The sequence below is a fragment of the Prinia subflava genome, chromosome 2 (genome assembly GCF_021018805.1).
Source record: "Prinia subflava isolate CZ2003 ecotype Zambia chromosome 2, Cam_Psub_1.2, whole genome shotgun sequence".
Taxonomy (NCBI): domain Eukaryota; kingdom Metazoa; phylum Chordata; class Aves; order Passeriformes; family Cisticolidae; genus Prinia; species Prinia subflava.
In genome coordinates this window covers 44,911,667-45,200,024 of record NC_086248.1, presented here as the reverse complement: position 1 = coordinate 45,200,024, position 288,358 = coordinate 44,911,667, and the positions used below count along the sequence as shown (strand labels likewise).

Here is a 288,358-nt window from a genome sequence, read left to right as displayed (position 1 = left end):
CCATGAGAGCATTACGTAAATCATTTCTTCTTGGTTACTGTTTACTGCTTCACACCCTACAAATATTTCTGACTTATTTCTTTCCCGTATCTACAGTGTGTTAGTGCATTGCCTGAATATCCTAAAGATGTCGGCCTGCATACTCAAAAGGCAAATGCATGTGGAAGAACTGTAGGAAAAACACGAAACAGGGCTGAGACCTTTTTGGTTTTTAATTTGATTTCAGTTTCTGGTTCTCCCTACATTATAGAGTAGGGTGATAAACTTTCTGCCTTGCTGCTTTTCTTCCCCGTTCATCATCAAATTAAGAACACAGCTTAAATCACGGTTTTGTTGGAGAGGGGTTTTCTTATGTAATCAGAAATTCCTATACAACATGAAACATTAATTATTGCAGAAGAAACTGAAAATTCTTGCTGCAGAGGCCCCGGTAAAAGTAAAACTAAAAATCAAATGAATGCTTAATTTCTCCCTGTAACAAACCCAACTGAGTTATCAGAAATCTGAGGTGCCTACCTGTCTACATCCCTGTGATGTGATGAAGTTTGTGTCAAGATTTCTTTCCCTTTGTGAAAGGGCAGCCTCTAAAATGAAATCGTTACCCCCGTCCTCCCCCATTTTTCTGTTTCCTCCTTCTCCTTACCTGTTATTCCCTCAGTGAAAGATGAGGACTGTGAAGCCTTGTTTCCCCTTCTGTTGTTGCAGAACTCCTTGGATGCGTCGGAAGTAAGCGCCGGGAGCATTTGGTGATCTTTGTGGGAGGAAGGCACGAGCCACCCAGGCCCCGTTCCCTCCATCTTGAGCCTTCTGTGGTGATTTGCAACAGCACAGGGAAGTATGAAGCACTCAGAGACAGAAGCCAGTGTTTAAACCTGATTTCACTTCAGCATTAATGACCACGCAAGTTTCAGATAACAGAGGACCAGGGGTAGAATAGCAGGAGAACTTAAGGTGCCTGTTTTAAAAGTTCTCTTTTGCATATCTGAAGATTAGGGAGCTGTTTAGAAAAGATGATTATACAAGTGTTTTTATTTACTGTCCTGACAGAAGATGATGATCCGCATTATCTTACATGCATCTTGGATGCATCTGTATTACCATACAGATTTCAAGGAAGCTGTATTGATTTAAGTTAGTAAAGAAACCCAGTGAAGTTTTAAATAATTGGAATAATATTCTCTCTCTCTTTCAGTCAGATTTGCCCTTCATGTTACTTGTGTTTCATAATCCTCCTAGCTCTCCATTTCGTCATTACAAGACCAGCATCTCTACTGTAAAAAAAAAAAAAAAAAAAAAAAAGAGAGAGAGAAAGAGAGCACACCCCCCCCAAGAAAAAAAAAGTATATTTACAGTCTTCCATTTACATCAATGTTTAAATAAATTTAGGGCACAAGCTGATCCTGGTTTCTTAATAGGCCTATTTAGTGTCATTTATTTACACAGGTATTTTTTTGGAACCAGAAGCTCTCAGGAAGAGAATGTGTTTGATGCACCAATGCCCTTTAGGGTTTTGATAAAAGACATGATATCATGAGTATCATCACCACTTCTGTTATTCTTCTTACATAGTAGCGACAAGATTGAATCACCATTTTTAGCTATTCTTCAGGAGAACTCGTAATCTATCAATGTGTCAGCTCAACAGCAGTTTTCTCTTCACACTAATGTGAACCAGAAGGTCCAGCTATCACTGATTTTGACAATTTTATTTTTTCTGAGATTGCATGTATTGCAGAAGTTTGAAGCAGATGACTTATAGGACCTATTATATTTTCCTAGAGATGTACAAAACATAGAATACGTCACCTAAAACGTCTCAAACTAATTTGTACCGGATAACATTCCTATGTTTGGTGTTTCATAAGCCTTACGCTAGAAGCACTATTAAATATTTGTCTGATAAATAACAAGAATGAGATCAAATGTGGGTCCTGTAGTTTTTTGAATGCCTCACATTGCCCTCTCTGTTGTTACATAATGCATCATAAAGGAATACGTGCCTTCATTCTCTTTAAATCACTCCAGCATGGATAGTACTAAGCCTTCCTTCAAGTCCTCGTTATGCAAGTCCTTGCTACTGCTAATAGCTGTCAGCTCAGCATGGTTACTTAAAAAACAAGGTAACTGCAGACTTTTTGTGAAGCTTCTTGCATTTCTGGAATTTTCAGTGAGGTGATTTCAGGTGTGTTGCTCTCTTTCTCAGCTATAAACTATTACTATATCAACTATTATTAAATTATTACGAACAAACACGTTTTCCCTCATTAGAATAAAGTCCCATTCATTCCAATACATCAGAAGGTAACCGGTTTTTGTGTTGAGTTGCCTCTACCAGCACATTATGAGTATCTGAATGCACTTCGGTGTCAAAACAGTGAAATAGACCAGAATACAGTAATATTTTGAACGTCTGTTGGAAAATGCAGGCATATAACTAAGTACTGAAAAAATACATAGCACAGTAAAAAATCTATGACCAATCTAGCAAAGCTATTAGGTAACAAAAAATCCATATGGGCATTAAGTACTATTATTTAAAGTAAAATCTGTGTTATACAGTACAAGCAGCATTCAAGTGAAATTGATAAGATGTCTATATAGAACAGCAAGAATCATTTTTTAAAGCTATGATACGAGGTTCTGTATTTCCTTACTTGGAAAGTGTAATTTTACTTGTCATTTTGTAAAGATATAAAATAACAACAAGCACTGTAGAGAGGTAGGAGCACTGCCTGAGTTGAGGGATTTTTTTTTCCCTCTATAAAACAAAGAGATCATTGGCGGCAAAAAAAATCACGAAAAACCTGTCTGGGTTTTCCAATATCATGTAGATCTTTTCAAGTACCTGTCCTTTAAGATGATCTTGGTTTTAAAGAGACTGAAATAAGAATATCTCAAAATTCATCATACTGACTATATATAAAAAAGATTTGCCCTTTCTTTGTACTTGTAGGATATGCAAGTAGTTGCTCAGCGATGTGCCACCAGGAAAGGAGGGTTTGTTTCATATTCCATTAGTAGATCTATTAATTGAACAGTCCTTTGTTGCATTTCTACAGTTTTTTACCTTTTCATTGCTTTTGTAAATTTGCGGTACTAGCTTGTTTGTTTATTTCCATTTTCCTACTTCTAATTATTTTGAAAGGTTCAATTATAATCTGTTCAGATCTTGGTATAACACATGGAAAAATTTTTTTTCACTCCTTTTGCAAGCAGTAGGTTGGTGGGAGGAGGTCTGCACTGTAAACTAGTGTACCTACAAAATTGTACTCTAGTGGGAGATTAAATAAGAAAGAGCAGGGTGCCTGAGACAAATCATTTGTCACAGATGTTCATGCAGTTCTGGTGGTTTTTTTTAAGCTGGATTCATCAAATGTGCTAAGGAGTAATTTCTGTCTGATATGAAGTTCCCATCAAAGGAGTCCAAGTGGTTTAAGTTTAAACTGTGGTTTGAAAATACAGGGAAATGTTACTGGACCGGCGACAGTTTGATTCGGTAGCCAAAGTGGACACAAGGAAGTAAATTGAAGAATGCTATTTTTGGCCTAAAATACGTCAGGAAAATGCATCACTAATATATTACTGTAGAGCAGTGACTTTACCTAGAAGATTTTTTATCAGGCACGAAGATTTTACTGCAGGCGTCTGAATTATGTAAATTATAAAGGGTACCGATGCCATTGGAAAGCAAGCGTGAAATGGTGATGTGTGAACCTCAGATATTTGAGCAACATTTACTGACCATTTTTATTGCATTTTGCAAGTTTATAATATAGGTTTAGTATTAGTTTGATTTAGTGAAAACGGAGGAGGTGAGCACTAGTGTAATATCGATTTCGGGCTTTTTAGATAGGCCAATTATCATATTTAGCAAAGTACAATACAAATGAGAAGGCCCAGGACTAAGATTACTTTAAAAGTGAAATTTAAAAAAAAATCAGTATTAGACTTATTCTTGGTTTGTATTAGTTGCTCTCTCTTTTAAAATAATTTTCTCTTTTGTTAAGTTCTGTCTCTCTTCCTTCAGAAATGCTGTGTCCCAGTCCGGAAAGGGAGAAATATAATTGCTACAATTAGCTTCTGTTTACTGGAGCAAAATGATATTTTTCCCAAACTGAAATACATTCATTAATTTGCTAGACTTTCAGCAATTTTTACGTATGGTGTTTCTGAGAAAGAGATGGTAATGTCCATTTTAATGCAGCTTACCACAGTACAGCAGCCGTAATCGAACATTTTCTCTTTGGTAGTCAGATATACAAAATTGTCAGGCTGTTTGCTTTAAAGTACCTGAAAACTGAATTTGAGAAAAGTATTTTTGATACGATAAGTTTTGCTTTCCAGTCTGTACTTTCTTTTGAGTTTTCTAGGTAAATGCTGCGCAGATTGATTATCAGAAAAATTGAGGCTTACATAATCAGGACATACATTTTTCTACTGCCTCCCTTCCCCCACTTAGCTTTCATTTTGCTATGGAAAATGAAAAATTTTGAAAAGAAAATTACTATGGCATACTGATTATACACACTTTTTCATGGAACTGCTTGGCTAAGCTATTGTATGTATTTAGTAAAAGAAAGCAGCAAGCAAAATATTAAAACCTTGAGACGGCTAAACTTTAAAATTATAGTCGTCATTAAACACAGCTTTATCCAATATGCTGTTCCTAGCTGTGTAGCAATGAGTCTTTTTTCTTTGCACAGGGAATTAGAGTACTTCTATGTAGTCTTTATTCAGAATAAGAAAAATAAGAACGTTGTACCCCATTTTTTTATTCATCGTAAAGCTGATGTTCCTTCGTAAGGGAGTTGGTTTAATACTTAACTTTCAGAGGATGATTTTCAGTGATTATTATTAATAAAATATAAGCAAATGAATTAGAACTCTGTCCTGGTAGATAATTACAAATTGAATTAACTAAAAAGAATAATATTGAAATTTTATCTAAATATGTTAACATGAGCTCTTACCCATAGGTGGCAGTCATCTTTCACTGTAGCAGGGATGCCAAACTTTTGGTTCGTGGTATTCATGCTTATGCTGAAATAATTTTGATGAGGTATACGTATGTACAAAAAAATATACGTGTCTGCATTTTGAGAAATGGGGAAGGAGATGAAATTAACCATAAAACTAGTTAGTCATTAGGAGGAATCTGAATTGCTATGTATAAGCAATAAGATAAGGAATTATTGCATTCTGGAGAAAAGGTAGAGGTATTTATAAAACCACAGAAACTGATTTTTTATTGATCCATTGCTGACGCTCCTCAAAACAAAGTAGTGATAATTCAGAAACCAATTAGCCCTACAAATTGAGCAGAAAGGCAAGTATCTTGCCAGCCTTAGTGAACACAACCCCGCATCATGCCCAGTCCTCCAAACCACATTTCTGTTTCATCACCCTTTATTTGTAAATTACAGAAGCACTACAGTGGTGATGTTGCCCTGGAAATCCCAGCACTAAGTTCCCTTAAATATTGAGCAAATACAGAAGAAGTGCTCTGAGTGAGGGTGTCCTTTCAGTTGTGGAGAGCAAGCAGAACCTGCGGGCTGCTGTGCTGTCCTCTGTCTCTTTGCAGGGCTGCGATCGACACCCGTGGCAGCGCTGCGCAAGGGGAGGACGCTGCCTGCTCAAACAGAGATCTGCTCAGTTTTGCCATCAGCTTTTTTAGGGATTTATGTGGTTTATGGGGATTTCCTTTTGCAATACTACTAAGGAGGCACTTGAGACCCCACCAAAACTGGAGGGTATAGAAGGAGCTAATAAGGCCAGGTCATCTCAGGCTAAAACAAACAGAACTTGTGAAACTACAAATGTGTCATATTAAGACGATAACATTCTTCTGAGAAAAGAGGACCAAAACCTGAAATTCATGGGTAGGTGAGGTCATATTCTTTTTTCTATTACAGCTGCACTGAAACTCCTTTCAGTTAAGATTAATCTAATATTGTGTCAAGGTAGGCCACTGTACACATTCAGCAGAGGTTAGGAACTAGCATTTTGCAAAATAGAAAATTGTAAAAATAGACAATTATGTGTTGCTGTTACAGTGTTTCACTGTGATGCAAGATTAAGGGCTCAGAATTGAACAGAATGGTGCAGTATTATTAAAACAGAAGGACTAATTCTCCTTATGCAAGAGTCACAGCAACACACATCATTGTATAAGCCAAAGCAGGCAGTATGATTTCATAGTCACACAGGGTATTTCCACAGACAGACAACCACAATGTGACTAATTAGATATTTGCATATGCATGGCCCCATTTGCTCCCCAACTGTAATAATTAGGAATATTGCACTCCACATTAATTTACACTCTTGTGTAACACTATTGTATATAAGATAGCGGGTGGTGATAAACTGGCCGGTGACAAATGGGTAAATTTGATATGTGTTTGGAAAATCAGCACTTTCATAGCCAGCTTTGTCCTTGACAAAGGGGGCAGGGTAGAGAAGACCTCCTCTGCTGTGGGGCCTGATCCTTTCTGTCGCAGGCAGCCGTGTTGCACTCTTCAATTTAATATGCAGAGAAACCGGACTCCATCTTGAAGCTACCCCCACCATGAGCTTACCTCTTTTTTTCTGTTCCTCTGCATGGTTAAAGATTTCAGATCATGTGTATCATGACCAGCTGAACCTCTCACATTCTGCAAGGTCTTTGACTTCAGTTTAAAGAGCATTTCTCTCACCCGGTATAAAGTCCGCTCCCGTCTGTCCTCCCTTTGGGTTGTTCAGCTTCCTGCCGAAACCTGCTCAGCCTGAGTTCAGCCAGGCCAGCTGTGCCGTACCTGTTGTAGAGAAGGGTGCTTTTCCCTGACCGTTCTTCTAACTCTCCTTTGCACCTCCACTTCCAGTAAATCTCTTTTAATCTGCAGGGGTAGAAGTAAGCACAGTGATCCAGATGAGATGTTGCCAGTGCCTCTTATGGTGGCATTAATACCTTCCTATGCCTCCTAGATACAAAGCAACTAATATTTTGATTTTTAATGTATTTATCTTTGTATTAGAGCTACCCGCTCTCAACATCTCAAAAGCATTAAGGATCGACTGAAACACAAAACTTACCCTTTTTTATGGATACTGGCTGAAAAACTTCATTCCTAGCTCGTGACCTTGACCTTTGCACTATCATACTGCTATTGCATGACAAGGGTGCCAAAAGGCTTTTTTATGAAAGGGTGTCATCACTTTTGTACAAGCCACAGGCTTCCCCTGAATTTCCTGGCATGTCCAGATTTGTTTAGGATTCTCTGCACTGTGCACGACTATGGACGTGAGCTGGCACACGGACACGATCCAGCGCAGGGCACTGCAGGTGAGCTAGCCTGGCTCATGAAACAGAGGTGCCTCTAGGATTAGGTTACCTCCAGCACATCACATTTCCTTAGTTCAGATAAGCTTTCCAGAATTTGTACAGCACTTCTGGCTTGCTGTCCTGTACTGGCTTCATTTGGCAGGTCTGGGATCAAGAGACCAAATTCTGAAATATTTTTACAGAACAACAGAGGAGATGGACTTAGCATCTCATTATATTGTTCCTATTGATCTTGTAGGTTAATCTCCGTTTTACAGGTGATGCCTGTGAAATTGAAGGAGGAAGAGATGTACAGGACTTGTGTGGCACTCTTGAATAACATCTAAAAATAAGAATTCTCTTTTTTTAAATAGAAGAATCTAGATTATTCTGGTTGTTGTGCTTGTGGAAGCTAAAATTATGACTGTCTCTAATTAAACAAGCAAAAATCTGTTTTCTTAATTTTTTCCAAGCCTTCCCTTGGAACTGGCTACATGGCATTTGGATTGTGGCTTTTTTTAATAGCAATTTTATTTGATATATTTTACTTCTGTGCCTGCAGGACAACTAAGAAACTTGACCAGTGAAAATACCATACTGAAAAACTTTTCCCAAGTTTAATATAGGCAGAGTTCCAGCGTACTGAGTCAAGCTCATCATGTAAAAGACACTCATGCCCATTGTTATACAATATTCCAGCCTCACTTTGTGCAGGCAGTATCCCAGCTTTGTATCCTCAGTTGATCATTCCTAATTTAAGGTAGTCAGTGAAAATAACTCATAAGATCTGTCTGAGGCCATTCTTTAAGGAAGTCTGCTATAAGCTTTCTGCTAGCTTGAGATTTTCCCTTCCAAACTACTTTGCAAGCTTTTATTCTTATTAAGAGTTAATTTAGCAACTGCTGTCTTCCTCAGTTTATTTTTTTTTTCAAGCAGCATACTAAAAAATGTTTTCCTGAAATCCAGTCAGATTAGGTCAACTCACTTCCTTGATGTAGAAAGAAAGGTTTGGTGCATTTTTGTAAATGTCTGGCGAGTGTGCCATAATCTATTATTAGGAAAGCTTTGTCTATTTACCCAGTTTTATCCCACGCATCCTTGCATCCAAGTTCTTGATGGGCAGTCCCAATTCTTCCTCCTGTTAAATTCTCATTACTTCTAAAATCTTAGTTGAGGTGATTGCTCTTGTGCTTGGATTCAAGGACCAAGTTTTCCACCCAAAAATTAAGAAACCCAGAACAAAACTTAATATTTTTTTGCCATTTCTCTTCCATGTAAAGGATTCATGGAGAAGCTCACTCATAGAGATAGTAGTAAAACATGGATTTCCTTGGAGTTCTTGGCACATAGCTGAGAAGACTATAGATATAAGAGCCTCTAAATACTGCAATTTACTCCTCCAGGACTTTCACACTTCGCTTCAGCCCAGGGCTGAGCTTGGAGGTTTTATAAAGTCTTAAAAAGAATGTGAACATAGCTAAACAACTTGTTCAGCGTTGCTACAAGTTAGAAAGCATCCTTTAAAAACCTGAACCCAAATGGAGAAATCAGAAAAGAACATCTACCTGGCCAGTTATACATACATATATATATATATATATATATATATATATATATATATATAACCACTATTAACTGTACCAAAAAGTATTTTGAAGAAAACCAGCATGACACAGGGGAAGAAGCAGACACCTTTTGCAAAGGGAGGCGATGCCTCACAAGTCCCTCTGTGGGGAGGGGAGATCTGGTTGGCACATTTAAACAAAATTAAAGAAAGACATTGGACCAGAGGCTTTTACCAGAGGCTCTCAGAAACCTTAAGCTGCATGGGCAAAGAGCAGCTTCTCACGTGAACGAACATCACACAAAAGAGAGGAAGCAAAGTTCAGGAACAAATGGTCACTTTTTGTGGTGATGAGAGTCCAGTAGCAGAGCCCTTCCACCAGCATGTTCAGAAATATTCTGTGAAGGGGCAAGAATAGAAGTTGCAGAGATTACTGTGAGCATGAGGAGAGGGTGAGGGACACGGCCATGAAGCGGAGTTACTGAGGAAGTAAACAGCAGATGAGCCTTGCTGTGGATAAATGTCCTGTGATACACACAGGGGTCTTGGCTGGCTCCTACCCCTCCAGAGCAGCATCGTGGGGCTCTAATAAATGCTGCCACAAAAACATCAATGCACAGCTTGGCAGTGGTTCAAAAAGCATGCAAAGTGTTAGGAATTGCAAAGAAAGGGACAGGAAACAAAATCTAAAAAATCTCATTATTATGGTGCTGCATGAAACTCTTCTACAATTTTTTAAGTGTTGCACGTTTCTTTGGTCTGTCTGCCTTTAACATTAAGACATGGCAACGAGTGTGTTTAAAAAACATTGCAAAATCAAAGTTAGAACGCCAATATCAGACAAACAAACAAAACCCACTGCACTAAAGGAAAACAACAGTTTGCTTCTCAGGCTCCTCCCCCACCTTCAGAAAAGCCAAAAGGAATGAAATTCAGCATAAGAGGAAATAGCTATGGCACTGCTGGAAACATGCTAAGGGTTGATGAAGGTGAGTATGTAGAACAGTCTGATCATAGTTTGACCCTTGTTGGCACCTCTCTTTCCCTCTTTTATCCTCATAGATCAAATCTAGTAATAATAGTAAAGCAGTTGTTCAATGTCATGCTAAAAATCATTGATAAGCAAGAGAGAGCATTGGGTCCATTAACCTGTAGATGGACAGGAAGGGCATAGTTTTTTGGAGGGCTTTTGTTCTCAAACTTCAACAGCCTTCCCTGTCACTGGTGCTCAGGGACACAAGGAAAACTGTAGGTGAGGAGAAGCAGGGTTGGATGCACTTGGTAGCTCCTCCACAAAGTGTGGAGGGTGATTGCAGGAACTGGTGTTAAGCCAAGGGTTCTGCCATATGCATGATGGATAGTAACATTTTTCACTGCTGTAAGGCAGCGGCAAATATTTTTAAGTGTGGTGATCAATTTTGTTCTCTAGCATCTAATTGAACATCAGTAAATATGTTATTAAGATGCTTGACAGTGCTCTTTTGCAATCAAGGCCAAGATGTAGCCAGATACTCATCTTAATCTCTTGAGACACATTTCTAATGAATTTTTACAGTACCTAGAGGAAAGGTCCCTGGTCTGAAGTGGGACAACTAGTGGATGCTAAAAGCAAGTCATAATTAATAATACATTGTGTTTGTGATGCCAGACTGTCGTCTAAAGACAGTGGTAAGACCTTGTAGAGGCTACTGCTGGAATCCTATTAATAAAATTGCTTACTTTAAATCACTCCCAGGGTGTAAGATATGATGTTCCTTTGTTGACAGTACTTTCTCCTGACTATTTATATTTATGGTTAACAAGGAACCACCCAATACTGAGAGACGCAGTATTTTGAAATAACTCCATTGTATTGCAAGGTCTTTGTTGTCATTCTGCCCTGTGAAGATACGGATGAACTTCCTTTCTTCTTATCAGAAGTATGGAAGAGGGTTGAGGCTCTTAACCCACTGCAAAATGCAATTAGGGAGGTAAGCTATACTTGCTTAAGATAGGTATATACTGTCTCCTTGATTACTCAGTCCACTATGAGTAATCAGTCCTCACTTCTACCATGGCAACTTTTTGATCTTTTTTCTTCTGTGCTGAAAGAGCTTTTTAACTCAAATGTTTTTGAATAAAATTTTCAAATTTTACTCTAAAGGTCTGCAAAATTCTACCATATATAAAAGCAAATCACTGCAGTGATTGCTACAGAAATGGATTCTAGTTCTGATTTAAATTCACATTTCTAGTCAACATAATTTAATTGCAAAAGGATTTTGTTATCCTTTTACTTCTAGATTTTCTTACTATTTTTGAACCATTGAGAGAGGAAGGATGGAATCCTAGACTCATTGAAATGCTGGAAAATGTGCAGGGAGCTACAATGAAATGAGAGCTCAAGGTGTCCAGAGCTCAAACAAAAGTAATTTGGCTAGGGTAGTTAGTTTTGAGCAGTCTTCTCAACATTTTAGTTCCAAAACCTACAGAACCAATCTAAAAAAAAAAAAAATCCATTTATCACCTTGTGCAGTAGCCACAAATGATTCAAGTAATAGTAATAATAAAGACTGAATCATGAATTTTAGTGGTCTGCCTTTATTTTTTTCAATTATATACTTCTTACCATTGTTAGTTGACTCCTACATGTGTGAAAGCATATGTATGTTTTAGTTAGGAGTGCGCTGTGATATTGCTTCTGGACAAACAAATAGGTGCAACAGTTTTGCAGCCAATTATCTAGTATTTCACAATCTCCAAACTGCTCCTGGATAGCAGACCTGAATTAGAAGACATAAAATTGCTGTCATTCAGGTATTTATCAGAAAGTCTGAAGAGACATATGTTGGAGTAATTTGTAGCAAACCATTATTACCAGATATGAAATAAATTTTCCATTAATTAATTAATTAGTACAGTATTTGGACATTCATCCTTGATCTATAGATTATTTTACTCTTTTTTAGGGGACAGCACAATGTGAAAACTTTATTATTGTAATAAAGTGTCAAAAATAAAAGGCAATAACATGGCAAAAGCGCCTCAGAGCTGTAATCAAGGTGGTAATAGGACAAGCCTGTCTGAGCTGCAAACAGCCAGAAGAGCACATCTTCTGTGCCATAAATGCAGGCAGAGTTCAAATGCATAAAAGCAGTTATTGAACTAAAGCACATGGACCTCCTAAAAGAATGGGATTCCTGTGGTGATCAGGTATCATAGAATTGTAGAGTGGGTCAGGTTGAAGAGGACCTGAAAGAGTATCTAGTTCTAGCTTCCCTAGCTTCCGAGCTATGCCACCATCCTTCCCAGAGGGCTCTCTCAGAAGCTGTCCACTGTATCTGAGCAAGCAGCTGCAGAGCCGGGCTCTTGTCCCTCAGCCCTGTCCTGCCAGCCTGGAGCAGATTGAGTGTCTGGCCCTTTTGCCCAGGTGAAGGTGGGTGAGCACAGTACAACTTAACTTCAAATGGAGCAGTGCAAGCTTCGAGGAAAACACTTGTGATGTATCTGTTCTGTCAACCTCATGAAGCTCCCACTTCCAGCTCCAAAATCTAGAGGCCTGATTTGAACCTTTTTAACCCTGGGGAATGGCCATAGACATAAAAGCATGGAGTGGCAGAGTATAGTGATCTTCAGGATGTGTGGCATCATTATATTCAGACTCTGTGTAAGCCTGATACAATACCTCCTACCACATCTTATTTGAACTTGAACTGTACCTTATTTAGGGCAGAGAAACATTTTCAAAATTGCCTGGACATCATAGAGTTTTTTAGAGGTATAATTTTCAGCTTTTCCATTGATCTTTTTTTTTTCAAGTCACTAGTTCACTTTCCCCTCATCTATTTGACTTTATCGTAGGGATAGCTGTATTTGCCTGCTAGCATGGAATGCTAGAGGGTCCCACAATTTTTGTAGTTTCAAATTTTGGTTTATCTTGCTAAAAAATATGAGTATGTGGATGAATACAGATGTATCTTGTTCATCATATTTGCCTTGTGGTCAGGGATACAAGGAAGCTTTCACTGGATGCCGAACATACTGTATTAATTTTGTAGATTTGGGTTTGCATGTGGTACAAGTATTTGTTTTGATGGATTCTCAAAACTTCTGGAGAAAAGGAAAGGAATGTTGCCATGTAAATGTCTTTCCAGAAAACAAGCAAACAAACTGAAGAGCCAAGATCTCCATTGTGGCGCCGCTCAGCTGACCTCAGCCACTTTACTCGAGGAGGGAGTGTAGCTTGTATCTGCTGTGGTTGAATCACTGCAGATGAAAAGCAAAGGCAAGGTTTCCTCCTGTCAGGTTTTTGTCAGAAAGGGAGATCTGCTCCCTGTACACACATTAGCAGTGCCTGAGGGATGGGGCAAGTTTTATTTCCTGGTGACATGCATGAAACACCCTTTAAGTGTGAGAAAATCGGGGAAGTTTTGAAGAAAGAAGACTGAGAGTAAAGCAGGGAGTATTAACTACAAATGAAGGGGATAGTCCTTAAGAGGATAATTTTCTGCTTTTAAATCTGGTGCCTGTATTAAAATTTCTCCCAGCAGCATGAGCATGACTGATACTTATTCAGCTGATAGCGCAAAGCAACAGTGACCCTGGCACCAATGCCGAGGCAATATTTACAAAAGGATGAACTATTTTCGAACAATGTCTTCAATGTACTAAGCACAAACAAGCTTTTCTTCAGCATCAGGCATGCATGTTGACTCGTTCCAACGATTTTGTTCATGTACAAATGTATTCATTGTGGACAATGCAAGGAAAATGTCATTCTCTATTTATATCCCAGTTTCCCTTTGTCCTCTTTACAGTATCTTGGGGCAGTGATGCAGAGCAGAATCTTGTTCTAAACTCCTGCTATTTTCCTCCCCATCTTCCTCCGAAGCGCTCACAGCAGCAGAGCCGCAGCGAGTTAAAAGGCTCCCTACAGCAGATTTTTTTTTTTCTTTTGAGACACAAAGATCGGTCTCTCTCCCTCCGCTTCCCAGCAGAGAAGATCTAAGTCCTGCCTCTTGCTCCATCACTCGGAGCACATAATGGTCTTGGCAGCAGAGGATGTGGTGGTAGCAGCATTTTGAGCCATGTAAGTGGATGCACCTGGCACAGCAGTGTGAATAAGTGATGTTAAGGCAATTCTCCTCCAGCAATATATGAAACCATCCACTTCATGAACAGCCTCTCTGTGATAAAGGCTGCCTTTCTGTTGACTTGGATAAGTTCCCCAGTATGGTCAAAACAGAATAATGGAGGACTTTGAAAGAAAGGCCCTTGTACAGAAAATAATTAATCTTGCAGCAGAGGGACAGGAAGAAAGATTTAGTGACACTTGAAAACAAAAAACAAATCCCCAAGTCCTAGAACTAAACTAAAAAGCACAAGTACAGGCTCACACTGTGTTTTCATTGTAGAACAAATCATCTGTCCTGAAAGCATCATTCTTGGGTAGGTTGGCCACCATTTCAGATAGGAATTAGGAACATTATTTTAAAGGACATTTCAGGGAAATTCTATTTTGCCTTTCAAGCATCATCTGATTTACTTCAGGGTGGAAATGTCCCCTTCTCTCAACTGCAGATTCCACTCTGACAAGCTTCACTTTGTTGGTAAAATAATATGCATTGTCTTAGTACTAATCATATCTTTACAAAAAATCAAGCGATAAAACTCTTTACTTCTGCAACAAAAATAATTGAAATTGAAAGCTCAACATTAGAGTTTGCCTTTCATAGATTTCTGCATTTTTCCAAATATGTATATACAATGAAAATTGTCACGCATGCCTCAGATGCAACATGAAAGGAACATAACACATTCCACATGTTCTGAGAAATGGAAAAACTCACAGTTATGAAGGAAGAATATGTGGCTGTTTTTCATTGTGAGACTCCTGAGGCCTGGGCACTCACTTGAATGGATCTCCCAGTTAAGAACATCCCTTATACATCGGATTCACATACAATTCACTGTCAAGCATCAAAACATTCACTGATGATTATAGATTTTGTAAAAAAGAGCTAGTCTTTTCTTCTCCAGATAAAATATCTAAATCAGGTTGAAGCAATTTTGTTCTCTGAAGGAAGAGTTTTAGACCTTATGAATATTACCAAATGAAAAAATTTTAACCACATAATGCATTTTAGATAACGAGTATATATAACACAAAATAAATGGACTCTCCTTGTAATTCGTACTTCTAATAATGCATGATTTCATATGCTTTAGCACATAAAAGATTAGATAGCTTGAAAATTAGAACAGTCAAACTTTTAGCACAGTGTGAGATGAAGATAAGGAGTATTCAGTCACTGAAAACATCTTTCCTTCATCACCATCTAACTCATCCTTAAGGAATTTTTTAAATTACAATTGAGCAATTCTTAACTACTGTACAAAAATAACTTCTATTAGCTGGAAAACATTTTAAGATCTTTCAACTTTAGGGTATAGAGATAAACTGCCATGTGAAGGCTTGCCTTATCACTCCCATGAATTGAAGTTTGACAAAGGTTGGTAATTCTGACATTTGGAGAGATGATTAAACCCCCTAAATGATTGAAAGCTAAGCATAACCTTCAAGATTAAATGAAGATTAAATGATCATCTGTTATGGATGTATGCAATATATATGATTTCAACAGTTAGCTGGCAGCAATCATTCATTCTCATTTTTCACCAAATTTTTAGAAAGCAGCATCTGCCAGAGTTAATACTGGCATCTGCAACTAAGGATAGTATTGAAATACAAATAATTTGGTTGTAATCTAGTTTATTGTTTTATTTTTTCAAAAAAATTCTATCACTGCTGTATTATCATATTGAAATCTCTCAGACAAATAATTGATCAATCCCTGTTCAAATGATAAACACCTTTGGAAGTGTTTTAATATGATGTGAGTCTTAAGTGAGCTGCAGGAAAAATATGCTCTCTTCAGGAAAGTTCTTAAAACTGTTTTCTTTCACACATACTGTATGTAGGTAATATGTGTCAATACAGAAGACCTTTTCTGCCAAAACAATTTTATCTAAGGGCAAGCCTTGGGAAATGCTACTTATCAGATTCTTTTAATCAGATGATGTTTAATGAATGATTTCAGCATAACAATATTTTATGCTTTTGTTGGTACTGCAGCAACTGGTATTACTGCTTTTTGTAATTTCACATTTCTTAGCAACAAAAAGTTTAACTTCTGTTGTTGGAAGCTATGCTAGGATTATTTTCACAGTCTGCTCAATTTGCCTCCTCTTACATCTGACAATCCGCCATAAGCAATTGAGAAATATTTTCTGCACAAGCAACATTAAGCCTCATAACAATTATTGCTATCTTGGCTGATCCACTCAAAACCGTTTCTCCACTTAATCCAAAAACCTAAAGCTCTTTCTTTTCAAGCAGCATATCCTGCCTCATGGAAGGCACGTTACCACTGTAGTCATGGTCGGAATCTGGGTACAGATGCAATGGGAGTTATTAAACTTATATAGGCTCTATGTTAGATAATCAATGCTCTGATTATTCTCCTTTAGTGCTGGGTCCCACCCCTGGACACTGTGCTTGACCTACAGACAGTACTGAGCCTGCAATAAAAGCATGTGATCACCATTTTCAGAGAAAATAATAACTTGCATGTGAGATTACTGCAACAGCAGTTCTTCTGGTGTCACCATACCTAGTCTGGACACATATTGAAAATGCATCTTTTTGCATTCAGTGATAGTTCAGTTTAGCAAAGAAATTTAGGATTCATTGGGTTAAAGATACAATATGAACATAAGGCCTGAAATGAGACGAGAGTTGGGAAATAAGAGAGACTTCAGCAGAGACATATGAGGTTCAGCATCTGAGAAATCCCTTTGAGAGGGTGAGTACTTAGCACTTCTCATAATAGTTGTGAGATCTTTGTTTTGCACTGAACAGATTCAGTAATTTTCAGGCTGTGGTGTCAATTTAGTATCTGAGCCAGTGCCTTGAACCTGAAGCCATCCCTGTTGTTTCTATTTGGAGCAAGGTGCATCTCCAGGTAACACAAATACCCAGCATTTGGGAGACTCATTTCACATCTGCCTTTGCACTGCCTGTGGGCTGCAGGGCCCCTTCCAGTCCTGTGAGGGCAGAGGAGCCCTCCTGACCCAGGTGGCAGCAGGCAGCCAGCATGGCAAACCCAGCCCTGCATTCAGCCACCGTATGCCCATGCAGTCCCTGCCCAGTGCAGTTAAATAAATGGATGTCCTCTATTTCCTGGCCTTCGCTGAATTGGAGACACATCCTGCAGCTGGCTGTGATTTGTATTTCCTTCAGCACCTGTAGTCTGTGGTATGCACTCGGTCACTGTGATGTGTGTGTTATAACAACTGAATATTGTGGGAAACTCGAGCTCTTGGGCATGTGATGTTTTTGATGCTGTGGAACAAATGCAAACTCCTGTAATACAACCTAAGTGGTTGTTTTTACTGAGGCCATGAAGTGCAAACATTATTTATTTCATAATCCAACTTGTATTTTATTCTTCAAAGTCAGATAACCACAATAATTTTGCCAGAAAGAAACCTTTCTGAGCTGGCCAGCTCTAAAGCTGAATGCTACATAGCTGAATTCTCCATTCATAAACCAAAGGTTTTCTTCTGCAACTGTAAGCACCAGAAGTGTTGTTTGGGATCTGTGGGAGAGGCTACATGAGCCCAAGCAGGATCCATAGCTCAGTAGCCAAGGAGCTGGGAAGCTCCTGACCAGGCTGGCTCTGCGTGGGAGTTGCATGCACACCTCAGTCTCACTGCTCAACAAGCACGACATCGTCTTGGGCTTTTGTCACCCTGACATGCATTCACAGTCCTGGACCAAACGCTTCTTGGACACGGGGGATTGAGAGATGGGGCCAGACAGACCTCAGTCCTTCAACCTTCCTTCATTTGGAAGCGTCTTCACGGGGCTCAAAAGAAACATGGCACCCTACTTCTAGTCTGGCAGAAGTTACAGCATCACTGACTTTCTGCTCAAGTCCTCACGTGAGCACTCCCACTCTCTCTAGGCAAAAATGTTTTAAGTGATGGATGAGTTTAAAGTTTTATATGTGGAGTGGAATTTAGTTTTCGTTTCAGTTTTAAGTGAAATTTCAAAGACTGTATAACATTTAAGCAGTAATAAACAATTGGCTAGAAGGGAGAATAAAATGCTGGTGCAAACTTTGGAAGCTGGTAGTTTTCAGAAATTTGGCAACCATCTCCAATATTACCATCCAGTATGGGTCAAATAGCTTCATGCTGATCTTCCTTTCTTCCCTGTAGCAAGATGATTTGTTCATTAAATTGCTATTTATTTCAATGGGAAATAAAGGCTCTAGTCTGTAACAGTGACAGGTCACTGAAAGGTGGCTTTCATGTACTCAAGCACTTCACACATTCTTGGTCAGGCACTCTTGATGTGTGTCCTTGTGCAAAAGCTCCTGTAGGATGTTTTACTTCACTCCTTAGACAGAGGCATTCAATTTGACAGCAAAATTGCTTCCATCCTCTTTATATCAGTAACTACACAAAGGTAAGTTAGAGCACATGGTTTTAATTTAGCCTTTAGTGGTTTTATTTGGCAGGGGAAAAAAAAACTGTTGAGCACTAACCTTGAATTAGAAGCTGACCTCCGAATTAGTCAGCCTTTTTCTTGTAAATGCATTTTGTAGAGTATAAACATGAGCCATCTATTTACATAACGTTAGTGACAGCCAAATGATTTCTTAGGAGCATTAATGCTGGAAATCCCAAACACTCCTTCCTTGCTGGAGAATGGTTTATAACTCCTGAGAATAATCTCTCCATCAAGTAATGGCAAGCAGAAAAGGCTGATCTTTTTCCAACCAAATTTAGGATTTCTCTAGTATTTTGCTAAGAAACCCCAGATAGTAATTATAAGCTGCTGTTAAGTGAAATGCAGGTCACCTCCCAGGGTGCATGAGGAAAGCTCTGACAGTGCTGGTGGTGGTGCAGCCTGCTCCTGTACTGCAGTGCCTTTATAGGAGACGCCGTGAAAAAGCAGAGAACAGCCTGAATCCAGCTTGGCACTGGGGAGCCCTGGTGCAGAGTACCAGTGATGGCCCTGAGGGATGTCCAAGGACAGGAGCACCATGGTATGCCGGAATTTCTCCACCTGTCCTGTTCCTGGTTTGCTGGGAGCCAAGGCAAAGAATTTCAGGCCACCTGAAGCTGAGATCCTACTTCAACCCAAGGGAGCCTCCAGCAGATCTGCAGCCCCCCTCTGCTTCTCCAGCTGGAACAGCATGAGAAGGCAGCCTAGCAAACTGATGGGTCCTGCACATGTGCTGCTGCTCCGACGTGTGCAACCACTCCATCCTAACTGAGCTCACAGCCATATCTTTGAGCTTTTTGGGTTTTTCCTCTCATCCAGGTAAAATGAAAGCCATGAAATGCCACTAGGCTTTGAAGTTCCTGTGTTTCTTTGAGTGTGAGCTTTACTGGTTTTAAGAATAAAATTTTACAAAATCAATATAGTAACAATGATGAAAAACAATCTGAAAAAGATCAGAGTAATTTGTGTGAAATATTCTTCAGGCCATGGGGACATAGAACAGGTTTTCAGAAGTAGAAAAGCAACTTGGTTCATTTTCATTTTAGTTTATTTTTGCCCACCTTAAAGAGAGAGTGTTTTGTAGATGTCGTAGTTTTCCTCTTTATTGTTGAATAAACAGCAGAATGTTCTTTCTTTTTTTTAAATAGTATTTTCTGCAGGTATTTTTATTACTATTATAGTTATTATTATTATCATTATTATTATTACTATTGCAATAAGACTATTTACTATAGCATAGCACTTCTAGCTTGCTTCACATTTGTCAGCATGCCCTGCCATAATATGCCATAATAAGTGTCTAAATTAAGATGGTATTTTTCATGCTTTCAGCAACAGCAGCAAGGTACTCTGCTCTTTGCTGTGTGTTGTTATTATTAGCGCTCTCATGATCGAATTCCAGCCTCAGGCACTGGTTGTGTGATGGGGCCGAGCTCTGATGGCAGGTTTCAGCCCGTGTTTTGTCTGGCTATGTTTGCCCTACCTAATTCATGATAGGGAACACAAAGACTGGGCTGAACAGAAGGGAAGTGCCCAGCCATTTTACGCATCCTCAAATTACTGCTTACGACTTGTCTCTAAACGAGAGTAAAGTGGGTTCTGTTTAACATAAAGGGTGGGAAGGGTTTCACTCCAGGCAGAGGTTTATCAGTCCCAGCACCTCTCTAGCAAGTGGGAATAAGAAAGGAAGCATCTGAAGGCTTCTCAGATAACCCTGCCCTGCACTGTTTTGCTCACTGACATCCTCCATGGGGGTGCCACTGGGTCAGTGTGCTCAGCATTTGGGAGCTAGGTTGCAAGAGGCACAGACCGTGCTTTTTTGTCAGTGTTGATAAACACTCAGTTCAGAGTGACCTTGGTGCCCTCCTGTGCAACATAGAGCCTTTTCCAAAGGTTTGGCACAAATACTATCACTCGTGGCCAGTGAAAAAAGCCAAACACCTTCCTCTCCCACTGAGAGCAGGAACATTTTTTTTCAGGTCCTTTCTCAGGCCTCCTTCCTCTGCTGGCATGCAGTGTGCAGCAGAAAGAGTGTCTTGTGAATAGGCCAGCTCTCTCCAGGATTGAGGGGTAATGTATTCATTAGGCTCATTCAATAGAGTCATAGATGCACAGATTGGTTTGGGTTGGGACCTCAAAGATCATTTAGTTCCAACCCCTCTGCTGTGGGCGGGGGCACCTTCCACAAGACCAAATTGCTCCCAGCCCCCTTCAACCTACCCTTGTATGTTTTGAGGAATGGGGCATCCACAGCTTCTCTGGGCAACCTTTTCCAGCGTCTCACTACACCCACAATAAAGAATTTCTTCCTAATATCTAACCTAAATTTATTGTCTTCAGTTTAAAGCCATTCCCCCTTATCCTGTCACTACATTCTCTAGTAAATGGTCTCTCTCCATCTTTCCTGTAGGCTCCTTTCAGGTGATGGAAGGTCATAAATAGGTCATCCCAAAGCCTTCTCTTTTCCAGGCTGAAAAATCCCCATTCTTCTAGCCTTTTCTCATAGGAGAGGTGCTCCATCCCTCTAATTATCTTCATGGTCCTCCTCTGGACACTCTCCAATAGGTTGATATCCTTCCAGTTGATACTCATTTTGCTCATTTTACTTGCTGTGTTCAGACATGGAAGCAGTGTCCCTTCAAAAGTGGAAAAAGCAAATTTTCAGTCTCATTTTAAGATGGCTTTAGGGAATGTAGCACTGTGTGGCTGAGGTATGTGTCCTGCTGAGGCAGGGGGATTGTTCTCATCTTCAATAAAGCCTGTAGAAGTTCCCTGTCTGCCTTCTGAACTGCCTTGTCCTGAGCTTGGATACAGCTGGGAAATGAAGTATTGCTGCCTATTTCTCTTTAGCAGGTCAGTCTTGAGCTATACAGGGAGTCTCGCTGGCTGTGTGCTCCTCTTCTGCTGAAAGAGATCCTTGTCCGAACAAAAAGAATTGAATGAAAATTGTGGTGTGATTAAAACACATTTCTCGTGGGAAAAGCCTTTGCCTGGCCAATCAAGGACATTTCTGTTCCAGAATATGTTAGAGATCACAGCAAAAACAAAACAAAACCAAAAACAACAACAAAACAAACAAACAAACAAAACCCCACAAACTTTTCTAGGTAGTTACTGATACAAATAAACAGCAGCAAAAATTCTTGCCCTTTGCCTGGCTTGCTTTGTGTCCAAAATTGAAGTGTTCTGCTTGCTCTGCTTTCCAGTAAAATATCTTGCTCTAGCTATTTTCCTATGTAGGAGGGGAAAAAGAAGTGTTGGCAAGAATCTCTCAATCTGTCTCATCAGCACCATCATTAACTGAGCATTTTTGGTAGTGGATCAGTTCTTGTAAGCTAAGGAAGTGAGGTATCTTTGTTGTGGCCCACATGACAAGCAGGAGCATGGCACAGTGGGGCTCAGGAGACCTGGAATATCTGCTGCCATGTTTCTCTCTGTGGCTTTGGAGGGCAGTAGTTCCTCCCAAGGATCCCAGAGCCAGGCCACAGCTGCCACCAGGCTGTCTTTCACTTGTCTTTTGCTCCTTCAGGTTACAAAGCTTTGAGTTTTCTTCCAGCTCTGTGGTGGGTGACATGGATGGCAACTTATTTATGCTCCTGTTGTCTCTAGAAGCCTCCAATTGGGTTCCTCCTGGCACGGTTTAACACGCCTACTGCCTGCCAAATATTTTTTTAATCCTAAAAGCCTTTCTGTTGCTAGGTTGAAATTTTTTCTGCCTTTCAGATATAAAGTGACTAATGGGATACATTTCATAATACATCAGCAAGCATAATACTTGTTATTATCATATTTTAGTGCCCTTTAAAAATTACGAACCTGTACTGGGAGGATAGGGTACTATGTAAATGGTACATCATAAAGACAGTAGGGCTAATTCTTTGTTCTTTGATAATCACATTTTATAATTAGAGATTAGGGAGATGAAGTTAAAAAGTATTGGTGTGGGGTTTTTTAACCAATGTTTTTCAGGAGATGAACAAATGTCTAACAGTAAATATTAGGTGTTGGGACTTAAGGGGAATTTAGGTGCTGTAAACCTCATCCTGGTCTGGTACAAATCTCTCTCAGGTTTCCAGGTTCACAGGCTGGGAACACAACTACTCCTATCTTGTCTGGATAGCTGCTGTTTTTTCTCCTCCTCTGGTTCTGTATTTGTAGACAAGACAGAACCTCAACCCATAGGAGAGCAAATGAATGGAGAAGTCATGTGGACCAAAAGGAGTGGCGGACACTGACACTGGATGACATCTTGGGATAGTGTTGAATGTACATTCAAAATAAAAGTGATGAGGCCATTTAATCAAAGGTTATTGCAATCTTCGTCCTTTCATCTTCTGATAACTTCTCTTTGTGCCTGAGACACAGAAACAGTCACTCTAGGTCACAGGTGGGATAATTCTAGCCCCTGAAAACCCACAGGAGCCATGCTAATGGAAATAGGCTTGGAAGATTGATCTATGGCTTAACAAAATAAACTATTTCCACTTATGCAGGTTCATGGATTCTAGGATAAATAAGACCTGTGTCCTTCTTGACTCCTCTGGGGACTGTATATATGGAATGGTGTTTTCCCTGAGTATGGGCAAAAGGGAGAGCCCAGTTCTGTACTGGGGAGATCACCTCAACCTGCTGTGCCACACTTCTCCTCCTTTTGTATTCTTAAATGTTCCGTCGACTGATAATATCAAGTGAGAAACTCACATTACAGAGATTTCGCCGTGCAAGTATGTTTAACATACCAGGCAATTTCAGTTAGCTACAGTGCAGTGGTTTTGGGCAATAAAGACTTAAGGTTTCTGTTGGTGTATTGAAGCTGTTACAGAATAAAGCTTGGTTATAATATGATCCAAGATGTCTTGCTGGTTCTGTTATGCCTTCTTTCACAGTAAGTGAATTAGCAAAACGGCTTGTGAAGATTCCTCTTGAGCATTTGTTCAGTCTTCTTAAAGTGATACCAAGAGGTCTTGCTGTAATTTCTAATTATTTTCTAGACCTCCAGTTGAAGGCAACAGATTTATTTATTGTAACTGATAATAATGAAAAGATAAATGAATTCTAAGTCTAGTTTTGCTTCTTTGAGAAAAGTGTTCAAATCTGGAAGAAGTCTAGATTCACATAAGTCTAGAAAAAGTATACTATAAGAAATTATGAAGTAAAAATATTTTATTTTCGTAACATAGAAAAATTTGGGTTGGAAGGGACCTCTGGAGCCCTCCTGTGGTACAACCCCCTGCTTGTAACTGGACCAGCTTTTACACTAGTTCAGGCTCCACGGTGCCTTGTGCAATTGAGTTTGAATATAACTGAGTTGGGGTTTTTTATGCTTTCTCTTACTCAAATAATTTGCACAATAAAAAATCAGTATTAATGTCTAAAACAAGGGTTGCCTGACAGTGTAAGAACTTTGCTTTCAATGGCAAAATTTTGTTTGCCTTTGAAATTCCTTGACACATCTCAATAGCAAAGAGAAATTTAAGAATCACTGTTTATAATCCTGAAGAAATAAAAGCATAGAAAAGGTCAAATCTCATCATTATTTTTAAGGCAAAATTGAAGTGATAATATTCTTAGCTGTGGAAAATATATTTCTAAGTATGACTTTAGTTACATTGAAAAACTTCTATGCTAAGTCATTGGGGAAAAATACCTCAAACAAAAATCCTTAAAATATATTAAATGTACTGTGTACTTTCACAGGTTTTTAATTTTCCGTCTCACATGTGCATGGCAAAACTGAGTGCCATTCAGTGGACTCATTATGATAACTCAAATCTGCATTAAGAAGAGGACTACACAGAAGAAAGGTTTCTTTTCTCTGTGTTTTTAACAATTTTGCCAAACTTTTATAAAAAAAAGTGTTGTTGAAATTTTGAGGGTTTTTATAAGATACCAACCATGTCAGATCTCTCTTCAGTGCTATTTAAAACAAAAGTATCTGAATTAGATTTTCCAGCCCATTTGTTTGTTTTTATTCAAGTCCTGCAACTGTTAATATAAACCTTTTTTCTCTTGTAACTAAAATATTTTCATTTTAGCTGAATGTCCTACTTCATCTCCAACACCATATGAATGAAAGGATATTTATCAGCCAGCTTGCACATTCTGGTCGAGGACATAGAAGCCTTAGCCAATGCTCTGGTCTTACAACTATCACTCATGTTATCCCTTATACTTTCCTTCCTACCCTGGTCTGTTATTTCTCCCATCTTTCGTGACACAGAAAATGTAAATAAATACTGCAAGGGAGATTTTTCTGCATTTTTTTCTGTACCATGTTGTCTTGCCCACACACATTTGGAAGGATGAATAAGTAAGAAGTGTTTCAACTGTCCAGGCTTCCCATCACATGCACACTTACAGTATTGCCAAAAAGACATCTGACTTGTGTTTAACTTCTGAAAACCAAAATGTTGCATCTTAAACCATCCTTCACAATATTTCTGTACAGTTTACTTTTTACAAACACATCCTATCCAAAAAACACAGAAGAATAAGTACGTCCTGAACTGAAGACCCATCTGAAACATTTTCAAGGCTAGAAAGAGAAGCAAGGCATGGGATCAGGGCCATCTCCTGTGAGAGGCTCAATGTTGGACAAAATCCACAACTGCTACAAGTTGTCCCAGCTCCACTGGCTGCTTAAGCACTGCAGTTTCCACAGAGTGAGAGTGCCAGTAACCAGCACTCTGGTTTTGGGGCTGCTAACCAAAATGCAGGCCCTGGACTGGATCATTTCAACAAATTCAGATGCACAGATCACTGTACAGCTGGAAAGGTCTACGTGCCCACCTCCTGTTGTTTCTGCCACCTGTTTTGGCAGAAACAACAAAATAGGTTTTGTGTGTGTGCCTGTATGTATTGCATAATTCACGATCCAAACTGAATCCAAAATATTTGGATGGCGGCCCACCCCACATTTGCTTGGTGGAGCTGGAGAGGCATGCCAAGAGCAGCACCAACAGCTGGCGGCCCAGGATGCTCCGACCCCTGGGCTGGATTCACAATCCAGAGATTGTGCAAGTAAAAAGGGTCCTGTTTTTTAAAATCAGCTCTGTGGGCAGCTGAGGTTTGCGCCGGTGAAAGCAAAGCAAGACATCGCTTTCAGCCCAGAAACAGACCACCTCTTCTACCAAAGCTCTGCAGGTCATTAATTTCTTGCAGCATTTTATTTTGGTGGTGACCAGGAAGCATTTCACAAGTCACTGCTGTTGTACAGGTGGAAGCTCGCCTCAACCACACCTGAGAGCAGCAAGGTAAGGACTTGTAGTGTTTTATGCACAACTGTAAATGTTCTTTTGCCTTTCAGTGCTGCTGGCAGCCCAAGACATCATTTGAGCTGGTATAACATACACTTGCGTCATTAACAATTACCAGTCATTGTTCCATTTGGATTTCTCTTGCTAATTAGATTCACTCCGACAATCTGTATGGCCCATAAACATAACCCCAAAAGGAGTATCTTCCCACAGCGAACAGAATGGAATATGAATAATCAGTTTAATAATTGTACTTGACTTAGCTTCTCAACACCAACATGTTAATCAAGAGCCTGCCAGGGCTCCCTGGTGGGAGAGTCCCGCTCTGCTCCCCACAGTTCTCACGAGAGGAGCTGGAGCTTGCCTGACTGCTTCACCGAGGCTGCAAATGCCGTGTGGGTCTTACACAAGCACCGAGAGCCGCCACTTTTAGTTCTTGCAGTTTTGCATGAGCACCCAGCTCTTCTCTGTCTCACTTACTCTTCTCTCACATTCTTGCCTTTCCTTCTCACCTCTCTCTTTTGAAAGACAGCAGTGATGGAGACAACGTTAGCTCCTAGAGGAGCTGAAGAAATTCTGGAATGTAACCTTACAGTCCCTGTGTGAAAGGCCCTGCAGCCCTGAGCACTTCTTGCTCCCCTTGCTGACCTGAGTATCCAGGCAACAAACCTGGACTGGAAACCAATTTTTGGCCACTTGCTGGGCCGTGTATGACAGCTCACTACAATAGCCCCTCTCCCAGTGCATCTCCAGCAAAGGCAGCAATGTAGCTTCCAGGTTGCTCCATATCTGACTGGCCTGAAGCATAGCCAGAGGGTCAGGTTCTGCTCATACCTGTTTGGTTGGGCTTCACCTGGAGCCCTCCTGCAAATTCCCTTCTCCACAACCCATGTATGAAAACTGGTAATTGCTAGGCAGAGCAAGACATAGTTGGTTGCTTTGGCTATGAATCATGCAGACAAGCAGTTGTTTTTATTCATTTTTTCATTGCTTTTCCAAGCTTTAAGGAAAAACATTAAAACAAATGCAATTGCACACCACTGCAACTGCTCCTCACAGAATGCCACTGTTGGAGTCAGACCCCTGATGCTACAGCTCAGCTGCCAGGGACTGGGGGGGGGAAGAGCTGGCAGCTTCCAGGACAGGGAGTGGTTCCAGATTCTTTTGGTACCAAAGCTCTGGGAGGCACCACTGAGCTTTTCTCCATCCCCCACCCTATCCCCACTTATGCTTCTTGTTCCAGGGGCTGCTTTTGACCCTAATCCAAAGAAAATAGATATGGCTATGCTAGTAGCTGGCAACAGTTGGGGGCTGGCCTTAGGCTGGAGCAGGGAGCACTTGGATACTTGTGACAACAGGAGGGTGTCTGTTTCATCACACTCCATACCCATCACCACATGCTTGTGCTCCAGTAGCTTCCCATGGCCTCCTGGGAAAGAGGGCCACTGGTCTCCTGGTCTCCCTTGCAGGTCTCCTCTGCTGCTCTGCTGTTACATCTTTCCCAAAAAGATGGATAGGAAGGGAGGAGAGTTGATCTGGGCACTAATACATCCTCTTCTTTGTTGGAAATAGGTGCAACATCAGAATTGAGGTGGCAGCACGCAATCCTCCTGTGAGCATCTAATGCTGATTTTTCTGTGTCCTCAGTTCTTTTCCCAAGTGATTCGCTCTCTGTTAATAGCAAAAGCCACCTCTGACATCAGTTTTCACCTGCATGACTCTTTGTCTTTTACTTGAATGTCACCCTCCTTTTATTACAGCCATTCCCCAGGTGCCCTGCTCATCCTGCCTGGCCTGCAAACCACCCCCATGCCAGCAGTGCCTAATGGCTTTGTGCAGCACATTTCATCAGCACAGTGCTCACGTGGGCCAGGAGCGTGCCGTGAACGCAAACGGCGAAACAAAATTGGTCCCAAAACTCCTGTTTGAAGAACTCTCACAGATAACACCCCCTGACCTGAGATCTCCAGCCTCAGCACTCATTGTCTCCTCCTCTTACCAACAACACAGTTTCTCTAATAATGTATTTTGTCTCCAGCAACATCAGTGGTTTCTCACTTGACATCATAGCAAATACATTAAAGTAGTCTAGATAAAGGAAATCTGGCAGATATCACCTGTCTGGAAAAATAATTGTTTTATCAAAGAGAGCCATCGGGTTAGTCTGGCAGGATGTGCCTTTAGTTGCATTTCATCCCATTTTTGATGTGTCTTTGCATTTTTAATTAACCTTCAAGGCATGTTCCAGAGCCCCACATACCGGTGAGGTCAGAGTTACAAGGACGCCGATGGTTGGCTGGATTATTTTTTAACCCTGCACAACTGAACACATTGTAATGGATATCCTGCAGTCACGGGGTCCCTCTTGGACTTGGCAGATGTGTAAAAACAGTTGCTAGTAGACGTGCCACCTCTCATGCTAGTCTTTCCAGAACTCCTGGACAGGCGTGACCTGCCTCCCCGAGAGGAACGCCGCCTGCTCTTTGAGCACAGTAACAATGCTATTTCCATATCCCTGTTCCCATTAACCAGCCTTCTTTTACCCCTAGGATTTGTCTCCCTTAAACCAGAGCAGAGGTAAAATACTCCTTTGATTGCAGGCCATGCCTAAATTATCTTTAATCTCATTTACTGCACAAAAGTCTGACTTTGCTTCTCTTCCTGTCTTACATTGAAGAAGTTTTTCCCATTTTTTTTCTAGAATGCTTTCCAAGTTTCAGTTCAGGTTTGTTTCTGATGCTTACACTAGCATTTTTTGGCCTCTAAATGATAAAGTCCTCTTTCTGCAAGGCTGTCCAGGATTCGCCAGAGAACTGAGCATCCCAGTCTTGTGGAACGAGCAGGCAGGGTGCAGGATGCCTGCCTCACCTCCACACCTCTGTCTGTGCCTCCCCTGCACAGAAGCCTCCCCTTTTTCACTCGAGTTAGCTTTGCTGAGGAACGTTGCCCCACTTGTCAGCTTGCCCGCTGGCAAACCGAGCCTCAGACACACACGTTTTTGTGTTTATTCTCCCCATTTGCTTCAAACAGGGAGAGCTGCTTAGTTCAAAGCTCTGCTCTGTGACTAGATCTCTAGTAACTTAATTGCACATCAAAACAACTTTGTCTTGTATGACTTCACTGATGAAGATGTTTGTTGGTTGTCAAATCCAAGGATATCTGGGCCTTACCATTGTTAGCTTGAAGCATCATTGAGTGATGGAGTCTCCTCAGATTGCCAAAACACTAAACAAAGATAGGAATAATTTTCAAAAGAGTTTTTATGTCAGCCAAAATCATGAACAGCAGCTGAAGGAGTGAAGAGAAAGTGTACTTGTGACCCTGCAGCTTTGCTCCTGCTGAGTTTCAGAGGCTATAGGACCATGAGAAGTGCAAAAGCTACTCAACAAAACATTGCCAGAAACTTCTTTGCTAGTAAATTTGTGCTTGTCATCCTGAGGTGTTCAAAGTAACATCAGAAAATGTCCCTCACTACCTGAAAAACAGCAGCAGGCCAAGTTCAAAGGGTATTGGAGAAGGTTTTGCTTGACTGTTCTCTCCAGTGCAGATGTGTGTGTGATTGCACCCTCTGCACAAAGGACTGTCTGTCCTTGCCTGCATGAGGTTGGGATAAGTGTCAACAGTGATTCTTTCAAGATCTGCTCCTAATTTCATCTATCCTCATCATATACTGCTGTCATCCTAATTCTGCTGGATGTGTTAGCCTAGCAGTTAAAGAAAAGATCTTCTCCTCACAAGAGCAGACATATCACAAGTGCTATCATGAAGAATTTCATAGAATCATAGAATGGTGTGGGCTAGAAGGGACCTTAGAGATCATTTGGTTCCAACCTCCTTCCATTGCCAGGGACACTTTCCACTAGACCTGATTGCTCATAGCCTCATCCAGACTGTCCTTGAACATTTCCAGGGATAGGGTTTCCACAACTTCTCTGGGCAACCTGTTCCAGTGTCTCACCATCCTCATAGAGAAGAATTTCTTCCTGATATCTAATCTAATCCTGTCCTCTTTCAGTTCAAAGACATTCTCCCTTGTCCTTTCACTTCATACCCTTGAAAAAGTCCCTCTCCAGATCTCTTGTAGCCCTTTTTAGGCACTGGAAGCTCCTGTAAGGTCTCCCCAGGGCCTTCTGTGCCCCAGCTCTCTCAGCCTGTCTCCATGGGAGAGGTGCTCCAGTCCTTTGGTCATCAAACCGTACAAGAACTGAAGAAGTGAAGTCAGTCCATGCAGCCTACAGCACACCCTATAGGGTTCTGTAGGACACCAGTCACATAAAACATCTGAGATGTTCCCATCTGAATCCAAGTCTTAGCAGAGACATCCTGACATGGCCAGCTCCACATCTCTCTTCCACACTCAGCAGGCGGATGCGAAGCAGCAATTACATTGTGAAATGTCATGGGTCTACTGGGAAGCAAAAACACATCAATATTGTCTCCTGGTTGCATTGAGCCATGATGATTTTGCTTGACTACATGCCTGGATGAAACAACAGACAACACAAACAGACATGGGGCCAGAGCTTACATGTGCACTGCTTTTATCTTCCTGCCTTTCCAGGGCACCCATCGCAGCAGTGTCTAGGTGATAAGTCTGTCTCTTTGCAAAACAGGAAGACCGTGGGCTGGCTGGCTTCTCTGATGAGCTCTAAATTACAGGGGTTTTACCTGGCTGCCAGCCTCACCGTGCACAAGGTAAGGCAGGCACTAATGCAGGGTGCCGCGGTGGCCGGCGATAGGATAATTACTGTTATTGCATTAGGAGAGGATAGCTGAGACTTAAGAGCCGGAGGGTAAAAGAGCCCCAGAAATTGGAGCACCAAAGGCATTGCTGGCTTCATGCACACAAAGGCGACCGACCTATAAATAATCTGACCTCTTTGTTCCAGTAAAATGGCACAAGAATTAAGACCCCGGTTCAGGAAGAAACTTAAAATGCATGACTAAGCTCGGCATAGCTGAGCAGACCTATTGACATGCCGGGGGCCCGAAGGCATTTCTGCTCCGGGAGCCTTTGTGCTCACCTGTGAGAGCGGCTGGCAGAGGTGTCCCGCTGGCAGAGCCGCTCTCCAGAGGCTGTGGGGGGCCAGCTTAATTACAGCAGGTAAAGGAGCAAAAGCACCCTGCCAAATTTCGAGTGGGACTTCTCAATAGTCTCTACTCTTCCTCTGCTTCCTAAGTTACAGCTAAACAAAGAGACCTCTGTTAACCTCAGTCACCTGATAGTAGCTGGCAATTTGAAAATTAAAAGCTGATATGTAGAGCAAAAATATGAAGTGTTAGAACATGAGCCTAACAAATGTAGTCCAGAAATTTTCCAGTAAAACAAACCCAAAACAAATCAGAACCAAGGAAAAAAAAAAAAAAAAAGAGAGAGAGAGAGAGATTAGCCAGCAGCAGGGCAGGTCATCTCTAGGTTAGCTTCACCCTGCATGTGTATCATCTCTCAGCTTTTGGGAGAAAACCCACCCAAAGGTGTGCTTGTTCAAACTAAAAGGCTTGTCATTAGACCCAGAAAGCACATGGAATCCTTGATAAAGTAAAACTAGAACTACTTTTGGAAAGGAAGCTCTGATGGTTGCCTAAGGTGGGGAGTAACATCATTTACAAATATTTTTCTCCTAGCTCTTGATCACAGAGACTCAGAAATTTGTTAGTAAATATAAATATATTATAAACCCTTCTCTGCTCCTTTTTTAAATCTTTGCAGTAGAGAGAGAGTAAATAACTATTTTCCTCATGCTGGAGGTGGGGAGTAAGCATGGACAAGCTGCAACACTGACTCAGCATCACCCACCACCAGCCCCTGGCCTGCCCCCGCCAAGCCTGGGACAAACAACAAATCCATGTGTCCCAAAGAAGACACATGCAGGGTGGGTGCAAGAGACATTCTGTTCCTTGTGAGGTGAGTAACAGGGTTTGGTAAAGAAACATGGGTCAAGTGGGGTGTCAGACTTGATTGTGTGCTACTGGTTCAGTAACTTAGCCACTGGCTGGCAAAACAACAATCCAGCAGCCTTTTTCTCAGGTGAGGGGGAAGCAACAGGACACTCAAAGTGATCTGCCAGAAAATTTGCAGTGGACATTTGGAGAAATACAGGAAGTCGAGCTGCTCTCTTTGTGAACACCTGGACAACAGGGAGCTCTCAGGTGCACACCTGTCCCTTTTGCCTGCACTGCTTTTTCTTGCATCCAGGGACAGTAAATGTGAGAAGAGCCACATTCTTCTCTTAGGACTGCTTATCCCAATCCACGGGACCTCTCCACCAGCCTTCCCCATGCCCCACACGTATACACAGCCCCTAAAGCAAGCACTTTAGGACTGGAAGTGTAATCCAGGTTTGCACTATAATAGCTCAGTCATTGCTCCACAGTCATTAGTTACTGTGGAGCACTTAGGAACTAACAGGACCAGCAGAGAGACGTGGTGTTTTCTGGTGCCTTTTTCCAAGCTCCCAGGACAATTTTGGCTGTTGTCCTTGGTGGCTCACAGCCCCGTCCCAGTGTTACCTGTCAGAAACTTAGAGGCCCAAAGCTCTGCAGCCCTGGGCTGTGTGTGCCCTGTGCTTGGACCATCTCCTGCTGGGAGCCGGGCGTTAAAAGCTGCACTGTCCGCCGGTTTCTCACGCTCCTCCCATGTGTGTGGCCCCAGTGTCCCAAAGAGCTGCCAGGCTGCCCACGAAGCCAAGAGGCAAAGTTCATCCTTTTGTTCTGAGGCAGCGCCTGGCACAACTATTCCTGGTCCCTGACTCAGAGCACAACCATCTTTGAAATAAATAAAATGAAGAAGGAGAACATCTCTGGGCCTATATTTGACACTTGTATTCCCACACCACTTGGCTTTATATAAACAGATGAATTGGTATGGTGGTTATTTTGACTCATCTGCTTAGCAATCATTTTATTTTAATCAATATTTATTTAACTCACCAGCTAGACAAAAGCTCCCTAATTTCTTCATCTGATTTAATTGATGTTCCCTGACAGAATGAAGCTAGACTGGATAAGACAGTACAAGCTGTGCCAGTCTTCTTTGGTTTGCATCTCTTTTAACAAGTCCTGTGACTGTTGCAGAGCCGAGCACATCTTACATCTCGCAGAGGAATTGGGGCCATACGTGGTTGTATACCCTGGGACAAGGAGCAAGAAACACGCCAAAACAATAAGTGTTGACACAATAATTAGCATATTGATTCTCCATGTAAATTACCTCTTCATACATTGTGAAACAGTTTGCATTGTAAGAGGACTTCAGAGGAGCCTGGAGTTTCTTACAGGCACCACAATAACTAAATTAACTTTTTCAGTTGTAACATTAAAAAACAATTCTGGGTGAAAGATCATAGGAAGAAACATACACGTTGTGCAGATAAAAATGTATGGAATGCATCTATCTGTATCAGGAATAATGTGTCCAGCAGGAGCAGGGAGGTCATTCTTCCCCTGTACTCAGCACTGGTGAGGCCACGACTCAAGTGCTGTGTCCAGCTGTGTCCCCTCAGTTCAGGAAGGACATTGAGTGCTGTGTCCAGCTCTGGCCCCTCAGTTTAGGAAGGACATTGAGTGCTGTGTCCAGCTCTGGCCCCTCAGTTTAGGAAGGACATTGAGGCACTTGAGCACATCCAGAGAGGGCAACGAGGCTGGAGAGGGGCCTGGAACACAAACCCTGTGAGGAATGGGTGAGAGAGCTGGGGTTGTTTAGCCTGGAGAAAAGGAGACTCAGAGGTGATCTTATCACTCTCTACAACTCCCTGAAAGGTGGCTGGAGTCAGGTGGGGTTGGTCTTTTTCTCCAGACAACAACTGACAGAATGAGAGGACACAGTCTTAAGCTGTGCCAAGGGAAATAGCTCAGACATTAGGAAAAAGTTTTTTACAGGAAGGGTGATAAAGTATTGGAATGGGCTGCCCAGGGAGGAGGTGGTCACCATTTCTGGATGTGTTTAAGGAAAGACTGGATGTGGCATTTGGGGCCATGGTTTAGTTGAGGTTAGGGCTGGGTTGGATTCAATTATCTTGGAGGTCTCTTCCAACCTAGTGATTCTGTGATTTTGTGGCACCCCCACCACGAAACACACACCATAAATTATACTCCTGAAGGAGCTTTCAGGCTATGGATATTTCAGCCCTTCCTAGAAGAACATTTTGGTTTTTATTTGAAGGAAATGATCTGTGCCTTGTGTCACCTCAACCTCATGGCAAGGGTGAGGAGTGGCTGCAAATTGAAGGATTAAAGTTCAGTCTTAGCCCAGTACTCCACTTGCCTGGAAAGAAAGGTTCACTTTAACAAATGCTAAAACACACTGGCTTTCAGAGGAACTAATATTTCAAGCTCAGTCACAAGTGCTGGGGGAAAAATGAACTCTCATATTTATATCAGTGGAGTCATACAGTAACTATGATCCTGAAGTCAACACGTGGAAAAGCTTAAGTGAAGCAACCTGTAACTTGCTGCCCAGATTAGTTCATGCCCAGCTCTATCTGCCAGCATTTAAAGTCTTTGTAAAATGCTAAAGTGTAAAGGGTAGCAGCGTCTCTCAAGGCCAAAGTCAACTGATATTAGGAATGGGTACAGTAATTGTACAACCATTAACAGCATTAATGACTCTGTGAGCCAAGACAGAAAGCTGCCAGAAGGACTCAGAACTGCCTCTGCAAGGAGGAATTGCCTTGCCTCCACGAGCATACTGCATTGTTGTAATAATCATGTAAATATCTCTACTGCAGGCTGAAAGGGCAGAGCTGTCTGCAGTGACAGACAGATCTCATCCAGAGACAAATGTGACACCATGAAGCACCCACCAGGACACGTAGGTTTGAATGTAGGTTGAGATACATCAGAGCAGGGTGGTGAGCCCTACAAAGGGAGCTGCTTCACCACTGTAAAGTTTCAGGAGCAGGTCACCATCCTCTAATGGGGGGTCCTGAGTTTCACTGAGAAGACCAGAGCTCATAGATGGTGCCCTTCCCTTTCCATCTGGCAATGCCCTTTTTGTGCTCCTCACCGGGGTTGCCACATGCTCACACTACCACAGCCTCTTGATGGAAAAACACCAGCTGCCAGCACATTCAAGTGCTTCAGGTAAGGCTTTGAGGTAGGGGCTTGGAAAAGGTCTTGGAAAGACCCAGACTGCACTCCTAAGGGCTCCAGGCAACAGAAGACAAAGGAAGAAATCTCACCTTCTCCAAAGGCACTCAGGCCTGTTCAAGATTTGTTCAAGCTTGGTTTTCTACACAAGCAAATGGTCAGGAACTCCCTGTACAGCAGCTTTTGAAAACATTGCCTGGTTTTGGTCAAGCATGGCAGGACTGACGATCTCTGTAATCACCCAGTTCCAGGGAGTTTTCATGCAGATGTTACCCTTTCCTGGTTTGCACAGGAAGACATGACCAGAGGAGTTAGAGGTGCTGGCAGAGGACATAGAAGTGCATATGGATTCACTGGGTGTCTTTTCCCCACAGCAGAGGAGCAGCTGTGAGGAGCTGGAATCATGGGCATGGAAACATGCCTGCTCCAAGGCCAAATCCTGTCTTCCAAGACTGCACATTCAGGAATGAGGGGAGGTCCCAACCCTGGGGGATTGAGTGGCACCATATGAAATAGCTTTCATTCTGGTCCAAGTGCAATCCGGCTCCTCCACTCTGTGCCCCAACAAGTCCTGGCTGTCAGCAAAAGCTGCCATCCTTGAAAACTGGCTGTAATTACAGGCTTTCTGTGCTCAGAGGGAAAGAGGAGGGACTGGATTAAAACAAACACCTTGGGTCTTTGAAAGACAGAAAACATGTCTGAGTCGGTTCAATAGCCTTTCACAGACTCAATAAAAGATTATTCAAATCATCCACAATGAAAGCAAGTTTGGCATCCTTGTCTCTGGGCTAGAGGTAATATAGAATCCTCATATTCAGTTTTTTACAATTGATGCTATTATTTGGGAAGGCCTCAAGTACTGTCCTGTGGGGGATGATAAAAAATCCACCCCAAACCCAAAAGGGTGCATGGACAGAGATGTGGTAAAAATTTGTACTTTTCCTGCCTGTGAACAATAATCCATGCAGTTAGTGCTTTATCAGAACTAATTTAACTCACTTTTTCATTTAAACTGCAGGAAAGCATGCTCAAGTAGGTTTCTCTAACATAAAGGACATCTTTGAACCCAACTTTGACTCCTGTTCACCCCACCCCCACCCAATTCTATTAAATGGCTTGAAACATGACACAAAAATACATGTCTTATCATATCAGTTGGCTCCTCTCACTGTAGCAGCCCTTATCAACATTCAGCAGCCCTATTAATGCAGTCCCCTTCAATCAGCATGAAAAGGTAGCGCTCCACAGATCCCTGATCCATCCCTTCCCAGTACCATAGGCTATTTCTGGATGCCAAATAAAGAGCAGGAACTCTTTTAATGCCAGCAGTTTGCTCCTTTACATGTGGCCTGTATGCCCATGGTCCACAGCCCTCACAGCTTGCTCCATGGCAGAACCCTGAGCTGGAGTCTCACATGAAGCTGTCCTTCCCCAGATGCAGCTGCTGGAGCCCTGTCCCTGTCCCACTGCGTTCCCTCCAGTGGCAAGGCTGGGGGAGCCTTGTGCTTATGCCCTTTGTCCAGCATGTATTTTTAGGGGAAGGTTTGCCTGTGTAAGTATTACATATATTGTACTGCTAAGTGCAAACTGCTCTGAAAACATATCGTAGGTTTGCCTTAACTATGTTCTCAAGAGATCTGATGGAATAAAGTGCTAGAAAACCATTCCTCATGAACTGCCAGGATTTTTGTAGAAAAGAACTGTGGAGACCCAAACCTACAGAGTCTACTGCAAGAAGCAGAGTTTCTGGAGTCGAACTGTTCAGGAACTGGAAGTGGATACCCTCAATGTGCACTAAACTAAAACTTACAAACCAGAGAAACCCAGACTTTGCCAGCCATAACCCTGTTCCTTTTAGTAGCAGCATGTTTACCATATTGTAGTCCTCATTGGATATATTAGCAAGCCCTTTACTAACAATTTCCCTTGGGTTATTTTCATTTCATGGGTGGTTGTATTTAATTTAGGATTCCCAAGAAATTACAAAATAATGTAAACAAGTGTTTTGAAAATTGTTTGCATCTCTCCTTTTCCCCCCATGGAACTGGGGTGTCCTTGGGATATTATACTGGACCTTGGCCAACAGACTGAGAAACAGGATTGGCAAAAACAGAGGAAGGATGTTGCAACACACCAGTTGAATCTTTTCCCTTGGGGTTTTGAGTTTGGTCTGGCCAGAGAGGTTGGCAGGAGGTGAAGGGGACAACCTCTCCACTTTTGCTCTATGTTAAGGCAGGCTTGCAAGGAGGAAGCCTGTTTACTGCAAATGCCTCTTGGGCAGAGTTTACACCAGGCTTGAGAGGTTATTTGGGGTCCACAGTACACCCCAGGGCTGTGTTTTTCCCCCAAGGCTTCATGCCCCTCTTTCAGAGCATGCAGGTCAGGTAAGGAGACACAATCTCTACAGACAATTTGTGTTGCAAGACAGAAACTGCAATGCATGGTTGCTAGCTATGAAAAACTATCCAGAGAGAAGGTTTCTCTCTTACGAAATGCACCTCCTGATCATCCTGCAGAAATCATCCCTGCCCTTGCTGCCATCCCTCAGCTTTTCAGTTCTACCTTTGACTTCCTTACAAGCTTTTAAGAATGTCTCCACACAAGGCTGCCGAGCAGTGCCAGCTTTGCTGCCTTTCCTAAAATGTGCACTTTCAAATAGAGGAAAAGAGCCCCCAGCACCTATCTCAGTTTCACAGTGCTGGTGCAAATGGTTTAAGCTTTACTCGAGCTGATCAGGTAGAATTCTAGCTAATCTAAGGACAATTTCTACAGCCAGAGTGTTAGTTCATTATTCTTTAGTTCATTGTTTGGGGTGTTATTTACATATAAAATGGTGAAATGAACGGTGGAATGATCTTCCCTTCAAGTATGTAGTCATGTGCACAAAAGCAGAGAAGTTTGTACTTCCCTGACAATTTTGTTTCTCTATTTCCAACATCATTCTCCAATGTCTGGAGAATCATTACACACAAGGAAGAATCTTTCCTCAGTTAAATAAAAGTATATGTGCTTTTTGTAGGAAAGGAGGAAAAAGCAGGTATTTTTATATTGCCTTTAAGAACTGTTACCATGATAAGAATGGACTAAATTTGGACCAGTCACCTAGACCCCAAACACATGTACTGCCAAACTAATTCCCTTTTTCTAGACTTCTAGCTTGCATTAGGTTGAACATGAAAACAATTTATTAATACTCTTAACATTAAGTTACTCAACTCTTTGCACTTGGTACAAGTGCAATTCAAAAGGTGCAAATTGCAAAATTTTATGGAGGGACACTTACTTAGCTGTTCATCTAGGTAATCATAGGTCCTTAGTGCCCTCTATGTGAAACTCTTCTGTTTCTTATCATCTGCATACATCATCATTATCACCAGGGTGATATTGTGGAATTAGTGGTGACAAAGAAAAATGTAAGAGAAAACTCCTTTCAGAACTTCTGGCTTCGATGTTGACAAGGCACTATGTCTGCCACACAAGCATTCAGTCCACAAAACTTCACATTTATGTGAGGTGAACACCTTCTTCTTGGGGAAAAGGAACAAGCCCCTCTTGCCAGCCAACTTATTAGGGTTTTGTCATTGTTTGCATGGAGTGATTTAGGCATGACTGGGGAGCAGGCTCTTCGGGAGCCACACGCACACGGATTACACAACACACGAAAAGCCTGATAGTGTCATTACCACACCTCTGTTTTTTTAAATACACTTCCTCCTGCTCTTAGGTTGGGTCCAGTTATTCATGGGGAACACCTGGCTCTGCACAAGGAAGCACTAAATCCTTCAAAGCACACAGACAGCAAGGAAGGTCAAGTATTACTCAGGGATTTCTCACCAGATCTTCTGATCAGATCTCTTATTTTCTCAGTAAAATTCAGCGCATCATTTTTGCATGTTCAGCTCTGGAGGAAAGGCCTTGATTAAACTGGTGAAGCTAAACCACCTCCCTGAATGTCGCTAAAAGAAAGGAGGCATAAAACTCAGCATTTAAACGTACCATTAGGCAACTAACCCCAGTTAATCCCAACAGTCCCTGAAAGTCCCTTATGTCACAGGATGGGCAAGGACCAGCCATCTCCAGCAGCCATGGATCAGGCATCTCCTCACCCGGGGGCACAGGGTCTGCAGGTCTTCCCACACCGTGCCAGGAGTCCTCAACACCCCACCAGTGGAACCAGGAGAGGAGTCAGGCAGAGGGAAGTTCAGGGTAGCCCTTGGCACCTTGTTTGTTTGCTCGTTCTCTTGAGAGACCCTGAGCTGCCTGCCCCTCAAAACACCAACACCAGCACAAGGGGGCAAGAGACTTATTTATCACTATTTGGAAGGAACTGCTCTAGGTTTACTCAAAAGTAAGGGCAGTTGTAGATGAAAGAGCAACAAGGACAAGGACAGACCCTTGGCAGGTTTTTCTCCAGGTCTGTGCCCTGGGCAGGGCAGGCAGATAAGATCTGCAGCACCATAAATCACCTCACAGCAAAGGGAGAAGAGAAACGGATTGTGAAATGAACTGTAAAATAAACTTCTAACGTAAACATCGACTGGCAGGGGGTTGTTTTTTCTGTCTGGGAGCCCAAGCCTGGTACAGCTTACTGGCTGACTGTGCTGGGACCTTGTTTGGTGAGGTTACTGCTGGCCCTATTGCAGGGCAAGAAGGCAGCCATCACTCTTGTTTGCCAGCAGGAGAGGAGGCTGGTGCTGCCATGAGCATCTATCTTCTTGTCCTCTGGCATCATTTTCTTGCTCAGGCACCAAAGCTTTGCCCACAGCTGCTGTTGTGGACTGTCTGGATCCTCCTGCCCTATGACACCCTCCCAGACACCTGCCTGGCAAAGTGATGGGGACACCCAAAAAGGCTTCAGGCTGCATCTTTCACCAGGGCCTCAGTTTTCTGATAAGCAGATGCTCACCCAAAGCTCCCTCTCCCTGATATGTCCCTGCCCACTGCAGTCCTGCTGCTCTCAGTCAGTGAGGGCTTTGCTGCTTGTACCTTTTCCTGGTCTGGCCTGTTGTCCCTGCCAGGAGGGCCAACACGTGCCCTCAGCAGGGAAAGCAGGCCATCTCTGAAACAAACCTGAGCCACTGCAGGAATGTCTGTGTTTTCACCTGTGTTTGTGCTTCTGGTCCAGAAGGAGTCAGACTCAATGATCCTGAGGGGTCCTGTCCAACTCAGCATATTCTGGGATCCTGTGACTGTGCTACATCAACACCTCCCTGGGGCTGGGGGCACACCCTGGCTCATGCGTCAGCACAATGGGACAACATTACCCAATACCTGTTACAGTCAAACCAGCAGAAAACAGTTTGCTACTGTACATAGAGACCTGTGCCTCAGGTAGGAAAGGACAGAAGCCTCAACACTTTTTTTTTTTCCCCTTGGTTTTATTTTAAAGCTGCTTCAAGTCCTTCAGGCAAGTCATAGGAGCATAAGGTTAGAAGCAACCTCTGGAGATAATCCTCAGGGCCTTGGAAAATCCAGGCAAACATTTTGCTCCCAAAATCATCCTTAATGAAGAAAAGTCCACACCTTTAAGGAAATGTGTTAATTATCCTCATAGCTAAGAGAACATAACCTAAATTTCCTGCAGATGAAACATAGCTATGTCCTCTCCTTAGTGGATATGAAGGGTGGGGGGGTCTTAAGTAATTTTCTACATGAAGTAATGCAAAGGTATTTTGTGTCCCCTCTCAACTTGTTCTAACAAATAACATCAGCCTTCTCTCACTGGTCCCCATTCTCACTGCCTCTGCTCATCCTTGCTCCTTCCTCTTCAGCATGGCTTAAACATCCAAGGGGTCCCCACTGCCACAGTTCCACAGCAGGAGCTCAGACAGTTTCCTCCTCATTACTGCCAAACAACACCTTTTCTCCAGGGTTGTTGCTCGTGCCCCGCTTGGCATTTGGCAGCTGGTCTCTTTCCTCAGCACAGCACCTTTGTCTGCTGAATCTCACCTGGCTGATTTTCCCTCCCAGTTCCTCATTCTGTACCAGGGCCTTGGTGGGTGCTGGGCATGTATCCTCCAGCTGCTGGGCTGGCTGACACACCAGCACTCAAGGGCTGCTGCCAACTCTGGGGTTTCCAGGGCCCCACAGCCAAGGCTGGGTGGGGCAGGTGGCAGGAGGACCAGGGGGACAAGTGTGGCACAAGATTAGGCTCACAGAAGGAGGATAGAAGGGACAGCTGGGAGGGGAGATAGCAGCAAGTCCTACTTTTAGAAGTGCACACAAGCAAGCCGATAATTATTGACGTGTCTTGGTGAAAAAAGCAGTTGCTATCTCTAAATTCCTCTTCTCTGGAACCTGCAGTTTTTCTGCCAGGCGGAAGGTAGAGAGGCTGAAAACTGACAATTGGCCAAAAGGTTTGTGGGACACGGTGGAGAAATCTCCAGGATGTAGGGACTGGTCATTTTTTCCCAGCATGAGAGTCTGCATCCCATATTGGCCTAGCCAAAATATGGGATTACAATGCTTAAACAAGAAGTACTTCAGCAGTTTGTCATAATTCAGGTTTCAGATAAGAGGGGTCAGAACAATGTAATTCCACTCCATCTCTTTCTTCAAACATTTCTTTTGTCAGACTCTTGTTATTATCTTATGTTCCAGGTGCCAGATTCAACCCACCTCTAACATTTATAGTCCAGCTCCATCCTGATACTCTTAGCACATGGGTCATGTCTAAGACAAGGCTAGACCGAAAAGAAATGTGTGTGAATTCTGAGAGTGTGTGTGTGTGTGTGTACAGATGTTAGACAAGGCACCTTTAGATGGTCTTTCCTCAACCATGAGCTCATCCAATCTGCCCATATGGTAAATTTGACCTTTAAGTGAGTCTTGAAATGCTGAACATGCGCCTACAGAGCACTGTCAGTTATAGTGGAAAAAAAACAGATAAGCCTTTTGTTAGCTTACGGATGAGGTGATCAGCATAAAAAGTTCAAATTCTGATGACCCTCAGTTGGAAAAGTTTGCAGATTCTTCACTCACTGAAATAGAGAGAATCAAAGGTTTTCAATTTTATTTTGCAGCCTGGGGAAGTATTGCAGGTGTCATGTGCCTGCACTGCCAGAGAGAAGACATGACTGTCAGCTCTGTAGCTGGTTGTTCTGGGCTGCACCTAAACTATACAAAGTTACCTCACAGCATTAATTTCTCACAGAAAAACTTGGCAGAGCATGAACAAAGAGGGACATTTTCTAAAAGAACAAGGCACTAATTTCTTTCCCATTTTTAAATTTTTTTATTATTTTTATTATGTAGGAGTTTGCTCTGAAGTGGTGGGCCCGTGTCCCTTTGAGCTGCCATACCTGGTAAGAGGTTCACAAACCATTTGTACTCTCAGCTCTACGTCTCCTTACCTTAGCAGACTTGTGAATTCAGCCACCAGACCACACTGGCTGCAAACTTACTATTCCAAGTGAAGCGATGTTCAGGGTTTAGCCTACATTAGGAAAGGGTGGCTGGTGCAGCTAGAGCAGCAAACTGTGTCTTCAGACTCAGGTGTAACTCCAAGCAGCAAAATAAGGAGTGTGTCTTCCTAGTGTAGCTGGAATGGTGTGACTTGTGCTGGCAAGGAGCTCTTACCAGGTTAAGTGTGTTACCTGAGCTTCTTGCTTAAATAAAAGCCTCATAAAAAGAATCATGTCCACAACTTAAATAATTGACCCAACAAACATTTTAATAACTGGCCTTAGAAAAACAGAGAATGTAAAAAAGTCATAGAATGAAGAAAAGGAAAAAAAGGAAGAAAAAAAAATTATTTCCAAAGAAAGATTCATGAGGATTAAATGATAGGAAGATCATTGCTGACAGCAATGGAAATCACTGGTGACTTTAGATATGGATTGAAGAATGACTGAAGGGAACGAAAAAGAGGTTCAGATGCCCCCATGGGATTGTATCATTTAAAGAGTAGCATTTTAGGAAACTCTTTCTACTTCCACTTTGTTTTTCACTCCTCTGTGCTCACATCTCTTGACATTTTCTCTGCACACAAGGAGAAGCCCCCTTGGGTGCATGGTCCACAAGATCCGTAAGGTGGGAGCTTATGGATCCTTACACCTCCCTTTGTGTGGGAAAACCAAACCTTGGGAGCCTCCTGCTAACAGCAACATCATGTTGTCATCCTGAAGGCCCTTTCTTAATAAGGGAGCAAAACTTTGGCAAGGGAAGGTGAAGATACTGTGGAAAAGCAAAGACGTTCAGGTGGGAGTTGAGAGGCTGGAAATGCAGCTGCAGGGTCTCAGCCACGTCCCCCAGGACCAGCAATTCAGGGCACTTTCTGCAGACAACTACTCCCCTTGACGTCCTCTGGTTTAAAACCGAGAGAAACGGGCTCACCCTGAAGTGCTTGTTGTGGGTGAGGAGAAGGGAAGAGAGGCTTTGCATTTGTGTTGCTCCAGGGAATCTTCCCACGTGACTGCTCCCGCCTGTGTCACTTGGTTAGCGCTGACCCTTTGGTGACAACCACCGTGCCCAAACCGCTCCACCGCACAGCCCCTGAACATCCATGCCTGACCTTCCCCTCTGCTACCTTCTCCAGAGGCAGCAGCTTCAGAGAAGACACCCAAAGGTAGCTGCCTCCCTCAGGAAGAGACTTAGATCCAGCTCTGAAAGCCACTGTAATTTTATAACCGCTCAGGCAGAGTAGAATTTTAACTTGAATTGCGGCTTTTCCAGGGAGTCTGCTAGGCTGAGTGACAGTGCATGGCAAAAACTTCTGTATAAATGAGACAGCCTCGCCATAAATTTTGACCAACAGATGCACACTGAGGTTGATAACACAATTTGATACTGCAAACATGACTCTCCAGAGAAGTGTGGATGACAATGGGTTTCATTTAATGAGTAAAAGGAGGTTGTTGTCATTTTTTATTGTATGTCTTTTATGAATTGTTTTACTGCTTTCAAAGCAGTGACTTTTCTCCAGGACATTCATCCATTAATTAGTTAATGGTGTCCAAGCCTGGTTAGCCTTAAATAAGAGGAGCCTAATAGAGATTTAAGAAAAAGCGCTGGTGAAATACAAATTTTCTACTGAAACAACGAATGCAAGACAAACACCAGGCTAATCTTTCACAGCAGAAGCTTGGAAAGGCTGGACCTCTCCCTCCTGGAGGGGAAGGTGTCAGGAGCAGCTTCGTCTGCTGCTCTCCAGGGAGCACCTCTGGGGCGACTCTGCCAATGCAGAGTTTTCCTCCATCTTTTGTTTTGGAGGTCAGAGGTAGAGTACACCTGTATTTCTTAACTAGCACTTTCTGACCAATGCCATCTTTTTCCAATGTGGTGAGGAACAGCAGAAGGAACCACTGTCCATGCAGCAGGTGAATCTTCAGAGAGGTTACCAGACTCCAGAGGAAGGTGCTGACATCTGCTCTGTTTGCTCCCACTGATGTCCTTCCCATCCTCCCCCACTGGACCCTGCTGCACCAGCCATGGGATATTTCAGGGTTTACAGTGGCCCTCAGAGCATGAAGAAGAGCCAAGGTCTGACATTCCTGGGTGCCAGGGTCCACAGGTGCCAGCAGCAGCCTCAATGCCCATCCCAGTGAGCACTGCTTGAAGGATAACCCCCAGGGAAAGGCAGCACTTGGAAGTTGCTCCGTGCTTTAAATTTCAGCAAAGTTTTAAGGTATTGCCTCAAAAAGAGTGAAAACTGAGGGAGAAGACTCCTGATCAGCATTATATTTGTCTTGGAAGTTGCGAATAGCTTTATGAGATGTCATGTATTTTTACAGTTTCCCCCCATTTCTCCACGTCACTCATAAGATACAGGCATCTTTAAACCTGCACAGCATAATGTAACATTAAAAGAATGTTACAACAGTTACCCTCATTTAGGTCAGTTGTTCCTACTGAATTGGGACATTTAATCTCATTTTCTAGATTAAATCAGGTCCTTGGTCTGTCATCAAACTATCAAAAAATAAAAGCAGAAGACGCTTTGTTCTAGTAAGTAAATGTTTTGACATATGCAAAACTGCTCATATCATGAGCATGCAAAGAAAATCCAGGTGCAAAATAAAAATTCCAAGCTGGAGATTCTGAATTTTGTCAGACAATTCCAAAGTTTCTCAAAGATTTAAACCATAGGCTTTAAAAAAAAAAAAAAAAAAAAAAAAAAAAAGCTCTTACTCTGGTTTTTTTGTTGCTCTAATGGTATTTTCTATGCTTTGTACTTATGTGATAAATATATTTTCATTTTTGAACATTCCACAGACAGAGCCAGTGGGAGTAAAACCTCTGTGGGCTGCATTGGGCAAACAGAGACACCATGAGATACTGCAGAAGCTGCTGGCAATGGGATGAACCTGTGTACCAGCAAGAACAGTATCTACTCCATCTAGCTTGGGCTCCACTTCATCCAGGAAGACTTCCTTTTGAAGGGGGAGATTCCAGTCATGATGACTCCAACCAGAAAAGAGGTAGCCTTCCAGATTTACTTATCTCAGCCCTCTTGAAAACACCCCTCACTTTCTTGGAAGCAGTAACCAAACAAGAGCTGTAAAATACTGTTTTCCCTGGTCTGGCTGAACTCATGACTCAGCATATGTGGTGGGGAGCTCCTAAAATAGCTCTCTGTTGCCTCACCAGCCTCAGCAGCAACTTGAAAAGTCTTCTGCCTTCTGAGACAACTTGGAGAAGTTTTAAAATGTTTGGACTTATTTTGAAAGTACTGTGAAAGATAAGAATGATTTATTCCAAGGCTGGGGGAACTGAAGGTCACAGCTAAGGCACTGCCCAACAGACGCAAGTAGGTTCAGCACAAAACTCGCTCAGGATTTGATCAGCTCATCTTCATTGCTGCTGCTGCCCCTGCCTAAATTCAGGTTAAAGCTGAGTCCCTTTGACCTGGCGCCTCACTGGGGCCAAACAATCACAACAGTTTGTTCCAAATCAGTGAGGCAATGCCAAGGCAGAGGGCACAGGTCCTTCCCTGGCAGAGCCTTGCTGGAGAAGCCTTCTGAAAAAGCCAAGCAGAACAGCTCTGTTTGTGAGGGGAAGCTGTAGTTGCTGCAGGACAAGTGCGCTGTCTCTGGGAAGTTTAATGCACACTTTCTCCAAGTTGAAGGCTATTCTCTGTCTGGATCTTGTCATGTTTCAGGCTATCTCTAGTTAGAACAAAACCTGAACAGCTCTTGCTGAGTTTAACAAGGGATATCCCCAAGCTGCTCTTTATTGCTGCAGTACTTCAGTGTAGCGTTCCTGTTGGCTCTGCACAGACAACGCTGTTTGTCCCCATGGAGTAACGAGAATCCCTTCCCTCCTGTCAGGAAGGGCTCCTCTTTCTTGAAAACATAGTTTCTTCCTGAAAGATAACTCCAAAATACCTTATACATCTCTGTCTTCCCATCAGGGTGGGAGAAGAATTTTTTTGTCGACATGTCTCTCATTTCCGAGCACGCTCTCCAGTGCCTCAGCCAACCCTGAGTATAACTTTCTGCTGAGTCAGGCTGCTGGTTTTATTATCCCAAATCCCAAACGGGTGGTTTCAAGTGCTCCAGGCATTTTTCAGAGACAGTGTGAAAAACAGCCAAGCCCATGGTGCGGGGTGTAACCCCTCTCTCGACAGGTCTGCAGTCGGACTGGTTGTCTCCCAGGTCAGGTGAGCTGGTCTGCAGCTGCGGAGTGCAGCTGCCACCCCTGGGGACAACCCCTCTGTCCCCAGATTCAAGTGAACTTTGTGATTTTTTTGGCAGCAGTAAATGATCCTCCTGGGGGTTATTTGACCACCAAAACTACACCGGCTTGGCTGCAGGATTCAAGGGCTCAGGCCGATGTCAATATGCATTGACAGATATTAGTGGATGCAGGCTGGGGACCCCTCCCCAGCCCAAGCTGCCCACCAGCCATTTTCACTTGCTGCTTGAAAGTCACCCCTTCTCCAGGTCCTGTGTTTCCATGTCTGCCTGTGGCACAATAAAACAGAGCAAAGGCAAATGTGCAACGTAGAGATCCATTATGCTTTATTTACATGCGTCACCATCTCTTTTACAAACTAGATTACAATTTAAAATGGAATACACAAGGCAATATCTACTAACACCAAGTGGAGTAAGCACTGCGTCTCTACTTCATTTGGAAAGGGGCAGGTTTTGCTCCAAAACAAACTTCCTTCCAACCTCTGAGCAGTAAGGTAATATATTCCTCCAGGGCAGCATCTTTTCTTTTTTTTTTTTTTTTTTTTTTTAAATATAAAATCCTCAGTAAGACTGCAACATGAGAGTGTCTGCTTTCAAATGAAAGTACAAGATAGCCCAAATGAAAAGTATAAACTGTTCAGCTCTTCGGTATGTAAAGACGGCCATGCGCGATAAGGCTGTGGATTTAATATTCTTCCAATTTACATGGCTTGAAACAGAAACAGATAAAACAGTTTTACAGATACTGTATACATATTTTTTCCAATCATGCAACTTTTTAAAAAAAAGTTAAACATGTGAAGCCAAATGTACAATCCATTTTTTCCAACCCATAGTTACGAAGTGTATCTGGTCCCCCCTCGCATCTGTTGGCAATTTGAAAGGTATATTGTGTACTTGAAACATTTACAGAACACCAATTACCAAGCAATGATATAATTTTGGAGAAATACATGACCTAAAAGGTAACTTTTTAAAGCAGTGGCACAAAAATTTCTGCAGTTAAGCAGTGTTTGTCTATCCAATTATTCTTAAGGGAATTTTTTTCACAAAATCATTTAATCAAGCCCCAACCTGTCACTAGAAACTGCATAAACACCTTTTTAGATCTTTTGTTTAGATCAAGTGTTCAAAAGATAACCATGTAATTGTGACCTTGACCTTCATCTGCTTTATATGATTTCACAAGGAAAACTTCTAGGCATAAACATGTTCAAAAACTCAAAGGCCAAATTTTCAAAAAGTAGGTTCCCCAAACTAGCTATTCAAGGCTTTTTTTTGACGCCTAAATAAATGGCCCTTTGAATTCAGGAGATTTATTTAGCACCTCTGGAGTGAAGGGCCTTTGCTGGGCACCTCAGCAGGTGTAGAGGGTGATGGCCTTACCCTGGGCCTGGGGGGGACCTGTCACCTCCCCTTCCTTCAAGAAGCCATGAGGGCAGAGCAGCTCGCCTCTGCGACCACGCGGGAGCTGCTGATGTTTAGTGCCTGACACCAGGCACTTCCGCTTGAAAATTTTGGCCCCAAAACTGAGCAACAGAAACCAAACCAAAATAAAGAGGCTGGCCAAGTCCATCCCTCTTCAGTGAGTGCTGGGATGTTCTCCAAAGCAGGGGCCCGAGCTGTCCCAGCCATGCCAATGGAAATGCTCCCCTTGACATTACTGGGAGGCAGGTTAAGCCTTTCAGCTACTAATGCTTTTATTATTTCTTTTAAAAAAACTTCTCTGCCATTGATGAGCTGTCTCTAAACCAAGAGGTTTTTCTCCATTTTCTGAACAGAGCAGGCCATAGTTTTGTCTCTCATTTCTGCCAGTGGAAAGCAGTTCCTCTGAGCCCAAGCAAGCTAAGTTTCTGCAACAGAGCAGAATTTGCAGCCATTTCATTTAAGCTTTCCCTTGCCTTTGACAAGAACTGAATGTGTACCAAGAAAAAAAATAAATTATGGGATTTGGTCACTTTGGCCATACCATCGAGTCAGGCTTTACTGATCTGTTGGTGATGGTGGATCTTTGGGCAGCACCAGGGGTCTCACTGGAAGCTCATCTGTGTAGGGATCAAAAGCTGCACCTCAGCATGAGGAGCCACTGAGTGAGCTCTGCTGGCAGCCAAAACGTGTGTCTGGGGCACAAGTCCAGCCACAGGGCAGCAGCTGCAGAGAAGCCTCAGTGAAAGAAACACCAGAGGGAAGTCCTGCAGCATACATTCACACTCTTAGGAAGCTAAGAGCTAATGGCACATGCTCAGAGGAGGCCAGTGATGAACTCTTGATAATTTCAGGAAAAGGTGCCTGCAACTGGACTCGGGTAAGCAGGGTGCCCAGCTGTGCCACACAAGCACCCTGGGAAGGTGGCTGCTGATGGGCAACGTGCACCAGCCAGCTCCAATGAATGCAATAAACTAGGCCACATGCTAACAAATAGAACCCCTCAGTGTAAAAAGAAACGAGAAGTTTTTTTAAAAGGCAAATGACAAACCCTTGGCTGCTTGGAAGAGTTGATATGCTACAGGGCTATGCTAACCACAACTGCACGGAGCCTACACAGTCAGGACTGGGGGAGAAGCCAAGAGGTGCATCTTTATGAGAGAACAGCATGGGGGCTACGGTACAAAACCAAAACTTCCATCACACTAGGAGCCGTTGTTTCACCAAAATCAACTCAGGGACCTGGAAAGTAAGGAGTGAGGAAGGGCCCACAAATGCGTGTGTGTTGGTGCATGACTGTGCATGTGTGGTGGCAGTGGCAAGAGGGAGTCACTCCACATTGCATGGGACACGGGTCGGTGGGAACTCATGCACTGAGACTTTGGGTTAAAATGCTAGTTTTGTTTTCCTAACATCCATGCATAATGATCCATTTCTGTACATAATAAAATATATTTATATATTTATATGCATAATGCTTTTATGCAAAGGAAAAAAAACTTCATATATCGCTTTGGAGAATTATGTATACACTGTCCTATTCAGAACCTCTTCATACCAAGTTCCTATGTACCACTGGTGTTTTCCCCTCTTTTTTTGTATCCCTCCCCCCCCCAAGATACTAATAAAAAGTAATCAAACTTTCCAGATTATAGAGAGGATCTATACAGCACCATACCTTTTATTCATTATTATTAATTATTATTCATTTTACAAAAGAAAATCTTAGAAGCAAAATATATAAAACTGCCTTGTCTTTCAGTGTCATTTATCCTGCTACAATCTATGCTCATATGAAAAGCCATTTGTATGATACTGCCACCTTGCCATTCCCACTCCTGCTTCTTCTGCCACAATGGATTATACAGAATGAGAAGGAAAAAATAATCAAGGATATGTCCAAAACAACAACAACAAAAATAAACAGGAACACTAATGCCATAACACACCTGCAGTGATCTGTGCCTTAGCTCCCGGCATTGTCTCTGCAAGTCACCTGCTGATGCCCAGACGCTAGGTTTCCTTTAATTTCTGTGTTTTCAAACACATCTCTACAGGTGACTACGTCCACCTTGTGTGGCAGCTCAGCCCACAGCTCCTCACTGCGGCAGCGAGAGCAGCTTTGCTAACATAAGGCAGGAGGGGAGCCTGCTCCAGAGGGCAGGAAAGGGGCTCCTGCCTCGGTGCATGCGAGGGCAATGGCACCCACTGTCAGTCCGTCTTCATGAGCCAGGAGGCAAACCCACCAGCTTCCCTTGCTTTGCAACCAACTCTTTATGGAAAACAGGGGTGTACCATTAAACTTAAGGAAAGAGTAAGAAAGAAACAAACCAACCAACCCAACAAACAAACAGGCCAGGCAATCCCCTCTCTGGAATCCAGCTATTTGATAGGACCAACAAATGCTGTATCTTCAGAAAACCCCAACACCTGAGCAGTGTTGGGTTACAGTCATTTCTATGCATGTGCACAGTGCCTCAGATTCCCCAGGGAGAGAAAGCAAAATGGTTAAAAATCTATGGAAATCAAACTGGAGGCTGTAGCGGGGAGGGTGGGCAAATAAGAAAAACCTCCAAAAAGAAAAGCCAACTTAAAACATCCCATAAACCATTAATATATTGAAACACCACATACTCATTGACAAGTAACTAGTGTAAAGGCTACACTGTGTGTTCTCAACAGGATGGTGCTGAACATTGTCTCCACAGCAGGTGCTTGGCCATCCCAGAAAAGGAAGATTTTGCATACTTCAGAATGAGTTCAATTCCAAACAAAAAGAGAAAAAAAGAAAAAATAGAGGGGAAAAAAAAAAGCAGGTTCTTCACTCCAGTAAGGGGCCTATTAACAGTCTGCTTCATTAGGAAAATAATGCAGGGTTCACAAAGGTCGTAAGCTGTAAACAGTATCACTGTCCACTTGCTGACAGCAGATTTGGCAAAGGGTTCTCTCTCTACATCTTGTGTCAGTTTGAGGGCCTGGAGAGGAGAAAAAGAAGAAAAGACAGTGAGATTACTGCATGTAGGAAAAAAAAAACCAACACAACAAAAAAGGCAACTAAGCAAACTTCCAAACAAAACAACAGCTTATACTGAGGAGCAATTCAGATACGTTTACACCCAGGAACTTCAAACATATAGCAAGGAATAAGATGACCCTGCCTGAAAATACTTTTCCCTTGACAAGGTTTATGTGTTTCTTTGCTGGCTTAGCTACTCTCAAACAGGACAGAAAAAATCCTCTCTCCTATGAAAAATGATGGTCAAGTCTGATTTACAAAAAGCCAGTGTATTGTCTATTTGTTAAGCATATTTCCAGGTAGAAGCAGTGAAGGATCTTCCAGCTTTTCTTAATTTTTCATGATCACCTTTTCTCAGAATCACCAAAAAGCTGAATAAATCTTCTGTAAGTGTTTGACATCCACCACCACCCTTGAAGGACAGATGAAGTGGATGCCCAAGACAAACAATAAGAAGCCACGAATTTCAGAGTGGACTTTGGAGTTTTCCATTTTCGTGCTCACACAACACACCAGCAACAGACAGGGTCCACCTGGCTTTAAAAACTGGGTAAGGGTCCATCTGATTCTGTAGCCAAGAAACTTCTCTGCAGAGAGAGAAGCGTGGGGAAGACACCTTGGATACAGCATGGAGATGCCTATGAAGAAACACGGTAAGTAGGTAAAATACTGAAAAGAGATGAACATTTCAACCAAGGGGACCAAGGGGACAGAGTTTTAAAGGTACTCAGTGGCTTAAAGATATAGGCAGACACCACACAGGGTTTTGGGAAGTATGTACATTTAAACATTCCCATGAAATCCTCTCTACATTTTCAGAAAGTCCACTTGGTAGACATCCATGTTGCTGGGCATGTAGCTTCTGGCTCTGAAGTGGCTTCTGAAAACAGGGTTTAGTCCCCTCACACCACTTACTACCTTTTGAGGATTTTCCCCAAGACGAAAGATTGATGATTTTTATACATTGCAAGAACAAGAGGACACTGGCTGAAACCAAAAAGCCATTGAGTTGATTGCAGGAATGTCTTTACTTTCAAAAGACCCTCAGGCACTCTCATGAAAAATGGTGGATTTAGTGGAACTGCTGGTTTAACCAGGACGGGCATGTCCTGCAAGGAGGATCACTCAAAACCATCTCCTGTCTAAGGTGCCAGGCACTGATCCTATGATAACAATTTATTAAAATGACCTATTCTGATAATGCTAAATGATTGATGGAAATTTAATCATTTTGTCTCATGGTTATTAGAGCAACAGTGTGACAGCTGCTCCCTGTGCCATTAGGGGAGAACTTCATTCAGCACAGCTTAGGGAGCAGACAGATTGTGCATTTCACCCAAACAAAATTTGGCTTTAGCCTTAATTATGTGGAGGGGTTTGGGGTAGACTGTTTTGTGAATAAAGGGATTTCTGACTGGATCAACATATTGATTTCTTCATTTTCAAAGGGCAAATTAATGCTGCCCGTTCGTTAATGTGACTGCCTGGCAAGGACTCCATTTGGTGCGCCCTGATGGCCGTAACAAGGTCAGCAGAAGACACCCAGACAGGCCTGGTGGCCCCCAGTAAAACCTGGCTAGTGGCTCGTAAGCAGCTCAAACAAGTGCAAGCCCATTTCTCTACTTAATGGCTGAGTAGCAAGCTGGAAATGAGTGACTTCCCAAAGCACAGCATCCTCTGAAGGCAAGGCTCAGGTCCCAAATGCCACAGCCCAGCAAGTCACCTCCCTCTCAGCCAGTTATGCTGAGCATGGGCTTCGGTACGTGTGAGAAGCCTTGCTGACTTTGAATAAAGCTGTTGATTAAAAAGAAAACAGTACAGAAACTCCCAATAAAGCACCAGAGTATTGCTTAATGTTTAAATGAAAAATCTATGTGAAATACTATACTGTGAAACCGAGTGATGAGAAAAAAACTGGAGGATGGGTTATGTTGAGCATCTTTTGTGGAAGCGGCACTGCCCAATATTTTTTCTTGTGGGACCTGTACTTCAGACAGTGCCAACATTTTGGAGACAGATGCACAACTGAGGTGTGCATCACATAGCAGAGTCAAACTATGTTCCACTTTCACAGCTCTGCTTACATGGACCTAGCAAATGGATTAAAAATGAAAAGAGCTAGATCAAAGTCTTAACCTGCCTACCTTCAAATTACTCTGTTAAAGTGTGTAACAGACCCACAGTCTTGCTTTCTGTCTCACCACAAAAAGCCTATTTACCCTGAGTTAGCAGCCTGCTACCCCACAGTGATGAAAACTGTATCAAGGCAGGGAAACAAGTGCTCCACTTACATCTCCATTTATCACAGAACCACAGAATGGTTTGGGTTGGCAAGGACCTTAAAGATGGTCTACTCCAATCCCCCTGAAGTGAGCAAGAACATCTTCAACTAGATCAGGTTGCTCAGAGCCCCATTCAACCTGGCCTTGAGCAGTTTCAGGGATGGGTCATCCACCACCTCACTGAGCAACCTGTTGTGGTGTTTTACCACCCTCATTGTAAAAAACATTTTCCTTATACTTTATCTAAATCTACCCTCTTCTGGTTTAAAACCATCACCCTTGTCCTTTTGCAACAGGCCCTGCTAAAAGCTTTGCAAACAGTCATGCAGGAGATGAGATGCCCCTTTCTTCTGTCCTATTCTCTGCCCTCCCATCCTCTACTTTGCTACTGACCAGTCACTAATGTTACTCTCATTTTACTCTGTGGCCAAGATGACTGGTTCTAATTTCCCCCCAGCAAAAACATTTCTTCACCTCTGTCTCACATCATTCCACCACTTAACTGGACTCCCAAGCCCCATGCCAGCTTGTGCACCCTCACAGCAGCTCTGAAGAATCATTTGCCACCTATCGCTTTCTCCCTTTGATTCCCAATGGTGCCAATCACAAAGCACTGGGAATTTCTTCAGAACAGGAAGGTGATGCAGCGATGTGAGCCAACATAGCAACCAGCACATCAAGTTTTCTGTTGGAAGAAAAGCTGTGTGCTCCTTTACACAATTTTGGTATGAGAATCTGCACTGCCAACACATAGCTCCTCTGTATAGCAGCCTAGCATGGATCTCTTGATTTGGCTGGAAGGCTTGTTGAGTGGATCTCATCTTGGAAAGTATCACCCTTTAGAGGTCTGCAAAACAAGAGTTCTCCCTGGGGTACCCCTTTTGCAACAACTCTCCAGGGACAGGAAATCCCAGTAACTACTTTTAACTGTCTAGATACAAACATTTTCAAGAAACTTGTGTCCTTTAGTGACAGATGTGCACTTGTTCTGGTGCCTCTGCCCGTCGATCTGTCATTGCCTCTAGCAACAGAGCTTCTTCTCCTAAGTGGAGCTAGGCTCAAAAAGCAAGACCTGATTATGTGTGGTTACAAGTTAATACTCTGCCTGAGGTTTCACAGCTAAAGACTGAAAAATACACAGAATTGGTTTAAAAACAAGTAAGGAAGATAACTACTGTGGCCAGCCTTTCTATAATGACAAAATTACAGCATGAGATTTGTATTTCAAGCACAACAAAAATCGAAAATCACAGTGCCACAGCAGCTATGCCACAGTGACACCCTACAGGCTTTGCACACGCTGCACCAGGGTGGCCCTGTGCTGAGGGACAACACTGAGGTCAGGGGACAAAGCCCAAAGACAAAAAAAAAAGAGTTGGCAACATAATGGGTGGGTTTATTTCCTGAACTTGCAGACATGTTGCTACTTTGCTTTTTCTCTTTAAATTCTGCTCACAAAAATAGATCTTTCCCAGCTCAGAACTGGGGGCAGAGAGTAAGGGTTGAAGGATGGAAAGAGGAAGAACACCAGCACAGGACCAGGACTTATGGGAGCTAAAATGTTGCAGTGCTTGTAGGTGCATAAGCACATAAAGCACAAAAGGGTCTCTTTTCCTTCTTTTGCTGCTCTTCTTCCAAGGAACACTGCAAACCATAGGAGATAACCAAGCATTTTGGAAGTAAATGTAACTTAAGACAGCAGATCATTCTTTTATCCTGTACCAGCTCCTTGGGAACGAAGGCCAGAACTGTAGTGAGCTGCCACAACTATTTATAAGCAGGTTACTCTGATATTCCACTGGTCTACAGAATCATATAAAAGGCTAGGCTAGAAGGGATCAGCATCATCTGGTCCAACTTTCTGCTCAAGGCAGGGCCTTAGGTTAGATTATCCAGGATCCTGTCATGTACGGAGTCTTTCCAGCATAGAAAAATCCACTGCTCCTCTGGATAGTTCATTTTACCCACAAAGGTGGGTAAAGTCCCTTCTCCCATTGTACAGTTGAAAAGGAAACTCTGAGCCCAAGCACTGTTGATACGTGATTGCTGTTGAGAACCATAACACCTGGCTGGGTTTAATTCTCCACCCTGGCCAACACAGGAGAGCTTAGACACAAGACAACTTCTCTCCATCAGGTCACCAGGTTTCTTATTTGACAACCTTTTGGTCAATTTTATCCCCCGTATTTTGTTCAGGAGCCCAGGGAGCGGGATGGAAATCCAGCCAGTTATGGGTGACACTGCCAATGACTGAGAGACATCAGCCTGGGTGTTCAACACAGCCCTTTTTAGGCAGGATGCTGCTGGATTAGAAGAAGAAGGCCAAAAATATTTACAAAATACGTTTTTTTTTAGGGGTAAAGCTCATCATCTGGAATAACTGTGCTTTCTTTAGGTACTCAGGAGCACTGGGAAGGAGATGTCTACTGTGGATCACAGAAAGATGTGTAACTATTGCACCTGTGCAAGACCAGAGAAGGATTTTGCTTGCATTTTTGAATCTGAAGAAAATGAGTCACATTTTAGAGTGAAAGGTACCTGCATGGATAGAGACATCCTGAATTATGGGTTTATAGTGCTATGGAAACATGCTATGTAGCTGTTATTCTCAATGTGCTCATAGACAGCTTCTTTTAATTTGCTAGGTACCAAACCTATTTTAAAAACATCTTCCCTCCTATGGAATATTCTTGTTTTCCTCTGTAGTAAGTTGAAAATGAGAGGTCAATACCATGTTGATAAAAGACAGGACATCTTCTATCAAAAGTTACAAGTAGCAGAGAAGGCAAGAGAGGAAAGATCCTACCTCAGACCCAGATTTTATCTGTTTGTATGTAGATAAAAGCCAGGAGATGTAGGCAGTGCAAGGGAAAAACAGTGGGCGAGACATTCAGCTCAGCTGTAAGAGTGCATAAGCACAAGCCATTCTCCACAGCATCAGCTGGGAAAGGTGGCCTTTTTCCTGGAGTAATGGCAGACAGCCGTGGCAGCACAGCAGCTTCCGCTGGCCGAGCTGTCCCCGCCCGACTCCTGCTCCGCAGATGTCCCCTCTGCCAGGCTCCAGTGACTGCCACCCTGTGCAGCAATCCGAGTGGAAAAGCTGATTAAACAGCTCTGGCAGACTGGACCAGAGCGGGGCACTCCCACCACCCTGCCGCAGGTATCTGGCAAACGGGGTCAGTGTCCCCACACGCTGCTTGGGGACAGTGCCGATGGGAACATCCTGCGGGACATCCTTCTCCTCTGGCACCAGGAGCTCAGGGTGGCTCCTTCCTTCATCCCCCTTCCCCAGGCCAGGAGAGAAGGGCTGGCTATGGGCACACGGTGCTACTCAAACACACACTCCCACTGCCCACACTGTGTCATCAACACAAGACTTAAATCTCTCCAGCTGTCAGCTCATCACCTGGGCCGAGAGCCCAATAGCTATGAAAAAAAGATCCTGACCTTTCCTCAGCTGCATGACGCTATGTTTCTAAAAAGGAGCTCTTATTACGCACTTCTTCAAGAAAATATGCTTTCATGGGGGCTATTTAAAAGTCTGGCTCAAAGGAAGGAATGAACAAAGAAAAGCCACCTGTAACCAGCCCAGTTATCAGGCAAACCACATATCAAGGGACCAACACTGATCTGCAGCTCTAAACAATCATTATGGCTCATTCACATGAGACAGATGATCTGCAAAGACTCATTCTGTAACAAAACCTGTGCACTGCTGATCCAAGGAGGAAAGCACTGGGGAGACCAGTTGATGTGGGCTGTTCTAAAAATATCAGTTTGTGCTGTCATCTGGTGAGAGTATGTCATCCTGTAATCTTAGCATCTGCAGGGACAGCAAGTTTCTGCCTAATTATTGCTGCTGAATCACATGACAAAGCATGAGGTTCTAAAAAATACATCTATATAAAACACCAACAGAAGAACACCCAAACCACAGGATAAGACCACTGTCCTGGCTTCAGCTGCTTTACACTCACAACACAAGCTTGTGGAAGCCACCCTGATTTTTACAGATCTTTTACCCACATTAATAAAACCCCAAACAATAAACTCAGATTAAAAACATACCAGAACAAAAAAGCCCTACTTCCAGAAGGAGTGAGTAATTAATTGTGTTTGTTTGTCAGCTCCTGTTGTCTTCACACAGCAAAAGTCACAGCATCCCTGCAAGCCCAGGACTGGCCTCTGTATGCAAGGGCCTTTGATGAGCTTCAGTGGGATCTCATGGGGGGCAGTCCCAATGAGGTTTGCCCAGATTTCCCCTCTCCTGTTCCCTGGCAGTCATGAGCATAGAGTTTGTTCCTGTGCCACTGATGTATTCCCCAGCCACTGAGGAGCCTGCTCAGGGCAGGCCCTCCTTGGAATTGAAGGGATCCCTGTTCTCCACAAAATACATTTTCTACATAGATATTTTCGTTCAAAGACTAAAACTGGTATGTGTGGAGTTCAGCTAGTCACAAAACCACCTTTCAAAACTTTGGCTGGCAGAAACAACATTTAAATGTTAGAAGTGTCACCACCTTAACCACTAGCCTACTAGAAATGGAGCAGAAGAATGTGCTGCTCTTGAATTTCCTTTAGATTTTTTAAAGGCAGAAAGCCCTACCTCAGCTCTGTGTGAGAAACCTGGCAGCCCTATCTCTAACACTTCATTTTTGAAAATAAGAGAGAAGGAAGTGCAGCTATGGTACCAAGGCAGTCATATGTCATTAGTAAGAGGTCCAGTAATGCAGCTTTCATGGACAGAAGTTTTCTGGCAGAAAACAAAAATCATCTTCTTCGTGGCAAAATTGTGTACAGAATTCTGATACAAAACTCCAACCAAATGGAGATCTTTGACTACCTATTTTCACTTTTAAGATGGTGTTCTAAACATGAAGTCACCCTCAGACCAATTTGTCTTAGGTATGAATTGTACACAGAAACAGGCTGAAGACCAATTAACAAACTGGCAAATAGTACAAGCTGATATGGACTAATGAAAGACTAACAGGCATTTTCTTAGATTTCCTAAGATTTATTTTCACCAGAGATGTTAATCATCGAGTGTGAACATTACATGACATTGCTATTTGCAGCTTGTGTATTCTGCAACAAGAATTGCAGAATACCTAGATGATACTAGTGGAAAATGAGTGACTTTAACTGATCTGTCAAGTATTTTACATGTAATTGTTCAATTAAATCAACATGAGTCCAGCACAACTCTGTTACAGAGCCCAGAGGCACCCTGATAAATGACATATTGAAATCTCTTTCAGAAGATGCAGCTTAGATGAGTTTTCCAGACTATGATGCCAACTCAAGAAGTTCCTGCCCTACTGAGCCTTTCTCCTTGCCATGTCCAAGCTTGCCAGCATTGCTGTCTGCATGATGCCATTGTAAACTGGATCACTGTAACAATCCAGGTAAAAGCCACTTCTTGGATGGGTTTTGGTGCTGGAGAAAATGTTAGCTCATGCAGCAGCTGTTTACCAGCTCCTGACCTTCCAGGCAGCAGCAAATGTCCTGAACAGTCTTCCCTGATGCTCTGTTTTGGGATTACTCTTTGGCAAAAGCCAGTCCCTTTGGACATGCCAGGTGAGACAGACCCTGGAGCAAAGTACAGAGTTGTGGGAATCTAAGATTAAGAGAAGGACCCATTAATTTCAAAATAAAAGGTATTCTGAGACAGATAAAGGAGTAGTGATGCCTTTTATTGCTAAACCCGCTGAAATATCATGGTGATGATTGTCTGAGTGGGTGGAGAGCACTATCCAGTGCTTTTGGAAAGCAGGTAGAGATAGAGAAACAGAGGCCCCAGGCAGTGTAAGAGAAAAAACTTGCAGCTGAGTGAATAAAGAAAAAAAAAAAAAGAAAATAAAAAATTTTCTCCATTCCTTCTTGTAAGAGAAAAAAACCCAAACCCAAATTCATTTCTATGTCTCAATGAGGGCCCTCTGAAAGGCTGGGCATGGGCAGCCTCATGGGCACGGGTTGCTGGGGAGGGATTGGGCAGTGTTCTTTGCAGGGACCATGCACAGGCTTGTGTACAGCAAAAGTGCACAGCCACTAAACCTGCAACAGTGGCATCTCCTGCAGGGTTTTTTAAATTTCCCTATGAAGAAATGGTAATTGATTTTCTTCCAAAGTAAACCTCCCTCTATACCTAAATATGTATAAATTAAATACCTGTGTATTTGTCTTTTTTCTTTTCTTCCTGAAAACTGACTCCAATGTTTATTTTTAATAGCAAACATAGCACTCACTATTCCTAGGTATGCCAATAATCCATTGTAACTGCTTTTGCCTGCCTGCAAAACACACCTGGCTACCCTTGTGAAACAGATTTAACACAAGCAATTGCCAGGCTGTTCTGACAAAAGCATTCCCCAGTCTTTGGGCTTGTAAAGATTCATTACTGGGGTCACGAATATTGCTGAGAGAAGATTTTAATTCAGTGATCCCTATTGCTATAATGGAGAAGTAACCAAGAAAAGCAATTCAGAGCGATTGCATCTGATGTCATGCGAGAAGCCCCTATCAAATCGTGAGATGCTCACGGGGAGGCAAACTCTCAAACCATGCTGCTTAACAGATGAGGAAGGGTGCATGATGAACCAGCTCAGCAGAAATCATCTGCGTTTGCACCTGATACCGGAGGCATCCCGCAGCAGCCGGTCCACTTGTCAGGGAGAGGGAGAGAGGCTTCCACAGATGACTGGACAGTAATCCGCCGAGGAGAGCTGTCTCGTTAATAAATCTGTCCTCTGCAATGAGACTCTGCTCACACAGATGTGTCAGCTCCTTTATTCGGAGGGAGCAGCCTGAAAAGGATCATGGCAGCTATGCTTTCCATGGATGCCAGAGGCTGGGGTGAAGAGGCAGCCAGGAGCATCCGTGAGGAGGTGGGGTGCTGCCTCTCCTCCACGCTGCCCACACAAGTCCCCCTGTGGCGGCTGCTACCTACACGCAGCACGTGAAGCTGTGGAAGCAGGAGGCTGCCCTATTTGCCTGTGTCAAGCAAACCTGTCAATAACATGTATTTTTCAGGCCCCATTTGACAGATTGTACCGTTGGATGTTGCACAGCAATCAAGTTCCTACTGCCTTTTATGTTCTACATCGTGCAAAGAAGGTTTTTAAATCCAAGCGGCTCATGCACCTGAAGGAAGAGGGAGCTGGTCAGCAAGCATGACCTTCTACAAATTCTTGCTTCCTCATCCTTGAATTCTGTTTTTTTCCTCCTTTCTCTTCCTAAATTGTCCAGTACTGGAACTGAAGAAATCCCAAAGCTCATCCATGGCCCTGGCCTTGCTCAGGGTCTGTGGCATGCAGTGTCCTCTAAGGCCCTTCTCCACAGCCCATCTCCAGGCTGTGCACTGCAATGCTCTTGCTAAGAGTAAGAAGATGTGCAAGAACCAGAGGAAATCCTTGCACTGACAGTGGAAGGACTCTACACACCAACCACTCCATTGGATCATGGCAGCTTTGCAGACTGACTGAAAGGAGGATGCCTGGGGAGCCTCATTCTCCCTCACAGAGGACAGATCACAGCACGTCTCCTGACGTGCTCCACACACACAGGAAACAGGAAAGCATTCTCGAGGTTCACCACTGCTGCTCACCTACCACAAAGCTTCCCCTTGAACATCTAACTGCGAAACAATGAATGAAAATGCAATTAAAGATGAAAGGGGCAAATTATGCACCGTAAAGTCGAAGGCCACTGACTCCTTCTTTCTGTCCTTCACTTGGAAAATAAGAAAGCTGGAAGTAAGCTGCAAACTGAATGAATGCCTCATTTAACCTCACCACTGAGATGCTCTACATACTATTCTGAAGTTAATAGAACACTTCCACTAATTTATAGCTAACCTTTTATCCTACTACATTTTGAAATTTACTCCCTTATACCAATAACTAAACAAAGGAGAAAGGGTACTTTGTGTGGCACCTGCGTATGTGTGAGCAGGCAGAGGTATGGGCAGGATCCTGCAGAATCACAAAAGGATGACAGAAACAATGATTACAAGTCCCCAGCTGTGGAAAATAAGCAATGGGGAAAAAACATATCGATCTTGAAAAAATCTGAAGAAGCTGACATTTAAAAAACACCTATGTCAGTGCCCAAATCTAAAGATATTCTCTCGGAGGAGTCCAAAAGGAAAAGGTATCTACTCCATTCAGGGGCAGGGGGATTGCATATTGCATATTTAAAACATTCAGTTATTGCATATTTAAAACATTAAGTAGGCCAGGACGTTCCTGAGACCAGGATCTCACCAATATGTAATTCCTCCATTTGATACCTTGTTTTAGGCCAAGAAATACAATTTTATGAAAAAGCAAACCCAAACAACTTTGCTAGTGTTGCTGTGCCGCAGCAGCAGCACAACTCTGATTCTGTCCAGATCTGTCCCACACACCTGATCCCCAGTGAGCGCTCTCATCTTGCAAAGACACTCCTCCTCCTTCCCAGCAGCAACACTGCTCCACTGACTGCAGAGCCCCTCGCCCCATCCCTGTGTAACACAGCCTGGCTACATGTGGCATCAACTGCAAGAAAGAACCCATCTGCTGTGACTTCAAAGACGAGTTAGAGCTCTGCGATTCCTAAAAACCACAAATATTTCACCTTGGTTTGCCTGATTTGTCATTAACATTTCTCATGCCTAAATTAAGAAGGGCGCTAAGCACCAGATGCGTGCTGACAGTGTTGCAGTTGAGCAGCTTTTATAGCTTAGCCTCGTTTTCCTCCACACCTCCACGTTTCTTGGTTGTTCCTGTTGCATACCAACAGAGCGAGCCATCACAAGCCAAATTACTATTATTAGTGTGCACTAACTATTAAGGGTTTGGTGCAAACTCCAATAAAACTAAGGAACCAATTATTTTACCACATCTATGGGGCACTGACCTGTTTGCCCGTTTTCCCTGTTCTCAAAGATCCTTCAGCCTGGTACCCAACTCTGTGATGAAGCCTGTTTAGCACCAGTGAAGTTCCCCACATTCAGACTGACAACGTTCTGAGCTGAGATGAGGGAATCAAAGTTAAAATCCAGCCCATCAGCATCCATGAGTTCACTGCGGATAATGGACTCCATGTCACACTCCAGGCTCCCATTGAAAATATCCAGGTCCAAGTCACTCGGGAATTTCTCATGTCCCATGACTGGGAGGTTCAAGCTAGAGGAGTACAAAGAGGAGCCTGACAGCGGGTCAGAAAGTGTTTGCATAGACTGATTGACAGGTGACTGCTGATGTTTGGTGGATCCCAAGCTGTTGGAGTCACTCAAGCCTATGTTACTGATGGAATTGGACAAGGCACGGCTGCCACTAAGAGAGGAGTTGTGGGACTGGTGCTGGTGATGGGACAGGTTCTGATTGACCAGGCCGCCCTGGCTGGACTGAGCGGCGAACGACATCATGGGATCGTTGCGGAGCATTATATTCCTGCGGGAATTCTGGGCGGACACAGCTGTGCTGGCTTGGGACATGAGTGGGTCAGACTGTGTCATCATGACATCGCTGTGACTAAGCGCATCAGAGGTGAGGAGATCCTGCAGTGTCTGGTTGTTGTAATGAGAAATGGAAGAGAAGGTGGCCTGCTTGTTCTCCTGAATTGTCTGCATGGGTGACTGGCGGAGGGAATTCAGGGATGACGGCCCAAACACAGAGTTGTTGAAACTACTTGACGGGGAGCCCAGCCCCGAACCTTTGGAACCATAAGGAAAACTGGAGCTTCTCTGCATTATCCCTCCTGTGGGTGACTGCTGGGAGGGAGGGAGTGTTATATTGTCCAAGAGATCATCCATGAGGTTATCAGTCAGTCCATCATTCAAGTTCATTGTTCCAGCCATATCAGTCAACCTAGGCAACTCCACAGTACATGGTTTGTTTACCGATGGGGACAGGCTCGATGGGCTGCTGTACAACATGGGAGAAAGCGGAGCATCGTCGTCTTGAACATCATCAAGCTCGGTGCTTGCCAAAATTGGTGACAAGCGGCCACTGATCGTACTGGCGTTCGAATTTGTACGGGAGCGAAAATCTGTCCAAGCATCCAGCTCATCGCTGCTGCGGGAGGTGGGACTCCCTGGCCACTTGGAGAGCTGGGAAGGGCTGTCCTCACTCGTCTCCTGGGCTGTCTGCAGCGCTGCCTTTTTCTTCGCCGCCCGCCCTCTGCTCTTGGTGTACTTGTTGCTGTTGTCCATGGACACGGCGCGTCTCCGGGGCGCCTTGCCGCCTTTTCCACCATCTGGATTGATCATCCACCAAGAGCTTTTCCCGGTGCCTTCGTTTTGCACCCTGACAAATCGGCTGTGGAGTGACAAGTTGTGCCGGATCGAATTCTGCAGGAAAGGAGCAAAACAAAACGTCAAGACCGGCACTTCACTTCTTTTACAACCCAAATCTCAATCACTAAACCAACATCCCATGACAATAGCAACATGAATAAAATCATTGAACCGTCATGGATATTTCCGTGAATTTCTCTGGTGCTGGATATGGCAAGGCTGGAGTGTGACTGTGGCATGGCAGCGTCCTGCTGTAAAGCAAGCCCCAGGCTTGCACCAGCTGTGCATTCCTTGTGCCTATCTCTACATCCCTAAAAGCTTCATCCTAAGAAAAGGATTCTGACATTCCTGATAGGAAGGATCTGAATGTTTCTCCCTTACTTCTGACTCAGGACAAACTATTACTATCAGTAATCTTGCCATCAGTTCCTTGAGAAAAAAAACTGCAAAGGCACAGCAAAAATCTGGCTGGAGGGGTAGTCACACTCATTGCAGCCTCTGCAAATGTCTTTTTAATTCTTCATGGGCACGTGTGCTGTATATTTGTTATAATAATTCCTGAGAAAACTGCAAGTGCTGTTGCTCCTCTCCCACAGGCACTCTGTGCATGACTAAGCTGTACTTTCTCTCTTGATTAGAGGCACCAGAATTATGCCCATACGGCAGTAGCTGGCCAGCTGTCCCCTCGCTATAGTATCCTCACAGTCTTCAAAACATGATGTGACACAGTATGCAACGATACCCCTGTCCCCGTAAGCTGCTGGATACAGAGCTGTATAAAGCTGCTGTACACAGCTGGATACTCTGTGCAGTACAGGAGGCTGTGAAATACGGGGCTCTCAGGGGAGCCTGCACACAGCCCACTCTTGCATCCTACCTGCTTGCACTCATCAGCAGCATCGAACTGCCCAAACACTACGTTGGCTCAAACCAATGATAATCACCTCGGAGCCAGGAAGAGCCTGAGAAAAGCACCCCACAGTACCCCCAGAGAAATGGTACCAGATTCAAACCAAAATACCTGAGAGGAAAATCACACTCCACTCACGCCACTCATCTTGTGCTTACAATATGGATCAAAGAAAGGAAAAGCAAATAGTATTTGTTAGTGTGGATGCTTCCAGGTTTGGTAAACCAACATTTTTTTCCCAAGTGGAAGTCAAAAGATTTTTGGAGCTATACCATATTCCTTTGAAAAACCCCTTGTGCTATTCCTCTAAGCTTAAAGAGTGCAGAGTTCTTTTTTTTAAAATTTTGGCAATTACCAGGTGTACCTATGTACCTATGAAAAGGATAAAATTACATTTGTCCTATCAACATCTTTTAAAAACACATAGTCAGCAAGACCATCAACAACACAATTAAACCATTCAGAACAAGTGCCCTTCATTTATAAAACATTGAAGAAAGTCCAGATTTAAATGGGCAAAGAATGAATCAGTCAACAAATCATTCACCAACACCTCAATATTTGCATCCTTAGGAAAAATGGATGCTTGACATAAATAAACTGGAGATACATATAAAGGAGTACAGCCCAGCTTTTTTGAAAACAACTGTTTTCAGTATAAAATGCCTTTCTTTCCCCCCTATTGAGCATTGTGGTTTTTGTCAGATTGTGAAATGGAAAACATGCCTTAAGTCCTTGCACGCAGACAGCAGACGTGGTTGTGATTATCACTTAATGAAAAGAGAAATCATATGGACCACGTTTCAAAACAGCAACTGTTATGTTTTAAACAATTTATACAAAGCAGCTGATCAGACTTTGCTGACATGCTCAAGAGAAGTTTGGGTCAGTGCCTCAGCTATAAACATGTCCATTTCTGAGGGACTATCAGGCCATCAAAATATAGTGGATTGAGCTGCACCATAATAGTTCTTCAGTCTAAGGAGGGAAAAAGCTTTTTATTCTTTAACTGATGACATTTTAACCATATTTTGAGTCTGGCAACAGCTTAACTTCTAACAACTAGGCACCACTCCTTACTTCCTCAGGTTTTTCCCTGTAAAACTGGCTGGAAAACAGATTTTTTTAAAAATAATCTTTCTTGATATTCCAGCTTATACTGCATCTCTGCAGGTAGCTCTTACCCTCACTTCCTGTAACTTCCATGGACAACCACTTGTGCGAATATCTGCAGGGGGATTTCTCCATGCAAAGTCTGTGCCAGGCTTCAAAAGCCATATGAGCCATGGTGTACCCCACCCAAAACTGCTGGGTGTAAGAATACATGGCATCATGACTCTTGCTAATGAAAAATCTAAGACAGGGGAAACACCTGAGCTGGCATATGCAGCATGCCATGCACAGCTTCAGATATAAAAACACTTAGCCAAAGTGCCAGCAGCTAACAGTTTTTAGCCTACAGTATTCTCATAAAAGGGCTTATTTCTGCTGCTGGTATCTGTAGTATGAAAGTATTTGGCCTGAAACCACAAAAAATTCTAAGCTGTAAAATTGTGAGACTGAGGCACCTTTCAGGATGAGGACTCCTGCATCTGTGGATATGTATGTGCACATGTGTAGTTTTCTTCTTTATTATTTTCTTCTTTATGTGTAATTATATCTTTTTGCTCAGTGTCCACTTTACACAAATAATTAAAGAATGCAATAATCCTTCTGCATTGAAAATTGGTGGTTATAAAAAATCCAAGCAGTTTGTTTTCCTTTATGTTAAGCACTATGCCACTTACAATCCTGCTTCTGTTTTTCTTTGGTTTTCTTCTGCAGGAAGATTTTCTTAAACATAATTATGGGCTAATTTATTTTTGTGTACCCCATCTCCACCCTCTGTACAAACACTGCCTTAAAACCCACTTCTTTCATGTAACCTCCCCCACTAACCTCTTCAGCAACAGTATCTTGAGTTTTTTGGTTTCTCCTTCTGTTGGATGCCCTGCCAAAGCAAATTAGGGCTGGATCCTATTATCCTTTCTCATGCAAGTTTTGCTAGGGAAGCCACCAAGATTGACAACTCACATCAGTGAAGGCTGTTGCACTGTGCTACCAGGTGGCAGTCTGGATGGAAATATCTGTATTTTTTACATGTTTTCTGAGCTGTCAAAAAATATTCCCATCTGCTTAAAAGATAGGAAAGTATATGGGGACAATTGTTGTTCACAACCACGTGCATTACTAATATATGACCATGCAATAAACCACAAAGGAGGTGAGGAAGCAAAGGAAACAAAATTTATCATTTGAACCCACTGCTGATGAAATTAATGGGGATTTGTCTTTGACTTATGTGGGAGATGAATTAGGTCAGAATGATGGAAACTTAACACACTTTTCCATGCCAAAATGCAATGAGAAACTTTAAAAGATCCATAAAGGAACTTCCATCATGTGTCCTGAAGACCATATGTAGATGGGATAGATGCTAGCCAGGCTGCAGACAGCTCAGATACCACCGATGGGTACAACGTATGGGACTGTACTCGAGCAGAGCAAAAAAGAAATATGATGAGCTCCTCCCTTTATTAGTGTTACTATTTATACTGGACTTGAAGAATGCAGTGCGCTCTACTGAAAGCCAGAAGACTGAGGTCCCTGCAGATAACATCTAGAGCATCATGTACTGCCCTGAGGCCAGACCAGCTGTGTTGAAGTCTCCTTTGAAAGTAGTCCTGCAAGAAGAAGGACCATCCCTGGAGACAAGGAAGACTCAGTGCAGAGGAACACACAAGACCGGGCAGAACTGGTGTGAGCAGAGGGTGGTGCAGAGCCACAGAGAAGCAGTGCTGCTGTCCTCCCTTGGCTTAGGCTGATGGCACCAGGAGAAGGGATGAGCTGGGTGCCCAGAACAGCCACGGCAGCAACACCAGGGCTTATACCACTTTCCCCAAACTCAGGCTCTCAACTTCAATAAATGTTGATCCACTGCACTGTGGTTTATTCAGTTAATACTCCTCCAGCTACATTTTGCTTGCAAGAAAATCCCCCGAGATCAGCTACCATGTCCTAATTACACAAGTCTCTCTCAATATTTTGATAAGACTGCAAACGGGCAAGCTGACAGAGAGGACACTCAAACATTTCCAAAGTGCCATATCCCTAATTTGATACAAACAACTGAATGAGTCTCCCAAGGAGGCTAGGATGTGTTATTTCAACACTCAGACCTGGTCAGACAACAGCCGCAAATATTTGAGCTTTCAAAATGGAGAAAACTCCCCCTCCCTCTGCCCATTTCAGTCTCTTCCAAGCCATGTTTACCTTGTGGAGCCTGTCCACTAACTCAGACACCAGCTGCAAGTGCTTCCACTGCAGTACAGAGTCTTTTTTGTCTGGAAGCAACATGTGGTATCAATTTATCATCCTCGACAACGCAACACGGAATCCACTCGCTTTAAAAATAAAATGAGAGTTGTGTAACTTAACTCTTAAAAGTCCCTGCGCCTTAAAAAAAAAAAAAAAAGGAGAGAAAAAAAAAAAGAAAAAAGCCTAAAGATTAGCAAGATGAGGTGCAGCTGGCGGCTGATGAGTCCAAGTTACACACTGGCCTGTTTTCCTTTCAGTGCTCTGTAGTGAATAATGAAATTGCTGTTTCAGATATGGGCTCCTAAACTGTAAAGTTAGGGCTAAAACTCAAAAGCAGTAGTTTAATAAGTGGTATATTAGGACATGGTAGGAGAAAAACAAACACTATCTGCAGACCCATAAATGCTGCTAATGCTCACTTGGGAGAATTACACTTTATTTTATCCTGTATTAACATATATAATGTTTTTACTTCACCATATGAAGTTGTCTGATGGCCATACAGTAGAGAAAGACATCAGATCTAATACCACTGAAAAGAAGCTATGAAAGTAACTCCAGCTTATCAGCCTCCAGCTGAACAGAAGGACTCCAGCTTCTCCATGGCTCTGCTTGCTCACTTGAATTTCAGTTTTCAGCTTATGTCATCTTGCTCAAAATGTTGTCACACAAATCTCATTTAGGATTTACCCCTAGAGACACCTTCCACCAAAAAATTATTTTCATTAAGAAAACTGTACTTTTTTTGCATTCAGTGGTTGATGAAACTGGAGTCTGTTAATAATTCAACACATTTTGCCCACCTTTCCAGACCAGTGTCATGAAGTAACTCAAAACTTGCTTCAACTACCAGTTTTCACAGAACCATAGAATCACAGAATGTGTTGAGTTGGAAGGGACACATCAGAATCATCAAGTCCAACACTCAGCCCTGCACAGGACACCCCAAGAGTCATACCATGGGCCTGAGAGCATTGTCCAAACACTCACACAGACAAGCGATGCTGTGACCACTTACTTGGGGAGCCCAACCACCCTCTGGGTGAAAAACCCTTTCCTGATATCCAACTTAACCCTCCCCGGCACAGTTTCATGCCATTCTCTTGGGTCCTGTCACTGGGCACCAAAGAGAAGAGATCAGTACCCTCTCCTCATCTCACGAGGAAGTTGCAGACTGCAATGAGTTCTCTTCTCAGTCTCTTTTTTCTTCAGGCCAAACAGACCAAGTGACCTCAGTGCTCCTTATATGACTTCTTCTCAAGGCCCTTCCCCATCCTTGTGGCCCGCCTTTGGACACTCTCTAGTAGCTCAATTTTTTTTTATACTGTGGTGCCCAGAACTGTACACAGGACCAAAGGGGATGCTGCAGCGCAGAGTGCATTTTACAGTCTGATTTCAAAAATCATATTTTACATTTTACACGTTTTACATTTTGTTTGCTTTAAAGTCCCCAAGGAGATTCAGTTGCAACTAAACAAGAAAACAGATGCAGTGGCTAAAGTTGCCAATTGTGTGCATGTACATACAAATTCCTGGTGAAAGGAACTTGCAAACTTAGGGAAGTTGACCTTTAGGAAGCACCAGTCTCTTGGTTCCATACAGCCCCTCGTTGCCTAGCTCCATAAGACTGAAGTGCTACTATGTCAAAGAACTTTGAAATCCCAAAGAGGTCTCAGAATTCCTTCCTCTTTCCCATGAGTTTTTGCAAAACAGAAAAATGTATATAATTTAATAAAGAAGTGAGGGTGCTCTGCAGATACAGGAAAAGCAAGAACTAAAATATAAAGAGAGTTCTCCCACAACATCTATCCAGTCATGTTGTCCTGATATTTTTTCCATATTAAACCAAATATTATGTGTTCCAGATATTTTACCTAAATTATGGAAGCTCCAGGGACAAAAAAAAAAAAAAATCATTAAGAAAATAACACAGAGAGAAAGAAATTTTTTCTAACACCCAAAGTGGTTTTGATGCCTGATGTTTGGTACCATCTGCATGCTCCCTAGGCAGCTCCCCAAAATCCCACCAGCTGTTCAGCAGAAGCAGGCAGCCAGAGCACACCAGAGTCCTGCAAGGTACACCCCTTCACACCCAGCTGGCAAAGGCACCATCCTCATACTTCTGGATATGTGGGGTGACACAGGCTCAGCCCTACCCAAGCACACCCTCCTTCAGGAAAAGGGGAAAAAAATATCATACAGATTTAAGAAAGTCAGCTCAGCATCTGAAAATTGGCTCTGTGGTTTCCCCTTCTCATCCTCTCTTCAAAGGAGTTTTCTGACCTTGGTGGTAGAGAAGAACACTACAAGAAGCCTCTGCTGTGATTAGCTCTGCCTGCACCTCTGCCATCGTCCCCTACCCCAGAAGAGCAGAGCCTGGAGAGATTTAAGCTTCTTGGGAGAACACTAAGTCCAGAAAAGGTTTATCCCCTGAAAGGTGCTGGCTGGGATAGGAGAGCAGTACCCGGCTCTGCCTCTGTCCCGCACACAGGGCACCGCGCCGTGCCAAACCAGCACAGGAGAAAGTGATGAGCACAGGGAAAACAAACCCTCCCGACACGCACACCGCGCTCCCCCGGCCGCGCCGGCCACGAGCGCAGGCAGCAGGCCACCTGCCCAGCACGGGGGCTTATGACCTCCTCTTTTAAAAGGAAAGCCTCTCAAAGCATGGTCCTATGGGAATTGAGTCATGACTTTAAAGTTTTTCCTATTAAAAAAAAAAAGTAAGAAAAGGAAAAAAAGTTAATTCTAGTTAAAACAACCACTGCCTCGCTCTTTGCAGTGATATTGCAAATTGCTACGCTGACGTAAATAAAACTTAGCTGAAAATATACACTGCCTGGAAATTGCCTCAGAGCACCACGCTTCCAGTTAGCAGAAAAATCTCCAGTTATTTTACAGTCAGACATGCTCTGACCACATGAGGACTCTAATAAATAACATTTGTTTTGTTGTGAAAAGAGCATGCTGGTTGTCATTTACACTGGGTGTTGGGAGACTGGAAGCAGAGCGCAAGGAAAATGCTGATACTTTAATGCAGCAATGGAACAGGAAGGTCAGGCTCTCCTGCAATCCCTCCCAGTGTCAGGAGCCAGGTACCTCAGCACCCTTTGCTACAGGAAGTCCCCTGAAAAATAAATTGTTATCCTCTGCATGCTATGGCAATGCTTTTCCACATTAGAATAGGATTTGGGAATTAGGAGGCAGGCACTGTCACTGAGAGGTTGCTAGGGCACCTTGCCAAGAGGCACCTTTTTCAGTCCCTTCCACCCGCTTCATGTTGTGGCTGTTCGAAACTGAAAAACCCAGTTGGTTTAAATGAAAGGATTTAACTTAATCAAGAGTAAGAATTTACTGTGAGGCATTGCTCTTGTAAGGTTAAATCCCAAGGGAACTCATCACAGGCTTGACTGGGACATGAAGAGTCAGCAAGAAAATGGGAGATGTTGCCCCTTGTTGAACTTAAACCCAAGGAGCTGCATACAAAAAGGCTGCAATGGACACACAGAGCTGGGTCTTTGCAGTGCCAAACCGCTGTAATTTCTGTTCAGGAGCAGTATCACCAATAGATAACAGCTTTCTTTTCTTCTATTGTTTCTGAAAGACGAACTTCAGTATTTCAAGTGTTTCCACTTGTAGAAGCTTTGGAAATAACACCACGCTTTATTTGTGGAGCTCCTTCAGCACAGCATTGCTGAAGCTCCTCCATGCCACGAAGCCCCCAGAGAAGTGCAGGCATACACAGCTAATCAACCTGAATGCTGTACCTAACAGTAACTCTCACAAAAACAGCTACTCCTGTCAGCACAGCCCCAGTCCACCAGCTACTGGAAGAGTCCTCCCAAACCTCAGTGGTCACCCAGCTAGACCTCAATGAAAACAATGCAATTTTACTGCAAGGCAGACTTTCGCCATGAAGGCTTTGGGTTTGTATTGCTAGAAAGAAGCTCTAGGGGGAAAAAAAAGTGCCTCTGTTTTTCATTTCTTAGATGCAAAGATCCCAGCACAACTCTCACGCAGCATTGTGGAAAGCCAGAGTGCTCAATTCTATTTTTACACATTCTCAGCATATGGCTGTTACTATACATTGACTATTTAGAAACATGTATGGGCGTTCTTTCATGCCTTTATAAATAAATGTGAGTGATGCTACTGCTTATAATAATTCACTAAAAATAGTAGCTTCCCATGGAAGATCACAAAAACCTCTCACTGCTGAATCACCTATTATAAATCTTAATTTTTTAAAACCTTTTGCGGTCATGGGTTCATTTTTTTAACACTTTCTAAGCCTATGAAATGCAACTCAACCATCAACAACTCCCACCACACAGTGGCAGGGGAGGAATAAAATCTATGTGCATGGAGACAGCATTCCAGGGCTCCTGGAACCCAAGCTCAAGGCTGCCCTGCACACAGCTCTGCAAAGTGGTAGCTCTGAAATGATAGATTGTTCAACACCCGGCCTGGATTAATTGGAAGTGTTGAGCTGCACACACTAAATTGTGAATCTGGTGACAGTTACAGCAAACATGTGACTGATGAGAGGAATAGATCTGATACACTGTCGCCTGACTGAGTTTGACCCAGCCTGAGCAAGCCCTTCAAAAGCCAGCACAGGCACCTGAGACCTCACAAGAAAGCCCACAAGCAACCTCCAAACTAGCCCCCAGCATTTCTGCTGTCAACTAATCTGAAACAGGACCCCTCTCCTGTACTATTTCAAGCACATAATTACTTTATTATTGAACCAGAAGATACTATCTGATCTAAAAAAACCCAAACACAACAGGGTTTTAAAATGTGATGTGCTTCAGTTATGATGTGCTTCAGTTGGCAGCTGAGGTGGCAAAGGGAATGGTCCTGCTCCACAGACCTGAGCTCTGGGAGAAGCTGGGGATGCACCTAAATGTGGCTCTCAGTGGGTCTGACCCCCTGACTTTTACAGGCAAAAAGCCCTTAGGAGCCTCACGAAGGGCAGCTGGTGTGGGAACACACAACTGTGACTCCAGATAACCACTATGTTCCTGCAGCACTGGGGTGGACAGGGTGTGAGTTAGGAGACAAGGGATAAGTGAACAGAACAACTTGAAAAACAGGTATCTCCTCCTTCACGACTCCGGACTGGATAGCTACCAATAAATACCTGAGCAGTCTTCAAAACGTAATGGCAGCTGTAAAATATTAATGCCTTTTGAAAGTAGAAAGTGATCGGTTTTCCTTTTGATGTATTCTGATATGCATTCTGCTTTCGTCCTGAGAATAACACATGGGTCCTCCCTAGCTTCTTAGTTACATAGATTCCTGTATTTTCCCTCTGCATTGGGGAACATATTTTAAACACTGCCTTTAGGAGTATATTTGAAGAACCATACCGACTTGCTTTCTGTATACACAAACACAGCTCAGGCTGTGCCAGCTGACATGAGTGGACAAAAATATCCATCTCCACACTGTTTTTACAAGAACAGTAGCAAGGTGGGTTTACTCCAGAAGTCTTCCCCCAGCCCATTCTTAGATCTGACTTCCACTGTTACATTGCATAAGGGCACTCAGTCCCAAAAGCAGGTGTGCCCAGAAACTCACCACCACGGCACGTGGCTTTAGTTTCCATGCTGTGATGCCCTGGATGTAATCTCCAAGTTGACAGCATTGGACTCTTTTTTCCCTCCCTATGGAAAAAGTTTTTCTGCAGATTTAAAATCTAGGCAGCTCCACGTCAGACCTGGAGCTAGTGACACCAGCCACCCTTGGGAGTCCTGGGGAGAAATGGGCACCTCCACCAAACAGGCTCACTGGCCTGTCTTCTAGTTCTCATCTGAGAGTGCCTGTCTCCACTGGTGGGGGCAGATCTCATCCTCTGGCAGGGAGAATTTGGGATGATGTCTCCCAGGGCATGGCAGCTTCAGAGAGCTCCTCCGCACCCAAACCAAACTCTACATCTCCACATTCATCCCAGCCTCACCTAACCCCACTTACGAACTGTTTCAGTTTTCATTGAACCTCACCTCACCTCACTCAGATGACTTGCATGTTACTGGTTCGACTGGATTTTTAAAATTTATTTTCTGTTTACTGCAGGGGTAAAATATACCCAAGGAGCTGACAAAAGGGAATATGACACCTATTACAATGCCAATGAATCAGCCCTTTGCTACAGCAAGCAGGACATTCCTGTTTCACACGTAACTGGCAGCAGCACCCAGAAACCTCACAATCCAGGTAAATGCACAAGTATGAAAGTAATTTTTTTAAGCTGTTTATCTAATTTGAGAAAATAAAACCACTGTCATCGATACAATCGTAATCCCAAGTGCTGAATGTTGAGCCTAAAGCTAGACTGTGTCAAAATGCTTCAGCACTTGATGCTTTGTTAAAGCCCCACCCCAACAGCAGAGCCTGAATAGCAGAATGATGAGTGGAGGAGCCTTTTCATGTTCTGGATTTGAACCTGTACACATGAGTAATCCCTCCTGAGGCCAACACTTAGGCCATGATGGGGTCCTTGTATTGCTCCATACATGCCATTTTCAGAGGCAGCTGTGGAGCCACAGGGAGCCCATGGGTTTTCGGACCTTTACTGTGTCAACAGCAAGAGTTGTCACCAGGTGCTACAACAAGAATTATCGACCCTGTAGGATACAGTCCAGTTGAGCTCCATATGTGGGAAGGACTGCATCCATAGAAGACACTTGCACTTGAAAGTTTACAGCCTCATCAGGAGACAAAGAAGCACTAACTCAATAAAGATGCTACAGAAAATAAAATCAAGAGACTTGTTTTGCTTTCATTTGCTAGCACAAACCAGTCTTGCCTTCCCTGCCCTTCCGTGCAGGCCTTGAGGCAGCTTCACAGACACCATCCTGTATGCCGGAAAACTCTAACTTTTGACTTACTGAATCAAAATCTATGCGTTTTGGGGCCATAAGGACTCCAAGATAGCCCTACAATTCCTCCAGATACATTCTCTCCCAGGTAACTTTCTGCTTCTTAGAGAAACTATCCCAGATCCCACATGGATTGGACAGGCTACATTTGGTTTTTAGGGGAAAACTGTTGAGTTTTATTGGTGGAACTACACTACTGGAAGTAAGCTCTTTTTCAACACCTACATACTCAAGATATGGGGCAAATTTTTAAGGACAATGCCCAGAACAATTATGCATTTGTACATCATCTTTTTCTTATGACACTGTTCACAGCATTCATAGCTCAAGAATGCAAAGCCTCCTAAGTATGCCAGGTATCATTTTCATAACCAAAGTACACAAGAAACAAGCACCTTCAAGTTGCAGTTTAAGAGATGAGGGCAAAAAGAGCGAGCAATGGCAAATATTTATGGGGATATTTTCCCTCCTTCAGAAAAGAAAGGACCCAGTACACCAAGAACCCTGAAATGTACATACATTATGAAAGGCCTGCTAACACTTTTGCAATATGAGATGATATGCAAAATATAAAATGGGCTTACTAGCCTTGTGCTTTTTATTTCCTTCTTCTTCTTCCCACCCCCTAACCCCCATGACTGAAGTTTAGAGATGATGAGATATCTAGAAAAAGAAGAAATGAACCAGGCTGCTTTCTAGTTAAGGTTAGAAAAAGGGGAATGAAAAAATAATGAGATGGAAGAGTCCACACTCATCTCCAGTTTGACTTTTTTCAGAGCTAGTGGAAACTAATTCTGTTTACGAGGATCTGCTCATGTGCCTATTGCAAAGTGAGACTCTCATGTGCAAAGGCTTTTTTTTTGCTGTCTAAATGCATGTGAACTACTTTGTGTGCTTGAACACGAATGCCCTCAATGTGTAGGGTAGATGTGCACCAGCCTTTGCCAGACTCTGCCTTGTTGACAAGGATAAACACAAGGAAATGTACAGAAATTTCCAGTTTTGTTCACAATCAAGTTTAAAAGCTTGCAAAAGCTAATGAAAATCTTCTAGTAGTTTTGTAACAGGTTCTTTTTGAGGTGAAGATGCACCATATTAAATATTTTCAACAGAAATAGGTTTTTGGTGCCATCCAATCCCAGCTATGACACCAGCAGCCCTTCCACAGGAGAGCAACAGCTGAGTCACTAATGCTAAAACAGGGATGAGAAAAGGAAAATGAAAAAGAAACTAGGCTACTTCCCCTGAGGAGTTAAATACAGCATTTAATGGCATCTTTTTATAAGGTTAAAATCAAATACTTCAGCTGTGAATTGTTGCCATCATCGTAACTACATCAGGATGACCCTGACCAGCCTTTCTCCATCTAGGTTTTTTCCTCCTGTGACACATAAATAAGATGGAAGAGGCTGGGAGCAGCCCAGCCTTTCACCATATCCTGATCTTCGGGGAGACAGGTTGTGATAACCACACAAGGATTGGGCAGGACAAGCAGGTATGCTGTCAGCACAGGGGGAAGGTGGCAGAAGGGAGCAGCTGGGTACTTGTCTTTTCCTGCATCTGCAGCAGCTGCCATCTTCATCAGCTGCTGCCCCCGTGGCACTCTGCCTGCACGAGCTGGAGCAGGCAGCACTTGGGTTCCTCTTGTTTAACTCACACTGAAGAGCTGTGTCCCTCCCCGCCCCACTGCCCTTAAATGAGTGTGTCAAAAGCAATTAAAGTCAGGATGGCAGGAAAGCTTAAAGCTTGCTGTACAGAGGAGCACCTTTTTTCCATGACCACAGAAGTGCTGGACACTTTGGACTCCATGTTGCAAGTCGCATTTTAGTAAGTAGTGTTTTAGTGAAGTATCTAAGAAATAGATGCATACTGTAGAAAATATCTGTTCAGCAGAAAAGTAAGGACTGAAGCAGATTCTCCAGGAAATCAACTGCAGCTACCTGACAAGGCCTTCTGTATTAGGAGACCCTATATATAGTCATAAGGTATTAGAGCACAACAGGATGAAATTTTTGCTTGTTTATCCAAGGTCATGTTTGTCAACGATAGCCCTGGCTCAGGGCTGCACCAGGGGAGCTGCTTTTGCACCTTCAGGCCCCAACAAATGGTTCCCACTGCACGAGCCAACAATGTAATCACAAATGCAACATGATCACGGGGTGGTTCGGAACACTGCCTCCTGATCTGATAGCCAAACACGGGAGTGCACAAGACACTGGTATGCAGGCATCTGGACCACCTGGGCAGATAACTCCTGGCAGGGTCATATGCAGTTGGACTAACCTTCCTCCTTGAGGGCAATGCCAGCCAGTGCACGTTGGACACTGGTGGTACTGCATTTATATATTCTTTTTAGGGAGACACTTTCTCTGAGTCCTAGAGTTTAGCCAAACCCAGCCACGCTTGCCAAACACACAAAATTTCTATTTAATTAATCCCATGCATGTCCTCAGCAGACTCCCTGCTGAGCTGGCTTAAAGCACCCCATCCACGCCTTATCACAAACTCTGACCATATTTTTATGACTACTTCAAGCATAATCTGAGCATGATGCCAAATAGCAAATAAGTCAGTGTTCGTGCAAAATGTCTGGCTGACCTCTGTAGGACTCTTCACATGAGAAAAAGTTTGCAGGATTAGGACCAAAGCCTGGAAGCAGGGTCATCCCTTCCTTCTGCCCACACCCCTCTCCCTTGGCTCCAACATCCAGTACATGCCGTCCTCTTCATTACTGCAACACAGTCCTTAAGGCCCTAGACCTGAATGAAGAAAATGAGCAAGCTCTGTGATTCAGGGTATTTAAAAGTGGAAAAAAAAAGGGCAACTGTTAGGCAGAACCTGCTAGGAAGAAGAGAAGGAATCGGCAGAGTGCAAGAGACAAGAGTCCACAGTCTTCAAATTTCAAAGGCTTTCGCGACAGATGACCTCAAGATACTTTCACAAGCTAGTCTGAACGAGTCACAGTTTGGTAGTCTGCTGGTTTTTTCCTCCTCTCCTTTTTTCCACCTAGATAACTTTGGGTTTTTTTCACTTGGTGAAAGACAAAATAACTTTAATAACTTTAAATAACTTTACTCCCCTGTGGCACTTACATGTCAATTAGCTCTGGATTGCTGCTGTATACTGGGACAGTGTACATGCTTGGGAAAGTCCCTGGGAATCGTAACGCCATAAAACGCCTCAGTGCTTCAACCCTATCCCTTCATTCTGGTACACCAGCCAGTGAACACAGAGTGCTTTCTTCTGCTGTGCCCCTCTCTATGCCCCACTCCCTCCACAGAATTAGGACATTGCTGGAACTCAGCACAATGCTATTTGCAGCCATGAATGTTTGAAATAAAAAATGAAGTCCAGGATTGTATCTCAGGCTGCCTGAGATTCAGCCCCCTTCAGCTGCCCAAAACCACAAAGATAGTGTTTGCATGTGTTCAGATAACAACTACAGCAAAATGAAGACTAAAACTGTAAGCCATCCCTTTTAAATGCAGACAGGGCAGGGAGTGACTGCCAAGGCGCACTGGCACTAACCCGATGGAGCCTTATGAACATTTGACTTGTTTTACTCCGGGCCTCCACCCTGACCCCCAGGTGCACGGAAGTCATCTGGGGGCACAGCTGGGTTTGTTATCAAAGAACTCCCCATGCGTCAAATGACAATGAGCTCTGCTGTTCGGGTGAGGAGTTTTCAGCTTTGGGAAGTACCTAGAGAAAATCTGGGGGATAGTCCCATGAGCCAAGTTTTCAGGGGAGCTATGAGAAAAAGAAACAAACTGCCTGGGAAATGTCATGGTGTCATGCCATTGTCCTGTTAGATGGATTTTTGGACTTTGCCACACATGCTGCAGCAAGGGTTTCACCCTACAGCCCAAGCAGTGCAATACAGGCACTTAATGGGCTAAATCACATCAGGCCTCCAGACTTGCATGGGTTGATAGAAACAGTCTTCTTCAGGAACAGGGAAAATTCCAAGCACTCTACAGGACACGATCCATGCTTCTCCATGACTGCCCCAACACACAAGGGTAAAATGAAAAGCCTGGAACAGACGTCAGCAGCTCCCAGAGGCCTGACAAGCACTGGAAAGGAGAGCTTTCCAGCACCAAGAAAAGGCTGGGAGTATCACCTTCCCCTGGGTACATAGCAACAGTTGCTAGTTTTGGCAGGCACCGAGATGCAGTGCAAGACGTGAGGGTGACATCATTTGATTATCACCTCGCTTCCCTTGGATTCAATTGGATTCCAATAAGAAATTATTTTTAGAATCACTACAGACAAAAGCCTTGAAAACTAATTTATTACAGATTTGGATAGGGGAGGCTGGGGACTATATTAATAGCAGACAAAGCCTTAACAAGGCCCAAGTATTTGGAACCCAAAACCACAGCAGGAATAGCGTCTACATATTAACAGTGAAGGTAATTATCCTTCTGAAAAACACACTTGAAGGTGGGGTGGATTCTCCATTGCCGTAAGTTTTTGCATTTAAGGCTGGATATTCTTCCATAATGTGGGATGAAGCTGAGACTGAATTTGGGATTTGTTGTTGAAAGATCTGATGGGAGCTTTGACACTTTTACTCAGAAATCCTGCCCTTAAAGCTTGCCTGTTGCCTGTGCTTGGGAAGTTAAGAACCAGTTTGTTGATATAGGCATTTGCAGTTCCAAAGAAAGTTAAGAATTACTAGAGGATATCATGACATATGATGTTAACTCTCCGGAGAAAGCAGTACAGGAAAAAACTAAACAAAACAAAACAAAAAAACCAAAAACAAAAAACAAAAACAAAACCAAAGCAAAACAAAAAACCACAAACAAACAAACAAAAAAACCCCAAAAAAACCCCCCAAAAAAAACCAACAACAACAAAAAAAAAAAACCAAAGAAATAACTCTCCAAAATGTTACGCCTGAGGTCCATTGCTATTGCCCTGGGCACAAGAAATGAATAACATCATGTCTCATCACTCCATGACACTGAGAGCTTGAAAGGAATTGATCTTGCCTCCAATTTCAAGTTAGCCACGGTGTTTGTTTAGGAGAAGAGGCTCACATGACAGGCTGGAGCTTCTGAAGGAGACCTTTCCCTGAAGTGGTAGCAGCTGTCTGGAAATAAATAACTACAGGGATTCCCAGGCAGTTGTGGAATTGTCAGCAGCAGTCTACTGCTTGGTGGTGCACAGCACTTCTTCATTATGTCTATGCAACTACAGCTATTAGTATTTACAGCAAGTGACTTCTTTTTACATCTCTTACTTTGAATATTTGATATCCTATATGAATTTTAATGGATGGTTGTACTGTCTTCTGTTTTTTAGCTTGTCATTTAGTATGCTTGTATAGTGACAGACTAACAAACTACTGAGTGATGTGAAGAACCATGTAGTATGCCACAACAGCTTGTTTTGTAAAATAACAGGGCAGAGCTTTCTCTACTTTTTATAGCAAGGACAGAGTCTCTGCTCTGCTTGCCCGAAACAACAGTGAGAAAAATTCTTCTGAGCAAGGAAGAAGGAAAACCAAAAAGCAGAAGAGAAGCGAAACTGCACTGTCAGGTTTTCATTCTGTTAGAGCCCTTGTAATCAAACCCAGGAAGGCTACCCAGTGAGGGGCCCTGGGCTATCACATCATCCCCACTGCAAAACTTCTGACTGACGTAAGCAATTGACTTGTCTGCTAATTTGATTTCTACAACTCACTGCATCGGGACGTGACTGATAAGAGCTGACTGGCAATTCGCACAGATAGGGATTTTGCAGAGCCTTGCACGCCGTACAGTGCGGCCAACTCCACCCATTTCTTTCTGCACATGCCACTGTCACCCACAAATCTGAGGCAGACACACACGACTCTATCAGCAGGACCATATGTGTCTGCAGAGATAGCAAAAGAGAGACTGCCATAATTTTGCCAAATAAACAACTTCACATACAAGAAATGACATGTGGCAGAAGAGATCCAAGAAAGGACACGGTTTAAGCTCCTAAATTCAGAGGCTGTTTGCTTCAAGTGAGAGAGAAGAGGCAAGCGGCAACCCAGTAGTCACAGATTCTGCAACACCGATTTCTGTTAGGGAGAAGTCAAAGTCAAGAAGGACAAACCACATCCAAAGCAGAGGATACAGACGTCTTCAAAACTGAGGATTTTTTTATCTGTGAAAGGCCTTGGATAAATATTTGGGTAAGAATGGGAAAATGGATAGTGAAATCAGACCAGCAAGTAACAGGAGTAATATGGAAATGTTGGGTGGGGTAAAGTGGGCAATAAATTATGAACCATCTGGCCCACAGAGATTTATGAGAGACTGCCTGCCAGTGCGGCCAAGTAACTCTGTTTTCTGGAGTGGGATAGGAGAAGAAGCACAAGGGCAAAGACTGAGACTCTTGCTCACTAGAAAAGTAGATTTTTGAAAACCCTCAGAGAAGGCAGGAGAGGCTTCAAAGTAGACTGCAAAAGCTCAGGCTTCCTGGAGTGACAAGCCTTAAGCAGAAGGCTGTGCAGGTACCTGTGGCCATAACTGCCTCGAACAAAAGATGCAGCACTGCTGCTGGAGGGCTGGGAGGTGCCTGACCTTACCTGCCCAAGTGTCATTGCACTCTCCTTCTCAAGGGCCAGCAAGGATTTACTGCTTCCCTTGTGGTATGCAGGGATCATAGAATCATAGAATTCTTAAGGCTGGAGAAGGCTTTGTATCATCAAGCCCAGCCACTAACCTAAAGCCAGCGTGTTCAGCACTAAACCATGTCCCTGAGTGCCACATCCACACTTTTTTTTCAACGTTTCCAGGGGTGGTGATTCCACCACTTTCCTAGGCAGCCTGACCAACCTTTCAGTGAACAAAAAGGTTCAATGTACAACAGAGCATCAAGCTGCAACAGACATGCTCCCCAGTGTGGCTGTATCCTTTCTCCCTGTCCAAAAGTGCCCACTCAGGCTCAGTGACCACAGCTCTGAGGAGCAGTACTCAGGGACCTCAAGTCCTGTTGGCTGCTGATGACAGTGATCTCATGAAACAGCTTTCTCAAATCAAAATCTGATTTACTAGTAATGGAAGGTAGGCAGTGTAATGTTTTCTAAAACTGACTCAAAAGAAGGTATTTGTCTCTCCTAGCTTGGTCCCATGCCAATACTTGTTCCAGGAGCTGCTGAGAAACTGAGATTCCTGCAAACTTAAGGACAGGTGTCTGATCTGCTGAGTGGCTCTCGAACAACTGCCTACTTTCTACCTGAAGAGTCTTTTTAACTCTTAGCAGTTCCTTTGATCTGTTCCTCCTTAACACTAGCAAAAACACCTGAAGCTGAGGAGGTAGCATCTTCCCAGTTAATGGCTTCAAGCACGGTATCTTAGTCCCTCCTGAAGCACCTTCCCAAAGTTATGTTACCAGCAGCTGCTGTCTTGCCTGCTTGGTTGTTTTTAAAACTACTTTGATAACAAACCAACAATACATACATTCCTGAAGCACCTCATACACCCTCTCCATCCCCAGCTGGACATACATGCCATGCTGGGGATAGAGGGCAAGGAAGAGTGGAACAAGCCCCACTGCACACCTTTAAGCATCCTGGATGCCCAAGCTGGGAGTTGAGGACAGTGAGGCATCCTGACACTTGAGGCTTCTTTCAGAGGTCCCAAGATCAGAACTGCCCTGCTGCTCATGTGAGGCACAGAGACATCTGAAGCCAGACCATAATGATTTTCTCCTCTTTTCTTTTCCTGAAGATATTGTCTGAGTTTCTCCCTTTTCACTGCTGGGATTACAAGGTCCGTGCAAGCTGTTCTCATCTTTGCATACCCAGAGAAATAAACCAAATCATAATAATAGCATATGAAAAAGTAGAAATTTATCTCAGGACCATGGTGTTTCTATTAAGGTGACTGGAGGCAAACACATCCCAAATGATGGGGAAGACAGGCAGGCAGAAAGGTATGGGAAAAGGAATTAGTGGTAGAAACAACATGGTAATTCATCTCTACCAACAAAAAAGGTGCTACAGACTTTCTTCTTGCCCTTCTCAAATAAATGACTTGTAACAAACATTAAAGGTACAAACCTAACAATAAAACAGACAAACCACTTAATATCTGTAATTTCAGCCTCAGAGAATAAACTACTTAATCCTTAATTTTTAAAATTTCTTTTACTTCTAAAAACAATCACTGGCTCCTCACTCTGGTGCTTCTACAGCAATGTAGCAGGCATCAAATGACAAGATAACAAACTGATAAATCTCAGTCCAAAGGAGAAATCTGTCTACTCTGACTTAGAGATGAAACTTTCCTGTTCAGCTCCCTCTTGAGAAAAGCCAGCATAAACAAATACAGTGCTTTTCCTATCTTCCTCATTTAGGAAAAAAAGCACCTTCACCACCATGTGATACAGCCTTAAGACCACAGCTTTCTAGGAAAAAAGTTCAAGTGAAACAGTTCTTCCTAAAGAGTTTTCCTGACTGCAGAAACAGGATTGCACCAAGCAATGAGCAGCAGGACGAGTGCCTTAAATGACACATCACAAGTGCCTCTCCGTCCTCCATGATGGCAGCATGGACAGCAAAGGAGTGGGGAGGTGGGGAGGAAATACAGGGATGTCACAGTTTTTAGCTGACTGTCACGGTGCTGTGTTTCGAGACCTCAGCGTCTCCACGCACGGCCAGCCCGGGCACCGCGACACGGGACGAGGATCAGTTCGTGCGCCGAGCAATGATACTGATTCCTGTGGGCTCTTGTTATGAGAGATCTTTGGCAGCGGTCTTAAAGTGACGAAGCAGAGGCAGGGTGGGAGGCAGCGAGGTAGCGATGTTTATTGTGCCGCATGCGCGATGTCACCCACCTGCGCCTGCTCTCGCAACTGCCCCGAGGGTGGTTCTGCGTACAGTTTTATACAGATGGTGTCAGGGAGAGGTAAAGGTGAAACAACCAATAGAGGGAGTTATAGGGACCGTTAGACAGGTGTGATGTTCAATTTTTGCCAACCAGGGGACAGGGAGAAATACAAAACTCGCGGGCTTCGTGAGTGACAGAAAACTGACATTTACATAACCTGCCACAGGGGTACACGTGGATGAGGAGGGAACAAAGGAACATACAACAAACTTAATAAACTAAATTTCACACACCGCCACAGCTGACCATAGTTTTCCCACACAGGTCCTGGAAGAGGCAAGGCCACCTGGCCACCAACAACAGCCAGGCGTTGGACGAGGCCAACAAAAACCCTCTATCCCCGTTCCACCAAGGTGGAGGCATGACCACGTAGAAGAGAAAGCAGGAAGCAGTGATCCACTGGAAAACTACCATGAACAAAGCCCCTAACCTACCACAAAAATATGAAAACCGAGGGAAAAAAATTCTATGAAAATACTGTAATAGGTTACCTTTATGTGAATGACTCTTCACGCTCGCCTAGACTGAGTCACTCTGTGAGCTGCCTCGCGGTCCATCTGGCTGCCAGCTCCTGGCTAAACTTGAACATCCTGTGACTGAAATGAATGCATCAAAGGCTAAGGCACCACAAGGTAACAAGGCTTGCTTTGTCCAGCACTTCCAGATGCACCAGCATTCCCCTTATGCTAACTCTCATATATCCTCTGGGTCTGTGTTTGGTATATTTCTGACTTTCAGAGGCTGTAAAGAAAGGATAGACTTGAACTTTGCCTCTCACCCTAATTTCATGGTCCTCCTCAATCCATCTCTGGCCATGTACCAGTGACAGTATAGTTTTGGACGTGAAACTGTTTACAATTTTTCATTGCTCTGGCCATAAAATTTTGCTACCACCTATGTAAACGACTTTCAAATAGTGGAGGATACAGTTGCTGCAGATGAATGCAGGCACAGAAACCACTGTGACACAACCTTACAGAAAGTGAGACTGCACTGCTTGATACTGCACTTCCACAGTCTGACTTTCAACCCACTTACAGTTGTAGTGGAAAGGGGAAGGAAAAAAAAAATTTAAAGAAGTATTCCTTACATTCCCAGCTTTCCTCCCCAAATCAGGAACACACTCCTATCTCTAAGGTGGCAGTATAAAACTTAAATAATCTTTCCTGCCCTCACTAAAACTATTTTTAAACCAGAGTCAGGTACAAAACAAATATCCCAGCTAATGCAATGCGTATTACTCAGTGATGATAAACACTATACACCCACCTAGACTTTTCACTTGATGTGGTTGGAAACTGCTATGTAAGGTGGAAAAAGTAAGGCAGGCTGCTTTATTTTTGGCATTTACTTAAGAGTTTAGGCTTACTGCAGGAGTACATTTACTCTGGCTCTGTGTGCTGCTTCCAGCCAACTGTGTAAAGATATTTAGTGGCTATTTTTTTGTCAGAAAGAAAGAGGTATCACCCCCCATTCTCATTGTGTCTCCTGCTCCACCACACTGCCAGGCTGCAAGAAGGGAGCGCGCTGGGAGGGGACCTTCTCTTTCTCATCTGACAGAGCAGAGCTCAGCAAGGTAAAGCTCTGTCTAGCCAACAAAGCTCTTTACCACGAATATCCTTATTAAACACAGCCTTATCAGAGACCAGTTTCTGCAGTCTGAAGCAGTCAGGAATTAACTCTGTCAATATAAAATTTCAAGCCAGGATTAGAGGCCAGACCCAAGGGGATGTGAGCAAGCGTTCAGGCCACAGCAGAGCCACCTGACCGTGCTCATGCCACGTCAGGGGGCTGCCCAAGGGGCCAGGGCTCAGGCTGTGCACCCACCACGCTGGTCGTACCCCAGCCCCCCAAGGGACTCACTCCCCAGGCTGCTGCAGCAGGAGAAGAGGGATGCTGAAACTTGTCTGTCCAGCAGAACGGAAGGGAAAGGCTCTGCCAGTGCTTCCAAAAGAGGACAGGCTGAGGGAAGACCCTGGTTCAGCAGCATCACCTGTGTGCAGAGGGCATGAAAAGCAAGCCTGAAAGGAGCAGACAGCACTCCACAAGTGTAGCCCAGGACAAGCATGTCAGCATGAGAGGTTCACCAGCACTTCCCAAAAGGGTGCCACCATCCAACAAAGTGCATGGCCAAGATATAAACTCATTCAGTATGCTCCTTTGTCAGCCTCTGGCTCTAATCCCCGCCCACAGGATCAGGCTGTGTCTTCTGCCTTATCCATAAGACAAAGCTGTCTATCCCCGACACTGTGGGCCCAATGCTGCCTGCCTTTGCTCCAGGGCGAGCCTCCTCCGCCGGCCCGGCCCGGCCCGGCCCGGCCCGGCCCGGCACGGCCGCCTGCCCGGCCTGCAGGAGGTGCGAGCTGTGCCCCACAGCTCCATGAGTCAAAGCCTTAATGGTGACCTCGCTTCTGCTGCTAATATTGAAAGCTGGCAACGCTATTGCTGGAGACTCGTGAAACACGTTTGTAATACTGAGCTAACAAGGCAGCAGCGAGGCTACTCTGCCCTGTCATTAGCAATCCCAGTGAAAGAGCCCTCATGCTGCCCTTTCCTGCAGAATACCTGTCCACCTCCCAGGAAGGCAGAAGCACATTTCAGTGCACGCCTGAAGTACAGTAATTTTTAAACTCTTTCCCTGAGCTTATTTTGCAGCAGTTACTAAACAGTTAAGCTCATTTCTGAGTTCAAATATGAACATGGGGAAAACACTTCCATCGCTTTTGGCACAAAGTAAGCGCAAAAGTTGCCTTTCTGCTTGACTAAAAGCCTGAAAAGCAAACAATGCACACAGCATCCATTGTTCAAGAAGGGAGCGCAAACAAGCCTAAAAGCAGATTAATTTTGAAGGTGTTGTGCAGGAGCAAAGCAGGCAGCACCTACTGTTCCCAGCCCAGCACCCCAGGCAGCAGGAGCAGAACCCAGCACCGACCAGGATCCTGACCATTAATCTCCCCATCAGCACTGGGAAAGCTGAAGCTGCACCTCAGAAAACAAGCAGCTATTAAAAGAAATTAAAAGGAAAAAAAGAGGTACAGTCCTAAGAGCTTTAACAAGATGAGGCCTTCACCCCCAAAGAGCACACACTCCTTCTCTTAAGACTTATTCATCCTTTTCTAAACAAAATGAAGAAGCTTTCAGCGAGCCAAAACCTGTGGGGAGATTTTCAGTCACCAGAGGCAGTAGCACATGCCTTGATTCCTACTCAAGTCAGCAGAAATCAGGTGCCTAACCCATCCGCGCCTCTGAAATCCCCTCAGTAACAGCTTAATGCCACAAAAGGGAGAAGCAAATGAGTTTTGTCTATAGGCTGCTTCTCAAACAAAGAATACAAATTGCATGTGACAGGCTGCTGCATAAGTTTGACTGTATGTGTCTACGTGCAAGTGGAAGAGCTAATGGAGAAGTATGCCAGTTTCAGAAGGACATATTGCTGCCAGTCATTTTTAATGAAAAATAAATTAAAATGAAATAAAATAAAATGAAGTAAAATAAATTAAAATGAAATGAAATGAAATGAAATGAAATGAAATGAAATGAAATAAAATAAAATAAAATAAAATAAAATAAAATAAAATAAAATAAAATAAATAAAATAAAATAAAATAAAATAATACATCCCAGAGATCCTGTAGGCCCCATTATACAAGACCATTTGATTCGAGCAATCTGCAATTTGGAAGCAGCATGCACCACTGCCTGCCCATGGCCATGGACCCCATGGGCCACACTGCTCAATCATCAGAACTGGACTTGCCAGGCACAGAGCACCAACAAGGCTTCCAGCCTACTGCCCTAAGAGCTAACCCCAGTCAACCCCAAATCTTCCTCCTTTTCTTTAAAGGCATCTACCTCCATGTCCCAATGCATCTGTTTAGAGCAGCATGGCAACTCCATGGCTACAGCTGTGAAACAGGCCTGCTGCCCAGGCCTGCCCCTGGACTGTACCCCTAGATTTTCTGGAGATGATTAGGTGGTTGCATGAGTGTAAGTTTTCCACCCTTAGCAGCTCCTTTGTCTAGGGAGCTGCCAGCCTACACACAGCTTCACCACCACGATGCAAATGCAGGCTCATGTTGGGTGGCACTGCTCCAAGCAGGGTTCTCAGAGTCCACTTGTCTCTTTTTTATTCTTCTTCACTCCTCCCTGTGCTCTGCATTGTGCCTCAGTGAGCATGAGAGCACCTTGGCAATTCACAGTCATGGCTTCAGACAAAATCAACCAAGCCCTGCAAATGCAAGCATTTTTTTAAAAAGTTTTGGTTCATCTTTCAAAAGCAGAGAAAGAGCATAATTTAAAATTTAGACCCCTATGTAGGATGCCTGGACTAAGGTAGGGAGCCACGTCAGGCACCCATGATTCAAGTTCTCACCTGGACTTGCTGGCTTCCAAAAGGCTCTTCTGCTTGTCACTTCACAGCAGTGCAATTGAACCATCATCCCCCCTACCCTGCCCTTTATCTTCTACAAATCTCCCTGAGTGATAAACAGTGAAGTTTGTAAACACACTGGCATTTTGATGTGGATTTTCAGTTCAAAAATATTCAAAGGGACACGCATTTGGCAATACTGGAGAAATCATATGCAGAAGGTTCCATCCTCACACTGAGCAGCTGGGGAGAAACATCCAGCAAGGTGTTGGGTGTGCTGACATGAAATCAGTTTGTAAGGGCCAACACTTCCCTCAGTTGTTAGCATTTAAAAGAGGCCATGGCTTTCAGAGGGACCCAAGATAGACTCACAGAATTTCAATTACATTCATGCGCTTACTTCCTTCAGGTTCTTCTAAAATCAAGCCCAGTGCTTACACCTATAATCATACTTAGGTTTTGAAATACCTTTCTCCTTTTGTGTATGTGTGCAAGTCTTTATTAGGGAAAATCTTTTATGTGGATGGTTAACTACAATACTTAAGTATTTCTTGAAGTAAACACAACTTAAGCTCATTTAGATTTAAGTAGGTGTTTGCCTGCTTGCTTTTCTGAAGGCAGATGAACTTAATTACATGTCTACCTATTCTTCTCAACAAGGGCCCTTTGGACATCCAGTATTACTTTTTGCAGTTTTTTGTTTTTTTTTTTTTAATCAAGATGTTCACATCACACTACAGAGTTTATAAACTCAGTTATATTTATATCCTTATAATATTCTCGGACTGCGATATGTAAGTACAGATTATACTTACTTACTTGGAATACATTAATTTTCATCTGAAGAAAACCATTTACACATACCCAGTTTCACTACAAATTTAAGCAGTATATGATTAGCACTAATTGTTGGATATGCTGTTTTACTGTGTAATACACTGATCTTCTAAAACCTTGAATTGTAATGTTTAATAATCTGTCCCTAAACAGCGGTCTAAACTTGGCTTCTCTGCATATTTTGTCTTACTGTATTTGACTTGTTAATTATCTGCCCAAAAGCTGCACTCAAAGGAAAGTAAAATGCAAAGATCCATGTTAAGATAGGCATATTTTGATTCCTCTTGTTGGAAATCAGTAATGCTTTCCCATTCTAAGTAAAGCATAGATGAAAGACAGGCACTTAGTATTTTCCAATGAAATGTGTGGAAGCCCTTGACAGTGCCTTATATAAGATTAAAACAAACCAAACCAAACCAAAAACAAAACAAAACAAAAAGGCACAAGAACAGCAGACACTGAATGACCACTCTCATACACATCTGTGTGTCACTTCCCATCTGAGGAACTTGTACCTTGAACTTGTACAAGCATGCCACTCGTCCAGAGTACTGCTGGGGGAGAGCACAGGACAGGTCAAGGCAGGGACAGTAACTAAGGTCAGCTCACTGGCTGCAACACACTGTTAAAATTGCAGCTGCACCAGAGTGGAGGTTTTATGCAGAAAAGGAAATGGCTCTGCCCTTTTGCACATCTGTGACGCAATGCACTATTAAGCAAAATTAACTGATTATGTAGCAAACACGACAAAATGAAGCCCTGAATCCTCTGACAGTGCTATCTCCTTTTTAATGAGGCACAGAACAATCTGTTACCAGGGTTAGTGCTGTAGACAGTGTTTATGGTAATGGGTCCCAGCTCATCTACTTTTTTTATAGTTCAGTAGGTACTGCAGATGCCAGAGGTACCATACATTAACTGCTGAGCCTAAAGGGGCAGAGTGTTTGGCCGTGTCACTGGATATTAACAAACTTGTACAAAGGGCCTCCAACAGTTTGATATGTTTAATGACATCTACTCTAGTCATCCCAATCTGTTCCTCCAGCTTGCCTTACTAACACTCTGCGTGGCTCATCCTCCTCCGTTACCTGGAACTTGCCTTGCCTCAAGTATGTTGTGCTGGCCATGCCTAACTTATCAGGCTTTTGTAAGCCAAGGAGCAGCTGAAGAACATTGCTAGGAAACCCTACAGGCAACTGCAGAATCGCTGAACTGTGTACAAAATAGGTCACTTCTGCATTATCAAATGCATTTAGTGTAATTACAATCACCAGAGAAATTAAAAAAATACAGTAAAGAATGGAGAAGGAGGACAGGCCATCAACAACAAGTGTGAAGTCCTGTTTCTTCACAAGAGAATGCCATCATCAGGTCACCCTCTCTGGTAAAAGAACAGACTTTAAATTGGACACAGTTTTTATCACATAATTAAATGCTGCAAGAGGGCATATTTAGGTTTTTCAGTACTGTGATGAACACTGGAAGCAAGAGAATGGAATAAAGCATTAAAAATCAGTAAAAAAAGTCTCTGTAAAGGAACCAGACAGGAGCTGCCACCTAAGCAAGAGGCCCACTGCCTTTCCACAAAGCCTCCTTATCACTTGCAGCGTCTCAGAAGAGCACATTGCCAAGGGGAAGAATGCACTTTTAGCCCATGAGATAGAGTAAAAAGTAGTTTTCAATTCCCAGTTCTTGTGAGAACTCTGAAAGACTGTCTCCAGAATTTTCTACCCAGTGACCATCAACAACAGCTCTTCTGCCTGGATGTCCAGCTTAAAATCCACATCCTGCTTAAAATTTACACCCTACTACCTCTAATGAACAGCTCTCACTAAAGTGAGGCTGTTGCCCTCAGGAGCCAGGAAGTGCTGGTGTTCCACAACCCTGACATGTGAATGTCCTGCATTAACGGAGCAGGCTGACACAGGACACGAAGATGACAAGTGCTTTAGTGAGGATCCCCTCCTGCACAAAGCAGCCCACAGGCTGCACTTCTTTCCCTTGCAGGCAGAATCACCTGCAATCCATTACAGCCTTGAGTGTTTTCATTATTTGAAATCACAAATGTAATTTAGCGCCTTTAAGAGTAGTAAGGGCTCACCTTGGAAGTTGGGATTCAAACCATTTTGAATGACATAGTATGCCATAACGAGTACAACTCTTGCTGTGTAGTATGCAGACTGACAGGAAAGCATCACAAGGTAGGGGGTCAACCAAATTTTTTCATGCCAATTATCAAATTATTTCATGTCAGTCAAAATCACTCTCATCTTAGTTCTTATGACACACTCCAGACAGGCCATAAGCACCGTATTTGTCAAGTACTGGAAACAAGACACCTGTTTTGTTTGTTGCATGGTTTCTTGTGCAAGGTGAATGCTTTCATTGTCTAAACATGTGGGTTTCATAAATGAAAAAAACCTAAAGTGAAAATAAAACTGTTCTGATTACTTGGCTGTTCTCCATACCTCACTTGAGAAAGACTGAAAGATTACATACAGGATAGCACTGATGCAGAGGGATTGTGACACCACACCAAACCATAACGAGACTAATTCTTCCATCTCCTTCTAATCCCTCTGAGAATGCAGGATATTTACTTCTATTATCACCATCGTTCCACTTCCCAGCCCTGACTGCTGGTTACTGTAGTACAGTATGTACTCTTCAGAGTTGCTGAGTCAAAGAAAAAACAGCCCAAGTAATTAGAAAACAAACAAACAAAAATAGATTTTTTCCTTCTGTCCCTCCCTTCCTCCTCAAATAAAGCAACATCACAGACTGTGAATCACATTGTGGCCATCATATGACCATATCAAAAGCCTTGTATTTGTTATTTCTTTTGCTGTGCACGCAGACAAGATAAAAATGTTTTACTGAGAGCTAGTCATCATAAAGTACTCACTGAGACAATCATCTTTGCATGCAAGGGATCTCAAGATGTAGATCGCTGTTTACAGACTACAGATTTTTTGGAGGAGGGAATATTATTAACTAGGGAGAAGTCATGTCGTGTTTGATTCTAATATTTGTTGGCTTAGGAGCAGCATGGTTGTCTGGGACTTGTTCAATTTTAAAGTGTACCTGCTGATACTGATGGCCAATGTCTTTTTACAAGAAAATCAACAAATACAATATATTTTGCATATATTATGTACTATACTCTTTTTCTCTTTGTGCCTCAGTTTGGACCTAACACATAAAATGAACCCCTTAAAGCTTCACTTGCATTGAAACTTAAAATTAATAATGTGTAAGCATCCCAATCAGTACACGAACAAAAGTCACCATATAAATAACACCAGAAAAACTGGAATCAATTTACAGCAAGTTTTCAAAACACTCATTTAACACATCCCTAAAGCCTCTAAGTGACACAAGAATTCCCACTTCCAGGTAGAGCTATGCTCTGTTGAAAGGCATGGGCAGAATGGAAAACACACTCACTTCAGCCAACCACTGCCACTATATTTCTCTCTAAAGAAAGCAAATGACTGAATTATCAACTGTAAATGACTTCTGGGTCACAGAAGGAGGTGGAAGGGTCGAAACCTTGAACTACAGCTGTTGATGCCTAGAGTCTTTATCTCCCTGCTCCCTATGGCGTCTAGTTGCTGGTTATCTCAAAGGATGAACGACCTGCCTGCAATGAATTATGCCTGCTTATCTTCCAGACAGGCTATACACCAAGTCATTATGTCATCTAAGAGTATAACCCCAAGGGAATTACCAAATGAATGTGAAATCCTGTCCTGCTCTTAGCCCTTGTGCTTCTGGGGCAGGCACCACAGGGAGCAAGAACAGGGCTTGAATGTCCCTCCACCTGTTGGCATGGCCACTTGCTTTCTGATATTAACATTTTCTGCTTCTAAGACTGCAAACTTAGGTGGTGTCAGGATAGTAACAACAGTCATTTTCTTCAGAGGAAGCAAAAACACAGCCCCTCTCTGACCACTAAGATTTCCAAACCTCCAATGTACCAGCTCAGACAAGCAGCTAACATGAGACTAGCAGAGAGCTTACGGCTATCATATTTGTGTTGGGATATAATGGGTTTTGTCCAGATGAAAGGGTGCACTTCTTCTGAAGAGCAGTACTTTTAATTAAAAGAAATTGATTTAGTGACAGGATTTACAATTGGGTATCTGACAAGCCCACTGACCTTCACACACATATACAAATGACTGAGGCTTGATGCATTCAGAGAAATGAATTCTGGCTTGAAACCACAAAACATTGAGAGCACTGGCCCCTGCAGAACCCAAGGAACCGCCTCTAAAGCAGAGCGTATCAAAGGAGACTTAGGGTAAAGATTGATCTGCACAGCCAGCCTTTCCAGATAACACTTCATGAAGTCAGGGGGATAAATAACATCTTTAAATAGAGAGAAAAAAAACATGTCTGACAAAGGCTGATCCATGCTTTATTACAGCCTGGCAAAGCTTTAGTTCACCATTTGCCTGGGATGCTGTACTTACACTCCCTACTCCCATTGCTCCTTGTACTAAGTTGTGCAGTAGTTAAATCTCCTTTCAAGTATTCTCAGTGCCCACACAAAAGAAAGAGGCTCAGCAGCACTCTTAATGAGAAGAGACACACTAGCACCTCCAGACAGCGCTAAACAGTTTGGCATCCAGCCTCTAAAGCTGTTTTCAAGGGGCTGTCGCCTAGGTTTGTTTTTAGTTTCCCATTATCTGCAGCCAGGGTAATGAACACTCTAGGAGGTGTTTCCTTGGAAGTGGCGGTGTGACAGCCTCTGTGTTCCACCCTGGCTGAACAGCAACTGAACCTGAGTTTTACTGGGAAGGAAAATAAGCAGGATCTTCCATGAAAGAATGAGCCCATCAGAATGGAAATCTGTGCCTTTGCAAAAGGGCAATGACAATCTCTAACCTTCTGCCTGGTGATACCTACAAAACACATGAACAAATGACGCTCAGCACCATTTCAGGATCCCATTCTAAATTTAAAATTATAGATTAAAAATAATAATTTTTTTTTTAAAGCTCAGTTTTCTTTATTTACAAGCTTTACTGAATGAAAACCTCTCCCAGCCTGGTCAGCCTGATAGGTTTCTCTGAATGTTACCAGATAAAAAATAAAACCTAATCCTTGCTTGAATGTTCCTGGGACAGGGCCAGGATATTTATATCTTTCCAGGGCAAAACTCAAACTAGGCCTTGTGCTGTGCCAAGAAAAGTCCTGCTAGGACAAGGAAAGAGGAAATTGCTCCCATTTCCATGTGGACATCAGAAAACTTTGTCTGGAAAACAGAAGATGCCACACAGATGGTCAGAGAGCAACCAGACTTCCTTTAGAAAGCTATACAGAACATTCCTCCCAAAACTTTTTTTTTTTGGAGGATAGCTCAGCCTTGTTCTTCTTCTGTGCGTCTTTGGTTTGCCTTTTTTTTTTTTTAATCAGGACCTTCTATATGAATAAAAAGTAATCTAAGTAACCTAAGTTTCTTTTTCAATCAGTATGCCATGCCCAGAGACATACCGGGCACCTCCACAAGTGTGATTTTAATCTTAGCTTCCCATGCATACTGGTTTATATAAGGACTTAGGGGTTTTTTTCTCTTATATAACACCTATTTTTTCACACCGTACCTCCAGCCACTACTATAAACAAGGAATTAAACTGCATGATGGTGAAAAGTTATCACTAATAGACCAGCTCCTAAGGCTGCGAGCAGTCTGCTAAAGGAAAAATAAAATCAACAGATTTTCAGTTTTAGTGGACAAGGAAAGCAAAGGCTCCCTTGTTAGCTTCTATTTATGGTCCCACAGCAGATGACCTGAATCTCCTCCATACTCATCCCCCTCTACAGAGCCTATAGCTTAGATTATTCACTTCTTAATGAAAACACCACCTGCCAGATGGACAAGAGAATAATTACATTACACTTACATTAATAAAATACATACGAGTCCGGTTGGCTGTGCACAGAGCAGTGCTATACATCTGGATCTGTGCACAGTAGAAAGACTTTCAGAAATGGGATTTTCCTTGCTGTATTTTTTGGTAATAAAGATCAGCATCTGATTCACGCAATTGCCTGATGCAAATCTACCTGATGTGGGAAAGGCAGCTCTTGGAGTAATAAGCTGCCTTTCCTTATCATCTAAGCTGGCTGGGTTTTGTAGGCTAGGGTTCAACTATTGCATCCACAATATGCTGGCATTCCCACCTGAAACCCCAGACAGAACGGAGAAGACACCACCAGGAACTACACAGAAGGACAGAGCTCTAATGGGAGTCAAATAGAGGTAGGGACCTTATCTGAACTTGATAAAAAAGCTTTGGATTTAAGTCTAGGGGTGAGCAAAAGTTCAAGCCAATTACGCTCCCGTATCCCTAATACGATCCATGGCATCAACCAACAGCACGTCCTGCCCTGGTGGTGTGTCTCAGGGAGCATTTCCACCTCTTTGGTAAAAGCATCATTGTTCGTATTTCTGGGAGCCAGAGGCAGAGAATTAGAAACCAAAATGCCTGAATGGGCAGTGCAGCACATAATAGTTTCATCATTAAAAAGAAGGCCACAGAGTGAGTCACTTGCTGTATGGCCATGGCTGCATCTGCATTGAACTGAGGAGTGCAGAAAATTGACTTCCCCTCCTGAGAAACATCCTGAACCTTTAATGGTGTTTATCCAGGAGGACAAGAAGACCAGGGAACACTTTCTGCTGGTTGGAACCCATTTCTCTCTTCCCCCAAGAGAAGCTATATCTTTAACAAAAAAAGGCCATGTTTTGTCAAAAACACATTTTAAAGTTTAACATTCATAAATTGTGCTAACATAGAAATTTCAGTAATATCACTTCCTTCTGTCTGTCCCACTACTTCAAAAACTACTCAGAAATACTACTCTGGGGCTAATGAGACTTTTCCAGCCTATTCCTACTTTCTTGGCTCTTGTTCCTCATTTGGAGCAGAGGTGTAAAAGACCCTTTGGGGACTTATCAATGCATATTTGCAGACACTCGAAGAAACTACTGGTTGGTTTGGTTGAATGCATATATTCTGCCATTCAGCTCGGTGATACCAGAAATGCTGGATGGCTGTCGTCCTCACAGGGTGAAACAACAGGAGCACAGTGTTCAGTGTACACTCGGTTCACTGCCTCTGCTGCTGGGAAAAACAGTAAAGTTTCTCCTTAGAAGGACAATCATGTTTTGGGTAAGTAAATAAGATGGAAGAAGTCCAGAGTTCACACTAAGCAATGCTACAAAAGCCTTGCACACAAGCCATGCTGTCTTTCTGGCTGACGACTAAACACATATTTCCTTGAGGGAAGAAAACATCTCAATCAGTTTGCTTGAGACCCAAACTTCAGTCCTAGCCAGACAGCAGTCCTAATTTCACCAGGAGCCAGACTCCAGCCCTGGATGGCTTCCATCAGGATTCCATTAAGCCTGTGCATGTGCAACTCTCATAATTTGCAAGAGCCACGTGTGCATTCAAGAGCAGATTTGGATGCTGTGTTTGTTTCTGGCTTCGTAATGGTTCTCATGCCCCTTAAGTAACAGTCTGTTTTCTGGAAACTCAGTAATTTTTTAAACATGTTCACAAGTTTATCCCTCTTATCTGGCAAACAAGATTGAAATTATCAAATGTCTGTAGCTTTTGTTTTTACTTTTGAAGACAAAAGACTGTGTCTCTGAAGGAAGATGTTGGTTAGACTGCATAGTTTCCTGCTCAGAAATCTTTTTCTTTACCAATAACAATGTCTGCAGAGGTCCTGCCACGTATAGCTCCTAGTTTGTCCCCTAGGTTCCACTGACTCAGTCTAAGGTGTCGTAGAACTGGAATAACCAATTTTATGAAACCAGAAACTACCTCAGAAATGGAACACGCAAAGAAAAGAACAACTTTGCCCAAGAAATAATTCAGGTAGCCTGTGATCCCAAGCAATTGGCATTGCTCTTGGCAAGAGCAGGGTATAGATCTAAATTCCCAAATGCAGCGGTGTTTATTGCACTAGCATGATGATTCACTAAGTACAGGATGTGCCCAATTATTCTGTGTATTTTTCCAATCCTATTTCATAAATTTCGGTTGCACAAGTACAGCAATACATTCTTTCGTTCTTGTCCATTAAAATTAATTTTAAGAAAGGCCATCTGACTCGAACAATAAAATCACCAACTGGCTATATGTGTGAGGCTTTTTTGTTTTGTTGTAACCATGGAATCAAAAACCTCAGCTGTTAAGTGCATGTATTCTGCGATACAATCACTTTCTTTTTTGTCTCAACCTGCTGAGAAAAGTTTTGCTTTTAACTTAGGATGCTGGGTTTGTTCCAAATCCAAAAATTAAAACCAGCAGTTCTGAAGGACATGGATATCTAAGCCAACAACATTTGACTGTCTAACATAAAAATTAGCAGACTGGTTATTAATAAAAACAAACTATTAGATCTTTCCAAGATAAATAAAAACTTAGAATTTTGACTATCTGTCCACAAACAAAGCTTCTAATTTAGTTTGTTTGAACACAACACCACAGATAAAAGAGATAAAACTTCAATTTTTGTATCTCTAAGTTAATTTCACTACCTTACGCAAGCTGGCTGTGAACTGAAGCTTCGCCTGATTTTCCTTCTAAGATGTCTTATTACAAATAAATACAAGTCTTGGAATTATCATCAAGGCTGACAACCATGCCTCATTGCTACACATTCAAGATTATTTTATGAATGAAGTGTGGGGTTTACTGCTAAAGTAGCAAAGGCACCAACATGCGAGACACATGCAGTGCAAGGTCCCCAACTCCCAGCAGCAGGCACATGCAGCGTTTAGGAGAACCCCAGCAGCCAGGATGTGTCTGGCTGTGATGAAGCAGGTTTCACCTGGAGAGCTCACATCACCCTGCCTGAAGCAGGTGGGGCAGCCTGAGGTGCAGTAACTTCCCACGGGCCACATGGCTCCCTTTGGTACCACAGATCAAAATGCCCGCTACAAACCTGAGGCATCTACAGCACTGCACAAGGCCAAGCAGCACCTGAAACATCACCGATGTGATCCGTGAATGAGATCACCCACTCCTTCCAGTGCCACTCAGACATCTGAGCCCAAAGTGCCTGAGACACTCGGATCTGGCAAAGCAGTGCCATCCAAACCAGGCTCACCCCTGCTCCTGGCAGCAGAGGTTTCCCTCCAGCAGCTGCCCAGCACTTCAAGGAAATAAGTGCCACCTTTGCACTTTGTGCATGCACCCCGAAGTCGCAGTCACTGGTCAGGCTTTGCAACCTCACTGGAAAGAGACACGAGACTAAGATAGGCCAAATTAAGACCCTAAGCCCATTAATCACACCCTCATGGCTTCAGATAATGCAATGTGCAATGTGCACCATATGCTTATGTAGGTCTTGCCCTTGGCCATAATCTAGATTATGGAATAAACTAGGAGCAGGGCTGTGGTGAAAAAATGAAACAACACAGGCTGGAGGGACACGCAAGAGTCACGTGAATTCACTCCCTTGATGGAAGGCAGTTATGCAAAGAGTTCATACCTGAACTCAAATGGCTCAATTAACATTCCTGAAATGAAACTCATCGATTCTTCACATAAAATGCATCACGTCAGAAGTGATGGCATGTACCCACTCTCTGACACCCTCAGTGCTTGAAGTGGAGCTCAAATGGATCATTGCTGCTCTGCAAAGTTCCCTGTGAAGAACTGTCAAAAGAACAAAGTTATGTGAAATATCACTTTATCATTCCTATAGTGGAAGCAATCACAGAAATGGCAGTGGAAGAATGCAGCTGAAGTAGCTTCCTCTGACCTGCTGTAAGGCACTGAGAAAGCTCTTCAGCCTCACTGAGAATTGCAGGGATCTCTGCATTAAAGTGATTTCATGCCTCTATTTGCAGACAATGTTGCATGATATTTGAAGAGCTGCATTAATAGAAATCCTTTAAATAAAAAATGCAAGTGAAAATTGGACATACTCAAATTGCATGATCTCCATGCTACGCTAAATACTAATACTGTTTGGTATAACTGTAGACTACTCCACATGGAAAAAAAACATTACTTTTGAGGAAGAAATGATCCATGTGGACATTTACAAAGATTTAAAATCAAGCACATCAGAAAATGAGTATTCCTATTTAGGTTAGTTGCTTAAAGTCACTTAAAGTGACTTTAGTTTTAAGTTAGTTGCTTAAAGTTGCTTAAAGTTGCTTATTTTTTTCTAAAATACTGTATTTCTACACATCTGATATAGCAGGTTTACAGTGGGGAGATGCCAAGTCCCAGAGGGAAGCTGTCCCTGCAATCCATTAACACATTACACAGAATCACAGAATCTATTAGGTTGTAGAAGACTTTTGAGATCATTGAGTCCGGCCTATGACCTAATACAACCTTGTCAACTAGACTATGGCACTAAGTGCCACATCCAGTCTTTCCTTAAAACTTCCAGGGGTGGTGACTCCATCACCTCCTTGGGCAGCCCATTCCAATATCTAATCACCATTCTGTGAAGAAATTCCTCCTGATGTTCAAACTAAACCTCGCCAGGCACAGCTGGAGGCCATTTCCTCTCATCCTACTGCTGGTGCCTGGGAGAAGAGACCAACCCCACCTGACCACTATCTCCTTTCAGGGAGTTGTAGAGAGCAATAGGGTCACCCCTGAGCCTCCTTTTCTCCAGGCTAAACAACCCCAGCTCCCTCAGCCATTCCTCACAGGACTTGTGTTCCAGACCCATCCCCAGCTCCACTGCCCTTCTCTGGACTCACTCCAGCTCCTGAATGTCCTTTTTGTACTGAGGGGCACAGAACCAAATACAGGATTCAAGGTGTGACCTCACCAGTGGCAAGTACAGAGGAAGAATGTTTCATCAATAGCCTCAGTATCCAGATACAAATCACCTGATTTTTCATTCTATCTCCCAGAGTTTTGTTTTTGGGTTTTTTTGGGGTGTTTTTTTTTGTTTGTTTGTTTGTTTGTTTGTTTGCCTGCAGATATCGAAAGCTTGTTTCTAAGTGATAAAACTCTGTTACTTCCTGCAACTCCCCCTGGCAGAAACAGCAGGACACTTTAAACAATGTAGTCTGCATGTAAGACATTTACCTTACAGGTTACTTTAATACACACAACAGAAAATGTCCTTCTATCTTCATCTAAGGCTTGCTATCAACTCAAAACCCAATTAGTTTAATAAAATAAAAGGAGAAAAAAAAAACCCAGAAAAAAAAAAAGAGGTTGGGAGGTTGGCAAGAACAAGGGTAGGACAGGAACTGCCCAGAACCTCTTCTGTATCAGAAGCTCCCTTCAGCCCACCTGAAAGGGCTAATTTATACCTAGGTAGAAAGCCTAGATTGATACTAGGATTGGGAAAGTGTCTTTTTCTGACCTAAAGAGACCAAATTTATATACCTATGGTACCTAAGTGCTATCATGGAACGATGGGGAGTAGAGCAAATTTCCTAAAGAGAACGATTCAACCCAGCAGGTATGAGCTGTGCTGTGAGCTCTCCTTGTCTGCAGAGAGCACCTTGGACACCCACAGCCATTGCAGTAACACCTGGAGGAGCTGATGGAGGAGGCAGCCCCAGGTAACACTGCTTCACCCTGAAAGAAGCCTGGAGTGCAGCAGGCACAGTAGGGAACACTGTGGAGGCAACTATTTTGCCTCAGCTTTTCAGTTTCAGTAATCTTAGATGAGTGACAATAGTAGGTAATAAAAAACAACATAAATATACAACCTCCTGAACTCCTTTGATCCCAACAAACCATGCTGTCAAGCACTTGCAATGCTGTAAACCTTGCCAGGATTGTGGGGGAAGACACCACAAATATACCACCAAGAATACCATGCCTCAGTGAGAACTCATCTGTGCTATCTGCTCTGCTAAAAAGGAAGCCAAGAACAGGGGAAAGGAGAGCTCACCCTCCAGAGCCAGGGCTCTGCCTGGGGACAAACCATCCAGCATTCCCATTCAATGTACCCCCAGCTGCCACTGCACAGTGTTGGTGGGCATCTCAGCAAGCATGGGAAAGCCATATTGTGCTTGGGGTAAGCAGACTCAAAAGTTAAATGCCCTTCTTGGACAGGGACTACAGGCACAAAAGCACAAGCCATGACTTTTATTAGCAATCCCTGTGCTGGAGCAAATGCTTTCTCTAAGTATGTCGATATGCACCATTGGAAGTGGACAATGTTCTACTCCCCACTAATCATTCTTGTTGACAAAACACAAAGGCCTTGTCTTTAGCAACCTTCCTCTTTTAACTCCCCCTCAAGCCAACAGTAGCCAACCATTAAAAATAAAGGTAAAAGCTGCTCCATGAAGGTTCTAAAGACAACAGCAGTGCTGCATGCCTCAAAGGAATCATTTGTCCCTAGCATTTCAGGCATTCAGACAGAGATGGACAGAGAGACACTTGGCTTAATGCTCCTTCCCCTCTCCCCTCCCCTCCTTGGAAATGGTATTCTGTTTGAACACTTGCTCCAAGTACCCATAACCATCCTTGGCTTTAAATGCCTTTTTCCTCCAGGAATCATTTCAATGTAGGCCACTCTATTTATGCTGCTCTTCTGTAATCGGGGAATGAGAGAATATCACTTGCAAGACATGCCTGCCTGGTTCACAACCTATCTCCAGGCGGTGCCAACAATAGGACTGCTCACAGCTAATCCATTTACTTGGCTTACCTGTTATATTCCCATCCCCTTAATAAGCACTACACAGCAGCTTCACCAAACTTGGAAACTGCTAAGTGACCCGCAGTAACCTCCCCTGTGCCACGTACTTGGAAAGCCAGGGCTTTGGATTTACACAGAAGCAAACCAAAATTGTCATGGAGCTTCCAGCAGCCTGCTATTGAGAGAAGACGTCTGTGCCCTTCCCTGCGTGGAGACAGTGCCATAACCATTTGTGGATACAGGCACCTCCCTCTCCATGGCTAACCTTCAAGGAACCAAAGCCCCATACAACACAAATAGCAGGTCCCTTTTCTATGTCTGGAAAAAAAAAAAAACGATCACATTATACTACCTTTTTCTACACCCTCTTGCAGGTAGAAAAGGTTCCCAAACTGCTGCTGACATCTGTAGTAAAAAGGAATTCAGCCTCCTCAAAGTGGCTCTGAGATGCTGGAACTCACTCTTTCCTTTCTTCCCTTCAAGAAGTAGCAGCTTCTGTGCTGCTTTTCCCTGCAAATTGCTGTGCAAGGTAACAGGCAAACAAAAAGCAGCAGAAAACGGAGACTGGAGCTCCAGTGGCTTCAGAAGAGCTGCAGCTCTTGCACCACAAAAGCCCAAATTCTTCATCACATGCAGAACAAAACAGGGAAATGGATCAAGAATACAGAATGGAAGATCCACATTATTTCTACTTAAAACAAAACACTTAACCTGTTTGGGTAGGTAAATAAAGCTATCTTCCCCTACAAAGAGGTCTAGAGATGGAAGTGGGGATTTTAGAACTCTAGCATCAGAAATACATTCAATTACAACACTAAACAAACAAAAATCCACAAACAAAATTCAATTAAAAGAAGAAAAAAATCAAACCCCCACACACCCTGATATTGACTCCAAAATTATTAGTAGAAGAAAGCCTCTAATAGAACTGAACTTAATGGAGACTGTGGAGCAAATGAAGAGACTCAAATACTATGAAGTGTGTTTGCAAGCACATTTCAGGATGCACTGAAGTAGCAATACTTACATAAATTTTATTAAGAGAAGTAAAGGACTATGAGAGTAAAGTTCTAAAAGATACAACTTTTAGGAGAAGCAGGAGGAGTCCAAGGATTCAGGTTATCTAAGAGAACACCTGGTCATTTGTACATTCCCTGTGCAAAGGTCTCTGATATCAGACATCACCTGATGTTAGCACACAAAAATGGAATACTAAAAAACCCAAACAGTGGCTTGACAAATTCAGAGAGGAAGCAAAGTATCAAACTCTTATAACAAAAGAAAAAAAAATGAAGGTAATTAACCACTGTGAAAAAGAATTCCAAAACCTTTATCATCTTAAGTCTTTAAATCAGAAGTGGATGCCTTAAGAGTAACTTCAAGCTCAGCCAGAATTCACATCCTTTATGTAGGAACTATTAAATGAAATTTGATGTCCTGTATGTCACACAGACATCAAATCATGAGCATAATCAGTCCCTCCAGCTTCCAAATCTACTAATTCTATTCTATATGTACTAGGAACTCAATTATATTTTGTAACCATCAAAACTTACACAAATATTATCACATTGCAGCAAAAGACAAGCTAAAGAAGAAACAGTCTATAAATCACAAAGCATTGCAAAATGAGGCTTCTTATGACAAAAGTGTATTAATGAATTAAAAATTAAGGGGAAAAAAAGGTGCTTTATAAAACTCGTCTAGATCTAAGGCAATTCCTTCTCATATTACCTTACTTTTAAAATACAATTTTTAAGTAAAATTTCATGGTTAACAAATAGTATCAATAATCATAACAAAATATTTTCACCTATCTTCTACTGCTTGAGTGGAAAAACAACAACAATAAAGGGAGGAAAGGTCTCTTTTCAAATCCAACACCTGGACCCTAGTTTATAAGAAGTGGTCTCCTTACAGATGCTTCATTGCAGAATGGAGAAAAAAAATCTTAGAGAATAAAATACTTTGAGTTAGAGCAGCAATTTCCATCATTAGCACTGGAAGACATTAGCAGTTAATGTCTTTCTCATAAGGATGCATCCTCCCTTGTGGCTGGCCTGGATGAGAGACTCACAGTGCTGGGTGCTACATGAACACAGAGTACCAAGAGATGGCTGCTCTTTCAAATAGCTTATTTAGAGCAAGCTGCCTTTGTCCCACATCTCAAGGAAATGCAGAAGGTAGATGAGAGAACCATACTTTTTGGAAAGTGCAGCTGTATTTTGCATCACTCCAACATCTCTCCTTTCCCCGTTGTGCCATCACCTCCCATCCCCTCTTGCTAAGGTTGAACAGTACATGCTTGCTTAGACCTCTGAGTAGATTAATCACAGCTCCAGATACATAAAATGAAGTAGATGGGACTCAATCATATTTGTACATTAATGCTATTTTACTTAATCCAATCTCTTTATTTCACTAAAACATTAGGCATAGTTTTCAAATTTGCATTTTATTAGTAATAGAAAGAATTTTATGGTGATTTTTTCCCCTCCCTAACAAAACATAAAAAAGAGGTCTAGTCCATTTTTTTGAGAACAGGCTTTTTCTTAGTAATAAAAAGGATCATATGACAACAGTTTTGCAGTGTATCGTGCAAGCTCTGCTGGAGTCAATCCAATTTCTATACAAGTGCTGCCATTGGGACAACAAAGCCGCCTTATTGAAACGGGCAGGCTTCATCTTAATTCTGGCACTACTGAATGGAGAATACACACTAGCTGGGGAACAATGAACCAAGAAAAGAGTTACAAATCTCTCGTGACAACTGCACGCCAAGGAAGAGAAGATGCATTATGATAGTGTTGCTTGCTCTGCTTCTTCCCAAGACCACTTTCAAACAAAGATGGCTTTTTTGCGCTCAAAGCTGAAGGCTCTTTCCAGATTTTACACATGTACCTTCCAACCCCCATCACACATCCAGTGAGACCCTCCACTACTGCGCCATTCCTTCGACAAAGGTGAGGAAAAAGAGGCTCCTGCCTCCCTACTCCCTTTCCTCTCCTGCCTCCTCTGTCACCCCTCCTATTTAGAGCCTCCCCTGCTATTTTCACGTTTAAAGCCCATACAGCTGGACTGTTGTACTGTTCTGAGGAAATAAGTATTTGCCATTTATTCAATTTACTTAACTTACCTCTCAATGAAATTTAACTCCTGAATTCCTGAGATTTTCTGAAGTTAGGCTTAGTTCAAAAGTGCCTGCCTTGACCTCAACTCCTGAAATGAGTTTGGCTCACACTGGCCCCCAGCTCATCTGGCGACACAAGCAGAAACTCCCAAAAACAAGATGCATTTTGATGAACCATTACATACAGCTGTATAAATAAATGTCAAAGTGTATACGTGATACGATATACTGTGCAATAGTGTGCATTACAACCCTTACAGAACAGTGTGCATAAAATCCCTTACAGGACAGGTTAGAAAATGCTGTCACCTACCTATTGTTTTCTCCCAACATGCATTTTTAAGTGAGAGTGTAAGAAACCAATATAATCCCATACAGGGGACAAAAATAAAATTAAATCTCATGGTAGCAGAAGATCACCTGCACATCACTTAGTCATGTCACATTCTCAGGTGACAGCATGTGACATTACTGGGGAAACACACACCTGGGCAGCAAGGGATGGTGACTCCAAGCCTGGCTCTCATTTGTAGTGAAGTTTTCCACTTTGCTTTAGTTTGCATGGAAAAGACTGAGATTGCATCCACAGGAGCAGACCAAATCCTTTCTTGCAACTCAAGGCAATTTCACCAGGGTTTGCATGAGTTTCAGAAAACCTGGCACCGGGTATTTATCTGCACCACAGGTGACTATGGCTCTTCAGGCTGCTAGCTTTTTGGCAGGGTAAACACAAGGACATACATACACTCATACAAACACGCACACACACAGGGAGATAGGACAAAACCTTGTGAAACCTGCGGAACAGGCCAGCTCAGTCCATGAGCTTCAATGTAATGAGGTTCTTAAAACCTTTCAGGTATTTACTCTGGCAAATACAACCTGATAATACAGGTATTTGTAATATAAATCAAATGCAGGTACGTGCATGTTTTTTTTTAATTAAAGCAATTACAATCTTTTAAATATTTGAATATAAAGCTTTGCTTTGCTTGGTAAGTCTGGCAAGAAGGATCCAGGAAAATACTAGCTTCAAAGACTCCTGGAGAGAAACACCAACTCATCACAAAATGCTAGACATTTACAAAGAGATCTTTCAAGGACAGCAGCTCAGCATTCTCTTCCTATGCCACCAGTAAAAGCCAACAGGAGCTGAGAGACTAACTCTTCTGGTATACCTGAAAATCTCCTCATTACTGTTCAAATTGAAAACTGAAAAGCATGAAGGACTTTAAATTAAAAGGCATTTAAACGAAATGTCACACCTGGTTTCAGAAACTTGATAATTCCAATGCTGATTTGTACAAAATGTCCTATGGAAAGGGGAAATGGAGGGTCAAAATCAGGATGAGTACCCTTCTCATACAAGACAAGAAGGAAAAATATCTGGCACTTTTTTTTCCTTATTAATAAATAGCTTTGTGAGCTATTCTCACTCAGCAAAAAGGAATTAATTTTATCTCCAGTGGATTGCAGCATTTTGGCAGGAAACACAGAACACGAGTTTAATCTTTCTAGACCAAGTTCTCAGGCTTGGTTGATGTGAACAAAAATATGCAATGGGAGTTTTTCTCTCTGCAAATAATTGTCTGAAACAAGTCACAGACCTGATGAGCAGAACTGCTCAGCTCAGCCATTTTGCTGTCCTGCAAGGGAAGCACAGCTTTTGTTCTCTTTGACGAATGGGACTCTCTTGAGACTAGGAGTCTGGGTCCACAGTCTACAACAACCACTGCTCTCTTACCTTTAATATGAATCACTGAGAGATGGGGCAAAAATAAAAGCCCCGGAAGCCAGGACATCTTGAGAACATCAGAAAAAGGTAAAACACTAAGAAGTCCAGTCACTCAAAGTACCTGGAGAAGACCCTGGAGCTAGAAGGAATATGTCAGGGCACGTGCTGCAGGCTGGGGCTGTCCTCTCCAGCTAGACACAAAGGGTACAGAGAGACAACGACAGAGCCAGGCTGTGCCTAGCAAAGGCCGTGCCTGTCCTCCTATCAAAACTGAATTACAAAATACAGTGTGAAAGGTACCATAAGGAGTAACTACTAATCTGGTAATAAAGGCAAAGGTTGTGTTCAAAAAGCTGCTGGACCAGCTACATGGAGATCTCAACTCTCTGTGGAACACTTCCCTTGAAGACCACAGGTAAAGCTGGCCTATAGAAATCAGTCAACAGCTCACCTTTCTGTCCATCAGAGTTGGGACTCACAATGCTTACAAACCTGCTGATATGGGTACAACACACTGCATGGGGCATGCACATCACAAAGACAGCTGAGGTCTCCAGCAGCTGTCAGGGATCCTGAAAGCCTCACAGCACCCTGACTTTGATTCCTAGAAAGTGCATCCATGTCAAGGTGACTTGGGTCAAAGGCTTCAACTCCTCTGGGAAAAAAAACCCCTCCAAGTTGTCATCTCCACTGTGTCAATCTCGCTAGAGAAAAAAATGCAATTATTCAATCCATCACAAACTCTGAGAAACATTGCTGATGAGAAAAGGTACCAGGTTACATGTGAAGAATACAATGTGCTTTTATTAAGAAAAATCTACTAACTTGCTCGCTAAAACTTTTGATCAAAGCTCTGGGAGAGGCAACTGAGTGGAGAACAAAAGAACCTCCTTGATCATTGTTTAAACATTTATATTCACAGGTAATAACTTTGATAAAATATACTAGATCTTAGACTCAGTTCTACTTCCCTACTTGCAATTTCTAAAAAAAAATCCTTAGAAAATAAAGAGCACCTTGCAAATCTATCATAACAAGTCCCTAGAGAAGAAGATTCAGTGTACAAGGTTACAGCTGCCACCCCCATCCTTCACGCAAAGGAAGACAGAAGGTGACTGCTCTGGTGTCTGCCCTTTTGTCTTTATTCAGGTGCCAGTGATTGAGAAATGCAATGCAATTTAAAAAATTCAAAAAGTTTGTGTGTTCTATCTGATTATCAGGTGTTTTAAGATTACACTTGAGTATTTAGATTAACAATGCAATAGGAAAGAAATACAGCTTTGACATAGGGTGCTTTTTTGCAATCCTTTCTGTTAAACTATTGTGGAAAGCACAGATAAATTTCCAGCATTTTCTAGCACAGTAATACTGGAAATCTCCTTCATCTGAGTCAGGAATTCCAAAAAGAAAAAGAAGGAAAAAAAAAAAAGAAAACAGAGACCAACTGTAAATAAGGAGACATTTAGACGTGCCCAGTCTATTCAAGAGAATTTTTAAAGTTCATGAACAAGCTCTTTTAAATCTTCTGCATTTGTCTTTGTTTCCAGCATTATAAATTCAGCCCAACCAAAGGGAAATTAACACAGACTCAGAAGGAAGAGCTGGGGAAATAAGATGAGCTCCTTTATGTTTCCCAAGTGAGGAAAGGTCACTCTCTAAAACAATGTAAAATATGGTATTAATTTCAGTCAGCTTGTCATAACTCACTGAAGGTCTGAGCCACTTTCCAGCAGCCCGCCAAGCCAGATTGAAAACTATAATAATAGAAATCCAACTCCCAAGTGACATTCTTTTTGAGCCCAGAGGCTCCCAACACAGAGTGGCAGGCAGCAGAGGCTTTTGACACCAACTGAGCCAGCTTCTGTGTTGCCTTCACACAAACACTGACCACGTGTAGACGTGTCTGGCTTGGTTGCAAAACCGCCCCATGTCCCAGTGGTGTCCTCTCATCTTGCCCCTTCCTGTCTCAAGAAGAAGATGCTTTTGGGAAGGTGTTTAACATCCTTAAAGCACAGCCAAAACCACTCCCCATGCCCAGTCACATTGACTGTGAAGGAGAAATTATCATGCTAGAGCAAGAGTTTGTAAAATGATGCCTCTAGGTGATAAATGAAAAAAAAAATCTCAGTATGTACTTTTATTGTCTGGGAAAGTTGTTCACACTGTTACTTAAGAACTTTTCACTGTTCTGTGAAAAAAAACCAGAATTGTAGTCCAAAACTGGTGTCACATTATGACATTAAAACAACTTTCATTCCCTCCTTTCTGAGCCAGAAGACACAGAAGAACATCCTGCATTAAGCCAAAAATATATAGAATATTAGCTACATATAAGACTTCTCTGGTATAATTCTGCAGCTGTATTTAAATAAAATAAAAATGACAAGTATAACATTTCAAATTAATTCTCTCTTTTTCTTTCTTAGAATCTAAGTAACTGCTGTTGGGTGGCAAACAGTGGTATGACCACCACACACACTGGGATAATGATATGATTCTGAAATTATTTCTGTTGAGCAGGAATTAGTTCACCTAGCATACTATGCACCAATATAATTACCAATACATCCTCATCCTGGTCTGGAGAAGCAGCTGCAAAGTGTCCTGACAAAAACAACAATCCCATGATAACTGCAACCCTCTAATACTTTGCACAGGAAAACGATGCAGAAAATGCCCAGTCTGTTGTTTGTTTGTTCTGAATAAACCTAACCGCCTACAACAGAATGAAATTTTTAAGATCTTACAAAGGAAACATTCAGATTTTGAGTTTGCCTGTGCTCTGCAATGAACAGAGCATTTGGGTCACATGGCTTTGACTGTCCCTGATACCTTCCACCTGAGGGAGGACATCTGTCAGTCACACCCCGTGAGACCATGTCAACACCCTCTATCTTCAAACGGCCTGGTAGGATCACCCCACACCAGCAACACCTCCAGGAGCATAGAGGCAGCTGCCTCACAACCTTTAGGATTAAAATTTTGCAGGCCCAGTATCCAAGGAAGTCAGAAAAGCTCCCGAAACGTGCAGCCTCTTCTGAGTGAAACCACTTGCACAATGTGGAAGAGAGAGGAGCATCTCTAGATTTTGCTCATCTTGCAAAATACTAAACTAAAAATACTAATATACTAATATTAGTATTAGTATATTAATACTAATACTAATATGCGAGTGCCTCACATATTAGAGATAATTACAAAGGATCTGAGTTGACTTTGTGGAAACCCAGCACTAATTTGAAATGAATTCTCAGGCTGAAAAGAATAAACACAACTCCCTCAGTAAAGTACTGACTGGAGGCAGCAAAGATGGGAAGGCTGGACGACTGTGCTCCAGCACTGTAAAGAACTACTTATTCCTAAAGGAAGAGGCTTACTTTCCCCAGGTGGTTGGGGAAGAAGAGGCAGAAGATTCCTAAAGATAGGTTGCCTCTGATCCTCTTAATACTCTAGATTAAAACAATTTCATTTCTGTTTGCCAGAGGTCTTGGAAACATCTATATCTTGGCTGGCCTTAAGATACTTAAAAAACAATTCAGTCCCATCTCTTGCTATTTATTTCTTTAAATGACAGCATGAGGTATGAAAGACAAGTTCTTGCAGCCAAAAGGTATTTAAACACAGACATGCTATCAGATTGAAATATCACATGCATTTACACTCTTCCCTTTATGGCTCTCTAGTTCCTGACTCAGACATCTCCTCACAGGATAATGGGAGTCCTGAGGAAGATGGGAAGTCCCCACCACTGGATCCCCCAAATGGCTGCAGAAGTCCTGGTGGACACATCACCCACATCCTAAGAAACCACCCTAACTCCAGCACAGCAGCACTGATGTGTTTCACACACTGGGACCAGGCTCTCCTGGCAGCTCAGGGTGGGGTGTCTTTGCTCAAGAGAAGGAAAGAGATAGCAGACACCAATTATCATTTTGCCATCTTAAACATTCTGGAGCTTATTTGGCCAATTTGAACATTAATGCATGTTTGAATCAAGTTCACCATGGTGAGCAGTAAGAGCAGTGGGAAGTATTTTCTTGGCTTTGAAGAAGAAACCTGGCCTCACAAGGAACTGCATGGGCAGAGTGCCAGCCTAAGATGCCTCTCTCCTCAAATCCTAAAGGATGATCACCATCTCCTCCTTACAATACAACCCCCTCTGCAGCCGTAGGGAGTGCTCCCCTAGCCTTGCTGAACCCTATGATTGCCAGAATACCTGTTTGAGAGGGTTAGCTGGAGGCAGCTAGCAAAGCTCCTGCTCCTAACCAGGAGGCAGCCAGCAAAGCAAGGAAGTGCCTATGGAACTGGTAGTGGGGGTGGATATTTCATACACCACCACAACGGATAACTACATACAGGAGTGAGCTGGCCCTCTCCATGCCCCTATTTGTGTTTACACCAGCATGCTGGGGAGTACAGATCCTTATCTTTTGGTTGCCCCTAGCAGAAGTGGGGAGACCCCACTAGAGGAGATGGGAAGTTGGCAGCATCCTGACTAAAGCTGCTCTGCCTGGCCTGGCAGCATCCTTCCCCACAGCCACTGGCAGCAGGGTCACCCCCGAGGTCAGCCCTCTGCTCCAAAGCAGCAGAGTAGTCTCCTGCCTGGCAGCACTGCCTCAGCAGCAGAGCCTGTGAGAGGCACATATTGAAAACAGGGTGGTACCCGTAAATCCTCGGGATCTTTCTGGCTCTGCAGAGCCCTTTCAGAGCCATTAGGCAGGGAAAGGCTGCTGCCCCGAGGGACCTGGAACCACTCATGGGCTGATAACCACACAAGTGCGCACGTACAAATGGATGCAGAGCTAGAAAAGGCAGGAGTGAAAGGGAATCATGCTTAAGATTAAAAACAACAAAAATGAAAGAACTTTCCTTCCTCTCCACTAAATCATTAGAGGGCTTTGAATTCCTTCAGACATAGCATTTTCACATAGATTCTCTTCAGGTAAACAAAGTGCTTTTAATGAATTTTTTTAGCCCTCATAAGACATTCATCAGATGCTCAGCAACTGCAGGATACAGAGGTGACAGTCTTACCTAGAACCTTTTTTGTCTAGGACGCTATTTTACTTGATGCTAAAAAACAATTTGCACCTTGGATCAAGACCACCACTAAAAACCACTTCTTTCTTTTGGGAGGAAAAGATAACAAGCTTCAAATTGTGCTTTTTTCAGAACCAAGTTCAAAAATACAGAATACTAAAACTCACTAGTTAAGAACCAAAAGGGTTCATATTTATCACCAAGATTACCACTGCCACTTTTCCTAACCAAAGCGATCCAAATTCACCCTGTCTGGCACCAGCCCAGCCCCTTTGCCTCCTGACAGGCAGACAAATTCAGCCTTCCTGTGTAGCATCAACTTGTCCTGAAACCCATGGAAAGCACAGAGGCTCTCAAAAGTTCTTAAAAATGTTGTGAACAGCAGTTTTAATTCCCCCTCCCATTACACTTACTGGAAAGAGGGGAAACCACCACCCTGTGCGGCGCAGCCTTGCAGAGCCACAGCAGCCTGAGGCACAGAGATGTCCAAGGTGAGCTGGGAAGGTGCCAGATTAAACAAAGGCAAGCACGGGACGGCACAGGGGCTGAGCCCAGGTTGCTGTGCTGACCTGGCACACATCCATCTGCACACCCTGGCAGCTGAGATCATCTGGGCATTGCAGGGTGCAGGGGCAAACAGCAAAAACCTTCAGGCAAGCAGTATGTGCAGCCTAATACCAGATTTCTTCAGATACATAAATAAAAAATCACATTCACTGAACAAATAAAAACTACACCTGCAGCAAGCTTGGCTTCATGGCAGATCATTCTTCTTCAGCCTTTCAGAAGACCTCAAACACCAGGGGAAATTCTTGGGTTTGGTTTGATTTTGCTGAAACCACCCACAAAGTGTAGCAATGGACCAGTGACGGAGAAGGGCCTTTCATTTCCCCAGGGTCAGACCAAAATCCTACCCGGACTAGCTTCTGATAGCTGTTAAAAAACCTCTGTGAAACAAGTTGGCTGTTTTAATTCAGTTTCAAGGGGACTGTGCGTAGATCCCAAGGTGGTAAAAGCTTTAGCCATGCAGTGGACAGGAACATACCCTTTACATAAAGCTCAGTACAACAAGTACTAAGCAGCAGCAGCCATGCAGGAGAGGAGCCAAGGACAGAGAGGAGGCTGGAAATCCAGTTACCCACTCCATTCCTAGAAATGATTCAGCTAGATTGGACTTACAGCAAATGGGCAGAAGCACAACAAGTAGCTTGTCTTTGCTCCCTACATTTTATGAATAAGTATTTCAGCTCCTGAACCCTTGATCTTTCTTCCCATAAAATGCTATTGCAAAAGCCAACTCATACTTTCCACACACATGGAAAAGTATTTGCTACCCATTCAATTCCTTAACCAAACACATACACTTAATACACCAGCAGCTTTCTTCCTCACTATTTTTGCATTTTTTTCTTAAAAAAAAAGCTTAAGTTTCTTCTTTTGGGTCTTTCTTTTCATTACTGCAATATTCTTTTTTGACTATGACATCGCTAACTTTTGAGGTCAGCAGAAATCTTCAGGACAATGCAGAAAACATTGATACCAAGATTTCTGCTGTTTACAACCTTATTAGAGCATGGTGTTTTCCTGTGAGATTTTCACTCTTTTAGAGCAGCTGACCAGTGAATGAAAAATTAGTAAATGCCTTGACTGCACTGCAATAAAATAAGTTTAGAAAAAAACTCTAAAACCTAAAGCACAGAATATAGGAGGGGCAAAAGGGCGTGTTTTGGAAATTGTACATATGCAGTCATGATGTGTTACTTCCAGCTGTTATGTATAAATATTGCCCTGAAAATGAAGCCCTAGATGACGTGCTGGCACTTGGTTGGATCTGTTGGCTGGTGGGGCACTCTGGGGTGACACCACGTACATGCTGTGCTGTCACAGCATGTGCTGCTCCCTCCCGTCCTGGTGTGTCACCGGCATTGCATCACTCCAGTGAAATAACACAGCTGCCTCGCTGCTTTTTTTCTTTTTTTTTTTAAGTGACAGCAAATTTCAGAGCAATAAATCTCTGAGCCTGTGCCCAGCTCTACTGCTCACACAGGTCAGCTTCTCTGCTTTGTAGGATCCTTCCCCCTCAGCATGGCCTCATTTGAGGAAAATAACATTCTCACCACCTGAAAGAAGTTGTGATTAAGCTTAAATTTTGGCAGCCATGTTATTGCCTGTCGTTGCCCTTCAGGCTCCTGGGATTACTGCTTTCCCTGGCCATTATTGTTGCCCTCCCAGAACCAAGTTAGACAGTCTCCCCAGTAACATCTACAGCCTACCACACCGCTAAAAGGCCCCAGAAGTCACTGACAAGTCTTAGCAGCAAAATACACAAAACTTTCCTGGAGCAAACACAGCAGCAGCAATAGGTGTGGCAAGTACTGTCTTACCAGGCTGCTGGCCTTCACTACTGTTCAGCAGGCAGGAGGCCACGGCCAGGTTCCCCACTGGCTTTCAAAGAGCACCTCAGTGCCATAACCAAGATGCAGAAAAGTTCATTCATCCAGCTTTATCCACTACTAACCTGCAGAAAACCTGCCAAAGTGTCACACAAAGTGTAGTATGGCAGAACTATCTGCAGCCACTGCTTGTCATTTTAGTAGGACACCACAGTCCATCAAAACATCCTACCATATGTTTCAACCATGATTTTAAAAAATCCACTCAGTTACCAGCAAAAAAAAACCAAACCAAACCAAACCCAAAAAAAAAAAAAAAAAAAAAAAAAAAAACCACCAAAAAAAAAAACCAAGCCACCACCATAAAATAATTTTTTTTCTTTATTTTGACAGTGCAGGAAAAATGCACTTTGTGTGAGCTTTCAAAAGGGTTCCCAAACGATGGACACATAGAAAACACTGCTGATCCCTCCAGAGCACCCTCTTTTCATTTTGACAATTAAATGCATGAGTATAGGGTTCAGCATCGTCTGCAGCTGCAAACACTCTAGCTGAAACCTGCAAGCTACATACTTGTTCAACCAGATTCATGTTATTATCTTTTCCCTTTCCTTTCGTTGTGGCAAGAGTAACAATTTAATTAGACAGGGAAAAAAAAAAAAAAGCCCGTATTATTTATAACTGTAGCGCAAGACATTATTTTTAGCTAAAGGACTCTTAAGAAAGAAAGTGTCCAGACCGATTTTCATGTACAACTTCCTGAATTTGTGATTCACAGGCAAATTTCAGGGACAAGTTTAACTTAGGTTTTGATCCTTTTGACCTTGGCACTTTAGCAAGAGCTCTAGTTTTAGCGTCTGCAGCTTCTCTTCTTCTGAGCTCTACAGATACAAAGCTCAACAGGTCCACTGACTGCAAAACCAGGAACACTTCTGAAAAGGCACCCTTTGCAGAAACAAAGCTGTCATCCAACTGTGGCTCTTGGGGAAATTTGGGAGGTGGGGAGAGTTTACCCAGGCACAATACCACAGTGACAGGAGTGGGACATATACCATTACAGGAACTGTGCGTTCACAAACAAGTGCCAGAGTCACAGGCTGTTCTGTGCCACACGGCAGAGATAACACCGACAGGCTTCATGCCCAAATCCACCCTCCCCAGCCACTGGGTTTTTTTTAACCTAAACTATATTTGACTTCACTGTCAAGTATTTCAGCACAGCTGCTATTCTCAGGTTCTCCTAAAATACACACAGTAGGTACTGTACTATTGCACACACAAACATCTACCTTCCTACCACAGCTATTTATGATTAAAATAACTTTTCTCCATTTCTGATTTCATTTCCTTTCTCTGGGTCCCGTTTTACATTGCACAGGAGGTGCTTTCAAGACCAGAACTAGCCTCTAGCATGAAATAAAGAAGTAAAATATTAGCCTGGTTAGAAGTTTAGAATTTAATGTCCAGTTTCCCTTGTGGGTGACCTATAAGCAGGACTTATCTCTGATGCCTCACAGTTAAGGGAAAAGAAAGAAGTGGGTGGCAGTAAAGAGGAGCTGCCTATCATCTGCTAGTCCCTCAGATATCATCAGTGCCCATTCCAGTCTCTCCTGGGTTTGTTACATATCTTACTAGGGCTTGCACAGCACAAGTCCTCTCTAAAGATCTGCCCCAACTGCAGGCATCACTGTCAAAAATTGTGCAAGTGCACAACAGCGGCACTTAGCAATGGTGGCTCTTACTCTGTCTAAAAACAAACTTCTTGGGTAAAGAACAGCACACATGCTTTTCAATTGCACTGAAATAGGATAAAATGGCGACATGCAATTTAGCACATTTTTCCACCTTTCTGGGACACTTCCATGGTTCAGGGGTTCTCTGCTGATGTGATGCAAAAAAAGAGCCAGTGGCTCCTCTGCATCTGGAAGATGGCCTCTGTGCATTGAAACCCACAGCATCACCTTCTAAACTCACCCATACAGACTGCAAAAAGCAAACACACCTTGTTTTCATCCACCCTTGCACCAGGCAAGAACGGAGGTAAAGCATTAGCACCACAGTTAGAGTGCAGAGGAGGCTGTACACAGGAGCAGACTAAGTTTTTACTGAGATCTCAGCAGAAGCTCTGCAAGTGGTTGGGATGTTCCAACAGATGTTCTCAGCACCTGGTTCTTATCCAAGCCCTCCCTTAGAGGTGTGTGTTCCACTCAGGAGGATCTTGCTTTAATTGAATGTATGCTTCCACAATCAAATGTACTGAAGACTAAAGCTTCTTTTCCTCCCAAAGCTTTTGCATGATTCATAACTTCAGCATGACATTAGCTCTGATGCTTCTGGGGGGCTACACAAAACCCCTCCTACTCCCTGAAACGTTAATGCTGGACATAGTTGACCAGCCTCATTCCTTGTCTCTGACCATCCTGCCTACTCAGCCGACTATTAAATAATTAACCCACGCTGAGGCAAAGGCTCCTTTCTGCTTCATGGAATGGGGCCTCGAGTTTTCAGTGTGAAGCTCCTTTGTACTGAACCCAGTATGTCCTAGAAATCTTTCTGTGGGCAGCTGTACTCTGTATAAACAGTAATATAAACAACAGAGATTAAAGGGGCTCATCTCTCGCTGTTAAAGACAAACAAATACAATTGTCACAAATCATTTTGAGGTGATAGGGGATTTGGGGTGAGCAAAGCTGAACCTTGATTCCATGACCCTGTGGCACGCATCCAAGAGCAGTGAGAGGAAGCTCCCAGTGGTCCTGAAGCCCAGAACAGCCCACAAGCCATCCCAGAAGGGCACAGTCACTAGTGCTGCAAGGCTGCACCTTGGCAGCACTGCACCCATTCTGCCTCCTGCTTGGAGACGCCTCCCCTCACTTACCAGTGCTTAAAGTCGGCTGCACCAACTGAACTTTAATCCTGGGTTTTGGCACAACCCAAGCAGCAGGACACCTTCATACAAGCACACGTTCTGAACCTGTTGTTTCCTTACACAGTTTGGTAGTTTCCCTAAACAGCTGCTGCTTCCAAAGATCCTTGGCCCTCCTTCTCCTTGCTTTTAAGTTCCCGTTCATTTAGAATTCAGGCATTTACATTTCTCCGATGGAAAATGGACATTTGTGATCAGATGTTCTGGACACCCCTATACATCAGAAATCAGGGGAGAGGAGTTTAAAATACCACACTACTACTAGTCTGTGCTGCTTCTCCTTCCTGCTTCAAAGCCCATTGCTGCTCTCCCTGGTCAGATCCCCAAGGCAGTGCAGGGTGCTCTTCTTGACACCTGCCCATTTAAAACAACTGTGGATTTGCAGTCAGAGAAACCCCCCCTTCATTGTCCTGCCCTCAAGATCAGACTGACAAGGAAGGCTGGTGGAATGTTTTTTTGTCTTGACTCCTGGCATGGGGTCCTTTGGATATTTCATTTACCAGACATGCTGCACCTGCAGTGCCTTCAGTTTTTCCTGGTCTCTGCATGCAATATATCACTGTTGTGGTCTCAGTCTTGTAACTATCCTACTTCGGTTTGTCATAAGGTGACAGAAGAATGCTTTATCTGACATGTGGTGGGTCAGATTTCTGAGAGACTTTGGGAAAAGATGCTCATTGGCATGGGTGACTAGACCAGGCCCATCCACTTCAGGGCCCTTGTAGGCCAGAAAGGTGCGCATATATATATATATATATGTGTGTGTGTGTGTGTGTGTGTGTGTGTATATGTATATATATATATATATAAAAAAGAAAGAAAATTACCACCATGTCAGAACCCAAAGTTACATGGTTTCCTTTGAATTTTTTTTTACCTACTTTTCATAACTTTGTACTGAAAGAAGATGTTTACAGCATGGAGAGTTTCATCAAACAAAACTGCTCAACAGCCTTATCTCAATCCCACAATATCTTAATTCAACGTTGTTACCTCTTCCATCTCCTTTCCTTGCACACTAAACAGAATATACAAAGGGCACATGGAAAAGCCTCAATGCAGTACAGACAGGGCAGATTTTCTGATTCAACATCAGTCTCTTCAGTTTTTTGTTTTCCACAGACACTATGAAATATGTAGAATTCTTGTATCTACATAAGTTGCCCATTTCTAACTGAAGCAGGATTCAACAGATGATCTGCAGCATGGAAGACAAAAAGTTTCTTAAACTCCTCCACTCTCCATAAATGCAAAGGAAAACTTCAGCTGGCAGCCAGCACACTGCAGTACTGATGCTGTTCCTAAAACATACAAACCAGTCCCCAGCATGTGTTGCTGCAGACACTTATCTTTAAATGTGTACATTTGAATGTTTTTGAATGCACAGAAACCGGGCAATGTAAATAGAAAACAGTTTTAACATGACACAGAGACACAGGGTAATGCTCCCTCACATCACACAGCTAAAGCTTCAGCCGACAGTGCCGGCTACATGACAGAGATGCTCCATCAAGCCAGTGCTATGGCTCTGCAAAACTGTAAATGATTACAGAATAATGCCCTGCAATCAGAGAACAAAATGTGTGCTGCAGATTAATCACTTTCCAAGACGGGAAGGGAAAGATAGGCTTGAGAGATAAATCTGGCTGGGGTGTTTATGCAAGCGTATCATGCTTCTTAGTACTGAATGTCCCAGAACTTAGAGAGGAAGTAAACAATGTGCTGGGGGGGTGTGCGGGGGGTGCGCGAGGGGTGTGCATGTGCCCGAGCTCACAACCCCAAATAAGACAGCTTGTGAAAAATGCTGAACTTTCAGTTCTGAAGCACGGGCGTCAGGAGCCACTTTATTGCCAGCTGTACTGCTCCTGCCTGGGAAAATATAAAACAAGGAGCCCTTCAGATACAGCCGACACTTCTCTCTGGCATTTCAAACTTCCCTATTAAACTCCACAAGGATGCCCACGAACTCCTGAGCCTTCTCCCCCATGTTGCCACAGCAGCTACAGCAGATGGGCAGTGCATTTGAAGGCAGGGACTGCAAGCACTTCTGGTTGGGATTTACTTCGGGAAGCACACTCTGGCAACCTACATTTTCAGTGTCCCTCTAGCATAAAATCACACTGCTTTTGGCTGTTCAGGCAACGCCAGCTTTCATGCATTTCTCTTTTCTCTGTAAACATATTTACATTTGTAACTCCTAACTGGCTTAACACTACACAGGCATTTCAAGGAAAACTCTACCAGCACTTGAATTAAATGCAACACTTTGACAATCAATTACAAACACAGTAAACTGGCAGCAATGGGTGCAAGAGAGGCTGGTGACATGGATTTAGATCAAGGGCTGAACAGGTTCATTGGGAAGGCTTTCTGCAAAAGCTCACCAGGGGCCTACGCCACAGCAGACTGAGTCACCAAAGTGACACATTACAAAAAAGTTAGAAAAATCTTCATGCTGAGAGTTTTAGTTGTCATCAATGGCTTTGGAAGACATAGGGGCACCATGCTGCAATTCTTCACCTGAGGATGACAGTCTTATACCAAATTTATTTCCACACAGGAGCTAATAAAAATTTCCTAAAAGCTGAAGTGAGAGGTAGTGCTGGGGTATGCACTGCAACAGTGCTGCATATAGGAAAAATACTTCACAGAAACCAACTACTGACGCTCCTTCTCCCTGCAAATATCTGGCTCTCTATTAAAACAAATTAACAATACGCTGCTAATAACAAGACATAGCTGATATAGCTGTGAGGTTCCCCTAAAGCAAAATCCTACCAATGCTAGTAATTGATTCAGCAATGTGCACCAGTTCAATGGCACAGGCGTCTCCAATTCTTGGAAACATTATATCCACTCTAATTCTCCCCCCAAGGTCACCACAACCAGAAAACCCCACGCGTAGTGACCCAGAGAGCTGTGTCCAAACAGCTGTTATCAATAGCCTGGGAAACTGAAGCACTGCACCTGAAAGGCATCGGCCACCACAAGTAAATCCCTCAGCCAACCTGCCAGAGTAGCTTGGAGAGCAGTGGCAGAGAACGAACTGCAGATTTCTCTTGCAGGGGAAAAAGCAGGGTGTGCTAGATTTGCCTTTGCACTATTTGTTGCAATGTATGTTTGCATACACTTTATTGCAATGGAAAGAGGACAGGACACCCTGTTACCTGATTGAAGTTTTGAACTTTTATCATGAAGGAACAAGAGATTCATAGATGACACACTCTATGTCCAAGCTGTTTTACAGGTCAATACAAGGTTATTCACACCAATAAATGACTTGGTCTAGCTAGCACCATAATTCAGTATGAGTTTCTCAATCCAATTCTGATAACAAAACACTGTCATCAGCATCCATAGATGTGAGGGCATTTTACCAGAACCATTAAAGACCAGGCATGAAGTTAGCATCAGAGGCAGAAGGGGCAAGAAACCATGAAGCAGTATCAGAAAAGGTCGGCTACATCATTGTATTTTGAAGTCTAAATCCACCAAATCAGAGGGTCCTTACTGGAGAACACAGAATACGCTATGACTATGGACTATACACTTTCATGCCTTCTATTTTATCAGTGATGATCTTGAATGTCTCCTCTCTTTTCACAGATAAGGAAGGAAAAAGGAACAGCCCCTCACCATGGAAATAAGAGCAATTTCTACTTATGCCATTAAATACTTTAGGGACAGCTCAGTAGCCCTATGAATTGTAAAATCTCAGATGATGTTTGGTGTCTAGGTCAGGCCACAGAGAAGTAAGACATCCAAGTCTCTTTGAGACAGGACCCTCCATCTCTTACACAAATGAGCAACCTCTCAGTACCCAGTATCGGCAGAAGGAACAGGATTATCCAAATGACTAAGGATTTGCACACTGACAGGAACAGGACTGCTTACCTAAGGGTGGATCAGTCAAAAATATAAACAGTGCTCTAAATTATAGGTGGTGCTCTGAGCCCCACCTACACCTTGTATTGTCCAACACTTCCTACTACAAAACCCTGTTTGTTCCTCAGCACTAATAACTTTGCAAACCTGAACTAAAACTGGGATTAGAAACAGGGTAAGCGGTCCAGGATAGGCAAGCAAGACACAGGAAATACACAATCCTGGGGCAGGGGAGAAATGTGGAATGAGGAGCTGGACAAAAAAAAAAAAACCAGACAAGCTGGACAAGCAGAACAGTTACGAATACCAGAGGGGGCGGGCAGAGGTGTGGGAGATCACAGGAAAAGGAAGGAGGGATGCATGGAGCAAGACTGGGAATCGCAGAAAAAGAGACTGGGATGAGAGAACAGAGTAAGGAGCTTTGGGAGGGGAGAAGAAGATAGAGTGCTGGGACAGTGCTTGTCAGGGAAGCCTATGGATACCGAGGAGACAAATGACACAGACAAGCACACCAGGAAGGGCGTATTTCTTTAGTCAGAGCCAAGTGCAACAACTGTGGCACAGGGCCCACATAGAGAGCACAGGGGATGAGCTGAAACCCTATGAACCCCTTGAAGGATCCAGCCTAACGAGGAGAGTAGGGGTGGATAGAGCCTGTGAGCTCCTTACTAATAACAGTGTCATAGCCAGCATGAGAAGTAATTTCAAGTGTTAGAGGCAACTCTATTTCCAACATGTTGTACTTCACAAGCAGTTGACTGTTATATTGATACATTTTTTCTGTGTAGATTTTTGGGTAAATAAAGAACGCTCTTATTTAGTCCATCTGCTTAGCCCTTCACTGAACAGTGAGAATTATCCAGAGATACTCCAGTGATCTACAGTTTGTGGTCAAACCATGCAAAATCTCCCTGGCAGTTCCTAGAAAATGGGGAAAACCCATCACTGGCTTGGCTCAAACCCACCCACTGCATCACGGTATTTCTAGTGAGAAAGCTGCTGGCCCTCACAAGTCTGTAACCACCTCGAAGAATTAGTGGTCTGATACCTGAAACAGTTTTCTGCAAAAAATAAAGAAAACACCACCTCTCTGACCATGAAAAGCCTTTTTTTTTTTTAACCAAACAGAACCAACAGGCACCAACAAAAACATCAAACCAGAATGCAGGCACTCAAAACTGGATAAATTTAGTAAGATGTCACAATTCAACTACAATTGAAGGAAATCCATATTTAATTTCTCAAACAACTGCTATCAACAGTTCAAGCAGTGTTTCTCCTTCAGGCTGAGAAGACACCAAATACACACTATTTCCCAATTTACTACTTTTTTCTTCTTTTCTTTCTTTCAATTAGAGAACATTGTCATTCCACATGCTTAGTACACGCCTGAATAAAAATGACACGTGAGAAGCTTTTACCAGGGTTAAGTCCTGACACAGCTGTTGGAAAAACCCAAAATGAACATTTTATCCTGGCCAAATCAGTGTTCTTTTCACTATTTATACTCTTGGATCCAGCAGCTGCAAGTGACGCTACAGGTCATACTGTCCAAAATGGACAAGCAATCTGAAGATCCTCTTAAGTTTTGGAGGCTTGCTGCAAGTTTAAGTAGAATACCAAACTCTGGTCAGAACTGATTTTTCAGCAAAAATTTCCATTAAAAAAAAAAAAAAGGTGCCTTTTTCCTGCTTTCATTTTTCAGCACCATAGGATCAACACTGGCTGTTCAGCTGATAATGCCCTCTTTATTTGAAATTATTTTTCTCCTTTCACCACCCACATTCATCTGGGACTTATTCAGTATTATTCTGCCTGACACTGGTCCAAAACAGCAAACAATTTCTTTAACAGCACAATAAGCAGACAAGACCCTAACAGAGCTGCTTCGTTGTCTAAGAACCCCCTCCCATAGCAAAAAATAAGGCTGATAAACTTGTAAGGAGGCTAGATACAGCTGTGCCTTTAACACTACAATCTCTCTGGTATTTTACATTTGGCATCTGGCATTTTACAAGCAGGGAAATATTTCTGCTGTACTTAGGCCTTCTGTCATCTGAGAGAGGTGGAGATTTATGCCCTTTCTCCTTCTAAATTAGACTACTTCAGTGCCCTATTTTATATTCCTCCTGACAGATCCCTATTTTGTATAAAACAAAAAGTACTACTGTCGCTGCGTTGCATGGCCAAAGCCCTTTCCAGCTGAAAGGGAAAACTCCTGCCACCAAGTCAAGCAGCAAGATGCAACTTTGCAGTTAAAACTGAAAGGATAAAATAACTTTGCCCAGCAACATATTCATTTCCAGCAGGATTTGATAAAATTACAATTCACTCTCCACAAAAAGACTAAAACATTAAACATATTATACTGAGAAAGTCAAAATAGGTCATTCAATCAGCGTTATTCCCTCTTCATTTCACACATAATACAAAGCAGTTAAGTAGTTTCTCTTGCAATTAGCATCATCTTTGTCTCCTTGGTGTCTAAAATACACTGGAGATATGAAGCTGCTCTGTACTGCAGCCCAGGCCTTGCTTCCCACCATCAACTTCTCAATAAATACAGAGGTGAAATCCTGTCTTCAATGATTTCAACAATGATAATTTTCTTTTGTTATTCCAATTCCCTGGTCTATCATCTCAAACAATAGGCCTTTTCCCTCTGATTAAGAAAGAGTACAGGTGCGCTCAGGAAGAACCCCAGCATCCCCAGCTGCTAATGCACATCCCACTCCACGTTCCAACCAAGAGTTGTTACCTGGCAGAGCCCTGAAGAAAGTGGGCTAGGAACAGCCTTCATGAGGAACGGCAGGGTTTTAAGAGATCTTCCCTGAATGTGAGAAGTCTGACATATGCTTTGGATGAATTTTAATTTAGAAGAATGTTGGAAAGATTTTATTTATGTTTCTAATTAGGTAAACAGTATGCTTCTTCCACCTGCTTTGAGCTACCCCACTAGGCCCAGTAGACATCAGATGTCTATGAACATACATCAGGTTGATTTACACCCTACCGCTAGCTCACGGAATCCTTCCTCCTCCCAGTCCCGTATGCCACTGCCTTATGGACTACACACTTCCCTTCTTTTTTGTTTGGAAAATGGCCTCATTATTGATTTTCAAGTATCTTCCTAAGCACACAGCTCCCTTCCCCATAGCTTTATATAGAACAGTTCCTCATAAAAGACTTCTCTCCTACCCCAGGCATCCAAACCTTCTAGCACATTTTAATCAGAAGTATTTTTGCCGTGCATGAATCAGGATGCGAGAGCACCAGGGTAAGAAATAAATCTCCACATGCCATGGGAAGTGAAAATCACACTGTCAACATCATGATGAACATGATACTAGGTCGGAGCTTTTGGCTGCTGCACAAGCTAGGCTGGAAACCTCTGGCCCAATTCATGCAGAGCTCTGACATGACTTCCATTTGCAAATCGAAGGCTTTAGATGTAGCCCACTTATCTGGGACACATAAATGGCTGGGGCTATGAATTCAAAAAATGCTTCAGAGTTTCTACAGCACCTCAGTGGCAGCATCATTTTCAGTGCCAAAGTTCTTGTCCTACAGAGGCATAGAAGAGTCAGCAGCCTCCCATTGTAGGTCTTGATGCATACTTAAAGAAGCACCACTCACTCTGAAACCTGACATCTCACACAAACGGTTTTGAGTTCCCCTATACAGTGGAACTCTTAGGCACAATAGATCGTGTTGCACAAAAACAGGGACAGCAGCTCTACATGTCTCAGCTTACAAGCATCTCAGGACACGACCTGAACTGGCGACACCTTCTTGTACAAATTCCTGGAAAAAAACATTCTCTGAAAATTAGTCAAGGTCCAGAGCAGTTGTGCAGAACAAACAGTGAGTTATAGGCTTTCAGGAAACCACATCACTGCTCTCTGCACAAAACCAATCAGCAAAAAAGGTGATAATGTGGGAGCCTGTGAAACACTCACAATAAGACATTCTTTCTTGAGCACTGTTCTCACTTGTCAGATGCCAAACTTTATGTACTAAAGCATATCTAGAACTTAATACGTGAAACTGATAATCCTCCATGAAGTATTAGCAAATATATTTACGCAAGATGAGGGTTCACACAAAGTCGGAAACTTTTGAACTGGATTAAGTCTCACATTTAAAGGTATGTTTACACTGCAATTTTCATGTAAGAAAGTGGGGTTAACCTTGGTCACAGTGTGTCATTGGAGAGCTGCAATAGGTGCTTGAAGAGACAGTGTGGAGAGAAAAAACCCCAGATACAGCAGAGGATTTAAAAACACTGCTATATGAGTACATATCAAGACAATTCAGTCCACATTCTAGACAAAACAAATACAGCCTTGGAATTCAGCCCACGTCCTAAAATTATTTCTTTAGGATAATGCATTTATTCTTCTGCATCATATTTTGGAAAAAGTATAGAAATCAATGTGATACAACATGAGAAAACACTAAGTTATAAAGGCAAATTGTCTCCAGAGTTGAGCTGCTGACTGTCTAAACTAAGAGAGCAGCTTGTATTAGATATTACTAGGTAATGAATGCATTTTTAAATAAAACTTTGTTTATTTAAGTATGACACTGTTACTAGCGCTCCCTGGTCATACTCACTCCTCACATGGGGCTCACGCTCAGCTGCAATCAGGATTTTTGGCACTGCTGGCTTGAGTCTGTCTAGCACTAATGCAAATGTGTGCTCCTGCTTTAACATGGCCTTTAGCAAGGATGAGAGTCAGACCTGCCTTCTTTACTTCACCAACCCATGAAACTTGTACTGTCATAAACCTACATCCGTGCAAACTCTTTTTCATTCCCACTCCAAACTGGGCAGTCACAGCAGCCACGACGCAGAGTGAAGCCCCAGCAGACACATCCTGATGTTTTTGGGTGTTCTTCTATCTGTCCTCCCACAGCAGACTGCCATCTGTCCTCATCGGTATTCCGACTTATCTGTTGTCTCCCACTCCTCTAGGGTTGGGATAAGCAGATGTTACCTCCCTGTTCAAGTCCTGGCAAGCAGCCCAGACCTGCCCTTTCTGCTCGCGTGACTCAGGAGCCAGCAAACCTACCGCAAACTCTTACCTAGGACTGAGTCCCACCCCCTGATCACAATCCCAGGAGGGCCATGGCCTCTGCTGCTCCCTAGAGTGCCCAAGACCTCTGAAGGCCAGGGATGGGGAGACAGGTTGGCCTGAAGACACTGCAGGGTTGAGGGCTGGGTAGCGAGGAGCCCCCAGGCAGACACACAGCACAACACAGAGTGTGAAGACAGCCTGAGAGGTAGGTGTCAGAGGAGAAAAATGGCTCCTTTGGCAGTACTTCTGCTGCCTGCCCTCATTCCAGAGCTCACAACTAGATTTTGGTGTGGAGACATCAGCTCAGACCCACCCTTCACCTCGGCACGGGCAGTGGGTGAAGGGACGCAGAAGTGGCGTGATCCAGTGACTCACCCCACGGAAATGCACCTGATCACGGGCAGCACTCAGGTGTACGGCAGCCCCAGGCTGCACAGGCACAGCCCTCGTCCCACAGCCTCCTGACCCCCAAAACTGGGGGCACACAGTGCAAAGGCCCTGAGAACATGCTGTCAGTGCCACACGGCATCGTCCTCTCTTCACAGGGTCCTTCCTCCACCAGTTCTTCTGGCAATGGTCCGTGGGCTGCCTCTACCCTTCTGTATCAGCATGCACTGTCCTCACACCTCTCTTTACATGCAGTGAATAGAAACTTCACCATCAGGGGAAAAATAATAAAGAAAAGCAAAATAATACCTTGCCAAATAAACACGTTCATGTGAGAACCCAGCATTCCATAATTAAGCTCTAAAGTATGTAGCATGTTGTGATAGAGCAAGCAATATATTCAATTTGTTAGCACAAGTCTGTTATAAGAGCTAATTTTCACAAAGCATTTCTTTACTAGTACAGATCCACAGAAAGGCACTTCTCTGTCTGTGAAATCTTAAAAAGGAATTTGAAAAAGTATTTAAATAGCCTTTATTTTTAATAGGTACCAGCATACAGATAAAGAAAATTGCCCCAGTAAGCAAAGTCCAGGTAGGACACACAGAGAGTTATTACAAGCACATCAATGCCACTAACTCCCAACCTGCCTCAAATTCCCTGTAAAGCAGCACCGTAAGCGTATCAATCCTTGAGCAAACGTGCAAGGTGGATGGCCCAAAGAAAGGACTCTGGCTTTGCAGGGCAAGAGGAGCTCCTCCTGGACCTCACAGCAAAGCATAGCACCAAGAGAAACCACTCTGGCAAAAAGCAATGCTCTTCTCTAACCCTACTGGAAGGCTACCCTTGCTATTTCACACCAGGGATGAGGCAGAGCACTGATGCAACCACTCACTTGTTCCCAACTCCTCACACTCTGCTGGCATTGCTTTTCATCAGTCCTGTAGCCTAATTGTCTCCCCACTATATCCCCAGCCACAACATGCCCTGCACAGCTATGAGCCAGCCCTCCACCTCCCATGGAAGTGCACCCTGCAACTCTTCAGCTGGTATTACCAGTGGAAAGGATGGACAAGGTGAGGTAGGATATAATGTCCCTGGAGTCTCCTAAGACAGGAATGAGAAACAGGGGTATGGGGAATTGAGGTACGGATTTTTTTTTTTTAACTATTGGTATTTGGAAATTGAACAATCCTCTCTGGTTCTCACTCCCCTCACAGATTTTAGATCAATGACCTGTGACACCTCTTGGCCAACAACACTGCCCAGGAGATAACTTAGGTAATGCAGTTGATGAATACAGCAAGACTCCTGCTGTTATTGGAGACAACGCTCCACTCCAGCGGTGGCCTGCTCTCAATGGCTGTAGGAGCCCTCAGGAGCCCTCATCCACACAGAGCTGAAGATGACCTCCCTACAGGGCACCATGGTGTGCCCCAGCCACTCCTAGATCCCCTCTCCAGCCCTGCATACCTGAACTTTTCCTACTCCTTCACCCCAAAGGGGCTGGGGTCACATCACCACAGGGCTCCAGGTCCCCCTGCAGCTCCTGGCAGGCTGAGAACCACAGCTCTTTCTCTGCCACCTCAAGCAGACGAGCAAGAGCTGTGCCCATCACTAGCAGAAAATGCTTGGAAACATGCAAGTTTGCTTAGGAAGCTAAGCTGTCAAATGCCAAATACACATAGGTAAGGAGTTGGACCCTATCAGTGGTACAACTGTATCCCACACACACAACTGGAACATCAGGAAACTGGTACAGCCAAGAAGACAAGCACGGGATACCCCAACCTGACCTTGTCTGAAGCAAGTTAGAACAAAACATCTCACTCGGAAGGAAAATCCCCTTCTGTAGACAAGCCACTTTTTAATAATAAGTGTTAAATGGACTATTCAAGCAGGTAATTAATGTTAATTAACATATGTCAGGCCATAAATTGGCTAAATGCACCTCATTTTCCAAGCCTGGTGTGTGGCAATGCTCAGGAAATTGTAACAGAACAGTCTTAAGATTGCAGAAGCATAAAAAAACCCGAGCAAACAAAAGGTTAAGCATAATCTTCACTTAACTCATGGTGTGCTGAGCCAGCAGTACAGAAAACTGCATGACTATGCACATTACTTGAAACTTCATTTTGCTCCTGAACCGCTGCGCTACGCACATATCGTCAGTCCCAAGAAAAGCCACACTAAAAAAAAAGAAAAAAATCAACCCACAGCTCCCTGAGTGCTGTGTTATCAGCCAGGCCTTTATTGAGATCATCACTTTGTGAGGACCTGGACGCACCTCCTGCTCCAGGACCTGGCCAAGCTGTGGCCCTTTCCAGAGCCAGTTTGAGAATCGCAGTTTTCCATGGCAAGGGGAGCGAATCAGCAGCGGGAGGATGCTCAGAGCTTGCCCTTCTCCAGATAGAGTACCTCCAAATGCACAGGGCCTCTTGCCTTTAAAACAAACTAATATTGACATTTTGTAATGGTGCCCTTGGGCACATTTTCTGTGACAGACATAGGAGTAAGGCTTTTTAAAAAAAGTGGGAGAGAAACAAGAACATGTAGAGACTTTCGTCTAAGTAGCAACTTGCATTAGGAAACACTTTCAGTTTCTCCTTTGGCAAGCTGCCACTACACCAAGACCCACTTTAATTGCATTGCAAATAAGGAACAATCCTCACAAAAGATTTTCCATACTTCCACGCAAAATAGCTGGCTGCCAAAATCTAGCAAGGCACCTTTAGGAGGCTGCCACCTAGAGCAATGCTTTGGCTGCTTATCCCGTTTTCCCTTATCTCCAAGGCAATCCCTTCGACCTCCCCTTTGAAGCCAGCACACCCACCGTAATTTTCTGGGGTGATTTCATGCTTGTTCACCCCGTCCACCCCAGGCGAGCTGGCTGAAACCCACCTAGCGACTGCAGGAGGGTACGCGGGGGCTGCCCCAGAGCTGCCTACCTTCTAGTCAGGGCCGCTACTTTGTCCACATCAGCACAAAGAGCTTTCACAAAACCACACAGCTAACCCTAATCACTTGCCTTTCTAAATGCACCAGCACGTGCCCAGCCTCCCCTAATCTCCCAGGATTACAGCAAAGTAGTGTAGCACCACCAAAATGACTCGAATACAAAATGGCCTCAAGAGTAAGACACTGCTTGCTTCACCAGGACAACATCAAGCAGAAGCAGAATGTTCCAGGGCAGCAGTGCCAGGACATTTCTCCTCTCCAGCCTCGTAGTCTCAGACAATGTTTGTTCAAGCCAGTGCAATACATCAGATATAGCTGCCACTAAGGTGAATTAATTTTTATTAGCGTTAACTGTGTACTTTCAAACACACAGGTAAGAATGGAAGCCAACCTCTTACTCTCAAGGTTCTTACTTTAAATATGCTCAAATTTTAAATATGTACAAATATTGACACTAATAAACCTATTACAGACAATGTCAATTGCTGCATGACTGTTTTAAGTAACCCTCTGTCTCTGAAGAATGAAGGGACATTGATTCCAGCGTTTATCATGCAGATCTACCTGGCAGTGATACTATCCACATCCTCATTGACTGGAAGTTTCCCATTCACATCAAAAGTTGAGTTTATCAGAGCCTGTGATTCTTTGCAGCTGAAGACTTTCACCAAGGTGATGTGTTTACGTCTGCATTTAACAAGTCCTTCAGCAGAGGTGCTCCTCACTGTCACACTGTGGATCAAACAATATCAGTGATTCTGGGAGAGTTACTTAATTGGTCTCTCTCTCACTGCTCTAATAGCTGTCACCTGCCTGCATGAGCGGGAGAAAAGAGAGATCTTTGATGTACATTACAGATATGAAATAACAATGTGCGCTTATATCTACATATGGTTTCTACTGGAAAGTTTAAAAGTCATTTGTTACTGTGATACTAAAGTGTACTCCTCTTTGATGCAAGACATTTTTTATCTAGTGGTTTCAACCGCTGGAACCACACATCTCTTTACACTGCTCAGCACAAAAGTCACTTACAAATGTTTCTGAGCATTTTGTTAAAGCACAACATAGTAAAGCTTTGATCAGGTAAGATGCTTAAGCAGCAAGTTTAAGCACACAAGTAATCCCAGCGAAGTCCCAAGGATCCATTCACGTGCTTAAATCCATGCTCTCTTCGGTAGGTCAAAACTTAAAATAATCAGGCTAGAGCTTGTAACTCGAATTCTTCTGTACAGATGAATAAGTCAACACAAAAATGTATTTTAAAAATATAATAGAAGGCTGGAAAATATATTCTTGCTAGATAATTGGGAAACAGAACTTTTAAAGAAATAATAAGAAAAAAAGTTTAAAAGTCAGCAGAGGAAAAAAAAGAAACTGATGCAGACTCCAGTTTTATGTTGCCACTCCTGATAAAGACATTGTGTGTCAGTCCGAGGACGGAGAAAAAGAAGAAAGAGAGTGATGTTACTTCCTTCTCACATCTTTGCAAGAAGATGATAAAAATACACATCTTGTGTATCAGCATCTGGCTAACAGATTTAGACATCTGTCTACATCACTGGCAAATTTCTCGAGCCTTTTCAAGTCTCAGTAATTAGAGAAGAGACTCGTGCATTTGCTACACTGAAGGGACTGCAGCCCTTTGGTACATACTGGCCAATAAAACATGGTAAGAAATGTACAAAGTTTACAAAAACCTCCAGTTCAAAGTAAATACCCCAGCAGCTAGGGTTTATCTTTTATGGGAAAGATGAATACAACAGATGTAAAACAGAATAGGCTTCTGATATGAAAAACAAATCAAAGCAAATCAGCTACATTTAAATTTGGGAATTGCTGGTATCTCTGTAAAAAGGACAAGATTCACAGTCTTGCCATACCGCTTAACAAAGAGGAAAATAGTCCCCCTAGTGAACTCCATGTAGAAAAGACTGTTTCACAAGACAGTGCTGCAAGAAATTACAAAATAACATTGTGGGAAGAGGTATGGAATTACTTAAGCTGTAGTGAAACTGGGCACCTCTACTACGTACATGGACAAAAAGCTTTTTCAGTCTCCTATTTCAAGATTATTGAGGGAAGTGAGTGTTTCACCCTAAATACTTGCAAGGTAAAACCTGGTTTTTAAATCAGCACCCTAGTTTTGCAGGACTTCAACTGGGTAGCAGATACCTGAATGAGGAAAGATCCAGTCATCAAGGAGCTCTGTAAAGTACCTGGAACAGTCACCTGGCACAGTGCATTTCACAAGGGTGAAACCAGCTCACCCTGGGATCTCTTCCCCCCTCCAGTGACGACATACCGACCTTCCCTAAGTATTCAAGACAGAAGCAGATATTGGAACATGCACGGAAACTCTCTGCAGTGGTTTGGAAGTGTACAGGATTGTACCAACCGGGACTGCCCGTGGCACACAGGAGTGTGTGGAGCGTGGCACCTCTGCAGCACCGCACTGTACATGACTGCCCTGGTTAGCTTCAGGCACTATTAGGTTAGCCAACATTCCACCAGGGCCAGGGGGAGGGAGAAGCAAAGACGATTGTTGAGGGGGTGTGTTGGGCAAACCTTATCCGAATTACCGGAAACATAAATGCCTTCCTGACCACATCTGAAATATTCACTTCTGCTTTAATGCCATAGGCACGAAAAAAAAAGTGATAGTTGTAACTTTAATTTATAGCTCTTAAAATAATTGTTTGAGGAGAATAATCCTGGCTATGTTTACGGATTATGGTATTCGGCACATCTCACTGGAAACAGTATTAATATTTCATACATAATAATATATCAGGTAGTAAGACCAAGTTCTCCTCTTCTCTTTGTTTAAAATAACAATTTTCCCACTCAGTGGCAGAGCAGAATATTGTTAAATGGGCTTGCTGCCTTCAACGATGAATTTAGCTGTGTAAAAATATTCTAAATTAAGACAAAAGTCTTCTAACACAGAACTATCTTCTGTTCATTTCAAGTGTCGGTAAAACTAGCAATCTGAAGAAGTCTAAGGTGAAAAGCTGACATTAGTTCCTGAAGAGTTGTATTCATTACCTGTGAAGGAAACAGACGATAATAACATATAAGGTGTTTTAACATCAGGAGACTAAGATGGAGTCCTCATGTAAGAGAGTTGTCTCTGCACAAACTAAGCTACTCTCCAGTCAAGAAACTGAAGTAGTCCTCTTCTGAATGTATACACACTTGAAAAAGAAATCCTAGCCTTGCTAAGAAATTACATTTTTCAGTTTTAGATGCCTGGCAAATTATTAGCTCCTGGCCTACCCTTTGCCCCTTTCAGGATGCCCGTACAACTGCACCCACCGTTAGAACTACTGAATGCCTCACCCTAACTTCAGAGACAGCTCGCAATCATTAGAAGCAGAATTTGCTGCTACCAGTGTGCCTGCATCTTGTGAGAAAGGTCATCCTGAAGGCTTGTGAGAAACTTCTGAACTAAATTATAACAAAAGAATCTCAAGGGATCCAAGTTTTTAACATTTTAATTAGCTCCAAGTACCAGTTAATGCTGCTTAGCAAAGGAATCAATATCAAATTAACAGTATAAATTGTCAGAAAAATTGTGACAGTATTAAGGATACTAATCAATGTAAGCACTTCATGTTATGGCCCAGATTCTGCTTCTGCTTGAGTGAAAAGGAGCTGTACCACCAAATTCAGCTAAAACAATGTCAGCCCCATTGTTAGGTAGGTCTTCATTTGAATCAGATATTGAGAATTTACTGAAAATTCAAAGGACCAGATAAAAATACTGAATTTGTCACAGCAGCTGACATCTAAAGCCACTGTTTCTGTGTGAAGCCAAACAACTTACGAAGGTACACGCTGTCATTGGAAGATGTAACCCTTTATCACACTCCGCATCACACTTGTAAAGTCAGATCAAAATGCAACACCTAATACAGACACAAAAGCTGTAAAAAGGATGTTTGGTTTTAAAAGCCTCGTCTTCAACTAGCTACACCAGTGATAAAGTTTGTGTTTGTATTTTCCCCAGCCTGAGACAAGTCTGTCAACTCAATACTTCCTCTACTGTGCTTCATTTGGAAGGTAAAAATGACACAGCCGCACTTAAATTCCTAGCAGCAAGTCCTACTCGGGCACCAAAATACAAGTCAGGGCTGCTAGTACAGAAACTGCCAGAAATGTTTCATCTATGTAGTATTTCTGACCAACTTGTATACTGAAAGTTATCACCTGATCCAAACCTCAATAGATTGAAAGAGAAAATCTCATTTCTCTGTAAAAGCACCTTCAGCCATCCATTCAAAAACTCCGTGTCAGACGCCGCTAGTATCGGCCCTCAGCAGCAACTGAACCTTGCCGGGACTTCCTTCTGCAAACAGTATCGGCATCGAGCAGCACCTGCATTTCTGTACAGCTGCAAGTACGTGACATTTCGGCATCCAGCAGACGCTGACAGATGAACAGGAAAATGAGAAGAAAAAAAGCACTTCTGGAAATCACTTCAAATGTGCTTTACGTGCAGTTCTGCCTCCTTGTAGGCCTTATAAGACTCTTTTTTGAGGGTAAAACCCTGCCTGCCTGCAACGTGCTTTTGCACGCGCTGAGTAAACAAGCCACAAAATCAGATTTTTTCCCCCTTCATTTATTAAAACTCTAGTACTCTTAGCTGCTCGCTGTCGCAGTGCTGGACAGAAAACGCAGGGCTATCAGTAGACGGTGCTCTCATACACTGGCACTGTAGGAATCACAAACCAAGCATTCCCGTGGCTGAACAGCCGATAACTCCATGCTCTGATTACCTTTATGAAGAAAAGTCAAAACTGGAATTTCCCTCTACTGCCTTTGAGGAACACATGGGAAAAAGACTGAGGGTTTTCTTGACAAAAATAATAAAGTCGTTCTGTATTTGAGCTTTGAGACTCTGACTATGCATAAAAGCAATTCTGCTAATTTCCATCATGAATTACCTCTGGTGTTACCATCACTTAAAAAAAAAGGCACAACAAAACCCACACAACTTACAACTATTTTTCTTTCTCTCTCTCCGTCTCTCTTCCCTTGCTTATGTGCCTGTGCATCCAAAACCCAGCTCCGCTCCAGCGTGTACTCTGCCCCCAGAGTCAACAGCCCTCACCGCTTGTACACAGCAACAGGAAAGAGACAAAACTTTCCTTAATCCCTCCCTTAAAAAAAGCAAAACCGACAGGGTGACCACCATGAGCACGACCAGCACCAGCGCCCGGAGGGCTGCTGTCGGGGCCAGCCGCCAGCACGCCGCTCTGCGACCGCATTCTCCACGGGCAGCCCGCCCGTCGGGGCGGCGCGGCGGGAGCGCCGCGGCCCCGGGATCCCGCCTCACCTTCCACCCGGCCGAGCTGTTGCTGTCGCCCTTGTCCTTGAAGTAGGGCACGCAGCGGACCATCCAGTCGTAGATCTGGGAGAGAGTGAGGCGCTTCTCCGGGGAGCTCTCGATGGCGCGGGTGATGAGGTCGGCGTAGGAGAGGTTGCCCCACGCGTTGCGCCGCGACGAGCACTTCCTCGGCGCCGCCGCCGGGCCCCCGCTCAGCCCCCCGCCGCCTGCCGCCGCCGCTGCCCCCGGCGAGAGGCTCGGCCCCTCCGGGCCGCCGCCGGGCAGCGGGGCCAGCAGCCGCGCCGCCTCCTCCGGCACGGCGGTGGTCGCCGCCGCCGCCGCCGCCGCTTCTCCGCCCGCGGGGGCCGCGCTGCCGACGGTCATGGCCGAGCCGCCCCCCTCCTCCTCGTCGTCCTCCTCCTCGGGGATCATGGAGGCGGCGTCGGCGGTCGAGTCGCCGGCGGGCTTGGCTGGGCTGGCCTGCAGCTCGGGCCTCTGCAGGGGCCAGGTGCAGGAGCGGGGGCGGCTCTGCGGCTCGAACTCGGGGTCCAGCTCCACGTCCAGGGGCGAGAGCGGGGCGGGGGGCGACGCCTCTGCCATCTTGGCCTCCCCCGCGGGCGGCTGCGGGGCGCTGCGACGGGGCGGGCGGGCGGCCGCGACCCCGCTCCTCCTCCGCCGCCTCCTCGGTGCCGACGGGAACCTAGCAGGCGGGGGTCCGCCGGGCGGGCATGCCGCGCTCCGCTAAGGGCTGGCCGGCTCTCCGCTGCGCCCCGAGCCCCGCTCCCCGCGGGCGATGCGCACGCCGGAGCTGGGAGGCGGGGGGAGAAGGGGAGGGAGGGAAGGGAAAAAAAAAATCAGATTAGGAGCCGGAGCGGCCGCGCAGGGCGGCAGCACGGGCCGGGCGGTGCCGGAGGTGCCCGCGGCGCTGCCCTCCGCGCCGGCGGAGCGGCGGCCGCTCCCGCGGTGCGTGTGTGCGTTTGTTTATGTTTCACTCCATGCGGATGCAGAAGTAGCTCCCGTACCGCGCTGTATCCAGCCGGGAGAGGACCCCCCCACGCCCCCGGCGCCTCCGCGCTTGCTGCTCGTTGCTTTCGCAGATATCTTGCCTTTTGGGGGGGTGGTCCCTTGCGCCCTCCGTCGGCAGGAGGGCAGGGAGAGGGGTCCTCTGGGTTACGCCGAAGACTTTTTCCTTCTTCAAAACGCCCTAAAGGGAGCCGAAGTCTTAGCATACATCCAACTGCACACTAGCGTAAACCTGTCACTTTGCAGTGCTCCCAAGCCACGCGCAAGCAACCCCCCAAAATCCCACAGCCGACGGAACAGGGGGCAGGAGAAGGCCACTCCGAGAGCTGGTCGGTTAAAAAAAAAATAATAAATCCTCCTTCTTGCAGGGAAAAAGCAACCACAGCGGAACAAATCAAATCGCCAGTCTTCCAACAGGTCCAGTAGCTTTAAGCCCTCCCTAGGGCTGCCAAAGAGAATAGGTTTTGTTCCAGCATCAACACCACATTCATAACCTCCTTGCTCCTGCTGCTGCCATCTTGACAGTTTTCCCCCCTTCACTTAAGTCATTTAAAAAGCGCAGGCAGACGAGGCAGGGAAAGCCACATCGGGAGGGGCGGGAGGCGGTGGGGGGGGTGCTGGATCGACAGCCACCTCCACAACCGGCAGCAATCGAGATCCGAATTCACGGGAGGAAGAAGCAGTGCTGCTGCATGGTTCCTGCTGCTCTTGCGCCTTCAGCTCCAGAGAGCTTTCCCTTTAAAGGCGAAGGATGGGAAAACGGCAGAGCGCCCGCTCCCCCTGCGAGCAGCCGGCGAGAGGCAAGCGATCCGCCCGCGCCCAGCCCGTCCGCCGCCGCAGCCCGCCCGAGCAGCCTGTCACCCTGCTCGCCGCCGACTTCCACATCCCTCCTCCTAACAACCACCGGCAGCAACACAAAGTTATAGACACACGCAGGGAGACTCAACCAAACCGCACGGCTCGGCTCGGCCCGCCCACGGGCGGGCGGAGGGCGGGAGGCGCCGCGCAGGAGCCGCCCCAACAGGGCGGGAGCGCCGGGATGGGGGGAGCCGCCGGAGCTGGGCGGGCTGGAGAAGCCGCCGGCACCTGGCGAGGGCAGCGGTTCTCTGCTCGCTCTTACTGCGGCTCCGGAGCCCTGTCCGGCCGGCCCGGTGGAAAGCACTCAGGCCTCTCCAATAACCCGGTAAATCTCTCCAGGGGTTGTATTAGCCCTGTTTCTTTTCTGTACTTGTTTCCACTTGTCATAAATTATTCGTGCACGAGCTATTCTGATAAACTTTAAAATATAGAGTCTAATTTAGTAATTCTTTGAAAACTTTCACTCTGCCTGTGGATGATGGCAGGAACGTGTTCAGACATGTCCACATGCAAATATAATCCCACTGTACCTCCTCCTTGGAGGCCATGCCCTAGCAGAAAGCTCTTCGAAGTAGCTCACTTGAAGATGTAGTTAATTATGGGTTTGATAAAGGGGTGACCCACAAAACCAAAGAACATAAAAGCTGTTAATATGGATGTAGTTATAAATACTTCATGTGGCAACTTCTGTGTATCTGTTCTCGCCTGGCTTGATACTGACCTAGACTGTGGACTAGATTTAGTCCAACAGTAGCATTGTCTCTGAGACAAGATACAGACAATAGCATGGACTGAGAAGCAGGTGTGCTTCTGAAGATTTGCTGGGAAGAATTAATAGACAAACTATTCCTGATGTACTGCATTATAGACAAGTAGAGAGATTTGAAAACCATTCAGTTTGATTAGAAAAGAGCAAGGCCCTGATCCTGCATGCCTTACACATCCTGCTAAGTAAGGCCCTAAGGATCGAGTTAGGTTTTGAATTCGAGTGGCACTGAAGTTAGGCATAGTTTAGTGTGACTTTATTAACAAGGGACAGCATTTCAGCATGCATACACTTAATCCCTGGTTATCTAAAATATAGCAGGAGACACTGAATTAATCAGAATGTATGCAGTTTTGAGTAATGGAAATAATTTTCATTGCAACTCATTTTGGGTCACAATGTTGAGTGCCTTGCCATGGCTTTTGTTGTAACATGGCCCCTACAGGAATGCAAGGCAGCTCAAAAAGACACCAGCCACTCTGCAATTGTGACACTGGCATTTGTGTGTATGATTTATCAGTATATAAGGAGGAAAATCACAGTGGCATTGAAGAGCCAGCAACCAAGTTCAGACAAAAAGGCGTGGTGAGAAGACGCTTAATCCAACCACATCTCCAAGGAGCCTTTCCTTGTGGCTTTCAGCAGTTAGCCAGTGAAGCCTGGCTGTGAAACTGTGATTGGTGCTGAGCCCTTTCCCAAAACTAGCTACTGCTTGGGGCTGTTTTTGACCACTGCAGAAACCTCCACATGGAGCACATCCTGAGGTTCCAGGGAAGCATAGCACTTTGACCTTGGGCTGGGTTACAAGCAGCAAATCTAGTCCTGAATGATATTATCATCTTCATTTATTTATTTAATTGGCATTGCATTACTCTATAGACACTGCTATTAGGTCTCATTGTACTGGATGAAGGCCCTGCACGTGGTTAGCAATGCTCCGCTCCCTGGCAGAATTGCAGTCTAAGTGAGGCAGGAGAGGGCGGGAGAAAGGAAATAAGTAGTAACCCTATTAAAAAGATAATGGACTGAGGCACTTAACAATTACATGACTGTACTGAGGTCACACAGGAAGCCCATGCCAGAACTGAGAAATAAAACTGGATCACCTGAGTGCCAGCCTTGAGCAAGGTTATTTGTCTTCTTCAGAATTCACTGGTATATCAGTTGCACAACCTTTATCACACGTCACGGTACCAGTTCTTCAGAGCTCCATGCACCATGTGTGTGCCCATGATAATGCAGTTTAGAGGCGTAATTAAAACCACAATATAATTGTTCCTACACATTTTGCTTATGAGAAGTGCATAAGCAATACAGAAAGACACAGGAGCTCTGCTTATTGTCATTCTATGGCTGGGCCCACTGAAATACACATTAAAAACTGATCAAAATTTAATCTAAAGCCTGCACAATTTTCAGTCTCTTCCTCTAAGTACTTTTATGCCCCAAGGGCGGGATTTTACAAAAGGTTCCATTTATGGGAGTTTTATCAGTGACTTCAACAGGAATAAAGTTAGGCCAGCCCTCAGGCCATTTGAAAGCCGGCTCACTTACTTTGCCTACTTAGACTGCGAGTGTTTTAGGGCAGGGCTGCGTCTTCCTCTGCATCTCCTTTTATCTACTATGGCCGCTCAAGCTGATGAGGGAAACGTGTGTGCCTATCACGGTATCTGGATTATATGGATCTGGCAGGGTCACAGGCACATGGCAGCTAGAGAAGTGCAGGTGACATTTCTAGCTTCACCTCTCACACAAATACCTTAACTGCAGAAGCAGGGTTGGAGCTGAAGTCTCATGGGGGCGTGGGGGACCTGGAATTTCTTGTCGGTACAGCATTATGGACATCTCCTGTGAAGTGTATTGCCGCTCAATAAATGAATGTTATATTGCACTTACGTTAAACAATGGCTGCATTGTCTACATGGACCTCACACAAACAAGCATATCATGGGTTGTTTTGTAAGGCACCTGCAGCCTGGTCTCTGAGCAGTTTGTGTCCCCTGCAATAACCCTCTGTACCCCTCCCATTCACCCTGTGAGAGAGTGGCTCCCTTAATGTGTTTTTGTTCTTCCCCACAGTTCCCTATTATGGCCTTTAAACACAGACTGGGCAACAGGCAATAGGTTTTGTGGCTGATTCCCAGCAACCTGGATGCTGATGATTAGAAAGAAATGTGATTTATAAACCAGCCCAATTCATACCCTGAGACTTTAACTTTTTGACCTAGTTTGACTAAAACTGGCTAATGGGTTTCACAGTTGTTATGGAGAGATTGGCTGACTGGCAGACACAGAGCAAGGGTCCAAATTGTGCCATGGGAACTTGATGGGTTTGCCAAAGATAGCCACAGATTTCTAACTATAAAATTTTCCCTGAAGTGATGAACAGCAACTTAAAGATCACTTCAAGTTGGACTCTCTCAGCATTATTTATGAGGCCTGCAATACTGGTATTTCCCTGAAATCCCTCTTCTTAATGTCCCACTGAAGGAGGATCTGAGCTTCCATTTTAAACCAATAGCCAGGTTCTTGATGCACCATGGGTGTGATCCAAATATACTTTGAGGGCCAGGAAGAAAGGTAAGAGGCGGGGGAAAAGCAAAAACCAATTGCATATTTTAAACCCTTTTTAAAAACCTGCTATTTAGGGTGACATTGCTCAAAAGCTTGCTTCAAATTTTTAAATACTTGGGGGTACATGGGGTTCTTGAGTTTATTCCATTAGGGTGCAGTCAAATTGCTGAGATACTGCAAGAAGCTCCACTTTTTATTATTATTATTCATCTTGGATTATATGAAAGAACTTTGACTTGTCAAGATAGACAGCTGTCCCCCTTAGCGTGGGCCGGTCCGAGTGACCAAACGCCGTTCTGCCCCGCCACTGACTCGTTGTGCAATGCGGCCGTGTCCACTTAAGCCCGTCTCGGTTACCCCACGTGGGGTTAATTATACCCACTTATCGTTTAATTGCTCCATCATTATAACTTAACACCTTCCTGCGCCCACACAGCGCGGGGAGGGGGAGCGGCGGCGCTGGCCCCGCCCCGCGCCGGCCCCGCCCCCGCGCCGGCCCCGCCCCGCGCCGGCCCCGCCCCCGCGCCGGCCCCGCCCCGCGCCGGCCCCGCCCCCAGCAAGCTAGGCTGCGCCGTGCGAACCGAATGATGTCATGCTCCGGGGCCGCGCGTGACCGCCGGGGCCCGCCCTCGCCGCCCATTGGCCGGCGCCCGTCGCCCGTCAGGCCAGCGACGCCTCCCATTGGCCGGCGCCTCCGCCCCGCCGCCGCCCCTCGGAAAATAATAAACAATCGAGTAAAATGCGGCGCGGGGCGGGGGCCCGCGCCCCCTCCCCTGGAGCTGCCCGCACTCCGGGCCCTGCCTGCAGCCCTGCCGCCAGAAAAGCCTTTCCTGAAGGGGCCGTGGCACTCGCACCAAAATTGCCTTCAGCCGGAAGCTACTGCTGCACTGAGGACCAAGCAAAGCCGTCTCTGGGCATTCCCCCATGCCCTTATCTCAAAGCTAAGTTGTGCCAGGCTGCAGGTGCCCTCCAGATGTGGGCTTCGAGGCAGTGGAGATCCGTGTGAGGTGGGAGGGGAAAGGACTGGGTGGCTACGTGTCTGGCAGCCAGGTGTGCCAAATGCCTAGAGGGAGGGCACCGACAGGGAGACCTGGAAGCCACACCTCTGAAACTATGTCAGTGTGTTGGTTGTCTCCACGGGACAAAAAACGTCCTCGAGGTGACTGTCCTGTCTGCATGGTGCTGTGCATCATGAGAGATGCATCCTCAATCCTTGCTTCATTGTGGTGGTGCTTACACAGCACAGCCCTAAAATAGCTGCCTCTCACAGCCCTGCTTCCCTGTACCTGCAAACAGAAGGCGCGCTTGTACAGCAGGGGATTTAATGGGGGATCAGGTGACGAGAATGAGGGCTGCAGGAAAGGATTTACCTTTTCTCAGGCTCGCAGCCTTGCCTCTCCTTTTGAGTGCAGGTGCCCAATACGGCCTACTTCACTTCCTCCAAAGAATTAATTGTTTTCTCCCGTACGTGGCCCCTGGAGGAAGAAGTCTAAGCACCTCCCTCATGCTGTCATCCTGTATTTCCAGTGATCAGAGTACTTGTTCAGGAGCTGAAGATGTGGCTCCTGGTCCTTTTCCCAGAACTTTGTGTTTTCTTCTCTGACAGATGTTTGATGTAAAGTACATAGAGCACACTTTCAAAAGGGGACTGAAATCCAAGGCTGCTCCCCTCCCTTCCCCATGGCAATGTTATTATTGCTAGGTCATGGCCTCTCCTCGATTGCTCCCGTGAATCCCGAGGCCGCACCCTCTCCCCCAAGCAGCAGTACGGGTTCGGCAGGCTGGTTGGAAATGGAGTGCATGTTAGGCTAGCCTGACTCTCTGGTAAGAAACTCTTCGGGAAGGTCGGAGCGAGGCATCCGAACCCCTGAGGGCCGAAGAAGGAGCAAATGACGATGTGGGGGGCACTGCAAGGCACACAGGGGGAAGGAGATCTCCTCTGGGGAGTTGAGGAAGGGTTCAAAGGGACTGGTGAAGTGTTAAGCAAGAGCAGTCAGCGGCTTAGCACATGGTGGGGAAGTTGGTAAGCGCTTGCAGCTGGTTCTTCTCTCCTGCCTCGGAGGAACTGGGTAACTGCTGACTCAGGAGCTGCATCGAGTCGGAGGAATGGGGTCTTGTTTCCCGAGTGCCTGTACACGCTCCAAAGCCATGGGATAGCGCCGGGCACCTCCTACCTGCTGTCCCGTCTCGGAAGAGCGATTACAGCAGCGTGCTCTAAGAAGCCAGAGCCGATGGGTATGTGTTGGATGTGCTCTGAGCAGGCTACACAGCTGGGGCCATGGGGCTCGTCTTGCACGGAAACGTGTCCGAGCTACGAATTCCAGCACTGGGCCCAGGGGGAAGACACGCACAGAGCTGCCCAACCTGGGGTGGTTGTGGGTATATGAAAGGCAGAATATCCTGTATCTTGAGATGCTGACAACCTAAAAATAGGACTTCATTGCCTCCAGGATTAGGCATCAGTTGAGCAGGGGATTTTGGGAGGGCGGTTCTGCCCCGGTCCTGTTCTGGTATTAAAGACCTTACATTCCTTGCAGCTTATGTGAATGTCACTCACACATGCTCAGGGCATGCAGTTAGAGCAACTGCCCTGCAAACTCCTCTTGGATCTGAAAAGTTGAATTCTTCCATTTCACACACCCTTGCCTGCCTTGCAAAATCATTTCCTCCAGTTTAGCAACCCAGAGCTTCAACTGAAGTTATTCACTGCCAGTTTACCTATGGAAAGGCAATGACAGCAAGAGTGAGACCTGATTTTATTGGTTTTCAAGTTTATTTTTGGGGGGGTACCATTTAGGTCAGCCCATCTAATTGAATACACGCTGATCTGCTGAAGAGCTTGCTGCTTCTAAATACAGTAGTTACTCTTCATAATAGGCATGTCTAGTTTAAAATATAGGTAGAAGTATTATAAACTTTGTTTAACCAAAACAGACTTTTTTTTTTCCTTGGAAGTAAACAGGGAAAACTGGGGAGGAATTCTAGCTGAGGTCTGACAGATGTTCAAGTATGTGAAGCTTAAAGAGGAACGTGTGCTATTCAGTTTGCTCACGGAGCCTTTGTGACCTGTGTCTTCGTAGTAATGATGACACAAGCTTTTTTGAATAAAAGGAAGGAATTAACTGCTGTGGCTAATTGCACCCTTGCTAGCTTGCTAACCAAGGACACCATTTGACTGTGAAAATTGTTCATGTACCCAAATCTCTCAGCTGGAGAGAATATCCAAAGTGAGAGTGTTCCCATATCTGTGGGTCAGAAGGGCCATTTTAAAAACGTCCTTTAATTGGAAAATTAAACGCTATTGCTTTAAAACAGTGGTGCACTGCTTTAAAAAATTAAGATCATGTGGAATCATTTATTGCTTTTCAATATGTATTCAGTCTCTGGTGCAATTTTATGTAGTCGCTAATGCATAAAGTCTTTTGGAGCAGGAATAAAGCACCACAAAGCATGATTTAAAGCTATAGGGTCACCAGATCTGTTTCACATCACTGGATGTTTCAATCTGCTGAAAAGAAGGGGTTGTCCCCAAACCAGTGAAACAATGATGGGGAAGGGGGGGGGGAAGCTCATAAATCTGAAACACTTTGGAAATATAGTGCACATTATCAACCAAAACTTTCAAAGGACTCAGTGGGGATTTGGCTGCATTAGAGATTAAAATTATGTAAATTTATATTAAGTAACAGGAAAGTTAAAACAAAGTCAGTATTAATAGTACAGTACTTGGTTGCAATTTAAGGCGTCTTAATAAATCATGTTTTCAAACAGTACAGGCCTACATAAGCATGTGACTGTAAGAGAAAATAAGAGCAAGTAATCCGGGAGTGCACAAAAGTGCTTTTGTTTGTAGTTCTGTGGTCACTGGAAGTGCCTATTCTTGTGCTTATTCACAAACACCTCTGGCTCCTTCTTCCAGAAATCCTATCCAAATGTTTTTGTTCTGACTTCGTTAGAGGGCTTTGTGCTTTGGTTCTTTTCATATGACTTGTTCAGGGTTCAGTCTTACAGCATCTTTCCTCTGGCAAGGGACTGAGATGGGTCCGATGCCTTCACTGCTTTCTTTTTCCTTTTACCTTCTTTTTCCCCCCAGAATGACAAGCTGCAACCTTTGCTCTTGGGGCCTGGGCATTTCCCTTTCACTGGTTCAGCAGGGATCAACAAGAAGAGGCCGAGTCTGACAAGTAAACCATGCATGGTTTGAGCCACCTGGCAATGAACTCTGCAGGCACGGGAGGCAACCTTTCTGCTTTTATCATGAACCTGAGGGCAGTATTACTGTCTGGCTAGTTATAATTTAACAGAAACTCCATTTTTCATCTCGCTGTGGTGATATGCTTTCTTTTAAATGTCATCTGTAGAGTCTCCTAGTGAGTGGGGGCTTCAGTTTTGCTTTGTATTTCTTACAGATACTGACAAAAACTAGTCCACCAGGTTACTGAATAAGAGCCATATTCCTTCTTAGAGGTCTAAGCACACTAAAAAGAGTTTGCAGTAACTTCAATACTTAAATCAAAATATATTTCAATATATATTTGTCATTTATAACCAGTAGAATAATTGACTGGTTCTTTTATTAATTTTGAAATCTTACATTTTCAGCAGCTTTATTAAGCAAGTAGATTAATCTCCAGCTTTCCTGTACCACTGGAGCTTGTTCATCATGGCTGTGCCTTCCGTCATTCTTTGGCAATTGATAGTAGTAATTTCAAATAAGTTCAGATCTTTTGTTAAAAAGAAACAGAGTGTGCTTGTGTCTTCTGGATCAGCCCCTTAATGTAACCTCTGTTGTTTGCTCAAATTATAGTATAAAAATAAAAATCTTCAGAAAAATGGAGCCAGTTGAATGAATACATAATCAGTATTAAAAGCAATACCATGAGGACTAATTGCTATCTTCAATTAACTTTCGCCCCGATCCTATATCTTAGCCATTGGAAAATCATAAATAAAATCCTTTTCAAAGTCCTTTGAAGCTTTTTCAAGAATACTGTCAGTTTAGGCAGGTATTCCTACTTTAACTTGTATGTATGTTTGTTAAGACTATTGTTTGTCTGTAGATGGCAACAGCATTACAGTGCTGAAGTAGCCCCCAGCCTGTGGAATAAGGCTGTGATGCTGGCAAGCATTGACTTTGAGAATGGAGAGAAAAAAAAAATCTTGCCTTTTTCTTTTCTGTTTGATTTTTTGTTTTGTTTTGTTTTAATGTCTGCAGCAGTGGCAATGGGGACTGTTCTACTTGCAGGAATGTTGGGACTAATCATGTGAGAAAAGATCCTGGAGTGATGAGGCAGCATATTTCCCATGTCTGAGGTCAGGATTTGTTCTGTGAAGCTGACCTTTAAAACAGCCTGAAAATGAGGAACGTGGCACCAGAGAGCAGAGCAGGAAGCATGAAATTATGTAAGATATGTTTCTTCTGCATATGAAATACTTTTTTTTTTTTTTGTAAAGCTCCAGGTTTGTGATTCAGCATTTTCTGCTGAGAGATACAAGAATGGGGAAAATTCTGTGGCAAAAAAGAAAGTCCCTATTGTTTCTAATCAAAACCTTAAAAAATATTAGTCATCAGGTATTTTTGTTCTCTTCTGATGAGCTGGCGTTGAGGTTATATTTCCCCAAAATCACTCTCCCCCTCAGCCTCCTGATCTGAGAACCCTGGAATTGAAGACAAAGTTTTATTTAGGCACAGCCTGGGCACTTTTTCTATATATAATCTGTGTGAAGTGCCTCCAGCTTTGTTGGCATTGGATTCCTGGGTGACTGCTGTTTTAGCTCTGATAATCAACTGCAGGACAGGCCTGTGATGAGGAAGCTCCAGGGTGCTGGTGTCCAGTGGATTTTTGGTGCAGGACAGGCAGGTCAGGGACCCCCCAGGGCTAAAGCTTCAGCTTGGGTGAGGTTGCCAGCCTGGATTTGATCCCAGCTGCATGGTGATGCAAGCTCTAGACACAAGTTCTCCTCTCTGAGCTTATGCAAAAGTGCCTTTACTGCCTTTTTTTCCTTCTTGCCTTTTCACCCTGTGCCCTTTCCCTTGTTGAGATGCATGAGGTTGCATTGAGAGGTTTGATGCAACCGCTGGATTCCCCAGCCTGTTGCTGCCTCCTTGGTTTTAGAAACACTGCTGACCTGTTTGGAAGGAGAAAATGAGGGAGTCATTTCATCCTTCTCCCTCCTTGGAGACTGGTTCTGTTTTAAGATGCCTTTACCTCTCTTGACAAAGGAGGTGGCAGTGGGAGGGAGCACTCCCAGATAGTGGAGCTCAGCTGGGTCCATGGAGAGACTGGTCCCCGGCACAGTGTTGGCCTCGGGATGTTGGCATATTCCCAGGTATGGGCAGGAACAGTCACTACACCTTGATGGGTGAGAGGGTTTAACAGCCTGTACACAGCCAGCCTGTGCCCATGGGCTTGTTTATCCCTATGGATGTGGTCTGGGTGTGCCTGGGGCGATCTGTGCTCAGAGCAGAACCCTGCACAGGGGCAGCCTTGCTTTCCAGTGTTGAGTCATGTCATGAGGAAAAAGGGAGACAGCCTTGTCATGCTTTTCCTTTACCTGCTGAGATGGCAGCACCAGCAGGGTTGACTCTTTTTTGGTTGCTCCAAATGCCAGACAGAAGGAAGCTGGCTTGCATCTGCCTCAGACTCTGAATAGATTTTTTTAGGAGTCCTGAGGGACAAGCAAATGGATATAAGTACATACTGTATTTGTGAGACCAGCACTGGGACGGCCTGCATGTTATAAATTGATGTTGAAAAATGGGTGGTGGAACATTAGAGCCACACAAAATGATTCAGAGCCTGAAGAAAATGCTTTGCAATGGGAGACATGAAGCACTTTGTCTCTTTAGTTTATCAGAAAAGGCCAAGCAGAGAATTGATTATGATGGTGAAGGAACTTCTTTGGAAGAAAAATATCAGGTACTGGAAGGCTCTTTAATCTAGTAAATTATGGGAATGTGTTTCAGCAAGATGAAGTTAGATGCATTCATATGAAAATCTGGGCACAAATTTATTGGAATGAAGGTGGTTAATCACCATAAGAAGCTGTTGGAGTAGTTGGAACATTTTCCAGATATGTCCAAGCCAAGACAGGCCTGTTTTTGAAGGGTGTGCACTAACCACAGTTAAAAGTGTGAGGGACACTGCAGTCAAGTCTCAGGCAAGGTAAACAGGTGAGGTTTGAAGGACTGTGATGTGTGACAGGCTTGACTAACAGCTCCCAAAGGAGCTGTGAAGATCTAATGGTTCCCATCTGTCCTTAACCTCTGAGAGACTGAGAAAAACAGCACTTAGCAGAAAGTGGAAGGGAGGAATCAGAATGACAGCCTCATCACTGGCACACTCCTGTGACCTCTGTTTCTAGAAGGACTGTGTCTTTCACCTGCTTGGGGCTTTACTAATGTTTGCTCTACTCCCAACACAAGAACAACCTTTCCCCAGTCCATAAGCTCTCTGTACAGATTGGCATCAGCACCTTTCATTTTAGGAGAGCATGAGTAAAAATTTGTGATGCTCAGCAGCTCAGCAGTAGCTAGGATAAGTAGTTTCCTTTTTCATTCTTTTTTTAATTCCACCTTCTTAAGCTTGGAACTTGCCTGTTCTTCACTTGCCTGTTCTTCACACCTTCTAGTTTCCCTAATATCCACTTCCTTGTATGGCCTTTGGCTTGGTGTATTTTCCTGAATTGCTAATCTGTAGTGCAGGATGTTTTGAAGGGTGCTTCCTACCTATAATTTGACAAAATAAACCCTGTCCTTCTTGCACAGATTTCACATGGGGTGGGTATGTCAGTGATGTGCTGTGTAGATAAGAGTGTGTCAGGAACTTTTTGATAAAGAACCTTTCATCCAGAAGTACAAATCTGTAGCTGCTGTAGCTATTGACGGAAACACACTAAGGTATCTTTGCAAAATACCTGCATTCTGTATCTAGAGAAGTGCTCTAATCTGATTTTAAAAACAAGGCTCCTTTTCCAGAAAACCTGTTTCTAGTGGAAATCAGGAATTTCTTACCTCCTGTTGCCTTTTCTGGGGTCCCAGTGCTTTCCTGCTTATTGCCCATCTGCCAGGGGTAATGCAAGTATTTAATTCTCTCAAGCCCTAAGACAAGTTTGCTCACTTTTCCTTGTTCCAAAGAGCAATTATGTACAAAGTCAGAGCTGAAACAAGGCAAGCGATTTCCACACAGCATCCCTATCTTCAGATTGGAGAGGTAAGATGTGAAAGGTGGACTGTTTGGTGGATAAGGCATTGACTGGATGGATTCAGCCAGAGAGTTGTGGTCAAAAACTGTGCCCAGGTAGAGGCTGGAATGCAGCGGTGTCCCTTGAGACTCTGTGTCTTTAGTATCTTTATTAATGACACTAGTACCAAGTGCACCCTCAGCAAGTTTGCAGATGGCATAAGCTGAGTGCTGCAGTTGATACAACAGAAGGAGGGGACGCCATCCAGAGGAACCTGGACAAACTGGAGAAGTAGGCACATGAGAACCTCATGGGGTTCAACAAGTGCAAGGTGCTGCAGCTGGGTTAGGGTAGTCCCAGACAGTAGAAACTGGAAGAACTAATGGAGATCAGCCCTGTGGAGAAGGACTTTCGGGTTCTTGTGGATGAAAAGCTGGATTGGAGCCAACAGTGTATGCTTGCAGCCCAGAAAGCCAAACACTTCCTGGGCTGCATGAAGAGGTGTGGCCAGCAGGTCAAGGGAGATGATTCTTTCCCTTTACTCTGCTCTCTGAGTCCCTCCCTGGAGTGCTGCATCCAGCTCTGGGGTTCCCAGCACAAAAAAGAAGTGAACCTTCTAGAGTGAGTCAAGAGGAGGCCACAGAGATGATCAGAGGGATGGAGCACCTCTCCTACCCAAACAGGCTGAGCGAGCTGAGATTAATCTTCTATTGATGGAGAAGAGAAGGCTACAGGAAGATCTCATTGCAGCCTTCCAGTACTTAAAGTGGCTCATAAAAATGAGGGAGACAGGCTTTTTCATGTAGTGATAAGACAAGAAGGAATGGTCTTAAGCATGAAGATGATAAGTCTAGATTAGATATCAGGCAGAAATTCTTTACTGTGAGGGTAGTGAGACACTGGAACAAATTGCCCAAGAAGCTGTGGATGCCCCCTCCCTGGAAGTGTTCAAAGTCAGACTGGATGGAGCTTGAAGCCACCTGCTCTAATGGAAGGTGTCCCTGCCCCTGGCAGAGCGGTAGAACTAGATAATCTTTAAGGTCCCTTCCAACCCAAACCATTCTATGATTGTATGAAATGAAGGGATGGTATCATCCAGTTGTCAAGCAGTTGTTGTCAGTACACACAAACCATTAACCTGGTTCACAGACTCTCCAGAACAGGGAATTTTGAGGCAGAGCAGGGTTTTGAACTGACATCTCCAAATAGTGAGAGTACTGACCTTTTTTTTAAATGGAGAAAAAAAAAACAAACCAAAAAACTTTGAAGAATAAGAAATGTTGGGGGGAAGGGTCGTGTTTGTTTTAGATTTGGGGTTTTTTTGGAGGACACGCAAGTTTTCCAACCAGTTTTCCTGAAGCCCCCACATGTCTGGAAAGCAGTAGAAGTATCTGCATGAGTGAAGAGCTCAGGAAAGTACAGAGGATGTAAGAAGACTAAGGCTTTGGCTGGAGAGATGGAAGTGGTGAAGTGCTGCAGCCACTGGTAGGCTTTTCTGCTGCCAAGACTGCAGTTGCAAACAGACCAGGCAGGAGTTCATCCACATTTTAGGAAACATTTAGTTTTAGAACTTAAGAACCCATGTTTTAGTCTGAACTCAACCCGTGAGTCTAAAACTTCTTTAAAGTGTGGATTAATGTTACTTTTAACCTACCCTGTAGCTTGGATCCATTTGTTCAGTCATTGTCCAGATGAAGGTTATTCTTTGTCTCAGAGAAGATTTACCTTTGCTCTCTGTCTCACATTAGCTTACTGTTGTCCCCACAGTTCATCTGCTTTTATACGCACATCCTGCTGCTGAACGTGGGTAAAACAAGCAGACAGTCCTTTTGCTCTCTTTCCTTTCAGCTTGTCGATGCAGGATTCGGTCATATGCATGGTAATGTGTAATGGAAGGATGTTGGCCCTACCCAGCTGGCCTAGATCTCACCTCTAAGCCTGTACTCAAAAAAACCCTATTCTGAGCAGCATGGGAAGCTCTCCAGGGCCCAGAATGTGAAAATTAATCAATTCTTGTAGAAATGTTTCTGCAATGCTGTGGAATCCAGCCAAGAGGCATGATGAATGTGAAAACTGTTTTCTAGGACATCCAGTTTCATTTAATTTTGTCATTCCCATAGAACTTTTCAGCAAATGTCTGTATCCTTCCATCCTGCATCCTTTTGTGATGTGGTTGCCCTGGCAATCCAGCTGACTTTCCAGAAAAGCCAGCTCCATCAAAGTTCACTCACTTGCTACATTAAAGGCCTTCAGTAGGCCATCTATTGATGCCAGTTCTTTCATGGGCTTGGACTGCTATGAGAAGAGATCTGCAGAGTGGGTTATGCTCTAGCATGCTTGATTGGAGCTGATTTTTTTTATTTCTTCTTCACTCTACATGGACCAATAATCTTGAAACACTGAGGTAATTTTTCTGCATATCATCAGACTTCTGTTCCAGCAGACTCTCTATGGGGGCAAAGTTTTCCAGGAAGGGTAGTTTCTTATGTACCTCCCTTCAATGTATTTGTGCAACAGTCTGAGTTTAAAAAAATCTCAATATAATTTCTTCCTTCAGGCAAGCCACAGAGGGACCAATGTTTAACAAGTTCATCTATATTTTCCACTTGAATGTAGCATTTTTTTAACACTTGAGGATTAAGAAATAGAGCCTAAAAGGTACTTAAGTATGCAAGAACACCAAGCATTGAAATGCCTGACTCCCTGAGTGCCACATGGAGTGCTTGCACTTTAAGAGGGGAAAGTTTGGTGCCTCAGAAAAACAGAACCTGAATGCACAAGGAGCTGCTTGCACCGATCAACAGACGTATGAGCCTGGAAGGCAAAATCACATGGAGAAGACCAAGCAGACAAGAGCTGCTCTCATGACAAAAACAAACAACAAAATAATTTTAAAAAACCTGAACAACAACCCATGAAGTGTTAAACAGAGGTTTACCCATCCCCTCTAGTACCTTCTTATTTCTTTGCTTGTTTTTGGAGAGGATAAAGTCCATACATTTCTACTAGGATGTTGTCAGTGGATAGGACTTCCGCATGCTGAACCCTGTGGGAGGAGGAGGAGAAGTGGAGACACTGATGATGAAGGAGTGGCAGAAGAGGACTAGGGAGCTTCTTGAAGCTCTTAACCATAGTAAGCCCAAGCAAGGGCCATCTCTTTTTATGAAGGCATAGTCATGGGGGTCATTTTTGAGGAGCCTGTCATCAGCCAAATCCTACAAGTGCTGTGGATTTCAGAGCATTGAGGTTTCAGGCTTATTCAAAAGCCAGACTCCACTAAGTCTGTTGCCAATACTGTGATTTTTTGAGAACAAGACCCCAGCAGAACAAGACAACCCCAATAGAGAGATTTCTTCACTAAGATACAGAGAGCAGGTCATCAGCACAGCTGCCCTTGAATGGGGGGAATTGACAGCTGCACCTGAAGTTGTGTGAGATCACCTGTATGTGCAATGAGCATCCCAGAATTACTTCAATCCCGGGAACAGGTGACACTACCAGCTCCCCTTGCCAAGAAGTCCCCACATGCAGGGGCAGCAATGACTCCCACCAAGAACTTCTGCATCCCAGGGTGGAGACAGCCTACCCAGGCAACACGCTGCCAAATATATGCTAAAAATGATGCACTGGAGGCTGGATCCCTGTCACAAGGTAGCCATGCCGAAGCTTTCCAAAGGCTTTTTGGGGGCCTGCCTGTGGCTTTGCTCAGGAGCACACATGCCCTGTACCCTGCACCGAAGGATCCTGCTGGTGCTGTGACTGGGAGGATTCAGCTTGAGCCATTGCAAGGCAGCATCTGGCCATGAGGAGAAGGCTGGGATAGGATCAAGCAACGTGAAAGGGGTCACAGCACCAAGAGAGTTGGAGAAGTTTGGACAGTACTCTCAGGCACAGGGGGTGGCTCTTGGGGATGGTCCTGTGCAGGGCCAGGAGCTGGACTCAGTGATGCCTGTGGGTCCTTTCCAAATTAGATTATTCTGTGATAGAAGGCAGTACCAATTTCAAGGGAGCCCTTGCTTCCCAAAACCAAGTTATAATGGACTAGTTGTATATTAAAAACATAAACTTGTTTAAAAACATAAATCGTGGTGGGTCATCCCTGTCCTGTGGAAGGCTCTGCTGCGCACCTGCCCCATGCTTCCCTGTCCAGCAGCCACCAGCCACCCTGCAGCCCTCTGCCCCAAATTTTTGTGTCCAGCCTGCCTGACATGGGACACAGGGCTGTATCCCATGCTGGGTGGGTTTTCTTCCGAGCACTTCAGAGAATTTTTCGGGTTGGAGGGGACCTCTGGAGATCATCCGGTCTGAACCCTCCGCCAAAGCAGGGTCATCTACAGCAGGCGACACAGGGACGTGTCCAGGTGGATTTGGAGTCTCTCCAGAGAAGGACACTCCACAGTCTCCAGGGGCAGCCTATTCCAGTAACATGACGAAGTTCTATCTCGTGGTGGAACTTACTGCGTTCTAGTTCACGTCCATTGCTCCTCCGAAAGTAGTGTGGCACCATCCTCTTGGCTCCTGCCTTTGAGACAGCTATTATGCATTAATGGGGTCCCTTCTCAGTCTTCTCTACTCCAGACTAAACTTTCTGAAAGGGATCTCAGCCCAGGCTAGCACGATGTGTTTGCCTGCCTCTGTTCCCAGCCTGGCGCGTATTTTCACCCTCTCCTTGCCGGGCGGCCCGGCCGCGCAGCGCGCCCGCCATCTTGTGGGCTCTGCCCGCCTTGCAGGCCGCCCTCAGCACAGCCCCGGCGGCGCTCGGGGCCTCAGCGGGAGTTTTCCGGAGCAGATTTAGAATATGGCAGATAACTGGGACGGGAATAGGTTGCCCAGAGAAGTTGTGAGTGTCCCATCCCTGGAGGCGTTCAAGGCCAGGTTGGGTAGGCCTCTAAACCACCTGCTCTAGTGTCCCTGCCCATGGCAGGGGGTGGAAACTTTAGGGTCCCTTCTATCCCGAGCTATTCTATGATTCTGACTCTGTGATTTTGCAGACAAAGGTGGGAGAAAGCCGAAAGCAGTATCCTAGTGCAGGCATTCCCGTTATCACTGGGAAGGGGCTGATTGCAGAGTGAGTGGATGTGTTTCCAGAGCCCTAGCAGGTGCAAGGCTTGTAGGGAACCTGGGCTATATGGATGACTCCTGTTATCCTAAGGACAGGTATCCCCACAAATCCTTGCCAGTGTAGATTTTGTAGGCCCAGCCTGCTAATTTTTTAGCATCAGAGAGGCCAGCGTGTGCAGATTCTGGAGAAGACAAGCAAAGAACAGGGAATGAATTTTGACTGGAAGTGCCACGGAATTGCGGAAACCATGAGCGTGGTGGATGAGAAATTGTTTGCTTGGCTTGCTAAAACACCCTGCTGAAGAGAGAGTGATGCAAGTGCATGCACACTCCTTTAGGAAAGGGTGAGGAATGAAAATTTTCCTCCCCTGAGGGAAGAGAAGAGATCCCAACACACAATGGAGCCAGATGATGGCATATGATGTGCCCAAGTACAAAAGTATTCCTACAGAACTAGAGGCTAGCTTTCCCTTCTCAGTCAGTCTTTCAGGATAATTTATTCTTTATCCTGCTCTAGCCCAAACTCTCTGTTTTGCCTGGATAATGGAACAGTGGTGCCTTAATGCACTTAAAATACAGCAGTGAACTTGTCTGTTGTCACTGATGGTAGAGGCACCAAATTTAGAGAAGAGGGACCCACAAATCCTGACAGCTTCCCTAACATCTTCCTTCAACAGGTGCATCTCAGCCCAAGTGAAACAGTAAAATCTCCCCAGAACCTGTAACACAACAGGGCTTTCTACACCCCTCCATACAAGGGGGTGATCTCCCCTTTCAAAGGAGAGCTATGAAGTTAATAGGAAGATAGGGGCTTGTGGCAGGTTTAAGCCAAGAAATGGGAAGTTCTGCTGAAACTTGCTTTACCCTGCTTTTACCTTCTGCTTACCCTGTTAAGATAAAAAATTCAAAATGCAAAAAATATTCAATCATCTCTGTCTGAAACTCAGGAGGTACTAGAGTCCAGCTTCTCTTTTGTAGGGACCCATCTTCCACCCTCGTCAAGTACCTAAATATATTGGATGGTTTTGACCCAAAGGCTGAGACTTCTGAAGCTCATTTCTTATTTGGGACATAGGCAGGAGCTTGTGGTGTTAACGGCTCAATGGTTTTAGCTCTAAATGTGCTAGCAAAGGTGTTCTCAGCCCAGAAAGTTTTTCTGTTTCCAGCTGTAGCAGCTGATCAGAGAAGAAGGTCATAGGATCACAGAATGACAGAATATGCTGAGGATCCCTCAGGATCCTCAAAGTCCAACTCCTGGCCCTGCACAGCCCCATCCCAAGAATCACACCTTGCATCTGAGAGCATTGTACAAATGGTTCTTGAACTATCTCAGGCTTGGTGCTGTGACCACTTCCCTGGGGAGCCTGTGCCAATGTCCAACCACCCTCTGAGTGAAGAACCTTTTCCTAATATCCAACCCAACCCTCCTCTGACACAACTTCAGGCCATTTCCTCTCTAGGTCCTATCACTGGTCTCCACAGAGAAGAGATCAGTGTCCACCCCTCCTCTTCCCCTTTCTGCAGCACTGCTTTCCAGCCTCTCATTCCCCAGTCTGTCCGTGCATCCAGGGTTGCCCCACCCCAGGTGCAGAATCTGGAACTTTGCCTCATTGAACTTCATGTGGGTGGTGATTGCCAAGTCCTCTAATTTGTCAAGATCTCTCTGCTGGGCCTCCCTGCCCTTGAGGGCTTCAACTAATTTAGTATCCTTTAGCTCCTCCTAATTTAGTATCATTGGCAAACTTACCCAGGATCCCTGCAGATTCTGCATCCAAGTAATTTATGAAGATGTTGAAGAGCACAGGGCCTAAGATGTGGAACCCCAGTAGTCAGGTCACCACTCCGATTTCACCCCGTTCCATATAGCCCTTTGTGCCTGAGTGCTGAGCCAGTTTCTCACCCGTGGCATGATGTGTTTATCCAGCTGTGTGCCTGGCATTTTGTCCAGGAGGATACTGTGAAAGAGGATTGAAAGCTTTATTAAAATTCAAAAAGATTACATCAGCTGGCTTCCCTTGATCAGCTAGGAGGGTTCTCTTATTGTAAAATGAAGTTTAACAAGCAGGACCTTCCCCTCAGGAGGCCATGCTGGCTGTGACTGATGGATGGGGGTTTCCCGGTTGGTTGTGCTCTCCTTGTTCCTCTTCCACACCAGGTCACTTATGACACTTCGTTGCTGTCTCATTTTGGAAAACTGAAATAAACGCTGGACCAAACCAAGGAGAATTGCAGGGCTACCTGGATGCTGTGCTGCAGAGGGGGTGGTTAAACAGCAGGCAGCTGGCTGTCAGGTCTGTGAGTGTGACAGAAAGAAGAGCTGAGGTGGAGGAGCGGGATGGAGGGGGCCCAGGCAGCACCATACAGCCCCCCAAGGGCAAGCAAAGGGACAGAAGGCAGTCCCTGTTCAGAGAGGGAACACTAGTTAGTCTGGACAGGAAAAGGGAATCTGGCAAGGACAAGGGCGTGGTTTTGTAATGGTACAGGGGACCCCTGGAAAGACCGTGAAATGAGAACAATCAATTAACAAGCTGCTGTGGCTTCAGAAAAGCCATTACAGACATACTGGTGTAATGAGCACATCTGATGCACAGAAGCTATTTAACCTTCAGCCTCTTGCCTTGTAAAGCACCTCTGGGGCACTGGGTAAAGCTGTTAATTATTAAGGTCAACCCTAGCAGACAAAGGTGTCCTCAAGTATGGGTTGCTGTGATACACTCAGATAATTTCTCCATTATGTCAATAACTAATTTCCTGAATTGTTCAAGAATTGACAGATTAGCATCCATTAACAAAGTCTTAACTCATGGCTATGGGAGCAGTTACAGGGCACAAGGACTGCAGAACCCATTTGTAACTCCTTGAGCACATGTAATATATGTACATAGACAGTACTGCAGCAGCTTGGTGCTAATAAAACAAATAACCAATGTGTGTAAAAAGGCTGGGCAGGCAGTGCCAGGCGCTGGCTTGAGCAGATATCCTGTTTTTTATCCTCAGGTGCTCTGAGAGCAGAGGATGAAGCCACTCTGACTTTTAAAGAACTGTGTATTGAAGAACTGTAAATGAACAAAATCACAACCAAAGCAAGATATCCATTAGATTCACTACCAAAAGGGCTTTTTTCTTTTTTCTGGAAAAAAAAAATCCATATAGCAAACATTTAATGGATTTGATAAGTGTGACACTTTACACTGTTCACCCTTATGCTGCAAGACAAATCTCATTGCTTTTATTTATGCAGGCCATATAATTTTGTGTACCTAAACGCAAACATTTTTTTCCAAGCACAGCCTGTGAAGAACCTTTGGAAAGTGGAATACAAGTAGGTAAGAAATTCCTTTGCTTCCCAAAGTGGTTTTATTGTTTTGCCGCCAAGCCAAGTGCGACCGGAAGAGCAGCTGTCCCAAGCGGAGCTGCGGTGAAGGGACACGGCGGGGGTGGCACAGCGCTGGCTGGGCCTGAGCCTGGCACACGGCTGCACCCGCTGGAGGAGGAGGAGGGAAGTGGCCCCGTGACTGCGGCGCAGCATTACCTGTGCCTGCACTTACCTGCCTGAGACTCTTCTGGCTGACTGCCTGGAGTTAAACCAAAGGAGGCTGGGGAGAGGCAGGAAAGAGAAGGAAATGAAACTGTGATGGTGATAAAGCCTGCTAATACCAAAATTCCCTTAGGGAATTGGTGGGAAGCAAGGCACTGGAATAAGTGCTGCCAGCCTGCTGCTGGAAGGGTGACAAGCTGTTTTACCAAGGCCAGAAATGATATTAAACCTTTCTCCAGCACAGGTGAAAGGGCTGGGGACCGAGGCGATGCAAAGGAGGTCAGAGCAGTTCTTAAGAAGAAATATTACTGGACTTGCAGCTGCACCTGAGTGTCCCACCAAAGCTGAGGATGATGAACTGTGGGAGGGGATTTCAGGGGCTTGTCTAAGCTGCTGAAAAGATGGAAAAGGGAAAGTCCCAAGCACCAACACCTCCCTCAGGCTTGGGCTTGTCTCCTGGTTTGTGGCAGGCTTTTGGCTGTACTGCCAGCTGTTCTGCCCCAAAGGAACGGTTTCAGCTGTCCACTGCAGGCTGTTTGGAGGGGAAGGGATTGTCAGGCAATGTTCAAAGACAGCAGTCCTGTTTAAATGCCAACACAGGGAGTAGAGTGGGCAAGACAAGCAGGGGGTGTCAGGCCAGTCACAGGGCAGTGAGCGTGGCAGCAGCCCTCATCTCCTGGGCTTGTGCTCTGGGAGAAATGTCAAAGCTGGAGGGGGGAGAGGCACCGCTCCCTTACCTGGAATGGTGTCTAGCTTTTTTCCCCGCCAGACATCCTTTACTAGACCACTACCACCACTAGTCACAACCACCTTTCCCAACAAACCTCATCCCACTTGTATTCCTTCGGCTGCCATGGCCGCAGCATCACTGCCGCAGCATCACTGCAGTACCTGTGTGCAGGGGGCAGGTGGCTGTGCAAGAGGCCACAGGGGGAGAGCAAACCCAGGTGCAGCACAGGCTGGAGCTGCCTGCCCACCAAAACCGCCCAGGCGGCTGTGACTGAAATTTAATTTGCCTGGTGCATTCTGTGGACATTTTAATCAGGATTTCCTACAATCTACTTGGCAAAGAGGCTCGACTGGCAGCTGCCTGACTGAATGGGCTTTGCACCCAGTCTAACCTTCTCCATTTGCAATTTCCAGTGCTGGAAAACCTCTCTGTCTCACTTTCAGAAGTTTCTATAGCAATCACAGCCATCTTAGTGAAGCACTGGAAATGGCAGCCCATTCAGATTGTAATGTTGCTGGACAGTAATTGCTCCTCTCTCCACTGGCCTCTGAAATGTTACTTTTTGGAGATATCAACTGCAACTGGAGGAGACTGGTCCTCTGCCTCTGCCAAAGTTTCCAAGCAACTTTGCTCCCCCTGCCCCCTGAGGAACTTTGTGAGCTGTTTACAGTGTGTGAACCTCAATTAGCAGGGAAGTGTTGCTGGGCACATACCTCAGCTACAGGAAAGACCTGACATGAGTGATGCTCTTAACAGGCCTGCAGGAACAAACCTCACCACCCAACACATAATGTTGTGACCTGAACATTATCCATCACTGCAGGTAGAGACAGCTACACAAGTGTGTTTGCCTTTGCTAATTGTAAAAGACCAGAGCACTTTTTCCTTCATGTTGGTGAGCTTACTTTTCCTGGTTCAGTTGATTTCAGCTTAAACAATCACTTGATCTCTTGTTCCATGCTTCATTTTTCAGTGGCTGTGATTGCTCTTAATTACTGTGACACTGAGGAACCATGTGCTAAAAATACATTAAATAACTTCTTGCAGTAAGAGAATGGGGTAGAATTATCCCACAGCTTGTGAAGACATCAGTTAACCATTTCTTAAGCTCTTATAATAATCTTCCCCTATACTTTTAGGCTATTGTTGCCTGCTGGAAAAATTAGCTTAAAGCTGAGTAAGGGGAATTTTGGATAAGTGTTTGCAATTTGGCTTTGGACTGACACAGTGTGGTTGCACTGTGAGAATTTGAAGTCTTTGCACTGGCAGCAGTACTCAAATCTGGGAATATAGGATTCGCATTGGAAAAGAGTGGATTTTTATAACGATTTAAATGAACAATTTCAGCTAGAAAGTGGATTAACAGAGCCAACTAAACCCTTCACCCTGACAAAGAACTGGCGGGAGGACTATAGAAACACATCCAAAATTTTACTACCATGAATGCAGAGTACTAGGTCAGTGAGAAGCATTTCTGTATTTTAATGGCTCTCTTAGAAATCAATTCAATTTAAAACAAAAGTTGTTTTACCAATATGTGGAGCATGCAGAAGGCTGGAGAGGGTGCAAGTGGCCTGCATCCTCCATCTGCTCCATTCTCCCTCTCCTCTTGCACTAGGAACTGCTACTGCAAGTGCCCCTTCTGGGCAGACAAGGAGGCAAAAGCAGCGCCCCAAACCCCAGGGTCAGAAATGTCTCCCATTCTGCAGGTGCAGGGATGTACCCCAGACCCCACACCCCGTATTTCATATGTGCTAGACCTCCTGAAGCCCAAAGCCAAGCAGCAGCAAACTCTAAGCCCAGGGGTCTTGGGGAAGCTAAGACACAAAACCCTGTGCTTCTCCATCAAAAATGAGGTTACGGAACAAGAGAATATTAAGTATCCCAGGATGAGGAGCAATCTTCACTGATAAGAGATGGACACGTTGGGGATTGCTCACCTCTGAGAGGAATGGATCAGGGTGACACAAGAATAGCACACTGGACAAACAAAGCTGCAAAGATTGGCAAAACCTGTTCTTGAGGAATTTCAGAAGAGGCAGCAAAGCTAAAGGACTGGTCTTTGAACAAAATTTCTAATTAAACCCTGACAGCTTACTGCTGCAGGATGTTTGAAGGAAAAACAGGATCTTAAATTGATCTAGAGAAGGGTCCAATGTTTCCATGAGTGACAAGGCATGCAACCATTGTTGAGGGTACAGGCTCTTCCTTCACAAATCTGTTTGAACCTGTAATGGGAGAGTAAGACATCCCATTCTGGATGCTCTTCTCAAACACTGGATACCACAATGCTGCAGGCAAGATACTGGAGCAAGTTGGTTGCTTGACTTTCAGTATTGCAATATCCCTCCTCAAGAAATGGCAAAATATGTTTGCAGTAAAAGGTATGGAAATAGGCCCAAAGTTTAACCCCTGCCTAAAAATTTCACCCCCCTGGTTTCTCAAGTGTGAACTGTGAAACACTGCTTACCATCTGCCAGCAAGAACTGCCTGTCTGCCACCGGCAGCCATGGAGAGGTGCCTTGCTGCAGCGGTGCTCTCCCGTTCTCAACGCTCACAGGTGCTCCTGCAGGGCACTGGGGAGCTGCAGTGCTCCTCAGACCCTCCCACCCCTTCAGTGTGGGGGATCTTTGTCAGCCTGCCTGATAAATAACTGCTTCCCTGGGCAGTTTTCCAAGCTCTGCAAAACCTGTAACAACTAACCATGGAACTAATTGGCTGACAGCAAAAGCACATCTTGAACAGTAAGAATCCCAAATTACAGAGGGGAGAAAAGCACTTTTTGTGGTTTGCATGCAGCTATTTTGTCTCATCCTCAAGTTGTTGGAGGAGAGCGCCAAAGACGTGGAAAAAAGAGTTCCAAACCCAAAAATTAGGGCTCCTGGCAGCAGTAGTGGAGGCAGACAAGTCTAAACTACTTCTGGAGGTGGACCTCTCTGACAAGCCCTGGATATTCCAACCCAAAAGCTGAACCATCTGTAGGGCAATGGCTACAGCTCATACAGGCAATCACGTGCCCAGAAAATGGCAGATCTGCCAGTCCAGGTTTGCCACTTGGATACAGTGATTCAAGAGAAAATAATCACACTAAGTCATGAAAATCAAAGTGCTAGAGCACCTCTCCTATGGAGCGCACCTCTCCTATGGAGACAGGCTGAGAGAGGTGAGGTTGTTCAGCCTGGAAAAGGCTCCAGGGAGACCTTACAGCACCTTTCAGGACCTAAAGGGCGCTGCAAGAGACCTGCAGAGGGACTCTTTACAAGGATATGTAGTGACAGGACAAGGGAATGGCTTTAAACTGAAAGAGGGAGGGCTTAGAGTGGCTATTAGGAATAAATTCTTTACTGTGAGGGTTGTGAGGCACTGGAACAGGTTTCCCAAAGCAGCTGTGGATCCCTGGCAGTGTTCCCAGACAGGTTGGATGAGGCCTTGAGCAACCTGGTCTGGTGGGAGGTGTCGCTGCCCATGGCAAGGGAGGTTTGGATTAGATGATCTTAAAGGTCCATTCCAACCCCTCACCATTCTATTATTCTAATGAACAGTGGGTCTGTCTAACCAGAACACACATCTAAAAATAGCATGAACGAGTGACAAGTATAGGGAATCCAGATTTATTAATTTTTATTACAAGATAAATTATTCTCAAATAACAGATGGATTTGACAGTGTTCACTTTGTAATATATTAGATTCCAAATGACATATTTTAAAAAATATTCTCTGTATACAAGGAAAATCCCAACAGAATTTACAAAGCCACTGTATTTCACATGTATAGGATCTGAAGTTGTTACGAATCCTATAGGAAATTTGTTATTACAAGAAAAACTACACAAATAGTTTACAGTTTTAATCTCAAATCTCAATTTTTTTTCTTTAAATAGATTCTTAAAATAGATGCATTATTTAAAACAAAATCACTACAAAGAGGCACGTGGTGTTCAGTGGATGACATTAATTCTATAACCCAAACAAGAAGACTAATCCACTCTGAGTAGCTAAATTATTTTTTGCACTATTTACATACTTTACTGAAGTATTTTCATCCCAGAGCCTCAGCGAGCATCTTAGAATATTAATGAGAAAAGTCTGGCAGTACGCCAGAGTTAGCAAGTAAGAAAATCACATCATTCCCATTTTATCAACAGGGAAACTGAGGCACCAGGTGTATTTGGATCCAGCCAATTGCAGCAAGAAACATCCTGAATCTTAGTTCTGTTAGCCACATCTTGATGGAAAGACTGTTCTTCCTCCTTGATACATGGCTGGTGACAGTGCTGGGCACTGTTTGAAACCTGGTCAGTTGCTTTTTTTCATGTTTAGATTGCTGCAAAACAGGTGAAATCTATCCAGCTGTAGCATCATCATGAGCACTGTTACTAAAAGAAATGCCATTAATGGTTTTCCTTTTCAGATAAAAAACCAGCAACAGCAAAAAGTGCATCTTCAATCCCTCCACAGCCTTTGGAAGGCTGTCTCGTTCTACCCAAAATACTGCAATTGTTCCCTCAATCTGCACAGTAACAAATACTGAAAACCAATAACTCAAAGACAGAATAGCACTATTTATTTTAAAAAAAAGTTAAAATTTTTGGGCATTGTGAACATTCTTTGGTCAATCAAGTATTTGAAAGAAGTTAGTTGAGAGATTTTCAGCCAGGATGTGACCTTTAGAAAACATGAAGTGTTTCACATGGTCCATAATCCCCACAATTTTACTTCTTATGACAGCAAAATATTATACTACATCAATAAAGGTCACTTGAAAAGACCTTTAAAAATAACTTGTCAATAATGTTTGCTGAACAACTAAAGGAACTAAAAACTTGTTGCATATCTGAGATGACATGAATTCACGAGTTAAAAAAAACCTAAAAAGCCAAGACTTAAACTCTGGATAGAAGCGTCCAGCACAAATCCAGCAATTTTTAAGGCTTGTATGGAGCGTGCATAATTTAGTCATGGGCATCTCGCTGTTTATGTTTTGGCAAACACAACATCTTCACGTGGGAATAAAGTCGTGGGCTGTTGCTGTCTCAGAGCAGCAGGAGCAGGCCGGGCAGCAGGGGACAGGACAGCTGGAGCACAGGTGGCCCAGCACCCTGGGGCACGATGTACCCACTCTTGTCCATGGTGTCCAGTGAGATTCTAGCCAGCACCAGTTTCCTGGAAGGTGTCTGACCCCAGAAGCAGCACCCCCAACTCAGCACTGGCAAAAGGCTTTATGCATGCTACAGCATCATAAAATAAGCAAATAGGGTCTCACTTTCTTCAGGGAGGTAGATGGGCGTAAATGTGCTGCTTTTATGGTTACTGGGGCACCCTCTGCCCTGGCATCTGACTGAGAAACTGGCCCAATTTCTCCTTGTGGACCTGATCCAAAAGTGGCAAATCTCCCTCTGCAGCACAATCACAAATCAGCACAGTGATTTAGGCAACCTTTCTTGTTTTCAGCCTCAAAGTACTTGTGGAATCTTCCCCATTTCTTTTCCTTCATTATTGCTGGTATCTACCAGGGACTCCCAACAGACAAATTCCTTGCTGGTCTAGGAAAGACTGCACTATTGTTTTATTTAGCAGTATGTCCCAGAAGTGGTGCTGGCTCTGGAAGCTTTTGGGAACTTCCCTCCTGCATTTTCGCAGAGCTCACCGATATCCTTAGAGGCTTTCAATGGTGCATCAGTCCCACTGCAGAGCTTCCAAAAACCTGAGGTATCCGAGTTTGGGCGTGCATTCAGACTGCAGAAAAGCCTCAAATACCAACGAGCAAAGAAGCACCAGTTTGAACACAAAAAGGGATTCTGTGGTTAAAGGGGCTTCATCATCACCCACACAGACGGTGGAGAAACACCTCACTTCCCTGGCCTGAGACAGTCTCTGTGGGAATGAAGGACCTCCTCTCCCGTATGTCCCAGACATGTCATCTGTGTTCTGCAAGATTACACATTTCCCTTGTACCACCTGACAGAGAAGGACATACAGGCTAAACATATAAACAGTTTGTAAAAGAATGTAAATAAATATCCAGATGCAAAGTGCCTTAGGTTATCTACCACCACCTTCCATTTTCCCACAACACATTCTGGTTCAAGGCAGCAGGCATTTGAAGGCTACTCAAAAAAAGTCAAGGCTGAAGCTTCAGGAGAGTTACCAGCACAGTCCCAGGCTGATAAGTATAGGGTGCCATGTATAAATACAGAAACACACACACTTAAATTATATATATTAGTTTTATCTAGATATATATATACACATATAAATTAAATATACATATGTGTTTGTATATACAGACACACATGCGTGAATGTCAATAGTCCCTCAGTTGAGAAACCTAATCCAAATCTCGGAAAGCATGCACCAATTACTTGGATATTTTTAAGTATAAGCAATGTATTCTTACTGGAATTTTCATAAATATGCATTAAAATTCTCCACGTCACCCTTGTGGGAATATAGTTCCATGAGTTGCAAACTATAAATATAGGCTTTAAAAATTCCTTGAAGAGCAGGTATAGCCAGTGTGAGTAACTTCCAGAACAAACAGAAGGGATCAGAACAGAAAACCACACTTGAACATGTGGCTCCCTAACAAAAGTAAGGGCACAGGACCTGTCCAGCCCTCCCTGCTGCCCAGAAGGCCCTTTTAGAAGTTTTTGTAATTGTGATGGGAGACAATTTGGTAACAGACAGAAAAAGGTCATGTTGCAAAATCCAAGAAAACCTCTCAAAGCTGGGGACAATGTATTATATATCCCCTCCCTAGGAAAGGAGGGCAGTCTTTTCAGTCCATCTACATGGTTTTTTCTACTCACCTTCTAAATATGCTCTTAAGATTACTTTATAAAAATACACGATAAGCCAATACACATAATACCATGTTTTGTTCCCGTTAGATTAAAAATCAAGAATGACACCACTGCATCTTTAACTAAAATAAAGTTTCCAACTCTACAAACGTGAGGATGGGTGATATGTCTTGAGGTATCAATTACTATCCTATCTTTTCCATAAACCACATTCCTATGGTAACATGATGAATTGCCCCAGCAGTACTGAGTACTGCTCCCCCAGATCAGGGAAGGTGTGTTAGCAGCAGTGGAAGGTTTGGGGTAGAAGAAGCCTAAGAAAATTCAGGGTAGAGATGTCACTGGTGTAGAGGCAGCATATCCAGACTTGCAAGAAACACAAAATTTAGGATGAACTTGCACTTATTTGTTACAGCATATGCTGTCTTATCAAAGTCTCTTTTCCCATCCATTACTTAAATCTTAATCCTGTACCTTCAAGTACCTTAAAGCTCCTCCTCAGGGTTCTGTCTTGGTTAAAACCATTAGTTTTCAATGAACCACACTGAGCAACAGTCTGATTAAAACAAACTCCTAGAGCCTGAATGGCAACACACAGCTAGACTCAGAGAATAGGAAAAAAATAAAACAAAACAAACAGAATACACTACAGAGGAGTTCCGTGATTCTAGCATGGACAGTATCAGGAGCTTCTTAAAGAAAGCATTTGATTTTTCTTCTGTGCAAGCAGCATTGTACATGACAGAAGCAGTGCATAAACAATGAAGTGCCCACTTCATGTGACATCATAAAATGACTCTGCATAGCCCATTAACTTTGTCTGTGGACCAATTCTTGAGAAAAAATTCAATCCCATTAAACTTCCTAAACATCAAAGTTATATTTTAGAGAATCATTAAGGTTGGAAAAAATTTTAAGAATATTGAGTCCAACTTTTGCCCAAACTTCACTCTGTCAAATAAACCACAGCACTAAATGCCACATCCAGCCATTTCTTAAACTCCTCCAGGGATGGTGACTCCACCATCTCCCTGGGCAGCCTGTTCCAATACTGGACAATGCTTCCAACGAAGAATTCTTCCTCATGTCCAACCTAAATCTCCCCTGGAGCAGCTTGAGGCTGTGTCCTCTCATCCTGTCACTGGCTGCATGGGAGAAGGGTCCAACCCTCACCTCACTACAGCCTCCTTTCAGGCAGTTACAGAAAGCAATAAGGACCTCTGAGCCTCCCCTCCAGGCTAAAGAACCCCAGCTCCCTCAACCGCTCCTCACAGGACTCGTGCTCCAGACCCTTCACCAGCTCCACTGCTCTTCTCTGGCCTCACTCCAGCTGCTCAATGCCCTTCCTGTTGTGAGGGTCCCAAAACTGAACCCAGGATTCAAGGTGAGGCCTCACCAGTGCGGGTACAGGGGGACAGTCCCTGCCCTGGTGCTGCTGGCCAGGACACAGGATGCTGCTGCTGATACAGGGCAGGATTGCCATTGCCCTTCTTGGCCACCAGCACACAGCTGGCTCCTGTTCAGCTGCTGCTGAGCAGCACTCCCAGGTCCTTTTCCCTGGGCAGCTCTCCAGGCACTCTGCCCCAGCCTATGGTGCTGCCTGGGGTTGCTGTGACCCAAGGGCAGGACCCAGTCCTGTAGAACCTCACACAATAGGCCTCAGCCCACTGATCCAGCCTGTCCAGATCCCTCTGCAGAGCCCTCCTGCAGATCAACACTCCCACCCAACTTGGCATCATCTGTGAACTTACTGAGGGTGCACTTTGATCCCCTTATCCATACCATGGATACAGACATTGAAGAGGGCTGGCCCCAATACTGAGCCCTGGGGAACTCCACTGGTGACCAGCCAGCAGCTGGATGTAACTCCATTCACACCACTGTATGGATCGAGACACCCAGACAGGTTTGAAGAACAAATGAAGGCAAAATTTCCCATATCCACACACTGGTGGTACAGAAAAATAACTGAGACCTCATGTCTTAAACTCATAAAACTATTGATGAAAGAAAACATGGTCCAGATGATAAAGTGCAATTATTATTCGAGTTGTGCTAAAAAGCTTTCCAGTGCTTTTCCGAAGCTTTTTCAGTTTTTCTTCTTGGTGATTTCATGCTGTAATTTTACTTCTTGGTGGTTTCATTCAACTTTTAATTATGTTTTTTTGCTTCTGTCCCCATCATTCCAGTACTGTTCAGTTTGCATTTCTGTGAGCCGTGAGAGAGTACGCTGAAAGGCAAAGATTTCCTCTTCTCCTGTAAACATGGACAGTCCTTTGGCAGAATCCTACATCAATACACAAAACCAGTACCACACACCTGTGAGACTCACAGCTGTACCGAAGTGCATCCTGTCTAATTCCTAAGGCTCAGTGCTCTACAGACTTTGACAAAACAAGACAGCAGCAAGGGACCAAAAAATTAAAACTAATGTCCAAAAATTAAAGAAAGGCACCTATTTCAGCTAGTTAATCCCCTGAAGGAACATAACAAAAAGAATAATTTGGTTTTAAAACAACACAATAACAAGTTAATCATCTATTTTCCCTTTTTTGTTGACTAATTGTACACTGATTTAAACAAATTATTTAAGAAGTCATTTGCAATAACTGAGCTACAGGGAAAAAAGACAGAATAAGAAACATGCAAAGTAGTACTGTTTGTGAGGACTTGTGAGGCTGTTCTGTAGTCTAAGAAGAGATAGAACAAACCACCTTTTATTTCTGTATTTCAAATACTGGCGCTGAACTTAAATCAGCATTTTCATATATGACTGAACAGACACAATGGTTAATATTCAAAATTACCGTAAAGCTTACACGAAAGGGTTCTACAGATAGTGACATTTTCTTTGACTATGAATAAGTAGCACAACATGTCATTACCAGAGTGACAGATACACTGCAAAAAAAGCAGCACATCATTAGTTAAATGTTTTCTTGATTCCCCCTCCTAAAATGCTACTATGAGACTCAACCCAATTTTGTTACGAAAGGGAGAAAATGTTAAAATCAGCTGGGTACCTGGCTCAAGTCTAAATCATCCATCAACACTCTGTTGTCCTGCAGTTGGCCACTGTCCTGTTCCACCAGGAACAAGCTTTGGAGAGGAGCTGCTGCAGAACAGAGAATGCGCACCTGACAGGAGAAAAACAGGCAACAGTATCATCGCTTGGGCTTCACAGGAATGGGATGAAATACATCATCTGTGCACAGCAAACTTCGAGTTAAAATGCCAGGTTTTTTTCCCCAGTGTTCTAACCTTACAGGATCTTTTTCTCAGTAACAACTGATGTAACTTTTACTCAGAGAACAGAACTGTGCTATCAAGTACTCCGAATATCTGCTACACAGGCAATGAGTTCACCATAAAGTTTACTTTCTAAAATAATAGCTGTATAGTAAACAATGCTTACTTTTCACCCATAGTGAGAGTCTTCTCAGTGGTAGATATACTACACTATTTAAAGAATACTTAAATTCCAAATTTCCCAGAAGCCTTTCTTGCCTTCATCTGTGCTACTCCAGTAAGTTATTTGCTAGTAAAAACAATGATTTTGTTTTCATGTCTGCTGGGAGGAGATGCAGCATGCAGTGAGAGATGGGGGCTGCAATGAAGACAGACTGAAATAATACTACAGGAGACTCTTGTTGAGAGCGTGCAGGCAAGATGTTTGCATTGTGGACAGACATCCACAAATACACTCAGGTATTTTTCCCCAACAGCTTTTGATGGGAATTTAACACTTGTGTTTTTTCTATGGAGGAAGTATACTGACAACACAAACACAGAGCAGGCCATCCTCCTATTTCTAACACTTTAGTTTAATATTAGCATATTGTCTGAGCAAATGTCCACTTCCAAACCAAAAAGCATAAAGAATCTGGATCATTTGAATGACACCGATTTGAATCTGGCTGATTTGAATGAGACTACTCATACACTGAGTTAGTTCAATACCTTGCCGAGCTGGGGCCTTTCTGATCAACAACCCATGCTGGAACATTCTTGGTAAGAACCAGCCTCAACTGACACTTCCCAGATGCATAATGCTCAAGTGTGTGCAAATATAATCACATATACGATAGTGTTTCAAATCTTGCATCACTTTAAAAAATATCACCTTAAATGGGAAATTCCCTTTGTTTTAATTATGCTGATTTTACTTCCATTGTTGAAATCTCTGTAAATCCACATGAAGTACTGCATGTATCATTATTATTCCATGAGCAATTCTGCAATCTAATGTAAAGCCTACAGTGACTGTTTCCTTTAAATTTTATGATGTTATTGTGGTATTAACTCCTCCTTCCTGATCAAAAAGGCACTGATTCCTGACCAACTGCCCCTCCAGATTAAAGTCTAAAAATCTCCATTTCACTCCAGCACAGTTGGCAGCACAATCTTTCATTACTAAAATAATGACATGGCTTCTGTTGTTTTCCTGGGTTAGGAAAGAACATCCCCATTCAAGAAAGGCAAATGAGCTCAGGCTTATATTTATGCTCATGCTTAATACTCCCAGAAACCAAAAAAACATCTGTTTATTTGCCTCTATTTCAATGGGACCATGTTTTTTCGGTGAAGCTGAAAGGATGTTTCTTTGCAGTGCTAGTTCGTTCTGCTTATGTTTTCTAAACCATTACCACAGAAAGCCTTATTTCAAACCAATAGTAACAGTCAGTTTTAGGACTCCCAATATTATTCCTATGAATATAGGAAAGGCTTGGTTCTCACCTTATGCTCATAAAAGGTATCAATAAGAGTAATGAAACGACGAGTTTGTGTCCTTTTTGCTGTTGTAAGAAGTGGTATGTCACGAATAAACACTGTGTCAAAATGCTTTGATATTTCCAAATAGTCGCTGGCTCCAAGAGGCTGAAACAAAATAAACCATAAGCAATGGAAACCCAGGACAGAAGAACACATAAACGTTGTATCTTGACGTACTACAGTAACAGAAGACAACTGTAAAGTCCTAATCATATTCTTATTTTTATTCCTTTGTATCTAACTTGAGGAATGATTGATTGCCCTTAGGGACATAGGTACAGGTGGGTGTTCATACTGCTGCCTTTACATGAACAATGAGAGTTAAAAATGTGCTCTTCTGCACCTAGACAACATTATGATCTCTCTCTGACAACTCAAATAAAAGAATCATTATAAACCATAATCTATAGAAGACGTGATTTCAACCGAAAGCATAAATTATTTGAATAGCTATTAGGATGCTTTCCAGCAGCAAGATTTTTAAATGCAAATTTACAGGCTAGTTACTAAATCCTAAGTAGACATGCATTTAGTTCACCCAAGATTAACCCAGACTGAATAAATATCTTCTGTTTTAAGTATGGAAAACAAGAAGAAACAGAGAAAACTACAATTTTGCAGCAGTTACTTTGTTCATGGTTTCTCCTGCAATGATGAAGTAAAAATCTTCAAGAAGAACTCAGTAGTTTCTGTATCTGAACCATCAACAGAAAATATGTACAAATAATAGTAGCTCATTCAAGTACATTCCTCTAAAATTACTTTTTCATTACATGGAAGGTATTTTTTTCTGCAAGATCTATGCTTTCAGTACCACAGGCTCTACTTTTTCATGAACTATTAAAATTCGTACTCCTGAACTCGTTCCATCAGTTTTACTCGTACAGATACTTCAGAATCTTGTGTGCAGCTACTGAAGAGAACAAGTTCAGCAGCATCTTGCATGGTCACAATTTCCTTCCCAGTTAATGACATACGTGTGCTGTACCAAGTATAATACTGTTATAAAGCACTGCAATATTGCTATTACCTTAAAACAAATAAATACAAAATATTTTCTCTAACTGAAATTGTGAGACTAATTTGTTGTAGGTCACATGTAACTTCTTAACTGGAACCCTTCTGCAAGAAGTTATTTTAAGCAATTATTAATAGATGCCCATGAACAGGACTTTGGGTTTTGTTTAGATGCTAGAATAAAAAACTTGTAGAAATGGTCTCTACACACATACAGGAGAGAAGCCCTGATGGCATTCCAGAAGTTCTTCTGAAAATTAATGGGAATAAGCTAATCTTCCAAGCAAGTATTAAAGCCTCTCGCTCTCCACCAGCTCTCCCACTTGCAGTTTCATGAATCACCTGCTTTCCCATTCCCAAGCACGCAACTTCCCTGTAGCATCTATGGAAAAGAGTTATTATAAAAGCTTTCAATTCTTTTGAGCAGTTTCTGAGGGTAGTATATGCTATATTCTCCCCATAGAATTATATTTAATGCTTATTTTCTCCCTCCAGTTCAGTCCCCTAGTTATTACTATGGACTTAGTCATCAGAAACCTAAAACTCATCATCATGAGGGCCACCAGCACAGCTTCAAACAACACCTCTGGAAAAAAACTAAAATCCTATCTAGATAAACCAGAGTAGCTCAACTCAAAATGATGAAATAAAGCAGGAAAAGGTTCAAGAAAGCGAAAGGAACTGATGGATGGAAACAACGCAGTGCCAACTCACTGGACACCTTTCCCACCAGATACAAGTGATACATCTCCACTGCCAGAGTATCAAGTACAAAAGAAAACAATGGGAGCACTAAAAGCAACACAAGGATGCTGCTGGAGATTTTAAGATTAGTGATAAGCAAATTGTTTAGATAAGGATAATTTTATTCCATACTTAGGACTGGAGTACTGTTAAACACGCAGATCAAGTATGCCTGTGTGATGAGTACCTGCAAGGGAGAACAGCAGCACATGAGAAAGGTTAAGAATTTCTCATGTCTCTCCTTAGGTAAGAAATTACAGACATCACTGCTATGCTGATTCATTCTCTTATCACATGAAGAGCCCAAGCAGTCTTCTGCTGAAACCCAAAACCCTGAGGAATTGTTCTGCCCTGCCCACTTCCTCACAAAAAGCATACCAATACACCCTCCTCATCTCAAAGTATCGGATATTAAAAGCTGATTCCTAAAATAAATAAATATATAACTAAAAATTAAAGTGTCCAAACTTTTGCAAAGTGAGCAAACTGAAGTGCCCAACTAATGAACTGTACAGCTAAGAACTTGGTGGGTACCTTGTTTGGTGGTTATCCAAACAGGAAAATAAAAAACCTGGGTAGTCAAAAGGAAAACATGTGGAAGACAAAAATAAGGCTAATGCATTTCAAATGGGAAGAATGGAAGATGTAATACTGCTTTTCTTACGACATAAGATCATGGTTCATAGAAGGTTACAATATGTATCTTTATCAGTCAAAGATGAATTCAATCTATTTCAGCAATGAAAAAAGCAAGCAATTCAAGAATTCTGCTAATTAAGGGCATAAAAGGCAAGTTTTAACAAGAACTTCTGAAACATCGACACCAACACTAATAAGTGATAATATTCTGTAAATGCTGGCAGAAATGTGCCTTTGGAGACTCCAATATCTTACACTCGGAAAGATTTGAGTCTAGCTGCATATGAACACTTTATTAGAGTAAATTTGGCACCTCCATGACAAGACTCAAGTCTGGTGAGACACAACTGAAATGTCAAGTCAGCCATTCTGCTGTTACACATGACTCAGCTGGTATGAGTTGTAGTCCCTTACATAGAGGAGTTCTCAAAACTGCCTGCTTTTGGAGTTCAGAGACAGTCCTGGAGATGAAAGACAAAGCTTTTAATCTTGTTCCTAACATGCCTAACTCTCATCTTGGAAAGCCCTCTAATTTCCTTCTGTCTTACTCCGTGTAAAAAGTGGAATCACCAGCAAATTTGCAAATGCTCTGGTGACAGATTAAAGCCCTTTTTTGTATACTTCTGACCTTGCTATTGGCCCAGTTTCCATGCTCCCTGTAATTGCTTTAAAGCTGGTCTCATCCACCATCTAACTCAAATGCGAGACCATGATGCAGCAGCACCCTGACCCTTCTCAACTCACATTCTCGCTGGGCTGCTGCCCCCCAAACCTGGCACCCACGGGTCACCTCTGCTACACAGGAGCACCGATGGGGAAATGGGCTCAAGGCCAGACTGCGCCATTGCTGCAGGCTCTGGCTGTACAGTCCATAAACAGAAGCTCCACCGAGGAGCAAATTTCTGCTGTTCCAGCAGCCCACAGCCCTCCCCTCACCTTCAAAGAACTTAGGCCTTACTGCCTTCAGGCCCTTTTTCCCTCACCTTTCACCAAGCACTAGGTGGGTCCCCAATGTCAGCAACACCAGCTCAGACTAGGTAACAAGACTAGAGGCACACATTTTAGATTTTGGACACATAGCACTGTCCTCTGTAAAACCCTCCAGGGCTGAAATTTATTTTGTGAATCTCAACCAATCACAGAAAGTATTTCACTATAGTTAGCAGCATACATGAAGGTATTTCTTCCTCTGAAGTTGCTAATGAAGCCACAAATCCTCCTAATATTGATACATATATATGTAATCCTCTTACTAAAAGTTTAGCCTGATTAATCTCATCCTCTGAATCACACTGTAAAAATAACATTTGGTGTGTGTTTCTGGTACTCTCTGATCTGTTTTGTTCCACTGACTGTTGATAAAAACTCAACTTCAGAACAATAAGACATTTATGTAATGACTCTCTCTTACCATTTGTTACCAGCTCTTTCACATGCTATAATATAACTTTTAAAACTCAAAACATTAACAGATAAGGATCTTTCTTATGGTATTATTGTTCCTGCATGTGTATATTCTGTAAAACTGTTTTGGATTTTTGTCATTATCTCTGATGCCAAGAGTCAGTATTTTACATTTCATTAGCACTAACATGGGCTGTGCTCCTGACAAAGTGTTTACTCCACTTCAACCTGCTTGACTCAGTTCTCACCTTCATTTGTTTTTGTTTCTCTGTCTACTTAATGCATTTTCAGCTATCATCATCTCCATTCAAGTAGGATGTTTATTATTTGGAGCTATCTGTGGGCTGTTTTAGAGTTAGTCCTCTCCTGTTTCTATTATATAGTCCATTTAATTATAGTATAAAGCATCTTTTTTTTCTTTGTTGATTCATCAGTGGCCCAGTATATCACCTTTCAGAGATTGTCTGAAGAATACAGAATGTTTTACTTATGATAGAAAAGGATGTGTCATCTCAATATGTATTTTTTTTGTTGATGTTGCAAGATATTCGAGGGCCAGTTTCAGCCAATCCCAAAGACTTGTGATTGACAGCAGCTATAATTTTGTGCAGACACTCTTAACACTCCAAAATTTCCTATAGACAACATCCAGTTTAAGACCAGATAATATTTACAACTTAATCATTAAGTAGAAACAAACAAAAAAAAAAAAGTAAAGCTCTGTTGTTTGTAAATGATCAACACACTATCACTAGTGAGGCTCATAAAACAGAGCACTGAGATAATGTGTCAAGATCATAATTCCAAGAAAGGAATAGAAAAATGCAAGGCATGATGTATGATGCCACAGCATACTAAAGTTTAAATAAAAATGGGAAGGGGTAGGGCATAGTTAACTTGGTTAAAAAATTTAAAGCTACTGATAGCAGTGCAAATCATAGAACCACAGAACAGTATGGTTTGGAAGATCCTTTAAACATCATCTAGTTCCAACCAGGAGAGCAGGAATCTAAGATCTGTAAACCCTGGAGTGAAAGATACTGTTTTGTATCAATCACAGCCCCTTCTCAGGTTATCACAACCACAGAATCCTGATAAGTAGTAATTCTGCTTGTTTTTACAGCAAAAATTTTTCATAGTGGAAAGTTGTTTCAGATCTTTGCTCTTCTGCTTAAGAAGATGCTTGAAATTTCCTGTTCTTTTATTGATGTATGTATTTATTTAAACAATATGCTCAAAGCTAGCTGAATACTGGAAGCATGGAAAAGGCATGTTTCTGCTCTAAAAGCTCTCATTGCTAAGTTTCCAGTTCCAACTCCAAAGTACAGCATTATCAATGAAATGGTCTCCAAAAATAGTTAAGGCTTAAAAAATTTAGAGGTCTATTTAAATATTTACACTTACTGTTAAGATTTCAAAACCATGATCAAAAAAGCTTTGAAAAAAGAGAGAGGTACATTCAAGAATGTTAAGAAAAAAAAAAAGGCAAACCCTTAAAACTCCAATCAGCTTCAAAAATCTTGCATTATCTGGTCTATAAAGTATAGAATCTAAACCTTCAAGGTTTATGCAGCTTTCACTGAAAGGAGTGCTCTCTAAAAGTTAAGCTCTGATACACATAAAACAGAAAGGTGGTTTGACTAACAATATAACTGTGTTGCAATATTTCCACCTGAAATAAGTTTCTTGAGTTTATTTTATAAAAAATGCTCATGAGTAAGATAAATTTTTGAGGGGGTAGAGAACCTGATTAAATCCTTAAAGCAAATGTAGCTAATAAAAGACTCTCCATCTAGAACTTAAGCTGCAAAAGCTAATCTCTTGGGAATAAAACTAAGATCACAAACTAAAGAAAACTCTGATTTTAAAAGGTTACTGAAAACAGTGCTTACCTGTGGTATGTTTATTTACACCTATATCTGACAATCCTACAATTCTAAAGATGACATCAAATATACAAGCAGCTTTTAATGAAGATCATTCCCTCAAAATTACTCAGAATCATTAAACCATAAATGCAGCCAAGTTATGTCACCACATAGGGCAGACATCCAGCTGACTCAAAAACAGACACTTGCATTTCTAAATCACTTGATTCACTTGAAAATGGTGATTTTTTTCTTTTTCTTTTCCTTTTTTCTTTTTTTTAAGCTTAGTTACATCTTTTCCTTTGAAGTGCAAGCTATTCAAGCTAAGAACCACATCTTCCTCCTGGTCTGAACAGCGTGCCTGTTGCAATGGAACAACAACCTAACAGAAGCTGTTTACCACTTATTTGTTGTGTTAATCTACATAAGAATTCTATTTTGCCATTTTCAGAAACATTGAATAACTACAAGGAAAACGAATTCACAGTAGGATAACCTTTTACACCATAAATACTGATACTAAATTTATAGTAATGGCGTTTTAATGCTGTCGTGTGTTTGCTAATGGTTAGAGTCATGTTAAGACACTACATTCACTGGCACTGGTGAAAGGATCTATTGGATTACCCTGGGAAGCCCGCAGGATCCATGAGGCAGAGCAGCCGAGCCCCTGTGAGCAGCAGGCTGCCGAGGCTGAGCGCTCGGAGCCGGCGCTCCCGGCAGAGGGCAGCAGCTGCTGCGCAAGCCAGGGGAGCAGCAGAGCTCCATCTCCCGACCCCCTCACCTCCGTGACGGGCACACAGGAGGAGTACGCGCTGCTGGCTGCCCCATTGATACCACACCCAATGCCACAATTACCAGTTTCCAAGGAAAATCCTAAAAGGGAAGTGAAGAAAGGGAACTGGCAGAGAGTGATTTTTTTCATGTGTGAACACACTAAAATGGGATAAGACCTATATTTGCACAATTGCGTGTGTGTATATATATATATATATGGATTTTAAAACCAAGTTAATATATACATTTGATTTTTAAAGGTATCTGGTGATCTTTCATTCACACATTTATCTCAATTAACAAATTAACTGTTTATGTTTTGCAAGAATCTAACACCACTGGTAGTGTTTTCCCTTATTGTATAGATAGAAAAACGGGAAGAAAGAAATTAAAGGCCACAAAGAATAGGAGAAGTCAATGTTAGCATTAAAATTTGGGAACTGCATGTCCCTATTTTGCCTGGTGCCTGTCCCAGCCTCCTGTGGCTACATTTAATTTGGATGAAAACCAAGCCGAGTCCTCCTGGCTGATTACACTGGAGAAGCACATTCACAAGGCTCCGTTCTAGTAGCAGGCAACTGCTTCATGCCATGACAAAGACCACCACGTGCCACTCTGCCACACAAACCCTGGTGTCTCAGGTCTGAAAAACTGCTTCTCCTTTGCTTTAAAGCAACCAAAATAGATCAGTATCCTCTTATCCAGTTTTTTGTTGGTTTTCCACATGTTCACATAGCTAGTAAAGAAAAAAACTAAGTGTATAAATTTGATATTAACTAAGTTAGCTAAAACTTGGGATTATCCTCAACTGGGAAACCAGAATCTACAAACTGATGCACACCAGCTTAGGAAGTCAACTGCAATGTCATATCAGCATTGTATAAAATATATTCTCTATATTTTATTTTTATGAACATTAATGGACAACCAGTAATTACCAGTATCTGATGCACCAGTTTAGACAGAAATAACTCTTTATACTTTTGACATGAAAAATTTTGACACTAACATATGAAACAGGAATGAAATACTGTAATACCAGAAAGGTATCAACTCTAACTCCCAGGGTCTCCAGGTATTAATTAAAAAGCAGCTATTATGAAAATTCTACTTAAGCTAGGAGATGTAACAAATATTATCAGGTTACCAATTGCTGAATTGCTATTTTCATCTATTATGTATTAACTGGCATCTCATGAAATAGTGTGATATCAAAGTGGAAAATGTTTCAATATTTCCCCTTAAAACAGAATTTTGATTTTATTTCAAAGGAAACTTCAGTGAAATTTAAGAGGTTTTACAGCCTGTTCATACAAAATACTGTATTACAGAAATCAATAAGTAATTACCTGAGAAATTTCGAACACATCTCCTTAATCCAACACCAGCAAATGTAGATTTTTAGGTCTGGATATTTATCCCTTGGAATGCACTGTAACAGTTACCCAAGACCAGACTAGAAGACAGACTACAGCTATGAAGTGAAAGCAGAGTCACTTGAGTGATAAGCTATTTTGCCAACACAACAAAAGCATCTATCCTTTCATGTGTTGATTCTTGCATAACTCATTCTTTTTTCTGCAGCCCTTAAGGGTAATGGATGGCCAAAGGAATCATTTCACCAAGTTTTGAGTACAATGCTGTCCACTCGTGCTGCAATGATTATAGACGTGAGCAGTGGTATACAAGTTTCAGAAAACTCAAAAAATACTACTGCAAGTCCAAGATAATACTGTAACTTGTAAGTACTCCCATGATGTAGACCAGATATGTCCAATTTGGAAGAAAGGTTGCTCAGTATGAGGGAAATGTCTCATACCCCTCCTGTGAAGCCTCCCTCAAATCCAAGGAAGTTATAAGCCTTGGAAAAATTCAGTCTGAACTGACTGCACAGATCGATTGTAGACTAAGAAGTATTGCCTACTCCCAGAAGTGTGAGAGGGATAAAAGCTGTTTATTCCCTCAAGAGGGATTGGGCACATTCCCTGCAGGTTCACAGTGACAGCTGCCAACAGGCAGCAGGGACCCAGACTCCCTCACATCCCTACTTTCAGGCACTTTAAAACCAGGAAAGATCATGGAGTATTTCAAGTTCCTGCATTTTAGAGAGGGCTAAGCCTAAAAACTAGTATGTAGCTCAAACACAAAAGCCTCCTCCTAAAATGGCATCCAGTTTTGACCCAATACACAGTAAAAGGAGGCTATGTCTGCTTAGATGTAATAAAAAACAAAACGAAACAAACTCTCAAAAAACAAACACCCAACCCTTTCCTCAAAATATCAGTTCTGATAAGAAATAAACTGCACATAGCATTCTTTTCTTCATTGTTCCTGCCCCCATACAGACTCTGTATTTACAACAAATTTGTGTTGGCATATTAGCATCCATTCAAAACTCCTGGGGAAAAAAACCTGTCATACCAGGCTTAGTATAAAAATATGCTCATTAGAAATACTAAAAATGATAAACCTTCAGCAACATTTCTTTTTATAGGTTAATTAACTAACTTAGCAATCCATTTAATAAATACTTTCTTGAGACTGCATAATGCCACTTTTCTAATAAGAACAGCATTTTCAAAACTCAACCCTTCCTATAAAGTCAGGGAGACTGGAGAATTAATTTCATTTCCATTCTTTAGTCATCCACTGTATGCATCCAGAATCAGCCTCTTCATCACCCTTCCTGGACTAAAATCTCTCCAACAGCCTGCAGTTCCACCCATCATCATAAGCATGTGGGAATTTTACTTGTTTGGTTTTTAATACTGACACATACCGCGTTCTTCTAGTGATGTGGAATTTCTCTTGCACTTTAACATTTATCAAAAATAAAAAGCTAGTCAGAGATTTCCAGGACTCCAATGATACAAAATGTATTTGCAGGCTATTTTTAACATATGTTAACTATTTACAGACTGAAAATTATTTCACTGTCCTTTAGTAAAATGAGTATTTCACTCTGCTTCACCTAGAATACTTATTTTTTGCCAAACCTTTTCCTTTTCCCACATTGTTATTAGAAGTTCATCCATCTCCAGCTAAGAATAAGCCAGTAAGATTCAGATAATATAAAACATGAAAACTCAAATTTTTCTTAAGTCTTTTACCTGACGTATTTGCCCATGACCTTTATTTTATCATTTTCCTGCACTTCATAGCTAGTTGCCATTCATTCGGTATTATTTGATTCTGTCTCACCAGTGACACAGGAAATACTTTTACTATCTTCTTCCTCAGAGAGTCCTTCTTGGGTTTGTGTTGCTCTTTTTGTTGTTGTTGTTGTTTACACTTCGCTTTCCAGTGAGTCACACTTCCCTTTTGCTTTTGAATATTACTCTTCCTGAACACTCAAATATGCAACTTCACTGTTTGGAATATCTTTTGGTTTCATTAAATGTTAGAGAATTAAAACTGTTCCTACAGAACACAAATTTCTAGATTAATTCATCACTCCAACCAAATGACCTTGTACTGAATGTAGTACCTTTTAAGCTAGCAAATTATCATTTGCAATTTTCTGGCTAATTACATTTTACCTTTGTATTTCATCTACAGCGTAACATACAACGGTGTATTTTCTTTATATGCTTTTTATAGCCAAGTGCTCAAGGACCAATCCACCTCTTGCTCCATTTCCAACAGATCCCAATGAGTACTTTCCTTCTGGGTTTGTTAATTAGTAGACTGATACGTACTCAAGAACCTTGTATTAATTAACTTTAAGGCAGGTACCTGTACCTTGAATGTTGCACACTGCTCTCCACCTCTTTTAGCCACTCTGTCTTTAAGTAGGCTGTAAGCACCCATTCTGTATTATTATTTTATGAATTGTCCCACAAGGTTTCAATAATAGTAATTATCTCTCATTTTCCCCCATTAATGAGAATTTCCCATTTATCATGCTTGTCATCACATCTTAAGACTGTTACAAAACCATCTGCAAATCTTGTTTTCAATTCTGTTACAAGTTTAATGGGCTCCTACAACACCAACTTTAGATTTCATTTATCTACCTGGAGGCTTTCCTTGAGCTGTCAGTTAAGCTTCACCCTGGCTGCAACAGGCTCCAGCAAGAAGACTTCCTGCCCCACGTCCCTTCATACACTCTGCCTTCCCCTTCCCATGGGATTTTGTCCCCATGTCCTGCACAAAGAAATCTGCAGATTTGCTCCATGCAAATCCAAAAAATTCCCCTCCAGTATTTTCTTTTGTCAATCTTGCTTTTTATTATGTCCTTTCCAGCTTTCTACTTTCCCTTTTTTCATAGTAGCACTTATGATGCCTGTCAACTTATCTACCATTTGGCATCACAAGAAGTAGCAAAACACCTTGTTGCTATGTCCCCTACAGATTTCTGCTTTATCCTTCCACAAACCACTCCCACTATTAGCAAGCTTACTGGAATATATATAAATTACTTTATACTTTCTGTCATGTTGAATGTCTCCTCATTTGGGGTTATTTTTTGCTATAAATCACCAGTGCACTCTTCTGGATCCTCCCTACGTTTTCTGTGACATGAGTGGGAGCAATTTCCCCTCTGACTGTTTAAAAAAGACACTGCATGTTAAAGTTTTTCCAACAAAATTTAAAAGAATTCATGAAAAAAAGGAAGAGGGTTTCATGTCTTGACAGCTGCATTTTTCCTTTTTTTAAAATTTTTCATTTTAGCAGATTTTAATGGCAGCAGGTCAGGCAAACAGAGCAATGGGGCAGGCAAGATCTTAAATGCAGCTTATACTGAGGGAGATTTTCTAACATTGCTATGAATCACTGCAACAGTTTACAGTAATGAAAAATAAAAATCACATTCATCTAAATTTAATAGACAATTCTGAAGTTCATGACTATACTTTTCTGCCTTTGAAGGGAGCACACTGATACCCCTTATCAACATACTATGTAATATTTATGAAGACAAAAATCAGCAATGACTGAGGAAGTTGTCAAAAGAAAACCATTGACTGTCTGCCATGTTGTTTTAGTTTTAAGCATGTGATTTTGCTATGAGACTACCATAACACATCTGCAGAAGGCATCTGAATTGAGACAGCAGGATTTCCAAAGCCCTGGGCAACCCATGTAAGAACAATACTGTCAAACAATGATTAACATTTCATAAGAGTTCTCTTTACTTGCTCTGAGTGCAAACCAAGACCCTCAGCTCCATTATGCCAAGATGATCTGAACCCCAAATAATTCTTGAACAGGATAAGAACCTTCAGACCACTGACATGTGAGCTAATCAGAGCACTTCTGCTTAGAAGCAACTTATCATCCCTTTTAAGTACATAAGACATTTACTGGACTAAAGAATTGTACTAGTATTTGCTGACAGCATAAATTCCCCATACTTTAGGGGAACAAGGCAGAAAAATTCTCAAAACCTTTAATGAAAAGCAAGCTATTCTACCCATGACACCTCCACTCTTACAAATGGCTTATTGGTTTTCTCTGAAACTGAAAATTAGCAGTCTAAAACGTACAGTCTGAAACACAACCAGTGAAATTTCTGTCCAAATAGTTATCAACTCTGTAGCTGCAAGGAAGTGAAAGCATGTCATCACCAAAAGACTGGCCACCATCCTGAATCAAAAGTGCTATTGGCCCAGTTTAGGGTTGTGATTATTAAACAGCAACTTCAGACATCCATGCAGAGATCACTGAAGTACAGTGCAACTCCTGGGGACTTGTCTTCCAACCCACTGAACAATACAATACAAGGAGAACGTTTCAAGATTCACATCTCACATGTTGAAGCAGACAATGTGGCAGTATTTAGCAACATCTGGCATATTTTGAGAAGGCCTGGGATTAAACATTCCTTGTACATGCAGGTGAAACCAAAGCATGGGACAGCAGTGTTACTCCAGTGGTGCCAGGATCACTTCCTTTGCTTGAGTATCAAACTGAAACCCCAGATTATAAAAACAGCACTTGACTGCTATTTACATGTTGAGATGTTACCACCACTCATACACCAGCAGTGATGTTAAGCCAGGCATATATTGTAGTAGGATTTCTGAAGATAATCTGTGATACACCTAAGAGTGAATTTATTATATCATTAAAAAGCAAATTAGTATGGTCCATTTGAGGAAAGGGATTTTTTTCCTGCTAAATTAAAAATATTTGTGTTAATCAAGTTTTTTTTAAAAGCCTTTTTAATTTAGTGCAACTTGGGAATATAGCAAGTTTGTGTGGTTTGATTTTTTTTTTTAACTGTGAAAAGTCTGAGCATTAACTGATCTAGATTGGACTGGGTACTCACTCTGTCACACAGCTCTTCAAACGTGAAGTCTGCAATGGTTCCACACGCTTTATTCAGCCTCAGCTCTCTGCCTTGCACTTTTAGAATCCTTGGTCTAGTTACTATGGGAACATGAACAAAGACTCAATCTTCTCTGGATAATTACTATAAAATTCATCTCTTACAGATAGGAAATGCATAGCTTCATGAATAATAGCACATGATTCAACACATAAATTAGACAAAATGCTGATACAATGACTGCCACTTGAGTGTGGCATCAACCCATATACAGCAATGGAACTTATTAATTGGTCAGTGGAGATTGGGCATTGTGTTCTAAATGTATTCTCTTTCAAGAGAAATTAACTTACGTACAATCATTTTGTTTCTGAGCCAGCTCATCAAACAACTTATCCATGACAGCCTCCACATCAGCTTCACTTGTGCTACAGTGAAAAGAATAATAGAATATGAAATTAATAACACTTGAAGCCAACATCAAACAGCTGCCTGAGCCTGCTTAGCTTTTTGCCCATAAAAAAAAGAGAACAGGATGTTATGCTCTAAATACAAACATTACATTTAGAATACACTTAAAAGTAGAGAATATTAACTCTCAGGTAGATGATTCTGCCTTATTTGCATATACTGAAAGACTTCTGTGTTTTGAGCTGTTTCCAGTAATGAGGCAATACAGGCAGAGCAGATCCATTAACACTATGTGTACACAATGAGAAAAAAGGCTTCTGGCTCTATCTTGCATGCAAAATAAGAGCAAATAGACAACGCAAGGCAAGGCAGTCAAGCACCTAAGGAAGTATCCTTTGAAATTTCTGAGAGGGGACTTTGTGAAATTAGATGTTGAAGCAGATTTTTCTTTTTTTTCGGAGGGGCGGGGGGGAGGGGGCAGTGCTGTGACAAGTCAACCGACCGTATTGACCAAACAATTTGCAAAATTAAACTGTGAAATTAAAAAATACCACTACAATCTCTGCATTAGCAATTTTAGCAGTTTCCCAACTTGTTCCTAATACTGCTTGAGAAAAGATCAACCACAGGTGGTGAAATGCAAAATATTTGTGCTGATAGCTCAAGTGAAGTTTACATTCATCTTCTGGTCCACAAGAATTAAAAAATCAGTCCAATCAGAGAACATTTTTTTTTTTTAATCATTGAATAGGTTAGAGAGCCAAACTTCCCATGCATTATTCTTAAAGATGGATAGATAGACGGATAGATAAGATTTTTAGCAGAGAATAGCAAATTAATGTTACAGTAGACAACAAACTAGAACTAGGATATATGATGTTTCACTGAAGTTTGGGTAAACTCTTTTGGTGTGATGTCTTATTTTATAGATCTCGATGGACTGAAGTCACACTGCTTCGCACAGTTCTAGACATCCTCTTAACTGACAAGTGAATATCAGCTTGTTAAACAAATACTCTCCTGCTCATTAGGCCTTAAGCACCTTAAAAATGTTAGCTGCAGAACTAAGTAACTATTCTTTAGCTAAAGCTTAATGATGACAAACCTTGTAGATACAAAGAATTTGGGAAAAAAATTTTAAACTCATAAAAGTGCCATTTTGAAGAATTTAAAAACCTTTTCTGACTAGGAGGTTACATAAAATTCTAGAAGTTTCTCTCAGCATTGATATTGGTATGATGCATTCCTCTGACAAAATGATAAATGAAAAAGAACAGACAACACCAGAAAAAAAGGCCATAAAAAGGGGTAAAGAATGTGTGCATGTGTGTATAAATATATATATATCTGTATCTATCTCAGAGAGTATGTGCATGCATATCAGTAACAGAAATTTCAACTGAAAGGCTACCAGAAGAAACAGGTGAATATGATGCTAAGGTGGATATTTGTACCTAATTGCCACGAAAGTTTGTTTTGAAAACAGACACCTGAGACTGAGATCGATGAAGTTGCTTTGATCAGGCATCTTGTAATGGTGGTGCACTGATTGCTCTCAAATGAGTATGAAACAGCTTTTAATAACCCTCAGTTACATATTTTAAATGAAGAGAGGACTACACAACATATGAAGCATCAAGAGCATTCTTAAAAAAATGTGACAATGATACTACAGCCATTAATAAAAGAACATATATATGCTGAACAAGAATATTTTCTTTGGGGGACAAGAACTGTTAATTATATTTCAGAAATCTGTAGCAAACTACCCTACAGGACGTAATTTTAAAACAAACCGAACAAAAAGGAATCCCCACATACTAAGCTAGCTCTACAGGGTTGAAAACTCCAATGAACCAGTTTGAATAGAAGAATGAATGTGATTCCCTCAGAAAAAGAAAGGACAAAGAAATAAGTACCTAATTCCATTGGCAGCTATGGGGTTTTTTAATGATTTTTAGCCCCACTGCTTCCTAATGATTTACACATCAAGTTCTGAAGGCAACCAACATCTTTCCAGTAAGAGAGCATAAGACAGAATTACTGCCAAACTCTGCCATCACAAGTCTTACAGCAGAACACGATGAAATATTCTGGCTGGCTACTACTCCTGGAACTTGTTTGTATTGCTTCTCCTCTGACGCCACAGCCACCATGTTTGGCCTATGACCTGCTAGAAACCACAAACATCCTTTTTCATTCTTCAGAGTACAGGCAGTGAGAAAAGACTGTGGCAGGTGCTCTCCACAAGTGTCCAGCAGAAAGGCACAGAGTGCAGCAGGCACAGGGAGCAGCACCACAGGCAGGGACAGCAGCCCTCAGACCGAGGGCCGTGATGAGCAGCACACAGGTATCAGTGGCGGCTTCCCAAAGCACTTCTGAGCAGACGTGACAAAGCACAGAGCGAGTGGAGCCGGGCAAGAATAATACAGAACAAGAGCTACTTTTCTCAAGTTCATACAGCCACAGTTCAAGGAGACAGAACTTGCATTGGACCTGTTTTCCACATATGAAATTCTGTCATTTCCTTCCAAAGGCAGGGAGAGTTACCAGTTTAGTTCTACCGAGCAGTATTCCTCCTTCCAGAAAAATAACTACAACATCTAACTTCATGAAAAAGTAGCATGGACATACTTGGTTTCAAACACTCATCACAGCAATGTAAATACTCCACTTTTCTTAATGGAGACATGGTTTTAAAATCAGTATTTTAAAGGTACAACTGTTATAAATCTAATATTAAGCTATTGTAGTCTGCTTTGTTCAGGCTGTCACTGATTAAATAATATTACAAGAGAAAATACAAGCCAGAAAAATGTTTGCATTGCAAAGGTTTCAAAGTATTAAAGAGGATGTTCCTATTAGGCAGATTTATGCTGCAACCAGAAACACAAATGTGAATATATTTTAAAATATATTTATTTGTAAATATAAAGTGCAAAAGAAATTTTGTCATGATAAACAAAAACAATCTGTCAAAACAAAAGGGTGTTGAGTTTTTTAATCCACAGCATTGGAAACACCCAAAATTAAACGAATCCTTGTCATTGGATTTCTATAAATACTTAATTACTTAAATACAATAAGGATGTTCTTCTATTATAAGAGAATTGTACAATCTCTTACAAGAGGATATTCATTACTTTCTAACCATCTGTCACTTCAGTTCTCCAAACACCACACCTCCCCAAAAAATCTAATTAGTTTTTATTCAGTCACACATTATAAATGATGCTAGTGTGGATAACGAAAATGTAGTTTAATGAAGTTAATATCAAGGCATAATGGAAGGCGTTTTGCTGAACAAAATGGACCAGAAGGCAAAGAAAGGAAAAGTCACACCCTGCTAATTCTACTATACATTTTTCATTTCTCATTGAATAGGAAATTATTGGCTAATAAGAAGGAAAAAAGAGCAAATACAATATCATAGATAAACTTACAGGTAGTAAAGTTTTCCAGCAGCTGGAAGCGCTCGTTTCCTGTAGTCTATTCCAGAATCAAGCTGGACTGTGCTGCAGTATTTCTACAGAGACAAAAAAAAATTTAAAAAAAATAATAGCTTTCCTCGAGCCAAAGCTGTATTTACTATTGTCTGTGATACAGAGAAGACACACTGCTGTGATAAACCATCAGCATGAATATCATCTGCACAACTGAAATTCAAGATCTAAAAGCTGAAGTCTCATTTGCAATTATTAAAGCAAAGAAATAAGCTGAAAATCACTCACATATGCAAAACAAAAAGGTCTATCACAAGTCTATCAACTAAAAAATTAATACCAATTAGAAGCACATGGGATGAAATGAGGGTGGATATTACTCATTCTGTCTAGGCACTGCTTTGCAAAAATAATTATTTTCACATTAAAATATATATATTTTGCAATACAAAATTAGAAGCACTAGAAGTTTAATGGAACAGAAACAAATTCTAGCAACAAGTGAAACCACTTATATTTTATAAGCTAAAAATAATTTTATCTTTTTCTTCTACTAAGAAGAGTAAAGATTTTATAATACAATGATCAAATATATGAACCACACCAAGTTTTGCTGCAAAATGGACAAGGAGGGAATAAAATCTTTTGGATATAGAGCTTTGTTTATTTCATTTTTGCAATGTCTGAATTAACTCAGAAAAGGATCTTTTTTGCTCTCCTTTAAACAACCTGTAAGATTCTAAGTGTGATACAGATCCTGAGTAGTTACAATAATTGCTTCTGTTAGAAAACTTAAACCCAGCTGTACTAAGAGGTGCTTTTTCTGATTCAAGGCCTGAGGCTGAGAGCAAAATTCCCACTAGTATCAAGAAGATCAACATTTTAAACCATCCCCCAGCAAAGGGAATAGCTCTGCTTATCTGTTCCAACACACACAACTTCTGGGTGTTATATGTAGCAAGAAGCAAAAGAAGCTATTAAAGAAAGAGAGGAAGTTTTATTATTTTAGAAAATACAGTTCTATCAACAATTTAATTAAAACAATAAAAATTTTTTTAATGTAATTCAACACCAGTAAAATTCTGCCACTAAATCAGTCTGCTTCTTCACTGCACCATGAATTATTGATTCGTCTTTAAGATTCTTGTTAAGCCTTTCATATTCTGCATGTTCGAATTTTTCAAAGCCTCCTTGAGGCCATTCAAATAACAAAATTGGAAATGTCAAACCTCATTCATAGCAACTACATTGCAGGGAAAACATTTAGAAGAACTATCATCAGTGGTTTAAGGAACAATGGCCCTTTTGAACAAATGCATTGCATAGGACACAGATCACAAATATCTGCAGGAATTACTGTGATGACTCATTGCACTAATTTTTTGCCCTTGGCTATTAGTGAAGGCTCTACACCTACTTTAAACCTCCAACTTCTCTAGAAAGAGATACAGCTGAAGAAAGAAGGTAAAAAAAATCATCCTGAATGCACAGAATCCCAGGAAAATCCATGTATCTTTAATTCCAGTAAGTGAAAAAGCCATGCTAATCAAATCATTATCTTGGACTAAGGCTACTGCAAGCACAATAGCATTGGTGCTACAATATTATTATAATCTATTCCCTTTCTTTTCCTGAGAGCTCACAAAGAAAGAGAATAACAGAGCAGAAGAAAAAAGTTCCAGAGGCATGTAATAATATGCACGGGGAGGGAGGATGTTTAAGCTTTTCTTCAGTATCAGACTGGCAGCCAAGGCCAGAAGGAAGATTTCAGAAATTTCACAGCAAAGCTAGTTCACTTAGCTTTTCTTTGCCAGCATCTTTCCACCTAATGGTTTATTTTTCCAAAGTAGTAGGTTAACTTAAGTACTATTTTCTTTATGTTAATAGGGGGAAAAATCCTGCTACAGCTTTGAGGTCTATGAGTTTACTTAGATTAACTTGAGATACTTGCATATTTAGTAATGCTGTTAAACATTAGGGTCTGTTTTTTCCTGGAAACAAGAGATGGGAATTTTACGTGAATTCAGCCTCATCTCTTTGGCCTTCAAGCCGGATTTTTCAACTCTACTGCACCCTCAGGATGTTGTGTGGCACATAGTGAAAAGTGAACACAGACCCACATACACTTGAGAGTATTCCATGGTTACGGTAGGGCTGAAAGAAAAAAAGCCCACCTGAAGACTGCAGCTGGTGTGAATTTGTTCGCTGATATTTACAGTGGTGCTGGAGGCTCAGCTGCTCACGACCAGCAGGTGTCCTGTGCACCGAGATACAGACTTGTACCGGGCTGTATCACGCAGGTCAGCGCAGCTCGGTGATGCCCAGTGTTACACTGCTTCAGTCCGTCTGTGTTCCACTTACAAACCTGTCACTCCATCCACCCACCAACAGCTTTTATGACTCCAGGATTGAACATTACACTGAATGAGTTTTGGAGGTAAGAACCATGGAATTGAAGATGTAAATACTACCGATACAGCTAAAGAGAAGATGCGCCTTTTTTTTTCTTCCTTCTCTTTTCCCTGTTTTTGAAATAATTAGTATTATCATTCTTCAGGAAAAACTACTATCATTAATGACTCTAGTTAAAAAGAACTTGTGTGTTCAAGAATTTTTTTATGTCTTTGGACCCTTTAAGCTACAAACTTTGCCTAACAGAGATATTTTCTTCCCTATAAGCTTTGCTTGTATGTCTGTAATAATGTACTATTTTTGATTCGAATATGATACAACATGATATAGTTTATTTCGAAAAAACCTATTACATATAAGACCTTTCAGCCAAAAATGCAATAGCAAAATCCTGTTCAGAGACCTATAAAATACAGTTAGTATAATTCTAGTAATTTTCTGCTTCCTTAAGAAGCTAATGTCAACTCAACCAAATAAAAACAAAATGAAAAAACAGAATTCTGACGTACAGCAGTTTTCTGTAATAAACAGTGCAAGCATAGAAGCAGGGGACAGCTAACAGGAACAGAGAAATAGTACTTTCAAAAATATTTGGCCTTTTACTCCTTGGAAGTTCCTAATTAATTGAAGTGTTTGGCCTCTCCAGACTGATGGTCAGTTCAGGAAGGTACTCTGGCCATTTAGAGATCATATTCTAAATACAAATAAAAGAGCCACAGGAATTTCCTAACCCTTCTACAGGTTCAGGTGTCTATCCATGCTCATTGCTGATTATTTCCACTAAGACACTTCAAAGCTCACCCACACCCCTATTGTGTTAAGACACTGTATGAACACACATAAAAGGAATGGCTCCTACCATTAAATTCAAATATCATAATCTAAATCACAACATGCTCTCAGGAAAGAGCCCTTTAAGACATGACTCCTGCAGTTAGATTATAAACTTTGCAGGGTAGGAACAACCTTTCCTTAGTGAATATATGATGAGTACAGATCTATAAGTACTAATGGAAAATAACAAAAAAAGCCCCAAACCACCAAACAGAGGTGGGAAATGTTATTTACACAAACTGAGCTCTACACAGTAGAGGAGAGAAAAGGTGGGACAGCAGCAGCAGCAAACCAAAGGGCAGTAGTAGGAGAATTGCTTGCACTGCCAGACAACATCACCACCATCTCTTCTCGAAGTTAACAATTTACCCTTGGAGAGAGTTCTAAAGGGAGATGCAGCACATGGTCACCTTTACTCAGTCAGAAAGGTCACAGAGAAGTTATGTGCTGAGTAGAGATTCAAAAGCTTTTCCTTTTGGGGTTTCCTTTATCAACAAGGGTACCCACCATGGTTGTTTATGCACATATAAACATCCACTTTTATTGTTTCACAGGAATGCAGAAGGGAAAATATTCATATTTATAATTTTTTTTTAGGATACATGCTTTAAATGTTAAAAAAGACAGTGTATAATCAGAACATATAACAAAAGAAAATAAACCACACCAAAATGATTTAAATGTCCAAGCTAAACACTTAAAATACTAGATTTGCAAAAAGGAAAACCAGATGCATGGTTGCATGGTATGGAAAACAAGTCCTGCTCACAAGTGTAAAAATGAAATACTGAACATGAGAGAGGGTGCCTGTGTGAGTGATCACCATGCATCTTGTCTGCCCTTCACAGGTACCAGCAACATTATTCTCCTGCATCATGGTACTAAAAAAATCAGTACTATAATTTTAAAACTCTGGAATTTTGGAGAGGGGTGAAAAGATAGGCTTCTCTACTTTTACCCTTCAGCTTCTTACAGCATGGGGAAAACCCCTACTAAGATTACATACAGAAGTTCTACTTTATCCATATGTGGACTTCCTCATCTAGCACGGGACTGATTAAACCCTATGGATGTGATTGCATTCTCACACTCACTAATCACCATGGAATCCTAATCAACAGCCAAAGAACTAATTGGAGTGCTCAGGTTGTTAGCATTTAATTGTCAAACCCATAACTATAACAATTGGTTTCCGTTTCTTAGGATGGAGTTTTAAATTTTCAAATTTCATTTTGGGCTAAACTTTTTTTGAAATAAATACTTAATATTGAAGATACTGTCAGTCTAGTGGAACCATCTGCAGTTTCCAACAGATTTTCTATTCTATTAAGACATTTAAAGTCTGACTTATCCTATTCAATTCAAATGCATAAAATTAATTAGTTATACAATTTATTTTGAAGTCATTTATGTATTTATGTATACAAAGAGCAAATACAATTACAGAATGGAAAATACAATTAGCTAAAAGTTAAACAAGTTATAAATGCAGTGTAAGCATGTACTCATTCCCACTGAGTGGCACAAAAACTTTTTATTCCTAAAAGAAAAAAAAGGTAAAGCCTCATGGCTCAACTCAAGACACAGCACTTAAAACAATGACCACTAGACAGAATAGACAAAATTAGACTGCCAACAGGCCTACTTTAGAAAATTATTAAATACAGACTAACAAATACATTTTTTCCACTAAGCACCTCTGATACTCCTTTATTGCTGCAATCAAGAATGGTAGCTATTAAAATATTTAACTGCTCAAGAAATTAAACACACAACAGGACAGATTATGAAGAAAGAAGCTTCAGAAAATTTCAGAAGGTAGTCCAAGCTAGCTGGATAACCTGCAAGTTCTCAAGATGTGTCACACATTTCTCCCATGTCACAAAAAGCCCTGAAATGCTACAGATGGCCTTGTGGTCACAATAAACACTGCACTAAGTATCATGTGCCCTCTGGGCTCACATATTGTGATCAGCTGGTAACACTTGATAATGCAGGTGAGTAGGTATTTCTTAACCTTGAAGATCACCATAAGTCAACCCAATGACCATTCTCTGCTCTGAATTTTAATGGTATTAAAACAAAAAACCAAAAAAAACCACCCCAACTTATAAATCATCCTATTAGACCACAAGAATAGACAAACTAATCACCCCAGAATTCTTATCAACAGCCAAAGAACTACCTGGAGTGCTCAGATTAGCACTTAGCTGTCAAACCCACCTATCTGGGGACTTCCAGAGAACGTGTAGGGGAACAGAGGTACAAGAGTGCTTCAATTTAGGAGGATAATCACCTTAATTCCCACACCTCCTGAGTTTCCACAGCCTTTTACACCTGGGTCAAACCAGACACCTGGAAAATGCAGTGGCAGCACGGCATCTGCAGTATCGAATGCTCATTTTCCATATGAGCAAAGAAGAGTATAGTTCTATCCCCAAGCAGGCAAAGCTGCACCATTAATACTCTTGGCCTCCAAACAAGCACATTAGAACACCTAATATTAGTAACCATGCCTATCTAAGAAGTGCAACTTCCAGCCACTCCTTCTGAGGAAAAGGAATCACAATTTTCACATAGGTCTTATGCATCCTCTGATTTGATCTCCATTAACAACATTCAGGATCACTAATACTCCTTTCCTCCAGCAAATCCGAAAGTAATTTTTTTGCGTTTTTATTAACATTTGCAATCATTCTTCTCATACATTTACATTCAGCCTAAGATGTTCTCCCACATCACACAACATGTAGACATATGATGAGAGTCACCAGCTAAGAAAGAAAGAGTTCCTCAGGTAAACAAAACTCACTATACCTAACCATTTTTATTTTTCATTGACTCCACATAGTGTTAGATTATCAACTAGAATATTATTTCTTCTTTCTTAAAATTCTTCCTTAAGCAATTTCAAGAAAAGCTGTCTCCATCCAAAGGATACCACTACAACTGGCATTTTCCATAACTATGTTAGAACAAGAATCATCTTAAGCAAAAATGTAGTATGTCATGAAAAAATTATTGCTGACATACAAAGCATACCCACAGGTTTTTAATTCTGTGTACTCTCAAAGTCACCAGCATGTGACAGTCACCAGAATGTAAAATTTCAGAACGTCAGTCCGGTTGGGACTCAGGAGCTGGACAGGTCTGCCCACAGCCTGCTAGAGAAGTGTACAAGGGTCAGTGCAGTTTCCTGTCTGGTGCAGCTCTACAATGAGATCAACCAGACTGTTAGTCATGAACATGCATGGTTACAGGTGAGGCACCTTCAAATGGCTGCTCCTTCTATCCTTTTGCCTTACTTGAAAACAAAAGCACAAACAAATGAAAGGAAATTAATCAAGTTTGTAGCACTCCTAACTTTCTGCTCCATTAATCCCTGGGATTGAGATGTACTCAGGGAGAGGAGGAAAGAGAAAGGGAATTACCAGGTATTTGATGGTGGAGAAAAACTTGGTCCAAGCACCGTTGGATGTACATAAAGTTTTGTCTCCTTGTTCAGATGTTGTTGAAACAGTAGACTTTAAAGAAAATGTCAATGAATCCTCATAAGCACTATATATGACCTCTGGGGTAATTAGCAATCATTCAGAAGCAACAAGACTAAAGTGTTCTATTCTTTATTACTGTCAGCTCTTTTCTCGATCAGCATTTTAATAAAGATGGTTCATTGCTACGACAGTTTCATGAATCAGTCATAATTACATTCTGACATGCAGTGAATAGTAAAGCAAAACTAAATATCACTTCATCAACCTTTCTAACCTTTGTGCAAGTATTAACTGTAAATAATTTTTACACAATCTTACAACAGAAAATCTGCATATTTCTTAGCTTTGTACATACTCTACCCTAACTGAATTTCCTGTGACCTATACCTGAAAAAAACCCCAACATTACAATCAGGAATAATTACTTATCTGGCATGGTATTCAGGTATTGCCTTTCACAGACCAAATTAACTTCAAACAGAAAAGGCTATTTGCTCTACAAAATAGTGCAATGCTTCACACGGTTAACTAAGGGGTTTCTTACAGTCTTTTCCCTTACATTCTTCTGCAGTAATGAAATATGAGAAATAGTTACAGTAGCCTCAGATACTTCATGCTTATTGCAATTGCAAACAATGTAAAAAAACTAAACAAACAAATACAAAAAAACAAACAGATAACCACATGAACAGAATTTTAGGAAAACTTTTTAAATGTCATCCAAGAATCCTGTACAATATCAGGGAAAGTAATCATTCTCAAGTTGATTTGAGATAAGAGACATTTTGCTTGTGAATTATTTTTCAGATCGGGGATCTGGGAAAAGAAATATTGCCAAATAGAACTTCTTCCATCAATCTTTTTCTTACACTTGTGACAAGAACATTTAAACTTTAAACTGAAGAGTTTAGCAGAGATAAAATGAGAGGCAAAATTCATTCAGTGGAAGTTGCACAAGTTTACATTACAGCCTTCAAAACTTTAACAACTAAGAAACCCCACTATTCTTGCTGCCACAAGGAACATACGATCTATTGTACAACTTTTCAATAACTTATTTTAATGTCTAACTACAAATCAGCTACCCCCTAAGAAGAGGAAAAATAGACAATTAACTTGTAAAATAATGGTACATGAATAAAAAGAGAGACTCTTAAAATGTACTGTTCTGTGAATAGTATTTCAGATATTCGAACAAAAGTGAAAGCATTCAGGAGGTACAGATGTGGCTGTGCCGGCTCGGAGACAAGTAGCCTCTCCTTTTTCCAGTCAGGGAACAGAAGAATGGCAGAGTAAACTTCAACACACTAAGAATTACACTGAACAGTGCTCCCCATTTCACATCACTTCAGAAAAAAATCTTCCTTGCAGAATAAGAATACATACAAAAGAAAAAAAACCCACCTGCAAACCACAAATCACTGCATAACACCCAGTTTTGCTAAAGGACCAGTAATGACTGTAACTTTCAATCTCCTAATAAGCAAGCTGTGGCGTTCTGTGAAAAACAAACACCAAGAGTTCACGCTGAATTTATAACATGATGTTTCGTAAGCTAAGGGTCAAATTCATCCAATACATGTACTTCACTGGAATTATACCCTGGACAAAGTTATTTGTCTAGATTTCTTTGATGCTGTTGTTTTTCTTTTTAACATTTGATTTGTATTTCTTTTCCCCAGTATTAGCCTTTGCTCCTGCCAGAACTGTTGGCAGGCAGGGGAGAAAAAAAAAAAAAAAAAAGGAAAGGAAAAAAAAGTAGTCATGATTTACAAAACTGAATTTCCCAGAATAATAATAATAAAAAAAGTGATTAGGATCTAAACAAAGGCTAAAGATGGCTTACGCTTAGCTCTGATGAGGTCCACTACCTCATTACCCACAACTGAAAACTTCTGATGCATTTTGTTTCAAGGGAATCCAAAAGTCCTTGCTGTAAAGCAGGCTGGGGGGTGCAGGGTCCATTCACTCTTTCTGTATCACAACCATTATGTAAGAAGTATAAAACACTGCCTTTATGCTGCCAAACCACAATGACTCTTCTTACATCAAAGGGGTTTTGCCACTAGGGTTTTTTTCTCTGAAATTTATTCAAGCCAAGGGCAGGGAGACAACAATTCATACACGCTAATTACACCTAATTATCTATTCCTTTTTTTGCCCCTTTCCACCAGCTTCGGCCAGTGTTATTTGCTATCTGGGTTTCTCACAACCTCCCCTTGCCCTGTCCATCCAACTCAACAGCAAAGTCTTTGAAGAAAACAGTTGTGGCTTCTTAGAATTTTAACAATATAAGGTTCAACTCAAATTAAATTATTCTATTATTAGTTTTGACACATTTATGTGTTAAATATGAAGGCCTCTTGGTTAATTTGGCAAATTCCTCACATCTCTTCACAACTAGAATTGCTGGTAACACCCTCTCTTGTAGGAGCTTCTCCTCATGCTTTCTTTTCATGATCTAAATGAAATGTTTATTGGATTAAAGTTCTTCTCTGCAGACCTCCACGGTGGCCTGTGACAAAGAGCTTAAAAGCTTTATTAATTGGCTCGGGCTTTTTAGGGAGAGGCAGGACCTCATTTCACATTACATCACAAGCAAACAGAACTGCCACGTGTAATTAGACTAATTTACCCTGATACAGCAGGAACCAACTATTCCATATCTATGATATGCTTTCATTTACTCATTTTAATCAAGGAGCAAACACACCAAGCAAGAGCTCAGGAAATCCTAACAATTAAAGAAAGGCAGAAGGCAGGAAGCCTGGCACAGAGCTACAGTAGCAACTATTTCATCCTAAGATAAAGTTTTGATCTGCATCTAAATAAATTGTCTAGGAGAAAGTGACTAAGACAGATATAAAAGGTAAACAAACTGAACAGTTCATCAGTTGAGAACACAATAAAGCAATAGCCATATTATAAAATATTATAACAGTTACATGCTCTGAACTAGAGAATTCAAATAACCCTTGTGTTTAAATTTAACACACACAGATACAGAGGCTTAGAAGGCTGAATGCAGAAGGGATTGTCAGATTCTAATCTGACACCTTGCTTTCTATATACAATATTTTGTTACTTGATATCTAATAAATTTATCAAGCCAAGATTTCCCAGAAATTATTCTGAGGTTCAAAAAACACTTGCAGCATAAAATACTTGCAATCCTGCTGTATTTCCTATTTTTATTTTTTCTATGTTTAATTAGGTACACTTCACAAAAGATGAGTACTTCTATTACTTGCACAGAGAGAGAACAAGAACAAATGCTCCTTCTACTTAGGAGTTTGCTTGGTTACATACTAAGAAGGGAAACAAAAGGCCCAACATCTTCAGTAATGAAAAAGTCAATTGATAGGCGAAGCCATCACAATATCAAAGGCCTAATCCCTGCAATTCTGACTCAGGTGACAGTTCACAGGGGTCAGAGTGGCTGACACTGACCTCAAAAGCAGGTTTTAACTATTCAACACACTGAAAGCTGCTGGGCTATCACACCATTAGACTGGAACAAACTGACAAATCAATTTCATCAAGGAGATGACTTTTTTGGGAGAGGGGGGAGGAGAGAGGCAGATCCGCTACTCAACAAATCCCTGCATTTCTCACACAGGTGGTTGGACAAAAGCTGACTGCACCATCAAAGACATTTTATATCTACCCAATGCCTTTGTACAAAAATAACTCCCACCATTTCCTTAGGGGCAGCTCTAAATGTTTTTTAAACAAGTATTTTTCACATTCTCACACGAAGCTATTAAAAACTGAAAATGCTTTTACATTCCTCAGTTTCTTGCTTTGTAGGAAAGGGTATACTTCAATTAAAACTACAGCCAGGAACATTCTAAATAAATAATCATGAACTGATTTCATGAAAGGGCAATACAGTGATAAATAATGCATTGCTTTTGATTTGACAGGAGTGTACAATGCTTACTTACGGTTAAAAGTCATTTTAACCAAACAGTTTTAAAATAAATAATTATTTGGTCCCTAATAGAAGGAAAAAAAAGAAGGGAAAAAAAGATGCTGAAAGTCATTTCATGTCCTACTGACAGTAGATTGGGCTGATTCCACCCCTTTACTCAAGCAAAATGCAGGTAAACCAAAGCCAAACATTGTTTCTAAAACTGGGCCTTTTAAAGTTATATTCAGACTATGAAGGGCCCTAAAACTTCTTGACTTTCATTTAAAATTTAGTGTAGTGGAAGTCTATTGAATGAAAAAAACCTGAAAAAACACAGAAGTTACATACTTGGTATTTCAACACAGCTTGACATTTTGAAATTTCATGCTACCCTTCCAGGAAACCTTTGGAATCACAAGAACTGCTCACTCAAGTTACAGACTCTACACAACAAATTATTTGAGAAGCTTTCCTTCCTGATTTTCCAGAGAATTAAACATTGAACTAGCCACTGAATTAGAGTTAGGATTTCAGAACAGCTAAGGGTTGATCTAAATGTCTTCATTAAATGTCTGCAAAGATTAAAACATTGCCATAATTACTGTCAATACAGTAAATTAAAGCATGCTTTTTTTTCTTTTTTTCTTTTTTTTTTTTTTTCCCCCCAAGAGCCTCACATAATATCTTACATCAAGCTGTTAAAGATTAACGCAGCGTTGATCTGCGGGGGGGCAGGAAGGCTCTGCAGAAGGATCTGGACAGGCTGGATCCATGGCCAAGGCCAGTTGTATGAGGTTCTACAAGGCCAAGTGCACTTGTAGCACTTGCAACAACCACTTGCAGCATTACAGGCTGGGGACTGAATGGCTGGAAAGCTCCACAGCAAAAAAGGACCCAGGACTAAAATTTCTTCACCAAAAGGGGTTGTCAAGCATCAGAACTGACTGCCCAAGAAAGTGAGTGAGACACTATCCCTGGAGGAAAGACATGCAGATGTAGCACTTGGGGACATGGTTTAGTGGTGGGCTTGGCAGTGATGGGTTAACAGTTGAACTCAACAGTCTTCAAGGTCTTCTCCAATCTTAACAATTCTGTGATTCCAAGATATGTAGCTTTCTTTGTAAATCAGTGTTAAAACATTTAGAAACTTTGTATATTTCTTCTACATTGAGAGTACTAATTTTTTGAGAATTTCTGCTCTCTGCCTTTGAACAAAGTAACTGTGAGCAAATGTTTTTCTCAAGAACTGTCTTTAAAAAAAAATCACATAGGAATTCCACACACTTTAAAATGCTCAGCAAGAGATCCTGAGAGATTAAAAGCTCAATCAGAAGAGACTGAATTGAATTACAATTATAGAATTAAAAGATTTTTCTTCCTAATACTTCTTATCTCTGTAAAGCTCTATCTTTGTAAAATTTCACGGATTGAAGAAGCACTCTTATCTGTTGCAGAAACGAAACCCTTTCATAAGGAATACTGTGTCCCAAATAATCACAGCCACAATGATGAACTGATCAATTCAGAGTTTTCCCCTGTATATAAAAACTTTGAGTTACAGGATTAAAGAATCCCTAAAAAAATACATCTCAAACTATTTAGTATTTCAAAAGAAGAGAACACTAGGGTAAGGTCAGAATTGAACAGGGAACATACACAGGGCAGGAGAAGCTGCCAGTGGTGTTACTGACCTGCCCAACGACACAAACCTGGGGCTTTTATGTGGCCACCAGCAGTAGGACCTGAAGCTTTCATGTGTCTCTAAAAATTGGAACTTTTCAGTTACAACCTCACTCAACAGTCACTTGCCCCAGTAATCTACCACCTAGAAAGACAATTTGGACAAACTTTGGAAGATAACTGTATCTTAGAGTGCTATTTCACCCTTTTGCTTATTCCACAGAAACTGGTTTGCAGTTATCTTTGTAAGAAATAGGAACTCAAACACAGATACTGGAATGACACAGACTGAAGAAAATAAAAAAAAATTGAGGATTGGCATGGGCAACTGTAGATCTAGGAAAGAAACCACTACTTTTGATCATTTGAAGACAAGAAAAGATATTTGTTTAACAAGTTACCCAGGTATCTAGAAACCATGTGTTCCACTGATGAGGCATGAAAAGAGCCTGAAACCTATTTCAAATGAAGCATCTCTTCACAGAAATGTACTGCCAATATTTTCCATTCATTCCACCTTCCCAAGAACATTTAAAGGAATTTGAAACTCCTGTGTTGAACTTGAACTACTTTTAGTGCTCAAGTCTTATTTTAATATTTATGATCATAAAAGTTAATTACTGGAAAAAACCAAACAAAACCAACCCACCTATTCATTCCTGCTAAACCCCAGACAAAAGCCCTCTGGGAGGCTCTGAGCCCAGAGAAAACTAAGGCAGGAGTTATCCCAGCTGTCAAAGCCAGTACCAGGGGACAGCTCCGATGAGACAGACATTACCACAGACACACATGGCTTGGACTGAGGGAAAGGTTGAGAAGACAGTAAATCAAATGTTTGCAAGCAACCAATGCAGTATTTGCCTTCATATTTTCATGAAAAACCTAGAAGAAATCATATTTACATTTCCTAGTCATAGAACTATGCAGAGCTGAGGCAGAAGCTATCTTATCCATTCACACCAATGCCACCAGACAGATTCCACACACATCAGGGAGACCTAAATCTGCATTTCTCAAACCACCAAAGGTAAAGTATCAATGCAGTTCTAGCCACCCTTTTGTAAAGTAAAGGTCAATGGTTAAAATCTTACTCTAGAATACATTGCAATGTGACTTTTAAATGCTGACTTCTGCTAGATTTAATTAAAAACATAGATTTCAATATTTTTTGATTAGTAACTTTAATACCATGTCCTTATCCTTCCACTTTCCAACCAGGGTCAGAGAAGCATTTTGTGAATAAGCTTCCTCTGATCCACCTTTTGGTCATTATGTCTTTGGGAAAGAATAATGTTACATTGGTAATATTTATTAAAGTGACGTTGAAGGCACATAGAGTAGTGTTAAAACACAAAGGTGCTGGGAAAAAGAACAACGACAGGAAATCCATTATTTTAGAAAGGCCCTTGTGAATTACGATAACATTTGCTTCTCCCTTCATTCATTATGATGATAATATTCATCTGCCTCTCATCTGGGTTGTGCTACTTGCTTCTTTTTGCAGTACTCCATTCTCTAGACCAAGCCACCTTTACCACTTCTCTCAGAATTCCATCTGTTTCCTACTAAAAATTTTAATTACTTTTCCAGTCCTAATAAGGTGTTCTGATGCATAAACTACATTTCACATTTTTTTAATTCAGCTAGGTAAAAACAGAAAAAAGGAAAATATAAACAAGCATATATGACAGGTATTCTCAAAGCCTGACAATCACTGAAATGAAAGAGCCTTATGTTTATTAGGGAGAAAACTAGGAGTCAACAAAGAAAAACATATAGAAAAGAATGATTTCCTATGGTTGCTGCATTTTAAAAAGCATATGCATATGAAGCTACTTCTATGCATCCAAAGGAGCCAGCTACAAAATAAACTCATTTCAAGTACCTGAAACTGAAGTGGTTGTTCATTTATTTTTATGTTCCTTACTTTTCTAAAGGCATCCAGGTAAGGACCACTCTCACTGGTAACCTCCCTGAATTCACACACAGCCATCCTGAGATGCACAGGAGTGCCATAATCATGTCCATGTCATATTACCTCTTAAACCTGGCAACCTGACAAATGTCAGCATTAGATGGGATTTTCAAAGGTTCTTAGGCAATTAAGCAATCTTATGATTCTGAAAGAGCCCACTGAAAATGCAAGGCACTGTCAGCTGTTTTACTGCTGACCACCTGAGCAGAAACATCCAGTCAATGCATCAATTCAGCAATTCCAAATTTCCTATCACAAAGCCAAACCTACCTAAACTCTACCTTACAATTCTTTTATTCTAGATACCAATATAGTTAACATTATTTATGTATTTATTCTAGCAAAGGCAGGGAAACGCTGTTATTTCCATTTCACGTGTCATGTCAATCCAGGCAGAGCAGGATACAAGAGCTGTATGTTAGCCCTCAATAACAAAACTATACAATTGTAGCTTGTGAATAAAAAATACCTGCAACTTGTCCAGAACTTTAAAGTGTCATTTCAGCTTATGTTCTTTTTAACAGCAAAATAAGCACTGATTGTGTTATTCACAGAGGAAGGATCCTCCATTTTTTAATTTAAATGAAGCTATTATAATTTTTGACTTCCCACAACACAACATACAGACTGAGGGATGCTTGCTTCAGAGCCACTGCTTGTTGGACATTATGTGAAGACTCACAAACAGCCACTGAAAAAAACTACTTACACACATGACCAGAAACAAGGTAACTGAGGGGTACAGAACAAACCCTACTTTCCTTACATCAAAGTAACAGCAAGCTGTTCTAGCATTAAAAATGTAAGATATCCACAAGTACAACACAGTATAAATGTTAGAGGGACACTGTGCTACACAGCATACATGCATCAGCAGGAAAGTCTTATCCAAACAAACACTTTCTGCTGCCTTCGTCAAAACTTTTTGTCTTGCTAAAAAAGTCCAGCTTTAAAAAAATGCTAATTCCAGAAGGAAAAATCCCCTTCTTGCCTTACCTTCAATTAGGTTTGCTCTAAATAGTTAAAGCAGATATATATAATCTGGAAACTGGAATCCAAGCAATCCTCTACAAATCTTCTACAAATTCATTAATAAAACAGGCAAAACCGAAAAGCATTGAACAAGTGGCTCTCCTTACCTTCAGCACAGCAATGAATGGTACAAAATTAGCCCTCTGAAGACCATTTTTATAGAGATCTGAAAGAAAGGAAATCAGTGCCATTTTGCTACTTAGTCTTAATAACGTCGGCTTGTCTTCTAGTCTAGCAAATAAAACTCAACGTTGCTGGAGACAGGAGGAGGAACAAAAGGCAGAAAATGAGAGCTAAAATCCATTTCTCTTCTTTTACTGTACGAAAATTCAATACAATCCTAAGAAAGAAAGGGATATCCTGAGGAAGGGTGAAAATGGCAGGGAGCAAAAAAGGACTTAGATCTCTAATAACATATAACTAATTCTAGCAAAAGAAATTAGAGCAGCATCTGTTTTAAAGTAAGGGTATAAAAAATATTTGTAATGCTGGGTATACATTGGTATAGACTGTAAGGTCAAACTATGCAACTGCTAAACCCAACTATTTGGCAGAGGACAAAAACCCCACATAAACTAAAAATATACAATCTGTTTTTACTAAGTTAGCATCATTCTTGTTTGATGTACTATGGTACATTTTATCTTCTAGCAATTCTACCAGGTACATCCCCTCTTCAAAAGCAAGAAAAAAGCATCACCCCTAAGGCCAAAAAAAAAAATAAATTAATATGTAAACTTAGACAAAGTTGCTACAAAATACAATTAAATAAAGAAAAAAATAGTATGCTACATAACAAAATGCAGACCTGCATCGTCAAACAAAGTACAAACAAAAACTACAAAGCACCATTTTTCATCTTACCTATCTCTATATATTTATACAATATAAACTTTTCTTCTCTGCAAATTATCCAACTGCCCAACAAGTTCATAACAGAATTACTTCTTCTGTAAAAACACAATCACTTAAAACTGTGTGATGATCTGCTCTGTTTAATTAACATTTGGAAGCCTTATAAAAAGGCAGCTTAGCACCTATAACTGACAGACAGAATGAATAGGAGAATACAGACAGCTTGCAGAGATATCACCAAATTCCTCATAAAGCACATGCCAGGTTATGATTATCCTTTATATTCCCTATAAGGCCTGAAGGCTACAGCTACACTAAAGCTTTTATGCTTTACCAACACCTCATGGTGGACAGAAGATGCTGCATCCACGAGACACCAACAGGGCACCTACAGAACGGTTTTCACAAAATTGGACATGTATGTAGAAACATTTAGAAAAAATATCAGTAAAGGCAATTCCATTACCCTAATTAGTAACAAAGTTCTAGGAAGCCATGTATCATGCTATTCCCAACTCAGCAAATCAGGATGGACATACATTTTTTAAAATATGTAGCAATCAGTTGTATATTTACATGCAAAAATTAGTGAGCATGTAACAGTAGTGTAAGACAGCTACTCCCATTAGTTCTTCTAGCTAATTGGGCTGTAAGCTTTGTATCATGTCTCTATTTCATGAAGATCAGAAAAATAAACAGTAATTTTGGTGGGGAAATGAAGCCAGGACTCCTCAAACACAGTCTCAGTATTACCCCTGACATTTCCCTGGCACAGTTCAACACAGTTACACATATCACCAGTGGTCACCAGCTGGGCACATCTGCTAAAGAAAAAGCCACTTTTCCCCTTTGTATCCACAAGAAACAAATCTCTCCATTCAGTCTTAAACCTTGCTGGGGCATATTACACTAACCCAACTCCCTTTCCTGCAGGGGGATGTCAGACACACCATGAGCACTCACAAATAGTGACCAAAGAAGAGAGAGGCATCAGCCAACCTGGACTGTAACCCAGCTCAGTTCTGGAAATGCTGCTCTTGACATTCTCTGGGGTACTTAATACAGGAGGATGTATTTCAGGTTGATACAGTGACATAATATATATGAAGAACACCCATACAACAATAAAGGTGACAAAATGACATCTTGATTTAAAACGCTGGCTACAATCCTGAAGTTATAAAAAATTCTCCTGAACTTTAAAGAGCAGTGCTTCAAAAAACCCAAGGATGGCTCTCAAGTGAGTAAAGCACCAGCATTCAGTCTGTCTGTAGTCAACGCAACAATAGTAGTTACAATTTCATCTTGTTGGTGCAAAAAAGGAAAATAAGCCAATGGGAAATTATTTTTTCCCTAATAAAAACATTTGGGTGGGTTTTTATGGTTGTGGGGCTTTTTTATTTTTTGCTAAGACAAAATTCATTGTAGAATTGCCCATCATTAGTGACTGTCTTTTACTCAATTAATTTGGGTAGGAAAATTAATGGTTGTTACAGTTAACAATTAAGGTAACTCTTTAGTATTTGAAATCTGAAATGTCATGAAAGTTTATGCATTATGCTAACTGCTAATGCTACACAATACAAACATTTTTCTCCTCTACAAAAATTTACAGGTACTGCATGGTTAAAACCCATACAGATTTGGCGACTTCGTAGAAGGATCTACTTAGCTAGTCACTAGAAGTGAGTAGTCACTGTAAAAAAGAGATAGAAATGGAAATAACTCTCCAATTAATTCCCTCAAACCAGCCTGTAAGAATGTAAGAATGGCATCTTGATAAGTGGCTCTCCTTCAAGCTGGTGGATCATCACATCTGCAAGTTTCTGAGTTAGAAACTGGGAAGGAATGTGATCTCATTTCCCTTCTTTTGTAGGATTTGATCTTTTCTATCCTTAAACACATCCAATACAGGCAATATTTTACCCCTCCTCAACTGCCCTGTGCCCAAGCACCCTCTCACTGGTTTGGAGGGAGTAGAGGAGATCAGAAAACACAGAAGGTTTTGAGAGTGGTAGAGGAAGGAACACTCTGAGTTTGAGATAAAGGAGGGGTGAGATTAAGTGAAAAACCTTTCCTCTTTAAGAACAAGAAAAAGCAGAGGACAACTGGAATATCTCTGATTCTTGCAGTCTAGAGAGTTCATTAGTATTGAATACTACACGATATAAATACAATTGTTTTGTAAGATACTGAGATTCATTGGATTTGGGCAATACTGGTAGAATGTTTGTTTTTACCTTCTGGTGGCCTGTTAGATGTTGCCACAACGACAACCCCATTTTGGAAGAGATTTTCAAAAAGCTGCTTCAGAATCATGGCATCAGCAATGTCAGTGACCTGAGAAGACAACACATTTGTTTTATCTTGCTTTCAGCTTCTGCTGCAATAGATCTGCAAGTGGCTTTGTAGCTAGGAAAATGCTTGTTAGTGAAAGCCATGGAAAAAGATTCTAATTATTGCTTGGTGAGAAAAAAAATAAAAGGGATAATTAATAAGCAGTGAATGTACCACAGTCTTTCAAAACTTGCCCACTCTTTATTGCAGAACTCCACCATTTCTTTACCAATTGCTAAATGATTCCATGTTAACTCCTATTATAAAACTACAGGTGGGAGACACAGAAAACAGACCTAAACATTTAAGAGCCTACTTAATTAGAAACAACATAAAAACCCCCAGAAGATAAAAAGAGACACACATCGGCTGTTTTACATTTCTATTACCTTTGAGGCAAAGGTTTGCAGAGGTGAATTTAAAATGGTCATGGGACTTCAGAAATAAAGACAAGTAGCCAACTATACATAATCAGCTGCTGTTGAAAACAGAATGATATGACATAGATACTATTGTGTGATTGTTGCAAAAAACAATTCAACAGATGGCCCATCACAAAAATAAGCAATTTCATTGTTCTTTTTAAGTGCCTTCTATTACTGTCCATGAATAATCAAAAGGCAGGCAGTCACTTCCAGCACAGTCAGCCTCTTCTAACCTTCAGGCACAAAATAACAAATGAAAAAATAAAATGGGTAGGACAAGTGATACTGGGGAGGGGTAAGGAAGAAAAAATGACTACAAGATAAGCCATTAAGTAAAATTTCTGTAAGTATCTTAATTTTAGCTTAACAAATTTGCTTTCTAGTACCAAGAAATAAAAGGATACAGGAACAATGCTACCAAAAAAAAGAAGTTTTTCTGAAAAAACAGCATTCATATTTTATAGGAGCTCACCATCTTAATACATAAACCACCTTTATGATCATTACACTTGACTTTCCTGCAGTCCCTGTGGTTATTGTAAAGATACTTTTTGCATTTTGGCTTGCCAAAACAGACCCCAGTTCTGAGAAAATAAACCAGTGGTGGCATGCTGGGAGTTATACATTCCCATGACACAAGGAGTGACAGTTTGCTGTGCTTTCACCACCTTAGATGTGTCTGCTGTGATGGCAACACATGTGCAGAAAGATTTTATCCAGCATAACGTTTTCTTCTACTCCACACCCCTCCATCCCCCATCATTCTCCCACCTCTAAAAGACTTTTCTGGGCAGACAAAAAAAACCAAACAGAATTCTACACTTGAGACTTAGGTAAAAGACTTAGGTTGTTACATTTCTGGCAGCTATTTTGAAGCAATAATGTTTTAATGAATGATATATAAAGACTAGTTTTCTTTGTCCAAAGATTTTTTCCATTTTGTTCTATGAATGCCTTAATGGAGGGGTTTTTTTCTTTTTAAAAAACAAGCTTTTACACAATCTGTAACACACACCTCAGACATACATATGCCTAAGACCTGATATTAAAAAGAACAGTAATTCACTACCATACCATATGTTTAATACAGTTGCTTATGTTTCATTTATCAATAGTTTATTTCTTTTGGATAATAAAATTTATGCACTTCTCCCATTCCTAAAAAAACAAGACTGACAAGGAATCACAAGGATGCACATCTTAGGGGCAACTGAATTTCTTGTACCACAAAGCACACCTAAAAGCCAAGTTTTAAAATTCTATTATAGAAGTCATTTGGTTACAAACCTTTTAAATAGTACTAGAAAGCATGCTACCTTTAGCAAACAGGGAATGAAAGAGTATTAATGCCCATGTAAAACAGTAACATTCTCTTATTAATGAGAACTGTTATTTGATGCAGAATTCTGAGCTCCATCACAAAAAAAAAAAAAAAAAAAAAGAAAAACACAAACCAAAACAAAACAGTAACACAAAAAACCCTCTCGAAAGTTCTGTCAAAAAAAGCAAGAGCTACTTTGAAGACCAGCATCCAAATATGAACTCTTTTTATCTAATACACTTTAGGAAAGACAAAAAAATATACAAGGTAAAGCAGGTTAAATGATTGTAAGTTCTTCTGGTTTTGACTGTATCCAGCATTTATTACAACTAATAATAAAAGCAGAGTCTACCAATTACCAATAAGAAGAGCTTGCTAGGGGAGAGAATGGAGAAATTTCATTAGCATTTAAGAGAAGAAAGAAAAAAAAAAGGAAAGACACTAGACTAATAGTTAATTTACATGTGTAAGTGCCTGAGACTCAGTCAGCCACTGATTGGTACAGTTCCACGTAATGAATGACAAACATAAGCATGTATTATCAGCAATTAGTATTAGCACAAAAATAAGAGCCTAATTTTTATTAGAGGGTTTTAATAGAACACAGGTTAGTAAAAGCTCCCTAAAATTGTTATTTCACTTTTGTAATCCAAATGGTACCATAGGTACCTTAAGGCTAACTCTGCATGATGGCTCAGCTTCCCAAGAAGGAGGGACTCTGGTTTTATTATCGATACTAACATAGGTTACAGTCCCATGCCAAAATTAGAGCTTCTAATTACCTGTGTATAGTTATTTGGCCACTGCTAGCCACCACTGTGTTCTGAAATATCATGATTACAAATGGCTTAATTTTAGGGTTTTTCTTCAAAATGAAGAAGTTTTAGAATGGCTTGAGACTTTTGTGATTAAAAAAAGACTACAATATTTCCAGTAAACTTGTATGACAAAGATCAGTGAGACGTAGCAATGCTTTAATAACCTGACAGCCTGGGGCTCAGGCAACTGCTGACAAAATCCTGCTTCAAAATGGACAAACACAGAAGCAGAGTGCTATCCCTGAGGTCCTGGCCATCACACAGTATTTGCACAAAGAAACATTAATTTTTTTGTTGTTGTTGTTTTGGGTTTTTTTTGTTTTGTGGGTGGGTTTTTTGTTTGGTTTTTTTTTTTTGGTTTTGTTTTTTTTTTTTTTTTTGGTTTTTTTTGGTTTTGGTTTTGGTTTTTTTGTGGTTTTTTTTTTGTTAATACAAGAATACTTTGGAACACAGAAAATTACTTTTACAAGAAATACTGTTTAATAGTTTTCTCTGAGCTTTGCAGGAAGATTCACTTCGAAATACTTCTGTTTTGCTTTAGCCCATTGTCAATGAGGAAAACATAACCTCAGCAATGCTTTTGTCTTCTGAAGTTCTGCGTTTGGTTTCCTCTGCAAAATGGGCATTAACAATATATTTTGCTGTCCCTCTTTAAAATATCACTCAACCATGTTTCTGTTCTTAAGATAAATAAATAATTTTCAACTCATTCTCCTTTTTTTTTTTTGTTCAGCAGGCATTTGAAAGCAACTTGAAGTGTTTAAAGCAAATCTCAATAGTTTTCTAGTGTTGCCTCCACACACAATTATTTTGCCAAAACAACCTCACTTTTCATCTGTCAAAACAGAGAGCTGCTTTGTCCACAAGTCAGAGCAGTGTATGTTCTAAGCTTTCAGCTCTTTCCAGTTTCTTTTTAATCTAGAAATGCTTTAAATACGAGTAAATCAGACTGCAGGGGAATAAAGCCATGATCTCCACTGCAGAAATGAACTGCAAACATCCCAAATTAAATATGGCTCTTTATTAATAATATTATTGGTGTCACCATGTGAGCTCCTCTTCCAGTCACTACACTATTTTATGATTATTTAAGCAGAGGGTTTCTTATCCTAAATTCAGTGCCTGCTGCAAAATTTCAGAAATCTGGAACTCCTCTTAAACGGTGTAGTTTCACCTTACAGAAAATCAGGGAAGAAATCCAGCCATTCAGAAATCTATGAATTTAGAAAATTAGTATACCCAAACCAAGCAGATTTTTAAAATTCACTTAATAATGCAAAGTCTTGGAAACACATTTTAAAGTATAGTTCTTGTGTTAATTTCCCAAGTGCGAGAGTTCAACAGAACAGGTGATTTTTACGACTGAAGTCATTGGTGTACCTCAAGGAAGTCAGCAGGGGGAGCAGGCAATCAACTTGGGAACGAAAAATACCATAGTCTCTCCCTTGAAAATGTGGAAACATGACAGTCAGTCTGTAAACACCCAATACTGCAACTTTAAGGCAGCCAGCATTTATACAGAAAAGTAGGTATTTACGTTAATACATGGTACAGCCATTTTCTACCATTTGAGCATTTCATGCTGTGACAGTTAACACTTCCCTCTCCAAACCTTCCCGTTTCTCCATAGTGTAAGTTGTCTCTCTGTTTAAATTTTACGCTCAGGTTTTGGATTTTATGCTCAGCATAATCATATTCACTGGAAAGAGCACAAATTAAATGATCAAACAACAGCAATTGCAACGACCCCACACATTCTGAAACCACAGGTCAAAGGACCACCTCTGCTTGAAAAATGCAAGAGACACTTAAAAGAAGAACAACTGTTACTTGACCAAAATTCCCTTCATAGGACCTGACCATAGAATAGTTATTTCCTCAAGGGTGCAGGTTTGCAAAATAATAGCTAGGAGATATAAACTGCTCCATCAATTTCAGAAATATATTAATTTAAGACCATAACAGACAATTTACAGTTAATAGATTATTTTACTGTTGGTGACTTGAGAACTAACATAGATCTGTGCTTGCTCTGCATTTTCTCTCTGAATTGAAAAAAAAAATCTCAGCTGGTTAAAGCTGCCAAATACCTCTAGATTTTTATTTAACATTTTTACATTTATATTAAATTTAAGATTTTGACGTGCCCTTAATATTCACAAGCTGTGTAAAACAAATTAAATAATTGTTAGCTAGGGCAAAGACCATTTTATACACTTATTTTTAATTTTCATGTTTAATTCAGTAGAAGTTTCTAAAAATCCTTAATCATATTGAGAGTGTTTGTTGCATTATATGTACTACAAAAACAAAGATCGATTGCAAGAAAGCATGAGGTGGCACTGTACAGACTGGGTACAGGATGATGGTCCCTGCCCTGAAGTATTCATGAACCTTTAGACAAACTCTAACACCTCCTTGCATGATCAGTGACCAGACTGGTAAATAAAAGCAGTGTAAGGGGACTTCCACTGCTAACTTGCATCTTGTCTACTGTGGAAAAAAAACCCAACCCCACCATCTTCAAAACTGTAAACTGACTTCTAGTCTTTAACTTCTACAGACGCTACTGGCCCCTGATTCAAACACTGTATTAGCAGTAACAACTATCATATTGTAAGATGAAAAATTTTATGAAGTTTCCCTTGAAGTGAGGAGTAATCTGAGACTTCTTACCTGAAACTCATCAAAACACAGGAGTGCAGCCTCTTTGCTTATTTCCTCTGCCACGGGTGCAATTGGGTCGTATGATTTGGCCATAAATCCTGCTTTTCTCTTTGGTAAGTTCTGTTTCAGGCGATGTATTCCTTAGATAATAAAACAGAAAAGAACAAATATTTCTTATTTCTTTTTCTAAGATGGGAAGAACAAAATTATTTAGCTAACAAATAAAAAGTAAACTGGTTCAGTAAAAATAAGAAAGCTTCAAACTCAATCCAGTTTCAAGAGGGTAAAACGCTGTTCAACTACATCCATACAACAGTTAAAAACTCACAGATTTTGTGATTCTTTTAGATTTTGTTTAGAAAGATGTAAAACAAATGTCAAAAACATCTTGAATGCTATGCACCTACCTTTTTTTTTATAAACTGATACAAATTGCAGTTTTATCTTGCTCTGAAGGTATTCTCAGAATGCATTTGGTTAAAGAAGAAGGTAGATGTAGCAAGACAGTTACACTTCAATATGTGAAGATGGTGATAATGGCACAAGTTAAGATTATTAAATCCATACTTTACTGTCTCATGGATTGTATAGCATCTGAATATAAACAAAGATTCAGAAAAAAGATCCCGCAGAAGGAAGCTACCTTTGTTAAGATTAGGCACAAATGACAGGAAATGGAAACAGAAAATCTCAAATGAGATTCAGCTATGATAAAAAAGTGGACACCAAAACGTCGCTGGAGTTATTTACACCAGTGAAAGCTTCCCAAGAAAAATGCAGCTGTCATAACTCTAGTAAAATACAGCAATAGTTAACAATTTGAGAGTATTATAAGGTCATAGAATTTAGAAACAGAAGCAAGTTTTAAAATATCTAGAACAGTATCTCTGTCAAAACAAAGTCCTTTATTCAGCTGATCAGAAAATTTCCTGGAAGTTAGGATGCGCTTCTTTCTATTACTTTTTTCCTCTAAATTACTGACAGTTTTACTAAGTTAGTCAACCAGAATAGTTCCCATTCTCCTTGACGTTTATATCTGATTTAGTTATTGCTTATTCAAAATACAGATTGGGTTTAACCTTGACATTTTCAGTATTAGCACTGCCTTCTTCAGATTTCAGGTAAGCTAACTGGTACCTGAAAAACATTTAGTTAAGGATTTCATTCTAACCAATATGCTTGAGTTATATATATTTTTCTTACAGAAAAGATACTTGAGAGATAATATGCAATTAGTATGTATGCTGATACGATAAACAATGCTAAAATGCTTTAACTTTTCTCCTTTTTTTTTAATTTATGCTAAAATATTTGAAGAAAATTACAGTGATTAGTATGAATATGAGACAGACTTTTTAACAGATACTGTATTTTATAAAATTCTTGTCAATACCTGTGTCTGCACTTACTCTGGTGTACATCCAACATGAAGCCATGAAAATGGACTCTCTTTTTCCTTTCTACTTCTAAGTGAGAATAGAACATGTCCATCACCATTGTCTTTCCTGTGCCTTCAAATAAGATCAATAAAAAGCACTCAACAGGTAGTTAATTTAAGAGCAGTACTAATTACAGTAATGATTGCTTGTTAGCTTGGCCCTAATGAAACTATAATTTTCCACAGCATAAGTACAATATTAGACTGCTGTGAGGAATTTTCTGTTCAAAAACTTGGAACAACTACATTTGTATTTTTCTGTTTTAAAATACAGAGATGGCCCAAAGCTGCACAAATTACCCCCCATACATCCATACAACATGTTAGTATTTCATTTGGAAAGCAAGCATGTCTTCATGCTGCTGTGCTGCAATTAGAATATATGAATTCTCTCCCACAATTACTTCCCAAATTCTTAAATTGCATTCTTAAATATTAGTCACTGGGTAACACTGGAAACAACTACACATAGTAATGTGGTACAATCAAACAGCTTCCAGCATTCAGAGTGTAATTATATTAAATAACATCATAATGTTACATCCTGTAAAATTCATTAAAACAATAAAGCTACATAAACATAAAGCTTTTAGACACTTCAGAATTTGAATAGACATTAATTTAGAAAAAAATCCATTGGATGCAAATGAAACTTACCAACATCTCCATAGACATAAAGACCTTTTGGGGGTTTGGTTTTGGCAAAGAGCTGCAAGAGAAAATAAGTATGGATATGGGGTAAAATAAAAGCAACCACATGGCTGTGATAAAGTAGCTACACTTAACCGCAACAGTAGCACTAGGTAGTGAAATGTAACTTTGACTACATCATTAGTTCAGAATTCCTAAGTAATGTTATCATTGTGCAAAATTCTGTATAAGAAGCAAAACACACATCATGCAGAGGTTGGGATTTGGGGTTTTGGTTTTTTTTAGATCATTGTGAAAATATCCCCAGCCCTAGCACAAGTGCCTTTTTATCAGAACACATCAAATTATTCAATCATTCCAAATCCACCACCATCAAAACAAATCCTTTCCCTCATTAAACCATTTGAACAAACAGTCCTAGGAAAAAAGAATATAAAGTTAAGCGGTATTGTACTATTCAAAGATATATGCACTAAATATCTACTAGAGCAGATCTACTAAGCACATAAATAATTACAACTTAGAAAATCAGTACTGCAAAGCCCATGAACATTGTCTATCCTATTTCTCTCACCTTTGAATATTAAAAGCAAAAACATCTCTGGTTTAAACATGATTGAAATCAATGGAGTCACAGTAAAATATGTATCTATATACACATGTGTGTGCATATGTATAAATATATAAACATATAAAAATACACTTTGAAAATATGCCTTTTATTAACCATTTTTTTCAAATGAGTTACTTTCTGGAATGAATACTGCTTAAAAATTTCAAATGTCTTAATAATATTCAGGACATATATTATGACCCCAGATACCTATTTTCCTCAAGTACATATTTTTATGGAAAAAACTTCCAGTAATGCTAAGGCTTTCAATTTGAAATAGTCCTCTTTCCCCCAGTACTGTGCACAGCCACTTCCAAGTATAATTCAAAAAAGAAGCAGTTTCTAAAAAACTGGAGATCTTAACAAAATTCAATCAAATCCATGAAACTGAATTGACATCTACAAAAAACACTGCAGAAGAGTACTCACTTATTTCAAAGTGCTCCACTTTCAGAGCTCTATGGGCTGAGCCAACACAGAGGAAAATGAAAATTGCAACCCTGTGGTCTCATTTGGAGCTGGGTAATTGCTAAACAACTTGAATCTAAAGCACTTTTTCCAAATACAGTGCCATGTTAAAGAAATAGAGGAGTCAGTACAAAACACTAATTAGATATAAAAGAAAATGCATGACCAAAAAATAGAAGGGTAATATCTCAGGTCTGTAGTATCAGCTCACTCAGAAAATATGCAAGCATGGCTCTTACACAGGAGCTCCTTTTAGATAAAATATGTATCTCTATGAATAGGGTAATCGAAATTTTGTATCATCAATCTGTGGCTGGAAAGAGTTTCAGACATTTGGAAACTATTCCTTTAATTGACAAGGCTGCAACTATTTGCTAGAACTTTGAAAGCATTATAAGACAATTTAATTATTGAATATTTTTCAGTGTGCACTTTTGAAGAGCTTATGCTCAATAAAACTACTGATGCTCAAAGTTACAGGAGAAAAAGAGAAATAGACAAACACCCAAATGAGACATTTTCAAAAAATTTCTTTGGGTTTAGTTTTAGATTACAAACAGTAATTTTAACAGTATAAAAGACTACCACATTCAATTTATTATACAGAAAGGCTGTATTAACACGATTTGCAGTTTCACAAGAAGTGACACAAAGCTAAAAAACAAATCAATGTGTAGAGTACAGCTTTAACTGTTCTTGCAAAGGTTATACAACCAGAACAAATAATATTGCCTCCATTTTTATACCAATATTTTCATTGTAAAGCTTTTATTAATTACATTTAACTATCTCAATATTTGTCTTTTTAGGCATATTTATTTCCAGATAACATGTTACAGAAAAATGAACTTTTGTTTTGACTAAAGGGAACAAATATAATGGTTTAAGCTTCACAAAAGTTGATTTAAAAAATGAATTTAGTTTCCCTTTGAAGACAGCAATTTTTGAGCGATATCTGTTAAAAAGGATGGATACTTTGGCAAAACATACTTGCTGAAGCTGATCATCTCTCAAAACAAATCAAATGTCAGAAAACCTCTTGTCCTCCTTCAGCAATTAAAGAAGTTTGTAAGAAATATTTTACATATATTTCTAAACATCACACTATTGACACCTTTTTGATAATGACTTTGTCATGCCTGTCAGATACTGTATAACTCTAAGATTTTGCTTTTCTATTCTTTGGTTGTTTTGGTTTGGTTTTTTTCTTAACATATATTTTATTTCAAAGAAGTAAAACTTTACCAGTGGATTTTTCTTAATGCTGAAAACTCAGACATCCTACCAGTCTCAAGCTATTTTGCATGATCATAAAATGGAATTTTTTTTTTGTTTTAATTATTCTAACGCATCTTCTGAAATCTGGAAGTCGTCTATGAAAAAGGGAAACTTGCACTAGGATTGCTGATAAAGTCTCATCAACATTCTTGATTCAATGTGAATCACAGCAAGCAGCCAGTCAATGGTACGTGGGGGCAAAGAAAGCAGAAGACTCATCTTGGTTCAAACATACATTCTGCAAGAAGGAAGGGGGACATCTAATGCAGAAGGTCCTCCAGTCACCCTAAAATAAGGACAGTCTACTTCAGGCATGCAAGGGAGAAAAGTAAGAAATGTAGGAAGGCAAACTAAATTAATGACTTCTATTTGCTCATTTCTGTATTATCCTGAGGTACATTTGGGGTCTCAGCATAACAGTGTTAAATTTGTTGACAATATGTTTTCTTTGGCAACAATGGTAAGATTTAAGGATGTTAAAGTTAACATTTACAAGGTACTAATGCAAAGATATTAAGTGATAGACAAAATTTGAAGGGGAGAATAGCAAAATGCAATGACTTCCCACCCTCTTCCCTGCTCACACACCAGAAGCAAGCAGCTCATTTCCTGGGAGTATTTACACTCTGATTGGAAAAACTTTTAAGTGCAAATGCATGTCAATATTAAGATGGTTAATTAAAATATGCAAAATTCAAGTCCCAAGTCTCTCAACAGTAGATTTTTTTTTAAATGCTAACAAAACTGCCTCTTTCTCCCACTCTTTCAGGCCTTCTCTTTGGCTGCTGTTGTAGCTGAAGACATTTTCAAGGTCTTGAATAGTGTTTGCTATTGTTCATATCTCTTTTCAAAACATGACCTCACCTATAATTGAGCTTATTTCGAGTCATTAGTACAGCAACTCAACAACTCTTAAGATGTCCCAATTGGTATTATTTTGAAAAGCTGGAGATCTGAAATGTCTATGCAAACTCTTACGGCCTTGAACTTCAATTCAGAGGATCTCAAAATATCTCAACACATAAAGGCACGCTTTCACCAAGCTGAAGATCAAAGTCCTTGTTCAAATTTGATGAGTAATTTTGAAAAACAGAAGCCTACTTAGTTGGCAGTAAGACTAATTGTTTTCTCCCCTGAGATTCATTCTAAGCTGATGCCCTAAAAAACCTACATCATAACAAAACAGTTTCATTACCATGAAGAAAACGGCTGGTGTCTGCTCTGTGTGTGTGTGTGTGTGTGTGTGCCCCAGACTACTCATTTCAGAAGGATGTGCCCTGGGAGGTAACACAAGTGTTCTGGATAAAAAAACCTGAAAGGCCTCTATTGTATCTGATAGAAATATTTGCTCCCTAATCCTACTTTTACCATATTTCAGTGAATAAAACCATTTAGAGAAAAAGTGACAAAAGAAGAAGAAAGCTAAAACCAAAGCAGACCATTCTTCTAACAGTTTAGAAGTGCAAGAAGTTTCTATTTCTGGAATAGTTTCTTCTATTTTGGAAGAGGCTTCTGCAATTCTATCACAGAAGAAATAAGGCAATAAAATAAGGAATGACAGACTACGGAAGAGGCTGGTAGAGAGAGGCTTCTCTTCCACCACCCCTTTTTCTTCACCACAACCTTGCAATGGTTCCCTTCTCTTCAATGACAGAGCCAGGAAAAATGAGCACACTTGAAATGCCAAGCACCACTACATTTTTTGTTGTTGTTTTTTTTATTTTGAAAAAGCTGCCAGGAGATTAATTTCTTCTCAACACAGGATGTTTCATACTAAAAGCGGGCTATTCAAGTTGCTAGAAACCTCCTGAAAAAGCAAGAAGTCAACCTACAAAATACTAAGTATAACAGATGCAGCATTTCTTTTTTTCAAAACATATCCTTAATTAATTTAAAATACATCAATTTGTTTCATTTACATCTATTAAAACTCACTGAGTACAAAACAGAAAGAACATCCAATGGTTTTATCACAAAAACATGACAGTATTCAAAGTTACAAAGTACCTGGCCTCCATGAGAGGAGAATGCCAACGAGCTATTCACAAATACCCGATTTACCTCTATCATTAGTATTTCCTAGAGAAGCCTTTTACTGGTCACACAAAGGAATTCCACCCGGAAACCTACACAAATCCTGTTCAACCCAGGCCAATCCAGACAGCAGTACTCAGCACCAGCTCCTCTTGGCATGAAAAGCCTTAGCTCGAACTGAACCAAGTCTGCAGCAGCATCACTACACTAAGAGTCCACAACAGAAAACCAAGTGTTTTGCTGACTTACGAAACTCCTCAACAGATGCAAACATATACTAAGCAAATGATTTTACCAACTACCTGGTCACATTTGTAACTTATTCTGGGGAAATCTTCATTAGGATGTTGATCACAACTTTGCTGAAGCAAAACCTGGCCTGCACTAGAATTTAAACTATCATCTGTTTGGCTTCATTTTATCTCATAAGGAGCTCTGTTTGATGTGGCAAATTGCTTCCTCAAAGATAGCAGAAGAAGAACAAAGCTGTTGTGACTTCTTCTCCTTGAGTCATGATTTCATTTAATTAAACAAGCTAGCAGATTTTGACAAATTTATGCAAAAGTCACTGCTCTCCTCCTTTTCTGGGGTTTTGTACAGTACTGTACTGTAGTGCTCAGTCTGGTTACCAATCCTAAGATTTCCACAGAAATATCAAACTCTAGAAGAAAAACCTCAAACTGCAACAACACTTACCCCTGTAGCAAATAGTTCTTCAGCTGCTTCTCACTGACTCATTAGTTCCATCAGTGAGCCATGCAACAATTTTTAGAAGTTGGATTAAAATAAAAGCAATGTTAAATGAAGAAGTGGAATGCTTTAAAGGAAGTAGTGAAAAACACATTCTCAAGTAAAAAATGGCATTTAAGTAAGAAAGTGTCAGTCTGACTTTACTGCAATTAGCTCTGTTACATAGGGACATAGCAGCTTCGTATTTCCTAAACAGAAGGTTGGGATTTGTTCTCTGCAATTAAATATTTCTTTCCTATTCCCACTTGCCAATCAAAGAATCAGTAAACAACAAACCCACATAATGCTTCATCTGCAAAGCCAGGACACCTACTCTAACAATTAACAATGATTTGGGGCATTTAAGTTAACATAAGTCAGCTCCCAAAATTGTTCTCTGGGGCAGTGCTTTTAGAACTTAACATCCAAATGTCCAAAACATCTTGCCAGAAAAGATCAAAAGGCTCTAGCCTACTGATCCTCAGGTTTGCCAGTAAGGCCAATGCCTTCATCATAACATTTTTTCTAAGAAATTAAAATTAATAAAAGTCTGGCATTTATGTGTGATGCCTATATAACTTAGATCAAAGTCACAATGTGCTCATATAGCTTGATTTATAAGAGATCTATGTAACCTGATGTCAATATAACCCAAATCACGACTTTTTCTATATCTATATAACCTGATGCCTATATAACCTGAATCATAGCTTTTTATAGCTATATAACCTGATATAAATAACTTTTTATACAATGTAATGGCAAGTATATGCTTAACTAGTTGCTTAATGCTGAATGGACAAAAAAAGAAGACAAAACTTGCCAGGTGGATAGCTTTAGAGTCAGGTAAGTATAGTACTTATGAAAAACTGGCAAGTGCAAAGCCAATTAGCCACAAAACAACTAATTTAGGTGGTTGAGACCAGACAGACCAAGGAGCACAGTAACTGTGCATGCTCCGAAGACAAAGTTTGAAAAGTTCAGCTGCAAAGAAGACCTTGGAAGCCTTCATCAAAGGCCCCCAAGAACCCCCAAACTGGGCAGGCGCAAGCGCAGTGCAACAGAACTACCCAATAACCATGAGATCATACCATGTAAATTAGTTCTAGAGTGTATGTGGTGATGTTGCAGTGACATAGTGATATTAAGCAATACTTAGTGTATAAATATACCACAGCACTTGACAAAGGTGGGTGAGTTAGGTGGAGATATCCCCTCACAGGGTTATTGTTTCCCTGAGATTCTCCTTGGGGTTGCTGGTCCCCAAGGTAATAAGGTTTTCCCCCAGGGTTGCTGTTCCCTGAGGGTTTCCCCTGGGTTGCTGTTCCCAGGGGTAATAAGGTTTTCAGTCTTCTCTTTGCCCCAAGTGTTACACACCAGAGGTAGAGACAACAAGCTGAGTCTGCCGGTGCACATTTCCAAGGTTGTTTATTCTTCATTATCTCAGTCCTTTTTCAGCTCTGCCAGGCCTCCCTGGCAGGGTACCTTATCTTAGTTCTTTCTCAGCTCTGCAAGGTGTCTCCGCAGAGCAGACACGCGGCAGACTGGGCGGATCAGAGAGCCCCGTACCTTATGTACGGTCCCCTTGACCCAACCACTGTCCGAGACGTATTTTTTATTTACAAAATTTTACCAGTACCTACTACCCATGCTAACATGTCAGTTCTACTCTAAGCCAATCTCTAAAACCCAACTCAGCACAAGATGGGGGACGAGAGCAAGAACAAGGAAGACAGGGGCCACTCCCCAATTCCTCCATCTTGTGTCTTCAGCCCCATATGCTAAGAATCCTAATTTCTATATTTATATTCTATAATAAACCATCCACTATTTATTTTAAATTCTTAGGATTTGTGATTCTTCCTGCATGTGAGTGTTCACTCCCATGGACAGGAATCAGAGTCAGTGTCCTCTTGGGATCTGTGTGGGTCTAACTGACCCCCCTGTACAGATCCCAGACCCCCCTGTCCGGTCTCCAAACCCTCCAGGGTGGCCAGAGGGATGTTCTAGACTCCAACAATCCCCCTTCACCACCAGCGCTGCAATAAACAAAGACCTGCTCTATAGACATCAGTCCATGGGGATTTATTTCCAGCCTATCTTTTGGGCATCATGTCCAAAACAAAATTTAAAAAACAGAAGCAAACCTGATAATTAGCTCCCTTTTGAATAACTTCATTAACAGTCCAGGTACAGTAAGACAATTCTGAGACAGGCAAGTTAAAAGATTGTAAGACCAACATCACAGATTGAAAAGAAACACGAGGAGACGGAAAAAACCCAAAACCTGACCCAACAGCTTTTCACATTCAGGATCCTCACAAGATACAAGTCACTGCTCAGCAGCTTAAGATTCAAATCAAAGAAGTAATTTAGCAAGAGGAATCCAGCTTGGTCTCCTTACACTTAAGCAAAGAAGGTTAACATGCAGGCATGCTGCCACACTGCTCTGGACACAAAAGATAAGAAATAAGCCTTTTGAAATTAGGAAGTTTCTATTTTTCATTTGGTACTTGCATAAACTGAATCAGGAGAATGGTTTAGACTCAAGAGTTAGCCCACAAATCCATCAAGACAACACAAATCTACAGGCATACACCCCCACACACCATGCATAAGCGTTCTAAAGTAAACATACAGTTTTCAGGCTATTTATCATTTTTACACTGCTTGTATGTTTTTAATAACTTTAAGTAAAAGAAATCCCTAAAGTAAAAAGGTAAGTAATGTGATGACCTGATCCAAGTGCCAGGAAGGCAAAAATATACCCCAAACCATTGTTTGGCTCCCATTCCCACATCAGAGCTAGAATAACTGAATGCTTTGGATTGGCAGGGATATCAGGGGTCACATGGCCAAACACCCCGTTTAAAGCTGATTTGAAAGGGACCCATAAGGATGATGGGGTCAACTGCTTCCAGAACAGTACTTCCAAAGAAACATTTACTGGCCCTTAGGACAGTCTTGCCTTAGGACTTTGCTTCGTATTTGTGAGTTTTCTTCCAGAGTGCCTGACTTTTACTTCATGGAATTATTTCCCATTCATGTTTCTTCTTAATCAAAAGCTCTTTCCTAGGTACTTAGTCTGCCTCCTTCCATTAGGAGGACATTTATGGCATTTCTAGTCAAGCACATGACTAGCAAATACAGGATCTCCAGCTACACACCCGAGTTTAAGGCATTCAGGGGATGTTGCAAGCAGAACGACAGGCAGGTGTGTGTCCCAATGCTCTGCACCCTGCTACTCTTGCCTATTGGAAAGAGCCCCATTCACAGGTACAACACTTGTTCTCTTCTCTGCTTTTTCACACCTTAAAGCTAAAACCCCTCACAAGAGCCTTAGAATGGTTAACTTGTTATTTGGTGCCTGAAGGCCTGAGGACAACGTGCCATTTAAAGGCACTTGAGCCCTCTAGGCTTTGGCTCCCCTGATCTCATGCTACATCGTTTAGTCTTGCCCTGCAAACAAAAGACAGTATTTGTGCCAGGTAAGAGAACAACCTGGTGTGGTTACGTAACAAGTTCAATACAGTAGCATATTTAGATTTATGTCCATGAGATGAGGAGTGTTGTGCAATGAATGCTTAAAAAGGCTGACATGGAGATTTGTTAGCAGGGACTGCAAAGGACATTCATTGACCATAAATGTTAAAGTTGCTTCTGATGGAAAAAAACCCCAAAAGTGGTGCAAGAGAAGGAGAGAAATCAAAAGAAAAACACTCAAGAGACTAACTGGGGAAAACACTGACAGTTTCCCTCCTCCCTCTAGGGACAAGGAGATCTCTCCAGTGCAGGCAGGGAAAGTGCAGACGAGACAGCAATGTATACTTTGCCATGCTTTTTACCCATGCACTATATTTTTATCATCAGACTTAGTCAAACACCCCACTCTTATTGTTTACTCTGACCACAGCTTACAAGTCTGCTGACTGGAATATGTTAATCAGGTGCAAATAAAGCACATTCACTAGGAATTCAACTTTTGTGCACATCTATGACTGCCCAATATTTAGTATGAAATTAAATGTCTTATCTGCCTTGCTGGGTGCTACATTTAATTTTCTAGGATATAAACTCAGATCTACAAAAAAAGAGGCAAGGAAAGCTGAAGAGTGAATTCCCACACCAGTTCTAGTTGATTCCCATGAGAATGTGCCATAACAGTGCTATCAGTATTTCCAGGTGCAAGGCCACCAGAGCAGCAATCTGAGAATAACAGCATGAAAACAACAAAGGTGGAAAACACTTCCAGTCTGGAAAACATTGTCAAGAGCTTGAAGGAGAAGTTACAGAGATGCAACAGCAGGCTAACAGCACTATGATTGTTCAGGCAACGTGCAACAGGGGTATGTCTAAACTTTTGTAAATCCTTTGTAAAGAAACTGTGATGCCCCCAAAAACACAATGAGGGCACACATTATACCTAGACCTTCTTTCCTTACCTCATCTGGAAACTAGCAACATGAAGGAGAATTGTTTTTAAAGTCATGTCTGATACATATTGTAACATGGAATTATTTGTGGAATATCTGTTAGAACACAAACCATCAGTGTTCAGTTTATGTAATCCAAACACACAAGTATAACACCAGTGCCTGGCTTAGGCCCCTCTCTCCTCTAGCCAAATGACATTTTTGTAAAGGTAGGCAACAGACATAACTAAAACCATATCAGATTTTCTTACAGAATTATTTTAATAATATTTATTTTGGTTACTTCTGGAGTGCCATTGGATTTTATAGACTAAAAAAGAAAGGAGATTGAAACATGAGGAATGATCTATGTGGAAAGATGCATTTGCAAAAATAAGATCTGTGCTCTTGAAAGAAATGTATGCATTTTAAGCACATTCTTATGAGTGAAATATAAATGCAAAAAATATTTTTATCATTATAAACCTCACCTTTGAAAGAACATTTTTTGAATCAATGCTGTAGCCTTTAAGGCTCTCGTGCAATTTTTGCAGGTGCTGCACAACTCTTCTTTGTTGCTCATCATTCTTCAGCTCTTTCTGCTTAATCAAAAAGTCATAATGTTCTAAAGGTCCATTGCAAACCAATAAGGCTCTGGCGTGAGCATCTGTAGGAGTACCAGGGCCTGTCTTCTCATCTGCCTGAGCTGTGTAGGCTGTAAAAATAAAAGTAGCCAATTATTAGGGAAGTTTTTAAAGGTATCTCCTTTTAAACAACACATATTCCTAACAGTTTACACAAAGACATATGCACAACTTACCTATATAACCACTGGTTACCCCTTCATTTTTCATTAATTCAATTTATAACTTTACTCTAGTACTATGTTTTAACATTGCTTTATTTCATTAACAAGCACACATTCTAAGAAGCCCAGCTAGAGAGTTAGTAAGATTTGGATGAGCTGTTGCAAGAGAAGTTTGACCTTTTTTCTCCAAACTGGGGTAAAATCATGTAAAAATTCCAAAGCGCATTTCTATAGATAATCCTTTAGGTAAAACTTCAGAAAATATTTAAAAGTCAACAAACAAGAGACCAAACCAGGAGTTCTGTAAGGAAGTTGACTCAAACACCACATTAAGCAAGGCAGCAGCTGTGAAGCCCTGCAATGCCACAGCCTGATCTGCTGGCATTACCTTCTGCCTAGAAGAGACAGGGACAAGCCCAGGTAGGAATGCTGTCAGAAACAAGACATTAAAAAAAAAAAGGGGGTCAGAATTGCTAGACATAAAACAACACATAACTAGGAAAGGAAAGAATGCACAAGATTACAAAGAAGGCTTGCCAAATCATTAATGTCAGAAACAATGACATACACTGGAAAGCTGTCAAATATCTTCTTTGCTTCTGGTGTCATTTAACAGGTTAAGTATAATAAAGAAAAACATGATTTCTTAATGGGTAAAGGAAAAGCATGTTAACTGCAGTGACGCTTTTGTCACATAGCATTGCCATCTATAAAGTAGGAAAGAAAGTTGCAAGTGGAAGTACTTTTAAGCAGGTACAAAACAGATGGGAAAAGAATATGTAATAAATAATTCCTACAGTTAAACTAGGTGTGTATCTGCAGGAGAGTTTCATCAAGGGCTCAGTTATCTTGGTGCAACCCTGAATTTCCATCCATGCCATACATGGCAAAATAAAGTACACAGACTGGGAACGCAAATAACAAAAAATCGGGAAAGGGCTGCAGACACTCTAGGAGGCAAGTAAATTCTGACAAACTGGACAGATAATCTAAAACAAATAGGATGCAATTCAACAGGGACAAAGCATTCCATTTAGAGGAATAACTAACTCAGGAGATGGGGAATGATCAGCTAAAGAGTACCTCTGCAAAAAAGGACCCAACAGCTACACTGGATCACAAAAAAACAGGAACAATATCATAACACTATTAGAGGAAAAAATAAACTAATATAAAATAAACACAAGTATTCCAATATAAATACACACAAGGGGGAAAAGCCCCTTTTCTATTCAATACTGGTATAGTCTGCCCTAGAAGACAACACTTTTCAATTTTCACATCACATGTTATGAGAAGTATGAACCAAATCAGAGAGTAAATGGAGATTTAAAGGACTATTTTTTAAAATATGAGTCACAAGCCACAAAGATGTCATAAAAGGCAAAAAAGGAGTTTTAAATAGTTATAGGAAAGACAGAATATTAGAAAACTATAAAACTGAACTAGTAGATCAAATTATATTTACTTATGGCAAGTAACAGTTCATCCATAAAAAGACAGTCACTGTTTATATCTGCAGCCAATAATTGCACCATATTCTCTTGTTCCTGGAGGAACTGAGTTGCTGCTTTGCATTAAGAGTAATTAGCCCATCCCTATCTAAAGAGATCACATAAAGAAAGTTGAGTTCCAAGTCTGTTATTGCAAAAATGTGAGTAAAATCTGCAGTGAAGAAAAACATATAGCTGTCTCCAGATACACACAGTGTACTGAGAAAATTAAAGGAAGTGGTTTTTATACAGATAACTTAAAAACTGTAATTAAGGTAGTGAAATAGATTAATAGTCTGGAAGCTGTAAAACTTCCAATGATGTGGGGTGAATTTTAAAAATAAGTTTGATCAAAATCTGTCAGGAATAGGTCAGAAAACCTGACCTGCCTCTGAAAGGAAGGGGAAAAGATCACAAAATCATGGAATGGAATGAGTTGGAAGGGAGGTGAAGTATCATCTAGATTCAATCTCCTGCCACAGGCAGGGACACCTTCCACTAGACCAGGTTGCTCAGATGATCTCTCAATTTTTTTTCATCTTGTTTTCTACTATTCCAGTCCCAAAAAAAGTCGACCTCAGTCCTGTGATCCATACCTCTGAACTATCTGTGCCTATGCAATACATAGAAGATGATGGCCCCAAGAACTCCAGTATGGCCCCTTATACCTATAAATTCTTGAGTTCCACCAGAGGATCAAAGAAAAAATTTTTAAAAAGCTGATTTAGGGGTAAGAAAGGGTTTGCAGCTCATGACCTTCGTGGCCATGGACAAAGCACACCAGTAGGACTGCTGAGAAGTATGGAATTTGTCTCAGATTACATGTACTCACAGCTAACCATCCTGGGAGTGGGAGAAAATACTCTGTCATTAACACGTGGCAGAGGTGGAGACTATGCCCAAATGGCCACAGAGAGTGTCCTGGCACAAATCACTCACTGTTCTCCTAAAATAATATTGAACACTGGGATTTAAATATGATGGGAGCACCTACAGTACACTACCAGGAGACACCCAGTAACTGGTTAAGTGATAAACTCAGGCCTGTAGCTGCAAAAGGCAGATGCTACTGAAGAGCATGTGGGGGGTTTAGAGATAAGTCAACAGAAGGTAGCTATATGACTAATAAAATATTCTAAGAGACAGAAAAAAATGTGCAGCTTCAATTCTAACCTACATTTTGTGGAACAGATTGCAAAATCTATCACTCACCTATAAGAATCACCAACGATTCAGTGCACTAACTGTTGTCCTACAGCCCTCTTCTCCACATCGCAAAACAGGGGTTTGCATTTTCTCCTTACTGTTTCATTATCTAATCTCTGTGTTACAGAAACTGCAACTCAATTTTTATTAGTTCCTTTCAGAAGTCTTCAAGTGTCACACACAGAAAAAGTGTCCTCTACACCTATGTAGTGTTCTAGATACAAATAGAAAAGCACAACATCAATTCACTTGGTTTTACACAGAGCAGTGTAAAACTAGACATATGGTTATCCATATCCCACCTTTCCCACCTTCAAGGTGCAGGACAGTGTTGGATGTTACCACATTAACCTGACATTCCCTGCTTCTTTAGATTTGACACCGAGGTGTAACTTTTTTCCTAAATTCCTGTTCCCAAAACACACATATGCAAGTATAATCTCACTTTATTTCATACCATATAATAAGGTCCTTGCATTTGCCTTTATGCTTACACATACAAGGATCACAGACACAGCTGCAGTTAAGACCTACTGTGATACACCCAAAAAAAAAGAAAGAAATCAAAGGGGAAAATCTCACCAAGGCAAATAAAACTAATTTTAAAAAACGACAATCAAGAATTATAAAAAAAGTTGTTTCAAGTGGAGGACCTAGGACATATTCAGTAAACTGACAATAATTTACCACTGCAAAGATAATTAATGCCTACATAAAAATATAAAAAGTGTTCTTAACTCCAGGGACTTTTTGCTCTGGAAAAAAGCAGCAAATTGGAAAACTGATCAGTGTGTTGTTGAGTTTTTTTACTGCTACTTAGAACTGGTGTCTGAGATGACACAGAGAAAGGCACGTGAGTTTCAATGACACAGCTCATGAAAGCAACAGGGTCACTTCTGAGGCAAGCACAAGAGTTATTTATGCAAAAAGACAAATTGAAATGGAAGCTGAGTTGTGGCAAACCAAAACTGACCCTGACAGCAGCCAGGAGGCTGAGAGCACAGAAGAGTAACCAAGGTACACAAGGTAGAGAATTAACACTTTCCCCTTCCTTCCTTGCTATAATTGTTAATTACTGTTTGTCTTAAAAAAAAAGAATATTTCCAACCAACAGCTGTGCGAGAACTGCATCTAAACCAAACCCATGTAGGTTCCACCTGCACCAAAATTAAGTACCCCAAGATGACCCAAGTGCCACTTTTGCTGACAGTCACAATCAAGAAGCTGGAATAGCTTCTACTAAATCAGTCTTAATGCAAGATACAAAGATCACATCTTTGTTTCATTACTGCTCTGCCAGCACAATCTGCCTTCAGAGCTTTTCACAAACCATGGAATGTGTGTGGAAATAGGAAAAAAAAAAAGTAACAGAAACCAATTTTTAAAAGCTGTCATGTTTTCAATAATCCAAGCTGAAGTTCAGGATTATTAGTTTGGGTCACAATGAAGCCAAACTACTTTAAACCTTGAAACTCTTAGTGTAAAGCTGTTAAAACTGCCTGTGAAACACAACTGCCACAAGAGAAAAAGAGGACTTTGAAGTCAGAGGGCACTTTCATCAACAGGCAGATGGTGGTATCCGAGACTTTCCTAAATTCAAGATTAGGCTGGTAACAGAATGGTTGCAAAATCTTTCCTTCTTAGATGACACCACAGTGAGGAGGAAGGGCAATGGTTCAGTCTTGTGGCTCCTGCCTGACAACAGGAGCAAAGGTAGCAAAAGATCAGAAAGGATTTTTTCATGCTAGTATCTGTAATCAATAAACACGTTCTCTTGTCTCATCTTTTATTAAATATATATGCAAGTTTTGCACAATCAGACTCAAACAGGTAAATTGCCCCATGATGTACGAGGATTTGGATAAATTAAACACGTGTTAAAGTTAAGCACATGAATAAACCTGCAGAAGAACAAAGACTTGTCATGTAAGCCTCTTGGGAAAGAGATCATGTCATGGGTATAAAGCTAAAAATACATTTATAGTTCTATAATAAACAAATGCTCCTTTCAAAATATTGCACAATGATTAATGACAAGAATGTAAGAGATAGTGATCTGAAAAAATTATTAACTTTCCAGTGTTCAACAGAAAGCTTAAAAAATCAAAATCCAACCAACCATATGCGGGGGGGATACACACACTAAGTTATTGCATAAATTGAAGACGTTAGGCCAGTATTACGTAAAATTCATAAAAGCCTCACGCTTGCTGAAATTAGAAGTTTGAACCAGAAAAAGCAGCTTGCAGCTAAGACATAAGGACAAGGATTTGCATTTTTGTCTCATTATATGACCTCAGATGAATCACTGAAGGCCATTCAATCAGGCAGCATATGAAACAGTATTTAATCCTCTAAAGAAACACAAGAATTCTACTTTTTGCATACATGTCTGATACATTATTCTGTTAGAAGATTACTTGTATTTTTTCCATGCACACCCATCTAACAACCTGATCTAGAAATTAAAGTAGGGAAAGAAAAGAGAAGCATATCAGTGAAATTGGAACTTTAAACAGGTAATACTTCTCATGTCTTTCCTTAATTAAGGAAAAGTACAAAACTATAGAAAGCAAATCACAAAAAGAAAAAAAAGACTATAAACCAGAGATCATAAAACCAAGATTATAAATCAATTCCATGATGGCAACCCACCCCTGCAGTCTGAAGTCCTCAAACAACATAGGCAAGGACTGCCTTCCCTTTAAGCTGACAAATCGCCTGAAGTCACTGGATTTGCTCTGACAACTTTTCCTAAATGCTAGTATGTTGGTTATAAAAAAAAAACCAACCTACATAGAGTCCAAGTGTTAGACCAATATCAAATAAAAGATGGGGAACTACAGTATTACCTGCAGTGCTGGTCTATTTTTCTTAGGATGTATAAATATTCTGCAATCACAACATAATGTGTGGATGTGAACATTTTTTTATTCCTGGGACCCACCAGCCACCAGCTGAATTCTCACACTTTGGCCAGACTGGCAGAGGACAGGCGAAGAGCTCTCACGAAAGAAAAAAAGACCTCTGCTCCTAACTTCAGCCTCTAGTTACTAAAACCCCGTAAATTTTTGTACTGAAGAGACTTTCAAAGCAAGGCTGTGAGGACAGAAGCCAGCTGTCGCTCGTTACACACCGAAGGGTCCTTGAGGGAGAGCAGTCTCCGAGACAGCCCAAAGCCCGGCCAAACCGCTGGCAGCCACGGCCGCACTCGCCGAGCGCCTTGCAGCCTCAAGGCTTTAACCAGGCAGCGCACCGAGGCCCCATTTCCCAGGGGGAAAGCGGCATCACCAACTCAGGAAGCCACGGGCCCCCTTCGCGGGTCCCCACGGGACCGGGGCCGACTCCCGGTGTCACCCCGGCAGGCGTGTCCCCTCCGGGGCGGGGTCGCGGACAAGCCCAGGCCGGGGAATGCCAGGACACCGGCAGGTCACGGCACAGCGGCGGGGCCTGTGCGCGTCCCCGCCCGGCACCGCCACCCACCTCCCCTCCGCCGGGGACAGACCCGCGGCACGACGGGGAGGGGAGGCACGCACCGGCTCCCGCGACCGCTCCTCGGTGCCCTTCCTGCGCGGTGCCCCGCCAGCCTGTCGCCCGCCCGGGCCTAGCGAGCCCCGCAGAGCCGCGGCGGCGGCACTGACCTCTGTGCGGCGGGAGCAGGCGGGAGCGGCAGCCCAGAGCCCGCAGCAGGCAGCGCGCAGTAGCCAAGGGCGACACAAGGGCTGCCATCTTCCCGGCGCAGCGGCGGCGGGGGCGCGGGGCGCGCTGGGAAATGCAGTCCCGCGCGGCTGTGGGGAGCCCGGGCGCGGCCGGTGCTGGGCGAACCTCGGGTCACGGAATCACAGGGTCGATTAGACTGGAAAGACGCTCTGAGATTATCGAGTCCAACCTATGACCTAAAACCACAATGCCGACTAGATCATGGCACTAAGTGCCACGTCCAGTCTTACTTAAAAACCTCCAGGGATGGTGACTCCACCACTTCCCTGGGCAGCACATTTCAATATCTAATCATCCTTTCTGTGGAGAAATCCCTCCTCATGTCCAACCAAAACCTCTCCTGGCACAGCTTGAGGCTATGTCTTCTCATCCTGTCACTGGCTGCATGGGAGAAGAGACCTGACTACAACCTCCTTTCAGGCAGTTACAGAAGGCAATAAGGTCATCCCAGAGCCTCCTTTTCTCCAGCTAAACAACCCCAGATCCCTCAGCTGCTGCTCACAGGGTTCGTACTCCAGACCCTTCACCACCTTCAGTTCCCTTCTCTGGAACGGAACTGAACACAGGATTTCATTTCTTCATTCCAGCCCCACAATGTCCTTCATGTAGTGAGAAGCCCAGAACTGAACACGGGATTTGAGGTGCTGCATTGTCAGTGCTGAGTACAGGGAGACAATCATTGTCCTGGTCCTGCTGGCCACCTGACTATTGCTGATACAGGCCAGCATGCCAGTGTCCTTGGCCACCTGGGCACACACTGGCTCATGCTGTGCCACCGTCCATGTCCTTTGCTCCTTCCCCCTCTCTTTTCCCCCCAAACTGTGCTGCAGGCAGTGGGGGAGCCCCTGCAGAGCCCAACTGCCTGCCTGCCCCAGGGACACGCTCCCTTCAGCCACTCAGAACAAATCCCCTTTCCAGACCCACCTGGAGCCACACACAACACCTTACTGCCCTACCCATGCACTCCAGTTTCCAAACAACATCCTCATCCACCTCAACACAAGGAAGAGCTTCTTTACACTGAGGGTGGCAGAGCACTGGAACAGGCTGCCCAGCAAGGTCATGGGTTTTCCCTCTCTGGAGACATTCAAAACCCACCTGGACGTGTTCCAGTATCACCTGCTCTAGGTGACCTTGCCATGGACTAGATGATCTCCAGAGGTCCTTTCCAACCCTAACTATTCTGTGAGTCTGTGATTTGTATTGTGCTGCATCATGCCTGTATTGGGTGCCACAGCTGTCATCTGGGAGTTTTGGCAACTGAATTTGCATTTGTTGATAATTTCTGTCTTGTGCTATTTGCTTTTATCTCTAAGAATACGGACCATAAAATACTAAGGACAGATATCTGTATATAATTAAAGACAAATATCCCTGGCCAGAGTTATAACCTATCTGCACATCAGCAATATCAGTTTTATGTCTTTCAGTATGATTTTTATGCCTATGAACATATATTTTAAATGCAACAAGATACATTAACATAAAAGCAGATTTCTCTGGAGATAATTAAAACCCTAGAGGCTCATTCAGTCTCACTGCTTAGCAGAGAGTAAACTTTGTCTTTGGTATCAGTTCAAATATCCACATCGGATTCCCAAGAACTCCTTGGGAGAATGCTGACCACCTTCCTCCTTTGGTAGGTAGCTGACTGCCTTATCCAAGCACCTCCACTGCAACTACAAAGTTCTTTTGACAGAAGAAAGGCACAATGCAAAAAGCCTGCACTCCAAGGGAAGGGCACTGGCACTCAGGAATCACTAATCATAACACTCGCTCGTTGGCCAGCCTGTAATTCCTGTAAGAAATGCACCCAAATGTCAGGATGGGGCTTCAGGAGATGTTGCCGGCAGAGTGCATTGTGCAAGAAATAGTTAACAAAGTATCTCTTGCTGGTAAAGCACGAAGCACGTGCTTAAACTGACTTTGGTTTTGCAACCTCAGAATTCCTATATCCCATTCCAGCATTAAATTTCTGTGCAACATGAGACAGTGAGCAAGTAGTTTTCATAGTCTATCAATGACCTTTTTTTTTTTTCAAAAGTATTGGAAAATGCTGCTTTAGGGAACTATAGAACAGCTTGCAAACAAAAGTTGATTATATCCTGAATAGTACTGCTAATTCTAAAAATAATATTTATGATCTTGAAATTATTAGCAGCAATTGAAGTTACACTCTAACATGTTCAGCTGTTTAAAATACGTAGTTGCTCCAGACACATCTTCAGCACTATATAGCTAATTAAGTAGTGAATTAAAGTGCCTATTTATCACATCCTAAAAGAGCTGTTTTCAGTGCATTTTCTTTCATCTTTCCTCTATTGGGCATTTATTGGTTTTGACTCATTCCAGCATATTACAGCTATCAACACCTGTGCCCATTTAGGAATGAATTCCAGTACAAATCATAGTGAATTGAATAGACATCTCAAAGATGCATCACAATTGTTGCAATATATTTAGAAACTCAAACAAGGAAACAAACAAATTCTGTAAAAGTGATTTAAATAACAAATAAGTTATCTTTATAAACAGCTTATCTCCTTGAGAACAAAGAATAAACAAGGCAACAAGAGCTGGGTTTTCTTCCATTATTAACTCAGATCACAATATGAATGGGTGAAATGTCAAGAATAATTGGAGAAAATGACAGTATAATCTTCAGCAAAAACATCTGATTTATTTAAATTGTCACTGTTTTTTTCTTAACCTTGCTATGCAAGGCAGGGTAGAAAAACTTCTCATTTGGATCTATTTGGACATCTTCTACCTAAATGAATAAACCCTCTGCAATGCTATGAACCTTCCATACACTGGCCAACTGAAATGCCACCATGCACTGGATTGTCCATCCCAGGAACTCACTGTCCTTTGGCTGTAAGCGCTTGGCAGAAGCAAGTTTTGGTGTTGACCTTTCAACAAGTACACTTCTGTAGATTACCACAGTTTATATCCTCTAACAGGTACAGATTCATTCTGATGTACATTTGTACCCTTCATTTCCTGTACCTGTGCCTTTGCCCACCTTCAAAAATGTGGCATTGAAACTGTGTAGAAATTAAATTGGCACTTTTTCAACACTGCTGCATTATTACTCTGCCAGCTATCCAAAAGTGGCCTCTAACAGGAATAAAACAAGAATAAAAATGAGGGGTAAAATCAAACCACTCCAATGTCTACTGTCTACTCTGGCCTCTAGTGGTATAACTGCACTGCTTTTAGAAATTTGGATGTGCTGAACCCTATGGGGATGGATGTGTCAAAGAGTCTTTGGGTCTCTGCCAGAACCATTCTGAATTTCTGTAGAAGGAGGGCTGGGTTTACCTGACTGCAAGGCTCCAAGATATTCCCACCATGGGAAATACCTCTGGTTCCCAAACACAAAGGTCCTTTTGATACAGAACTGACCATTCAGCCTACTCTACAAAAATGGATTTTGCAGGTAGTTTTCATCAACACAGTTACCATCAAAAGTAATTTTCCTGGGATTATGTCAAAACACTCGGGGATTGGATTCTACACCCATTAACCTCATCTACTTTGAGATAGTCAAATATGCTGTTAAAAGTCTACATTGCTTATAAAACCTCAGGTTAATAAAGCCGCACAAATGTTCCCAAAATTATGGACTTACAGCCCTTTTCACTATCTGGTTACAGTTTGCATCTCAGTCAGCTCAAATAGCTCAATGTGATAGAAATTCACTGCAGTTTTTCAGCTACACAGGCATTACTCAATCTCTCAGAACAGGAGGTCACAGTATATGGTTGTACATATAAATGTAGATATTAGAAATTATGTTCAGAAGCATAATATTATTATCTTGCAGGCAGGAGCACAATGCAGACATTCAAGCACCATGTTTCAAAGCACTGGCAGCTACTGCAGGGATCAGGAAGTCATTTTTCCACACAAGGCATTTCACAATTAGTTCAGTGCCTTGTGGGTTTTGCCGTATCCTGAGTCAGCACTCCCCACAAGTTCTGACAAAATATGCTGTCTAAAATGTGCTAACCTGGGCCCTTGTCAGAAAGGCTGGAGAGCCCTAACAGGATAATGAAATGATTTGGTTTCCTTTCCTGTTAAATATAACTCTTTTTAAAAATGAAGAAAGAAACAAAAGATCTTCTGGAAAAGTATTACTACCCAAAATTCCAGAAGTAATCATCCAATCATCCACTGCTTCTATGGATCCATGCTGTGAAATTCTGGTATCCATTTTTCCACTTGAAGTTTTGTCAGAAAATCTTTTTTAATATTAATAGTTTAATATTAAACTATTAATCTATAGTTTAATAATCAAGTTGTAATAACAAATCATTGAGTACCTGATTCTTAAAGAATTTAACAAATTTCACTGATATGACAGAATATGCTGACTTGGAAGGGACCCAGAAGGATCATTGAGTACAATTCTAAATGCTTGATCTAATCTTTGAACCTACAAACACAGCTGACCTCTCTCCCTCCAGATTTGAAATTTGGCCCAAAGCGTATGTCAGAAACAGAATTAAAACTTTAATTTCTGAGTTTCTGCGCACCTTCGTGCTGAGAAAAGAACCTTTCTAGCATAAAGAAACAACTACATATAACTACATACAACTACTCTAGTCTCATGATCACAAAAAAAAAAAAAAAATCTTGAACATGATTCACAGTAAACAAATGCATTTTCTGAGGATTGGAAGGAAACAAAGAGGCTCTCAGGACTCTGCTTTTCCTCTACCTTCATTCTTTCTCCTTGCCTCATTAGCCAGTGTGGCATTTATGCTTTCTTGTGATGTAAGGGGGGCGCTAGTCATGAAGCTGGGCATCTTCTCTTTTGTCTCCCAGGTCAGAGGAGTTGTATTTGACTTCAGCAGGAAAAAGAGATGAGACACCTCATCAAATCACTGCAACCCTTTATATTCCAGCTGACAAGTGGGCACTAGAACAGTCACTCCCTGTAGGTTCCACAAGGCTCTCCACCACCAGTCATCCCTCATAGGAAAAGCAGACAGAATAGTGGTGCTGAGAAGGTGTGCTGTGAGAAAAGCATTCAACTTAAGCCTCACTCTTAGCATCTACCCAACATGAGAGCAAATTCTTTATTCATCACAGACTCAGCAACTTCCCAAAAGTCCAGTACCAGACACTTTTTTGTTGCTTTGAACAGATAATGAAACCAGGCTTGGCCAGGAGACATACAACGTATTACAGTTAAGACAACACCAGTGCTCTGTTTCTTTTTCACATTTGCAGTCAGATGTGGCAGCATAGGTTGTGTAACAAACAAAAGCTTTTCCAGATGCATATGTAATCTCAGTAGAATTAATGAGTTTTTTCTTGCATTGCTGCACGACCAGTTTAATAACTAGTATGACTCAGGTAAAGCTCCCTTCATTCCTGCTTTGTAAAACTCTTGTCAGCCTCATTCCTGTTTATAATTATGAAGTGAATAGTTGGCAGCTATTAGTGGAAAGAAAGAAAGGCGCACTAGTAAGTGGGAGAAATAACACTGAAAGACTGATGACAAGGAAATTCACAGAAACGTTACCAAGCAAATCACCCATAGTATACTGGTTATGGGGATGAACTATTTTTGAACTTTGGGATCATCTCTGCTTTCTGATTACCTTTTTATTAACACAGACAACAGCTAACTAAACTTGCCAGATGTTAACTTTGTGTCTCTTGGATGTGATTTGTGGGCAGCCTGCCATTTGACCTATTGCCTACACAGACTTTTGGAAAAAAAATTGCTACTTTTCACACAGTCTCATTCAACCTGGATAGTAAAGCAACTAGAACTCTTTCATGAGAAAAGATGGAAGGAAAATGATATATGCATTTAATTATTGGAGGGGTACTTTTAACAAATATTTTAGAAGTCGGAAGTCCTCCAAGCTGACAGAAAAATTTAAAATAATAACAGATTTGTATAATTTCAATTCACTAATGTTCTCGGTAAACATGCACTACTTTGGGAAATACTTCTTTTATCTTAACACACCACCTACTTAATCAGATAATAAGAAATAAACACCCTATGTTTTGGAAGGGAACAATTCTGTCAGCTCTGCTTCTCACTTTGTCTCATTCTCTTTCTTGCTCTCTCAAGTAATTTCAATAACTTATTTTGTAAACACAATTTTCCTTTCCTAGCCTTTATAAATTCTTTATCTTTGCAAGCTATGAGGACATAAAATCTGGTCCCGCTGGTAATACTATTATTAAGTGTGTGTCATTTGTTAAAAGTGCAGTAAATTTTAAAAGGTTTAAGGCTACTGCAAACAATACCATCACCTCGACTGCAGCTTGGTTCAGTGACCGAAGACTTTCTTTTCAAGACAAAGGTTTTGGTGGGCACGTCCACCAGCCTACGTTTGCAGCAGCCTGATTCCTTTTGCATAACACCTTGCATATACAGCATTTCCCACGCAGTCTTTTTATTTTCCGAAGGATGAGGATCGGGGGGGAAGAGTCGAGCCACCCCCCAAGCCCACCGCCCCCGCTACCCGCACCCGGCCGAGGGGACGGGCGCGCCCGACAAACCAGCGCTCCCGGCCAGCGCGCCGCGCCCCCAGCGCCCGCCGGGACGTGTAGTTCAGAAGGCGGGCGGCTGCGCCAGGCCAGAGCGAGCGGTGGGCTCCCGAGAACTACATTACCCAGCGTGCCTTGGGGCGCTGGTGGCGGGCGCGGGTGCGCGTTGCCGGGCAGTCAGCTGGGCGCGGGCCGGGCGGTCGGGCGGCGCGGGCGGCGGAGGCGGCGGCGCTCGGGGCTCGGTCGCTGGCTCAGGGGAGAAGGCGCCCGCTCCGCCATGGCCGAGACGATCGCGGACACTCGGCGGCTGATCAGCAAGCCGCAGAACCTCAACGACGCCTACGGGCCGCCCAGCAACTTCCTGGAGATCGACGTGGGCAACCCGCAGACGGTGGGGGTGGGCCGCGGCCGCTTCACCACCTACGAGATCCGCGTCAAGGTGAGGCAGCGCTGGCCCGGCCCGGCCCGGGAGCCGGCTCGGCGCTGTCGGGCTCTCGTGTCGGTGCGGCTGTCGTGGCGGGCTCCCGCCCCGTGCCCTTCAGGACCCGTGTCACGGCTACTGCGGTGCGCAGCGGTGGCAGAGCCGCAGTGGACTCTCCATCCTCAGCCTGGGGCTGATAGCTCTGTGACGGGCTTCTGGTAGCTAAGGCGATGCAGCTCGGTTCAGATAACCAAAGGACAAGTGCTCTTTCGGCTGTGCTGTGTACAGCTTGCCCTCAGACTGAAATATCGCTGTACTGTGAGCAATTGCTTTTCTGTCTCTAGATAAATAGAGGAGAGCAAACTCTCCACTCTCTGAGATGGAGTAATATGGGTGGATCTGCCCTGAGAAGGAGGTCAAGTTCAGGATTCCAGCGGCCTTAAAAAGTACATAGAGAAGGTGTAGATAAGTCTAGTGGGCACACGCGCTAGATCAGAGCCAGCTGAAGTGATGAAGTGCGTGTGTAGGGGGGAGGGCCTCCTGTTTTCTTTTGTATCTGAAATAAAACTGTAGTGCCTAATAAATAGGGCTGTTTCTGCAATGTGCTGCTGTCAAATACTTCTTCGTAGTAATACTAGAATCCTTCCTGGCTGGAAGGGCTGTGTTGAGTGACTTGCCCCAAAGGCTAGCAGTCTGGAGCTTGAAAAAAGCTGTGTGAAGTTCCCTGGCCTTTCTAGTTTCATAAACAGGGCCCAGAGGAATGGTCAAAAAATGCAATGTCTACAGCACAGTCCTTGCCTGTGGCTGGTAGGGCCTTGAGACAGGGAACCCTTTTAGGTCTACATTTCCAAAATGAATTAAGAAATAGAAATAAGCTGGGTTGAGAAAGCTGAATACTTATAGATGGGAGGGTTTTATAGTTTGCAGTTGAGCCTCCTACCTTGTACAGCTTTACTCTGTTACAACTGATTGAACCTGGTCAGTTGTTACAGTCAGTAATAAAGGGTGAGGCTTCACTGTCTCCCTGCACACATTCTCTGCAATATGAATTTTTCATAGCAGGGAAGGATACAGCTGAGGGCTACTGCCTTGGTCACTAAAATTAACCAGACAAGACTTAACCTGGCATGAATTTTCTGGTTTAAAAGGTCTAAGTCCCCAGCTTAGTGTAACCTTATTTGAAAAAGCAAAATGACCTGAAATCTAAGGCTACTAGGGAGAATAATTCTTTATTTCTGATGCTTATAAATTGTCATGCTCACTAGCTATTTCTGTGTTTCAGGATGTGTCAATGGGGCAGGAGGAATAAACATGCATGTAGCCTATGTTTGGCCTCTGTGTAAGGTCAAACTGAACTTGCAGATTTGTGTTGCATTGCACTGCCCTTATCAGAACCCTAGGAATCCACTTAGAAGAAAGATGTAATTCTACCTTGCTGGAAAGTATTTGCACCTTAAGTTCCTGATGACGTTTCTTTCCATGAGACTGAGCATTTAGGATGCCTGGATCTAGGGAAGATGATCCAAAAAGGACTTGGCCATAATATGGCCTTGGGAATTAGGTCAAATTTCCTGTGATTAAAAAATAACAGTTCTTTTAAATACTCAATTGAAGTTCTTCATCAGAAAGGGAAGCAGAAAAACAGGTTTTGAGACAGGTTAGTCTTAGCCCACAGGGTGTTTGGGGTAGAAAATTCTGGATTCCTGTTGTAATGAAGACCAAGAGTTATTTGAACAAATGTTCGCTGTGATAGTACTGTGACCTTCCTCTGTTCATCCTCCCAGACTGACTGCTATGTAAACATTGCATCCTCCACCCTCCTTGCCTGCATCTGTGCGTGCCGGTATACAGGACGGTCTCTTTGATCCTTCCCTTTCCAGTTGTGCACTGCTGTACACATAGTTCTTAGCTACCATAAACTGTAAAACTGAGTTTTATGTCTCTATGTGCTGGAAGGCTACAGAGCAGGTAATACAAGTCGTGCAGAATTATATTCACTCTCTAAACTTGTATCAATTAACTCCTTCTCAGCTGAATACACACCATGTTGCTTATACACAAATTTCAGCACAGAGGAAGAATTCAAATGTGAATTGCTGTGGTATTGTATTTGTGAAAGATAGGCCTAGTACCATAAGCTGCTTGTTGGAGTGGCTGACTGTGGTCACCAGCTGGTCTCTGTGGTTTGACAACTGTGGTCACAGAAAGTAAGAAAGTAGCAGCTGATGTGCAGTTTCCCTCAGCAGCGCTGGTAGTAAGGGTAGAGCAAACCTGAGAAGATGGTGTGAGTTACCTGTATCATACCTGGAGAGCTGTGTCTTCAAGGAACACCAACAGTAAAATGTTAAATGTGCAGAAATGGATGGCTTAACTGCTGCCAAATGCTGGTGAAAGCTAAAGGACAGCAGTCTTATGTTGCAGCTGGAGATCATTCTAAGCCAGAAACATTGTCAGAGAGGACGCTGAAATTCAAGTTTGCGTTGAGACAATTACACTTGTACCATTGTCATGGTGTTTACAGACTCTGTAATTCTATCTTTGTCTGAATCTCAAAGCTTCACTTTGGGGTTTTTTTGGAAAGACTGAACTTGCTAGCAGACTCTTGAACTGATTTTTGATAAAAGGTATCTTGCAAAACATATGTGTATGAAATACTGCAGAGTTTCCCCAAGGCTTTTATTGGCAAGCTTTCTACTGGTACTGCAGCTGAGGCATATCTGTTGTCTGGAAAGCAGCAAGTGGAACAACTTCATGCTTTAGTTCTTGTAATGCTGTACTCATCAAGTTCTGGTGGAAGTTGGAAGGCCTGATGGGGAACTTTAAAGTATTGGGTGGACTACTCAGCAATTCTCTACTGCGTGAGCAGGGCAGAAGTGTTTTGAAACTTAGGAGGGTTTGTCACAGTGGGTGTCTCTGTGCAGGGTGGCTGTGTGTTGGGGTAGATGCATGGTGCTTTGAGAAGCATTTAAGGACTCCTGAGTGCTGCAGGTAGACCCTATGCAGCACTTCTAGCTGGGCAGCTTACTTCACAGATGGATAGTTGGCCAAAGTATTGACTTTCTGAGCCTGAGTCTGTGCATTAAATAACAGTCTGTTCTTGGCAAAGCTGGACAAGGTGATGACAGAAAGCTTTCCACTGTAGCAACCACTGTAAGGCACACAATGTGGCAGTGTGCCAATACAGTGCAGCCTAGCAGTGAAAGTCAAATATCTTGTTCAGAAATAAGTGATAGAAAATGTCAACCTGCTGTGCTAAAATAGCAAATTTGCGTGGGTCATGTTTTTGACAGGGTGCTTGAGAATTTGCTTTCCATCAGCAGCATCAGGCAGTGTGTTTGTACCATTCTGAGGTGAGGGGTCCTTTTTGTGTGAAGGCTTAGGGTGAGCTAGGCTGGGAATAATGCAGTAGGATATCAAGTTCTAAGTGCTTAGTCTAGCGAAATAAAACGTGCTAAAGTACTTATCTCGTCTGAAGGTATCTAGATGATCACAATATGGTGATTGTGTTGTGGTGTTTAAAACTCGCATAATCAACTAGGCTGCCTGCTAAACAAATACAGTAAACTACTTCACTGTCCTTACCTCTTGAGAAAGAATGTGAACCAAAAGTCAAGTTCGCAGTGTAAATACCCCTGCATGCTGTTTCTCATAAGTCTTTATTAGCTCTTATCTTCTTATTATTAAACCTTTTCAGGATGGTCTTGTTCAAGTCAGCACTCCTGAATGAGGGCATGGGAATACCAGTTACTATTTATGGATTAAAAGCCAGTTCTCTCTCTGAATTCCAGGAAACAAACCTAGAACAAATTACAATTATCATATTAGCATCTTACAGCATGTATTTAGTCCTCAGTCAAGTTCCAGGTATCATTTGTCTTCTACTGTAATTGAGACATAGTTTTCTTGATAAGTGGGTCAAAAGGAAGGTCTTTGCTCAAGCAGATTCTGTGCAATAGCTTCAGTTGTTAAATCCTTTAAGGAGACAAGACTTAAGCTTTACAAGCTGACTCTGATCCAGTGGCTGCGTCACAGCCGTACACCCATTGTAAAGGCAGCACCATAGGAGATAAGCACTTTGGTTAGAATACTGTCAACAAAGCATATGGGTAGCCAGGAACTTGCTACTTGGGGAAATATCCCTTTGGCAGCCCTGAGAATAGCTCAGTTGGTTAGAGCATGGTGCCAAGTAACACCGGACTTGTGGATTCAATCCCTGTAAGGGCTGTTCACTTAAGATTCACTTGGACTTTGTGATCCTTGTGGATCCCTTCGAATTCAGAATATTCAGTGATCTGGAAACAGTTACCACTATTTCATCTGGTTTTGTTTCTGTAGAAGTAAAAGTGACTTCTGTGCTGCCCATTTTGGTTGGGTTTGTCACCTAGGCCGAAAGGTTAAATCAGCTGTTTATTATTAGTGAGAACTTGCAGAGAAGTCACTGATATTCAAACTGATATTAGTATAATAAAGTACCTGTTACAGGAGCTATTAGTCCAAGTAGTTAAAGAGTTCTTTTTTGTCAAACCAAAGCCAAACTAAAATCCTTTGCCATCTTAGCTCTGTTCTTTAATGTTCAATGGCCTCTTGCATCTAATCAGTATTATTAAATTTGGGACTAAGGCAAAGCTTGGCTTTTTGATAATCCCTAGTGCAATTGCTTGTCTTGAGGTGTAGAAGGGGAATGTCTTGCTGTGCTTCCATTGTGAAATGCAATAGTTGGGTGGTACCAGTGCTCTTTAGAGCACCAGTCAGATTTCCTGTATCTTCTGCAGAAAGACTTCTGTAGATCTGCAGGGGTGCTCTACTGTATAGGTTCAGTGTGGGGAAGGAAATTAATACACAGGCTGTGAAGTGCCTGCAGTATTAAGAATAGTATTGCTTTCAAAGCATTGGGGAAGTTTATCTGAGTATGCTAAACTCGAGTTGCTTTTGAGTTGCTGTTCTCCCCTTGACCAATTTTTTCAAGACCTAGTTTGGATACAGTATTTACCTTTCAGCATGTTTATAGTGGTCTGACTTGTGATTAACTGATTGAAGTCTGACTGGTGTGATCAAGTTAGAGTAAGACAGAAAATGAACTGAAAGTGAAACGTGCTCAGAAAGCACTTGTCTTGTGCCATGTTTTGCAAAGAGGTGCTCTTGAATGTGTTTTTGAAATGTTTTGTCCTTGAGCAGTTCCAAAAGTCCTGCCCTTCATGTTTGGCAGGGTTTGAAGCTGCCAATTCTTCCCCCACCACAAAAAGAATCAAATCTGCCCTTCCTGTAGTTGGCTTCAGCATTATACGGTTGTGGTGGAGTCATGACTAAACACTGACTCAGTGGGGATGTGTTTACGGATGCATAATCAGCAGTAATTCTCTATTTCTCTACTACTACAAATCTTGCATAACACTGCAAGTCTGCTCTAACTGTAGTAAATTATGCTTTTAAAACCCATTCTAGACACTGCTACCATTCACGTGTTTTCAGACTCCTACAAAGAGTAAAAATGCAGGTGATTCAGGTGTCTGTTTTTCTGTTCTACAGCCTGGGTACTGCACCCTCACAAACATTAACTGTGCCTTCAAGCAGTAATTCAGAAAAGGATAACTGCAAGGCTGAGAATTTCCAAGGACACTGACTAGGGAGACAGAGAAGTAGAATGGCTTGGATGAAAGAAACTTCCAAAGCAAGGGAAGATTTACTCTTGAGCAACTGTTTTCTTCTGTAGAGGTTTGTCATTAAACTAGGTTCAAGAGGCTGGTCCAAAGGTAGTGAACTAGTTTGGCATTGATATCTGTTACTGTGTAAATAAAATAACCAAGTCTCTGTATATTCTTATTAGTATATTAGTTTAACTGGTGGCTTACACTCCTTTTATTTTAGTGCATACAGTGCAGGCCTTGATTGTCATGTTTTAAGATTGCACTCTAGTAGAGCGCAGAACAGACCAAATCAAATGGAACAATGACTAATCTTTGTAGGACAGATGGCTGTGATCCAGGTAGGCATGTGATGCCAGGGAGTTTTGATATGTGCTTATTTTTAGATGGCTTGCTGAAAAAGTGTCAGCTTGAACTTTAGAGCAGTCTGGTCTCTGCTGCTTTTCATCCAGAGAAATAAATGATGCAGCAGGGGTTTATGTCTTCTAACAGTAAGGGAAGTATTTTATTTAAAGTTTTTTGGTTTGGTAAAGCAATGCCTGTTGCACTACTGGAGGCTGTTTTAACAAGCACATAATGCAATACCCTGTGAAGCTGTAGCACTGAGTGAAGGGTCTGAAGTTGCTGTTGTTGCTTTAGCTTCTAATGTAAAACGGATGGAGAAGCCAATACATTCTAGTCAAGGTATAAAAACAAGTGTTTTACCAGCTGAAGACAGGTCCATGAAATGTTCCTTCTGTGGTTATTTTTTGAGAATCCAATTCAAAATCTCTGTTATGCCCCAGAAGATTCTCCCATATGACAGTAGAGTTTATGTTGGCCACGAAGCCTATTTGAAAGTATAACTATAAGCTGGTGTATACCAGCTTTACTCTAAAATCCAGAAGAAAATGAAGCTATATATTAAGTGGTTCAAAGCCACCTGTAGACCTGGAAATAAAGCTTTAGAGAATAATTCTATGTGCCTAAAACTATGTAGCACCCTGTAAGTGTTAAGATACGCTGCAGATTAGTGAACAGGAGTTGGAAGCCTTTCTGTAGCTTTTAGTGGCTACTTAAGAGTGTTACTGCTCCAATAAAACTGGAAATATGAAGAGAATTTTTTGCTACTTAGTAGATCCACTTTTAAACTAGTTAAATTACTGATTTTTTTCTTGCGTATTTGAAGTATAGGGATGCTAGACAGTCTCTAGCTCACAAATCTTATCAGAAGCTAAATTTTTGATAAAAATTTAGCAACTGCAGCAGTTCACTGGAATTTTTTTAGCCCCATTTGACTGTACTTGATGGATGTCAGTAATGATGCTAAAGCATCAACTTAATGTGATCCCTTTTCAGTCATTCCGAATGAGGAATGAGTAAAAACATGACAGTAGGTCCAATCAGAGCCGTATGGCTGTTATACCTTGAATTGTGCAGAAGCAGCAATCACTTCTATTTCAAATGAATATTTGGTATTTCACAGGAGGCTTTGACTTGCTAATCCTGATATAGTTACTAGTTCTGTCTAGGTATTGCAGAAGCCTTTTTCCAAATGTGTCCTCAATGCAGGCTTCAGTTTTTATCTTTGGCATCTGAGCATGGAACCTCAAGAATCAAGAATCACTAATCAATCTCTTTTTCTTGACTCACCCTATTTAGAGTCTTTGACTGTGGTACACTGTACTTCAGCTGTTTATGATGTTGTTGAACTTGTTCAGGAGATGATACATGAGTTTTGGCAAAAATACAGGCATCCCCTGTATTTATGTTCATTTTTCAGAGCGCAACTCTGGACTCAAAGCACTGGGTTTGGCAAAGGTTATGATAGTCTCTGTCGTTGTGTTGCTCTTAGGATCTCACTGCCTTAGTCTTTAAGGTAAAAAACATCTTGGCTCCGTATCTCCAGTACTCAGAGTGGCAAGTGCAAAAGTTCTTTGTATAGTTTAAGTCAGCTTTGTTCAAAACTTGTATGGTCAGAATTTTCAGTGTTCTCTTAACTTTTTTTCTTTTTTTTTTTTTTTTTTTTTTTTTTTTTTTTTTTTTTCTTTTTTTTTTTTTCTTTTTTTTTTTTTCTTTTTTTTAATATGACGTGCCTTCAGTAGATCTGGACACCAAGTGGAGAAAAAGGGAGATAGAACTCTGTTTTGATGAAAAGGACTGAAACTCAGAAAAATAACAATCTCCAGTAGACATTTTGCAGCGGGGAAAGAAGCTTTCCTTCAGTAATATCCCAGCAAAAATCTAAACTTCTAGAAACTGAAGTTAAAGCATGTTTTTCTTCTTTCTTGCTTTTTATAATTGTAGGAAATTGAGAGGTAGCTGCTTCTGTTGAGTCGGGAAGGAAACAAACTGCTGGCAAGGTTTCTGCAATAACAGCGGGCTGCTGGAGCCAGTTTCTTGTACTCAAGGACAGCAGGCTCTTATTTAAGAAAATCATAATACTTTTTTTTATCCACCCTGAATGCTACTTACTGTGATACCCCAGAGCTCCCTTTGACTGTAAATGCAGTCAGAGGGTGTAGGCTCTTGACAAAGATTACAGCTTGCATGAGACAGTCAAGATGCTTGAATTTCGCTTCTGAGAGTCAAAGCCACAAACTTTTATCAAAAGTGAGCTGTGTGCTTTTTCACTCTATTTTAATGAAAATGGAGTTCTCTCAAGGCTACATAACCTGCTTGAAAAGATGACACCGAAGTAGGTGCTGTGGCAACAGTGCAGCTTTACTCTCAGTCTGTTAGGAGTGGGAGATGGGCAGTGCAGTGCTGCTGCTGAGTGTTATGGTGGCAGGTGAAGAAATTAACCAAATTTACCTCAACTATGCTGAGCAACAACATCTGGGCAGTTAGTTCTTGTTATACATGGATGGACTGGGCTGCAGTGTCATACAATCTTGTGGAGTGTCAACATGCTCTTTGAAGGAACCCAAATGCTATTTGCATTTATGTCTGGAAACAAATTTTCAGTCTGACTATTTGCAAGAGTTTTTCCACTCAGTGGATAAGCTAGTCTAAAAACAAAGACTTAAAAATACTTAGAATTATTTTATTAATTTAAACTAATTATAAACTAATAAATTACTGTAATAAATTTTCCTAATAAATTTTCCTCCTGCATTTAAGATAATTTGTTTACTGGAATGGCTGCATTGGATGACTGTATCTGAAGCTGAATGGACAGTAATGACTAGTCTCAAACTACTTGCATTCTGCTTGTGAAATTCTCTTCACTTGCATACAGAAACAATTTTTCAGCTTCTAACTGGGCACAGCTTGGGGAGTGACTGTATTAAGACCTGGAAGGCTGTTTCCTGGTTATCGAAGCTGCTGTCTTAGGACTATCATTTGCTTCTGAGGTAAACTAAAAATCTCCTGAACTTTGAGTTGAACTCAAAGTTGAATATGTGATGGTGGCATAAATGAAGCTGAAGAAACATGCTTACTGTGAACACAGATTTTGCCTGAAGTCTTAGCAAGGAACCACTGCTTCCCATTTCTAGTTTGTTGAGCACTAGCCAAATGACTGTAGAAACTTGTTTGGCATCTGAGTGGAGAAATGCAGGAGTGACTTAAGGAGCTGAGTTTGTCACCTGTTGTTTAATTATGTAATGTAACTTGGCACCAGTTTTGACAATATTTATTCTGGTGTATTGACCGGCCATTAACTGCCCCAGCAGAATACAGGCTACTTGACAGTTGTCAGAGAAAGCCTAATGGTGTCTACATACAGCCAAATAAAGAGACAGTGCTACACAAAATCTGTCTTGACTTGGTATCTTTCTATGGCTTAGGATTTTGGGCTGTGTGGGACTTCTGCAGAACTGGTTTGTTTGTCCTTCTGTAGCAATGCTTTATCTGCAGTTCTGACTAGTGACTTTCAGTTGTCTAATGTCTTGGGTGATGCAAAATCCTTTCAGGTTGAGGGCTTGCATTCAAACTGCTAAGCAGCATGGTTTTGGACAAGGAAACTGTTGGTTTGGGTTTTTTTTTCAACAAATGGTATCATTATTACACTACGGAAGAAAGAATTGATGCCGAAATTATCACAGGAATGAGCTGTGCTCCAGCGGCTGTTCCAAACTGGGTCATGAGTTTTGTGATAGTAGACTTAGCAGCTCAGCAGGCCAGAAAGTTGACATTATAATGCTGAATGAGCATGGGCACAAATGCTCATAAAAATGAAACTAACCTGCCTTCAAGTTTTGTGCCTTACTTTTGTCGCTGTTTTAGCAGACAACCAAAGCCCTGAAAGTGCTCAGAATAGCTGGTGACACTTTAGTGACTAAACAAGGATAATTCAACATAATATGTCAAGGAGAGAATAACATTTTTGATAGCCTGCATGGTCTTGAAATGACAATTTAATAGAAAATGAAAGTTTCTGTTGACTCTTCAGGATTGTCTCCTTCATTCTTGTTCAGTGAAAGCCCATGCTTCAGGAGGTGTCTGACTTGCTTAATGAAAACTGTCTGTCCATGGGAGATGAAGGCAGTAGGGCATGCAGAAGCCCATCTTACTGAAGAAAAGGGTGGTCTGCTCAAACAGGGCAATAACCCTTAGTGGCAAAGACACATGCAGTAACTTCAGATGTGAATATCGCTTGAATTAAAAATAGGGACCTAAGGTGTAAATAGGTTAAGCAGTATAAAAGAGGACACTCAAATTGCATTTTTAAATAGATCCTTCCTAACAGCTGCTTACCTTAGGAACACTGCTCTATCAGTATTTAATTTTAGAGGAAGGAGAATTCTGCAGTTTCTGGGCTTAAAGAAACATGAGGTTTAGAAATTGATCCAACAGATAACTCTAGTTCATATCTAGACCAAAGGACAGCAAACATGTACTTTGTTTTAGAATATAGTTGTCAAGTTGTAACTTGCAAGAAACCTAATTTAGTTGATGCCTTTTGACATTCTTTTCAATCTGAAAAGGTACTTATGATCAAAATTTGAGATTTTTCAACTCACAAGGAAACCAAAGAACTCTATTCTTTTCTCCAACTTGCGTGTTGAGCGAGCATGTCAAAAGTTCAAAAGGGAATGTAGAAGGTAAAGTGAGCTCAATTGACACTTCTACCCCCACATTGTACCTGTAAGTATGATACGTCTTTTAGAGATTAACTTTATAGACTTCAAGCCTAGAAGCATGAAAAGAGTTCCTGGAGACCTGGGAACTCCAGGGTTTTTTTTGCTTTTATCTAGTTCTAATCCCTTTGTTAGTCACTTGAGAGGAGAAATGAATATTTTCTGCAGGTGAGAACCTGTATGTTCAATATTTTAAAGGACTTTCTGCCTGGGACACTGACAAAGAGTTGATGTTGTAATGTGTAATGGTGAACTTGGTTAAAAAACAATAGCTGAAAGCAGAGGAAACTAATCCAGTACTTAATTTCTGGGAATCTCCTTCATGCACTCTGGGGAACCCAGCTGTATTCACTCTTGAGTAGAGTATTCTTACCATTGAGACAAGAGTGTTTATTTCTAAAGCCTGGCTTCTGACATAAGTCTTAAATGCGATTTTATTATTAGTCACTAGCACAATGAGCAATATTTTACCTGGGAAAGAGAACTTGAATGCTTTTAAACATTTAGCAATAAGATACCATAACAAAATATTGTTCTATACTTTATTACTTGTAAATTATGAACTAGCTTGCATAATGTGAAAGTACACAACTAACTTATCAAGTACTTTTGTGTGACATCTGGTACTGGCTGGCAGCAATACAATGACCCATAGTCATGGACCTGCCCAGTGCAGGAAAATATCTCTGCAATTAAACCTGTTTTGAGCAGCCAAAACTATTCAGTTGTGATAGCCTAAGCATAACATGCTACAAATGGTATTGTTCAGGGGTATATCCTCAAACAGTGGGCAGATCCTGAGTTAGATGGCCTACAAGATAAAAACCAAAACAACAAAAATTAAAAGGCTGTAGCTGAGAATTACTACTGTGCATCTGCCATCAGGAAAGCTAGAAGTAACTGTCCCAAGTGAACATCAGCTTCCCAGGGTGTTCCTTGAGAGTCTTCTTTGAAAGTGTATGATGACTGTTGGTGAATTTTAAGTCTGACAACAGCAGGCATTATTCTGTGACTTCTGGTTGGGTATGGTAATTGCAGGCTCGTAGTCTTACTTTTAAGAGGTCGTCACTCCTAGAAACAATTTTGCAGTGTTCTAGCCAGGATGTCATTAGCAGAGGACTCTCTCAGTGTCTACTTTTAAAATAACATGTGAGTTGGATTGCAAAAGTGGGATAAGGCTGCACCCTGAGAATGAACAGAAGTAATGCAGGCTCTCACACAAGTTAGTATAACTACTTGTAGCAGGCTGCCTGTGTATTTCACATGATCTTGTGCAGCATTATAACCTTGTTCCCATATGATGTCCCTTTCAAGGGTGTTAGGTTTGGATGCTGCTTCCTAGCCTTGTTCAGCAAAGCCGTCCCTAATCATGCACTGCTTGCTTTAACTCTGAATGTAGTCTAACAGTCTGATCACCTCAGCACTGAATGTTGTAGTGCATCTTAGCCTTGTTGGCTTTTTGCAGCTACCCGAAGTTGGCAGCCTGTGCTATCAAATTTCATCACAGTCCTGGATTCACTGTAAGACTTAAAGGTTTTGCTTTTGAAGATGTTGGAGGCCGTGTTGTATAAGGAAGTAGAAGAGTACAGGAAGTTTGGTTAATGTTCTGTGCTGATATTTGAAACATTACCTTGAATACAGTAAGAGAAACTTGTGTGGAATATGAGTTTCTTCCCCCTTCCCTCTCCATCCCCAATTTTGTATATATTGGGAATCTGGCTTCTGAGACAGTAAGAAGAGCAGATGCTTCTGCAACCTTAGAAACATCTCCAGTGGCCAGCAAATCAGATATTCTGCTTGGTGATATGATGACAAAATGCCAGTAACTGGGATACCATATAAATGAGGCTCATAGCTATGAGGCACAGCTTACTCATCTACCTTAGAACCTTATCTCTATTTCTGTATCTTGAGTGTTTCTCAATACTGCTGTTGTTGCTTAAATGGAATTAATGTGTAACTTAACAGCTTGGCTCTTGCTTCTGCTTATCAAAACTTGTCTAATCAATAGCTCGTGTTCTGGTTTTCAGACAAATCTACCTATCTTCAAACTGAAAGAATCTACAGTCAGAAGAAGATATAGTGACTTTGAATGGCTAAGGAATGAACTAGAAAGAGAAAGCAAGGTGAGTAAAGTGAAAAGTAAATACAAGTCTTCATAGATATACAAAGAGTCATGATGCTGAAATGTTTCATGCTGTTATAAAGCCTGTATCATATAAAGCAGATACTGTGGCTGAAAATGCCCAGAAATAAACAATTGTGTCAGTCTTTTTATCAAGCCTCAATGCTGCAATGCCAGAGGCTTTTTCTTCTAATAGTTTTGAGTTAATTCAGAGATAAACTACTTGATTTCAGCTTACTTGTGTGGGCAGGGACTGTTAATCTCTGCTCATGGTTTAGTACTTCACTAGGAATGTGATTGGTGAGTTGGGTCTTTTAGGAGGAAGAGGTGGATGAACTTGCTTACAGGCTGCACTTAAGGACACTTCTGTAAATCTTTCAGGTTGTGGTACCACCTCTACCAGGAAAAGCTCTTCTCCGTCAGCTCCCCTTCCGAGGAGATGATGGTATATTTGATGATTCCTTTATAGAAGAAAGGAAGCAGGCTCTTGAACAATTCATAAACAAGTAAGTGTTCGATCTAGTTACTTAGAGACAAACCTGGAGCTCAGCCCTGGAAAATTGAATTGAAGCTACTAATGCTCCTAAGGGTGCACTGGGTTCAGAATATTAACTTGCACATAATCTTACAGCAGGATGTACTAACAGTACTCATCCCATGTTTAGTTTGGATATCTTAGTGCTTACCTGAACAGCTGAAATTCCTGTTGTTGTTAATTTATGCAAATTGCTACTAAAATTATAGTGTTCAAAATAATTCTACTTTATAATTTCTGGAAAGTTATCTTCCAACTGGGTGGACAGTAGAGCTTACAGTGGGCTTACAGCAGTTTACTTTGATTGCAGATGCGAGGTATTATCAGGTTGTGTGCATATTTTCTCTAACCATCCTGAGAATCTTTTTGAAGATTCTGAAGTAAAAACACTACTTGAGTTATGCACACATAGTTTGAAATAGACACTTTGGATTTTGTCCCTGCATTTCAAAGGGTGAGCAGAAATTATGGTAACAAAGTCTTATGATTCTTTTTCCACCATCTGACACTACTAACCACTGTCTGTACACTGACCTGAATAGCTGGTTCAATCTTTTTAACAGTGTGGATCCAAACAGTGGGTAAGGAGTGTTGTCAGTTAACCAACTCTTCTGGTCCCTGGAGTCACTGCTGTTCCGACCAACTGGATATGGGAGCATCCCTCGGGGAGTTCAAGCCTGTCAGTTCCCCTGGCATTCTATTCTTGTTCAATAGTAATGCTGTTTACAGGAACAGAGGATGCCTATGAGCTAACCAGAGCTTAGGAAAAGGTGCTTTGTCAGTTACCCTCAGGTCAGGCACGTGTCTTGGAGTTGCAAGGGACTGGTTCACTGAAACTGTCTGTCCTGTACAAATAAGTGTGACCACGTGAAATCTCTGAAATTTTTCTTCACATCGTTGCTTCTTAACTCATTTTAGAAGTATTGCTAATGGTTCTGAACAGGTAAAGTGCTTCAGACTGCTCTTTTTGTTGTTCAAAGACAAGTGGAATGAACTTCCAAGGCATCCAGTAGTAAGATGGAATGTGTTTGGGTTTTTTTAATGCTGTAAAATCAAGGCAGTCATGACTATAAAGTACAGCCTTTATCCATGCAGACTTGGAACTCTATCTTAAATGGAGAAAAAGTGCACTTACTGGAAGCTTTGTATGCTGAGTCTAGCAATGTACATGGAAGCAGCTGATGTGAAACACTCATCCTGACTCTCTGAAAAGCTCCATATAGCTGACAGAAATGGAATAGCCAGTGTATCAGTTTCCATTTTTCAGTCCTACTGCAAGTGATAAATTGATTTTGTGGAAGTGTAAAACTTCTTGGTTAATTTTTCCTCCTTTGAAACATAAAAGGAGATTAATGTAGATACTGATGTAGTGGCAGTGTTGAGTACATCTGGAATAAGGCTTTCCAGGCACAAATCATAGCAGTTTAATTCATTGGTATATTCTGATGGCATGACCAACTCATTAAATAAATGTTACTAAAGTTTTGAACCACGTAGAAGCTTTAAGGCTTCTGCCAAATACGCTGGGCACTAGTGAACTTTGACCTGAAGGTCCTTTGCACTGTACATTCACATCATTGCCCAATCAAAGCTGATCTTTGCTTCTGGAATTAAAGAGTCTCTCAGATAACTGATACCACTGGAACAAAGAAAAATCTTGGTGCACTGACACTAGTTCTTAATACTTGGGAGTGTGAGATAGATGCTGTTGAGAAGTTTTGTCCCTCTAGATGTAAAATCTGAATCACAGCAGTGCAGCTTGAGTCAGCTCTCTTGGGCCAGTTTGCTGGCACCACCATCAATACTATATAGAGTGACATTCACAAGGGTGTTTGTGTCTCAACACTCTTGTCTGCCCCAACCTGACTTTGAGATACATGAAAATTCTTGAAGGAGTAGCTGCTATATGTAAGGGTCATCTTGGTGAAAAATATTGAGGGAAAGCCAATGCAGAGTGAGGTATTCCTGTGAAACCAAGAGCTGAATCAGAGATCAGATCTAGTCTTGCAATTCAGCCACAAATTTTCAGGCCTTCTTGAAGAAGAAATTTATTGCTGTGTCATCCTCTCCTATATATCTTTTCCTTGAAGTTTAACACCAGTAAATGATAGTGCCCATCATTCTAATGGAGTAAGAAACTCAAACCAGTTACTCTAGACTGTCATCCTTGTAAGCTAGTGCTTGAGACTGCTGGCCTTTTACTAGAACCTGGCAAGATTGATACATTTTATAACTGCACTTGAAATAATCCATCAATGCTGAATAGGAGAGCTCAGCTTCCTCATTATAGCTTCCTCAGTGCCAAGTGAGTATGTTCTGTGGTGAAAGAAACACTTAATAGATAAATTTGGAGAAGATGCACAGAGGTGCTTGGAAGTGGTGCTGAGCCATTGGAGCTGAATATGTATTGCACGTGTTCAACCAGCTGCCTTCCCTTATGAATAGGACTGTTCTGACAGATTCAGAGGCCACAAGGCTTACACAAGCTGCCCTGGGGATGGTGGAGGACTTTCTCTCCTAAAGGAAGAAGTCTGAACATCCTAACTGGATGTGGTTTTTTCAAACCAAACTGCATTAAGTATTCTTGTCCATAAATGATGAACTTTCAGTTGTCTGATTTTTCTGGATTTTTACCTACACAGGAGTCTGCATAGTATTTTAAAGGTTCAAGTGCAGTACCTTGAGATTTTCTTCCAAGTTTGTGAGTGTCTCCTCATTCAAGTTCAGCTCCTTTACTGTTAAAAGGATGGGTTTTCAGCTTAAATTAAATCAACAGTAGAGATGCTGGTGTCCCCTAGAACAGGCAGGCTCTGCCTCCTGTGTTTGCAGGCTACCACATGTGCAGTGAGCAGAAGGGCCAGTACCCCCTGTCTGTGTGCAGTGCTGCCCATACAGGCCAGACACTGACGCCGGGGAGTCTCTGTCTGGAGCAGTGCCCGAGCCTTCGGGAATCCTTTGCACCCCCTGCTGGAGCCAGGCTTCAGCTCTGCCGGGACAAGCTGCTGCTCATGACGCTGACAACTGAGGGGATAAGTGGCTTTTAGAAGGGTGTCCCGTGACAAAGGTGTTAAGACTTTTTTCAAAAAAATCCTCTTGCCTTTCTTAGCTCTAGATTTCCTAATGCTAGAATGAGCACTTACTTGGATAGACCCATCAATTGCAGGTGACAGATGATGTAACATGCTTCCAAGGGATCAGAGGTAGCTCAGACTTCCTATGGACTACCTTCATCTAGAGAAGTGTGATAAATCTTGCTGCTAGAAAGCGTTCTAGTTGCCAACGGTGAAGTGAAAGTGGGATCTATGCCCAAGTGCAGAACAATAGGTTATTGGTACAAAACCTTGATCTGCAGGATAGCTGCAAGTAGGCTCAATTGGTTCACACTAATGCTTGTTTTTTTCCTCTCCAGGGTTGCAGGCCACCCACTGGCACAGAATGAGCGTTGTCTTCACATGTTCTTACAAGATGAAGTAATAGATAAAAACTACACACCATCCAAAATAAGACATACTTGAATTTTAAAAGCATCTCCTCAAATATTAGTGGTTCTTATGCTTGGTTTTAAGAGGTTGTAGTTTGTCTTAGCATGCTGAGGATGAACAGGCATGAAGTCTCCACTAACACCAGTACACTGCTTGGTCTTTGCATATGCTTTATAGCATTTAAGAACTCACTTGTCTTCTAGCTAAATCCCTTTGAATCCTTGATTTAAGAGTATTATACTATGAAACCATCCACCCCTTCAATGTCTCACAAACCTTTCCACTATTATTTGCAATGACTTAACAATGTTTACTGACTTGGCCTTACTTGAACTTTCACAACTATAGTGTCACGTGTTCACTTGTATTTGACTAAACTGCTATGCTGTTTCTGAGATAGTCACCTGTCTGAATGTGTGTAGAAAGACTGCTTTATTTCTGATATCCTGTATGAGAAACACTTATGCAATTGTCTTCAAGCTTGTAAAACACTTTATACTGAAGTAATGAGGGAATTATCTTTATATTCTGTAAGAGGAAAAAATTGAATTTATATACTAAAGTAACTTGTCTAAAGTTTTGAAATAAAAGTGAAAATGCACTTCAAGTGTTTTGTCACTCTTGACCTTGAGTGTGGAGTGTCTCATGCTTTCTGAGGAGGAGGGGCTTGACTATGCCAAGGGAACTGGTGTTACAACCTCTCTGTGATGCTCTTCCTCAGTGTAGCTGTGTATCACTAACAGCCTGCACTAAGTACCCTTAGATGTTGGCACTCACTCTGCAAGTGTTAAAGAACATGTAAAGGTTTAAAATGCTCTTCCTGTGTTGTGGAGCCAAAGTTGGAATACCACTCATGGTAGGTAGTCAACAGATCTGTGACTTTAATAACTTTGGGAAAAGAGTACCTTTCTACCCAGCATGAGAAGCATCAATCTAGCTTCAACTAACTAGTGAAAACTATGCCATCCTATAGAGAAAGGAATGTTTACATATCTTATAACATCATTCCTGGATTAAAATAGCTCTGCTCTACAAATAGAATTGGGAACATGAAGTCATACAAGTCTGCTGTAAGATATGATCATAGACACTTCCCTGAATGCTAAAGGAAGGGTGAGCTGTAGCATTGTGCCGGTTTGACCACTGGTGCAAGGCAGGTGCTGGATAGCTGAACTGCAGTTCACAGGCAGCACTGCTGAAGTTGTCTTTTATACGAGAAGGAAGTGAGCTAGAGAAGCTTCCTTAATCTTCCAAATGTGACAGAGAAGTTGCCTATCCAGATGCTCTGGACAGCAGATTCCAGAACACTCTAGTAGCAATCTAGTGTTTTCTGCTATTTGGTAGCTACGTGTTGGCTTAGACTCAACTCTGCTGCTTTTTTCCTTCTTAGGACACTTATCTCTGTAAAGGGCATCCTACAGACTTGCTGGCAAAATTAGTAGCTTCTTTTAACTAAGGCCATTAACCTCATTTATAGAAATCTGAATGTAAAAGATTGAACTGACAAGTCAGTGGTGGCTGACTGGATTACACATAGTACTAGTGATTAGCTAGACTGAATAGATAGATGTTTGAATAATTGCTCTGAATAATTTAAATTTAGGTAGAAACCTCATACTTAACTGAGACTGTGCTGATCCTCTCTAACTGGTTCTATTCATGAAACCAAGGAGCAAAACAGATAGTCCAGTTGCAGCCCAGGGTTGTTGCTTTTCAAGATGTTTTTGATAATGTAAATAATTTCCAAATTTCCCTCTCCTTGTTGAATCATGCCTAAAAGTTGAGTTGTTCTTGAAAAGGGGGAAAGAGGGATTAAATGTATTGAGGTTTCATTATGTAGGTTTAGATACAGAGTAAGTTATTTTCCTTTTCTCAAATGTTATTTTCTGAGAGAAGCTTCTTTCAGAAATCAAAGTAAATGCCACATCGTAAACATGAAAGATGATGGCACAATCTCTGTTCATTCGCCATGAAAAGAACCAAAATATTTAAGCTGAAGAGGGAAAAGCTGGATGCTTGACATTAAAGTGTTCCTATTTTCAAAATGAGGACTTTGGTGCATTAGTCTCTTAGAATGACAGGGTGTTTGCATAGTGCTCTGGGATCTCACCTAGCCTTCAGTCCTTCAAGGCTAGCTAGAGACCCTAATTCTAGTGCAGTGTAACTGGTTGTGCTTCAGTGCAATGTATAGTCTGAGCAAGATACAGGCTGAAATTAACTGTGCCTAAACCATAGGGGTCTGGGCATTGTTCCCAGCTAGTGAGTCTGCTCTGCAGCTGGGCCAGGTCTTGCAGGTAAGAGGATGAGATATGGGTGTGGTCCCATTGCCCTGCCTGCTTTGCCAGTACACCCTGTTTTGTCCTCTAGCCTGGGTGATGTAGAGACTGCAGGCTGTGATTGCCTGGTTGCCTAGCAGGGTGGATGCAGTTCATGTTTATTGCTGCTCTGGGCCAGCAGCATGAATCTTATTGAAATGAACATTCTGTGATGGATTCTGTGCAGCACTGGGTTCTACTTCTGTAGCTCATAAATGGAATTGTCGCAGAGTGGAGAACCACAATTGATTTTTCTGCCCTATCAGGTTCTTTTTAGTGTAGAGAGCAGAAAATGATTGAAGATTATTACAGGTACAGGAAGAATGGATTATAAAGAGTTTGTTGGTTTCTTTCTAAGAATGTGCTGTGCTCTGTGTTAAGCGTATGTTTAAGTGCTCCAAGCTAGTTGGTATAGAAGATACTTCGAGGTCACATAGCCTGTGACTCATCTTGTGTATTTATGGTCTATCTATCTTGGAAAAGATAGAATGTGAGACCCAGCAGACTGCAAATGGAAGAGAGCTGGGATTAAAACTTTGACCTCTGAAACATGTGAGATTTTTGAGCTTGGAAGTCAACAGAGCTAGGGTTTCACTTGTGACCTATATTCCTTGACACTGCAAACCAATGAGCCATCAATACACACAGTATATTTCCACCTGTCATTTTAGCATGCATGGTTCTTCAATTGCTCATTGCCATATGAACAATACATTTCCCTCCTACTATTGCCAAATTGTTCTGTTGACTGGGAGTGTTTGGTGTGATTATGCAGTTAGACACCTTAATAAAACCTCAGTCTTTAACTGAAGCAGTGTTTTTGTAGCCATCACCTTTTGTTAGCTGCACAGTTCACCAATATTAAAAATCGCAATAACATGCACATACTGGGGTAGACCTCTGATGCACTTAGTGTTGGATCCTAGAAAAAGCTACATGTCACCTTCTTGAGACAGAAACCTTTCACCTGGTATTTATTTATTGGGATTACAGAAAGTAGCTCTATGCAGGACCTCACAAGGCAGGGTCACCTAAGCTACTTTAATGTTTGTCTAATCTGTTTTTAAGATTGATGGTGGAAACTCCACAGGGCAATCCGTTTTAGTAAAGAATATTTCTATTCCCTGGTAAGTAGGGGACAGTGAAAGAAGCTGATTAAGGACAATGGTTAAAAGAACACCGGAAAGTAATTTAAATTCAATATATTTTTATTCTTTGTAAATACAATGAGTACAACTTTTTAACTTCACAAATCGGTTAATCCACTTTGTACAGGAAAAGTTTTACTCATTCTATGATAGTTCAAGTGCTGATCTTTCTCAGTGCTAGTTCCTAATAACAAATCAAATTTTGAAAAGTACAGCAGCTATCTTTAAATGGTTTTTTTCTACATTTTTCTTACATCAAATAAGCAGCTTATAACGTTTTTGTGTGTGAGAGGGTGTAGGCGAACAAGGCTTCAAAATTAGAACCTGGAGTTTTCTAAAACGGCATTGGAGACTTTTGGAAATAGTTAGCATTGTATCAGTCAACAACCTTTGTTTCTTTGAAATAAAATTCCTTCCATTGATTTTTTTATGGTCATTTCATTTCTCCGCACATTTAATCGACAGAGTTTGGCCACCGTTGCCTTTGGTTTCAGCACTGTGCCAACAGGACAGCCAGCAGATCGCTGAAGCGGTCATCTCCATTGTATTTGGTTTTGCTGTTTTAGTCTTCCTTTCTTGTGTTGTATCTTTTCAGGTGTGTGTGTGAATGTGTGTCTGTGTGTGTGGAAGAAGAAGGAGGGAAGGTCGGGGAGGAAATGTATAAAGCTCTTCTGTCTTTGAGATGTTAACCGAACAAATTGTGGTGACATCCGCATCAAAGATCACCAGTTCATTTTGTAGGAAGAATGGAGCTGCCGTCATAAGCTACCTTTTAATCAGTTCTGAAGGCCACTTCATGATGTATTATAGCAGAAGCAATGTTTTGGTAACTTGGTCTCAAATGTTGCCTATCGTATTAAAAACATTTTCCCAACATAGGCTACTTTTAAAACAATTCTGAAGGCCACCACATCTTGTGTTACAACAGAAGCCAAGTTTGGTCACCCGGTTCCAAATACTGAACAAGCTAAAGTACCTTTCACATTTTGTCTCAGATCTGCCAGTTAAATGAGAGAATAGCAGAGTCTTTGTTAACTATGACTGGCATCTGAATTGCCTCCATCCTGTAGTAACAGGAATAGCAGCCAAATTCCAACCACTTTCACTTTTTCTATAGAACAAAGCATTCTCTCCATGATCTAAATCACTCTGTTCAGAGCAGCAGAATCATATCTACTGGGGTATTTTTTGTCAATGAGTTTAAGGACTAAACATTCCCAGGCTTATGCTTCCTGTAGATTTTGTTAGTTGAGGCTTATTCTCCATAGATAAAAGTTCTTCTCAAACTGTCCATCCTGATGGTTTATTTTAAGGTAATTTATATGTCACTGGATTTGTACATATCTGAAAGCAGTCTTGTGATTGGTACATTCCCAATGGTCTTTTTGAAAAACACTTCTTCTATTGTAGATGGACTAATTGAACGTAAAGCTGGTAAAAGCAATAGAAGTTTTCCAAAGCGACAGGGTTGTGTGGGATACCTGGGAGACAGAGAGAAAAAGAATTTTGTTCAAGTTTTAAAGTATTTTTTCAAAGGAAGAACTTTATTTTATAGAGAACAACCAATATTTACTAAATTGCACAGGCAGTGCTACCTGCGTATTACAGTTTGAGACAAATTTGGGAGGAAACCCCATAACCTCAGCTGAAGTGAAGTCTGCATGGTCTGGAATGACTCAGAATCTAGTGGGATACTAGTGTCCACCCCAGGACACTGTGCCAAAACCCTGTGCTTTGTACTTGTGTGAGCAAGAATGTTGACTCCAAGGAAAACTCTCTGTGGCAGTCAACAGACTATAGGACAAGGTTTCTGAGGTTTGTGTAGCTCCTTTGTTCATTCCCCTAGAGCAGGAGCAATACAAAAACTGGGCCTGCTCTGATGTGGCCCTCATACAGCAATAATCTCAATGCAGTTCTGGGAAGAGCTTGACTTGCAGTAACTACCCTGTCGTTTGAAGTGCAGTTTAAAACTAGCTGGATTGTCATGGTAATCACTTTACCCCCTTTTGGTTAGCAAATATATTGAATACCTGTTGACATCTGTAAGGAAAGTTTTTGTTACAGAAGCTGTGTTTTTCCCCAGGTAATGTGTTTGTGTATAGAGTGTTTTCCATCCTTTCTCCCAGCTTTTGAAGCCAGCATAGCATAGGATGTGCATTTCTAGCTGTGCTTATGCTGTCTTTACAACAGTGATTCTCAAACTTCTGCTTACAGTGGTTTCACTAAAGGAAAGTGTAGGTTGTTTGGAGAAACGTGCTGCTTCTCCAGATTGCCCTCCCTTGCATCCTGTTGAGAGTGACTGCACTGGGATCAAAGGGCTGATACTGCAGTGACATTGGCAAGAGGGTAAATTCAAGCCCAAGGACGAAACATACAGGGTGAAAACCCTCTCACAGCGGAGTCTGCACTTTTCCCTTGTAAAAGGATATTGTTTACAATATACACTGGGTAGCACAATATCTAAATACTTCCAGCAACACAGAAATGCTGTGGAAAAGTTATTCCCTTCAAAGGGAATCTATGGCCATGTATTCCTCCCTGGCTTCTCTCTCCAACAGGTCCTGTCATACTTAAGGTCCCCAGTGAGCAATCTTCATGGAAAAGGCCTTCCTTAAGAACAGGAAGAGACTGCTATCCAGCAGTTACTCTTTTTGCTCTGAGACAGCCATAACTGGATGGAATTTGCATTTTTACTTCCATCCCCAGTGCAGGCCATTCCCTGTAGACTAACAGAAGTGCTTCAGAGACTGCTACTATCTAATTTCTGATACTGATTGGACTTTTGCCTGACAGAGCTACTATGACAACAAGTCAAAGTTTCAGAGGGAAAAAATGGTATAAAAGTTCCTCTTCCACTTTTCCATCTCCAACTGTTTTAGTCTCATGGACCTCCACAGCAACTAAAGGACTTTGCTACAGCACCACAATGGGATTCAGAGATTTTGGGGTTTTCATTTGAACCTGAGCACAAACTCAAGGCAGAAGAGCCACTTAAGTTCTTGTGTCCTGATTTCTGTGTCTGCCTAATGAACGAGATTATATGAGAACTGGAGATCGTGGGTGAAAGGCGCTCATACTGGTCTGAGATGCAATGTTTTGAGTACCACTTTTAGTGGTATTTGATTGAATAAAATATAGAGGAAAATTTAGCCCTCTGAATTGCAAAATGACGCACAGGGATCCCTTCCCAGAGGAAGAGCTCTCCTTTTGACACTTTTCTATTTGTTTAAAAACACCTGAGGTGCTGGAGCACACCCAAAGAGTAGCAACAAAGCTGGTAAGGGTCTAGAGCACAAGTCCTGGTTAGGGGTCTAGAGCAACAGCTAAGGGAGTTGGGGTTGTTTAGTCTGAAGAAAGGAGGCTAAGGGATTTACCACTCTCCACCTGGAAGGAAATTGTAGTGATGTGGGTGTTGGTCCCTGCTCCTGGTCACAAGCAATAGGACAAGAGGAAATGACCTCAAGTTGCACCAGTGGAGATTTAGTTTGGATATTAAGCAAAATTTCTTTCCTGAAAAGGTTGTCAGGCATTGGAACAAGCTGCACAGGGAAGTGGTAGAGTCATCATCCCTGAAGGTATTTCAAACACACGTAGATGTGGCACTTGGGAACGTGATTTAATGATGGGCTTGGCAGTGTTAATGGTTGAACTGGATGATTTTAAGGATCCTTTCCAACATTTTCTATGGTTCTATTTCATCAGGGAACACCAAATCCAGCAGGCTGACAGCCAATGTATACTCTCTGTAGCAGCCTGGTCCCCATTTCAGGCAGTGCAAATGCCACCTTCCGTGCAGTGAGAGCAGGATTTTACCCCCACACCTGCCAGAGGCATTGTCAGAAGGCACCACTGACCTGGTGTGAATGTAGCTGTTCAGGGTGAGCTGGGCTTCGTCTTGAAGAGCTGCTATGGCGGCAGCATTTCGGAAACTCCTCAGTTCAGAACCACTGTGTGTGGGCACTGGAAAGCAGATCAGTTACTAGTTCAGCTTGGCTCTTGGGTGGATCAAAACAGTTCAGCTAGTGCTATCAATGGAAATTAAATGTTCCCATTAGTTCCCCAGCACTCCACTGTCAGCCCTTTCAAAATGCAGCAATGACTATTGGAATTCAATATCGGGAAATCTACTGGGTGATACAAAGCCATGCCTGGTTTAAACATCACTTTAAAGCAGCAACCTCATCATTATCAGACCAGACAAGCGAGAGATCCTTCTGCTTACCAGCTTTAAAAGTGACAATGCATTTGAGACAGGCAAATTCAGTAGCATCTAGCCGAAGTTGTCTAAATCTAGCCACAACCTCCTGTAAAGCCTGTATTTCTGAAATAATTTTATTCAGCTTCTGAGAGTCTGTATTGTCACCGTTCATGCCTGAAACAGAAACAGATGAAATAAATAATATTAAAGGCATTTGCTTTATTTTATATTGATTTCTGACAAAATCCTCTGTATCAATGTCCTCTCTATTGTCACACTTGTCTATCTGGTTCCATGTAAACTGACTATATTGTATGAAAGTTAATATAAAATCTTCTCTTGGATGATAACAAACACAGTAATTTGCATTTAAATGACAATTCAAGCAGTCATGAATACAACAAAACAACATTATTTGCATTTAAATATAGATTTATAAATGACAGGTATGCTCTATTGTTCAGTAGGAATTTGTTATTCTTTACATGTTGTTCTTTTTTCAGTAATGTATTTTTATGGTAATTTTTGTAACAAAGTCATTAAATTGTGCAATTCTTACCAGATACAGCCAGTAGAGTGTTAGCATCAACTGGAATGGCCCATTGTGCTATTCCTAGAACAAACAGTTCTCTCCAAGCATCTTCCAAAAGCATCAGCTGTCATACAATAGATGTACAATATAACATAGTGTATAATTTATAGATTTATAAACAATTTAAATATGTAAATTTCTGTTATTTTAAAAACTACTTTAAATGCCTGTCATGGTATTTCCCCCACAGCATTCATTAACTCTTCTCTTAGCCTTTTGAGAAGGTGTCTAGAAATAAGTGTATGCATTGTAGAAAAACACTGAGGGTTGGCTCACTGTGCACTGTGTTGTGGACCAAAAGGGAAGAGAAAGAGTGAGAACTCTTTTCCCAGAGCATTTGCTCATTGAATGAACCTATTTGCTTTCTCAGCATGGTATGGGTTCTCTTCTCCTCCCCCTCAGCACTTATACAGCTGTTCTGGGACAGGCTGGATGAGTGCTTTCCTCTTGCTCTCTAGGGATTACGCTCCTCTCCCTCAGGAAAGCAGAATTTTGTGAAGAAAAGCCTGGATAACATCTTGCATTAGTGTAGGGAGCAGTGTTTTATAGCACGCATCCATCTTATAACTCCTTCCTTACTAAGCCAGTTTCTAGATCTGTCAAGCACAGCATCTGGACAAACAAACAATTTCTCGGTGTCTCCTATTTTTCTGCTCTTTTGCTTAAAATCACTCAGAAATTCCAGGCACTAAGAGCTGTTTCCTTTCAGAGATGCAAATATCCAGGCACCTACACTGTCAGCATTCCTAGTTCTCTGCAGTTTTTGCACATTGCGTGTCTGTATGGAGGATGTGTTTTTCTCTGTTTTCTCTGAGGTGATGCTTGTGATTTCCCTGAAGAGGCAGTGGTGCATCTGAAGAATCGAGACTTCTGGAAATGCCATCTGGCAAAGCCAAAACAGACATGTTTAGTCTTGAGGGCATTTATGGATTGTTAGCCCGAACCAACTCTTGAGAGAGGTTTGGAGGGCCTCTGGTTCAGCTGAAGTTCATGGCCAAAGGGCACGTGATGGTGCATACATGTTGCTGGGACCATGGCACACAATAGGGTGGGAGAGATTTGAAGGGCTGAGAACTGTAGTGGGCTCAGGAGGTGTCTCCTAGCAGCTCCATGCAGTGAAAGCAGATTGCCCAAATCTCAAGCAGAAAAAAAATGAAGCCACCAAACCAAAACCCCAAAACCTGCAATCATTAATGTTGCTACGGTCCTAGAAATTTTCAGCAGCTTAGCTTCTTAGGAAGAGAGGAAGGAGGGTACTTTAAGTATGTAAAGAGTCTGTAAAGAAGAAAAAGTAAAAAAAGATGCTGTACCAAATTAATGATGATATCCTTGGGATCAGGTGTGTGAAAGTAGTAGATGATACAGAAAGCATCACTAAAAGCAAATCCTTCATCTATGTGCAAACTCTTAACAATATTGCTGTTCAGGACAGTGTTACTTGTTGCCAGCCACTGGGGCACGAGGCAATGGGCAGCAACTGCACAGGAAATTCCATCTGAATATGAGGAAAACTTCTTTACTGTGCACCAAGCACTGGAACAGGTTACCCAAAGTGTTTGTGGAGTCTCCCTCAGTGGAGATATTCAAGAACTGCCTAGACACAATCCTGTGCCATGTGCTCTGGGATCACCCTGCTTGAGCAGGGAGGTTGGATCAGATGTGATCCCTTCCAATCTGACCCCTCCTGTGATTCCATGATTAAAAGTTTTAAACCATCCTATTCCAATCTGAATGGAAAGAATTCTCAGTCTCTGCTTTCAACTTGTTGCTGCAGGGTTATGTCCATTTTTTGCCTTTTTGCCCTGTGTGCTTTGAAGAACTTCTCCATAACCTAAGGAAATTGTGACAGGAATGTACTCATGTCTCTGTATACAGTTGCTGTTTGAAACACTTACATTGGATTTTACAGTACCAAAACCTGCCCAAATTATTTCCTTAAATGGAGATGGGGAGGGGGTGCTGTGTCTAGAGTGTGGTCCCCATCTCAGCTTTCTTCTGAGAGCAGATGAATCTACTCTTAAGTTTCCTAACCACTGCACCCTGGAAACTCAGACCCTCCTCTGGATAATCCCACATGATGGATGTGCAGGTGTCTGTGTGACATAGGAAATGATTCACCAGCCTTTCATTTGCTCTTGTAAAACTGTTTTTGTCTTTCATTCATGCAGATACAATGATAATGAATGGTGGTTCCTGGAAGATATCAATTTCATCTTTTCTTTCCCACCAAGTCTTTAAAGTCAGAAGACTTTAGCAATAAGAGACTATTCCATTAGCTAAAGCTTTCTTCATGCCTATGCATAAGTCTGTAAAACCACCAATTCAAATAATTCATACTGAAGTTATACTCAGCCCTCCTTCTTCAAAGAAACAACAAATACCTGGCTTTCTGACCAACTGGTTTGGCTTCTTAATTAACCCACTTCCTTAGTGTGACCTTTTGTTGGTGACCTGCCTTGGGCCAGCCTGTCTCACAGATAACGTGGGCGGGTGTGCAGGCCAGTAGAACTAGAAGCCTGACATTTTTGTTGTGTGGTTTGTTGTGTGGTTCAAGATGGACTGTTGCACCAGAGGTAAGCAATGCAGCAGTGCTCAGGCTTGTGTCTTACCAGCAAATTGGTTTCTATTTATTTCCCTGCCTTCAAGATAATACCTCCCCAGAGTCCTGAAATTACAGTGCACTTGACTTTTTAGAAGAGCACAAAAAAAAAAATAAAAGCAAAATTCAGGAAAAGATTTTAGTCTCTCCTCAGCCAGATGTCAGAGATACCAAAAGAGAAATGCAGACATTTACACCTGGGCCGTTGTCAAATTAAATAAAGCAATAGCAATGTTTATAAAAATCAACTGTATGATTATTCATTAAATAAGGTGATTAAAATCAAAATTATTTCTTCTCAGGTCTCCTATGCATGACAGGGGAATAATGCAGAAAGAGGCCCAAACTGAAGCTTTTGAGCTGAGCAGCTCTGAGTTTTGAGGAAGCTGACTTGCAATGAAGTACAGAAAGTGAGAGTGATGTTAGGGAAAGGCTGGGTTTTTAAAGTTATTCACTAAGATTACTCCCTGCTATGAAAGTGAAAGAAAGTGGTTTGGTGGCTTCATTTTCTTCAGTGGGTTATTTAATGGGAGCACTGTGGTATCTATGGTAGATAAGCAGGCCGTTCTGTTTGAGGCATACTTGCTCCCATGCCGTGATTTCCCCTGCTCCCAGATCCTGCTGCCTCCTCCTCTGCACACTAACAGAGATGATGGTGTGGGAAATGCCTCCCTGTTATGTCGGATAAACGCTTTGCCTAGGGAGCCTCCTGTGGACATCACTGGTGTAGAGATGGACCCAGTCTCCTGCCGTGTGCTGGGGCTGCTGCTGGAGCAGCGCGCCTGCTTCTTGTCCCTGACACTCGAGCCTGTTTTCTTTGGTTGCTCGCTGTGACAGACCCAGTGCTCCACAGGATTAGTGGCAGCAGAAGACACGATTAGAGAGCAGCAGGATGCCACACTGGGATTCTCGTCTTTGTACTGGCATGTGTGACCTTCCAGGCGCTGTCTCACCTCTCCCTCATCCTCACTGCATAGCAGGACTGCAGGTGGAGCTGAGCAGCATTCCTCTTCGTCTGATTTCACAACAAGGATTTCAAAATGTGCATTTGGTGCTAGAAACTGAGTATTTTTAGGTTTATAACACATTGTGACCATCATTATTTACCTTTAGATTGAAAACACTATTGGTTTTCTAAGAAGCTCTTTTCTTTTAGTTCAAAATACACATCTGCATATCAACTGCAACACTTGTAATGTGCTTCTGGGGAGAGGAACTAGTTCCTCTGATGACTGCTGAGTAACATCTATGGCACAGTTTTTCTAGTTACCATTTTGGTAAATTAGCTCAATCATATCAAAGTATTAGGTGTCTTTTATGATTGGAGCTTTGTGTAGATTTCCACCCTTCCATTTTACAATTATCTGATTACTTTTTTAAAAACTGGTGCATTATACAAAGCACACTGAGTCCTCATCAAGAATCAAGTCATTAAGAAATTGTTTCATCTTGTATTGTTCACCTATGATTTACTTGAGGCAAAGGCAAATTATCATAGATGAAAACAAAACATATTAGGTAAGATTTTAATTCATGTTAAATAAATATTGGGGGCTGGCCAAATACTGCTTCCACCATACTGATGTAATTGTAAGCCAAGGTGAATAAGGAAAAAATGTTGGCTGTGTAAACAGTTGAGAGGAGAGGAGAAGAGGAGGAGGAGAAGGAGGAGGAGGAGGAAGAGGAAGAGGAAGAGGAAGAGGAAGAGGAAGAGGAAGAGGAGGAAGAGGAGGAAGAGGAGGAAGAGGAGGAAGAAGAACTGGTAGAGGAGGAGGAGAATTGGTCTTCAGAAACAACCTCAGTCAGAACCTGAGACCATAAACCTAACTAAGCATTTCTCATCCCAAAATAGCAAAATAAGATGCTATCCCCCATTTTATGGAAGGAAAAGTTGCCCTACAAGTAGAGAAGTAGTTTGGGCATGCTAAGCTTGGTCTGCAGCCTGGTGATTTCTCCTCTAGCACTTGTCCTGATATTAGTTGTATGTTAGATTTCTTTTTCCTGTCTTGATTTTCACTTGCTTCATGAGATAAAAGTTGGAGGAAAGCAGTTTCTAAATCACTGCCTGGTTTTCAGGGGCACACGGAAACTCTGCACTGAACTTCAGAGCTGCCAAAGTCCATTTTGGATTTCAAGGTCTAGGGCTGCAAATTCAGGACCCACTGTGAAGTCTGAGCCTTCTTTAACAGGCAGGCCAGGCTGATGCCACTGCCACTGCCAGTGCCTTACCTGGTCTTGTAAGGACAAGGTGGAGAAGGCTGGGACACTCTTGGCCCACTTGATGCTCATGAACAGAAGTCTGGCTGCTGACTCGCAGACGGATTCAGTGGCCACTTCATAGAGATACATAGGGGTACCGTTGACTTCATGTGGGTACTAGTGTCAAAGAGAAAATAAAGCCATTTCATACAGAGTCACCAAGGCAGCCTGCTTTTCCTCTCCCCTACATTCAGTGCTCCTGCTCATGCCCAATAGAGAGTGTGCACTCTCGTGTTCTGCAAGCAGAGGGCATTGCTTGCAGTGGGCTCACTCCAAACTGCTCCTTGCTGCTTATCCATGTGGATGAGCTGTATTAAAGAAACTCTTCAGAGCAGGAGGTTAAAATGAGAATGAAATTACATTGGAAGGGAAAAAGCATACCAAAATTATGTGTCATGCTTTACTCTGTTACACAATAGCACACCTCTGATAGCAGAGTCAGAAGAATAAAAATTTGGTTAGCAACATGTAGTTTGTAACCTTGCTTCAGAAGCTGATTTAGCATTCCAGCCCTGCTCACAAAGCACTAAATACTCATTTAGCCTAAACCTTCATCTTGGTCCCTGACTGCAACAGGTTATAAGTAGATGCATAAAGCTAATTATAACTATCTAGACACTGTGTAGGGTTTGAATGGAGGAATGTTTTCAAGTGTGTGCTACATTTTCTTGCCAAATAATTTCTGATTCGGCATTTTTCAAAATTACCACATAAAACTATATGTTGTGACCACATTTATGATGGGTTCTGACAAGCTACCTTCTGACAGCTCTGAAAATGCAGAACTATTTAAGCAGTTTCTTCTGTGATTTTCTAACTGCTGTGAAGATGCAGAATGCCATTGCAAATGGGCTAATGAAAAACATTGCCTTGCAGCTAATTCCTGTGCAGTTGAGGCCACAGCAGTGCTTCCACTGGGCTGCTTAGGAAATGTCACAACCAAGAAGTACAGAGAGTCAGCTTAGCCAAGTTTGGGTTTTGTGTCTGTGGGGACAAGCTGCAGGCTTTGGTCAGTACACAAAGTACTTTCTGAACTACACCACTGTGGAGATTGGCATTTCGCTGAAGAAAACTCATTCACAGGGATTGCATTCCTTGTGAAACAAGGTTTAAAACTGACTTGTGGATGGGCTCCAGGCAGGAGGAGCATTTCTGCATCCGTGAAGGTGTAAGAATGTACGAGAGACAGAATTTGTATGGAACAGGTTACCAGCTGGTCCTGCTGCATACCCCTTCTCCAGAGGGCATTGCACCTCATATCCTCACAGCTTTAAGGGGTGTAACAAAAGTCCCCACCGCAACCCACAAAGCTCCAAGCCTTGCTGTTTGCCATGTCTACCCCAGAGGCAGGACGGAGCCGACAGGTTGCAGGCACCCCAGCAGCAAGGTTTGCAGCCCGTGGGGGGCCAGGGCAGTGGCTGACCTTTGGGGTGGGCTGTGCCAGGCCCACCAGAGCCTGTCTCTCCGGGGTGCCAGTGACAGCGGCCAGCTCCAGGCCGTGGGGCTCCAGCTGGGAGACGGCGGTGAAGAAGGCGGGCGCCGGCAGGGCGGCGGCGGGGAAGTGCGGGGCCCCGCCGCTCTCCTCCTTGTGCCCGCGGAAGTAGAGGGCCACTTGCTTGCGGATCGTCGACGTGCGGGGGCCCCGCTCGTGCTGCACCGCTGTGGGACACCAAAGAGAGGCGAGGGGGTCACTGCGGGGATCCGCACTGGGTGCCCCGCACTGCCGGACCGGCCTTCCCTCCCTCGCTGCAATTTTCTGAAGTCAGCCCTGTGCCCCCCTGCCCGAGAGGTGTTCTTCTGGGGAGAGGAGCTGCCGCAGGATGGGAGGGTCATTAGCGCCCGGGCCAAGGAGTGACACAGAGCTCCTCGGTTCAGAGCAGCTCCCTCCTGCTGCCCCGCCACCCCAGCCCCGCGAGAGGGGGAGCAGGTACCATCTTTGTTCATGTTGACCTCCAGGCACTTCTTCAGCCGGCAGGCTCGGCACTGGTTCCTGTGCGTCTTGTCCACCGGGCATCCTCCCTGCAACACAGCCAGCCGTCGGGCCGGGGGCAGCAGCGCTCGCACCCCGCCGGCCCCGCGGCGCGGAGGGGCCGCCCCTGCGTGCTCCGGGCCGGGCCGTGCCGGGCCGTTCCGGGCCGGGCCGGGCGGGCCGGGCCGGGCCCCTTCAGCACCCGAGACAGCGACAGCGGCGCCGCCCCTCGGGGCGCCCCGCTGCACCGCGCATCCCTGCACGTTCCCAGCCTCACATCCCCACGGGGAACTCCGGGAGTGGCAAGGACAGCGGCCGGGGCAAGCAGGGGAAAAGCGGGGCTGCCTCCGCCTGGGCGCGGCACGACACGCCGGCGTGTACACCCGTGGTTCTCCATCGCCTGCCAGTGCTGAGGCTTACCGGGAGGCTGCCCCTCTCTGCCCCCCCATAAACAGGCAGTGTGCTGGCTGTGCCCTGCCTACCCGCATCCCTCCTTCTCCCTGGGCATCTCCCCCGTCCTCTCCGGTGGCTGGGGCTGGGGGGACGTGCAGGGGGCACCCAGCGCCCGGTCTCGGCCCGGGACTCCCCGGGAAGGGAGGGTGAGGCTGCGTGGCTGCTGCATCTTGCTGCGGATGTCTCTCTGTTGGTGGGGCAATTGCAATGCGGACCCCTGGGGAATGCAGGGTAGGGGGTGCAGGCAGTGAGCGGGCTAGGCTGCGGCTGGTACCTGATTTCCTGATTTGCAAACATAGGTTCTATTCCTCCTGATGCTCCGCTTGAAAAATCCCGAGCACCCATCGCAGGCGTAAACCCCATAGTGTTTCCCGGAGCTGCGGTCCCCACACACTTTGCAAGGGATGTCTAAAATGCGACCTGAAAGCAGAGAAGGGAAAGAGGGGGAGAGAGAGAGCGCTCAGCAATCTGACCTCCGGAGGGATTAGCCCCAGAGCCGCAGTACAAGCAAATAATGAAGTGATTTTATAGCCAACTTTCTTTTCCTTGAGCAAGTGTCAGTTTTCTACAATGAGCATTATTCATGCCCCGCTACGTTTATTTGGATCTTCTATAATCGCCAAGACCCATTTTGGAAGGGAAGATTACAGCAGCGGGAGCAGCAGTCTTGCCTGCTAGATGTGAGGATGAGGGGGGAGGGGAGGGAATTCGGGGGGTTTGGTGAGGGGGAGTGTATGTTTCTTCGCTTTCTGGCACTCGGCAAACAGAGGACGGTACTTTCCCTGGGCAGGAGAGCAGTCAGGAGACCGATGCACAGCATAAACCAAACCAAAACAAAATGAAATGACCGGGAAGCCAAGTAACCTCCTATCCCCTCTAGCAACCCTGGCGAAAAGGGGCTGATTTCCGCCGCAGAAAAGGCGTGCCATTTTGTTCACCCCAAAACCTGCAACAAAACTTTCCGTCTCCGTTCAGTGCCCGGAGGAGTGAGCGGACCTGTGCGCCTGGCGGGCGGGCAGTGCCCTCCGCTCCGCTCCCTCCGCCTCGCGCGCAGCCCCCGCTCCGCCGGGCGCTGCTTTCGTCCCGGCTTTGACTAGAATTGCAAATGCTCTCAGGGAGATGTACAAACTCGTACAGAGGCTATTGCAGCCCGGTTCAAGAAACCCGCCAAAACCCAGCTCGGCTTCAGCCTTTTCTCCGTTGTTGTTGTTGTTTGGTCTTTTTTTCTTTTTCTTTTTCTTTTTCTTTTTCTTTTTCTTTTTCTTTTTCTTTTTCTTTTTCTTTTTCTTTTTCTTTTTCTTTTTCTTTTTCTTTTTCTTTTTCTTTTTCTTTTTCTTTTTCTTTTTCTTTTTCTTTTTCTTTTTTTCTTTTTCTTTTCTTTCTCCTCATTGTAATTTTAATTTTTCTTTTCCTTTTCTTTTTCGTTTAAATTTTTTCCTTTCTTTTTCTTTTCATTTTACTTTTCCTTGTTTTCTTTTTCTGATTCTCTTCCTTTTCCTTGTTTTCTTTTTTTTTTGTTTAAATTTTTAATTTCTTTTTCTTTTCGTTTTACTCTCTTCTCTTCTCTTCTCTTCTCTTCTCTTCTCTTCTCTTCTCTTCTCTCTTCTCTTCTCTTCTCTTCTCTCTTCTCTTCTCTTCTCTTCTCTTCTCTTCTCTTTCTCTTCTCTTCTCTTCTTCTCTTCTCTTCTCTTCTCTTCTCTTCTCTTCTCTTCTCTTCTCTTCTCTTCTCTTCTCTTCTCTTCTCTTCTCTTCTCTCTTCTCTTCTCTTCTCTTCTCTTTTTTCCCTCTACCTCAAGCAGTCTTCTTCCCTCTTACCAGAACTTAAGTTAGAAATTCAGTCCCTCTCACCAAACCTTGGTCTCCAAACTCTAACCTAGGGCTCTCGGTGCCGCTGTATTTGTTTGGAAGTAGTTCAGGGAGAGCCTCGGCTACGGGTGCGTGAGGATGAAGGCTGGAGGGGGAAAAGCGGCAGCATGCGGAGCGGGGCAGGGGGGCGGGAGGGGGGTCAGTGGAAACAGGCCACAGAGGCTCCTCTCGCTCCCTAGAGAATTTAGGAGTCCGAGATACTTTCAGACATGTCTGCACTAAGGCTCTAAGACAATGCCTGCTGGCAGACAATAGGGACATTAGATAAAGTGTTAACTTAATGATTTTGCCCATTGAAACTCGTTTGACTGCCTCCAATGAGCACAAGCTGCCAGCTTCTCCCCTAAATGAAACCCGACAGCTGCTATACACAACACGGCGAGAGGGACGGGGATTAGGTTAGGGACTGCGAGAGGGAGGGGTGGCGGAGGGGGGGGGAGGGAAGGGTGGGAGGGGGGGGAGAGAGGTTAAAGAATAGAAAACTTTTGGGCAATTAATAAGGAGCGCAGCTGAAGGATGCCCCCCCCGCACCACTGCCTGCGAGCAAACCGCAGCTTTTGGAGCTGCAGGTAGGCGCCCGTGAGGAGGGCTGAGGGCCAAGGCACGGTTTCTGGGAGTGTGTAATTACAAGCCCTCCTTGCCACCTGCCTATTGGGGCACCAGTGACCCGTCAAAAAGTGTAGCATGGGAATTCGGATATCGCACAATGCAAACGGGGGAAAGCGCCCGACTTCCCTCTCCAGTCCTTAGCATCCACGGGGAGAGAGAGGATCCACACGCACGCACACAAAGGAGGAGGAGGAGGGGCAGGCTGGGGGTGTGGGGGGAGACACTGAAGCGGTACGTGCAGCGGTGGTGCATCCTGGTGCGGAGCCCGGCACCGCTGCGCTGCCCCCGCGCATCCCGTCCCACCGGGGCTCCCGGTGCCGGGGCCCGGTCCGCTCCCCTTCCCGCCGCGGCGGGCCCCGGCTTCGGTGGCGCACCCGGGCCCGCCGTGTGACCGCCACCCCCCGGGGCACCGGGCAGCCACGGGGTCCCCGCTTCCCGGGCCGGCCCGCGGTGCGGCGCGGCCGCCTCTGCTCTGCCGGGCTGAAGGCGGCCAGTGGAGACGGAAGAAACTTGTATCAGTTTTCCCCCACACAGATTTTAACTTTGGGAGCCGCTTTGAAACAAAATTTATCCCAAGCACCATGAATGTACATATCCACACCACGCGTGTAAACATGTGGCCCATATATTCCTTACACGTGCCTGTATTCCTGCTATAAATCGCGGGCGCACGGAGCACCTCGCCAAACCCGCAGAAGCACGCTTCCAGCCGCCGGAGCAGCGTGGCCGGTCCGGACGGGGAGGCAGCGGCTGCAGCCCCCCGCCTGGCGCGTTCGCCCCGTCCCGCCGCCCGCCCGGCCGCGCTCTGCCCACCCCCTCCACCCCCCGAACCCGCAGCCCTGCCCCGCCGGGGCTGTTATGAAAAAACTTTCGTGCAGGGCAAAATATGAAATAAGTAGACGGGTAAGAGGCAGGGCGGGGGGTGGGAAGGGAAAAATGTAAGCTTGACACGGGGTCATGCGATAACTGATTAACTCTGTTTAAAAGCGCTCCGGTTCCCCGAGGTACCGCTTCGTCTCAGAAGTTTTAGCGCTAAGAAAATGGGATTTCTGTTCAGCAGGGAAACCGTTTTGAACATCCCACGACAGGGGGTCCTTGGGGGCTTTTTTTGTGTGCCATAATTGCTTAAAGGATATATGGCAGCCCCGATTACTGTAATTACCATCAGAGGCTGTTGAAAGAAGTTAGTCTGGGCTCAGGGGACGGCGGGATGGGGTCTTGTTACCACCCAGGCAGACATCGCAGCTGACATTGCCGGGCGCCCACCGGCGGGCAGAAAAGCCAGGACGCAGGTCCCTTGCCCGGGAGCCCCTCAGGACCCCCGGGACGAGCGCCCAGGCCCTGGGACAGCTGCTCGGGCTTTTGCATGCGCTACCGAGGCCGGCTGGGCTCGGGCCCCGGCGCTGAGCAGACCCAGCGTGTCCCCGTCCCCGTGGGGTGTGACCGAGTCGGGCCTGAGGGTCCCTTTCGGGAGGTCCCCGGGGGTCAGGGGGTCATCAGTGAAAGCAGCGGTGGTGGCCGGGGGTCGCTCAGCGCCGTGGGGCGCGATGCAGCCTGGCCGGTTTTCACCTCCGCAAAATGTCTGCGGCAGAAGCTCCGCCGCCCTTTGGGGGCGAGACTTGCCGGTCCTTCCCGACCCTTCCTCATCACCCAGAAACCTGCCAGGAGCCCCGATAACGTCCCTGCGCGGCTACCCACGGGCCCGCTCCCACTCCCGCTGCCTCGCACTTCCCGGGCAGCCTGGGCAGCGCAGCCGGCCGAAGCAGCCTCGGCCACCACAGGGTTTTTAGCTGCCGTTCCCTTCCCCGGTTAGTACCTTAGTGCCTCGACTACAATTTTATTTCCTCCCTCGCGAGACCGGGGCAAAAATGTGCCGCGCTCTGCCCCACGGAGGAAGAAGACAAACCAGCGATGCCAAGCGGCGGCGGCCCGGCCGCAGCTCCGGGGCTCCGCGCTGCCCGCGTCCCCCACGCTCGCCCTCCGCGCCGCGGCCCCGACCGCCCCCGGCCCCGCCGCCGCGCCCCCGCCCTCCTCCCCGGCTCCCCGGCCCCCGCGGACAAAGGGCGGACTCGGGTCAAAGTAATGGAGGGCAGCGGCCAGGAGAAGGCCGCGGGGCTGGCGGGGGCCGGCCGGTGGCAGGTACGGCGGAGGGTCCCTCCCGGCTTTGCCTCCCTCGGCCGCCGCTCCGCAACCCCGGGAGCCTGTCGGAGCGCAGAGGAAATAGCTGTCCCATCCATCACTTGTCAGACATTAAATTGGATTGGGTATTTTTTCCCCCTTTGTTACTGACTCCGTCCATATTACAAACTCCGAAAGTCCCATTGGGATTATACGAATTGAGCCATTCTGTAAGAGCCGTTAGTCATGCTTTAAATTCCCCAGTTATGAGGTGCATGGATTTAGGATTAAGGAAAATGTGACTTTTAAGTTGTTTCTGCTTTCCCCGTTGCAGGATTATTTGTTGTAACTGGGAATGGTGTGCAAAGTATTGCATTTAAATCCTCCTTCGCCTGAGTTGCTTACGCGATTCCGTGTAATTGAGTGACCGGAGTTTCAAACTCTTAAAAAGAAATTATTATGTCGCAGAGGACTGCATAAACTCCGTGAGAAAACCAGCGCGTTTCAACGCCGAAATGCCTTTTAAAACCAAGCCTTCTCCCCTCCGCCCCGGTACCGGAGACCCGCACGCAACCTCCCTCGTCCCGGCGGGACCAGCCCCCTCCCCGCCGTCGGCGGAGCCGCCTTCCCGGGGGCTCGCTGCCCACCGGCTTCTGCCCCGGTTCCCAGCGCGGAAAGCCGGGGCACGCAGCTGGAAAGCGGCTTTTTGTAAGCCCCAGGCCCAAACTGCATCGGGGCAGCTCCCAGCCTATATATTCGTTGCCACTCCGGTTAGAAATATACACTTCTTTTTCAATTGGGCGCGGGGTGTGGGGGGGTGCAAACCCAAGCCACAACCCCCCCTCCCCTTCCTCTCCCTCCCCTCCACCTCCCGCCCCCCAGGCCAGGCTGCAGCCGGCCTCGGAAAGGCTGCTCGAAGCCTCCACCGCGTTATTACCCACTTGTTGATCCCGCCGGCTTGCTCATGCTCGAAGCCCCCGTGAGTCGCTAAACTCGGGGCGAAGTGTCGGCGCCGGGGCGCGGCGGTGCGGCCCCCCGGGCCCCCCCTGCTCCGCGGGGCAGGTGCCTCCCGTGGGTGCTCACTGCTGGCTCCGCCGCGGGGGCCGGCACATCCTCGCCGCAGCCCCGCTCCCCCAGCGATGTCCTCCCGAGGGACGGGGACACTCTGCGGGGACGCGGAAAGGAGGGGGAAAAAAGAAAAGTGGAGCAAAAGAAAAAAAAAAAAAAAAAAAAAGGAAAAAAGAAAAGAAAAAAGCAACGAAGTGACCCAAAGTCGGCGGCCGCTGGCTGCCCCTCTGCGAGTAGATGCTCTCGGGACCCTGGGAGGGTGCTGGGGGTGCGACTGTGCTCGCCAACCGCGCTCCTGGAAGGCAAGCGAGAGCCGCAGCAGCCAGGACAACAATGAGGCGAAGGAGAAGGTAGGATAGGGAGCGGGGCTCTGCGCCGAGCGCCTCGGTGCAGCAAGCAGGGAGATCAGAGCCTGGAAAAATAATGGAAGGGGGGAAAAGGCGTCAGAGGAGGCAGTCTCTGCCTCTCAGAAACTGAATGGTATAAAAAGGGAAAGGTTTCCAGAAGTTCATTACACTGGCTGACTTCGCGCTTTGAGCTGCAGGCTTCGGCCCCTATAATATCGGCAGAGAGGCTGTGACAGGCAGCGCGGGGAGGGGAGAGGGACGCCCCTCGCCCACTGAGCTTCCCTCGCTTTCCCCCAACTCCTGCCGCCGCGTGACGTCACCCCGCGCTGGCAAGGGGAGGGGGCAGGGAGGGGGTTAAATGCTAATGATATTAATGAACCCCGAGCGCCTTCCACACAAAATGCTGCGGCTGCCGAGACGATTCCGCCTCCTCGCTCGCCTTATGCCCTCGCTGTCATAAAAAGGGACAACTCGCCCCCCCCCCCCAAAAAAAAATGAAAAAAAAAAAAAAAGAAAAAAAAAAAAAAAGAAAAACCCAGAAGACAAAAGGAAAGCAGAAAGAACGGATCAAGATCCTGTTTCTTTTGCATTTTCCCGTGCTAAGGTGGAGCCCGCCTGCGGTTCGCCCCTGCCCTTGCCCTTGCCCCGTCCCCGGCAGCGGCGTTGCTGGCAGCCGGCAGAGCCGGGCAGGGAGCGCGCCGGGGCTGCGACCCGGACCGAGCCGAGCCGAGTCGGGCCGAGCCGAGCCGAACCGAGCCGGGCCGAACGGGGCCGAGCCGAGATTCCAGCCCTGCCGCCGGGCAGCCGAACCGCTGTCCTGAGGCCGGCCGGCTCCTGGAGGCGCACGGCGGGCTGTGCTCCCGCTCCCCGGCGCCGGGACTTGTTGCACGGCGGTCGTGCGAGGAGCCCGCCCTTGCCCGGTGGAGCTGCCCCAGCCCCGGGCACCGCCGCCCTCGCCTCCCCTCAGCAGCTCGCCACCCCGAGCGCCTCAGGAGCACTGCCAGAGCCGCTGTGCAGGGGCGCGGCGAGGGGCCAGAGGTGAGACCGCTCCTCAACGCAGGTTTCAGCGAGAGGCTGCCGAGCTCCGCCACTCCTGTTGGGAACTGAGAGGTGAGAGCTGCTAGAGCAGCCGAAGGACGGTGAGAGGTGCGTATCTGGGGAGGAAGGAAAGACTGCCTCTGCTGCCGATGAGAGCTGGGGCAGGCAACGGCACCAGAGAGCAGGGGTGGCAGGTGCTGTCCCTCGGTCTCTTCTTTCTCGTCCCTGTCACTCGTGTGAGGAGTTGATGCATCACAGCTGACTTCCCCCTTGTTGGTTGTGACCTGGGGGAAAGCGGTGTTCATCTCAGTCCCAAACATACTGTCCTCCTGCACTTCGTATCTCATCCTTGCATCTTTCTGTCTCTGTGATTCCTCCTGTGCTGCTACCATGCCTGTGTCACAGGGCTCTGTGACTCTGGGCAGCACTGGAATCCCAGTGACTTTCTGCCCTTTGCTCCCCATGAGAGCAGTGCATCCACGGCACAAGAGGAAGCCTTGAACCAGGACAAGCCTGGTCCTGCCTAACTGAGAGACACTGTTCAGAGAACTGGGAAGTTGCTCAGGGAGACCTCAGAAAGCAAAGAAACGGCTGGATCAGGGAATACAGACAAATTCACTCCAAATCTGCTTCCAGGGAGGCAGGGAAAAGTTCACCTCCTTGAGCAATGTGGAAAGCAACAGGGAAGGAGATGCTACATTAACAAGGTCTGAAGGCCAAAAGAAAGAGGATTAAGTGGCAGCAGGGCCCAAATCTGGCCCCGGACTTCCCCTGCTCTAGAGGTGCAGACCTCTGGCCTTATAGCAGCTGCAGTTGTTTGTGTTGTAAAGCCAAAGCCATCTCAAAAACACCGTGAAGGTTGATCAGACCACGTCCATAGGTTTCAGATGCATCTGAGAGAGGCTGCTCTGTGTGCAGACAGGGTTTTCCCTCCCATGTACACCATCAGGCTCTGCCAAGGGAAAAAAAAAGAAGTGCTCAGACATCCCACCTCTCCACCCAAAACTCCACTAACATAACCCAGACACCCAAAGCTGGCTCTGCATGTGGGCCGGGGCTGCAGCTGCTGTGCAGAGAGCAAACCACCAGCCCTTCCCTGTTCCCTGGGCTGTGCCTGGCATTGCTTTGTAAACCTGTACTGGCTGAGGTTTGTCCTTTGTCTCTTCAGAGTCTTTCCTGTGGTTTCTGTGATGGAGAGAGATATCAGCCATGAAAGTGAAGGCAGGATGCATCTTCCAAGAGTACAGGGAAAAGCTCTCTCCTGCCTCCAGCTTTTCACTCCAGGTTCTATCAAAGCTGTTTCCAGAGCCATTGATGGAAAAGTATTTCAGCTTTCGAAAGGTGAGAAATTATAGTTAACATTTAGTATATGTAAAGATTTCCATTATTTCCATTTAACATTTACCATTATTGTCCTGGTTTTTGATGGAGTAGTAGTTAATTTTCTTTACAGTAACTGGCACAGTGCTGTGTTTGGGATTTAGGGTGAGAATAATGTTGATAACACACTGATGTTTTAGTTGTTGCTGGGCAGTGCTTATACTAAGTCAAGGATTTTTCAGCTTCTCATATTGCCCTGCCAGAGAGTAGGCTGGGATTGTGCAGGAAGATGTGAGGGGATGCTGCTGGGACAACTGACCCAAACTGGCCCTAGGTCTATCCCATAACATTTGGCATCATGCTGAGCAAAGAAACTGCGGGGAGATGGCAAGAGGACTGGCTGGACAGCAGTCAATTAGTGATGAGCAACTGTCCATCACTTTCACTGTATATCCTTTTATCATTATATTATTTCCCCTTCCTTTTCTGTTTCTTTAAGCTGCCTTTATCTCAGCCCACAAGTTTTACCTTTTATTTTGATTCTTTCCCTCACCCCACTGTGCTGCCAGGGAATGAATGGCTGTATGCTGTTTAGCTGTCTATTGGGTTAAATAGATTTTGTTTATTGAGCAGGCCTACACATACAGAAGATACTAATACTGCAATGAAATTTGCTTTCTCCTTGTACTGCCTTGGAAGCACAAATAGTTGTCAATCCTGCAACAGGAAATGGTATGTGTTCCCTTTCGAGTGTATCTCCTTCAGGACTCTGATTACTGTTACATGGTGACATTTCTCAGCATTGTGCCATGGTCTCTTGCCAGGTATCTTTTCTTTTCTTGGAGTTTAGCAGCAATAAAAATCCAGTGTGTGACCCATCCTCAAGTACAGCACTCCTTCTTGCCTTTATCTTGCTTTTCTCCTCTGGTTTTTGGAAGGAGGAGCCAAAAGGTCTTCAGTGAATAAGAAGGAGAAAAAAAAAAAAAAAAAAAAGTGAAGAAGGTCAGGTGAGGCAAAAGTTTAGGATGCCAGAGGTGTGTGGATATAGCAGCAGAGTATATGAAAGTGCAGTTTTCATCTGTTTCTGTTGAGAGGAAACAGGTGGGTAAGTTCAGGCAAATCTAACACACCTGTTTTCTTGGAAAGGTGATAAGGAGGAAAAGGATGGAGCTATTTTGTTCTGGGAGGAGGAGCTGCTCTTGCTTTGGGATACTTGAGAAGCTATCTCCACTCCCTTCCTTTGGTGCGTGTGCCAGGTGATAGCCAGAGATGTCCCTTGGTGCCCCAGGCAGCCTATGCAGGGAGCTGAGTACAGCAGCACACTTGCAGCATAAACACCTTCAGGGTTTTAGGTCTTTCAAATCACCCCAGAAATCTAAGGTGCCTTCCCTTCTCTGTCAGGCACAGTCTGTGTTTTTGTGGGACAACCACAAGTCCCTTTTCTGTATCCCCCTGCAGGCAGATGGATGGGCAGCATCACAGTGAAAGCTGCTAAAGGGACAAGGCTGCTCCTTGGCTGTCCCACCACACTCCTGGTCTGTGACACAGCTTTGCTTGGTGCCCAGCCCAGGCTGCTCCTTGTGTGGAAATGCACTTAACAAGCTATTTTGCAGTACTGAGTTTTCCTTGCAAAGCCCCTGCCCCACTGATGCCTTCCTGGGAAGGCCCTGAACTGTACAAAAATTTGCAAGGACAAATTTGCCTTGACCTCCCTCTTGTCCTTCCTGGGCCATCTCACTGTGCTGGTTTTGGCCAAGGTAGGTAACTTTCTTCAAGGGAGCTGGCATAGACCTGTGTTTTGGATTAGTGCTGGAAACAGTGTTGATAACACAGGGTTGTTTTCATTACTGCTGAGCAGCATTTACAAAGTCAAGGCCTTTTCAGCCTCTCCCCCTGTCCCATCAGAGAGGGGCTGGGGGGTGTGCAAGGAGCTGGGAGTGGACACAGCTGGGACAGCTGACCCCAACAGACTAAAGGGATATTCCAGACCATATGGCATCATATAAAGCTGGGGAGGAAGGAGAGAGGGGAGGATGTTTGCAGTGATGGCATTTGCCTTCCCAAGTCACTGTTATGTGTGTGTGACACAGCCCTGCTCTCCTGAGGGCGGCTGAACACCTGCTTGGCCATGGGAGGCAGTGAATTAATCCCTTGTTCTGCTTTGCTCATGTGCATGGCTTTTCCTTCACCTATTAAAATGTCTTTATCTCAACCCATGAATTTTCTCAATTCCACTCTTCCCATTCCCTCCCGTGTTCCACTGTGTGGGAATGGGCAAGTGGCTGCATGGTGCTGAGATGCTGGCTGGGGCTAAACCCCACCACACACCCAGTGTAGTTGATCCTGCTAGCTGAGCTCTGTGCCAGTTTCCCTGGCAGCTGCCATGGATGCCCTGGAGCCAGGTGCTTTCCAGGGCTGCAGGATCATGCTGAGAACTCCAGCTAACTAACAAAATCCACAACAAAACAAAAATGCATCACAGTTTGATGCATGAATTTTCTCCAGATGAATCAAGAAAAGACTTTTTTTCCCAAAATGTGAAAATCCAAGGAACAGAAAGATGACCTGGTGAAGTCTGTCTGAGCACTCCCTCTCTCCTGGTGGAAGAGGGATTTCCCTGTGCTCACGCACTTTCTGTAAAGCAAAACCACCTTCTGGCTGGAGCTAGGGATGACTTTGACTTTTGAGCTGGTGGCACCATATGTTCTATCTCTGCACGCTGAGGTGTCCCAGAGTGAATGTAGCAGTCACCTCTGGCTGCTTTGGGCTTGAACAGATCCCAGCCCATGCCCCGTGTGAGGTAGTTTATCCAGCAAAGCTCTGGGGAAGACCTGTGTCCCTGTAGATGCCAGTGAAAAAGTGCAAGTTTCTCCCTGTGCATGTGCATGCTCAGTTAAGTAGGATAATGGCTGCAAGCAACAACCACTGTACAGCTCAATTTCCACATGTGCAATTGGTAAATGCACACCAGCACTGTGCAGGACAGTGGGGAAAATCACACCTAAGGAAGATAACTGGGGAAAGAGTATCGCTGTAAGTCATGGCACTTCTCCTCAATACTCGCATTCAGGGGTGGAACAAGCCTGAGTTCACTTGCAGCAATGAAATGCCCCATTAATCACGTATGCCTTTGAAAGGGATATGTCAGGCTTGGCTTATACGCCTACATTGGTACCTGATCCCATCTAGACAATGCCAGACAAGCGCTTAACAAAGCGGCTCTAGTTAGCAACTTGACTTATTTGTTAGTTTGCTAGTTAGATATAAATCAAAGTGTCGTAATAAGCCAATGATTTAGCAACAGCTGCAATCTAATTTAGAGAGAAACAGCCTCATTTTAGTTTTCCTGACATGAACACAAAAGACAGTATCAGTACTGAAGCTGGCAGGGACACAGCTGTATAAAACAAGTGAAAGGTCCAAATAAGAGGGCAAATAAATATATTATAAACCAATAAAAGAAAACTTAAAATAAGATTGCTCTATACTTTAACAGTTTTAATTTGTTAACAAAATTATCCTGACTACTAGGAATAAATACATCTTGGATCTATGCTGTAACATTTAAACGTCATTTTATCTCTACAGCCAACAAATAGCTCTGGGTACATCCTAAGTACTTGTGTGTGCATAGGAAAGAGTTACCTCAGCTATGACCCTGATTGATTATCCTCTGACTGTAATGATTTCTGTGATCCCCAAGAGAGACTGACCTCCCAAATTTTGCTGTAGAAACCTATTAACAAGCTGATCTTTGAGGCAATTGCAAAAAATACTGTTAGTGGCAGCAAAGAATGCCCTTAGAAAGGGCTGTATTCCTGGCTGGCAATGTAATGGCTCAGCTCCATTGATTTTAATTTATCTATATCTCTTGATTTTGGCTGGAGACCAGATCTGTGGTATCTATTTTGGGAAATGAATTTATAAACAACAAAAATAAATACTTCCAGATGCAGCATTGAATCAGCATATCATATTCAGTGCTGCTTGAAACTATTGAGTCAGTTGGTGCTGAGAGATTTTTAAGAAGATACGTACAGTCTAATGACTGACTAACAAATTATAGACAGGCTTACTTTATCTCTTGCTTCATAAAATATAGGTCACAGAAATATCCTTGCAGGTAGAGCAATTACTGGCAAGTCCAAGCAGAGGAGAGCACAATATGCATCACTCTGCAATTAGCTAGAAGTGTTATGAGGTTGGTTGGGGTTTTCTGCCTTTTGAGATTTCAGACATTGATGAGAGCAAGATGGTGAGCTTGCAAAACCAGTGGCCTGTGTAAAAAAATCTAGCACTCTTACCTCTAACAAAAGTGGAAAGCAGAGGTCTGCCATGTTCCTCTGTAAAGTAAATTTATCCTGCAGCTATTTACACTTGTCCTGCCTGAACAGTAAATATACTTCCATGAAAACATACAGCTGAGGAAGATTCTGATTCTGAAGTCTTCCCTCATAAATATGAAGTAAGTAGTATTTTAACCAAGTTTGGCAGGATTGCCAGGGTGCACAAGAGCTGAAAATGTGAACAATTGAAGTTTTAGGCAGCCTATCTGACTGGAAGAATCTTCAACTAAGATTTCACCATTAAAATTCAATGCATACCCTTGAACTTGTAACGCATTTTCATGGTTTACAAACCCTGGTGCGTGGAGTGCTTTCTGTAGTGCGCGGCATTCAGATGCTACCAGCCCAAGGGATTCTGAGCTCTAAATGCTCTTAAAAGAGACTTCAGATATTTTTACTCATCCCTTCACATGATTTTTCTAGATACAGTTTTGCTGCAACTGTCACAAAAACATTTTATCACCATAAATATCAGAGAATTACAGGTGCGAGTATATAGGTGACGATATCTCTCCGGTGAGGTGTAATCCACCCTCTGGTGGTGGGATCTGGGCTCTGGTGAGGTGGGATCTATGTCCCTCTTTTTCATGAAGCATGGCTCTTTTTAAGAAAAATAAATCAGGGCAACGTGTTATGAGAATCCCAGGACAGGGTTTTACCTTGTGACTTTGTTCTTCACACTGCAGTACAGAGCACAAAGTATTGAAGCACTGAAACAAAAACTCCGAGGATTGGCATCCATGCCAATCCACCATGGAATGGTGCTTATGGATTAATATCAACTAGTAATGCTTACCTTAACTGCTTTTCATAATTACTCTGTCTGTGACAATGCTGACACTGGTAAGCAAAGCTGTGTGACAGATCACTTAGCAAAATCAGTATAAATCCAGTGTACAGATTATTGCTCAACAATGGTTTTATTCCAACTACAAACGCAGAGATTATACTCCATAGTAAATCATGATATTTAGGAAACCCCAAGAGTGATACAAATACTGTAATTTGGCTGCAAATACACATGGGAAGTTGTTACAAACCTACTGTGTGGTTGATCAACAAATTTTGAACTGTCAGGAGCATTTGTTTGATTCCTCTTTAAATTTTCTATATATTGTCATTGCAATCAGTGTTGGCTGATGTTGCTCAAATCCAGACAGCCTTTTTGCTGGCATGAGGCTGCTGTGATTCAGAACCTGATAGACAGAGGAAATGTGATCTTCTTCTGTTCTTTTTACTGTGTGTATGGTAAGCACACTGTAGCTGGTAGAATATTTTCTGTCACATCCAGTAGGCTTTCTTTTCTTTTATTGAAAACCACAAGCGAAATTACTACTAAAGCAAGAAGAGTTTTGGTCTTGGGAATCCATCGGTTTGATTGATGACTGGAGCCCATCATGCTAAGGGAATAAAGGGTGGGACAGCTAAGCTTCCTCAGGAATACCACTGTCCCTGGTATCGATGTTCCTCCCATGCCAGGAAAGAAAAAATGGTAATTTACATGGGCATTTTCACAACAGTCGAAGGAGTGAGGCCTCCACTGGAGAGGTGCCATGTGGAGAAAGCTGTGTTTGAATGTATTTGCCATTGTACTGCTTGACTTTCAGCTCATCTGGGTGCCTTGTGCCATTGCAAGGTGTGTCCATCCTTACTCACCTGCCTTTATGGTCTCTTAAAATTCCTCTGCAAATGAGGAAGGTCTTAGGTTCTACATTTGCCCTCTGGGACTGAGGACACTGCTGCTCTGCAACTCTTTGCCCCTGTGGTGAGAACCTAGAATGTGTGGCACCCACTGGTGTGGATGTATCTTGAAGAATGGAGCCCAATATTACAGTTTTAACTCAGACTTTTACATCAGTTTCAGGTTCGACTCAAAGTGTTCAGTTCTCTTGGAAACCAAATCACTTGGAACAGATCTAACCTAATAATGAACAAACCCTGCTTCAGGCTGATTTATAATTAGGTTGCAGCCATTTGTGCCCTTTTCCCTTTCCAAGAGCAGGTGTAAGCAGCCTTAGGGGAACTTGGTTGGTGGAAAGCAGGCTGGTGACATTTTTGGTGTCAGTTTGAACTCGGTCTTCATATCTCTGTTTTTCAGGAAATGCCTTGGGAAGGCCATCAAATAAACAACAGTGGGCTGGGCTACACTCAAACAATGAGGTTCTTTGAGTAATGTAGATAAACCCCATTTTAGATACAGTGAGACAAAATAGTCTGACAGAAGTGCTGGACCTCCTGTCACCCAGCAATGGAATTTCCAGAGTTTGTTTCAAAGTTTCAGCACTACGTAGCTGCCTTGCATCCATTTCTCATGCCCCCATTTTGGTCAGATGATTGCAGGAGGTCTATGTGAGCGAACTGGATTTCTTCAGCTTAGTTTGGGCAGCCAAATTGCCTGAGTGGCAGCAAATAAGCACCAAGACTGCAGCAGAACCACTTGTTCTCCCATGAATTTGGCTCCTTTGCCATGCAAAGGCCTCTGGGGAAGAGCAGGCTATACTTGCTGTGTAGGTGATTAGATGATGGTTTCTCATATGCAAAGGGCAGTTCATGTCAGGCTGAACAACTTTTCCCAACCCTTCCTAGGGAAAAACAGGGCTCTAGATTTCAGCACCATGGTGCTCACAGGAGTGTGCTTCCCTCTCACCTCCCCACCTGCCCAGTGGGTGTAAGAGAAGGTGGAGTCACAGGTGGAGTCACAGGTAGAGAGTAGGCATATTTTTCCATTTTTTCCCAAAATTTGTGCTATTAAGACAGATCAGTCTGACAGGCTTTGGAACTTCCCAGTTGCTGCTCTCCAGTGTGAGAGCAAGGCTGGAAGAAGCTATCTGTAAGTGGATCTGCTGGATATGGATCTGCTGGAATCCAAGCTGTGGAGAGTTTCCTGCCCATTTTCCCATTCTGGTTTTGGAGTGTGGAGGAAGTTTTGTGGGGAAGAGCAGGTTCCATCTGTAAGCCAGGGATGTTGGGCAGTGCTGTGCTCCGAGGGTGGGAGCAAGAGCAGTGCCTGTGAATAGCTGCAGTTTGCAACAGAGCAGGTTTGACTCTCTGTCCATGTGAACAGACCTTGAAGTACAGAGGGTGTACCCAGAAGGAGCACAGCAGCATCAGTGTGGGAAACACACGTGTGTTTGCTTTCCCTTTTTCTGCCTGGAATATGAGCCCCACTCCACTGTGCCTAGGAAAAGGTATACAAGCCTGTTTGCAAAAAACTTCTTGCATTGGCTTAAATGCAGTTTTTGATGGCAAGACCACAGAGAACAAGGCCTGCTCCTCTCTGGGTTGAGCTGCTGTTGGAGTATTTGAGGCTGAGAAACCCTGGCCAGCCTAGCACATTGCTGTGTAGCAGGCATGACAATGCCATGTAAAAGAAGTTCCCTGAAAGCCTTTCAGAAGTCAGAGCTGCTATACAACAGCCTGGGAGCTTGTTAGCTCCCTTGCTACATCTGCCTTGAGATGAACAAGAGCCCCCATCAATGCCATTTCACCCTTCTGTACCTCAGGCCTGGCACCCACCCCACCTGCTCAGGACAGGCTTCCAGACAGACAGACAGACGGACGGACAAGGATGCACTTGCTCTTCCCCCCACACTTCTTTTTCTCCCCTTTTTCCTCCATGGCTTTTTGCTTTTAAGGGTTGCTGCTGACAAATCTATCTATTTGGGGCAAATTGTCAGTGAGAAACTTCCGCTCGAACTCTTTGGGACAAAACTGCCTCTTTGAAAGGGTAAATCCCGTTGCATGAAGGTCTGAACAATGGCCAAATGTGTTGCTGCTACTGCTGCCGCTGCTGCTGGGGCCGGGGCTGTGACAAAGAGCGGATTAATTGGTGCCGCGGCTGACTGGTTCGAGATGGCTCCACTCAGCCCGCGCTGCGGGGAGCCCCATTGACTGGGCCCCGAGTCCCACTTTTCACAAACTCCAAACAAAAGTCAATTTCTTTTTTATAAGGCGAGGGAAGAAAAAAAAAAAATCAGTTCATGTTTGAGCTCGGGAAGTTGACTTGTTGGATTATAGGGCGTCATGCTCTCTCTGTCTGTCTCTCCCATGCTTTAAAGTTGCTTCTCCCACTAAGAGAAGAGTGAAGAGGGGAAAATGGAAGCAAAAGTGAGCCATTCTCATCGGTGTGAGCATGAGAGTGGGCTCTGGGAATAGAAAGCTACCAAGGACCCTGAACTATGCAGCTGTGCTGGGAACCAAGCAGGAGCTCTTCCTCAGTGGGCTTAAACTTCTTCAGCCATCTGATTCTGGAAGGTGTCTGCAGGGCATTCAACGCTGAGATAGATCGTCCTGTCAGGGAATGAAACTGAGTCAGCATGGACAAAGTCAGCATATCCATGGGGGACTTCAGGACCAGCAAATTCTCCTGCCTTCTTCTATCAGGGAAGGTTTTCTCATGTGGGAGTAGGCAACATGAATAGACGTTTTGTGTCCTCCTGGAATAACCTTTGACTTCCTCTGACTCTAAGCAGGTCAAACAAGGAAATGTAGAATGAGCTTCCCAGGAGATATATCCCACGCACTTGGAAAACTACAACATAATATATAGGAGCAATCAGAGAGAGAGGGAGGAAAAAAGAAAGAAAACTAGGGGATTACCCTTGTGCATACAGATGTTAATAGCCATTACCAAGTTGGCACAGTTCTGCAGTTGAGGTTATACTGGAGCATTTTGGGAAGCTAATCCCTGTAATTGCTTTGATAATCTTGTGGTATTTAAGGTATCACTTAATCAATATTTAGCTTTTCTTTTAGAAAATAGTGATCCCCAACAAAAGAGAGAGGCTATTATCAGATGTAACTGCTGACCCTCTCCTCCTGGAGGTGGTATAGTATCAGATCTCCAGGTTACCTGCAATTTATTTGCATATAGTCTGTCTTTGCAGGGGGATATTTCACACTGGATTCTATTTCTCCCTTTTCTGCTGAGTGAATCCTTTGATCGAACTCTCACTAATTGTTTTGACACACAGGGGAGGGAGTAGGGCATCCAACAGTTAATTCCCTTGATTTTTTTTAAACACTCTTACCTGCAACTTATTCTACTTAAATGGAAAAAACAATGTGATTTATCATCCACAGCTTTGCTTCAGACTATAAGGAGGAAAACAGCTTGAAATTAGAGTAGAAGAGTACAAGAGTGCAGCAGTTTATTTGAAGTCAATGATAATTCTTGTGTGTTATATCTCTGTGCACTTTGCTCACAAACATCTGGTATTTTAAGGTCTGTATAAAGTGATTACAGGTTGTATTCAGTCTATGTTTTAAGTAGAGCTGTGTTTGTAGAAATGGGTACACCAAGAGCCAAACAGTAGGAACATCTGTTCAAGTTATCTGTGTAGCCCTGCAAGTACAGCTTAACTTGAAAAGAGCCTCTGGCTTCTACTGAGCTGGAGGATTTAACACCACACCACTCCCCCCTCCTCCCCTGAACCTTTGACTGTGACCTTCGCTACGCCACTGCATTTGCTTTTACCCTCTAGATGTTCTTTGACTTTTGGCTAACCTGACACTGGAAAGACTCCACTCTCTTTCCAGGCTGATCCTCTTTTTGTCTGTTTTATATATCTGTATACAGTTCTGAGTTAATCCATCTCTGATTTTATTAGTGAACAGAGAGAAACACAAATCAACGGATCTGTAGAAAGGTGAAATGATTAGTTTAATTTATTTTCCTTTTTCTTCCTCCTTTCAAAACTCCATCAAGGAAACTCCAAAGACATGAAAGTGAAATTTCTTTTATTATGCATTAAGTCTGGCATAGAGATCTATAGGAAGCAAAGAGATCCTGTGCTGGAGTTTTCCCTACTGTTGGGTATGCCCTTAAAATTTTCATGGTTTCCTAAGAGGGGCTTCATTAGTGTGCAGAAGACAATGCAAAGAATTATCCTTTTCATTTTGCCCCTATTCTGGCTGTCAACTATCAAGCTCTAAAACGAAAGGAGGCAATTTTCAGCACAGCAGCTGAGTTGTGGGGAACTCCAAGGGAAGGAATAGTCTGATATGTCAAAGGTGTTGGAAAAATCAAAGGGAAAGAGACTGGAGAAGAGGTGGTTAGAATTGACTAGAAGGACATCATTAGTGATTTTAGAGAGAGCAATTCCTGCAGAGTGAAGTGGTTGGAAACCAGACTGCTGAGTGTCAGAGAGGTGAGTTCAAGAGAATGGGAGTAAACTGGTCATTTGAAAGGATAAGAGGTAAGGAGATGAGAAAGGCATAATGGTATGTAGAGGAGGGTTGTTTTTGCAGAGACTTCAGAGGCTTGTTTGAAAACCGACGAAGAGGGTGATCCATAGAAAGAGTCTGCTGGTGAGTTTGGAGAAAGAAAATGCTAATCAAAGAATGAGTAGCAATGGGGGAGGTTGAAGGGACCCTAGCAGGGAGTGGGTGAAGAAAGGATTTTTTTTCTAAGGATAAATGCAAAGATGCAGAAGACGAACACAGGGGTCCAGAGAAATTCACCAGACCACGTGCCTGGATGAAATAAGGCAGGGTAGAGGCTGGAAGAGTTAGAGGTTAGTGCTGGGGAAGGGCAACAATGGAATCTAAGAGAAGAGTTGGGGATAACTATCACCAGAGGTGACAAAAAGGATGGGAAAAATGACAATCAGAGTAGCCAAATGGTAACTGGAGAATGCACAAAGTGTAAAAGGCAGAAATAGCTGTGCAGTGAGGTCAGCGACTCTCTTTGAGCTGGCAGCTGAAACTGGAGTTCTTAATATAGGAGTTAAGCTGCAAAAATCAGCAAGAGAAACCAAATCAGTGACAGTGAGGAGGAAAAGGGATGGTTACCAGGAACACACTGTAAGGCAGCAGATAAGAGAACAGGAGAAAGGGACTGGCATCACAGCTCGCAGACATAATGGAGTTCACCAAGACAACAGTACAGCAAGGAGAACTGGGGACAGAGTGGTGCCGTTGTATACAAGGGATTTTGACATATTAATGTAGTTTGAGGTGTGGCCATAAAGGTTTCCAAAGCCCACAGTCCTGATTCAGTTGGTGTAGCTGGGAAGTATAAAGGGCACTCTTAAAATGAAATAAAGGCAGATAGCGAAGAATCTATGGATTCTTTTTTTTTTTCCCCTCCATATAAAACCCTTGGAATCCTCCAAACTTGTCAGGTATTTGGATTTGCATCTTGGACAGATGGATCTGTCTTCTGAGCCTGTTAATTTTGCTTCCTATGTAGAGAGTCTAGTGTTTGGCAATGGGCTCTTGCTCTGGGACTGAGCAAAGTGCTTTCCTTACACTCCACATTTTCTATTCAGTGCCCAAGATCAACATACAGGTGCCTATATCAACCAGGAGGCACTTAAAAAACGTTCTTCTGGGGATAAAGTATTTATTTTTTCTTCCTGTCTACCACTGGACAATGCTGAGCAGCTCAGCCACCCCTCCTGTGTCTCAGACTGTAAGTCTGCTGCTGCTCATGCACAAAGTTCTGACACTGTACAGGGACCTGTGGAGAAATGAAAAAGAGACTTGTGCTTTTTTTCTATCTAAAGAGCTGTATAGGTGGTTTTTGGCTTCTAAGAGAAGCAGACTTATTGTATTGAAACTTTACTAGTGGGATCTGTGCATGGGCACTCTGTTTGCTGGCATAGCTTAGGCAACAAGGTAGAGTTGATTTTTCATACCTTTTTCAAGCCTCCTGCCTCTCAGAGCCCAGGCTGCTTCTGCCACAGCACCAAGCAGGGAAAGAAACACTATATTTTTCCTGTAAATGAAACATATATGGTATGAAAACCACCAAGAGGCAGGAGATGTGCAGCCTTGCTGTGCTTTGTGTAAGGTCACTTTTGAGAGCTGACTAGGACTGACATCTCTGTTTCTGTTGAGTCCATGGGCTTCTCACCCACAGAAAAGTTCAGAGGATGGAGAAAGCCCATACAGGCCCCCTGGGCTGGGAAGCAGCTCATCACACCCCTCAGGGCTGAGAAGGTGGCAAGGTGGAATTTCTGATCCAGGCAATAGTGCTGGAGTCAGAACATTTACCGTACCTAAGGTCCAACTCCAGTCTTGCCAAAACAATGGATTCAATGAGCTGGGTTGCACCTCAGTTCAATCTGACTTAAAAAGGATCATGTTTCTGTTATGACAAGACAAATTAAATGCATTTTAAGTGCCCTGGTTTACACTGTCCATAAATTCTTTTTATGGTTATTTTTATGGTATTGTTATTTCTAGATGACACCTGAGCATAATTTAATTTAACCGCAGACTACCGGGATCTACACTATCTGGTAAAAATAATTGATTTCCTCTGAAAAATGAACTGCAAGGAGATCTTTCACAAACTGTGAAAAATTACTTTAATGTCAGAGTCAGACAGTTAATTCCAGTTCTGGCTACACACAACCCAGTGTGTCATGTCAAAAAGGTAAATAATGAGTGTCCCAGCTGATGTGGAATATTTCCACAAATCATTCATTTAGTTTGAAATAACAAGTTTTAAATTGTTATGTTCATTACTAATTGTCCTGGTTTTGGCTGTTACAGAGTTAGTTTTCTTCCTGGTAGCTGGTACAGTGCTGTGTTTTGGATTCAGTTTGAGAATAATGTTGATAATACAGTGATGTTTTAGTTGTTGCTAAGTAGTGCTTACCCAAAGTCAAGGACTTTTCAGTTTCTCATGCTCTGCCAAGAGGTG

At 42.6% G+C, this 288,358-nt stretch overlaps 4 protein-coding genes and 1 long non-coding RNA gene across 8 annotated transcripts; 2 read left to right on the top strand and 3 right to left on the bottom strand.

The window, feature by feature from the left end:
* Positions 1-46,919: 46,919 nt before the first annotated feature.
* FOXO3 (forkhead box O3) lies at positions 46,920-135,546 on the bottom strand. 2 transcript variants are annotated; one of them, XM_063389759.1, is made up of 3 exons: positions 134,178-135,546; positions 62,021-63,455; positions 50,661-50,799 (listed from the first exon to the last, which is right to left on the bottom strand). In XM_063389759.1, the coding sequence occupies exons 1-2, from the start codon at positions 134,766-134,768 to the stop codon at positions 62,055-62,057; spliced, it is 1,992 nt and encodes a 663-aa protein (XP_063245829.1). In that variant the 5' UTR covers positions 134,769-135,546; the 3' UTR covers positions 50,661-50,799; positions 62,021-62,054. The 2 variants fall into 2 exon arrangements, with proteins under 2 accessions (XP_063245830.1, XP_063245829.1); XM_063389760.1 differs by lacking the exon at positions 62,021-63,455 and having other exon boundaries at positions 46,920-50,799; positions 134,178-134,768.
* A 4,547-nt stretch (positions 135,547-140,093) lies between these two features.
* LOC134546717 (uncharacterized) lies at positions 140,094-152,062 on the top strand. Its single transcript, XR_010079247.1, has 3 exons — positions 140,094-141,624; positions 143,483-144,792; positions 149,422-152,062. It is a non-coding gene; the product is annotated as an uncharacterized LOC134546717 (long non-coding RNA).
* An 8,444-nt stretch (positions 152,063-160,506) lies between these two features.
* Positions 160,507-227,783, bottom strand: AFG1L (AFG1 like ATPase). 3 transcript variants are annotated; one of them, XM_063389755.1, is made up of 13 exons: positions 227,487-227,778; positions 220,935-221,158; positions 210,916-210,967; positions 210,230-210,331; positions 208,830-208,960; positions 203,493-203,592; positions 200,505-200,563; positions 185,058-185,140; positions 181,561-181,631; positions 181,204-181,304; positions 168,445-168,585; positions 166,731-166,844; positions 160,507-165,994 (listed from the first exon to the last, which is right to left on the bottom strand). In XM_063389755.1, exons 1-13 carry the CDS (start codon positions 227,677-227,679, stop codon positions 165,863-165,865), a joined length of 1,503 nt encoding a protein of 500 aa, XP_063245825.1. In that variant the 5' UTR covers positions 227,680-227,778; the 3' UTR covers positions 160,507-165,862. The 3 variants fall into 3 exon arrangements, with proteins under 3 accessions (XP_063245825.1, XP_063245827.1, XP_063245826.1); XM_063389757.1 differs by having other exon boundaries at positions 227,592-227,763; XM_063389756.1 differs by lacking the exon at positions 210,230-210,331 and having other exon boundaries at positions 227,487-227,783.
* A 6,544-nt stretch (positions 227,784-234,327) lies between these two features.
* On the top strand, positions 234,328-252,061 carry SNX3 (sorting nexin 3). The gene is made up of 4 exons (XM_063389754.1): positions 234,328-234,631; positions 247,349-247,444; positions 247,825-247,949; positions 251,388-252,061. Exons 1-4 carry the CDS (start codon positions 234,470-234,472, stop codon positions 251,491-251,493), a joined length of 489 nt encoding a protein of 162 aa, XP_063245824.1. The 5' UTR covers positions 234,328-234,469; the 3' UTR covers positions 251,494-252,061.
* A 142-nt stretch (positions 252,062-252,203) lies between these two features.
* NR2E1 (nuclear receptor subfamily 2 group E member 1) lies at positions 252,204-273,504 on the bottom strand. Its single transcript, XM_063389753.1, has 9 exons — positions 272,528-273,504; positions 267,268-267,413; positions 266,503-266,590; positions 265,995-266,230; positions 264,542-264,688; positions 259,681-259,777; positions 259,146-259,295; positions 258,778-258,883; positions 252,204-256,404 (listed from the first exon to the last, which is right to left on the bottom strand). Exons 1-9 carry the CDS (start codon positions 272,550-272,552, stop codon positions 256,242-256,244), a joined length of 1,158 nt encoding a protein of 385 aa, XP_063245823.1. The 5' UTR covers positions 272,553-273,504; the 3' UTR covers positions 252,204-256,241.
* Between the last annotated feature and the right edge of the window lie 14,854 nt (positions 273,505-288,358).

Coding starts and splice junctions, on each gene's coding strand:
- SNX3 (XM_063389754.1), top strand. CDS start 234,470: ATGGCCGAGACGATCGCGGACACTCGGCGGCTGATCAGCAAGCCGCAG. Junction 234,632..247,348: donor CCTACGAGATCCGCGTCAAG/GTGAGGCAGCGC, acceptor TCTGGTTTTCAG/ACAAATCTACCTATCTTCAA. Junction 247,445..247,824: donor AACTAGAAAGAGAAAGCAAG/GTGAGTAAAGTG, acceptor TAAATCTTTCAG/GTTGTGGTACCACCTCTACC.
- AFG1L (XM_063389755.1), bottom strand. CDS start 227,679: ATGGCAGCCCTTGTGTCGCCCTTGGCTACTGCGCGCTGCCTGCTGCGG. Junction 221,159..227,486: donor AGGAGCGGTCGCGGGAGCCG/GTGCGTGCCTCC, acceptor TTATTTTTACAG/CCTACACAGCTCAGGCAGAT. Junction 208,961..210,229: donor CATGTTGGATGTACACCAGA/GTAAGTGCAGAC, acceptor TTATTATCTAAG/GAATACATCGCCTGAAACAG.
- FOXO3 (XM_063389759.1), bottom strand. CDS start 134,768: ATGGCAGAGGCGTCGCCCCCCGCCCCGCTCTCGCCCCTGGACGTGGAG. Junction 63,456..134,177: donor ACAGCTCGGCCGGGTGGAAG/GTGAGGCGGGAT, acceptor CCTTTCCTGCAG/AATTCGATCCGGCACAACTT.
- NR2E1 (XM_063389753.1), bottom strand. CDS start 272,552: ATGAGCAAGCCGGCGGGATCAACAA. Junction 266,591..267,267: donor TTTGCAAATCAGGAAATCAG/GTACCAGCCGCA, acceptor GCTGTGTTGCAG/GGAGGATGCCCGGTGGACAA. Junction 259,778..264,541: donor CCTTGTCCTTACAAGACCAG/GTAAGGCACTGG, acceptor ATTGTATGACAG/CTGATGCTTTTGGAAGATGC.